This window comes from Leuciscus leuciscus (assembly GCF_965113295.1).
Source record: "Leuciscus leuciscus genome assembly, chromosome: 5".
In the NCBI taxonomy this organism is placed as follows: domain Eukaryota; kingdom Metazoa; phylum Chordata; class Actinopteri; order Cypriniformes; family Leuciscidae; genus Leuciscus; species Leuciscus leuciscus.
The window spans coordinates 47,724,526-48,012,883 of NC_138729.1; the positions used below are offsets into that span (position 1 = coordinate 47,724,526).

At 37.0% G+C, this 288,358-nt stretch overlaps 11 protein-coding genes and 3 long non-coding RNA genes across 30 annotated transcripts in view; 7 read left to right on the forward strand and 7 right to left on the reverse strand.

Annotated features, from left to right (window-relative positions):
- Positions 1 to 9,784: 9,784 nt before the first annotated feature.
- On the forward strand, positions 9,785 to 28,507 carry lifra (LIF receptor subunit alpha a). The gene is given in 18 exon segments (XM_082171069.1): positions 9,785 to 9,898; positions 9,901 to 9,921; positions 10,659 to 10,801; positions 12,709 to 12,862; positions 13,394 to 13,666; positions 14,348 to 14,477; positions 15,104 to 15,237; positions 15,365 to 15,507; positions 16,191 to 16,344; positions 16,579 to 16,643; positions 16,771 to 16,990; positions 17,975 to 18,157; positions 20,219 to 20,320; positions 21,527 to 21,676; positions 22,082 to 22,219; positions 22,402 to 22,498; positions 22,814 to 22,880; positions 24,422 to 28,507. Coding segments are annotated over 18 exon segments (2,805 nt in total). The 5' UTR covers positions 9,785 to 9,855; the 3' UTR covers positions 25,010 to 28,507.
- A 1,297-nt stretch (positions 28,508 to 29,804) lies between these two features.
- Positions 29,805 to 56,166, forward strand: spef2 (sperm flagellar 2). Of its 4 annotated transcripts, none has more exons than XM_082171043.1 (36): positions 29,805 to 30,125; positions 30,275 to 30,377; positions 32,949 to 33,201; positions 33,549 to 33,719; positions 33,862 to 34,002; positions 34,555 to 34,631; positions 34,815 to 34,983; positions 36,785 to 36,973; positions 37,070 to 37,257; positions 37,898 to 38,066; positions 38,232 to 38,448; positions 38,566 to 38,669; positions 38,849 to 38,939; positions 39,792 to 39,847; positions 39,942 to 40,045; positions 41,404 to 41,648; positions 41,764 to 41,902; positions 42,200 to 42,354; positions 43,305 to 43,441; positions 44,312 to 44,439; positions 44,530 to 44,668; positions 45,681 to 45,818; positions 45,913 to 46,070; positions 47,021 to 47,104; positions 47,190 to 47,298; positions 48,898 to 49,015; positions 49,093 to 49,218; positions 49,366 to 49,504; positions 50,248 to 50,477; positions 50,669 to 50,772; positions 52,164 to 52,346; positions 52,597 to 52,689; positions 53,047 to 53,217; positions 54,185 to 54,370; positions 54,772 to 54,894; positions 55,247 to 56,166. In XM_082171043.1, the coding sequence occupies exons 1-36, from the start codon at positions 30,068 to 30,070 to the stop codon at positions 55,328 to 55,330; spliced, it is 5,079 nt and encodes a 1,692-aa protein (XP_082027169.1). In that variant the 5' UTR covers positions 29,805 to 30,067; the 3' UTR covers positions 55,331 to 56,166. The 4 variants fall into 4 exon arrangements, with proteins under 4 accessions (XP_082027169.1, XP_082027170.1, XP_082027172.1 ...); XM_082171044.1 differs by having other exon boundaries at positions 41,767 to 41,902; XM_082171046.1 differs by having other exon boundaries at positions 39,792 to 39,829.
- On the forward strand, positions 49,536 to 105,250 carry LOC309499723 (sperm flagellar protein 2-like). Of its 2 annotated transcripts, XM_082171143.1 has the most exons (9): positions 83,613 to 83,869; positions 83,909 to 84,992; positions 85,320 to 85,549; positions 85,723 to 85,826; positions 86,565 to 86,747; positions 86,992 to 87,084; positions 87,442 to 87,612; positions 89,441 to 89,626; positions 103,882 to 105,250. In XM_082171143.1, exons 2-9 carry the CDS (start codon positions 84,949 to 84,951, stop codon positions 104,062 to 104,064), a joined length of 1,194 nt encoding a protein of 397 aa, XP_082027269.1. In that variant the 5' UTR covers positions 83,613 to 83,869; positions 83,909 to 84,948; the 3' UTR covers positions 104,065 to 105,250. The 2 variants fall into 2 exon arrangements, with proteins under 2 accessions (XP_082027270.1, XP_082027269.1); XM_082171144.1 differs by lacking the exons at positions 83,613 to 83,869; positions 83,909 to 84,992 and adding an exon at positions 49,536 to 49,619 and having other exon boundaries at positions 85,110 to 85,549.
- On the reverse strand, positions 57,027 to 116,596 carry LOC309499691 (serine protease FAM111A-like). Of its 4 annotated transcripts, XM_082171084.1 has the most exons (10): positions 116,333 to 116,541; positions 113,934 to 114,017; positions 113,793 to 113,846; positions 113,355 to 113,398; positions 112,476 to 112,515; positions 100,083 to 100,145; positions 98,198 to 98,281; positions 98,048 to 98,110; positions 58,041 to 58,103; positions 57,027 to 57,929 (listed from the first exon to the last, which is right to left on the reverse strand). In XM_082171084.1, exons 2-10 carry the CDS (start codon positions 113,994 to 113,996, stop codon positions 57,135 to 57,137), a joined length of 1,269 nt encoding a protein of 422 aa, XP_082027210.1. In that variant the 5' UTR covers positions 113,997 to 114,017; positions 116,333 to 116,541; the 3' UTR covers positions 57,027 to 57,134. The 4 variants fall into 4 exon arrangements, with proteins under 4 accessions (XP_082027210.1, XP_082027211.1, XP_082027208.1 ...); XM_082171085.1 differs by lacking the exons at positions 98,048 to 98,110; positions 98,198 to 98,281 and having other exon boundaries at positions 116,333 to 116,506; XM_082171082.1 differs by lacking the exons at positions 57,027 to 57,929; positions 58,041 to 58,103; positions 112,476 to 112,515; ... (2 more) ...; positions 113,934 to 114,017; positions 116,333 to 116,541 and adding exons at positions 91,843 to 94,612; positions 97,765 to 97,818; positions 100,231 to 100,318; positions 100,682 to 100,765; positions 100,930 to 101,210.
- A 1,802-nt stretch (positions 116,597 to 118,398) lies between these two features.
- Positions 118,399 to 186,699, reverse strand: LOC309499697 (serine protease FAM111A-like). Of its 3 annotated transcripts, none has more exons than XM_082171099.1 (6): positions 186,593 to 186,699; positions 124,971 to 125,082; positions 124,752 to 124,805; positions 121,772 to 121,828; positions 121,464 to 121,529; positions 118,399 to 121,130 (listed from the first exon to the last, which is right to left on the reverse strand). In XM_082171099.1, the coding sequence occupies exons 2-6, from the start codon at positions 125,040 to 125,042 to the stop codon at positions 119,346 to 119,348; spliced, it is 2,034 nt and encodes a 677-aa protein (XP_082027225.1). In that variant the 5' UTR covers positions 125,043 to 125,082; positions 186,593 to 186,699; the 3' UTR covers positions 118,399 to 119,345. The 3 variants fall into 3 exon arrangements, with proteins under 3 accessions (XP_082027225.1, XP_082027224.1, XP_082027226.1); XM_082171098.1 differs by lacking the exon at positions 186,593 to 186,699 and adding an exon at positions 125,850 to 125,982; XM_082171100.1 differs by lacking the exons at positions 121,772 to 121,828; positions 186,593 to 186,699 and adding an exon at positions 125,850 to 125,982.
- Positions 137,952 to 144,266, reverse strand: LOC309499698 (serine protease FAM111A-like). Its single transcript, XM_082171101.1, has 4 exons — positions 144,164 to 144,266; positions 144,005 to 144,064; positions 139,915 to 139,977; positions 137,952 to 139,795 (listed from the first exon to the last, which is right to left on the reverse strand). The coding sequence occupies exons 1-4, from the start codon at positions 144,230 to 144,232 to the stop codon at positions 138,026 to 138,028; spliced, it is 1,962 nt and encodes a 653-aa protein (XP_082027227.1). The 5' UTR covers positions 144,233 to 144,266; the 3' UTR covers positions 137,952 to 138,025.
- On the reverse strand, positions 149,918 to 155,768 carry LOC309499742 (transmembrane 4 L6 family member 1-like). Of its 3 annotated transcripts, XM_082171187.1 has the most exons (5): positions 155,431 to 155,759; positions 154,400 to 154,465; positions 153,175 to 153,305; positions 152,908 to 153,094; positions 149,918 to 151,061 (listed from the first exon to the last, which is right to left on the reverse strand). In XM_082171187.1, exons 1-5 carry the CDS (start codon positions 155,605 to 155,607, stop codon positions 151,053 to 151,055), a joined length of 570 nt encoding a protein of 189 aa, XP_082027313.1. In that variant the 5' UTR covers positions 155,608 to 155,759; the 3' UTR covers positions 149,918 to 151,052. The 3 variants fall into 3 exon arrangements, with proteins under 3 accessions (XP_082027313.1, XP_082027312.1, XP_082027311.1); XM_082171186.1 differs by lacking the exon at positions 149,918 to 151,061 and having other exon boundaries at positions 152,390 to 153,094; positions 154,400 to 154,452; positions 155,427 to 155,768; XM_082171185.1 differs by lacking the exon at positions 149,918 to 151,061 and having other exon boundaries at positions 152,390 to 153,094; positions 155,431 to 155,764.
- Positions 181,760 to 205,143, reverse strand: LOC309499695 (serine protease FAM111A-like). Of its 4 annotated transcripts, XM_082171093.1 has the most exons (7): positions 204,861 to 204,929; positions 193,397 to 193,475; positions 193,197 to 193,259; positions 185,577 to 185,639; positions 184,835 to 184,909; positions 184,527 to 184,592; positions 181,760 to 184,187 (listed from the first exon to the last, which is right to left on the reverse strand). In XM_082171093.1, exons 2-7 carry the CDS (start codon positions 193,466 to 193,468, stop codon positions 182,394 to 182,396), a joined length of 2,133 nt encoding a protein of 710 aa, XP_082027219.1. In that variant the 5' UTR covers positions 193,469 to 193,475; positions 204,861 to 204,929; the 3' UTR covers positions 181,760 to 182,393. The 4 variants fall into 4 exon arrangements, with proteins under 4 accessions (XP_082027219.1, XP_082027220.1, XP_082027221.1 ...); XM_082171095.1 differs by lacking the exons at positions 181,760 to 184,187; positions 184,527 to 184,592; positions 184,835 to 184,909; positions 185,577 to 185,639 and adding exons at positions 188,827 to 191,826; positions 192,153 to 192,212; positions 192,457 to 192,513 and having other exon boundaries at positions 204,861 to 205,143; XM_082171094.1 differs by lacking the exons at positions 193,197 to 193,259; positions 193,397 to 193,475; positions 204,861 to 204,929 and adding an exon at positions 185,777 to 185,868.
- LOC309499115 lies at positions 200,625 to 201,323 on the forward strand. The gene is made up of 3 exons (XR_014206153.1): positions 200,625 to 200,910; positions 201,032 to 201,076; positions 201,168 to 201,323. It is a non-coding gene; the product is annotated as an uncharacterized lncRNA (long non-coding RNA).
- Positions 205,144 to 205,791: 648 nt separating the features above from the next.
- Positions 205,792 to 219,441, reverse strand: lmbrd2a (LMBR1 domain containing 2a). Its single transcript, XM_082171097.1, has 18 exons — positions 219,307 to 219,441; positions 218,199 to 218,450; positions 217,481 to 217,578; positions 217,218 to 217,316; positions 215,967 to 216,134; positions 215,649 to 215,859; positions 215,488 to 215,562; positions 214,351 to 214,464; positions 213,864 to 214,047; positions 211,823 to 212,004; positions 211,250 to 211,383; positions 211,048 to 211,153; positions 208,904 to 209,001; positions 208,700 to 208,803; positions 207,686 to 207,732; positions 207,477 to 207,585; positions 207,260 to 207,359; positions 205,792 to 206,708 (listed from the first exon to the last, which is right to left on the reverse strand). The coding sequence occupies exons 2-18, from the start codon at positions 218,370 to 218,372 to the stop codon at positions 206,645 to 206,647; spliced, it is 2,067 nt and encodes a 688-aa protein (XP_082027223.1). The 5' UTR covers positions 218,373 to 218,450; positions 219,307 to 219,441; the 3' UTR covers positions 205,792 to 206,644.
- A 14,740-nt stretch (positions 219,442 to 234,181) lies between these two features.
- Positions 234,182 to 235,821, reverse strand: LOC309499757. The gene is made up of 3 exons (XR_014206329.1): positions 235,266 to 235,821; positions 235,140 to 235,189; positions 234,182 to 234,879 (listed from the first exon to the last, which is right to left on the reverse strand). It is a non-coding gene; the product is annotated as an uncharacterized lncRNA (long non-coding RNA).
- Positions 235,822 to 235,929: 108 nt separating this feature from the next.
- Positions 235,930 to 258,070, forward strand: slc1a3a (solute carrier family 1 member 3a). The gene is made up of 10 exons (XM_082171125.1): positions 235,930 to 236,089; positions 237,273 to 237,530; positions 240,290 to 240,427; positions 249,983 to 250,187; positions 250,274 to 250,316; positions 250,422 to 250,684; positions 252,637 to 252,870; positions 252,947 to 253,141; positions 253,887 to 254,021; positions 257,186 to 258,070. The coding sequence occupies exons 2-10, from the start codon at positions 237,350 to 237,352 to the stop codon at positions 257,394 to 257,396; spliced, it is 1,605 nt and encodes a 534-aa protein (XP_082027251.1). The 5' UTR covers positions 235,930 to 236,089; positions 237,273 to 237,349; the 3' UTR covers positions 257,397 to 258,070.
- Positions 258,071 to 260,492: 2,422 nt separating this feature from the next.
- nipbla (NIPBL cohesin loading factor a) overlaps positions 260,493 to 288,358 on the forward strand; it is a 46,455-nt gene continuing 18,589 nt past the window's right edge. The window contains exons 1-19 of one of the 3 annotated variants that reach the window (XM_082171033.1): positions 260,493 to 260,809; positions 262,678 to 262,827; positions 272,556 to 272,721; positions 274,589 to 274,725; positions 276,183 to 276,294; positions 277,136 to 277,290; positions 277,399 to 277,454; positions 277,714 to 278,092; positions 279,574 to 280,314; positions 282,662 to 282,826; positions 283,987 to 284,154; positions 284,823 to 284,894; positions 284,995 to 285,084; positions 285,185 to 285,285; positions 286,345 to 286,431; positions 286,549 to 286,780; positions 287,546 to 287,697; positions 287,801 to 287,881; positions 288,306 to 288,358. The exon at positions 288,306 to 288,358 is cut by the window's right edge and continues 48 nt beyond it. In XM_082171033.1, the coding sequence (XP_082027159.1) occupies positions 262,764 to 262,827; positions 272,556 to 272,721; positions 274,589 to 274,725; positions 276,183 to 276,294; positions 277,136 to 277,290; positions 277,399 to 277,454; positions 277,714 to 278,092; positions 279,574 to 280,314; positions 282,662 to 282,826; positions 283,987 to 284,154; positions 284,823 to 284,894; positions 284,995 to 285,084; positions 285,185 to 285,285; positions 286,345 to 286,431; positions 286,549 to 286,780; positions 287,546 to 287,697; positions 287,801 to 287,881; positions 288,306 to 288,358 (3,011 nt within the window). In that variant the 5' untranslated portion in view covers positions 260,493 to 260,809; positions 262,678 to 262,763. The other 2 variants (XM_082171034.1, XM_082171035.1) reach the window with 2 other exon arrangements.
- LOC309499756 lies at positions 262,834 to 269,429 on the forward strand. The gene is made up of 2 exons (XR_014206328.1): positions 262,834 to 265,717; positions 267,020 to 269,429. It is a non-coding gene; the product is annotated as an uncharacterized lncRNA (long non-coding RNA).

Here is a 288,358-nt window from a genome sequence, read left to right on the forward strand (position 1 = left end):
TAAATGGTGTACAAAAAACTAAAACATGCTGCGATTCTTGAGCCAACAATCGCCCCCTGGAGGAAGACTGTTGTTTATCGCATAATGAACGCTTGGTAGAACGATCCGATCCAGTTCATATTCTGGAGCCATTTGGGAATGGGAATCCGGTTCGGTCCCCCCAGTTCCGACAACCGACACCCGTCTGGAAGGCCATGCGCTCGCGCTGCCATTAACCCAAACACACCAGATCGGATAGCAGCCGTTATTTTTATGGATATAACCGGTTTCGAAGACATTGGATACTAAAAACATCAAGGTAAGGTAACAGTTTGGGAACATCATGTTTTTTTTAACGTTAGAAATCCCCCTGTTTATCTGTATTAGCTCGTGACGTTTGATTTATATAACGAGTTAAAATAGAAGTCTTATTGACATATCGAAATGATTTGTTGTGAAATTAATTACGTAACGTTACTTATAAGATTAGTTGGAGGAATTGTGGATATACTCGACATGACATTCCGTTTAAGGCATTTGGACTTTTGCTTATTAGTTTTAATAACCAAATGAGGTGAATTAACGGACATATATTCGTTTAAAGTGGCTGGTTTGATTGGTTAAATTGGTTATGTATTTTCGTGTTGTTTTCTTTCCTGGACCGTTTTGGTGTGGTTGATTGTAAACAGTCTTTTGGGGCGTTGCTTTATCAGTTTATATTTTAACCCTGAATACTTTGTATCGTCCATGTTATCAAGTGACGTGCTACTATACATCAATTTGTATTTTTAAGCATTTCCATCAAATTATCAGATGTAACACCATGGTACTTTATTATGTACCGTAGTTCTGAACTATTGCTGTATTTAAGTGGTACTACAAGGTAATTCAAAGGATACCAATATCGTGGATCATGGATGGTAGTACTTTGGTACTTTCTATTAGTGCATGTAAAGTGAGACTCAGTTTTTTTAAATACTAGCCTATATAGCGTACTGGTTACCAGTACCATGTAAATCATCAATTACAGGACAATTTCCACTAATGATACACCTTGTACCATTGCTTGTGTTGACTGTATGAATCAGTGAGTAAGTTATTACACAACAATTTTGTACATGTGTGGTCCTTTGAACTATAAGTACACAGAGCCATCAGTCTGTAGCTGAATATTCTGCCGTTGTTTAGATGAAGATGGAGATGTTAGGCAGAATCTTATCAACTGACAGCCTCAGTCAACATTCACTTCCATTGCTTTTTTTCCTATACAATGAATTGAATGGTGACTGAGAACAATGACATGATTTAATTTTCGTGTGAACCGTCCCTGTAATCTAATGTCTGATGAGATCTCATCTGTTGAGTTACTGTCTCACAACAAATTGAGAGGGTCTTTTTTTTTTTTTTTTTTTTTGCACACAGATGTTTACTAAACTTATCATGGATATTTAATAATTAGGCCTACTTTATGTTGGGTTAGGTGGCCCTCAGAATTTGGGTCACCCTCAGTTAGGTCTGCTCGATTATGGGCAAAAATCATAATCATGATTATTTTTGGTCAATATTGATATCACGATTTTGTAACATGATTATGTTCAAAGCCCCTTTTCACGATATGAGTAATCTTAAATATCAGTGAAATTTCACAATTATTGAAACTTCAGAAAAAAATAATACTGGGTTAATATGATACTGGGTAAAAAAAAAGGTCCTCAAAATAATTACATAAGACAAATTAGCAATACAATAAGAACAAAGGAACTAGCCTAATTACAAACAAAACAGACAAATAAATACAACAAAACAAAAATACAAGTTAAATAGTTTTTCAGGAAGATGTACTAACAGTGGTATTTTCAATGTTTTTTTTTCTTCTAGGCTTACAGAATATCTGTAATTAAATGTAAAATAACACTTGTATAAACATACTGTACACATTAAATATAGATTAATCCTTATTAAAGCTACTTGCGTTATTCAGTCAAGATCAGTGAGTGACTTTCCTTTGTCTTTTGTTGTTTGATTATCATTAGACAGACGTGAATATGTGAATATATGAGGCTGCTGTCGCTTTAAGAGCTAATGAACAGATCCAACACACTGTTACACACGCGTTTTCTTTCTTAACTGTGGAAGTTTACTTTAGATATCGCCCACAGTGTTTATGTGTACATACTTGCCAAAAAGGCATTTTGACATCTTTTGTGAAGCACATTAGCTTCTCCGCGTTCGGCTCTGACTCGAGCGCGCACACATAACTCCTCCTGCAACAGTGTCTCTTTTGCGGCTGAATGCAGTTTTAACAACAGTTTAATATCAAACACGTCCCGCAGTTTAGCAACAGTAGACTCCATTTTACAACACTCACTTATTTGGCTGATTTGGATGTTAAGTTTGGGCTTTTAGGGAGGAACGAAAGCGCGCCGCTGTGAAGGAAAGGAAGGTGCAAAAGTCTTAGGCATATTAATATCACCCCCAAAATGGTTTTAAGTAGGGATGCACCGATCCACATTTTTTCACTTCCGATCCGATCCCGATACCTGAATTTGGATATCGGCCGATACCGATACTATTCCGATACCAGAGCTGTGTTTGCTTTAATATTATTATTATCATTATTGTTTATTTTATATGATGCTGAAATAAACTCCTCTCAACAGGCAAGTATGATATGTAGGCCTACATATTTATGCATGTATGGTAAGTATAAGGTCAGAAAAGGAAGTCAGAAAAACAGTAAATCCTGTTAACAGGAAAAATCCCATTCTGAAAACAAATATGCAACTGTAGGTCATGTCAATATTTATTACATTCCCAAAATGTCAAATACTTGAGTCTTGAAATATAAGAAAAGTGCAAGTGTAAACATCTTACACACACACACACACACACACACACACACACACACACACACACACACACACACACTATCTAAAGGGTGATCCTCGCTCCGATGCTGTAACTCTCTCGATGAATGCTCGATCAACATCAGCCATGTGCAAACAGACAAGCGGATTTCGCCTCAGACGCGCGTCAATTTCGCTTCAAACTTTTGCTTTTTACGAGCGTCAATTTCGCTCTGGGCGCGCGAATGGATTCAAAATATTCAAGCGTCCAACTAGACGCGGCAGACGCGAATTTGACGCGCTATTCGCGTTTGGTGTGAACGCACAGTAACGTGGTGCTTTTTAAATGTTTGATTGCATTCGTTGTGTTGTACGACGCGAGGGAGCTTCAACGAGCTCTGAATTACGGCTTTGCAAACATTGCATTTTGCTGTCTTGCTCTGCGGTGTTTCCAGTGTGAAGAATTTCCACACAGCGGCCGCAAACTGCGGAATGGATTTCCTGAGCGGTGGCGTGTCTCATAACTCTGTGTCTCATTGAGCCGCGCCTCCGTTCAGGAAATCCATTCCGCAGTTTGCAGCCAGCTAGCAGACTAGCCGGCGGGAATCACTTTTGGAGTCATTTCAGCAGACAACGTTAAAGCGCAGACATGACTCAAGGATATCGGATATCTCCGCAGGTTGGATCGGGAAAATCCGATACGTGAATTACGCTGGTATCGGTCCCGATACCGATACTGGATCGGATCGGCCCCATCCCTAGTTTTAAGTCAGTTATACAGTACTGTGCAAAAGTCTTAGGCATGTTAATATCCGGAATCCGGTTAATATCCGGAATCTGACAACAGCCGGTATGATCTGATCTCACCATCATCGAGTCCGTCTGTGATTACATGAAGAAACAGAAAAAACTGAGACAAACTAAATCCAGAAGAACTGCGGGAACGTCTCCCAAGATGCTTGAAGAAACCTTCCTGCAAAGCTACAGTACTGGGAAAAGGACTGGCACTCGTGTTAAAATGCTGTAAAGTGAGAATGCTTTCAAAAATAAAATCACAAATTGAATTTATTTATGATTTAACTTCTATTAACTAATTAAAATCAATATATGGTGTAACGACCCTTTGCGTTTAAAACGGATTTTGTCCAGATACACTTGCGCATAGTTTTTCAGGTAGCTTTGCAGGAAGGTTTCTTCAAGCATCTTGGAGACGTTCCCGCAGTTCTTCTGGATTTAGTCTGTCTCAGTTTTTTTTATGTAATCACAGACGGACTCGATGATGGTGAGATCAGATCATACCGGCTGTTGTCAGACTCCTTGTGCATACACAAATCTCACTGGATTATTACAATTAATGGCAAAAAGAATGTTTGGAAATGAAAACTGATATTTCCTACTGACACACTACAGCAAAAGATATAAATAGTGTATATACTTTTATAGTATTTATTTATACATATTTTGTCTTAGGTTTTATTTTTATATTTTAAGTTTTCATTTTAAGTTTTTGTAAAAAAAAAAAAAAATTTGTCCTTTTGTATTTAATGTATTAGCTTTAATTTATTTTCTTTAGTTCTAGTTTTTGTAATTTATTTCTTTATTTCCAATTCGTTTCAAATTTCTAATTTTAAGTTGTTTATGTTTTCCATCTAATATTTTTTTTTTTTTTTTTTTTTACCTTTATTTCAGTTAATAAACTACTCTGGTCACCCTTATAATGTGTCTGTTCCAAGTCAAATGTGGTAAACTGTGAAACTGCAACTTTCTCCCTAGAGTTTTGGATGTCTTATGAATCAGTGTGAACCGTGTAGTTTTGTGTGATGTAAGTGGAAGGAAGCCATTAGAGCACACTGCTCTGGACAGATTATCATTGTTCTCAGCATGTGTAAATGCGCTGGGTGGGAAAGACAGGAATTTGTGTCTATTCATTGCGCAGAAATAATAAATGAAAATGATGATGTCATGTAAGAATTCTGTCCGATCTTTCATGGATTCCAGAGGAATGATCTGAGCTCAGACTCTGTAGTTCCTGCAAAATATTGGAAACCGATGCAAATTATTCTCCTCCTTGTTTTTCCACCAGCTTTAAAGCAGACACACATTTTTATGTTATACTTACATTTTATGACATTTCATTTGTTCTTTTTTTGTAGCACAACCAGCATTTATTTATTAATGTTTTTAGTTTTGTTTGTTGTTGCCTATTTAGTGCCAATATTGTTTTAGCATAGTATACTATTATAGCTTTTATTAATATATTGATTTAACTTTTTTATTTTCAGTTTACATTTAAATTTTTATTAAATTTTTTGTAATTTTGTTTTGTGGTTTAGTCATTTTTATTATTATTTTTTTAGTTTAATTATTTCCAGTTACTTTTAGTTCTTCCACTTAAACGTTTCTGTTAATTGCCAAGGTAAAAAAAATAAAAAAATATTTATAATATTTTATTTCAATTAACCATTTTTTTCTTCTTGTTTTTAGTTTTAGTTAATGGAAAATAACCCTTAGTAGACTAGTGCACATTTGTGTTCAAATTGGCTCTGACTTGTTACTAGTAAGGAAGTGTACAGAATTGTTAGATGTAGGCTACAGTATGGTTGTATAATATATTTACGACTATTTAATTTGCTGCCCGGAGCTATTGTCCCCCTAAAATATAATCAAAATACTTGTTTTAGTAACTTTTTTGCATCACTAACTACTTTTTTTTTAATGTAGCTTGACTGTTATTTGACTAAAAATTGTGAGTAGCTTGTGGTCGGTAAGTTTCACTCTCTGAACATTAGAGTTTCACACTTTGCTGCAGACCCGCCGCCCAGGCTGCCAACACAAACACTGGATTCCTGCGCCCTGCCGAGGTCTGGGCATGAGTGGGCTGTTATATTTGGATGATAAGAGCGAAATGAAAAATACGGTAACCTTTCAAAGACTGTAAACGTGTTATCTCAGATGACTTCTAGTAATCATAACTTGATGTTGGTGATGCAAGGAAACGGGTTGGCAGTGATCCATGGGATTGTTTTCCAGCCCCTGTTTCAGTAAAAAAACAAAAACTGTTTTCCTGTTCTTTGCCCTCTGGCCGTTCACGTCCGTTGGAACATTAAAGAGATCTGTCAGCAAGACCATTGTGAGCTCTCAAAACAAAACCGCTAACAAGGTCTGCAAACACAAACGTGATGTTTCATTTTAGCGTATTAAGCCTGCAGCACATGGATCGTCATGGAAGTCAATATTGAGAATCCTGTTTCCTAACGGATATTTGTTATTTGAAAGCAAGCTAGATGTGCTTTTTGCCATTTATAAATGACAACTTGTCTAGTAGGGAAATGGAAAACTACTTTTTTTCACAAAAAATGTTGATGGTTTGTCTGGATGAATGTTCTTGGGTTTTAAAGTTTTTCCCCCAAAACAAGATTTTTCTGTTTTCTGAATGTAAGTGGTGCTTGCACATGCAAACCTCGAGAGCATGCTTGTGTAGTAGATGCCACATTCAACGGCTTCAGACACATCGTCCGCCATCTTGGAATGGTTAACATGAGTCTATTCATCACTCAACTAACAAATAAATGCATTTTCATCGATAATGTCATAGCGTTGTGCAGCCTATGGCTGTAAAAACAACCAAGCCATAAAATCCAGACGAAATGAGATAACCTTTCGGAGGTGAGAATGTGCAATATTCATTTGCAGAATTATATCATTAATGATCAACTAAATGTTGTGATTGTGAAAACCATCTGCTAATGTCTATTGCAGATATAGATATTCATGCATGTGAATAACTAGGTTTCAGATGCACAGTCAACTTGCTATCGAGTGTTCACGGACTGGATTTGACTGTTCCAACATGGCGGATGGCTTGCATATAGCAGTCCATAAACACTAATGAGGCATCTATGTATAAGTGTAAGATTCTGGGTTGTTACCGGGGTGTTGCTATGCGGTTGCTAGGGGGGGTTGCTTGCTGACCGAAAGTCTCTCTGATATTCTGGTCTCTAGATGTGCATTGGGTCCTATTGTTTAGAATATTGTGCTGGATTGGTTACATGCTGAAGGTAAATCAATTCTTGGGTTTAGGGGTTTGCTTACATTATTGCTTAAAGTTTGAGGTTTTTGCTGAGGCAAGAATCACCACTGAATATGTCCATTGGTTATTCTGGCAGAAAATGTAGGGTTATTTGCATAGCCAAAATGAGCTTTTCTTCTAAAAATATTTTTCTTCTTCTTCTTGCTTGGATTCTAAACGGTTTCTTTTTCTGCTTAAAATGTTTTTTGTTTTTTTTAGGCTTCAGTTTACTGGAAAAATGAAATGGCTTCAGTTTCAGTATGAGGTGGTGTTTGGGGATTCACTTACGGGAGGGGCCGAGTTTGAAGGCTTGTTTAAACTTGTATTTGGCATCGGCGCCCATGGCCAGATCTGTAAAATAAGCTGCAACTTCACCCTGTGTTTCTTCACGATCCGTTTTGCTTATTTTTATCTAAATAATACCTTGACTGGAGTGGGTTGCTGAATCTGTTGGCTTGGTAGTCAGTTATCCATTACCTGAAGCATTAAGCTTTGGTGTGTAACTCATCCTGCAACATTTGTGCTGCAGACGTAAATGATTCCTCAAACTTGCTTTATTTAGACCTGCAAGTAACTACCTAGGCTAGAATCCACATTGAAATGTGCTAAAAGCTGCTCAGAAGACCTTTTGACCTTGATTGCACAACAGTGAGTGCACTACCAACCACGACGTCTGGCATTCTTGTGAAAATGTAAACATCTAGTTATTAAAGGGATACTTCACCGTTTTTTCATATTAAACTATGTTATTCCCTTAACTAAGACGAGTTGATACATACCTCTATCGTCTCAGTGCGTGCACTAAATCCCTCTGTCTTGCGGCGAAACTTTGTTAGCCCAGTTCATTTAATATGGGCCAAGCAGAGAAGCTACCAAACACCTCCACGTTTTCCCTATTTAAATACAGTTACTCGCGAAGTGTAACTCGACCTAGGACGGTGACACAAAACAAAACGTTGCGCTTTTCTAAGCGTGTAAAATGGATAACTATTTTGTATGGCGGAATACCATAGCAAGTGCTTGTAAGCACTTCGACTTGGCGCAGTAATATCTTCACTAGAGGGAGCGGGGGCCGGTGAGAGGATTTCTCACGAGTGAAGATATTACTGCGCCAAGTCGAAGTGCTTACAAGCACTTGCTATGGTATTCCGCCATACAAAATAGTTATCCATTTTACACGCTTAGAAAAGCGCAACGTTTTGTTTTGTGTCACCGTCCTAGGTCGAGTTACACTTCGCGAGTAACTGTATTTAAATAGGGAAAACGTGGAGGTGTTTGGTAGCTTCTCTGCTTGGCCCATATTAAATGAACTGGGCTAACAAAGTTTCGCCGCAAGACAGAGGGATTTAGTGCACGCACTGAGACGATAGAGGTATGTATCAACTCGTCTTAGTTAAGGGAATAACATAGTTTAATATGAAAAAACGGTGAAGTATCCCTTTAAGTTACTGTTTTCATGTGCATCTTTTTACGGCTTTGATCCAGAAGTTTCTTTGATTTAAGTGGAGATGCAGCATTGTGCTAATTTAATCTTTCGTAGGAAGGAATGTGATGCATTTTGCATTTGCTCCCTCGTGAATTCACTTTGGAATGTCCAGCGCTGATAAGATGCTCATGATGCGTACCAACATTGTGCCACATTTTCTCGGCTTCAATCCTCAAATATGATTGATCCGACATCTTGTCAAATGCTGTGTGAATGCCATTAAAAACAACTGAACATGTTGTATCTACACGAGAGGGCTTGTTTAATCAGGTTTTTGCATTCCTAAATCTCAGCTTGATGTTTTGTTTAGGCTATGATTTATGCATGATAAAAGCAGGTGAGGACTGGAAATTCTGGATTTTCGGGGAATAAATAGGGGGTAGTGATGAGGTAGGCTAGATTATTGCTTTAAGACAAAACATTGAATAGTGTGATTTAATTCTGATTTACATTGCATCAAGCTGCATAATTATATTATGGAAAATCTGTTCTATAGGATAAGGAAAAAATAATCTAAATTTAATACAGAAGAATATGTTATAATATTATAAATATGATTATTATGCAAATACTATTTTTGGTTTCATATTTTAAATGCTTTGTAGTACGTTTATTAATCCAAATAGCAATGATGCATAACAATTTATTGAAATAATGGAATATTGAAAAGAGAAACTGTATAAAAATTATACCAAATGCTATTATATATGTGTGTGTGTGTGTGTGTGTGTGTGTGTGTGTGTGTGTGTGTATACTAACCAGAAGAACTGCTGTAATCCGTAATGTGTGTGTGTGTGTGTGTGTGTGCACTTGCCCAATGTTCTTGGCTTTCCAGCCTTCTTTACTTATGTATGTGTGTGTAAAGAAAACAGTGAAATTGTGGTGTGTTTATACATTTTTTATTAAAGTGCCCCTGTTGTGCTTTTTTAAAGGCTACAAATATAGTTTTGTAGGTCTCCTACAATAGACAATTGGTGATCCAAATTGTCAAGAGTGCTTGTTATAAAAGAGACGCATCATTCTTATACTGTTGTGTAAGTCAATGCGAAAATGACATCATTGTTTAAGAAAATTATATATAACTTATAACAGTCTTCAGGTCTGAACACAGCATATATATATATATAATATATATATATATATATATATATATATATATATATATATATATATATATATGAGACTTCATTATCTTAATACAGTATGATTTCCTATTTTTTCTGTTGATTTTGCAAAATTGAGATTAATGCTAAAAGTCTGTGCAATTAAAAAAGGTTGATGTTAATTATGAAATGAAAATACAATTTTTGTTAATCAATATTGTGTCAGTATCACAATCCCAGATGCTGTTATACCCTCTGATTTATGTCCTGTAAAACAGATGTTTTGTGTGTTTTGTCGTAGGTTGTGTTCTCCAGGTGTCGGTTGTGTTCAGCTCTTTCTGTAAGCGGTAAAGCGGTGCTGGTTCGGTCAGTATGCAGGGCTGGGTGATTCTGGCTCTGTGTCTGAGCCTCGGGTCTTACGCTCTCGAGGGCAGAATGGTGAGTGTCATCAAATTCCAAGCCAGATTGATCAGGACATGTTAGAGAATTAAAACTGGTCACCCTAGGTTTAAACTCGGATTACATGACATCAACAAAACATGTCGTAACACTGGTTAAATTTAGTGTTAGTGTGATTTTGACACCACAATAAAATGTATCAATACATTTTATTCCATTCAAAATTATGAGGACTGTAATATAATGTCATATTTTATTCAAAATTCTCTGAAAAAGAGAAATATTTTGTGAAATATTTTTCCAGCTTCAAATAACTGTTTTCTATTTGAATATCTTCTAAGTGTAATTTATTCCTGTGAAGCAAAGCTTCTTTACTCCCATGTTCAGTGTCACATGATCCTTCCAGTATGCTGATTAGCTGCTCAAGAAACATTTATTATCAATGTGATTATAGATTATAGAAAAACTGCTCAGTGTATATATGGTTTAATTCATTACAGGTTTACTATGATTTACCAACTGAAATGAATGCCCATGTCATTTCTTCTCTCGCTCTCTCTCTCTCTCTCTCTCTCTCTCTCTCTCTCTGTGTCTGTCTCTGTCTCTCTCTCTCTCTCTCTCTCTCTCTCTCTCTCTCTCTCTCTCTCTCTCTCTCTCTCTCTCTCTCTCTCTCTCTCTCTCTCTCTCTCTCTCTCTCTCTCTCTCTCTCTCTCTCTCTCTCTCTCTCTCTCTCTCTCTCTCTCTCTCTCTCTCTCTGTGTGTGTGTTATTGTACAGGTCTGAGTGAACTTCCTGTGCCCCGTGGTTTATCACTACAGCCTGATTTACCTGCACAGACTCTTTCTTTGTCATGGCAAAGTGACTCATCGCTTTTTGACATCGAGATTTTCCACACCGAGCTCATGAATGTGGTGCTAAATGTAAGCGCTCTCACACATCTCTGCCGTTGGATGTCATGTCGACTGTTAATCTGTGTTTTAGTTTTTTAGGGTTGATGCATGCATGTGGGTGTGAGCCATTAAGCACTGGGAATCATTACTGGTACATCATGTCCTTTGTGCCACATCCAGGTCTTTATGATACAATGCGGTTCCACCTTAATTTCAGTAACAAGAGATTAAATGCAAATACATTCAAACCAGTTTCTCCGTTCAATGTTTTCCCATATCCTATGAGTCACACCGACTGTGACTTTAAGAGCAACATGTTATGATAGCGATTACATTCATGTCTAACTTGTTTTGGAATTTATTGGCTAATGTTAGTCTGTCTATATTGCAAAATATTTTTTGCTTATTTGGATTGATTGTTATTGCATTCTAGACCCATAAAGCAATAATCAAGGCAATGTTGATTACCACAGAAAACAATATCTGCTGGCCTTTCATTGTAATTGCATTACCGTTCCTTTTTAACTGAGGGACGAGTCTAAATGGCTTCCTGTGGTAATCGATGGCATGCCACAGACTCTGTCGATACATCTGATGTAATTGCTTTAGAATATTCATGTCAACATGAAATCTGAATTTATGTGTTTACTTTCATAGTTTGAGTTCTTGTTGTCTTATTGAGTACAATTCATCAGTGCACATTATTCCAAATCTGCCATCAAAAAAAAAACTTCCTTTGCTTCTAAACCATCTTTTTTATTTGGGCTGATTATTATTATTATTTATTTTATTTTTTGGGGCTGGAAGGAAGGAAAATAATGTGAACCCAATAGCCAAAAAGCTGTTGTTGTAGGTAATGCAGCCTTTCTAAATACATTGCTGATAATTAACACAGGAACTTATAGCCATAGAGTTTCCTGTGATAATAGCAAATAACAATAAAAAACTTTTTCAGCAGCTTAGTTCTTGAAGTGTTTTTCCATTCGTTTTTTTTATATAAGGATTTAAAAAAGACTTTGTTTAAGAGTTACAAGCAATGGCATGAACCAACCCAATCAGCTTCATGGTGAACCACAACATTACAAACAAACTTTGATTCGAAGCAGAAAAGTATTTGAATATCAGACAAAAAGGGACAAGACTGTGTACTCACCGGCTTTAATGAGGGAAAGAACTACAGGTCCATGAAGCATTGAGAATGACAATCAAATTTAAAATGGGGAATTATGAAACTATTAATTTAAAGAAGTTACTTATACTATACAACAAATTGTAAATCTTGCGCAAAATATATTTATTTTAAGTTTATTCGAAAATAAATATACAATTATTTAAGTAGTTTAATTCTATTACATTATTTGCTGTGCTTCAAGGGAGCTAAAGACTTCTTTTGGTGAAATTTGCTTAGTTGTCACGATTCTTAGATTGATGGAGATTTATTTCAATTTTTTTGCAGAATTATGGGTAATGTTTTCACCATTCCGCTGTTTAGCACGATTCTTTAAAAAAGTTTAAATGTGGGCTGACTGCTTTAACAAAATCTTATACCATGAATTTAACAATCTTGGAGCTCATAGTAGGTCTGTTAAAAATCAATTCCCTTATGGAAAAAAATAATCGGGTTTTTACTTCCCGAACCCGACTGTTACACTCTATTCTGACTTTTACCATCCAATCAAATGCAGATGCTATAAATCAACATCACTATATGTTGTTTCACTCAGAATCACATTATGGAAGTGAATCGGGTTGCGAATGCTGGCTTTAAGATCAAAGGGTCAAAACTGCTTATCACTTTCATAATGTAGAGCATGGTGCTTTCAACACCTAGATCATGCGTTTGATTCTCAGGAAATGCATGAACTAATCAAATTTGAGAGACAATTTACATGAATACATTTGGCAGATGTAGTGATTTATATTGTTTTAATTTGTAGGAGACGGTGGCAGTGAAAGCAGATCCTGTGACAGGACGTTGTGGTTGGACCTGGCGCTCACCGTCACCTTTGGAGTGCACTTCTCATTCAGTGCAAATCAGAGCACGAAACCAGCAGTCGGTCAGCCAGTGGAGCCCCCTTCAGACCATTCCAGGTACTGAAAAAACACTTCCGAAAAGCTGCTGGACCTGAAACCGGTCCTGCTCGGCCTGGGCATCTGCAAACCTTTCTCAAAATCAGCCCACAAACAAACATACTAGCACTTTGTGGTCCTTGTTTTGAGAACTTATTTCAGCATTCAAAGTCATTTAATTCAGTCATTTCAATTTATACCGTGAGTTTTATGTGTTAAGTATTTCACAAATATGATATTTAGGATCTAAAGATGTTTTATTTCAGACAGACATGGAAAATAAAGTTGCTGGAGTAGCTTTGCAGTGTGACACATTTAGGAACTGGCCTTTTTAAATGTAGACAGACACATCTGTTGATTATAATGGCAGTGATCTAATTTTGTACCAGATAGTTTTGTTTCTGCGCTTGGAGCTGTTTTGAAAGCTATAAAAGGACATTTTCTGTTTTGCTGTTGCTCTTTGGATGCACTAGAAAACATTTCTTCTTTAAAGAAAAGTTAAAGTTGTTATTTAAACCATTTACACCCTTACCCTCATCCTTTTGTCTCCAGGGTCGGATATTCCTGAGAAGTCTGATTCTTACATGTATCCCCAGGATAAGGTGGTTCCCGTGGGCAGTAATATGACATTCTGCTGTATTGTTAAGGAAAAGTTAAATTTCAAAGAAATATTGTACAAGGGTCAGACGATGAGCGCCACACGTCTGAGCAGAAGAACTTACGCCATCACCGTAACCAACCAGCCAGCGTCTGCCAAGACCGGCACAAATGTGGTCTGCTGTTCCCCAATGTTGACCCTCACTGGAGCTGTGGTGTTTGTAGGCTGTGAGTATAATTCATCAATATATAAGAAATAATTAAGAAATGTGTATTAAATATTTATAATTATACATGCATACCATTCAAAAGTTTATGTTAGGGCTAATGTTTTTGAAATAAGTCTCTTATTGCTCACCAAAGCTGCATTTATTTGATAAAACATACTGAAATATGATAATTAAAATAAGTTTTCTATTAAAAATATTTTACTCCAGTCTTCACTGTCACATGATTCTTCAGAAATCATTGTAATATGCTGATTTTCTGCTCAAGAAACATTTCTTATCATCAGTTGAAAAACAGTTGTGCTGCTTAATATTTTTATGGAAACTGTGATAAAAAAAAAAAATCAGGATTCTTTGATGAATTAAAAAAAATATATATAATTAAATGTTTTTTTAAATGTTTTATATGTAAAATATGTAAAATGCTATATGGTTGACTGTGGCTGTATTTATTTATTTTTCACCTAGATATTTATCTTAATTAGTGGTTTGCCAAAATATCATGATATATAAACTCAATAAACATATATATCCACGACTGTGAAATACACATACAATTTCAGAAAACAGGAAGATCTGAGTGTTCATTTTTAGCATAATGACTAGCACTGGATGATTGCTGTGCAGTGTGCAGTGTTAAAGAGCGACTTCATGTGGCTTTTGTTGTATGTAATTGCTGCAGATCCGCCGGGCGATGAGGGGTTGGTCTGCGAGACGCGGGACCTGGCATCCGCAGAATGTTCTTGGAAGAAAGGACGAGACACTCACTTGAAAAGAAAGATCAACCACACTAACTACACCCTTAATGGAAGGCAAGAAACACACTACACAAGAACCACTCTGACCACACTATAGCATTTGGCGCTCGGGACCGTAATGTCCTTGGAACATAAAAAGATCACCAAACAGCAAACCACATTAAATGAGATGGAAAAGGATACTTGTGTCATGTATATATTTACTGCTAATCAAGGAATTCCATTAGTTCTTGTCTGATGTGTATATATATTACATATGAATATTTCTAAATATATATTATTTAATAATGATGATAATTATTTGTATTAATAAATGTTACATGCACTGACATACAAAAGTTTAGGGTCGATTCAGTTTTTTTTTTTTTAAGAAGTCTCTTCTGCTCACCAAGGCTGCATTTATTTGATCAAAAATACAGTAAAAACTTCTATATATTTTCTATTGTAATATATTTTAAAAGGTAATTTATTCCTGTGGTGCAAAGCTGAATTTTCAGCATCATTACTCCAGTCTCCAGTGTCACATGATCCTTCAGAAATTATTCTAATATGATGATTTGCTGCTATTAACGTATGTCCTGCATATCATTACTGCAGATTCAAGAATTACATTAATGTTCTAATTTAATTATTGCACCATTTCCTGTCTGAATGAATGAACGTCTAGTTTTTATCCGCAGGGACTGTTTGGAGGCTAATGAAGGGAAGACCTGGTTGTGTAGCTCGAAGGTCTGGGAGGAGAACTGGACTCTGGTGGCTCGAAATCCTCTTGGAACAGTTCGGCTTACTGACTCTGCCCAACTCGCTGACCGCGGTACCACATTTTCAATACGTTCCCCTTTTAATCGAGAATATCTGCATTATAAATAGAGTCCAAGCGACTGTGTCTTAATATTCTCACGAGTGAGAACTCTTCTCTGACGCTGTTGTCTCTCTTCCAGTACATCTGTTGGCTCCAGCAAACGTGACAGCGGTTGTCGAGGCGTGGAAGGCCACACTGAAGTGGAGCTGGCCTGTGGCGGCGTATAAAAAGCTGGAGATGCTGTGCCAGCTGAAGCTCATCGGCCATGAACTTTCCAGCACAGTAAGTTCACTGCTCAGATTTCAGCTCCCAGAATCCTGCTTGCTTTTTGTGTGGTCTTGGGAGTTAAAAGGGTAGTTTACCCCAAAATGTAAATTCTGGCATCATTTACTCAAGGAAAAAAACACAGCTTTTATGTCAAGGTGTTGAGAAAATGATGACTAAACAAGACAAAACCAAAATGTGAGTGAGGTGCATAATGCTTGTCCTCAAAAAGCTAAAAGAAATTACTATAAAACACCATTAAAGCCTAAATCGCCTAAAGTCATACAATAGCTTTAAAGTTTTAATAATTCACCTCAGCCAAATTTAATATGCGCATGTGCATTTTTTTAAATGAACAATTGTCTGTGAATAATGACTTGTATTTCAATTTGTTCCTCACATAAACATTATGGTGTGCATGCATATAATATATTGTTATTGTTATTCATGCTTTTCAATATTTTCTGCAAAATATTGAAAACAAAATTGTGTTTAAAAGAAGACATGAGAGTGGAATAAATTATAACAGAATAGTTTTGGGTTACTTTTCCTTCTGTGTTTTCCCCGTTCTTATTACTCAAGCCACCTTGGCAATGATGTTTTTTAAATCAGTTTAACCATTCATGTAGGACTATATAATATTTAAAAATGGCTACTGATTTCTAACTGATGGGCTGATATTTCTCTCTGTGTGTCTTTAGCGTAACTACAGTGGCACAGGTTTGTCATCTGTGATGCTGGAGGACTTGTGGCCAGATGTGGACTACACTGTGACTGTGCGCTGCGGATCCAAGCAAGCTTTCTGGAAGTGGGGGGATGAGAGCGCCCCCTACAGCATACACACAAAAATGGACCGTGAGTGGTTAAAATAACTTGCAGAAAATTAAATAATAAATCAGAAATGATATAGTCTACTTTGTCTGTTTCTTAGTCACCACATATGACAGGGCAGTAATCACTCACATGCTCTAAAACACGGTGTCATTTTCCTAATTGTTTACCCTGCTTTTCTACATCATTTCCTGTTATTTTAATGTTTATTGTATATTAAGTTTCTAAAGATCTATAACAAAGTCTGTTCATTTTCAGGTCCTGATGCTCTTGATGTCTGGCTCTGGATGGACAGCATTAACACAGGACGTGTTTTTTGGAAAGTAGGAAAAAACATTGTTTTACATTCGTCATAATCAAGGATATGAAACGCAGATTATGTCAAAAAACGGAATAATGTGTTATTCTTCTAAGAAGTAAACATGGTGCCATCTGACTCTTTCCATTCAGCCGCTGTCTGTGAGGAAAAGTCACGGTGCATTAGTCGGCTACAAGGTCTCTCAGAGCTCAGCAGAGGGAGACGGGTGGACATCGGTTTCTCTTCCTCCCGAGAGATTAAACCATCCCGTCATCCTTAACAACGGCAGTGACATCACCGTTGCCGTGGCAGCACAGAACCCAGCTGGTCTCTCTCAGCCTTCCGCTGTGACCACACCAGCATACAGAGCAGGTAGAGGGAGCCTGGGACATTTCCTCAGATACCAGATGATTCAAATGTTTTGTGTATCATTTTACCACACCTAAAAAACTTTAGTCAAATAAAAGTATTAATATTTAAAAATGTAAATATATTAATATTATGTGTGTGTGTGTGTGTGTGTGTGTATGTATGTTATGTATGTATACATATATATGTATATATGAAGAGTTCAGATGCAAAAGCCTCTAAGTGCCATCTGAAATTTTCTTCTAGAATGATCATTTTTATCAAGCTCGTATATTTAAGTTCAGTAATTTCACTTAAATGGCAATGAAAATTACCTATTAATTGTAATTTAAGTGAAATTACTGAACTTAAATATACGAGCTTGATAAAAATGATAATTCTAGAAGAAAATTTCAGATGGCACTTAGAGGCTTTTGCATCTGAACTCTTCATAAATATATACACACACACACACACACACACACACATTTTTATTAATATTATTATTTTTATATTTTAAAAACATTTAACATGGCTAGTTTGACATTAAAACTGTTTCAGTCTATTCTGTGTGAAAAATATCCCCAAAAAGGCCTTTATAGCTATTTTATGTATAAATTAAATAAAAATATTTTTTAATTATGGAGCCCCAGCTCATGACATACGGACAAAAAAAAATATATATCGTGGCCACGAATTAAGAATTTGTTCCCAGGACTTATTAATCTGTTCTCTCGTTTTGATTTAACAAGGGAACAAATGATTACATTTGTGGTCATGATTTAGTAACTCAAGGGAATAAATTATTCTATTGTGTGAACGATTTAAATCTTAAAATGAGGGAATGAATTGTTAATTTGATTATACATATTGTTTTCCCTACATGTCATGTGCCTTATCAAATTAATTCTAATTAATTACGCTTTTCTGAGTGGCACTTCAGCACTGATTGCTGTATAATGCAATTAACTGTTTTAATCCATTGACATTTGATCATTTGTCCTGTAGATTCCCAGCTGTCTGTGTCTGAGCTGCTTGGCACAAATGAGTCGTTTGACCTCTCCTGGCAGCCTAACGCCAATGCCAGCGGAGGGTACGTGGTGGAGTGGGTGCCGACCGGCTGCCGTGACCTGTGCCCGGTTAACTGGGAGAAAGTTCCAGAATCAGACACCAGCTTCACTGTGAAGCCAGGTGAGTCCTTTAAATGAATCTACAAGTGACTCATCTATTGAAGTTTTCTTTTTAATTTCCTGTTCTTTTATTAAATACATTGATCCCTAAAAGTATTTGTACACTTAAAAATGTCTGCATGGCAGATAATAAAATACCAAACCATCTTCCCTCAAATGCTGTAGGATATTTTCTCTTCACTGACTCAATATATTTGAAACGGCTGTTTTGGGGGATTTTTTTAGTGGATATATGAGGTCAGTTCTTCTCAAGCTCACACGGGTGTCCTAGCAGAGAACCACAGGTTTAGTGTTCATCTCATTAAAGTGCCCCTAGTATGTTTTCTTTTCAGATATTAACTTTTATATAGCAGTTTGTGCAGGATAAATGGAGTTATTGTCTCCCAAAAGAACCGATTCTGAACTCCCTGAGACGAGTCGTCAGTAATTCCAGCCTTCTTGAACCTATACTGGTTTGTAGCAAATTTGCATAATGCCCAGCTATGGCCTTCATTGGCTGCCCACGAACATAGACAACATTGTTACTGTTCACATCACTGTGTTTACAAGTGCTGAGTAAGCCCAGGAGCTGAAACTCACATATGGTAACAGGTAGGGGTGTAACGATATTCGAACCGAACCGAAAAACCGCGATACACCACCCACGATACGAATCGCGATACTCTCATGGCGTACCGAACACGCCCGCCCCGCCCCCTGCTGTCCCGGCTCATTGGACCTCACCTCATGTCTTATGTGTACACAACGAATACAGCGTTGCCTAACCACCATTAACCACATTTAATCGCAATAAGCTCAGTGTTTTGTTACATTCGATAATAAGCCAGGTGTAATCTTTCAAATTCTGTCTATTTGATCACGAAATTCAAACATTAAATGTCGTTTTGGCGCTCTTTGATGTGGCGTGACTCCTCATTTAAAGCGGCAGCGCGGAGCGCGAGTAAACGCGATTCTCTTCCTCAGTTACAGAATAAACATGAATGGACACCTGAAGGTATGTTGAAAGATACAGTATACTTACTGAAAGGCATCATAACTCGTGTAATCGCTCAGTCAGTGTTTCAACAGCGGAAATACGTCAATAAAACGCTTAGTTTTTCACATAGCTTTATTTACCTCAGGCAAGTCATTCAGTGTCCACAGCTTGTTGGTTTGCTAAGGAAATGAACTCTTTCACTAAATAAATGCACTATATTAGCCTATATATTATATTTTACTTAACCTGTTAATGATATCTTGATTATTTAATGTATGTTTAAAATATCTGTCATGAAAATGACAGCAACTGTGTAAATTATTATATTTCAATAATAAATTAGAGTAAAAATGTTAATGTAAAAACTGCCTTATGTGCAGTTTACATGTTTTCATACAATTTGTTACTTGAGTGTTGATTATTATTATATCTAAAAATAAATAGCAACTGAATTTAGGCTAAAAGTCTAGGCTCTGTTGTTACGCTTTAATGTTATAGTAATGTGCAAGTAAGGGCTCCTATATAGTTTACAGCATTAGCAGATGATTTTTTTTATCCTTGCGAAACGTTTACTTGTAATTGAATTAATTTAAAGACAAGGACACAATTTGTTCATTAAAGCACTGTTTAACAAAAAAAACAAGCAATTTTAGTTTTCTAAACCCCCCACTCCACCTAAATGAACCGAACCGAACCGAACCGAGACGTCAAAACCGTGGGACGTACCGAACCGTCAGTTTTGTGTATCGTTACACCCCTAGTAACAGGCGTTTAGTGTCCGACGCATGCTGTAAGTGTTTGACCAATCACAACAGACTGGGCCATCTGACCAATCAGAGCAGGCTCTTAGAAAGGAGGTGTTTTGACTGGATCCTTTATTTAACTTTTCTCACATACATGCCAGATGGTTTGATATTTTGTTATTTCTGATGCAATGGTATTCATTTTTTAAAATGTGTGACTTGAGTGTCTAAATACACTGTGGAAAATTGACTGGAATTTGAATTTCTTCATGCTTTGTTTACACCACACCTGAATGTTTTTTTCCATGCGCCTGGTTGATTGATGAGTCTCTGCTGATTTCAGACTCTCTGGAGGAAGGAGTGAGGTACACCGTATCAGTGTATGTTCTCTCAGCTGGCCCTGCTTCGCTGCTGCAGAGATGGCACGGATACTCGCAGGAAATGAGTAAGAGAACCATTGCTTTTCACCGCTCATAAAGAGCTTTCACACATACAGCCTTTGCCCGTAAATTTCGACAACATTTTTCCACTAAGAAGTCCTGTGTGACTTGTTGATAAAATGCTGGCAAATCTTTCAACTTTTTGTGCAGGCATGTGAATGGCAGCATTATGTAATTTATGTAAAACACAGACAGCCGATGCTTGTGTGAATAGCATATTCACGCCTTTACTGGAAACGTTAATTCACCAATTTTATGGGAAGTTTGTGTGAATTGGCTTTTGACTTTTTTTTACTGATGCAAAATAGCATCTGGTTATTTTTTGGTTAACCGCTAGTTTAAATAACCCATGCAATGGTTTAACAAGCACAGGTTTACCTTCAGGAAGGTGGGGCAGGACATATAAAATAGCCCACCCGTTTCTTTTCATATAGTTTATGTTAGAGCCTGGAAAAATCACTTGTAAGGTTGTATCATGCATGAAAGGAGCAAATTCCAACCACATTTGAGGTTTGGGGAAGAATATACTATATGTCGCTTAACTGAAAGGAATCAAGATATATATATATATATATATATATATATATATATATATATATATATATATATATATATATATATATATATATATATATAGCTTAGTCGGACTCAAATTAGTAGACACCCTTGTGCGTGCTTGTATTTAAATATGTGTATCTGCAACTTTATTTAGTCAACATTAAGTCAAGTATGCTTGCATATCATTATCGAACTCCTCTAAGCTTACTGACATGAATGAAGATCCACAAAACTTTTGGTTTCATGTGGTCTTAAATGACTTAAACCGCTGCTACTAATGATACTCACTGATTTATGCATAATCTCACTGTCTAGAATTGCTTTGTTTTTGACTATTTGTGTGTTAATAATTTATTTTAAAACTCTTTATTTTTATACTTTCTTTATACAGGGAACACATGTACAATAGTAGTGCTAACTTTGCCAATTTACATTAATAACAAAAATGATGGCACAATATACATGTAGTAACCATTTCTATACCTTCAAATAAACATTAAAAGAAGCTTGTAATGTAGTTAACGGAGCCATTTGCTTGGGTGATATCTAAAAAATAAATAAACAGAAATGAACCTAACCCACTTATTGGGACGTTACATATTGTTGCTTACTTGTATGATATCTTTTTGCTTCTCTCGTTCGATCTTCTGTAGTTCCTGCAGAGCCAGTTGGTGAACTATCAGCCAATCAAACTGGCTCGGACGTGCTGTTGTCTTGGAAAGCTGCCGCGATGGAACAGCAGCGAGGCTTCATACGCGGATACACCATCTACCTGGCAAATGCTGCACGTCTGGATCTCGTTGGTAAGCACTTTCACACATTTGTGAGTAGAAAAAACATCTTCTGATGAGAACAGAAATGCTTTATTATTACATTATAGTGCAAGCAAAATGACTAACTGGACAATGGAAAGTTTGCCAAAACATGAATTTGGCCTCTTGTTTCAAATTAAAACTTCCATGCGAGACTTTGGATAATTATATTACATTATCCAAAGCTCAAAATGAATTTGAAAAAAAATCGCATTTCATGTGATTTTTGTTTTGTTTTTGCCATTCAAACTAAATCTGATCGGATTTCAGTTGGTTATGCACAAATTGGATTTGGCCTGACAGTCTGTCTATAATGTATTTTAACAAAAATAAAACTTTTTTTTTTAATCTTTTGTTATATATTTTAATACTTGTCTCATGTGGTTGTGCTCCTAGCTAACATCTCTGATCCTGAGGTGCGCTCATACAGGGTGAAGGGTTTGCCTCTGAGCTCGCACAAGTTCATAGTGAAGGCCTACACTTCAGTTGGGGAGGACACGGGGTCGACTGTGGCCATTAAAATGGAGATGGACAGTAAGACATTGTGATGCTCATTCAGAGATTCTGCCATTAATCTGCAGCCTTACTTAGTATCAATGCCAGCATTTGTTGGGATATCTGAACTGCTTAAATAGAACAACTAATAAATTCAGATATTGCAGATAACACAAGATTATGTCCTTCTCCTAAACCTCTCGTTTTCTCTGTTCATCCAGCGGCCGACATGCTGTTTGTTGGAATTCTTGTGCCGTTGGCAGCCATGTTCTGCTGTCTCATCCTCATCAGCATCTGCTGCTACAAGAAGAGAGAGTGGTACGACTTTATTCATGTGGTGTTAATGTTAAATCATTTCATAAATCCACTTTATCAAATCATTTTTGACCTACAGAAATGTTTGCTACAACAGACAGCTGTTCTTTCAGTCTTACTGATCAGTCAGTGTTATTTTGGTAATGTTAATATACTAATACAGTGTATTTTAGTATTTGGATTACATTAATTGGTACATTAATTAGAATTTTTGTCGGTTTTAGTCATTTTGTTGTGTTTTTTAACGAAAACAACACAGATGTAAATCAGTTATTAACGTGTTTTCTTAATGAGTGTGTGTTATTTATTTAATTCCAGGGTAAAGAAAGCTTTCTATCCTGAAATTCCTGGACCTAAAGTATCTGGAGACTGGTCGTCCCCACCGGTAAAAGAGTTTTTAGTGGTGTTTGGCATTGAATCATATCTTGATTTAAACACAAACGCAATCTCATTCTTAAATGTCAGTGATTCGCCAGTGTCTATATAACCTTTGACAAAATCACACCAGAACATTCAAATCTATGTTTCGCGGAGCTTCGCACTGCCGCTGAGCCGGAGAGAGCAGTTATCTTTCAACAGTCTTTGCAACCACACAGTTTCATGATTTCTGTGTTACAAATATTCATATTATCACAGAAGTACTGGGATAAAAGTTTATAGTTCAGATATAAACACTGATGTCTACGGTAGCGATCAAAGTAGAGCAAATCACCTTTTGAAAGTTACTTGGCGATTCAAACAACAATTACATCATTACACCAGTAGGTGGAAACTTAAAGGGTTAGTTCACCCAAAAATGAAAATTCTGTCAGTAATTACTCACCCTCATGTTGTTCCAACCCCGTAAGACCTTCGTTCATCTTCAGAACACAAATTAAGATATTTTTGATTAAATCTGAGAGCTGTCTCACTCCTCCATAGGCTTCTAAAGACGTTATATGCATTAAAGACATCGTTAATATAGTCCATGTGACTACAGTGGCTCAATCTTAAGTTTATAAAGCGACGAGAATACTTTTTGTGCGCAAAAACAAACAAAAATACCGACTTTATTCCACTATTCATTTCCTTCTCTCTGGGTCTCGAGTTAGTTCACGTAGTGTTTTAGCGCAGCGCGTCTGTGTTGTACGTCACACGTAGGCTCACTATTGGCCGACGCTGGTCATGTGTGTGATGCGTGTGACGTGCAACACAGAAGCGCTACGCAGTTACACTACGTGAAAAAACTCGAGGCCCAGAGAGAAGGAAATGAATAGTGGAATAAAGTTGTTATTTTTGTTTTGTTTTGCGCACAAAAAGTATTCTCGTCGCTTTGTAAACTTAAGATTGAGCCACTGTAGTCACTTGGACTATATTAACGATCTCTTTAATGCATTTTCTGGGCCAGCAAGTTATAGTGTCTTAGAAGCCTATGAAGGAGTGAGACAGCTCTCAGATTTAATTAAAAAATATCTTAATTTGTGTTCCGAAGATGAACGAAAGTCTTACGGGGTTGGAACAACATGAGGGTGAGTAATTGCTGACAGAATTTTCATTTTTGGGTGAACTAACCCTTTAATGTTTGACATTGAATCATTCATTCAAGAGATGCGTTCACTTGTTTCATTATTGGATTAGTCAGTGTTTTTGAAGTATTTATGAGTGAGTCATTGAATCATTCAATCAAACGTTTTTTAATTTATTTTTTTATAATTGATTCAGATTGATAAACATTTTAATCCGCAGTAATAAACATTTTGTCAGAACCTCTAGTAAGTTGCATGTTATTTTGTTTAGTTGTCTGTTTAGAATCGTGAGAGAATTGTGATCTCTGTTTGAAACAAAAAAATCATTATTCTCAATTTAACCATAATCACGATTACTATTGCTAATAACGTTGTGCTACGAACATGAATGATTCCTGAAATTGCTGTTGTTTGTGTTTAGGGTCCTCTGGATGTGAAGCCCTCTCCCCACAGTCTGGTCCAGATTGTGGAGAGTCCAGAGTGGGATTTCCGTAAGAAGGGTCTGGTCCCGGTACCAGAGGAAGAGGAGGAGTTTGAGAACGACAACATCGAGGTAGACACAGACTCCGACGAACCGGCCCTCCTGAGGTATTACAACCAGGTTGTCGGTGACGGCTCCCACAGTAACCACGTCTCAGACTCCTCTGGTTCCTCGACCGCCTCCGTGGGCTCCACACAGACTGAAGTCACCTACACAGGCATCCAGAGCCCGAGCTCTTCACAGGGTGTGTGTGACGGTGGAGGTTACAGGCCTCAAATGCAGTCCGCCGCGGATCCAGCCGAGCCCCAAGGCGAGTTTGAGGCCGACTTCCAAGACGACAGCTTGAATACAGGCTATAAACCCCAGTGTTCCTGGCAGCTGGATTCTCCGGAGGCGGAAAACTTAAGTGGTTCGCTTGGCAGCCCTACGTCGGTCACATCATCCCAGTTCCTTCTTCCAGAATCCTCTGAGGAGAAACCACAGCCTTCCAGCACCTGGTTCCACAGTTTTCTCTCGGGAAAATCCTGAGAACGCACTACTTCACATATGTTTTCACGTTAGTTTGTGCCGTTCACCTTTTACGGAGATGTTTTCGGTTCGTTTTAGACTTCGTGCCCTTACTGGAAATCGTTCACAATTATGTAATCAACATCACTACTGTTTCTCAAGGACTTGTGTTACTGGCCAGAGAGGTGAAGTACTACTGAAGAGCTGAAGGTGGCCGTATCTCCTTCCGCTCGCTCGGAGCAGTATGACGTTTACCCCTTGGAACGCCGCTTTCGTTCATTCAAACAGTGTTCGTGCCTCTTTCTGCAGTGTGTTTGGTGTGATCGCTGTAAATCTACACCCTTGTGCACAACATTTCACTGCTCTTTTTTTATTCTTGATTTAACAGTTTTGTAGCAGTCAAATGTAGGAGGACCGGTAAAACATGTTGATTTGCATTTCAAATGATCAAAACCAATGCATTCTTGGAGGCTGCACCATTTTCAGGTGATTTAAAAAAAAAAAATTATGTAGCCTCAAGCTACTTTTTCTCCAGTCTCGATGTAGATGTAAACCGATATGTGCGCCTTGAATAAGCTGACAGAAAAAAAGGAAAAGCAGAATGGGGAAACGTGCGTCTCGGGTTTTGCTTTAACCCTTTATGACGTTTCCCTGATTAAGGAACACAGTTGAAGTGTTCACATGATCTTACACTGCCGGCTTCATCGGTGTAAAATGAATGTAAACACACTCAGTGTTGCTTAATGATGTAGTGCAGCTAGTTAGTTCTGTGTATTTTTGTTTAGAGGTTAAAAAAAAAAAAGATCCAGATTTGCTATGCTTGTTTGTAGGCCTTCACAGTTTGGCCAAACATTTTGTAATTGTATAGCAATGTGACTAATAATAGTATTAATTTTATTGAAAATTTATAATAAATAATAACTATTATTATTACTACTACTAACTATAACATTAAACAAAATAAGAAATATTACACTAATGTAATATTTCACTCTAAAATAAAAACAAAATTTTATTTTTTATTTTTTACAGTACAACTTTAAAATTACAATACTTTAGTTATGGATGTCTTAATTTCTTTATTTTCAAACGTTAAACCAACATGCTTTTATTTTGGCAGAAAACCACATGGTTTACTTTTTGTTACCAAACAGCCTTTACATTTGCAAATTGATAATCACACTAGGCCATATTTGGTTTATTTAGATTTTGTTTTTAAAGAAAAATTGGTAACATTTTACAATGTTTCATTTGTTAGCATTAGTTAATATATTAACTAACATGAACTAACAATGAGCAATACATTTGTTACTGTATTTGTTCATCTTTGTTAATGTAAGTTAATACAAATCCAGCTGTTCATGTTAGTTCACAGTGCATTAACTAATTTTAACAAATACAACTTTTGATTTTAATAATGTATTAGTAAATGCTGAAATTAACATTAACAAAGATTAATAAATGCTGTAGAAGTATTGTTCATTCTTAGTTCATGATGTAGTAAACCTCATTGTAAAGTGTTACCGAAAAATCTCTGCTATTGGTTTAATAATCCAGATTGTAGGATATTGGACTCTTCTAGTCCAAGTTTTCATTTTTGCTTTCCAAAGGTCAGCAACATTTGAAATTGGCATTATCCGTACAAGATGTGAAGCCCTTTTTCAGTTTTATGAATATGCATACTTTGTATTTGTATTTCAAACCCAAATGTCCTTGAATACGACTCACTTCAACTCTCACACATGCATTGCATCTCCCAGTATAAACTCAACCAAGTGTTATCGTATGTCCGGTTGTAGATGCGTCTGTCCAGGATACACCCCCGCTTGTTTCCACATGACCACAGTGCCTCAGGAGCTTAGTCATATTATTTCCAAAGAACAGCACCTTCTCTCAGAGCAGTTTCCTCATCATTAGGATGGGTTACCACCACAGGGTAAATCACTTTAACTGGCCTTACCGACATCAGAGCAACCTGCTATTCTAACATACAGACATATGGGAGCTATGTGTTTAACGTTACTGTGAAGGCCTTTTCCTGAGCACTGTGCATATCGCTAGTCCTCCAAATTCTTGTGCAGCAGTCAGAACAACAGATACGTCACATCAGGACAACATGACGCTTGTCATGATGTCGCTACACTGAGCCTGAATGGGAAAAGTCGACAAGAAATCAAAAGCGACCCTGTTTACTTTCTTAATCCATGGCGCTGTTGTGATTTAGATTTTAATAAGGTGCTCCACCTCTGAAACAATAGTTCAATTCATGCCTGATTCTTTTCTTCCATCACTGTAAACAATTTCTAACCCTCCCAAATCAAAAATTTCAAGTGACCGATAACATCTAAATTTTTCAATTGGCCCAAGTGAAATTCTTGTTGCAATAGTCTGTTAACATTGGCTCAATGAGAAATAATACGTCAGACTAATTGAAAAATTTAGATGTTATCGGTCACTTGAAATTTTTGACTTGGGGATGTAATTTTTTTTTACAGTGATGAAATACCCACTTTTCACCATCCAATCAGTGTCTATTAGATAAAATCAAGCCCCGCCTTCATTTTTTTTTTTCTAGTTTCCCTCTGAAACATCATGAAACGGAAGTAAAATGGGTTGCGATGCACTTTCTTGTCGACTTTAAAGAACTTCAGATAGCAGTTATTAAACTCCTAATGAGGCATGTGATTGAAAGGGCATTATATGATCATAATTAGGAGCAAGATTATGAAATATTATGGGATAGGTCAGCATCTACTGTTGCTTAAGCTTTAAACACTACTGTGAAAGATTTTATTACGTTGGAATAATTAGTTACTAATATGTCATTTTTGCCGTTGTACGTAGAGATAAGCCTACTAATGTTTATTTTTTTATTTGCTTGAATGAATGTGAAATGCACAAATGTCATTGTCTATATAAATGTTTTTTTTAACTGTTCAAGAATATGCATAGAAAGCCTTAGCTGGGGGGATTTTATAGCCCAGATGAGCCTGTTAATAGCAGTAAAAATGGAAAATGAGTTAATGATATATATTCTGACAACATCATCTCAAAGGCTACACTACAGAGAGAATGTGAGACAAATCTGATATATATCTGATAAATATCTATATCAGATTTGAGCAACTTCCGTATGCGATCAAGATGAGAGATCAGGGGGATGTCACGTCAAGCATGAGGCATTAATGTAAATATGTTAACACTATTGTAAATAAGCTTTTTTCTTGAGCATGAAGATCATCAGATGGGAATATTGCACCAAGTTAATAATTACTAATTAATATTACAATAATGTTGCCTTTGCATGCATGACGGATTCCACATTCAGTGTTCAGAGAGGGGAAAGATAAACTTTGAATGTTGAATAATTTCATTAGAAACACTATATGAGTGTGTGTAAACACGTGTAAGGAAAAACAAAGATGTATCCAGGCGTTTGAGCTCTTTATACTCTGCTAATACACTAACAGAATATTGTGCACTCTGTATTATTATAGACAATAAATCCAGATAAACCACTCTGTTTTTCTTTGATCATTTTTGCCTTTGGGCGTTGCATTGCGTGTAATGGCATTGAGAAATCTGTATGCAAGAAAGTGCAGTAATATTTTCTTTGTCAGTAAATCCCCTGAAGCTCTAAACCCCATTTTCCCCATAGTCCAGTGTGAAATGGGCCTTATCATCATTATGTGCAGAATGCTTTTGTGTTCTCCAGACAGGATGGCAGCAGGACCGCTCAGAGGAACATGTTGTGTTGGTCAGTTGTCCTCATTTTCACCTTTATAAACCCACTGCAACTTTCAGCCTATTCTCTTGTTTTATTGGTGCTCCATCTTAATCCTTCAGTTCTGTCCTTATATGAATCTCAGTCTTTTTTCTGGGATATGATGGACTTTCTCCATTACCAATAAAACACACACAAGTTAATATTTCTAAGGTTAAAAAAAAAAAAAAAAATTGGTTACACTTTATTTTAAGGTGTCATTGTTACAGTGTAATTAATATATTTAAGTACTGAGTAATATTAAGCAAGCAACTACATGTACTTTAGGATTAGGGTTTGGTTGAGGGTGTTGCATATAATTATGCATAATTTACTGTTATTACTATGGTATGTACATATGTAACAAGGACACTGTAAAATAAAGTGGTACCATTTTTTTTTTAATTAAAGATAAATTTATGCATTTTCAAACAACCAGCAATTATAACTATATGGCAGAACATTTTGAAAATACAGATACATTTTTTTATTCATGTGCATTAATAAATAACTAAACAAAATAATACAACTTTTAGAAATGTGTATGATTATTTGAGATCATAATTTGGAGTAAAGAATCATTTTAAGAACTTTTTCTTATTTATATATTATAATATTTGTATTTATTTATTTATTTTACTGATTTTTCAAATGGATAAGCATCAGATGGAAACCTTATTTAAAATATGTCGGTTCATTTCAAACTGGGATGCATGTGGGAATCATACACACACACACACACACACACACACACACACACACACACACACACACACACACACACACACACACATACGTGTGTGTGTGTGTGTGTGTGTGTGTGTGTGTGTGTGTGTGTGTGTGTGTGTGAGATTCCCACATGTATGATTCCCACATTACTAATGTGACTAATGTCCCACATGAACTAATGCGCAAACGGCAAGGTTGTGTGTGTGTGTGTGTGTATATATATATATATATATATATATATATATATATATATATATATATATACACACACACACATATACATACATACATACATACATACACACGCTTATATATTGCAATTAAATAATATATATAATTTTATAATTGCATTTCAAATAACGACAGAACCGAATAAAGGTGTGTGTCGGCCACAAGGTACTTCCACTCTGCCATGAATCCCATTCAGGGAATTTTAGTTTGGTTACTGTGGCAACACCAAGCCAAAACGAGACACTCCCCAAAACAATGTCATCCATAAACTACACAGATGTCTAGATATTCCCAAGACCTATATAGATCTATACATAGACATTATTGAATTTCCTTAAGAAATTGAAGCGCTCAGAATGTCAGACATAATCTGCCAGTGGCTGAATTCAGAGCTCCAGCTGTCAAAAGTCGTTGGTAAGTTACGAAGTAACGTTAGCCGTTAGCAAACGAGTTAACGATCCGTCCTTAAACGTGTGTATTAATATCTGATTTATCATTTTATCAGCTAAACTATCAGTAATAATTGCGCCTTTTTTTCTTAATGTCATATGAATCTTTTGCAGAGCCGTATTCCTTCGCCAGGGATTTTGCGAACGGTTATTTGATAGGAGAGATCCTGAACCGATATGAGCTGCAGGAGGACTTCCACCTGTTCACCAAACAAAGGTAACGTTATAACGTTAGATGGATGGACTTAGGCCTACATATTTTTATGTTAGTATTTTATGTACATTTTATGTGTATTTTATTTTACATTTGTACATCTGTTTATTTCCGGTTCGATGAATTGGATAGAAATATAGATATTTATTTTATTTTATTTTATGAAATGTATATATTTTTTTATATGTATCCATCCTTTTATGGATGGATGCTCATACCATATAACATGACATAAAAGCAATGGGCTTTATTTTTATAGATAGATAGATAGATGGATGGATGGATAGATAGACAGATGGAGAGACAGATAGATAGATAGATAGATAGATAGATAGATAGATAGATAGATAGACAGACAGACAGACAGATAGATAGATAGATAGATAGATAGATAGATAGATAAAATTAACAAAACAACATAAACAAACAAATAAATAAATAGACAGATACGCAGGACTACACTTACCTTGGCATAAATATTAGCACAATCCTCTACGCACATGGCTTGTACATTTGTTTTGGTTACTTGCCAGACTGATATACTAATATATAATTATATAAATAATATTATATATATAATTCCACCAAATCAGCTTATCTTTGTAAAATGGCACAGCTTTTTAAATATCCAAATGTACACTCTTAAAATCAGTCAATCAAGCATTATATTATGATATTATGATAATCAAGCATTATTTAATGATATTTAGTTATTAGACCTAAAACTTGATAATCATGCATGAATGCATATTTGTCATTTTAACTGAACTTAGGACTGGTGGTGGTGCTTAAGATATTGTTGGTCATTCAGTGTTTCTGTAAAAAAAAAAGAAGATGATAAAAGTAATTCATAATTGTAATTATTATTAAAAGATAATAATATTACTACTATTTCTACTAATAATAATGACAATATACAACAGATGAGCTGCTGGGTTCATGAATATTAATCACATTGTCAGCATTCGCTCAAACTGATTTGCTGAAATCAAAACAAGGATTAGCGCCAGCCAATGAGATTGCCGTTTGCGCATTAGTTCCGCCCACTACCAGAGAAACCGGGACATCTTCTGCTTGTTCTTAAAAGCTGAAAAATTCCAAATGAACCCGGTTATTTTGACAGGAAAGTACAGCGCTCAGTCAGTGTACAACGAGTGAAAATATATCTATGCTAAACTTATACTTGGCATCTAACATACACACTGGCGAGTAAAATTGAAGAATTTATTAGCCAATGGCTAATGATAGACATTATTTAGTCGCCCAGAGTGAAATTTACTTGCATATGCGAGTGATTTACTCGCATTTTAGAGGGCTGTTAACAACACAGGAAATTTTAAAAAGCTGTTAAAAAAATTGAGACAAGGCATGGAGAGCTTTTTATGCTATTAAGACAAATATCAAAATTGACACCCCAATCAGAATCCGGCTAAAAATAATCAAAACAGTAATAGAGCCCATCGCGCTGTACGGGTGTGAAGTCTGGGGCCACTCACAGACCAAGAGTTCACTAAATGGGACAAACACCCAATAGAGACTCTGCAGACCGAGTTCAGCGCAAAACCCCCAAATAATGCCTACAGAGCAGAATTAGGATTATACCCACTTATAATAATAATTCAAAAAAGAGCCATTAAATCCCATGCCCACTTAAAAAATAGCGATGAACGGTCCATCACAAAGCCCTGACATACCAAGAGCTGAAGCCAGAGAAAAGTCCTGAGCATGTACAGACTCAGTGAACACAGTCTGACCATTTAGACAGGCAGACACAGACAGTCACACACACACACACACACACACACACACACACACACACAGACCTGGCTGCCGAAGGAAGAGCGACTGTGTCCTCACTGCACAGAGAATAAAGTGGAAACAGAGTTGCACTTTCCAACATCCTGCCCAAATTAAACACACATTAGGGACACTTTCTATCCCCATTTCACAACCCACCGGAAAGACTTCCATCGGAAAACAAATATGGAAAAGTCCCCACACCAGCTAGGAGAAAGCCCAGCTAGCTCAAACCTGGCTGCCAGACAAAAGAGCCTCCAGCGGGACAGAGCTACCAACACACTCTCTATACGCCTAGAGACACTGATATAAATATTAGAAGATTATACATTTTTATTGCTATGTTTGTTTTCATGTAAAAAATATAGTTTTTATTCATTATTTATTTATTTTGATTGTATAGTGTTATTAATGCTTTAGCAATGTAAAGATTTCTTTCCATCTTTCCATCAGGCCTTTTCATGTAAAAAATATAGTTTTTATTCATTATTTATTTATTTTGATTGTATAGTGTTATTAATGCTTTAGCAATGTAAAGATTTCTTTCACCATGCCAATAAACCTATTTGAATCTTGAATCTAGATAGATAGGCAGACAGAAAGATGGTCATATGGCATAGATAGATAGATAGATAGATAGATAGATAGATAGATAGATAGATAGATAGATAGATAGATAGATAGATAGATAGATAGATAGATAGATAGATAGATAGATGGATGGATGGATGGATGGATGGATGGACAAATATCTTAATTATTTGTGTTATTCCACAGCACGGCGAATGCAAAGCTGAATAACTTCACTCGTATAGAGCCCACGCTGCAGCTGCTAGGCGTGCCCTTTGACCTGGGCAGTGCCAAAGCAGTGATGCAGGGCAGACAGGGGGCGGCCACACACCTGCTCTACCAGCTCTACATCCTTCTGCAGAAGAAGAAGAAATCAGGCCTCACTGCCACAGCCATGGAGGTCATGCAGCCCGCGGCCACGGCCCGTCTGCACCGCATAGAGAACAGCATCTATACTGAGGTGATCTTCAGTTCTTTTCTTTCTTCCTCTTTCTTCCTTTTTGATGCAAAGCAGAGTTTTCATCATCATTACTCCAGTCTTCAGTGTCACATGATCCTTCAGAAATCATTCTAATATGCTGATTTGCTGTTCACAAAACTGTGTTTTTTCTAATAAAATGCTAGATAAAATTGCATCTAAATATTTAAAAAACAAAAAATAATAATTTATATAAAAAAGTAGTTAAAATGTGGCAGGCTCCATATGTCATCTTATAATTGGTAGCCTGGTTAGTTTCATGTTTAGAATAGCTTTACCAACACTGCAACCTTAGGACCAAAGAAAAGAGTCTCATGTTTGTCTCACAGCGTTTGAAGACTGTGGTGAAGCGTGAGGCGGATCTGAAGATGCAGAAGATCGCAAACCGCTTCCATAAACGAGGGCAGGACATGTACAAGCGCTCGGTCATGACTGAACTCCTGAAGGAAGAGGACCGGCTCAAACGCCAGGAGGAGAGGAGGCTGAAGGACATTGAAAAGGTCTGCCTTTCTAGAGCTAAACACTATTCAGTAGCATCACACAGGCATGAACCTGAAAATTCTAAATTTTTTACTGTTTAATGGTCTGTTAATCAGCCTGTAATAGTGTTGACTGAAACTGATAATATGATTGGTTTGTCAGCTCCGGCAGGCACGCAGAAAGCAGAATGAGATTCTGATTCAGATTCAGTCAGCCGTAGTCCAGATCCCGAAGCCTCCACACACTCGCACGTCAAGAGCTTCTGAGAAACACCATCAGTTTCGCAAAAAGCAAGAGGCTCAGGTGAACGACACACAACAGCACTTTTGACATTATGTTCATCATAATTATGCACGTTTACAGCCTTAAATTCTCGTTATTGTAATATAGTACATCAGAGTTGTTATTGTGAACTAAAACTATTAAAAATTGTTTTTGGTAATTAAAATGAAGTTGAAATAAAATAAAGTATGAATATTAGATTTCAGTAAGTAACTCCCCAAAGGCAACATTTCTAATGTTTGTTTAAGTTCAAGAATGAATAAAACTGAGAATATAAAAATAAAAGCTATTAATATATGTATACTGTTTGGATATAAATATGACTAAAATAACCCTGCTGTACAGCGCTGTGATGCTTAAATGCTGTATTTATTTTATTATCTTTTTTATTACAGTAACGAGAATTACCATAAGTTAATTTCTTGTTTCTTTTTGATTTTGGGATTACACAGATATTGTGACAGCCTGGAATAAAAACAGTTCAAATTGAAAAACATAACGAATTGTCAAAGATTGTTTTGACCAGATTTGATTGTGTGATTGTGACCCTTTAAGATGAATTATGATTTTCAGCATGTTCATCGTGAGATCGAACAGTTTGAGAAGCACCGGAAGAAGATTTCTCCAGCTGGCGGTAAAGCCTTACTCGGGTATGTTTGCATAATCTAGGAATACAATCAAACAAAACAAAAAACACAGAAGCTACCGACAGCAGGCTGATATACCATTCACAGTTCCTTCACTGATAAGCCTTATTGAACACCAAATAGGAAAATATTATCTTCGTTAGGTGAGCTCTGGGATGTAACGTGTAACTTTACCTGGATTTACAGTGGCCTGGTGACCCAGCCAATGAGCACAGGCGACAAAGAGCAGTGGAACAAGGAGTACATCGAGAACATCCGTCAGCATCTGGAGGAAGACTCTGCTGCTCGGGAACAGAGAGAGATGAGGAGACGACGTGCTCTGATGGAACAATTCCAAGTTCATGAGGCTCAGCAGGTGACCAATGACATCGCTTATTTCAAACACTGTAAAGCCTACTGATTTCTAAGGCCTCTAAATTATCAACATGATCAAAACTTTGCTGGATAGCCTGTTGAATGCAATCTAGTACATGCCTTCTGTCTTCTGATTGATAGTTTATATTTTTTTTAGCAAGCAAAAGCCTTTTAGTATAATTGTAAAAAACATCCCCCTTCAAGTTCTTCATGTGTCTGTCAGCTGTGAAATCTTTAACAATCTTTATAAAGCAAACTTTTATATTGTTAGTAACATTTTAAGATGAACACTTACTGGACTGAAGCAACATCGGTTTACTTATTATCCATACATCATTTTTTATAAAAATCATGTTAAAATTTGAGTGTCAAATGTGATCCACTAGGCTTTTGAGGAACGTTTATTTGTTCATCTCTCAGTAGTCATTGCATTATATGTTTACTCCCCATAATAAAAACTGCAGAGCTTTGGTCATAAAACTAAGCAGTGAAACATCATCTTACTAAGACATATTATTGGGAGAATATTTATATGCAGTTTATGTACTGTAAGTATCTGCTATACTGTTGTAAAGATCTCATTAATTTACATTACAAGCTATCAGAATTTCATCTTACCTTTTTGTTCATGTAAATATCAGCAACTGCACCAAATGACATATTTTTTGCTCAGTTTGGGCTTCTGAATAAATTTGAGTTGTTTTTTTATCTCAATATTCTCACTATATCATACTATATGAGCCATAAAAGCCTGATACATCAAAAATGATTCTCAAAAAACACATGGAAACTTTTTTTTTGATATATATATATATATATATATATATATATATATATATATATTATTTTTTTTTGTCTAAAGGTTCAATAAACTGTTCCATTAAAAGAAATATATTTTTCTATTGTTAATTCATGTCAGGATTTACAGAGTTAAACTTCAGCTGTGTTAGGAATGCAATACTAGCATAGTGCAGTGGTTAAAAAATGTGTTTAGAATTTTGAGTCCCGCTTAAAGGACAAGTTCGGTATTTTACACTTAAAGCCCTGTTTTCAGATCGTTTCTGATGAAATAGAGCGGTTAAGATTGAAATTTGGACACATGCTGCTGGCCCGAGAATTTTCGGTTTCTGTGGTCCCCCCACCTCCAGAATGGCTGCATAGGTGCACTGGAACAATCCTTCCTAAAACGCATTAAACATTCGTTTACAAAGACGTGAAACTCACCGAGTGGTCAGGGGTGTTCACTGACAGGTGTTTTACCATTCTTTGTAAAACTGTGGATCTATTTTTCCAAACGCCTCACACCCGTACATTCTTCCGTTGAGAGCTTGAATAATAGACACTCCAGCCCGGCGGCGGAGTAATACCGTACCTCACAGCACATCCAATACAAGTCAATGGAGTTGGACAAAAACTACGATAAAACCTGTTGGAAAGCATCTTTTGCAGCGATTTTTGTGTGAGCATATCAGTGAACACCCCTGACCACTCGGTGAGTTTCACGTCTTTGTAAACGAAAGTTTGATGTGTTTTAGGAAGGATTGTTCCAGTGCACCTATGCAACCATTGTGGAGGTTGGGGGGGTGCTACCACAGAAACCGAAAATTCTCGGGCCAGCAGCATGTGTCCAAATTTCAATCTTAACCGCTCTATTTCATCAGAAACAATCTGAAAACAGGGCTTTAAGTGTAAAATACCAAACTTGTCCTTTAAAAAATGTATGAATGTCAATAAAGTGTCAAACTTTTTGCTAGCAGTGCGTCTTGATCATGTCTGGTTCTTGTGATGATATTTGTCTGCAGGAGGCATTGCGAGAGGAACAGATGGTCAGTCGTTTGATGCGTCAGACGCAGCAGGAGAAGAGGATCGCCGTGCAGCTGCTGCAAATAAAACAGCAGAAAGAGGTACTTCGACAAAACCGGATCTTCCAAGAGAGACAATACCAGGAACGCCGCCTTCGAGACTTCCAAGAGGCCTTGGATAGAGAAGCTGTGAGAGAATATACATGCACACATGCACAAACAAAATAAAACATCAGGGTTTTGAGAGGTTTTGGTCATGATTGTCCCATCACTGCTGCCGTCCAGGTTCTCGCCCAACAGGAACGTCTGGAGCGCAGTGAGCAGATCAGGATTGAGCATGAGCTACACAAACAGCTAGTCGCCGAGCGCGTTCAGGCTCGCTATCGCAAGCACTTCGACTTCTGCAGAGGAATTCTGGGACAGATTGTCGATCTGGCGACAAAAGCTGGAGAATATCGGCTTCTGACATCCAAGTATTTATGTCCCTGATCACTCTACTAAACAGCACTCATGGAGTTTAAAAAGCTCATGTGATGAAAAATAAAAAATTCTTGCTATTTTAAATAAAAAAGAGTTCAGTGTGCTATGTAAAGTAACTTATTAGCACATTATAAAAACATTTATTTGTTTTATATAGACACTACTGTATAAAAGTGTGGAGTCAGAGTTTTTGAAAGAAGTCTCTTATGCTCACCAAGGCTGTTTTTCATAAATCATAAATATAGTAAAAACAGTAATATTGTGAAATATTTTTTCAAATTAAAATGATTGTTTTCTATATGAATACATTTCAAATTCAATTTATTCCTGTGATGCAGAGCTGAATTTTCAGCATCATTACTCCAGTCTTCAGTGTCACATGACCCTTCATAAATCATATCATGCTAATTTTCTGCTCAAGATCCTTTCCTTATTATTTTTAATGTTGAAAATACTTATGCTTACATGTTTTACTTTTGATCATCAAATGCATCCTTGCTAAATAATAATAATAATAATACAAATTCTTACTGACCCCTGACTTTTGAACGGTATTGTGTGCAAGGAAATAGTATGGTATGTTAGAAAAGTGGTATAAAAAAAGGTAAAATGGCTATCTTCACTCTTTCTCAGTCTGATACCAGTGAAGCTGATGCAGGAGTGGATGGAGCTGTTTTTCAATGGTAAGCCGCTGTATGAAGTGGCCAGTGTGCAGCCCACCCCTACTGACCCCACACCAGAACAGATCATTGAGCTGGAGAAGCTCCATATACTCAATAATCAAGACTACAACGAGTATGTGGTAAGGACAGTATGTTAAGAGTATTTTGAGTTCATATCATCTCTGACCATTCATTCTCTTGAAAACCATGTAATTGTTTCCTATGAAATAACAGTCGAGGGATGGACTCATTTACATGGCAGTGCAAGTATTATGTGTGTGTATCTTTCTGTCTGTTCACTTCAGGCCATGATGGGCGAGTGGGTTTTGCATGAAGAGGGCGAGAGTCAAGCCTCACCAGTGAATAATGATATTCTGGATCATGTGTTGAGTCGTCTACAGAGCATGATAGTCCGACCCAGTGCCAGCACTCCTCCTCTGTTTCCCCGTTTCACCATCAGAGCGTGCATGCTGGGAAAAACCCACTCGGGCAAAACCTCCTGCCTCACCAGGATCAGCAACGGTAGGAGTTGATGCTTCATCATAGTAAGAGCTGTACTGGAAGGAAATCTGGTATGATACATCAGGACTGTATTAACAAAATTTCCTGACTTGCTGTTTATTAATCTTTGGGAATCAGTTCTTGGCATCCATGTGCTCTCAGCCAACACTTTGATCCAGGATGCTCTATCAGACTATCAGAAGGAAAAACAGGCTGCGAGTGAAAGCCAAAAAGTGTCACAGGTCAGTAAATACTCTTAGTATTTAAACCCAACAGAACTTATAGTTTTCAGCAAAACCCTTTATTAGAACAGTTTGTGATGTATTTCACTGTACGGTTGTCTGTTCAAACATTTAATTTACTACATTACTTACACTGTTTTGTCCCGTGTTGGTGCTGATCATGTATTTACCATGCTCAGAAGAACCTGGAGAGAAATGGTTCTCCAACAGAAGGTATTGAGCAGCCTCAGAGAGATGAAGAGGAGGAGACATCCTCTCCTCTAGAATCAGGTTTGTGAGAATATTACTTAACTTTTAAAACTGTGATGTTATTTACACTACCATTCAAAAGTTTGGGGTCAGTTAGATTTTCTTTGGTGAAAGAAAATAATACTTTTATTCATCAAGGATGCATTTAGTTCATCAAAAGTGACAGTAAAGACATATAATGTTACAAAAGATACTTTCTCTTTCTTTTCTGCTGTGTCTGAAATCGCCCCCTATACGCGTAAATAGTGCACCATTTGAGTGGACAGCCATTTGTAGTGGTGTCTGAAACCATAGTGGATGTTATTGAGAGCACTCATTCAATCCCATAATGCACCGCAATAACAAGTGTACAACCAATGTACACCAGAAGATGTCGCCACAGCTGAATCATCCATCCATCCATTTTCCAGAGCGCTATATTACCATGATCTATATTAGTAGTAATGTAGGGAATAGTGAATGAGGGTATAGGGGGTGATTTCGAACACAGCCTTCATCAAAGAGTCCTGAATTGTTTTTATCACGGTTTCCACAAAAATATGAAGCAGCCCAACTGTTTTCAACACTGATAGCATGAACAGCAAATCAGCATATTAGAATGATTTCTGAAGGATCACGTGACACTGAAGACTGGAGTAATGATGCTGAAAATTGAATAAATTAATAATTAATCATTTTCTTGTATGTATCATGTAAATTTATTTCCTTTTTTTCCATTAATTTAACTGTGTATTAGTTATATGGTTCTCTATAAATGCTCTATACCAAACCCTAAAACCCAATTAAAATAAGGTTTAAAAAGAGTGACATATACTATGGAAATGCTCACTCAAGTTCCAGTAGTGATCGACTCTTCCGTATGTCTCGCATCAGGACCGCAGCCTCAGGAGATATCTGGACTTCACGAAAAAGAAGAAGATAAAGAAAAAGTAAAAGCATACACAAAGCCACATAAACTCTCTGTATTTTAGCAGCATTAAGCTCTTTGATATGGTTCATGATGCACAATGCTGTGTTGTGCAGTGGTCGTTGCGAGCGCAGTGTGGTGCAGTGGTAGAGGAGGCTCTCAGGACAGGCAAAGCTGTTCCTGATCAACTTCTGGTCGACATCATAGTGGATGCTATCAGGTAAAGAGCTCTAATGCTTATTTTCTGATTTCACATTTTGTTTTTTGCACAAGTTAAAATAAAATTCTAAATTTACTCTATATTACATTACTACACAACACTCTCTGGAATATTTGATTCTGACTCGTTAATCCCAGAATTCTGATTCAAATAGTTTTTTGGGGGCTATTTATTCTGCAAGCATTTCAAATGTCCCGTATTAGGGGGCTAACTGATATAAATTGAGTATTGTTCAGCTGGTCATGTGATCATCGTGGTCACTATAGTATTATCATCTATTTTTCATTTCCTTTGGTGAATTAATTAACAAATTAATAATGAATTATACAACTACTATAAGTGTTTATGCAGAACCTGATTTCACCAAGTGAAACATGTTCCTGGATCAACATCTTTGTTGATCCTGGAACAACTTTCCAATCAGATTTGAGGGACAAGTTTACAGTATATGTCAAGTTTAGGCTTACAACCAAATCCTGGTTGCTTCTATATCAGTGTTATTCACTATCATTCCCCTCTGAATTTAGGGATAAGTTATGGATCGGGTTAGGACTACATTTTCGGACAGGAATGTTGTTCTATGATCAACAAAATATGTTGACTCAGGAACGCGTCTAACCAGGATGTGCTATACCTACTGTACATAGTAAATCTCAACTGATAGATTGTTATATCATTGGAAAATGTAACTACATTATTGTACAGCTCTATATATAAAGTTGGATACAAAAGTATGTCCAACTTCATCCACATACATACACTATTCTGGTGTAGGGTGATTATGCTATATAGCAAATCTCAATGGCTTGATTGCTTGTATCATGGTAAAATGTACATCGCCCAGATTTAATATGCTAAATGCAACTATAAGGCATGAAGGTCTTAAGGCTCGTTCACTGTCACACCAAGGGCTATACCTTGAACAATAAAGATATAGTTCTAAAAATCATTCTAAATCTAAATATAGTCTACACAACTATAATGTTAAAGGCACAGAGAAACAATATCGTTGGAATCACTTCCAGAATGATTTTTATCCAGCTGATGAACGATAAATACTATAACAAATAATCAGAATCTTTCCAACTTTAAAGAGCTCGAGCATTTAAAGCGGCAGAGGGCAAAACTGCAGCGCATGCTTATAATAAACTGAACGGTATTGGACCCTAATATAGTTATTGTTTTAGTTATCTTTATAGTTATTGTTCTTGTTGTGAATGGCCTTAAAGATATTATAAACACTAACATCACCATTTATTTTATGAAAAGTGCTAGATAGATAAATTTGACTCGACTTGACTTGTAGATAGTCTAGTTCTTTTAAAACCAGTTTGATTCCCTCCTGCTGTGTTGTTCAGGAACATCCCTGCTGATAGTGGCTGGATTCTTGACGGGTTCCCAGTGGACATCAGTCAGGCTCACATGCTGGAGAAAGCTCTGAACGTTACAGAACCTGATGAGACCGAGACGAAAACACAAAGCAGCTTATCCACAGATAAAAACACTCCTAAAGATCCGAGTCGTCCATCCCCTGCACTGGACGTCGTGGTGCTGTTAGATGTTTCCGATGAGCAGGTTCTGGAGCGCGCCGCTCAACAGGATGGTGAGTTTATGCAGATTGAAATGCCAGATATTATTAACTAATCAGTTACTCTTAGCAACATGACAGGCATTGTTGTTTTTAGTATGGAATAAGCTGTGCTATCTTCACTTATTAGTAGATGGGGAGAGCAGAGGGCAGGAGAGAGAAAGCAGTGATGCTCCAGACGAAAAGACGAGTATGACAGATCTGGACACACAAGGTCCGGCATCCTTGTCTGATGACAAAAGCCTGGGGACGAAACAGATACAGCACAGGTGTGTGAAAACAGGGGTTGTTTTCAGTACATGGGACATCATATATAGGACACAATTACAGTTGGAAAGATACAAGCTTGATTTTGTAAAGCCCAAACTATACATATGGTTCACCAGTTTTCAGAACTGGTTCATGATCCTGGCAAATCCTGATGGATAAAATCAAGTGCCATCCTACATTTTTTTCCTTTTCATTGAATGCTATTTCACCCGAAAAAAAGTGTCATTTTATGGAGAAAAAATGTTTTTTAAAGCACAAAATTATAATAGTCTTCTATGTTATGGTTTCTTTAATAGAATTAGTGCGTTCCACGACACATGGCCCAAACTGGAGAAATGGTTTGGTGATCGGCAGAATATTCTTGTAAAAATCACAGCAGAAGTAGATGAGGAAACTCTCTTCAAAAACGTGGAGATGGTTCTGATGGACACGATGGACTCTGTTGAAAAAGGTACATTGATTTGCTTCAGACTGCAAAATAAAATTGTATATATATAAAGTGTTTCCTTATGTGTTTTTAATGAGTATAGTATTTGATACATCAGGCTTTTATGGCTAATATAGTATGATATAGTGAGAATATGGAGCTCAGTTTTATTCAGAGGCCCAAACTGAGCAAAAATATCAAATGTTGTGCAGTTTCTGATTTTTATATGGCCAAAAAGTAAGATGAATTTCTGATATCTTGTAAAAATCAATGAGATCTATATAGCAGTATAGCAGGCTACTTACATAAAATATAAATATCAGCTGTCACTCTACATCTCCCAATAACACGTCTAAGTAAGATTATTTAAATAGTATTTAAGTATTTAAATGCTTAGTTTTATGATCAAAGCTCTGTAGTTTTTATCGTGGGGGAAAAAAATGCAATGCAATATAATGATGTTTAAGAGAAAGGTCTAATGGATCATATCTGATACTCACATTTTTACATGACTTTTCTAAAACATGATGTATGGATAATCAAGTAAACCAAACATATAAAAATGATTCTTACATTTGCTTGAAAAAAATCAGTAAAGATAACCTTGAACCTTAAGGGGGGATGTTTTTACAATTATACTAAAAGGCATTTTACTTGCTAAAAAGTATAAAATATCAACCAGACGACAAAAGATACATTTCTCTGCAAAATTTTTATTATGTTGATGATTAAAAGTTTTACAATTTGCGATATCAAATATGAGGCTTTATAGGGCTAAGCTTCTGGTCTTCTCTACAATTTTCTGCAATTAATTCAGTTTTAATTGTTACAGACTTGTTCAAACATTTTGTAGACTTGAAAGTTGGAAAATCTTCCATTCTTCTACCTACAACTTTAACATTATTGATTTGCACCTATATGTCCTTGTGTTAAATGCATCTCTAGTGAAGTGTGCTCTCTGCCCTGACCCATAGAAGCAGCTCTGGGTCACTCCAGGAAAATGTCTTCCTCACTCGAACACAGCCGTCCAGAGAGTGCCTGCTCTGCGAAGTCTTCACCAGCGACCCCAAAATCTGCTGGAAGGGTCTACGTGGAGGAACCCTTACCCGAGGCACATACACACACATAACACACCTTCTCTCAGAAGACTGGCAGATGCTTCAATTAAACATGGAAAAATGACATTCAAAGAGTCCGTTTGATTTGAAAGATCAGATGCAGAGCCATTACACTTATCTAGTTTGTTTATTTTTTTATGAGTTGGTATGAGATTAATGTTAAAGTCTCTTAAAGGAGTCATAATATAAGGGAAATAATATCTTGAAAGAGTTGCATGCTACTGTAAAGGCAAGTTCACACCACCAAAATCAACTCTAAACTTCTTCCCCTTTCCAAAAAGAGAATTCCAATTAAGCTAGAAAAATTACACTGATTTTCTGATATTAAACAAATATACACTAATGAGTTGGTAAGATTTTTTTTTTTTTTTAAAGAAGTCTCTTATGCGCACCAAAGCTGCATTTATTTGGTAAAAAAAAAATACAGTAAAAAAATAATATTGTGAAATATTATGACAATTTAAAATAATATTTTAAATATTTTAAATGTAATTTATTCCTCTGATTCAAAGCTGAATTTTTAGCATCATTACTCCAGTCTTCAGTGTCACATGATCTTTCAGAAATCATTCTAATATGCTGATTTGCTGCTCAAGAAATATTTCTGATTATTATCAATGTTGAAAACAGTGGTGCTGCTTAATATATTTGAAGAAATCATGATGCATTTATTTCAGGATTTTTGATGAATAGAAGGTTCAGAAGGACAACATTTATTTTAAACAGAAATTGAATATAGGAAATTCATAAAATGGTTGTGAAAAAACTAAACTGAAATGTTTTTTGCCACACAAAAAGTATTATATGATCCATTTATATCATGTCAGTTTTTGTGTTTTTCTCTTATGTTCATCTTTTTGCAGGAGATCCCAAAGTATCTTGTTCCGTACTGGGAGGCCGTCTGTAATTCATATGTGACTAACGTTAAAACAGTGATGCAGAACCTCCGCGGTGAACGCCAGCTCATCATTCACCACCTCTACAACATCCGGTGAGAGAACAGCGCTCGCCTGTGTGTGATGTGAGGACCTGTGAGTGTGTGTGTGTGTGAGTGTATGACGGATGTGTGTTTGTGTTTCAGGGAGAACTTCAGGCAGTACCTACAGAAGCCGGATCTGAAGCAGGAGTTTGTAAGCGCGTGGCAGCGCGATTATAACAGCGTTCATGACAACATCAGAGAAGATGAGGAGACCAAAGGAGAGCTCCATCAAAGACTGGATGTGAGACACACTCATGAACTGCAAAAAATTATTTTCTTCCTCTTTGTCTTGGTTTCCATTACAAATATCTAAACATTCTTAAATCAAGATACATTTATTTGAAAAGAAAAAAAAAACAAGTGAAGAAAAACAAAGTTGTTTTCACTTTGATCTACATTTAATTTTTACCCTATTGACAGATTTGCTTTCTCGTATTGAGTATAAAATCACTTAATTTTGATACATATTTCAGAAGACCCAATATCTTGTTATTTTGCTTCTCAAGTCAATGTACAGTATCTTGATTTAAGAATGTGTGCTGAAAGACAAGACTAAAATACTGAGTTAGAAAATCATTTTTCTAGTTTAACACGTAAAAAAAGACGTTTCTGCAAGTTTGTATTTTCACAGGCAGACATGCTAGATTTCAGCACAGAAAACACAGATGTACAAAACCATAAATCATGTGTTTTGTGTGATATTTGCAGTACATTTATTTGCAGTATTAACCCCTTCCTCATCACCCCCAATTTTGGCAAGTGCTGCATACATGACATACCCAAAATAAAAAGGTTACTGCTCATAAGTAATTCTGAATAGAAACATAACACACATATATTTAGAAAGCCAACCCTTGAGAGTTTATAGTTCAAGACTCAAAATTAACCAGACTGTTATTAATATTGAGATATATAAGCTCAAACATATTTTGAACTACAATAATCCGGGATCACCAGTGATCCCTCAAGGATATGCATTTTAAAAAGTTTAATTTAAACCTATCTATGTTCAATGTTTTGAACATGGTATTTATTGTTAAAACCCAATAAAAAAGTTGATGAAAAAGTCAACAAGCAGTAGTGCAAAATGTTCACACACAGATGTCAAAGTTTTGGTTTAATTTAAACAAAAAAAATTAATTGATCATTTGTTTGCTTGCAGGTTTATCACAAATTAGCCACAAATAAATATTTGTCGCAAAAAATGTTTTTTCAAACTTTCATTCTAATCAGTGCGTTTTCCTTTTGTGCAGGACTTGCGTGAGCGTCTGTGGGACATCTGTGATAAACGCAAGGAAGAGGCGGAGCAGGAGAGAGCAGGAGTCATTGATGGTGGCTGGTTAGACGATCACACTGCTGTACTAATCAACCATTATTCTGCATTAATGCAGGTAACATACACACACACACACTCCACTAACACATCACAAAACTGCCTGGGATGAGTTTGAAGTCCAATGGTTCTGTGTGTCTGTGTGTGTACAGATAGAAGTGGGCCGCTTTCAAGACTCCCTGTGTCTGCTGAGAGATTACTATTCAGCGATGTGTAAAACTGCGTTTCCTGAATCCACACGTGGCTTCACTCGCGTCCCATTGCTTGACATCACTGCAGAGGAGCATGTCGAGCAAGAGGGGTCAAAAACGTAAAAAGCATTACACATCATGATTTATCATCATTTCACCGACATTACAGGACTATAGATCTTCATCTTCTGCCAAGCTCCTGCAGTCATCCATCTGTCTGTCTCACCACTTTAGCTGTGTTCAGAATAGCATATATAGCATATATACTAGTTTTTCAGTATGCATGCAAATTTTCTCCTATTTGCCAACATGTCCAGTATTTAAAAAAAGCATAGTGTGTGGAATATTGTATCCCAAAATGCAGTGCGCTTTTATTTTAACCTTCAATTTCCAGTGTGACAAATGAACTGATTTAACATTTTGATCATACTGCCAAGAGTTTTATTTCAGAGGTGGTACCTGGTCACCACTTGTAGAGCTAAATATTTTCATGATAAGGTCAAGTCACATTCATTTATATAGCGCTTTGTTATTTTCCTGTTTATTAATGTGAAGCTGCTTTGAAACAACCCATACAGTGTTAATGTAAAATTAATTAATTATGAAACACATTCAATTTCAGCTGTAAAGCAGCTCTACAGAAGTCAATCATGTCATTATTCAACTCAATTTAGCTTCAGTTCAGTTTAATAATAATTATCATTGTTGCAAAGTTCATCAGTTAATAATCGAGTTCAATTCAGCTGTAAAGCAGCTCTACAGAAGACTCAGTTCAAGTCAGTTCAATGTTAATTCAGATTAGTTCAATAACAGTGTCGTTAGTGTCATTATCCAGCGCAATTGAGTTTTCGTCCTATAGTACCAGTGTAGTTAAATCGATAAAATGACTGAATATTTCTTGTCTTTGCAATATACAGTAGTGTATACTGTGTAGTAAATGTTATATAGTATTTAATTCTGAACATAGAGATTAGTTTTTTTACAGTAAAGATATTTAGATAGACTCTAAGGGACCACAGTGAGAGACCTGATGTTTGGTATGTTAAAATATTATGCATTCTTATTTCAGCTCTGGCCCTGCGCTGTTAGAAAAACCTGTAAAGATTGCTGAAGAAAAAGACTGTGAAATGGAGGACAAGAAGAAAATTAAAGTGTATGTGTGCTTAAAATGTTTGTCTTTGTGTGTGTTTAAAAAATAAGCATGTTTGTTGAATAACTGGATATGTTTGTGCTGTCAGGTTTCCGTTGGTTTCCTGCAGATCTCCCACTTCTGAGGTTCTGCATCATCCCGATGAGAATCTCCTGCAGGAGTTCTTCCAGACCGCACTCACTGCCGTCAGGAACATGGTGTGTTGGGTATTAGAAATATATAATCATCTTTTTGCTGTTGAGCTTAAAAATATGGGCCATATTTGCCATTACTGATTTACATCTTCTGACGGACAAATGCAATTAGTTTATGTAAAAAAAAAACTTGCATCTTTCAGTTAAGGCAAGAAATATTCCTCTGAACTACATCATGTTCAAGTAGGCAGTGTCTTTGTAGACAGTTTTGATTCAAATCAATTAAAAAATCTATAAATATTTTAGCCTGGAAATCCAGACCTAAATCTGAAAGATTAATGGTCTGGCATCGACTAATGAAAATCTTCCAGCTCGAGGGGCGGCACCAAGCATGCATTTGAAAATCTCACTGCACGCAATTGGATAACACTACGACCAATCACAACAATAAACCCCATACGCTTAGCTAACTGGTAGATTAGACTCTTGCCGTATCCGGTCAGCAAAACAGCAAAAATGTCCTTCTTGCAAAGGAACGATTCGAGTGCCAAGTCTAACTCGTTCATTGTAGCGGCCAAAGCCGTTTCAAACAACTGGAGTTCATCCATAGCCATCTTGCAATGTTTACTAATGACTTCGACGTCACAGCGCTGTCGTCCTCTGTTTAGCTCGCCTCTGGCCCGCCTATATCAGATAACCCGATGTGATTGGTGCAGCTCAGATCGAGGGGCATATTTAATGAGCATCATTACTCGACGCCAGAGTAAACTCGCTGAGCAAATTCAACTTGTCCTCTCGCGAGAACTCTGGATTACCAGGGTATAAATATTTAGAAATTTAGTAAAAATGCAGATGGATAGATAATCTATAATATGATTGAAAAAAATGTGTTAATACTGTGTACATTTGTTTATACATACGATATGCTGTAACTGAGAAGAAGAAAAAAATGCATCAAAGAATTCATAATCACATTAAAAACAGAAAAACAGCTATTTTTAATTTAGTAATTTCTATAATGTTGGTTACTAATTTGAATAAATTGTTCATAAACACTACTGTTTAACAGTTTGGGGTCAGTAAGAATTTTTTAAAAGAAATTAATACTTTATTCCTCAAGAATTGATCAAAAATGACATTGACATTTACGTTGTTACAAAATAAAATTCTATTTCAAATAAATGCTGTTCTTTTGAACTTTCTGATCATCAGAATGTATCACGGTTTCCACAAAAATATTAAGCAGCACAACTTTTACAACAATGGTTATAATAAGAAATGTTTCTTGAGCAACAAATCAGCATATTAGAATGATTTCTGAAGGATCATGTGACAAGACTGGAGTAATGATGCTGAAAATTCAGCTTTGATCACAGGAATAAATTATAAATATTTTACAACATTACTGTTTTACTGTATTTTTGATCAAATAAATTCAGCCATGGTGAGCAGAAGAGACTTATTGTATATTTTTCATTAATGTTTCATTATAATGTTGATTCTTTTATCTTTTTGTCCATGTTTCATAATTTATTTAACGAAAACGATAGTTCCTACTCAAGATTCTGTTTGGATAAGCTATGAGTTGTGAAATGATGATATACTCACCTGTGTCGGCACATCTGTCTTCTTCACGTGTGTTTGCACACATCTGTGTGTCAGGTGTTGGCAGAGACGCAGCGAGAAGAGGAAGGTGATGAAGAACAGAAGCCGATAGAGAGACAGACATCGCAGACTTCAAACTCAGCTACGGACAAGAAGAAAGCAGGGAAAAAGAAAGGTGAAGACCCTCCACTCCATCATATGTATGAGTTTCAGCGCTGGTGTGTGTTGACATGAGGGTGTGTGTTGTTTTAGGTGCTCCCACCCCTCCTCAGGAGCCCAGTCCTCAGCCCACAGTGGTGAAGAACCCTGAGGAGATCAAGAGGAAGGCAGAGAGGACGAGAATCAAACTGGAGTTCACAGCCGCTCTGAAACGTGAAGGTACGCCGTGAGCTATTGGCTGACATTGTCTCATGGTGCCTGTTGTGCTTTTGTATATCACTGTGTATATCAACTGTACAGAGCTTCAGGATGTCTGTGTGTTCATGCGATGTGTAAACAGTAAGAATGTGCTGTGTTTGTGTGCAGAACATGCGGTGAAGCTGCGTTTGGATCTGGTGAAGGCTCATGCGCTGAGAAACGTGAGCAGTTTGCAGCAGAGAGCGGAGCAGATCTACAGGAACATGGAGGAGTGGCTGAGAGCTCGCTTTCTGTCTGAGATGAACAGGTGAGAGGAGGAGGATGGCAGATCAGGAGAGGAGGAGAATTAATCCATTTAGCTGCAGAGATGAATGATGAATGTACTTATAAATGGCTGAATATCCAAAATAAACGGGTCGTATGTCACTCCCAAAACCACAATATAATTAACTATTTTTTATTTTTTTAATCGAGATTAGCATAAACTTAATTCAGTACAACAAATACCATGATGTATAAAATCTTGTGCAATATAAATTCTTAGTCAAATTATTTTGAATATTTTAAATATACTATTGGTCAAAAGTTTGAAATAATATTTTATTTAGATTTTTTTCAAATGTTTTTGCAAGAAGTCTCTTATGCTCGCTGAGTCTACATTTATTTTTATCAAATATATTGTGATTTTTATCACAATATTAATGTTAGTAATATTCACATTTTATTTAAATTTAAATTTAAATGTAATTTAAGCAGCCATTACTTCAGTCTTCAGTGTCACATGATCCTTCATAATAAGAAACATTTCTTGAGCATCAAATCAGCATATTAGAATGATTTCTGAAGGATCATGTGAAATAGAAACTGTATTTTTGATCAAATGCAGCCAGACTTATTTTAAAAACATTTATATTTTATTTTATTATTATAATTCCAAACTTTTGACCAGTAGGGTGTTTTTAATAATTTAAATATATTTTCTTCTGTTCCATGAAAAAAATTATAATAATAATTTAGATAGATAGATAATATGTTTGCATGTGTTTCCAGTATCGACCAGCTGACAGAGTTTGTGCGGAAGCACATTGAGAATGCAGTTCAGATCCATCATGAGCTGGTGCTGCAGAGCGCTGATTTCTGCGTGGATGGAGACACACGTGTGGTGGCGAGTCCAGCATCCGCTCCGCGCAGATCCCTGCTGGAACAGCCCAAAAACAGCACTCTCACAGTCCAACAGCTGCACGTCCTCTGTGCTCAGCTGAGCAAGACCGCCCCGACGGGTCAGACTCAGCGTTACTACACAGAAGTCAAACATGCCAGGGATTGTTCACAAAAATTATGTTACTTGTTTTTTGATTGAACAATTCCTTTAAAATTGTGTGCTAAACTGAATGAACAGAATGAGAGTTAAACAGAACTAAGCGAACGTGTTTCAGTTGAAGTTAGTAACTTTAATGTGTTGTGTGTTTAGGTCTGCTGTGTGGAAATGAGTTGACTGAAGTACTGCATGAATTAACTTCTCATATGGGTAGTGATGTCCTACCTGAGCCCTGGATGCACATCACTCCCTCACAGGTACATCTTCACTCAAACACCTCCATCTCTGACTAGCAGAGCAAATGATGGTTTATCGTGTGTCTTTGGTTGCAAACACTCATACATAATTTTCTTTCCCAACAAACCTTTGCTTAAAGTCCACATGAAACAGAAGTTGTGTCTTTTGTTCCCTAATGTGACTTATATCCAAGTAAAACAGCTCCTCCAACCAGAAAAACATTTAGAGCGGGACTTCATTTTATTTATCAGGAATTGATTGGATTGTTGTGGTTTGCTATTGGTGGATCTCATGTGAGTGACAGGTTGTCCCGCCCCTCACACCAGTGAACAGATCATCAGAGAAGAGAAGAGATGATGATGCAAGATGGAGAGGAAGATATTTTGATTAAAGGTTACATGAATAAAGGGCACATGAATTTAAAAATAATGATGTGCATGATAAATCATTTATAATAAACAGTGCAATATTCCATAAAAATAAGAATTGTCCATTTTAATGTCATGGTGACTTTAAATCAACACCAAAGATTCTTTTGTACCTTAAAATAATGTTTCCAAAATCCTTTCATTGGTTCATCTATTCGTAACAGGGTGAACGGCACTTCTGTGTTCGCTTTGCGACCCTCTATCGGCTATAACCGCACTGTGCAAGTTTGCCTGATCGGGTCGCGGATCTGTAGTTCGAATGAGACATAAGAAACTACAAATGTTGACTTGCTTTACGGCAAGCGTTACAATAGCAAAAAAATAGCAAGCAATGTCATTATTTTGTTTTTCTTCATTTCTGATGTCGCAATACATCATACTTTCATAAAATCATGCAACATACTCTACCTTGTCTGAGGACATCTTCCAAAGCCGGTGCTGGATAAACAAATAGCGCGCGTGCCACGGTAGGCTGCGGTGGGCTAAATTATTTATGACAGCGGAAATGGACAATTCCGCTTCCAAGCTATAGGGGGACCGAAGAGGAAAAGTGCTTTGGCGTTGCTTTAAGAGGGAAGTGGCGGGAATTGAGAGTGTCTTCATTGTAGACAAGGCCTTATTTTTAACGTTTTTCTCCTCAACTTCCTGCTTCAATAGGAAATGTGTCTAAACAGAAAAAAAAATTGCTTGTCAAGCAATCTATAAATTTAGGCTATAAATTCTGATCTGAGTATAATTTTAAATGTCAAATTATAGTAACCAATATTAACAATATTTTAGCTGAAATTAATAATTAAAGATGCATAAAAAAATGAGTTTGGTAGAGCTTTACTTAAGACAAAACTTAAGACAATACATGAAGAAAACACAAATTTGAGATCATCAACGTTAAGACATAATTGACAAAAACGAATTGTCAAATGACACGATGCCTTACAGACAAGTCCTTTTGATGGTGTATGTGCTATTGTGTGTGTGTGTAGGTTGATGAGCTGGTGTGTGTATTAGCTCAGGACTCTGAGATGTTGGACTGGCGTCAGTTCCTGCTCAGTGCTGCTCTGCCGTGGCCGTTTCCCTCTCAGATTGAGCTGTTAAAAACCCTCCAGCGCTTCAGAGCCGTCGACACTGCAGGAACTGGACTCATCACACAAGAACAATACACACAGGTCTATTACGCTCATGCACATTTCACAGAACATCACTGCAACGGTCATATTAAACAACACAGATCTGTAAACACAAACGCATGTCCATACAGTAGTAAAATCACTTTAACAACAATTTTAATTTTAATTTTATTCCAATTGCATGCTACTTCTACAATTAAAATCAATTGAAGCAAACCTCAAATATATTCTTGCACTACATTTGTATGTGTTTATCAGTTCAGTTTATCATGTATTGTTCTATGATCAGGTTGAATTGTGGTTTCCCAGTGAAAGAGATGTTCCTGTCCCGGATGACCCAACCGAACCTCTGCCCTACGACAGACTAGCCAACCTTAAGAAGGTAATGCAACATGAAGGATTTTGTCAACTTTAAAGGGGGTCATAATATTATTGCTTTTATTGTTTTTTTTACTGCCTTTTTTTACATTTGGAAAAATTCACAAAACAATCGGCATTAATGTGCCTCTCAGATTGTTGAAAACTTGTTTAAATAGACTTCAGCTGTTCATTTCTAACACAACAGTTCTGAAAGCTGATTCCTCATGAGTTGACCCCTTTAATTCTTTGAGTAAAACATCACTGAATACAGTAAATGCATTAACATTGATTGGTTTATAATTTGAGACTCTTTGAGGTGTTCTGAACATATACAGTAATCTGTGTATGAACATGCATATGTTTTTCTTTGTGTGTGTAGTTTTTCTTCAGTCTGTTTGCGAGCTCACACTCATCTCCGCTGATGCTGGACTATCTGAGCTTGCTGCTGTATTTCTGCTGCCATCCTGAACCGGCTCAGGGCTTCACCAGAGCGCTGGGTCTCGTGATCGGACACACACTGCACTACAAACACACCGGCCCACTCACACAGGTACACACACACATCTAACCTTAATTATCACAACTAATTGCCTAACCTAATTCTAACCTTAAAGGTGCTATATGTAACTTGTTCACTCTACTAAAGTATAAAAATACCATAATATGTTTGTGGATATTTAGGAAACATGCTGAGTTCACATACTCGTTTCTCTGAAAAACACTTCTACAGCCAGTTATTTTACTTTGAAATGTGCGTTCCGTGTTGGAAAGTCTGTTTTTGTTTTGGTCTGTGTGATCTCGCCCACTTCCAGTTCACCCAATAGTATTTCGACACCCTGGGATGCCAGTTGGTAGGAAACACAGCGTATTGCAGCCAGCAAACAAACTGGATCAGAGATGGCAGATTCGACCCAACCTAAAAAGCCTCGATATCCATCTAAAAATCTCTATGAATGATAGCATATTAAAACGAGCATATTATAAATCAACTCATCAACTCAGTGTGTAAGAATCCTCGGCTTTCATTGTCAATTGCACTCGTTTCTGTTGCGTGTCCTCCTGCAGTACCTATTTAGACCACTAGCTGTCATTCTTACAGACTGCACCTTTAACCCTAAAACAAAGTCTTAACCCTCAAACCGCCCTTTAAAGGGGCACCAGAAAGTGAGATCTGGCCAAAACGTCTTCACTTTACTCACTCTGATGGTCTACAACTCAAACTGGTCCTCACAAAGATAACTGTACAAATGCAAACACACACAGTGTGACACAGTTAACACTCTTCTGAGCTGAGGAATTTGTGGGTGAATTTCACAAAACCTGTCAAGAGCTTGTTAGGGTCACATTTTACACCAAAATCAAAAGAAGGAAAATGTAAAGTAAATCGATTTGGATAAAATCGTCTGCTAAATGATTAAATGTAAATGCTTATTGTTTTCTACTTCTCATTACTGTAATGTGCAAAAATAATCCATTATTTACTCTTGTATTGGTTCAAACCACTGTTCCTGCTGTAGTCTGTGCCGTATATGGAGGGCGCTGGAGTCGAGGCTGATGAAGAGGAGGAGAGAGGGGAGGAGCTTCATGAAGTGGGCGTGTCAGTTGATGATGTGCTCAGAGTCCTGAGTCGTGGAGATGATCACGTCTCTTCACATCTGAACCGCTTCCAGCCGAACCGCAGGAGCCGAGATGAATTCAGAGAGGTAGAATAGAACAGCTCTGATCCAAACCTATAAAGATCCATCAGCCCATCCTCAACCCCATATCATTTGAACTATTTTAATTCAAAATATAAACAAATGAGAAACTTTTCCATTTAAAATGCCAAGCAAGATGGCAAAAATACTTAACAAATCCATAAACATAGCTAACAATTATAACCATAGCCAACAATGTGCATGTGTTAGTCACTCTCATAATAGTCTCATAAATGTAGAGCTATTTTGTGAAATCTTTGTGTTTCCAGTGTGTCCAGTAGATGTTCACTGGAATGTTTTTCACTCAGTTTTGAAGCAGAGCAATAATCTGTGTTTCTGTAGATCAGCAGATGATCCAAAGTCTCTACAGGACTATATCTGTATTTAATGTGTTGTCGTGTGTTCAGGAGCTGCTGAAGGTGTTTAAGGAGTTGGGTTTTAAGGGTGAGGAGAAGATTGATTTCTCCACACTTTCCCAGCATCCCTTTCTGCAGGATCTAATAGAAGGATCCTCACAGTACCTGCTTCCTGTGAGTATAACACACAAACATGTGATCTCACACACATACTACAGAGCTCAGTGGTGAGAGCTAAATACAGTTAATATATTATTTTAGTGATCGAATGATCTAAACAGAGAAGATTCCAGGCACTAAATGATTCATCTATTTGAAATATTTTAAGCAAGTTTTGTGGCTTTTATTCCATGTTCCACACAAACTTCCTGTTTCAATAGGAAAAACACAGGACAGAAAAATGCACTCGTCAAGCCTTTTGATGGGATATTTATTGTAATTGATTATGTGAAAGACAAATGAAAAACAAGTTTGTATTTACACTAAAACAAAAGTGTTTTTATTAATTGATTATATGTCTTTATAGGACATTCACAGAATTTTCCAGACCCATCAAACTGAAGATTCTCAACATGATCAACACTCAATAACAACACACACCAACACATGAATCACACAAGGTACATGCTAATGCTAAATTCATCATGAAAGCATGAAGAACAGTGATCTGCTAAAATTACCCTTTAATAAACTCTAAATGTTTCTAAATGTATTTACTGTAGTGAAGATACACATTTGATTGTAGCTGTGTATTCTTGTCTCATATTACAGTGAATAATTTGGTGTATTTGTGTGATTCAGAGATGATTGATGTGGATGCTTGAACATGATTGCTTACAACAAAAGCAAAATATTCACATAAATCAATGTAAAATCAGCATAAAACCTCAACACAAATGTAAAGTAGAAACATTATCTAAAAAATAGATATAAAGAATACATGAGTGAAAGATTTGTTAAATGAATGTTAATGATTGTATATGAATACACAAGTATGTATGAATAACAATGTAAAGAAAATACAATAAAGAATGAACTGTGAATGAACAATGAAAAATAAAAATAAAAAACTGTATCTTTAGTCTCTACCAAATGAATAATGTTCACTGTTCTGCTGTCTTTGCACGAGTCAGACTCACAAACACCTGCAGGTGAGAAACACGACTTTACACATGTCAAAAATAATGGAAACAGAGTGTAACTTCCGTTGAGCACACAAGCATCTCTAAAAAAATATATAAAAAGTGAAACCCTATAATGATAGTGAAAATCTTTTATCCAAATATTGTATGTCTCTCAGAATGGAAGACTTTGCAGTCCTTCCCCCCAAAAAAATCAGCATAGATGTGTGGACAGATTCATTCAAGACTCGTCAGGCCCTTCGGCATTGCCCATCTCATAGTCGGTCTGATTCTGTTGATCTGCAGCCCCAGACACATTGCTTTTAATCGATGTAGGGTTCTAAGATATTAACAATCTCATGCAAACCTTTTAGCTTAGCCCGTGCTCTGATCATTTCCAGGATGGGCTGCATAGTATAGCTGTATTCCATAACGCTCCAAGTTTTATGTTTGTTTCTTCCGTACACATATCCACCTGTGTGCACACCAATCAGATTGCAGTCTACATCAAAAACTGGAGAGCCAGAAGATCCGTGAAAGAAACAAGAATCATAAGTAATTTCATTATCAAAAAAGTCCCATTTCTCTTCCAAAGACTTTTGTTTCATAACATGAAATAAATTCTTATTCTCAGATACATGTTTATCTGCAGCCTCCGGTCGATTCTCTCTCTCAATGATGATGCAAGGGTCCATTTTCTTGACCCCTTCTCCTGGATGTCCCAAAATGCAGATCTGACCTCTTTTAATAGGAGGGTTTGGACTGTAACAACTGAGCAATTTAGGACACTTTTGTTTATACTTGTTGATAAAAATTTTATCAACACGTGATGAATCCAAATCCAATTCGAGAAGAGCATAGTCAAGATGCCTACCACAGTCATCCTTCCCATAAAAGCAAACTGTGAGTTGTTTAACTGGTATGCACTTGATCTGTGAATCCATGTCTTCATAATCAAATACAGCTGTGTTCTCTGCAAAGTCGACTGTCGTAACGTCAGTAAATATACCAATAACATGAGCATTAGTGAGGATGAATCTGTCAAAGAGTAAGAAGCCGGTTCCTACGGCTTCCCCCCCGACTCGAATCTGACACACAGAGTCAGAGAGTCTCATGAGATTCTTCACTTTCTTCACCTCTATGAAATTCTCAACACTTTTATGATATTCTTCTCTGATGAACTTCAGAACCTCAGACTTGTTCTTAAGTTTCTCTCGCTGCTTTAACGTCTCCAGTAAATCTTTAAACTGACCACGCAGAATGTTCAGAATCTCTTCAGATTTGTCTATGGGTTTAACAACATCCGCAGGTTGAAGGATTGGTCGACTTTGTTGTGTTTCCATCCTGTTGTTTTTCTTGCTCAGTGTTGATGGGATTCTGGCTTGGCCCGACATTTTCTGCCGCATCAGCATCTGAAGCTTCATTAGGCTCAGTTTGGACACGAGTCGCATCATCCTGACTCTCTGGCTGATTCTTTTTACTGATAACAACTACCTGGAAAGCCTTTCTGTCAAGATCGTCTACAGGTAATGAAAATTCATGTTTTGTCTCTGTACCAGACTCAGAAAGTCCACAGTGTTTACTGAAAATGACATCATTGAATCGTCCATCACGTTTAAGAGCAGTTTTGACTTCCTCTCCTTTGAATGCAAACACACAAACATAACGAACACTTTCCCTCAAAGCTTTGCTCTTCAGTAAACATGTCACTGTTGGCCCTCCTCCTTTTTTTACCCAAAAGGTGACTAATGTTTCAGGTTTACTTCTTTTACTGAGGAGTGAAGGATCTGCAGTGGTTTGTTGATTTGTAGAACTATTTCCATCCTTTTGGATGAAGTTTATGTCTAAGATCTCATCTTCTTCAATAAGACAGCAGGGGAAATCTGTCTTCACAGCAGCTCTGGAATCTTTTCCATTGGATCTTTGAATGAGTATTTCTTTCTGTATGTTCTTCTTTTTGTCTTTTTCACTCCTGAACATTTGGCTTGTATTAAGAGCCTCAAGCACAGTCATGGATGTTTTACACGCCACTAAATATGTCTCGGAGTTTAAACAAAACCGGAAAGTGTGTTTTTTCTCTTCAGCTTCCTGTTAAATGAGAAAAAAAATATTTATGTACACAAACATTCAAGTGAATTCCACTGAAGAAATGTTTGTAATAAATTATTAATTATGCATGTGATACAGAAAGTAATCTACCAGCTTCAGATCTTTTGAGGGTCCCTCTTCAACTTCTTTCTTGAATGAATGAGTCATCGTTTTCTGGGAAAATGTCAACAACAGTGAAGTTAATGCAGGCGTACCACTGTCTACATCTTTCTACAATAATTTAAATAATGTAAACGCACTGTTACGGACACATTACAGCAAATATGATACCGCAAAGCAAAACAAATGTCTTTTCACCCTGAGAGGGAAACACATATACTCGAGAAAATACAGTATACAGAACACTCAAAAACATCTGCTGTAACTGACAAGTCGAAATCAGTGATATTTTCTTAGTTCAAACTGAATATTATTGATTTATTACCATTCCATCTCTGACTTTTTTCTTTACATCTACAATGAGAGTTAAAATACTGTGAAAGAACAATGATTTCTATAAAAATTGTTTTCTATAAGAATATCATAATTTAGTCATAAAACCTAAGGAATTAACTGATTTAGCATAATTAATGGTTTTATCAGTGTGTTGCAATAAACACAGATATTGTCATGTGTGTTCTGTGTGTTTGTGGACTCTTATGTTGTTTCTTCTCTTATGCCATGTTTTGTAGTTCTTTGTAGTTTTTCATGTTGATTATACCCAGGTGGGTCTAGTTAGTTTCCTTGGTTACTGGTGTGTTCCCATGACAATTTATCCACGCCCCCTTGTTAGTTACAAGGGGTGGGAATCTATTAGGACCTCACAATTCAATTCAAATCGATTCTTGAGGTCACGATTCTATTCAAAATCTATTTTGAATCAAATTTCGATTCGATATGTGCATAGATTTGAATGCGGTTTACTGTTTTTGTTTTTTGTTACCTTTCTTATTTGACTGCGGTTGACAGTTTAATAGGTCTAGAAAAAAAAAAAAAAATCCTGCTGAATAAAATGTGAACCTTGAAATTTATTTAGTTTTTCTTCCCATTTTAGTCAACCCAATTATAAAACAAATGCCCTTTAAGATGACTATCAGATCATTACACACAGTCTTCTGTGATTAAAGCAAGACAGGCAATTTAATTTTTTATATTAATATTTTTAATATTAAAATAATTTTATATTAAAAAACACTGTATAGTCTTCACTGTATGAACTAAATATAAATTGTTTCTTAGTCAAAAGCAGTGTGTTTTTTTTTTGGTTTGTTTTTTTATTAACTTAATGAAACGTATGTGGTCCGTGTACCTGTTAATTTATCACTTATTCAATTCGACCCTTCTCATGAACATAAATAAAAAATCTTGCGTCGTTTTTTCATATTTAAATTTTTGTTTTCATCACACTTTGTTCTAATCCGCCCAATGGAAAACAATAAAACCTAAAATGAATAAACAGCTTGAATATTGAGTAGCGGGAGGCTGCAGACCTGGAGCCGGTAGATATACGCCCCAAGCAGTTTTACGCTCCTGTTGTTCCTTATGCGTCCAGTAGGGGGAGGCTGTACAGCGACACGAATTGAGGTATGTTAAATAATCTGCTAAAGTTACTGTTGTTTAGCAATGATACAACATTTATTATTTATAAACGATTATCTAGATAGAGCTAGGGTAGGTAGATATCAATTCATTTCTATATATCAATGGATGGGTCTATAATTTATTTCGAGAGACAAAGTTCTTGACGGTCAGGTTGATGTTCTGTCTGGCTCAAACTTAGCTAACCACGTGTAGGTTTAGCTGCTCCTAGTCTTCTCTACTCACTTTCAAAATTAATTTTCTTTTTAATTTTCTTTTGTTGCCTTCTGGTAAGACCCTGTTACTCCTTGCATTAAAACATACTCCACATGGTTTCTGGGGCAACATTACAGTAGATATTGGAAACATGTGAACTTGTTTGTTTTTTACAGTCTATGGTGTGAATACACAAAAGACACATTTATAATAGGAATATACAGTAAAGTTTGGAAACATTACTATTTTTAATGTTTTTGAAAGAAGTTTCTTCTGCTCATCAAGCCTGCATTTATTTGATCAAAAATACAGATTTTTTTTTTTAAATATTGTGATATATTATTACAATTTAAAATAATTGGTTTTCAATTTATTATACTTTAAATTATCATTTATTTCTGTGATGCAAAGCTGAATTTTCAGGATCATTACTCCAGTCTTCAGTGTCACATGTGACATCCAGTCTATCACATGATCCTTTAGAAATCATTCTAATATGATGATTCATTATCAAAGTTGGAAACAGTTCTGCTGCGTGCTTAATATTTTTTCATAACCTGTGATACTTTTTTAGGATACTTTGATGAATAAAAAGTAAAAAAATAAAAAAAGAAGCAATTTTTTTTTAAATAGAAATCTTTTGTAACAACAATATACACTACTGGTCAGTAATTTGGGGTCAGTAATTTTTTTCTTTCTTTTTTTTGAAATAAATTAATACTTTTATTCAGGAAGGATGTGTTAAATTGGTAAAAAGTGATAGTAAAAATAGATTTATATTATTAGAAAATATTTTTTTATTTTGAATAAATGCAGTTCTTTTTAACCTTTTATTCATCAAATATATTAGGCAGCAGAACTGTTGTAATCAAATTGATGTAATCCACACTCACCTGACATCAATTCTGGGCAGCACACCCAGTGGCGGTTCTACATTGAATTACACCCTGGGCGAGACCCCTTTCGAGCGCCCCCCCGGCACCCCCCAAATATAATTTTTGTTACCCCATTGGCAGATAATGTTTTGCTTGTTTTAAGCAAAAACTCAATTTTTATTTATTTCCCCAGAAAACAAGACTTAATATCTTATGTAATTTTACTACTTTAGTAAAATAACGTTATGCATCTTTATTTAAGAAATGTTTGATATTTGGACTGGAAACAAGACAAAAATACTAAGTAAGAAAAGCATTTTTGCAGTGTAAAAACTGAACTTGCAACAGTTTTGTTGCAAAGAACAATATTATGGTGAAATTAGATCTCGTGTTTGAGTTAAAAACGAATTAGAGTTTTAAAGTTTAAAGTTTAAAGAGTTATAGGCTACCAACCAATTAATATTGCCCCTTCATTCATGACATGGATACCGTAATCATATAGAGTAAACATAGTTGCATTGCATACCTTTATCTTTCGCTCGTTTCTAAATTGGGTACCTGATGGCTTTGACCTTTCTTGTCCATCTCTTATTTGGCCCTCGACATCGACAATCAACAGATCCCCTGATCCCCCCATAACTGTCACTCACGCTCACGAGTCACGACCAGAAGTCAAGACTAAACCAATTCACCTTGGTGGTGGTGACCAAGTAATCGTTTTGTATAACCTATTTTTATTAGCCATTCAGACCATTCAGAAAAACAAAAATGTGCAGGAAATATAGAGGCCCATATTTATAATATTATGAATGAAATGTGCGTTATCTGGAAGAAAGTCGAGGTGTGACTGATAACTTCGATAACTATATGGATCCCCCCCCCCCCTTGTCCGTTCCATTTGGGAGAGACCCAGAGGTGAACTGTCATCCGCGCCCGCGCCTCCGCGCCCCCTCCCCTTTCCCCTTCTCAAACAAACAGCTTCTGTGCACGGCATCTTCTCAGCAAGCAGGGGCGCCTGCAGCAGCAGGGGAATGATATGATAATAGAAAACCGCTTCGCGGCGCAGATTTTTTTTTTTTTTTTTCTGCTCGTGCCGGCGGTGCCGCCCCCCCCCCAAATGCCGCCCCGGGCGATTGCCCGGTTCGCCCGTGCCTAAAACCGCTACTGAGCACACCCATAGTGACAAGATCAAATTCACCATGGATGTCCTTTTTAATTTTTTTAATGTTTAATGTATTTATTTTTATCAGTGAGCAGAAGCACTTTGACAGGAGGATAGAAAAAACAATTAAAGAAGAGTGGCAAGCCATAGGGGAGTCATCTACGGGAGTCATCATAATTCATAAATGGTGTTAATAAAAAATAAAAATGTCTCCTAAATGGCCCTTGGAATTTTAGAAAAGGGATAAATTGTGTTTGTCTTCATAAAATGCTATGTAGGACAATGTTTTTTAGCTGTATGACGACCAATAGTGAATAGTACAGCAGATATTTCATCGAGGATCCATATGATTACACGGTACTGTATGTCTGATGGGCTAACTTTTGTCTCTATTGATTGTGCCCTAGTAATTGGCGATTCTATTACATGGAACGTGAAAATAGAGACACCAGCCACCGTAGTCACATGTTTGCCGGGAGCCAGAGCACCTGACATCAAAGCAAATTTAAAAGTGCTGGCTAATGCTAATCGTAAATTCTCTAAGATTATTATTCAGGTCGGCACTAATGATGTTTGACTCCGTCAGTCGGAGATCACCAAAATTAACATTAAAGAGGTGTGTGAACTCGCAAGTACGATGTCAGGCACTGTAATTTGCTCTGGGCCCCTTCCTGTTCGCACGAGTGATGAGATAGTTAGTAGATTATGTTCACTCAATGGCTGGCTGTCTCGCTGGTGTCCGCAAAATAATATAGAATTCATAGACAACTGGAAAAGTTTTTGGGGCAAACCTGACCTGTTGAAAAGAGATGGTATTCATCCCTCCTGGGATTGTGCTGCTCTTCTCTCTAGTAATATGGCACATAGTCTCAATGTGCTCATGGCACAAAGAGCTCAAACATGACAATCTGGGGCTCATCTGCTAGCTGTTTCACTTCACCAAGGTCAGATAAATCCCATCACATAGAGCCTCTTTCAACTAGATATCATCATATAGAGACTGTGTCTGTTCCCCGAATTTGGAAATCCAAAAAACGTCCAAACCCATCTAAGGTTAAAATTTTTATTGATGTTCAACAAATAAAAAACAGCTATAATACAGATGAGCAAATTATAAAGCTTGGGTTGCTGAATATTCGATCGCTTACTCCTAAAGCACTTATTGTTAATGATATGATTTCAGATAATAACCTAGATATGCTGTGTTTGACAGAAACCTGGCAAAAACCAAACGATTACATCATTTTAAATGAGACCACCCCGCAAGATTACTGTTATAAACATGAGCCTCGTCTGAAACGCAAAGGGGGAGGTGTTGCTGTAATTTATAGTAATATTTTCAAAACCACTAAGAAATCAAGTTTTAAATATACTTCTTTTGAAGTGTTGGTGCTTAATGTAAAAATATACACTCACCTAAAGGATTATTAGGAACACCATACTAATACTGTGTTTGACCCCCTTTCGCCTTCAGAACTGCCTTAATTCTACGTGGCATTGATTCAACAAGGTGCTGAAAGCATTCTTTAGAAATGTTGGCCCATATTGATAGGATAGCATCTTGCAGTTGATGGAGATTTGTGGGATGCACATCCAGGGCACGAAGCTCCCGTTCCACCACATCCCAAAGATGCTCTATTGGGTTGAGATCTGGTGACTGTGGGGGCCATTTTAGTACAGTGAACTCATTGTCATGTTCAAGAAACCAATTTGAAATGATTCAAGGTTTGTGACATGGTGCATTATCCTGCTGGAAGTAGCCATCAGATGATGGGTACATGGTGGTCATAAAGGGATGGACATGGTCAGAAACAATGCTCAGGTAGGCCATGGCATTTAAACGATGCCCAATTGGCACTAAGGGGCCTAAAGTGTGCCAAGAAAACATCCCCCACACCATTACACCACCACCAGCAGCCTGCACAGTGGTAACAAGGCATGATGGATCCATGTTCTCATTCTGTTTACGCCAAATTCTGACTCTACCATCTGAATGTCTCAACAGAAATCGAGACTCATCAGACCAGGCAACATTTTTCCAGTCTTCAACTGTCCAATTTTGGTGAGTTCGTGCAAATTGTAGCCTCTTTTTCCTATTTGTAGTGGAGATGAGTGGTACCCGGTGGGGTCTTCTGCTGTTGTAGCCCATCCGCCTCAAGGTTGTGCGTGTTGTGGCTTCACAAATGCTTTGCTACATACCTCGGTTGTAACGAGTGGTTATTTCAGTCAAAGTTGCTCTTCTATCAGCTTGAATCAGTCGGCCCATTCTCATCTGACCTCTAGCATCAACAAGGCATTTTCGCCCACATGACTGCCGCATACTGGATGTTTTTCCCTTTTCACACCATTATTTGTAAACCCTAGAAATGGTTGTGCATAAAAATCCCAGTAACTGAGCAGATTGTGAAATACTCAGACCGGCCCGTCTGGCACCAACAACCATGCCACGCTCAAAATTGCTTAAATCACCTTTCTTTCCCATTCTGACATTCAGTTTGGAGTTCAGGAGATTGTCTTGACCAGGACCACACCCCTAAATGCATTGAAGCAACTGCCATGTGATTGGTTGATTAAATAATTGCATTAATGAGAAATTGAACAGGTGTTCCTAATAATCCTTTAGGTGAGTGTATAGTGTAAACGATAAATCACGTTTGAGATTTGAGCTGGCTACTGTATACAGGCCACCAGGGCACCATAAAGATTTTAATCAAAGAATTTGCGGACTTTCTATCAGAATTAATATTGACTGCAGATAAAGTACTAATTGTTGGTGATTTTAATATACACATCGATAATGAAAAAGATGCATTGGGTTTGGCATTTAAAGACATTGTAAACTCAATTGGAGTTAGACAACACGTGTCAGGACCCACTCATTGTCGTAATCATACTCTAGATCTAATATTATCACACGGAATAGATGTTGATGCCGTTGAAATTCTGCAGCAGAGCGATGACATCTCAAATCATTATCAAGTCTCGTGTAAATTACACTTAGCCAAGGCTGCAAAGCCGAATCCGTGTTATAAATATGTTAGACCTATCACTTCTGCCACTAAAGATTGCTTAATCAATAATCTTCCTAATCAGTTTCATCATCTCAGCATCCCGGATAGCTTAGAAGAACTCGATATTGTGACAGAAACTTTTAACTCTTTCTTTTCCAGCACTTTAGATATACAGTTGCTTCGTTGCGCTTAAAGAAGATTAAAGAAAATAGTCCAACGCCGTGGTACAACGAGCACACTCGGGCCCTTAAGAGAGCAGCCAGAAAAATGGAGCGCAACTGGAAGAAAACAAAACTAGAGGTACAGTATTTCGCATTTCATGGAAAGAGAGTTCGATTACGTACAGAGAGGCTTTAAAAGCTGCTAGATCTGCTTATTTTTCAACCCTATTAGAAGAAAATAAACATAATCCTAGGTATTTATTTGAAACGGTGGCTATACTAATGAAAAAGAAAGCTTCAAGCCCAGAAGTTTCCAAGCAGCACAGCAGTAATGACTTTATGAACTTCTTCACTTATAAGATTGATAATATCAGGGACAAAATTATAACTATGCAACCGTCTACTACAGTATCGCATCAGGCAGTGCATTTTAGTCTTCCTGAGGAAAAATTCTATTCATTCATTGCTATAGGAGAGGAAGAATTTTGCAAACTCGTTAAATCATCTAAATCGACAACATGTATGTTAGACCCTATACCAACTAAGCTACTGAAAGAGATGCTCCCAGAGCTCACAGATCCTCTTCTTAATATCATTAATTCATCTTTGTCACTAGGATATGTACCAAAAACCTTTAAGCTGGCTATGATTAAACCGCTTGTTAAAAAACTGCAACTTGATCCTACAGAATTGGTCAATTACAGGCCGATCTCGAATCTACCTTTTCTGTCAAAGATATTAGAAAAAGCAGTATCCTCACAACTGTGTTCCTTTCTTGAAAGAAATGATATCTGTGAGGATTTTCAGTCCGGATTTAGACCATACCATAGTACTGAGACTGCTCTCATTAGAGTCACAAATGATTTGCTCTTATCATCCGATCATGGTTGTATCTCGCTATTAGTGTTACTCGATCTTAGTGCTGCATTTGATACTATCGACCACAACATTCTTTTAAATAGACTAGAAAACTATGTTGGCATTAGTGGATTAAATCATACTTATCTGACCGTTATCAGCTTGTAGCAGTAAATGAAGAGATGTTTCATCGATCACAAGTTCAGTATGGCGTACCACAAGGCTCAGTACTAGGACTGCTGCTGTTCACTCTGTACATGCTACCATTAGGAGATATCATTAGGAAACATGGAATTAGCTTCCACTGTTATGCCGACGATACTCAGCTGTATATTTCTTCAAAACCTAACAAAACTTACCAATTCACAAAACTAACGGAATGCATAGCTGATATAAAAAATTGGATGACTCGTAATTTCCTACTACTAAATTCGAAAAAACTGAGATTCTAATTATTGGACAAAAAACTTCCTCACGTAATAACCTAGAATACTGTCTAACACTTGATGGCTGCTCTGTTAAGTCTTCGTCGTCGGTTAGGAACCTGGGTGTGCTCCAACCTTTCATTTGAAAGTCATGTGTCTAGTATCTGTAAAACCGCATTTTTCCATCTTAAAAATACATCTAAATTACGCCATATGCTCTCATTGACAAATGCGGAACAATTAGTTAATGCGTTCATGACCTCAAGGCTAGATTATTGTAATGCTCTACTGGGTGGTTGCCCTGCACGCTTAATAAACAAATTACAGCTGGTCCAAAACGCAGAAGCTCGAGTTCTTACCAGAACCAGGAAGTATGACCATATTAGCCCGGTTCTGTCAACACTGCACTGGCTCCCTATTAAACATCGTATACATTTTAAAATATTGCTGATTACTTACAAAGCACTAAATGGTTTAGCTCCGCAGTACTTGAGCGAGCTCTTAACGCATTATAGTCCTTCAAGTCTATTGCGATCTCAAAATTCCGGCCAGTTGCTAATACCTAGAATATCAAAATCGACTGCTGTCGGTAGATCCTTTTCCTATTTAGCACCAAAACTTTGGAACAGTCTTCCTACCATTGTCTGGGAAGCAGACACACTCTGTCAGTTCAAAGCTAGACTAAAAACACATCTCTTTGACCTAGCATTCACATAATACATTATAGACTTCTATAATTCAATGTTAGGCTGCATAGATTAGGTCAGCCGGAATCCTGATGTACTCGTTACATCATAAGAAGAATGGCATCTACGCTAATTTTAGTGTCTTTGTTTATCCCGAGGTTTTCCCGCAGCCTCCCGGATCCAGGCCGTATCCAGATCTGACGAAGGACCTTCGCCTGGACCCGATGACAACGCAGTGCTGAAGTGCCAACTAGTCTCTCCCTATGGAGGATCCCTTTACCACTCCAGATAAAGTGTTGTCGGGAAATTCGTTTCGCGTACCTACCCCGAAGTGATAAAATAAAATAAAATTCTGTATAAAAATTTATAAGGAAAGACCAGTACTTTGTTTAGGCTTAGTTTGTAGGGAATTACAAACCTGTGCAAATATATTCAAACGCACATAACTATAGAACCAATTCTTAATGCGCATGTGAACGCCATCAGCGTTTATCACAGGTTCGCGTTTAAAGTCTGTGTAGAGAGAATGGTGTCGTCTTAGCGGCCCCTAATTTAATAACAAATGATCGTTGCGACGGAAGCGAATCAATCAAATCTAACTTTAGCTGGAAAATAACTTTATTAAAGAACCCCTATAAAGCCAAAACAATCTCTGTTACCTTAAATTATAAGTTTATCTCTGTAAAGCTGCTTTGAAACAACCTACATTGTTAAAAGCGCTATATAAATGAAGATGACTTGACTTGACTAACTTTATATAAATTCACAACAGCATATTTCACTCAGTCTCCTGTCTATAAAAACCTACGGTGAATATAACTAGGCCTATTCTACAGTAGGTCATATATCATTACTTGTCATTGATCCAGCTATGTGTCTATTTTTTAATTCACAAAAACAAATAGTCTTCTGAAGGCTGAGTGAAGAGAGTGAAGCCCAACTGAATATCTACAGATATTTTAATCCGTAGTGCAGATCTACACTGTAACGTTTGGGCCTATATTTAAATGAACAAAAAACACAAAATTGGTCAAAGTCTATGGACGGGACGGTTATTAATGTGTAAGTTTCGAGCGTCGATTTAATTATGTTATTTCGCAGTATATCCCCCTACTGGACACATCAGGAACAACAGGGGCGTAAAACTGCCTCCATAGATAAGATATAGATAATAAAGGCTATATGTCTCCTCCGCGCTGCTGGCCAATGGAGGTCGACGTCCGCACCTGGCGGCCATCTTGCCACAGTCAGCTCGCTCACTCGTAACATTGTGTTTTAATGGTGCATGTACTTTTTAAATAACCATAACTTGCTAAATTTTCTACCGATTTTCAAACGGTTTGGTTTGTTATAAACGTCAGAGATGTAGTTATGACACTGTATAGTTATGAATAATTATAACCATGGACTTCCATATGAAAATAACATTGAACAGAACAGATAGGTGCAATGAATATACACATGCACAAGGTATTTATGTTATTTATGTTAAATCAATAGGCTACTAAAACTCAGTGTAAAGAATGGCAACATCATATATATATACAGTATATATATATATGTGTATATATATATATATATATATATATATATATATATTTATATTCTTTTATAACATGAATATTACTATTTTATTTTAACTTCTTCAGGGTTGGGCCATTTCTAGGCTTTTCCCCCCGAAATTGCACTGTGACTACTTCAGAGATCACTGTTCGTTATTGGTGGCAGTAAAACCTATATAATCGAACAGCTCGATTGTGGTCTCAGCCTTGATAACTTGCTAAAAATAGACTAACGATTGCGTCATAACCACGCGACTCTCTGTCGCACAGTAGAGAAATTACCGTATGGACAGGAGGAGAAGCTCGCAGGGAATCGGGGGGACGTGGAGGCAAAATGACAAAATAATTCATCAGAATACTTAGCAAAAGTTTCTCCTGCTCCTAGCTCATGGACACCTCCTACACACACTCTCCGTCTCTGCAAGTTTCGGAAGGGAATGATTCAGATTTCTCTTGGCACAGCTACTAGAAGACAGACGGGTTGCTCACGTCACATCTACGTCGTCAATCTCAGTTTGAGTCTGCGCAGTACGCTCAGCCATCAGGAAGTGAGTGCTTCTAATTGACTTCACTTTTCTCCGTTGAATCCAATGGGGTCGCTGTGTCCATTTCTTTTACTGTCTATGATATCTACTGGCTCCAGGTCTGCAGCCTCCCATTAGTGAATATTCGATCTCTACATTTGCGGGGAATGAAACGCCCTTTCCGCTGATTGGTCGACCAGAGATCAAGCCGTGCCGTTGGTTGAAGCGGTCATAAACACAGCCATTGACCAATCAGAATCAAAGACTGGAACTAACCATTTTGTAAAATTGTTTAATGCACAGCTATCCATGGATTCATTGTTCCTTACTAAAAATATTAAAGCGTCTTTTGTATTTCCATGCTTTCTACAAAAGCAAAGATAATATAAGTTCTTTGACGAAAATAAAACCAGAAATAGAGAGTAACGCGGATATGACGCCATTGACATGCAGCGCAATGACACGCAACGTTACACTGGTTAAAATTATTTATTAAAATATGTTACTGCATCTTTTCACTTAGAGCAAGAGAAACTGGGTGAGTGTGTCACTTTGCACACAGCTGATTGGTCAAATGTCCGTTTCAGATCTCATACTCAGAACAAAACCTGTTCACAGTTAAAAACTACAGTTAAATTGTAGGCTACTACTATTCTTCTCGAAACAATTCATTGCAATCCCAAGGTTTTCTGACCAGCTCATTTCATTTAGCCAACTTAAGGCTGGTTCCACACAGACAGACAAATTTAGCCTAATCAGAGACATATCAAGCTAATATTCTAAATATAAAAAGATTCACCTGAAACCAGAAACACGTACCTATTCCAAGTTAAAGGATCAGATGGTGCAGAGTGTGTCTTGACTCATCAGCTTCTGTCTCTGTTCTCATTCGGTCCACACCTATAAATAAGCTTTATCCTATATATCCACACCTGCTCCACGCCCAGAAAAGCAAACTGAAAGTACTAAAATAGAAATCATGATGAAACAACACTTTTTTTATGAACTGAGCAGCAGACATTCATCAAAACAATGACATCCTGTATTTAGCATAATAGGCTATAACTGAGCCTAGACCAAGTTCTTCAATTTTAAGCCTAAAACAACACCAAAACACAAAATATGCATTTTCTGATCAGCGGAGGGTGAACAGCACCATGAGGATATGCACTTCCCCTTTAGGATCCGCAGTGACGGATTAATTGACAGCTGCTGTCAGACTCTAAAATGGAGAGTGACTCACAGGGTCGCAAGACGACGTAAAGTACATGCATCTGATGAGTTTTATCGAGTTGATGTCAATAGTGCGCCGCCTCTGTAGGCATATTCATATTTTGCCGCTATGTGAAAAAATCCAGCAAAATGCGCCGGCGCGTTTGTCGACCCCAGAGGATTAACTTTCGCCTAACCATAAATTGTGATTAAAATATAATGATCACTAACATCAAGACGCCGCTGCGGTGGTGGAGTCCATGCAGGAGGAGCAGCGTTTGGCACTGCGTCGCTTTTCAGCGCGAGCTGTGTGGAGATGCCCATTTCCACCTCTATTGCGTTGGAGAAGCAATCCCGCGTAAAATGCAGGTTGCACACCTGAGCTCTAGGCGGGAACTCACAGTCTTCCAGGCCAAGTGCATGCAACCACTGGCGCTTAATTTCCAAGTCTGCTGGAAAGCTATGCAGTCCAGCAGTGCTGTTGCAACCAGCACCACTACACCTACGTACCCTCCTGACCACTGTACTAAATACAGATAAATCTACGCTAACTTGAAGCTATCCTAACTGATGCAATACTATGCGTGGTAGCTCGTACCAAGGGCGTGGTGAGCTGGAACCTGCTTACGTCACGCAGTACCGCAAACATCCAATAGGAAAATTCAACTGCAGTAGCCACCATTCAATCTGAAGAGGGCAGCACACGTTTTTACACCATATATTGTAGAATTAAAACACTTTATACCCAAATGTCAAAAAAGTTACTCGAATCAATGAACAGCACTAATAAAGCCCCATTCTTACAGATCATTAACTAAAAAAAGTTGGTTTAGGGTTTAGTTACCCTTTAAGTCGAGAACTGCCCAACCTTTTGACGCTCTCAACTCCGGTCCGCTGCCAATCCCAAAATGCACTGAGCGAGCGTGAAGCTTGAAGTGGACAACGCACCGTTAACCTAGCTTTAGGGCTGTTCACAGTCACACAGAATGCGTTTTTCCATTTCAATGCGCTACTTTTCCATTGTTTCTCTATGTAAATAAATATGCGCTAGATCAGGGATGGGCAACTTCGGTCCTGGAGGGCCACTGTCCTACAGAGTTTAGCTTCAACCCTAATCAAACACACCTGAACAAGCTAATCAAGGTCCTCAGGATTACTAGAAAATTACAGGCAGGTGATTTTTTCAGGGTTGGAGCTAAACTCTGTAGGACAGTGGCCCTCCAGGACCGAAGTTGCCCATCCCTGCGCTAGATGGACGTGTAAAACAGTTGCTCTTGTGTCTTTTGCAGCATCTCGTGCATGACACGGCGTTCTAAAAAGTGCCAGTCAAGTTAAAATCAGTTCAACTTTTAAAACGGGTCTCGAGAGACCTTGCATTTCAGAATATTTATTAAGGTAATGATTTGTTCTGTATTTTATTAAAGTGACAATTGACAACCATTTACAGGTTGAAAGCTGATGCAAACGGAAACCCAAACAATTTTGAAATAATGAAAGAAAATGGCTTTTATTTATTTCTGCATGTTATTGGTTGTCGTTTGCCAAGCATCTAGCGGTAAGATTCTAATACTGCATCATTTCACACTGCACACGTTTGGCACCGCAAAAGCAGTGCTAAGCCTGCTCCAGAACAGGTTTTCACCCCGCTTCTAAATTACTAGTGTGAAATGTTCCTTTACCTGGGGTTAAAATCTGTATTTAGATTGTCGATAATCAGGGGTGTAAAAAACCCTTAAGAGATTTGAAGTTTACATGCAAAAGAAGAACTTAATGATAAAACCGAAAAATAATTTTTTTATGTTTTCATATGTAACTTTAAAGTCTCTTAAATAATGAATGATGAAACAAAATATTTGCCATAAAATACTCGAAGCATTTCCTGTAAGTGATTTACTGGTCAAACAAGTTCTCATCCTGAGGGTTGTAATGGGAGATTTTTGATTTTCATTACTTACTTTGATTTTCATTAACATACACAGGATTGACTTCTATGTGTGCTGCTGACCATGTGATATAATGATTGATGTGGAACTTCTGTGAGGCAGGAGAAGAGGGGGAGACGCCGAAGCCCTGACCCCTAAGGTCAAAGGTTGTCCAATTTAGGACCTGCAGGCTGCAAGTTAAGCTAAACTAAAGTTCAGTGTATAATAGGATCACTGGTGGAGTGTCTTATCCATCTATGGAGTGTTTAAAGAACCTTGAAGATAACAGTATAAAGACTGGCCTGCCTCTCTCTCCTGGTCGCACTTGTTCCACAGACTGTACTTGTGACTTGTGTGTGGCAACTGGGCCTTCTTGCAAGAATAAATTACTTTTTAATGATCATTTGATTCCAGACTGTCTCTTACGCCAAAGATGATTGTTTAGTGAAAAATTGCCACAACAATTGGTGTCAGAAGTTGGGATTCCATGGCAGTTTCTTCTGGCCCTGAGTAAAGCGGATTGACGACTGATCATCCTGAAGCACCAGGCTTTAGTCTTACCTCGCAGAATTGAGAGAGAAGAGCCAACTGCTATCAGGGCCAGGAAGAACTCCAATGGAATCAGAAAGAACCCAGGTGGCAACAGAAAATCTTGGGTAAGAGACAGCAAATTTATTTTTCATTTGGGGATTTTGAAAAGAAAATTTTGTGGGTGAACCATAGTGGCTGTATTTGAGAACTGAAACTAGAGCTGTGGTACGAGGAAAAGGAGGCTTTTAAAAAGGGCACGGAAATTGAGACCTATAGTAGGTCAAGCGATTGTCCAGACCGAAGCCGAGTACTCGTTATTGTGAGATTAATAGGAGCTGAAATAATTGATCACTGGAACACTTCCAGGGAGTCAATTGAGAGTAAGCAGAAAAATTAATTCCAACCTTTCCTGATTTCCGGTGAAAAGTCAGATTGAGCGCGCTGAAGTAAAATCCACAGGCAATAGTGAAAGAAGGAAAATAACAGCCATTATGGGGACATCTAATAGTAAATACTGCACACCGGTATACTGTGCAATGAAGAAACATTATGGGCAAAATGCATGCAAGTCAAATTAAGTGATATAAAGATGAGGAATGAAAAAAAGGTTTTATTAAGCAGAATGGGGAACAATTATATATTTTATTGGTAAAATAATGATGTCTAGAGAATTTTCGTAACAAGAGTTGAAGGAGGAGGCAGCTATAATGGCTGTCTGTGCATTTAGGGATTGAGATATGAGTAATATGATTTTTTTTTTTTTTTTTTGGTGAAACAGCAGAGATAAGTGGGACTGAGAAAATAATGACAACATTAAGTTGAATATGCAGACTAACCATTTGATAGAGGACAGAAGAGAGCAAACGCTGTAAGCAGCTGTGCTCTGAAGCTCACTTCAAAGAAATGTGGAGAAATTATTAAGTAAATGGTAGTCAGGGTTTTGATTGTGTTTGGAAATTTAAACAACAACTTGACTGGCTAAACAAAGAAAGAAACTGAAAATTTTTCATTTTTAGCCTTGTACTGCTTCCGATGATTAAAAAAAAGCAAGTAAATGTTGAGTGATTTTCTTTGCAACATATGAAATTAAAGTGCGGCCAATAATAATGATGAAGATTATGATTTGGCTATTGTGATTGAATCCGCCACTGGTGGACTGTAAAAGAATACAGAGAACTGCTTATCAGTGGCTCTGTTTACATTCCTGATCGGGACACACTGCTTCAAGGGTGTGCAGTAAGTTGGAGCCGTTTGAAAGCTCAGATAAAACTATAGGCAAAGAGAGTGTTTTAATTGTGGTCAGCAGGGCCATTTAGCCCGTAATTGTAAATGGACACTCAGAAAAGAAAGTGATAATGTGAAAGTGACGTGTATTAATGTGGGTTTGAAAGTAGAACAGTAATTAAATTACGATATTCAAGTTTTCGTCTGAGAAAGAACTAAGAATGTGAACGCAGTGTTAAAGAAAGTCGAACGTACGAGTAAGTGAGGTAGAAAAGAAGTCTTAAACGATAGTTAAAGGAAAGTGGATAGATGGAAGTCGAAAGAAGGTTGAAAGATTTAAGTCAGGAATCCTTTTGAAGGAAAGAGCTAGTGAATTGAAGAATACAGGTTGATGTAAAATTACAGATAATGACAAAATATGAGTTGCTAAATGTAAAATGTGTAGAAATGCATCTGATTAAACAAACAGCTTGTTAGTGTTTTGAACGTGGATGGAATAGTGTTGACCATGAAAGAACTAGGAGCTGATGTTTTGCTTTAAGAAGATAAGCTTGTGATTGGCTGAAACAGTTTGCTTATCTGAATCTGGTGTGTGCTGTGGCTGAAACGGCCAGTGCGACAGAGACACGATCTGAGTGAAAATTTGTAATGTCTAAATTCCCTGATGTGGGCAAAAGACAAATATAAAATATGGTTGTTGGAAAATACATGTAAATTCTGGCAAAGATGCCTAACGCTTGGCTAGAGTTAAAAGATGGTAGATAAAGTTTGATTTTAGAAGTTTATGAGAGTGCAGTGTACCAGTCCTAAATGCTTCAGGGTCTCTCTCTCATTCAATGTCAGCTAAAAGCTGTTATCTGAGCCTGTGTCATAAATGATAATAGGCTATTTATAGTAAGGCACAGTGTTTTAGTTGAAAACCATAGATATGGAGATGTTAAAAGAAATCATGCTACAGGCATTTCATACATTTAAAGGGAAGTTTGTAAATGTTTTAAAAGTTTAATTCAGGACCAGTAACTTTTGTCTGATTTTAGCCTCCACCATGAAACAGGGCTGATGGCTCCGGCTACAGATGTAACAGTACACTGAATAGACGGATGTGATTAAAATTCACTGAGATTTTGATGATTTGGACAGATTTAACAGATTTTTGTGATTAAATACTGTTGTTATTAACCTGTCTCCCTGTGTTAACACTATTAGGCAGTCCAGAGTACTCTGGTGACTCTTGAATGTGCCTTTCCTAAGCTCCAGAACACACTGAGTCTGTTGAAGAAAACTGATTTTGTGATGGGAAAGCGCGGTTACCAGTGTGCACGAAGTGACTACCCCAGGGACGGGTAAGAACCTTTGGCCAGAGGTCAACCTAAGGCAGGGGGTCACGCCGACACTGGGCATCTCCTGATGGAGGTGTTTTATGTGAGATGGGTATGAGAGTGCAGTGGATGACTGAGGCCACCAGCATCAGCAGATCATTGAGAGGGGAGATGAGCTGTGAGGTTACGGCAGTCTGACCCAGAAAATGTGAGTCCCTCTAATACCACTCACCAGAAAACCGCATTCATTGTATGGCTTGTTTTTCATTATGACAAGTGTCTGCAACTATGCCAGGGGACAACACCCTGAAGACAAGAAAATTATAGATTAAGAGCTAATGGGAATGGGCTTTCAAGAGCCAGCGAGACCATGAGGTGATTATTTGTTGTGGAGACAGTAACAAACTTAATTTATGTCAGGAACATGATGCTGGTTGCCTTATGGGCAAGGGAAAATATTATAGAAGTTGATATTGAAATAATATGTCTGTAAGATAGTTTTAACTCCTGAAGGTCATTAGACATGTTGGTGGCTAAAGATGAAGACAGTAATGGTACTAATTTGAGTTAAACATTTGTATTTTAAAATTTGTGAACTATTAAGGGTTCTAGACTATGATTTATTTAGTTACAGTCTTAGGGGGCTGTTGAAAAGATTATTTGTTTATAGTGAGAGAGACTGCTGAGTGGAGGAAGGGATGGTACACTGTCTGTCTTTCTGTTATCGGCCTGCTAAAGCAAGCTGAAGCAAAATAATGATAATGAACAAAAACAACCCAGCTGACTTTTCTAAGAGAAAATGAATAATGAACAGACGTGCTTTGAAACTGGTTAAGAGACCATGTAAAATTAGATCAAAGCTACAGGAAAATGAGAAGTTTAAAATCTTATTTAAAAATTTAAATATGTTTAGAGTAAACACCAAAAGATATGAATATGAGAATATGAGCGGTTCATAGTCAGGTATGCGTGTGTGTTTGTTTGGCGGTGACAGCATTGTATGTTTTATGAGTGTTAATTCATGTTTGGTATGTGTTTGTTTAGGGGATCTATTCCGTCTGAATAGTGTGTATATTGTGTCATTAACATCTGGAATGAGTTTTATCATTACAGATGGGTTAAGGCAAATGACAAATTTTAAAGAAGCCAAAAATCTGATGAAAAGACAATACAGAACACGGGGCAAGCTTTAAGGTGATTAGTCATCAAGCTCTGTCTGGCAGTAATTATTTTTGACATTTATGGTGTTGATTTGAATTACTTTCTGGATCAGTTTAAGTATTTATGTAAATCTGAATTGTGAAGTTGCAGATCGTCATCCATTATGAGTTGAGAAAATGGTACAGATTTGATGGCAACAACAAAAGTGACACATTGGCGAAGGCAATATCAACTTATCCAGAGAGCCCCTCACATTTATGAATATTGTGAACTGAACAAAGAAGGAGAATGTTGTTTGACTGATACTGACCAAGTCTGTACACCACGACCTGACCTGATAGAAACAATTGATGACTTTGACATTGGAAAATGTTGTTGATGACTGACTTAAGAGACCAAACAACAGGCCTGAAAGGCAGGATATGCGGGGAAACTGAGGGCCGCTGTCCTTCAAATACTTTGATAAGAAGATGAGATTGTGGCTTGGAGTGAAGAATGTAATGTTTTGTTTCAGAGGCAGAGAAAGATGTCTGGGGGGAAATTTGGCTGAAGGACAACGTTTGGGTTAGAAAGTAACAGTGCCACACCTGCGCAAGCGCATAAACTTAAAATTTTCCTTTGCAGAATGTCAGGATGGATTGTGTCGAACAGAACTGATTCTGTTCCAAATGTAGAAATATTGTTTTGTTGACATGAGAAAAGTGGGTTGAGTGTTTTTCAGGTAAAACAAGGACCCTGAGTGCTATTCAGTGAGCAAAATTATCTGGTGACAATATGTTTCAGGCGGTTGATTCCACAGGTCACACCAAAAGGGACGACCGGCTAGACAAGCGGTCAATAACAAAATAGCTAGGGTCTGCATTCACAGGTGACAGCAGGCAGGAAATGGTTCATTCCAGTGGAGGTGCGGTCGGGATCTGAGGGAAAATCTTGTAATGATCAGAAAGTGGTTGGAGAGGGTGACACCTGGGTCCACGCCTCTCACCTTAGACTACACCAACCAACCTCAGCAACCCCACGCGCCGACGCAGAGGGCAGTGAGGGATCAAGGACGTGATAGTAACGTACCTCCCTTGCCAGCGAGGGAAAGCCCATTGCAACGGCACGCAAAGTGTCATATTGGTGAAGAAGGAATGTCCATGGGGCGAACGAGATGATCAACACACCTGGAGGAGGATGTGGACCAACTAATGGTTTAAGTTTAGCAGAATAATTTGTTTTGTGACAATTTTGATGATTTATTGATATCTCACGATTTGATTGGTGCAAATGTTTTGAGGAAAAGTAGAAAATCTATTCAATGATGTGAAGTACGGTCATAAGCAAAAAGACGATCGGTCTGTAATGGAAAAGTCCGAGTTAATTTTTAACAACCACATTGGATAGAATGGATAAAATCATAAGACTCTTCTGGTTAGATTTTATTAAATAGGGTATTAAATAGAGCTTACTGGGCGTGGATTAATGGAAAAGGCTGAATGTATAGAGTTATGATTGTATGTGTTATTCTGATAATTTTGTTATTCATGGGTGAATATGAGTGCAGGAATGAATGTTCAATTGGCGAAAATGACAGTCCATTCTGATGATGAAACTGGTGAACAAAATGTGACTATGATACTGATAGCGGAAGCTATAGTAACATGTGGTAAATGAATGTTTTCTTTATGTTTTCTGTTTATGTTTTTTTTCTTATTTCATTTTTGTTTAATTTTTCTGATGTTTTTATTTTATGGAACGATGATGATATGTAAAGAGGGTTAAAAGCAGTAGCCATCCGTGTTACGAGATGGCATACAAGGACAGGGTTTAAAGGAGAAGTTCACTTTTGAAAAAACTTTTGCTGATAATTTACTCACCCCCATGTCATCCAAGATGTCCATGTCTTTCTTTCTTCAGTCGAAAAGAAATTAAGGTTTTTGATGAAAACATTCCAGGATTTTTCCACATATTATGGATTCCATTGGGACCCAAACGGTTCAAGGTCCAAATGACAGTTTCATTGCCGCTTCAAAGGGCTTTAAACGATACCAGACGATGAATAAGGGTCTTATCTAGCGAAACGATCGGTCATTTCAAAAATAAAATAAAAAGTTGACGTTTTATAAGCACAAATGTTCGCCTTGCTCTGTTCTGTGATGCGCGTTCGTGACGTCACGTAATACGCAATTACGTTGAAAAGGTCAAGTTTGATGTGTTTACAAATGTGCGGAAGGAGGACCATATAAACATTTTCAAATGTATTTGTGTCAGTTTATCGTTTAAAATGCCCATTTCGTGTGCGCATCCTGAGTGTTTTAATATTAAAAAGCCAAAAAGAACATTTTCTTCAATTTTTCAAGCGTGACCTTTTCAACGTAATTGCGTATTACGTGACGTCACGAACGCGCATCACAGAACAGAGCAAGCCGAACATTTGTGCTTATAAAACGTCAACTTTTTATTTTATTTTTGAAATGACCGATCGTTTCGCTAGATAAGACCCTTATTCATCGTCTGGTATCGTTTAAAGCCCTTTGAAGCGGCAATGAAACTGTCATTTGGACCTTGAACCGTTTGGGTCCCAATGGAATCCATAATATGTGAAAAAATCCTGGAATGTTTTCATCAAAAACCTTAATTTCTTTTCGACTGAAGAGAGAAAGACATGGACATCTTGGATGACATGGGGGTGAGTAAATTATCAGCAAAAGTTTTTTTAAAAGTGAACTTCTCCTTTAAACATGAGGGATTTTCCTATCTACTTTATCTGTGTTTTTATAGCATGTTTTGTTGTTTTCATACTAAATATAATCCAACTTTTTCTTGTTTATGAAAGTGAAAGTGAAATGTGACGGCCAAGTATGGTAACCCATACTTGGAATTTGACCTCTGCATTTAACCCATCCAAGTTAATACACACACATTAGGAGCAGAGTTGTGAGTAGTTAACACACACACACACTGCAAACGTGGATACACACACCCAGAGCAGCGGGCAGCCTTTGTGTGGCGCCCGGGGAGCAATAAGGGGTTAGGTGCCTTGCTCAAGGGCACCTCAGTCATTTCCCACCGGTTCTGGAATCAAACCAGCAACCTTTGGGTTACCAGTCCAACTCCCTAACCACTAGGCCATGACTGCCCTCATTATACTGAAATGACTGAGGGTCCGACCTATAGTGTTGGGGATGCAATGACAGAGCTCGTTCGTCTAGCCCGGTTTCAGAATAAAACTTAATCTGCTTGCTGTAAAATTAAGGGCCTATCCTTGGGAAAATAACCTGAGCTTATTTCATTTTAATCTTTTTTCCTACTAGGTTTTTCATTTTAATCTTTTTTCCTACTAGTTTTTCATTTTAATCTTTTTTCCTACTAGTTTTTCATTTTAATCTTTTTCCTACTAGTTTAAGAGTATGATCAGTTATATGAAATTCAGAAATGAGAAGTATAAGTGTGATGTAAGACTTCAACTTGGTACGTTTCATTATTATTAGTACTGTGTGAGTGTTTTGATGAAACAATTATCAATGAATGATAAAAAGGGAGGAGTGTAATGGGAGATTTTTGATTTTCATTACTTACTTTGATTTTCATTAACATACACAGGATTGACTTCTATGTGTGCTGCTGACCATGTGATATAATGATTGATGTGGAACTTCTGTGAGGCAGGAGAAGAGGGGGAGACGCCGAAGCCCTGACCCCTAAGGTCAAAGGGTGTCCAATTTAGGACCTGCAGGCTGCAAGTTAAGCTAAACTAAAGTTCAGTGTATAATAGGATCACTGGTGGAGTGTCTTATCCATCTATGGAGTGTTTAAAGAACCTTGAAGATAACAGTATAAAGCCTGGCCTGCCTCTCTCTCCTGGTCGCACTTGTTCCACAGACTGTACTTGTGACTTCTGTGTGGCAACTGGGCCTTCTTGCAAGAATAAATTACTTTTTAATGATCATTTGATTCCAGACTGTCTCTTATGCCAAAGATGATTGTTTAGTGAGAAATTGCCACAACAGGGTAAAAGGTCAGAGGTCAAAGCAGGGCACAGAGTATGAAGTGTGGTGCAAATGGGTGACCTTAAAAATCCCTGTATCATGTTCAGATCCTTAGAGCTATTGAATCCTCTAAATAGAATCTTTGAACATCAAATTAGGATTCTAAAGAGAACTAATGTGACTCTTTTTCTTCCCTTTTCAGCCACATAATAATAATGTTCCTCTGCATGAAAACCAACCATCACTGCTGTGAAGATGCTGTACCTTCAGTGCACTATAATTGTGTATGTGGGGTTTGCTAGTTTGGCTTCATCTGGAAGTAAAGGGACAATGGGAGGTAGCAACACACACAAACACAAAACACATTACAGAAAGACACATAGAAGCATTAAAGCTCCCTCACTGAACACTTCAGGAAGAGCCTGAATTGTTCACCCAAGCAGAAAAACAATGTAGGCCTTCTGTTGCCAGAAGTTGATTACAGAAAAGCAATTAAATGCAGTTGATACCAAACTAACTTGACTAAATCAAATTTCTCTCTTTCATCTCTGTACATTTATATATTTTAATACAAGATATCATCGTATTTTGCACTCCTCTCTTTCACTAAGCTGTCAAGAACAATGTAGCAGACAGGCAGCGACTATAGGACATGAAATAGAAAGTAAAGGAGCAGCTGAGAAAATTTTACACAAAAAGTTTGTTGTGCAGATCTATTATGGATAAGCACTGAACCATAATATTCTTGTAAATACTACATGTATTAAATTATAAATTAATTACTAAATGTGTACTTTCTCTGTTCAACTCTTGTCTTTTTGACATGCCAAGCATATTGACTAAAATCTGTAAAACCTGTGAAGTTAAACAGAGACTTGCTTTCAAAAAGAGCGTTTGATTTCCGAGAAAATCACTGGGACTTGCTGAGTGCATTTTTGTCTTGGGTGTGTATGAAAATGAGCAAGTTGAATAACTGGATATGTTCGTGCTGTCAGGTTTCCATTGGTTTCCTGCAGATCCTCCTCCTCCTCTGAGCTTCTCTCAAACAGGTTCTGCTCCATCCTGATGAGAAAACATCACAACAGGTAAAACAGTGTTTCAGAGAACATCAACCAACATGCCTATCATTTTTATACACACCCAAAGTTAACAATGGCCACGTCAAAGGAATTAAAAACACAAAATGAAACCTGCTAAACTGAAGTCTAGAAGTGAGATGCTTTTGCGGTAACTGCCCCAAGGCTATGGAACAGTAAACCGGTTTATATTAGACGATCATCAACCTTGAGTGAATTCAAAAGTCATTTAAAACTTTTTTTTTCACGTTAGCTTTTGATCATATAATAGTGACTTTGAAGTTGCTGTAGACATTGTTTTATTTACATAACTGTGGTAAATATTGTTGTGCTTTATAAAAAAATTGGAACTGGAATATAAAAGCTGTAATGATTGTACTTTCTCTCACATGAGGCACCAGTTATGTAGTTTCACAGGTGGAAACAAATTAATATTGTGAGTTTTGGTCACGTCACTTAAGGTGTGTGTGAGAGTGTCAGGTGACCAGTGCAAATTCCACTCAAAGTCCAAAAATATAAACGTCCAATCATTAAATCCAATGAAAGATATTTATAGGTTGTAGTAAATGCCTAGTGGGCAGACTGAATTACTGTTTTAGTGTCTGCCAATATTTCACTTGTACAGTACATACAGTACATGATCCTTTAAAAAATTTTTTTTTTACTGTAACTCACCAAAAATGTATTTTTTATTTTGTATGTATTTTTTCCATGTTACAAAAGTTGTAGTCAGGGCTGTAGGCATTGTTTTCTAATCACAGAGAAAATGCCAAAAAAAATGGATAAGAACTAGTTATATATACAATATATAGATATATACAATAGAAGTCGCCTTGGCTACGGTTTTGTTCCAATGAACTGCAGTAGCCAAGGCGACTTCTATTGTATATATCTATACCCGCCCGCGCTCTCAGATCACTTGGACGTGGCTGTGTTCAAGAGGTAAAAACGATATAAATACTGTTCGTTTTCTCACACAAACCGCTCGTTTCGTGTCTTAGGCCATCAATGTGTACTTACGATGGGGAATTGTTTCATTTGGACGATGGGGAATTGGTTTAATTTGGACTCTGTGCATGCTCTTTGAGACAGTGACCACAGACCTGCATTATATGACTGACAGACAAGAACGGTTTGACCTAAAAATATCAAAATTGAAACTACTGCGGAAAAAAGACACCTACATCTTGGATGCCCTTGAGGTAAGCTAAAACATACCAAAATTTTATTTCAAAGTGAACTATCCCTTTAACAAATTATCTTGATGCTGTGGAATATCCTTGCAGCACTAAAGTCGAGTTAATACTATATTAGGCAATTATTTCACAACCTTGCACCTCTGAAAAATACCAGAGCAGACATCGGTGACCTCACAGCTGGCTACAGCCATGGTTAGTATGTCCCTAACCAGGCTTGACTTACCACTACTTTCTCACCTGTAGTAAGTCACCACAAACCCTTTATAAAAATAAAAATATAAAAATAATTGTTTACTGTAAATGCATGAAGGGAGGTAGTGGCACAATTTCACCTGTAGTCTTACCAAGAGGAACCTTCTACAAGCTTTGGGATTTGAAAATGTCTGTTTTTAAATGTTAAAAGTAATTGTAAATAATAAATTAAAGTTTAACGCAGTTGGTGGAATTGGCAGACGTTCTATGGCAAGTCGTTTTAACATTTAATCCTTAAAACCTATCTATTTTCATGCTACCTACTTATTTTTAGATAGTAGTATCTATTCATTAGCTACTAGTGCTTATTTTTTAGGTACTAGTGCCTATTCTTTAGATACTAGTACCTTTTTAAAGATCCTAGTACTTATTCATTAGATACTAGTTCTTATTTATTAGATACTAGTACTTATTCCAATAGTGACTAGTATTTAATTAAACCTAACTTGTTAAGAAAAAATAGAACTAGTGCTTATTTTTTAGTTACTAGTAACATTTTAGATCAAAGATATCCTTGCCTTAATAGATACTAGTACTATTTAAATAATCAGTATGCAAATAATATGTTGAATATTAATGAACCAACAACATATCAAAGAGAGATGACACAGGAAACGGACTGAATTGCAGAAGGCCATTTTATAATAACAATATAATAATAGCCTACCTTTTTAATTGTGTTACAGTAAAAAAATAATAATAATGAATAGGCATGTAATATAGTGCATATACTCTTATTTTGACATGACTCAAATTCGGAATATTAATTTGGAATTAATATTCCGAATTTTTGATTGTAAGGAATTATGAATGCTCACCAAACATCCCAATCTCTGGGTATTGTGGTTGTTTGGCTGGTGGGTATGAACCGGTTTGGGATCTAGGGGAGCGCGGGGCACAACCTAACGCGGGCGCTAGTTGTAACACGCTTGTTTTAAATACTTCCGCACATGCTTGGATGACGAAACTTTGTGTATTTACTAGTTGCCATATCAACACTATATAGAAAAAAATAGTGTTTATATAGTGTTAAAAAAAATTTTTTTTTTGGAAGATATCCATAGACATTTATTAAACCATAGCAAAAGTAAATTTCTTACTTAAGTTAATTTTTCATCTCTATTTTTTGTGTTTATTTAAAATAAGACAAATCTGATATTATTTTAATCTCCAAGATGTTATTTAACAGTTGAGATAGTTATTTAATGCTTCGCTAACTAGCAGAAGACACTAGCAGGGTTTAAATCCCAGTTGTGCAGGCGGGGGCATGTTGTAACACTGCGTTACAATGTGCCCCTATTAGAAATATGCTATTATATTCTATACTTTTATTATTTTTATTGAGAAAACGTGAGAAAAAGGTGAATAAAGACTGAGAGTCAATGTTCAGAAATTACTAATTATTTATTTGTTTTTGAACTATGTTGTATAGCTGTGTTTTCATGTGTTCGAAGTCAAAACTCAAAAATGAGTTTATATTTAATTATTAAAAATTGCCATTATTTTATATGAAAACGTTTTTTAATTGTATTTTATTTAGAAAATATTTTAGTTTGTTTTGTATATTTTTTTATTAGATCAGATAACATTTTAAGCTGTCATATGTTATGTTACAATGTGCCCCACACATGTTACAATGTACCCCACCTATGGGGCATGTTGTCACATTTCACTTCCATTCTTTCGGGGTATATCAAGAAAAAAGTATATACTCTATTAATAAAACAAAAACACATAATTGTATTAGACATGTGGGAAATTAATGTGGGGAAAAATAAATACTCTGAACCATAAGTAGATTTACACAAACTGAGAAAGTCAAAAAGCGTTACTTTGTGCCCCGCTCTCCCCTACTTAACTATTGTTTGAATTTTATTATTGGCAGTTAAGTCTTTATTATAGCCTGTATACATTCAAAACAATAAATGTTTATATCTTTCCGTGTGTTCATGCCAACCAATTAGCTAGATAAACCAACAAAGCCAGTTACTTACGAAAAATCAATCAAACAAACAAAATTTGGGTCTGGTGAAGGCTCATGCGCTGAGAAACGTGAGCAGTTTGCAGCAGAGAGCGGAGCAGATCTACAGGAACATGGAGGAGTGGCTGGGAGCTCGCTTTCTGTCTGAGATGAACAGGTGAGAGGAGGAGGACGGCAGATCAGGAGAGGAGGAGAATTAATCCATTTAGCTGCAGCCTGCAGAGATGAATGATGACTTATAAATGGCTGAATATCTCAAATAAACAGGTCGTAGGCCACTCCCAAAACCACAATATAAAGCAAAAAAATTAATTTAGCTAAATAAATTAACTGAGGAAATGATTTTTATTTTATTTTATAAAGATTAACTTAATTCAGTACAACAAATACCATGATGTATAAAATCTTGTTTTGCAGTAGGCTATAACTTCTTAGTCAGTGTATATGTCATGTATGTGGATAATATGTTTGCTTGTGTTTCCAGTATTGACCAGCTGACAGAGTTTGTGCGGAAGCACATTGAGAATGCAGTTCAGATCCATCATGAGCTGGTGCTGCAGAGCGCTGATTTCTGCGTGGATGGAGACACACGTGTGGTGGCGAGTCCAGCATCCGCTCCGCGCAGATCCCTGCTGGAACAGCCCAAAAACAGCACTCTCACAGTCCAACAGCTGCATGTCCTCTGTGCTCAGCTGAGCAAGACCGCCCCGACGGGTCAGACTCAGCGTTACTACACAGAAGTCAAACATGCCAGGGATTGTTCACAAAAATTCTGTTGTTTTTTGATTGAACAATTCCTTTAAAATTGTGTGCTAAACTGAATGAACAGATTGAGAGTTGAACATGTTTCAGTTGAAGTTAGTAACTTTATTGTGTTGTGTGTTTAGGTCTGCTGTGTGGAAATGAGTTGACTGAAGTTCTGCATGAATTAACTTCTCATATGGGTAGTGATGTCCTACCTGAGCCCTGGATGCACATCACTCCCTCACAGGTACATCTTCACTCAAACACCTCCGTCTCTGACTAGCAGAGCAAATTAGGGTTTATCGTGTGTCTTCTTTCCCAACAAACCTTTGCTTAAAGTCCACATGAAACAGAAGTTGTGTCTTTTGTTCCCTAATGTGACTTTTATCCAAGTAAAACAGCTCTTCCAACCAGATTTTTTTTTAGGGCGGGACTTAATTTTATTCATCAGGAATTGATTGTATGGTTGTGGTTTTCTATTGGTGGATCTCATGTGAGTGACAGGTTGTCCCGCCCCTCACACCAGTGAACAGATCATCAGAGAAGAGAAGAGATGATGATGCAAGATGGAGAGGAAGATATTTTGATTAAAGATTACATGAATAAAGGGCACATGAATTTAAAAAGAATGATGTGCACGATAAATCATTTATAATGAACAGTGCAATATTCCATAAAAAATAAGAATTTTCTATTTTAATGTCATGGTGACTTTAAGAGGGAAGTGGCGGGAATTTATTCATTTTGAGAGTGTCTTCATTGTAGTCAAGGCCTTATTTTTAACATTTTTCTCCTCAACTTCCTGCTTCAATAGGAAATGTGTCCAAACAGAAAAAAACTGTGCTTGTCAAGAAATCTATACATTTAGACTATAAATTCTGATCAACGTTAAGACATAATTGACAAAAACGAATTGTGTCAAATTACACGATGCCTTACAGACAAGTCCTTTTGATGGTGTATGTGCTATTGTGTGTGTGTGTAGGTTGATGAGCTGGTGTGTGTATTAGCTCAGGACTCTGAGATGCTGGACTGGCGTCAGTTCCTGCTCAGTGCTGCTCTGCCGTGGCCGTTTCCCTCTCAGATTGAGCTGTTAAAAACCCTCCAGCGCTTCAGAGCCGTCGACACTGCAGGAACTGGACTCATCACGCAAGAACAATACACACAGGTCTATTACGCTCATGCACATTTCACAGAACATCACTGCAACGGTCATATTAAACAACACAGATCTGTAAACACAAACACATGTCCATACAGTTCTACAATCACTTTAACAACATTTTTTATTTAAATTTTATTCCAATTGCATGCTACTTCTACAATTAAAATCAATTGAAGCAAACCTCAAATATATTATTGTGCTACATGTGTATGTGTTTATCAGTTCATCTGTATTGTTCTATGATCAGGTTGAATTGTGGTTTCCCAGTGAAAGAAATCTTCCTGTCCCGAATGACCCAACCGAACCTCTGCCCTACGACAGACTAGCCAACCTTAAGAAGGTAATGCAACATGGAGGATTTTGACAACTTTAAAGGGGGTCATAATATTATTGCTTTTATTGTTTTTTTTACTGCCTTTTTTTACATTTGGAAAAATTCACAAAACAATCGGCATTAATGTGCTTCTCAGATTGTTGAAAACTTGTTTAAATAGACTTCAGCTGTTCATTTCTAACACAACAGTTCTGAAAGCTGATTCCTCATGAGTTGACCCCTTTAATTCTTTGAGTAAAACATCACTGAATACAGTAAATGCATTAACATTGATTGGTTTATAATTTGAGACTCTTTGAGGTGTTCTGAACATATACAGTAATCTGTGTATGAACATGCATATGTTTTTCTTTGTGTGTGTAGTTTTTCTTCAGTCTGTTTGCGAGCTCACACTCATCTCCGCTGATGCTGGACTATCTGAGCTTGCTGCTGTATTTCTGCTGCCATCCTGAACCGGCTCAGGGCTTCACCAGAGCGCTGGGTCTCGTGATCGGACACACACTGCACTACAAACACACCGGCCCACTCACACAGGTACACACACACATATTTGTATGGCTATCCATATGAGGATATTCATTTATATAATGCAATCACTATCCCCTTACCCTAACCTTAATTATCACAACTACCGTATTTTCCGCACTATAAGGCGCACCGGATTATAAGGCGCACCTTCAATGAATGGCCTATTTTAGAACTGTTTTCATATATAGGGCGCACCGGATTATAAGGCGCATAGAATAGAAGATACTGCAGTCAAACGTTTGACTGGGTTTGCGTTATGCAGTGGTCACCAACCTTTTCAAGCCTAAGATCACATCCAAAGTCCAAATGTAAACCAAGATCTACCACTTGCAAAAAAATATGAAAAAAACAAGTGGCTGAGCTGTAAAACCTTGTTTATACTCGACGCGTCCGCATGAGCGCGAAGGTAATAAAAAACGAATATCCGTCTGCTCGGGCAGATTCGGCTCAAAGTCGTGCATCTTCGGATGCGGAGGCGCGCGCGCGGCAAAATGACGTCATTAGTAATCCGAGTAGACGGATATTAGTACATCTCATCACACCGGCACCCAGTTTGCGCGTCTAAATCAGTTGTATGGTCTGGTGTTCAGTCTAAAACAAAACAGTTGCGTCAAGTATAAATGCCTCGTCTGTTTGGGGAGGGGCGCGCGCAGTCAGCGGAGGCTCGCGCTCCGGTGCCAGGCGAAAGTATAAACAAAAGGTTTAAGTCAGCGGTTGTTTTACAGACATTAATATAAGGCGCCAGATCCATATATAAAGCGCTCCGGATTATAAGGCGCACTGTCGTTTTTTGAAAAAATTTAAGGCTTTTAAGTGCGCCTTATAGTGCGGAAAATACGGTAATTGCCTAACCTAATTCTAACCTTAAAGGTGCTATATGTAACTTGTTCACTCTACTAAAGCATAAAAATACCATAATATGTTTGTGGATATTTAGGAAACTATTGCTGAGTTCAAATACTTGTTTCTCTGAAAAACACTTCTACAGCAAGTTATTTTACTTTGAAATGTGGGTTCTGTGTTGGATTGTCTGTTTTTGTTCTGGTCTGTGTGATCTCGCCCACTGTCAGTTCACCCAATAGTATTTCGACACCCCGGGATGCCAGTTGGCAGGAAACACAGTACATTGCAGCCAGCAAACAAACTGGGTCAGAGATTGCAGATTCTACCCAATCTAAAAAGCCTCGGTATCCATCTAAAAATCTCTATGAACAAGAGCATATTAAAACGTGGATAAATCAACTTACAGTGTGAATCCATAGCTTTCATTGTCAAGTGCGCTCGTTTCAGTTGCGTGTCCTCAAACTGGCAACACCCGTGAGTCTGAGGAGGAGGGGCGGGGAAACAATGATCTCCGATATTTTGAATCTGGACTGCAGTACCTATTTCGACCACTCGTTGTTATTCTTACAGACTGCACCTTTAACCCTAAAACAAAGTCTTAACCCTCAAACAGCCCTTTAAAGGGGCGTCAGAAAGTGAGAACTGGCCAATACATTCTCACTTTACTCACTTTGTTCTCACTCTGATGGTCTACAACTCAAACTGATCCTCACAAAGATAACTGTACAAACGCAAACAGTGACACAGTTAACACTCTTCTGAGCTGAGGAATTTGTGGGTGAATTTCACAAAACCTGTCAAGAGCTTGTTGGGGTCACATTTTACACCAAAATCAAAAGAAGGAAAATGTAAAGTAAATCGCTTTGGATAAAACCGTCTGCTAAATGATTAAATGTAAATGCTTATTGTTTTCTACTTTTCATTAATGTAATGTGCAAAAATAATCCATTATTTACTCTTGTATTGGTTCAAACCACTGTTCCTGCTGTAGTCTGTGCCGTATATGGAGGGCGCTGGAGTCGAGGCTGATGAAGAGGAGGAGAGAGGGGAGGAGCTTCATGAAGTGGGCGTGTCAGTTGATGATGTGCTCAGAGTCCTGAGTCGTGGAGATGATCACGTCTCTTCACATCTGAACCGATTCCAGCCGAACCGCAGGAGCCGAGATGAATTCAGAGAGGTAGAATAGAACAGCTCTGATCCAAACCTATAAAGATCCATCAGCCCAACTCAAACCCTATTTCATTTGAACTATTTTAATTCAAAATGCAAACAAATGAGAAACTTTTCCATTTAAAATAGCAAGCAAGATGGCAAAAATACTTAACAAATCCATAAACATAGCTAACAATTATAACCATAATGTGCATGTGTTAGTTACTCTCATTATTGTCTCATAAATGTAGGGTTATTTTGTGAAATCTTTGTGTTTCCAGTGTGTCCAAAAACGTTCACTGGAATGTTTTTCACTCAGTTTTGAAGCAGAGCAATAATCTGTGTTTCTGTAGATCAGCAGATGATCCTGAGTCTCTACAGGACTATATCTGTATTTAATGTGTTGTCGTGTGTTCAGGAGCTGCTGAAGGTGTTTAAGGAGTTGGATTTTAAGGGTGATGAGAAGATTGCTTTCTCCACACTTTCCTAGCATCCCTTTCTACAGGATCTAATAGAAGGATCCTCACAGTACCTGCTTCCTGTGAGTATAACACACAAACATGTGATCTCACACACATACTACAACACAGCTCAGTGGTGAGAGCTCCATGCCAAACAATGTTCAAATTAATATATAAAACAAATGGGTAACACTTTAGAATACTGTTCCGTCATTAAGGAATAACTACACAGGAACAAATGAGTAATGCATTATTAACAATCTAACTACTGTTAACTAACCAGAAACTCTGATGAACAAATTAGTAAGTAATAATGCTTTGTTGAATGTGGTAGTTCACTATTGGCTAATCAATAACTATTGTTTTCATATCTCCCACAGGACTACTAAGGATTACTATACAGGTTCATAATTAATGTGAATAATGCATAATCTATAATTCATTCTAAAGTGAAGGTCATGGTAAGCCACTAGTAATGACTCAAGTATTACCAATACTAATTATTTGAATCAGTATTCTAAAGTAAAAAACATGACAACTCTCTAATAATGACTGAAGAGTTTTTCGTAAGGTTTTGGATAGTAATGACTCAAATGTTACTACATCCTTCTAAAGGAATTACTAATTATTTGGATTCTAAAGTTGAGCTACCCCTAAACTTTAATTTAACCCATGTATGGTAGTATCTCACACTATTCTGTACGTTTGTGGTAAGAACACTGTAAGTACATAGAAAATGCACGTACTGTAAAATAAAGTGCAACCTTGTAAGGTTTTGGATAGTAATTCCTTCTGATGGATTTGGTAACACTTCAGTCATTACTAGAGTGTAATCATGTTTTCACTTTAGAATACTGTTCCAAATAATTAGTAATTCCTTCTGTAGGATTTGGTAATTTGGTAATACTTGAGTTATTACTAGTGGCTTACCATGATCTTCACTTTAGAATGAATTATATTATGCATTATTCACATTAATTATGAACCTGTATAGTCCACTGAGGTATGAAATAAATAGTAGTTATTGATTATCTAATAGTGAACTTACTACCACATTCAACAAAGCATTATTACTTGCTAATTTGTTAACCAGAGTTTCCTGTTAGTTAACAGTAGTTAATAGTGTTAATAATTGCATTACTCATTTGTTCCTGTGTCGTTATTCATTAATGATGGAACAGTATTCTAAAGTGTTACCAAAATTTAGTCATTGAATGATCTCAACATAGAAGATTCAAGTCACTAAATAGATAAATTCTGTGATCTAAAGTGTCTTTAAAGTCACCATGAAATCAAAATTGACATCATACTTTTTTTTACGGAATATTGCAGTTTATTATAAACGATTTATCAAAATATCTTCCCCTCCCGACATCTCTTTCCTTCTCTGATGATGCGCTTACTGGCATTAGGGCGGAGCAACCTGTCACTCACATGAGATCCACCAATAGCAAACCACAACCATACTACTCGTTCGAGAAGCCGTTTCACTCAGATATACTTCACAATAAGTGTTTATTAATAATTCTGATTACATTTCTTACAGGACATTCACAAAATTTTCCAGACCTGACAAACTGAAGATCCCCGAAGCTTCTCAACATGATAAACACTAAAAACAACACTTTGAATCACACAAGGCACACACTAATGAAATAATACAAATAATAATTACATTTATATAGCGCTTTTTCTCGGCACTCAAATCGCTTTACATAGAAGGGGGAAATCTCCTCAACCACCACCAATATAAGGTAAAATGTAAGTGTTAAAATTAAAAAAAAGTATTCAAATTAAAAATGTAAGTGTAATCGAAAGCTTTGGTTTTATTTGCTGCAATTTACATCTAAAGTCAGCATGAATACACAAAGATATGAGGGAAATGCCCTTCAGTAAACTCAAAGATCTCATTCTAAATGTATTTATTGTGGTGAAGATACATATTTGATTGTAGCTTTGTATTGTTGTCTCTCGTTAGAACCGTTCTGTCATATCGATAGTTTTGATGTACCGTATTTGTGTGATTCAAAGATGATTACAGTGAAGCTTAAACATGATCTCTTACAACAAGCAAAACATTAAGATGAAGTCAATGTAAAATCAGTATAAAACATAAATGTAAAAATAAAAAGAATAATGATATCAAATGGATATATAGAATTTATGGGTGAATGATTTGTTAAATGAGTATGGAAATATGAACACACACGCATATATGAGCAATTAAAGAAAATAATAGTCAGTAAAGAAAATAATGGCCTATAACTGTATTTTTGGCCTCAGATGAAATAATCATTTTCACTGTTCCTCTCTCTTGACACGTCAATCCCACAATCACCTGCTGGTGGGTTACTTGACTTTAAAATAAGAGACACTTCTGCTGTTGAACATGAAATCATCTCAACAAATGATATGAAAAGTAAAACCTATAATAACACTGAAAAAACTCTGATAAAGCAACTTCCTCGCAAAGAAATGTCCATGTAGACATGAGGACGGGGAACACTTTTATCATATTCAGCTCTGAAGAACTTTTCTGCAGAGGTTCTCTTCTGCTTTATTTCCAGTAAATCTTTATGCTGATCACGCAGAATTTGCAGAATCACATCAAATGACCTTATTTAAAAAGTTATAAAAAACAAAACAAAATCTTCAATCTTGAATAGATGGAAATATGGGATTGACAAATCTCTGTCAGTTATTTTTCCTGATGGATTGGTGGGTCTTCAATCAGGAGACAAGGCTCAGGTGTCCCTTTAGTTGGTGTCCCTTTAGTTTACTTCCATTTCCTCGACTTCAGTCTGCTGTTCTTCCTCAACGGGCATGTTTGCTCCGTATGTATCCACAATTTCCCCAAGGTTAAAATTTTCTTGTATATGTTTAAATTTTTCATCTTTTAGTAATTGTATGATGTCACTTCTTGTCTTGACCTGTGTGATGATGCTTTCCATGATGGGCTGCATGGAATATGAAAACTCTATAACACTTCTATCTCTTTCACCTTCTTTGTAATGAAAGCCACCAGTGTGCATGCCAATCAGATTGCCGTGTGCATCAAACACCGGGGAGCCAGATGATCCATGAAAGAAACAAGAGTTATAAGTTATCTGGTTCTTGTATAGATTTGGCAAACATTTCCATGATACATATGGACAGGAAACATTCTTAGATTTGTGTTCGATCATACTCTGTTGTCGATACGCTTCTCCAATGATGAAGCAGAGATCCATCTTTTTAACCCCATGATCCGAATCCGGGTGTCCCACAATGTAGATCCCACCACTGTTAGGAGAGGGGCCATGCTTATAACAAGTGACCAATTCAGTACAGTTATCAGGAGCAGCTTCCAATTCAAGAAGAGCATAATCATGGTACCTGAGCTTCTCATCTTTTTCATATCTGTAAGCAATAATGTCACTCTTTGCTTGGAGATCTATTGTCTCAGATCCGAAAATTTCATAATTGAACACAGCTGTCAGAGTCCCTAAAAGCTTATGTGTGTGAGGATCCTCCTGTTTGGGATCCAAAAACTTCTCAATAACATGAGCATTAGTGAGGATGAATCTGTCAAAGAGTAAGAAGCCGGTTCCTCTGGGAGAACCATCAATTACTATCACACACACAGAGTTGGACAGCTCCATGACTCGCCTCACTTTGTTCACCACAGTGAAACACTCATCAACACCTTTATCATATTCTTTTTGCAAGAACTCTTGAACCTTGGGGTTCTCTGGCTGTTTTAGCTGATTCAATACATCTTTCAATATAGTCTGCAGAATGTTCTGAATGTCAGTAAAGAATGAATTTCCAGAATCACCAGAAGAATTTCCAGAAGTATTCTCAGTTGCATTCCCTTCAGTTGAAGGATCTGTGCCGTTTGTCTTTTTCTCTTGAATTGTTTTTTGTTTGGTGTTTTTAGGCTGTTGGCTGTGTTCAGCAGACTCTCCATCATGCGCTTGTTGCTTTTTACATTTAAAATGTAACTCTAACTCAAATTTCTTGCCATCAGAATAATCTACTTTCGATATTATTAGCCATATTTTTTTTTTTTCATCAACGAGATTACATTTATCTTTAGAGATGTCTTTAATAAATCTGCCATCATTCTCAAGAGCTTTTTTAATAGTTTCTCCTTTGTGTGCAAATACACAAACATAGTCAATGTTGTTCTTCAAAAAAACATTATTGCTCTTCATTATTGTTTTCCTTTTCTTCCCTCTAGTTCTGATGTAAAAGGTGACTAGCCTTTTAGGGTCGGTATCTGTAGTTGTTTCCTGGTGTGTAGATGCTCTTCTTTTCTTTTTGTAGAAGTTTATTTGTAAGGTCTCATTCTTTTTAATAAGACAGCATGGGAAATTTGTCTTCACAGCTGCTTCATGGTTTTTTTTTTTGGATCTTCGGATTATTATTTCTTTCCCCTCCTTATCACTTTGAAATTCCTCATCCTCATTAAGTGCTCCAAATACAGTGTTGGATGCATCACATACAACATTTTTTGTCTTTCCATTTTGGATACAGTACTGGAAAGTGTGGGTTTTCCCTTCTGCATTCTGTTAAATAAAAACAAATAATGTGCAAATAATTTTAGTATTTAACCCTAGTCAAATAATGATTTTTTTATATACACAAACCATCAGAAGTAAACTCAGAACTCCTTTCTGAGAAGAACTATGTCCAAGATTGATGTAGTAGTCATTAAGGTTTATTTTGGTCAAATGTTATAAGTAGAGAAGTCCCACTCACATTTGATAAATTATTTTAAAGGGGTCATGAAATGCATTTTCAGATCTTTATATTATATTTCTGGAGGTTAGCTCCTTGCGTTCAGAAACACAAGTAAATGTCCACTGCTGTGATTGGCAAAGTTTATCACACCACACACCCTCCTTTACAACATGTATCGTGTGTGTTTTGTTGCACTAGATGGCTTAAGTCAGATTCAAATTAAAGTTTTTTAGCTTTTAGTATAAATTTAGCCTTGAAGTTATGAATAAGCTGGTGTGTTCCAAAACAATGACAAAATTCGCATTTAGGAGATATAAGCATTCAAAACGTACAGTCTCTCACTTCCGCTAAAATGGATCACAGACTTTTATGACATCACCGCAGACTTCAGGTTCTCATCACATCTTCTGTCCAATCAAATGCTCTCTAGAATCTAAAGTGTCCCGTTATAAATGCTATAAATACCACCTGGCCAAAGCGACCGTTGACACAATATGGGTTGGAGCATAGACTGTAAAAAAAGATGGACGACGGCACGACGCACCTTTACTCTCTTCAATTGTATTCAGTGAAGCTGCCAGTGTCCCAATATAGCGCTTACAAGTTTTGAGTCTGCGCAGTAGTGAGCGCGAAGTGTTTGGAGCTTATAATATGACAAAATTGTTTGAATTTGAATGTTGTAAATTTGAATTATTGACAAGTGTAATCTAACAAAATTTAATTTTATGTGGCATTTTAAATAGTTCTGAGATTGATTTCTTTAAACAAATATTGAACATTTGAAATTTAACAAATTTAAATTCGGAACTTCAAATTCAGTTTTCTAAAATTCAAACAGCGAAAATTCAGATCATACAGAAAGTAGGTCACAGGTCATCCTCAGGGAAGAGTAGAGGATCTCAGAAAAGTCGAACGGAGCATTTTGGCTGCACTGCAGTAGTTTTCTGGCGCAAACGTGGTTCAAGAGAATCCGTGTATCATTCGTTCAGTCGTTTTTTTTATTTAATATTAAAAGTAGAAAAATGAGAAAACCGCTTGAATATTAGGTTTCTAATATTCTAACAATAGTCCTCCGCTGCTGCAGTTGCACGGATTCTTAACGTGTTTATTGCAACTAGTAAACATGTATAAACATTTAATCTTTTTCTCATCAAACATCCAGACTAACCAATGGCTCGTCTCAACCCATACCGGGGAAGACCCTAGACAGGGCTTTCTTATGTATACTGTAGATATAAATTCACATACAGTTGCATCAGATGGGTATGGCAGGGTAAATGACGGCTGTCATAGCCTATCATGGTCGCCCAGTAAGTAAAAAAAATAAATTAAGATATAAATCAATATAATTAGTAGTAAATTAAATATTTTAAACACTAATACAAAAAAGAAAGAATAATGCATTGACTTGGGTATATAATAGACCTAACGTTAACGTAGACTGACTATGAGAGATATTAAATTATGCTTTATATCAGTCTACTCCCAGAATGTTTTTATGAGGTTCTGTTTTCAAGCACCCTTCATCTGGTCATTCTGCTAATCCATCTCATGTGCAATATGAGGCTTTTATGTCAGTGTATTTGTTGTTGTTGTGTAGTATGTGTGGTACATGTTGTAATGTCAGTGTATTATGTCAATTAAGCTGTATGTGAGCATACCAAGACAAATTCCTATCAACTTAGTTGAAATGGCTTAATACATTTGAATTGAATTGAATTGAATTGAATTGATAATGAACAGGCTGTGATGTCAAGTTAGCAATGCCAGAACTGATAATATGTTGTGTGAGCGAGCGATGCGCCAGCGCCATCACTTGGATTTGTTCCTCAGCAGGGGGAAATAACTTAATACTCTGTTATTTATAGTCAGAGGGCCCTATTTTAACGATCTGAAACGGAAGTATCAAACACGAAACGCAAGTAACTTTGTGGGCGGATCTCGGGCGCTGTTGCTATTATACCGGCGGGATAAATGACTTTTGCGCCCGATGCACATCTAAAATGGGTTGGTCTGAAGTAGCTTCATTACTCATAGGTGTGGTTTGGGCGTAACGTGAAATAAACCAATCACAGCGTCATCTCACATTCCCTTTAAGAGCAGGCGCGCTTGTTCCAAGGCGGATTGCTATTATAACGGCCGATAGGCCAGGCGCACGCCAGCAGCGGTTCACAGCCGAGGAGACCGACGTTCTCGTCAGGGCCGTAAGACACAGAGAAGTGACATTGTATGGGGATGGAGAAACACACCCAAATTAGCTTTGGTTAAACAGGCGTATCATAATTTGGTAAATGTGTAAGCTAGATTTATGCCTATTTTTCACATCTTCATGGACACCACAATGATTTCCCTCATGTGGAATATTTTTCCTTGTAATAATGTATGGTTTGCAAAAATGGGAACTGCTACGTCTGTGTAGATGAGAGAAGCAAAGTGTATGCGCGTTGTGCACACGCTACATTATGACAAAGCATGCGCCCTCAAAATAGCATCTGAACGCGCCACTGACTTTAGACTAGGTTTTTCCTGGTTTGTGGCGGAATTGTTTTCTGAAACTGCAAAATAGCACCAGGGAACGTTTGGAATATCTTCCATCCCAACTCAGTGTCATTGCCACTGCTAATAAAAATCTGAAATTCAGCATTATCTTCTTGCTATAAGATAATACTGCCATTGTTACATTGTTTTGCTGTTGTAAAAATACATTAAAGTGCTCTAGTTAATGTGGCTATTCTATTTATTTTTTGGCTTTGAGAATTTCTGAAAACTGTCATATTTCATATACATTTTCACACGTTTTGATTAAGATACTGGTTATATTTTAAGTAATTGGTGATTTTTATATTATATTGTTTTATATTTATTTTGATAACCCTCAGCCACTGTAGTGCAGTAGATAGTGAGAAAGTTACCTAAAGCTTTTTGATTCATAGGCTTAAAACACTATAAAACAAAAGCCACAAATCAATGACCTTACCTGAGCATTATGTGACGTCTCCCCAGATTTATCACCTCTGGCAGTCTGCTTTTTCTGAAAGAGAAAAAAACATTTCTATCATGTTTTCTTTATTTGTGGCTTTGAGAATTTCAGAAAACTTTCATTTGGTGACATTTGGATTTAGCTACTGATTAAATTTTTTTTAAAGTATAATTGGTGATTTTATATTTGAATGTTGATAATGATAACCCTCAGTTACCAATAGCTTTTTGTCTTGTAGGCCTAAGCACCATAAAACAAACAACAAATATAATGTCCTTACCTGAACATTGGCACTAGCTTGTGACGTCTCCCCAGATTCACTGTCTCTGGCAGTCTGCTTTTTCTGAAAGAGACAAAAACATTTATATTACAACTAAGCCTAAACCCAACGCAGTGTGTAAGCAGAGATAATGAGAAGGATCGCAGTCACCTGTCCTACAGGACTCTGATGGCCTCTCTTCTTCTGCTTTTTACTGGGTGATACTTTAGGCTTGTTTTGGGCCGTTCCATGTGTCTTTGAATAGGAAAAACGATGATGAGATGAGAACTTGCTTTAATAATCTCACTTGGTTATTTTAACAATGTTACCTTAAAACTAGTAATAGTCATATTATTCATAATATTAGTATTACCTTAAAACAGTCTTCTGTTATTATTTTGCTAGCAATAATTGTAATTTATTATTGGCAATGTAGTTACAGACCAAACTTTGATAGCTAAGGAAGCTGTCTCTTTCTGTAAAAAATTATATTCCTCGGATGACGCCGAATCCTTTTTCAGCCATATTAAAGATATGATTCCCTGTATAGATGATGAGTATGTACTGTTATGTGATGCCGATATTACCTCTGATGAGTTGTATAAAGCTGTAGACAGCTTGTCTGTAAATAAATCTCCGGGTAGCGATGGTTTTACAGCCTATTTCTTTAAACACTTTTGGGGTTTATTAAAAGATCCTCTCTCTCATGTTAAAAATAAACGACAGATAATATGACATTCCCCCTTACAATGACACAAGGTGTAATAACTTTAATCCCTAAATCTGATAAGGACTCCAAAATTGTAGATAATTTTAGGCCCATTACTCTATTAAACACCGATAACAAAAATTGTAACCATTGTCTATGCTAGCAGATTGAGAAAAAATCCTACATAAAATTGTAAGCGACTCTCAATCAGGTTTTATGATAGGAGGATATATCCAAAATAATATTTGTTAAGTTCTGGATATTTTAGATTATAGACATCTTATTGATGATGATGATGGTTTTATTTTATTTCTTGATTTCTTTTAAGGCATTTGATTCAATTTAACACCCATTTAATTTGGAGAGAAATTTATAAATATAATTGAATCTCTTTATGAAAATTCAAATAGTAAAATTTCTTTATCAGGAGGTGCATCACCCCGATTCTCTATCAAACGTGGAGTTAAACAGGGTTGCCCCTTATCCACATTTCTCTTTCTAATAACCACAGAGCTGCTTTCTATCTTTCTTAAAAACTCAAATATAGCTCCATTAAAGGTGTTTGGGCATCCAGTTTTCATCAGGCAATTAGCTGACGACACTACCATCTTTATGAAGCAGCCTCGGGAGTCTACAAAAGATCCACATGTTTTCTAAAGCTTCTGGCTTAAAATTAAATTTGAAAAGTGTGAGTTAATGCCAGTGATCCCATTATCAAACCAATATTTCAAAAACAATGATTTACGTTTAAATATATATCCTTATTATTCCATGTATAATACTTATGTGGTGAAGAGTTGTGCTTGAAAATCAAGGACCATAAGGCCTGGCGATGAAATTCTGATAATTTGACTGGTATTTTGTCAATGTTATAATTACAATTAAGAAGAAAATTCATATTACCAACGTTAGAAAGCATATGGGAAGGGATAAAGTTCCAAATGGAGTAAGGATTTCTAATAACCTGACTAAGCCAATTCTGCTCAAACATTGATGCAGCTTCCATCCCAACTCGGTGTCATTGCCACTGCTGGAAAAAGATTTTCCCCATTATTTTCTTGTTCTAAGATAAAATTGTTCTAAAAGTGCCATTGTTACATTTTGCTGTTGTACAAAAAATATTAAATGCTCTCTATCTATCATGTGTTCTTTATTTGTGGCTTTGAGAATTTCAGAAAACTTTCATATGGTGACATTTGGATTTAGCTACTGATTACATTTTTTTTTAAAGTATAATTGGTGATTTTATATTTGAATGTTGATAATGATAACCCTCAGTTATCAATAGCTTTTTGTTTTGGCCTAAAGCACCATAAAACAAACAAGCAACAAATATAATGTCCTTACCTGAACATTGGCACTAGCTTGTGACGTCTCCCCAGATTCACTGTCTCTGGCAGTCTGCTTTTCCTGAAAGAGACAAAAACATTTATATTACAACTAAGCCTAAACCCAACACAGTGTCTAAGCAGAGAGAATGAGAAGATTCACTTACAGGACTCTGTTGAAAGAAACTCTTTAGGTCTGTCTGCTTCAGTTTTTTGTTGGGTGGTTCTTTAGGCATGTTTTTGGCCGTTCTGTGTCTTTGAACAGGACAAATGATGAAGAGCTGAGAAATATGTTAAACTTGCACAACTTGATTATTTTAACAATGTAACCTTAAAATAAATTAGTGATAGTCACTATTATTCTTAAAATTAGTATTACATTAAAACAGTCTTGTGATAACCTTCTGCTGACATTAATTGTTTCTGTCAACTCATTTGTCTTTTATTTTTGCTTTGGTGAGACTTAAAAGTAATTTTGTGACAAAAACGTACAACGATCGATCGATCGATAGAAATTTTACGGTAATAATTTAATATTCTGTTTGGAAAAGGTTTACCTTGTTTATTGTTGCACAATTAAATTAGTCTGAAGCATGAATGTGTTAGTAGCCAACGTACTTTATTTCTTTCTCTTGTCGATCCGTCAATCCGTCCCTATGATCCGTCCACGCCCGGTAAACGGAATCGAAACTCACTGAAGACCTGCGAATGTGCACAATATGAAATTACTATCAAAGCCAAGCATTTTTACGTAGAAAACAAGAAATTAGCTACATTTAGTAGCCAAAGACATAGTTATATTCCTTCCAAATAATGATATCCTTCACTTTTCCGTTTAAAATGTAAATCAGGAAAACGTAGCCTACCTTGTCCAAGTTAAAAGAGTATCTGCATCACGCCCAGTAGTCTACAGGTAATCGAAAGTAGGGGAGCGGAAACGCGGGGCTAGTTGTAACCGGTTGTAACACGCTTGTTTTAAATACTTCCGCACATGCTTGGATGACGAAACTTTGTGTATTTACTAGTTGCCATATCAACACTATATAGAAAAAAATATTTATTTTTTTGGAAGATATCCATAGACATTTATTAAACCATAGCAAAAGTAAATTTCTTACTTAAGTTCATTTTTCATCTCTATTTTTTGTTTATTTAAAATAAGACAAATCTGATATTTTAATCTCCAATATGTTATATTCGCTAACTAGCAGAAGACACTAGCAGGGTTTAAATCCCAGTTGTGCAGGCGGGGGCATGTTGTAACACTGCGTTACAATGTGCCCCTATTAGAAATATGCTATTATATTCTATTCTTTTATTAATTTTATTGAGAAAACGTGAGAAAAATGTTAATAAAGACTGAGAGTCAATGTTCAGAAATTACTAATTATTTATTTGTTTTGAACTATGTTGTATAGCTGTGTTTTCATGTGTTTGTAGTCAAAACTCAAAAATGAGTTTATATTTAATTATTAAAAATTGCCATTATTTTATATGAAAAAGTTTTTTAATTGAATTTTATTTAGAAAATATTTTAGTTTGTTTTGTATATTTTTTTTATTAGATCAGATAACATTTTAAGCTGTCATATGTTATGTTACAATGTGCCCCTCACATGTTACAATGTACCCCACCTATGGGGCATGTTGTCACATTTCACTTCCATTCTTTCGGGGTATATCAAGAAAAAAAGTATATACTGTATTAATAAAACAAAAACACATAATTGTACTAGACATGTGGGAAATTAATGTGGGAAAAAATAAATACTCTGAACCATAAGTAGATTTACACAAACTGAGAAAGTCAAAGTTACTTTGTGCCCCGCTCTCCCCTATTATTATCATTATGATGAAACACTCTTTACCTGCACAGTGTGGCAGGGATGAGCGCCGAAGAGATCATGATCATCAGTAGGCTAATATTAGTGATTCAGATAATAGATAAAACGAATGTATAAATATAGATAATAAATATAATTAGAATAGAAATAGATATAATTTAATAAATAGATAATAAATATAATTTATTTGGACATAATTATTACAGTTACTAAGTTAAATAATACAATCTTTATTTAAAATCTTAAATAAGGCTTAAATAAATAAAGCCATCATAATGAAATAAGGAAATAATGCAGGCCTATTATTATACATTTTATGTCACGTGTTATTTATTTTTTGACTTCTTAAAGGTTCTTTATTCTGTAGGAGTGAAAATACGGCCAATGTATGTTATGTCATTGTTTTGTCCTTTTGAGAGGCTGGCACACGGTTAGAAAAAATAAGACAGGTTTATAAAGAGATATACAATGTATATGTGCAGCTGTAGGCCTATTTTTTTTACAAACATCCGCAGAATTAAACAATGCTGGAGCAGTCAAAGATATTTAAGAAGAATGTCGACCCTTTAAAGGGATACTTTAACTAAAACTAAAAATTATGTCAGCATTTATTCATGTTGTCTATTTTTTCCCTCAAAATATATTTCTTCTGCTCAAGAAAGTCATGCATGTTTGAAATGATGAGGGTAAATAATTCATGACAGCATTATAATTTTGTGTCTATCACTTTAAAATATAGCATTAAGGATTTCTGGAAATTATGCAGAATATAATTTATCCTTTGGAATCATAGATACAATCTAACAGAGATCAGGATGTAGTTTTCTGGTCGCTCCATTGCATATTAAACATAGAATGTACATGTTACACAAGAATCAAGTCAATAGACAATGACAATAATAGTGACAATGAATAGACACATTTGTATAGAGTCATCCAGGGATCGCACAGAACTTATAACTCTACACATAATTGAATTAAATTGTTAATTAAACATCCATGCATAATACCCCAAGATATATGAATGTGATTGATATAGACACAGTGGCGCCAATCACTTTGAGGAGATTCCCCCTTCCATATGTAAAGCGCTTTGAGTGCAGAGAAAAGCGCTATATAAGGGCCCGTCCACACGGAGACGCGTTTCGCTGTATACGTATACATTTTTTATCGTATTGGTGTTTCGTCCACACGGATCCGGCGTTTTCGGAGACTGAAACCGCTATTTTTTTAAACCGGGTCCCAAGGTGGATAAATCTGAAAACGCCGCCCTTGCGTTTTCGTGTGTACGGCCAATCCGTATATTTTGTGAAACGATGATGTCATCACACCAAGTGTCAACTAGTCAGACACCGTTAAGTTACAGCAACTACATTTATGGTTTTTCATATTGTTCAACAAAGTTCTTGATTTAAAAAGAAAAAAGAAAAAAAGAAGCTACTGTGCCTAATATTATTGTTGTATACAGCGCGCAAGGTTTATGCGCGAGCTCCAATTGAGTCTTCTTCTCCGTTTTTAGTGTATGTCTGTGGCAGAATTACAGCGCCACATACTGGTCTGGCATGTATACTACATCGTTTTGAGTCGGTTTCAGTGGTTTCGTGTGTACGCAGATATTTCTTGAGACGACGCCGTGTTTACGGAATTTTTTTTTTGAACGGGGAAAAAAAATATCGGATAGGGAAAGCTCTGGCTTCGTGTGGATGTGGCCTAAATGTAATGAATTATTATTATTATTATTATTATTACTATTACTCAAGACTCTGATGTCCCATTATTCATCTACAGTCTTCCTGGTTTGATCTATTTCCATGTTCACATCATTGTCTTCAAAGTTAAGATTTAAAGATTTATATTCAGAGAGAATGTTTTTCACTCAGTTTTGAAGCAGAGCAACATAATCTGTGTTTCTGTAGATCAGCAGATGATCCAGAGTCTCTACAGGACTGTATTTAATGTGTTGTCGTGTGTTCAGGAGCTGCTGAAGGTGTTTAAGGAGTTGGGTTTTAAGGGTGAGGAGAAGATTGATTTCTCCACACTTTCCCAGCATCCCTTTCTGCAGGATCTAATAGAAGGATCCTCACAGTACCTGCTTCCTGTGAGTATAACACACAAACATGTGATCTCACACACATACTACAACACAGCTCAGTGGTGAGAGCTCCATGCCAAACAATGTTCAAATTAATATATAAAACAAATGGGTAACACTTTAGAATACTGTTCCGTCATTAAGGAATAACTACACAGGAACAAATGAGTAATGCATTATTAACACTCTAGTAACTACTGTTAACTAACAAGAAACTCTGATTAACAAATTAGTAAGTAATAATGCTTAGTTGAATGTGGTAGTTCACTATTGGCTAATCAATAACTATTGTTTTCATATCTCCCAGAGGACTACTAAGAACTACTATACAGGTTCATAATTAATGTGAATAATGAATAATGTATAATTCATTCTAAAGTGAAGGTCAAGCCACTAGTAATGACTCAAGTATTACCAATACTAATTATTTGAATCAGTATTCTAAAGTAAAAAACATGATAACTCTCTAATAATGACTGAAGAGTTTTTCGTAAGGTTTTGGATAGTAATGACTCAAATGTTACTACATCCTTCTAAATGAATTACTAATTATTTGGATCAGTATTCTAAAGTTGAGCTACCCCTAAACCTTAATTTAACCCATGTACTGCAGTATCTTCTATTCTGTACGTTTGTGGTAAGAACATTGTAAGTACATAGAAAGTGCACGTACTGTAAAATAAAGTGCAACCTTGTAAGGTTTTGGATAGTAATTCCTTCTGATGGATTTGGTAACACTTCAGTCATTACTAGAGTGTAATCATGTTTTCACTTCAGAATACTGTTCCAAATAATAAGTAATTCCTTCTGAAGGATTTGGTAATACTTGAGTCATTACTAGTGGCTTACCATGATCTTCACTTTAGAATGAATTATAGATTATGCATTATTGACATTAATTATGAACCTGTATAGTTCTTAGTAGTCCTCTGAGGTATGAAAAAAAATAGTAGTTATTGATTATCTAATAGTGAACTAACTACCACATTCAACTAAGCACTATTACTTGTTAATTTGTTAACCAGAGTTTCTTGTTAGTGTTAATAATTGCATTACTCATTTGTTCGTGTTGTTATTCATTAATGATGGAACAGTATTCTAAAGTGTTACCAAAATTTAGTGATTGAATGATCTCAACATAGAAGATTCAAGTCACTAAATAGATCAATTCTGTGATCTAAAGTGTCTTTACAGTCACCATGAAATCAAAATTGACATCATACTTTTGTACAGAATATTACAGTTTATTATAAACGATCTTTAATCAAAATATCTTTAATCAAATTATCTTTAATCTTTTAAAATTATCTTTTATCTTTTATCTTTAATCAAAATATCTTCCCCTCCCGACATCTCTTTCCTTCTCTGATGATGCGTTTACTGGCATTAGGGCGGAGCAACCTGTCACTCACATGAGATCCACCAATAGCAAACCACAACCATACTACTCGTTCGAGAAGCCGTTTCACTCAGATATTCATCACAATAGTAAAGATAAAACTCACAACTTCTGTAGATTTTAAAGACAAAAATCAAATCAAAAAGGAATTTTGTGGCTTTTAATCCATTTCAACCCTAAACATCTGGTTTCCATAAGAAATATGTCAACACTCATCAAACCTTTTCATTGAGTCTTTATTGTAATTAGCATGAGCAATGAAGGTTTTTGTTTCACAATTATACACTAAAAGTGTTTTTTATTAATAATTCTGATTACATTTCTTACAGGACATTAACAAAAATTTTCCAGACCTAACAAACTGAAGATCCCCAAAGCTTCTCAACATGATACACACTAAAAACAACACTTTGAATCACACAAGGCACACACTAATGAAATAATATAAATAATAATTACATTTATATAGCGCTTTTTCTCGGCACTCAAATCGCTTTACATAGAAGGAGTAAATCTCCTCAACCACCACCAATGTAAGGTCAAATGTAAGTGTTAAAATGAAAAAAAGTGTTAAAATAATAAATGTAAGTGTAATCGAAAGCTTTGGTTTTATTTGCTGCAATTTACATCTAAAGTCAGCATGAATACACACAGATATGAGGGAAATGCTCTTCAATAAACTCAAAGATCTCATTTTAAATGCATTTATTGTGGTGAAGATACATATTTGATTGTAGCTTTGTATTGTTGTCTCTCGTTAGAACCGTTCTGTCATATCGATAGTTTTGACGTACCGTATTTGTGTGATTCAAAGCTGATTACAGTGAAGCTTTAACATGATCTCTTACAACAAGTAAAACATTAAGATGAAGTCAATGTAAAATCAGTATAAAACATAAATGTGAAGTTAAAAGAATATATCAAATGCATATAAAGAATTTATGAGTGAATGATTTGTTAAATGAGTGTGGAAATATGAATACACAAGCATATATGAGCAATTAAAGAAAATAATAGTCAGTGAAGAAAATAATGGCCTATAACTGTATTTTTGGCCTCAGATGAATGAATCATTTTCACTGTTCCTCTCTCTTGACACGTCAATCCCACAATCACCTGCTGGTGGGTTACTTGACTTTAAAATAAGAGACACTTCTGCTGTTGAACATGCAATCATCTCAACAAATGATATGAAAGTAAAACCTATAATGACACTGATAAATCTCTGATAAAGCAACTTCCTCGCAAAGAAATGTCCATGTAGACATGAGGACGGGGAACACTTTTATCATATTCAGCTCTGAAGAACTTTTCTGCGGAGGTTCTCTTCTGCTTTATTTCCAGTAAATCTTTACGCTGATCACGCAGAATTTGCAGAATCACATCAAATTACCTTATTTAAAAAGTTATAAAAAAAAACAAAAATCTTCAATCTTGAATACATGGAAATATGTGATTGACAAATCTCTGTCAGATATTTTTCCTGATGGATTGGCGGGTCTTCAATCAGGAGACAAGGCTCAGGTGTCCCTTTAGTTGGTGTCCATTTCCTCGACTTCAATCGGCTGTTCTTCTTTAATGGGCATGTTTGCTCCGTATGTATCCACAATTTTCCCAAGGTAAAAATTTTCTTGTATATGTTTAAATTTGTCATCTTTTAGTAATTGTATGATATCACTTCTTGTCTTGACCTGTGTGATGATGCTTTCCATGATGGACTGCATTGAATATGAAAACTCTATAACACTTCTATCTCTTTCACCTTCTTTGTAATCAAAGCCACCAGTGTGCATGCCAATCAGATTGCAGTGTGCATCAAACACCGGGGAGCCAGATGATCCATGAAAGAAACAAGAGTTATAAGTTATCTGGTTCTTGTATAGATTTGGCCAACATTGCCATGATACATATGGACAGGAAACATTCTCAGATCTGTGTTTGTTTATACTCTGTAGTTGATTCTCAATCCCAATGATGAAGCAGAGATCCATCTTTTTAACCCCACAATTCGGGTGTCCCACAATGTAGATCCCACCACTGTTAGGAGAGGGGCCATGCTTATAACAAGTGAGCAATTCAGTACAGTTATCAGGAGCAGCTTCCAATTCAAGAAGAGCATAATCATGGCACCTGAGCTTCTCATCTTTTCCATATCTGTAAGCAATAAGGTCACTCTTTGAATGGATATTTATTGTCTCAGATCTGAAAACTTCATAATTGAACACAGCTGTCAGAGTCCGTGAAAGCTTATGTGTGTGAGGAGCCTCCGGTGGAGAATAAACAAAGTCCTTAACAACATGAGCATTGGTGAGGATGAATCTGTCAAAGAGTAAGAAGCCGGTTCCTTTGAGAGGATCCACATCCTCATCCTCATCTTCTATCACACACACAGAGTTGGACAGCTCCATGACTTGCCTCACTTTGTTCACCACAGTGAAACACTCATCAACACCTTTATCATATTCTTTTTGCAAGAACTCTTGAACCTGGGGGTTCTTTCGCTGTTTTAACTGATTCAATACATATTTCAATACAGTCCGCAGAATGTTCTGAATGTCAGTAAAGAATGAATTTCCAGAATCACCAGAAGAATTTCCAGAAGTATTCTGAGTTGCATTCCCTTCAGTTGAAGGATCTGTGCCGTTTGTCTTTTCCCCTTGAATTGTTTTTTGTTTGGTGTTTTTAGGCTGTTGGCTGTGTTCAGCAGACTCTCCATCATTCTTGTCACTACGTACAGGCGCTTGTGGCTTTTTAACATTTAACTTTAACTCAAATTTCTTGCCATCACACGGATCTACAGGCAATGTTATTGGATGGTTGATTTTTTCATCATCAACGAGTTTACAGACCTTGACCTTGTCAAAAAGGTCATCACTAAATCTGCCATCATGCTGAAGAGCCTCTTCAATAGTGTCTCCTTTGTGTGCAAATACACAAACATAGTCAATGTTGTTCTCCAAAAAAATACTGCTCTTCATAATTTTTTTCTTTGTCATCCCTCTCGTTCTGATGTAAAAGGTGACAAGGCTTTTAGGGTCAGTATCTGTAGTTGTTTCGTGGTTTGTAGATGCGATATTTTTATCTTTGTAGAAGTTTATTTGTAAGGTCTCATCCTCTTCAATAAGACAGCATGGGAAATCTGTCTTCACAGCTGCTTCATGGTTTTGTTCTTTGGATCTTCGGATTATTATTTCTTTCCCCTCCTTATCATCACTTTGAAATTCCACATTCTCATTAAGTGCTCCAAATACAGTTTTGGATGCATCACATACAACTTTATTTATCTCTCCATTTCTGATACGGAACTGGAAAGTGTGGGTTTTCCCTTCTGCATTCTGTTAAATTCAGAAAAATTATGTACAATAAATTTTAGTCATTACTAAACCTTGTCAAACAATTTATATACACAAACCATCAGAAGTAAACTCACAACTCCTTTCTGAGAAGAACTATGTGCAAAGCTGGGGATTTATGTAGTAGTCAAAAAAGTGTATTATTCTTGTAGAGAAGTCCCACTCACATTTGATAAATAATTTTAAAGGGGTCATGAAATGCATTTTCAGATTTTTATAGCATGTTTCTGGAGGTTAGTGCCTTGCGTTGTTCAGAAACACACGTAAATGTCCACTGCTGTGATTGGCAAAGTTCAGTGCACTGTATCCACACCCTCCTTTACTGCATGTGTGTGTTCTGTTGCTCAAGATGGCCTGAGTCAGATTAAAATGAACCAATGCAACCACGACGATTCCCTCCGAGGACAAAATGGCATTACCGTAGCTTTCGATGCAAGATAAACCAGCAGCATAAGAATAATTAAGAAAATAATCCATTGTGAAATGAGACGAATACATTCTTATTCAATCGCTTTTGACTGATGGATAAGACACGAGTTGTTAAAGGGATAGTTCACTTTGAAATTCAATTTTGGTATGTTTAGCTTACCTCAAGGGCATCCAAGATGTAGGTGTCTTTGTTTCCGCAGTAGTTTCAATTTTGATATTTTTAGGTCAAACCGTTCTTGTCTGTCAGTCATATAATGCAGGTCTGTGGTCACTGTCTCAAAGAGCATGCACAGAGAAGTCCAAATTAAACAATTCCCATCGTAAGTACACATTGATGGCCTAAGACACGAAACGAGCGGTTTGTGTGAGAAAACGAACAGTATTTATATCGTTTTTACCTCTGTAAAACCACGTACACAACCACTTCCAAGTGATCTGAGGGCGTGCACGCTTCCTGGTGTGTGACGTGTGCACACGTTCTGGCTTAGTCTGCGCAAGCGCCGGAAAGCGCCGGAAGTGATCTTGGATGTGTACAAGAGGTAAAAACGATATAAATACTGTTCGTTTTCTCACACAAACCGCTCGTTTCGTGTCTTAGGCCATCAATGTGTACTTACGATGGGGAATTGTTTAATTTGGACTCTGTGCTTGTGTTTTGAGATAATGACCATCGACCTGCATTATATGACTGACAGACAAAAACGGTTTGACCTAAAAATATCAAAATTGAAACTACTGCGGAAACAAAGACACCTACACCTTGGATGCCCTTGAGGTAAGCTAAAACATACCAAAATTGAATTTCAAAGTGAACTATCCCTTTAAGGGCACACCTGCTTTATTTACATTGTAGCATCTGGACCAATCAGACACACACAAATTATTCATTATATTTAATGAATAATCCAGCAAACTAACTTTCCCAACAAAGGTCTATGAAACTTCCCCCAAAACTAACATCCCAAATGAAGCTAACACACTGGCAGAACCCAGTGTGCTGTTACAGGATCATTAAGATTGATAAGACCTTTTACGACCCCAAAAAGGAATTTGCAGAGGGCTGTGACGCTCATTTAATTCTTACTGGGGAAGAGAAATAAACCCTGTTAATCCTATATATTCTATATATAACCACTTGAAATAATGTGTAAACATGTATCTAATTTTCCCATCTCATGTTTTTCCTTTTATGTGGTTTGGATTTTGTATTCTTGTAAACTTTATTGGGTTAATGTTTCAGACTTTGCATACTATGGTCAACCAGAATCATATGTGTGGCATGTTTAGTCTCTATAAACTCTAATCTTCGTTTCCCATTTGTTCATTTACATTACATTTTGCTAACTTTGTGAAGCATTAGTATTATAAGAATCTTGAAGATTCTTTTCTTAAACACCCAATGAAATTACATATTCAAATGCCCTGCTAGAACACAATGGGTCGTAAAATTTCCCTCCAAAGGGAAATCTTCTCATTGGCTCACACACCTCCAGAGGGTGTGACATCTTCACGCTTTAAAAATCACTGATCACAAGATCAACTCTCTTAGTCCCTTTCTGAAATGCTGACGTGAAGATGATGCTGAACTAGAAGTTTCTAAGGACCACCAAGCTTGTGCCAGGCTGCGGCCTTGTCTTTCCATACACCAAAGATCCTCTGACTACCACTGGTTCTCTCTCATCAAGACCACATCAGCAAAGATCAACTGGAGCCTCAACAAATATATGTTAATATATACCCAAGTAAAATAAATAAATAGCCAAAGCTATAACACTTCTGTTTTCTTTGTAACAAAACAGACTGTTGAAAAACAAACAAAACTAAACTAAATTAACAAGCAAACATTGTTTTTTATCTTTGGTTGGGATGAGTCACTGAGTATATTTGATTAATATCGAATAGGTTGTGCGATTATTGTCTAAAAAAATCTCCATGTTTTCGGTGCTGATTCGGTGGTGTCGCGTTCATGTAACGTGGGTGGCACTGCCAATATAGCACCTAAAAGCTGTCATAAAGAACCAGCAAAAGTAATGATTATGAATATGTAAAATATAGCAAGGAGACATTTTAATTGTTTATTAATAAACAAGTGTTTTCTGTGTCGGCTGCAAAGATGAAGAAGTTGACGATGCTGACTCGATCTTCACAGTAGTGAACGCGCCAGAGAGAAATGCACATTTCATACGGACTACATAGTTTTGTTTCGTTTTGAATTGTTTCAAGCTTTCTGTAGACAATAGATATATTTCTCAGGTCTGTGAGGCAAGTATGCTGAGTTTCGGATCATTTATGAGACGAGCTCCAGTTCACGCGCCGGCGCCTCCGTGTCATGATTATCCATTGTTTGCTATATTTACTTATTTATTAAATCCAGGTAATTGTTTGATGAAACATTGATTAAAATTAACATACAATTAATACAAAACGGAATTCACTTTAAAGAAAGGCTTTGTGCTTTCTGTTTGAGGTCTCTGTGAAAGTTTTAAAGCAGTCTTTTGCCGCTTTCAGAGTGGTCACGTTCATAACCGGGAACTGACACGTCCGTAACATTGTTTTTTCCTCATAAATGTGAACACGAAAAATAAATAAAATAAATATATTATGTTCTGTGGAGAGCCAACCCTTCTTCGGTGGGTAGTATTACTTTTGGTTTGCGCAGTGTAATTCACAGAATTACTCAAAAATATTTTGCCACCTAAAAGTTAAAGATTTTTTGTGTCACGTCCGTAACACGTGTATTTCCCTCATATTAAATATAAAATGCATATGTAGACTTATATTTTTCTAATATCTGGACTCCTTTATTAAGGGATTATGATATATAAACAGAAGTTTCAATATTTTGGTATTAAATGCATTTTCTGAGAATTTCTATTTCTATTTCAAGTTTTGACTGCAAATGTCACGTCCAAACTGCTGGAATTGCCCAATTTGAAATAATTTATCCTCAACTAGTTTTGTGGTCTACGTATTTTATAATGTTTACTTCAAATAATACTAATAGTAATTTGAAGATGTGGTAGCATTAGATCTGGACGGGAAGGATAACTCTGGGAGTTGGAAGGGGTGTGTCGCGATTCTGCCTTCTCACACCGTGACACAGGTTCGTGGCTCTGAGTATCGCGATTTCGGTTTTATATCGCGTATCGTTACAGCCCTAGTTTGCCATTTTGCACTGATGCAAACTGTTAGTAAATCTAGCCCTATGAGTGTAAATAAATATAACATTTTGATCTACAATTTCATGACCCCTTTAATTCAGAATGGATTAATAAAGTGGGACAAATGAAACGTACCAGCTGCAGCGCATGATCACTTTTTGAGGGCTTCTCTTCCTTAAAGGGATAGTTCACTTTGAAATTAATTTTTGGTATGTTTTAGCTTACCTCAAGGGCATCCAAGATGTAGGTGTCTTTTTTCCGCAGTAGTTTCAATTTTGATATTTTTAGGTCAAACCGTTCTTGTCTGTCAGTCATATAATGCAGGTCGATGGTCACTGTCTCAAAGAGCATGCACAGAGTCCAAATTAAAACAATTCCCCATCGTCCAAATTAAAACAATTCCCCATCGTCCAAATTAAACAATTCCCCATCGTAAGTACACATTGATGGCCTAAGACACGAAACGAGCGGTTTGTGTGAGAAAACGAACAGTATTTATATCGTTTTTACCTCTTATACGCAGCCATGTCCAAGTGATCTGATCTGACGTGTAAGCAGACTGGTGCATAGAAATATACACTAGATGTCACCTTAAAGACATTCGTTCCAATGAACTGCCGTAGACAAGGCGACATAGTGTGTATATATCTATGCACCAGTCTGCGCACACGTCAGATCAGATCACTCGGACATGGCTGCGTATAAGAGGTAAAAACGATATAAATACTGTTCGTTTTCTCACACAAACCGCTCGTTTCGTGTCTTAGGCCATCAATGTGTACTTACGATGGGGAATTGTTTAATTTGGACGACGGGGAATTGTTTTAATTTGGACTCTGTGCATGCTCTTTGAGACAGTGACCATCGACCTGCATTATATGACTGACAGACAAGAACGGTTTGACCTAAAAATATCAAAATTGAAACTACTGCGGAAAAAAGACACCTACATCTTGGATGCCCTTGAGGTAAGCTAAAACATACCAAAAATTAATTTCAAAGTGAACTATCCCTTTAATAACTCTTCCTGTTTCTGACGTGATTGCACCCGTTCTTTCCTGCAAAATGGACAAAGAAAGTTTAAGACTTTTTAAGAAGTTTAAGTGTCATTGCCACTTCTAATAAAAATGTGAATTTCAGCATTATCTTCTTGTTATAAGATAATACTGTCATTGTTACATTGTTTTGCTGTTGTACAAAAGACATTAAAGTGCTCTAATTTGGCTATTCTATTTGGTTTTGGCTTTGAGAATTTCAGAAAACTGTCATATTTCATATAAACTTTAATGCGTTTTGATTAATATACTAGTTATATTTTAGTAAGTAATTTGGTGATTTTAAATGATATTGTTTTATATTAGTAGTGCAGTAAATAGTGAAAAAGTTACCTAAAGCTTTTTGATTCATAGGCTTAAAACACTATAAAACAAAAGACACAAATCATGACCTTACCTGAGCATTATGTGACGTCTCCCCAGATTTATCACCTCTGGCAGTCTGCTTTTTCTGAAAGAGACAAAAACATTTATATTACGATCAAGCCTAAACCCAACGCAGTGTGTAAGCAGAGAGAATGAGAAGGACAACAGTCACCTGTCCTACAGGACTCTGATGGTCTGTCGGCTTCAGCTTTTTGTTGGGTGGTTCGTTAGGCATGTTTTTGGCCGTTCCGTGTATCTTTAAATAGGACAAACGATGATGAGAAAGATTTTTAACTTGCTTTGATAATCTCACTGTTATTTTAACAATGTTACCTTAAGACTAGTTATAGTCCAATATTATTCTTAATATTAGTATTACCTTAAAACATAGTCTTCTGTTATTCTGTTGCTAGCATTAATTGTTATTTAATCATTTATATAAACACATTTGCTCTTTATTTTTGTGCTTTGGTGAGTCAGTTTGTGATAAAAACATTAGATAGATACTGGATCTTAGCACTAGTTTATGATAAACATTTTGTAGCTTACTAATCGCAGAACACAGATGCACAACTGGCAGAATTCCAATGTCCTTGCGTTATTCAGCCAGAGGGTGGCGCTCTAATGATTATCTACAGACTGACAGGATAATCGAATGCCATCTTAGAAATGTTTATTGCATTCAAATTTTGTTTTAGAAGGAAACAAGGTGAGGAAAACAAAGTCATGTCTAGTCTCAGAACAAACATAAAACAAACACAACAGAAATATAAAAGCTATGAGTGCGTTTAAACTAAATGATTTATACTTTCATTAATTTGATACGCAACTCCACATAGCAAGAACAGACATGCCAACTAGTTACAAACCTGATGCAGACACATAGCTGAAGGGGATTGATATCTTCATAAAATAACTACTTTGGTTCAACTACAAGAACCAAACAAAATAAAGTGCAACAAGTTCTGAACAAAAACTAAGCGTGTCCATACTAGAATACAATATAACAGAAATTCAGTGGAGGCTAGCATCAACTCTGATCAAATACACCTGAACCACCAAATCAAGATGGTTTAATTGTAAATTACAGTCAGGTGTGCTGGAGCAGGTTTGGCACTGAACTCTGTAGGGTGATCATGCAGATGCAGGCCTGTCTGGATAAAGCACTGAATTTTGGAATATTCAAGGTAACCATTTTTAGAGGACATTCTGTATTTGATCTTTTTATTTGTATTTGATGATTTATGATTATTATCAATGTTTATTCATCAAAGAATCCTGAAAAATAAAATGTATGACAGTTTCATCACAAATATGAACTGTTTCTAACGTTCAACAATCAAACAAATCATCATATTAGAATGATTTCTGAAGGATCATGTGACACTGAAGACTGGAGTAATGATGCTGAAAATTCAGATTTGATCACAGGAATAAATTACACTATATTCACATAAAAAACAGTCTCAATATTTCACAATATTACTGTTTTTTTATCAAATCAATGCAGCTTTGAGCAGAAGAGACTTCTTTTAAAAAAATCTTATCGATCTCAACTTCTGAACAGTATATTTCATTTTATTATGTATATTTATTTATTTTTAAAATTGAAACCAAAACATGGCATTGTCTAGTGTGCCGGTAAAGAGATTTTTCCACATGCTTTTACAGGCCTTCAAGTGGCTTATATGTAGGGCCCTGGTATATTTGCCATAGTTGCCCTTTTGGGTCTGCTGCTTTGTCACCCTCTAAATCCAGTATTACTTTAAGTAATTTAAAAGAAGAATAGTGGTTTATCTCTCTTTGTTATATAACATTGGACTGAATATGTATATGTATATTATTCTTTATCAACGTTTTTTAATAAATAATATATATTTATGCATATTATGATAAAATATATTGTATATTTTGTATAAATTTTACATTGCGGTAACATTCACCTTTTTTTTTTTTATGGTGGGAACCCCCCCATAAGACCAGATTCAATTCGAGAATGTCTAAAACTAACTTTGCCGCGTTTTACGTCGGTTTGGTGTATCCCGGGAAAAAGCCATTCAGTCGTTTTTTTTATTAATATTGAATATAGAAAAATGAGAAAACGGTTCCTTTTTCGTTTTTTCATTTTTTTCCAAAAAACGAAAAACAAGAATTCAGCTGGATTTTTGGTTTTTCGTTCTCAGTTAGAAAAATGAATAAACAGCTTGAATATTCGATTTCTACACGTGGGCGGGAATTAAACGCCCATTTCCTCTGATTTGTCAGCCGAAGATCAAACTGTTCCATCATCTTATTCTGATGACAAATGTTTCAAATGTTTATCCGTTCACAAATGAAACGAATAATTCACAACATCGGCTTTAATCAATTATCGAACAGGTAGTATCGAACATTCAGGCGAGAGTAAACAAGGCTTTAGATTATGCTCAAGATCGCTGAATTTACTATCACAGCCAAACAGTTTTGACGTAGAATACAAGAAACTAGGATCCCAATTTAAGAAGTCATGATTTATTCCAAGTTTACATAGCAAATATTAATATCCTTTAAAAGGATACCTGGAAATCTTACCTTGTCCGAGTAAAAAGAGAATTTAGATGGTTTAGGTCAGAGCCTAAACGTGACGACTAACCTCAGAGTTTCTGTTCTCATCTCATTCGGTCCACGATCGCTTTGATCTGACTTCCTGCTCTTCAGTTCATGCCCTCTAAAGGGGATCGAAAGTACTAGAATTTACGATGAAACAAAAGCTATTCATTTGCATAAAGTGGCAAGGAGAGATGCAGATGAGCTACACCTAAAAAGTCATAATAAGGGGTCTCTCTTCATATTTGACATTAGTGATTTAATGTAATTATTAGATAATAGATTGTAGCCTACAATAAACAATAGGCAACTCGCAGAGTTTTTAAAGTTAAATAATAAAATCTTAAAAAATAAAAACTTAATAAAGGTTTTCCTTTTGAAGCTTTTATTTATTTTCATTATAAACGTTATATTACTATTATTATTATTATTATTTACTTTTAGACAGAGTAATTTTTAAGAGTCAAGAATGAGGCCAATATATTTTGGCCTGATTAAAATGAGTAATTTTTAATATTTAACTTTTTCAAATATATAGCCTGATTTATATTTCTGTCCACGTTTCTGTCCTACTCAGTGAAGATGCAATTGTACGAAGTCACATTCTCAGGTCAGTCTCTCATAATATCCTTTTATTGTGTTTTATAATTCGTTACATTTATATAGCTCTTTTCTCGACACTCAAAGTGCTTTACATGAAAGGGAGTAATCTCCTCAACAACCACCAATGTGCAGCATCCCCCAGATGTGACGGCAGCACACACCAGTGTTATGGGGACCAAGGACCAGATATGATTAATTAAGACTCACAGTCAGAAGTGCAGTTAATTTAGTGATGTGATTGGTTGTTTTACATGTCGGTCAGATGTTCTCTTAGGTGGTCCTTGGCAAATGAAAGCTGCGATGGAGTCCAGACCTTCTGCCGTCAATCTGAAGGTCTGGCTAACCTATCTAAACGCTAGTGTAAACCTCAAACTTTCAATATGTCCTAAACTTACTGTTTTACTGGGAAATAGACCAACACAGGGCAGAAAACTGCTAATCAAGTCTTTTCATGTTTTTTAAAAGTATTTTATATAAAATATTTTGTGTAAAATATATTATTATTATTATATGTTGCTAAAATTATAAGCAAGATTATTTATAAAGATTCAATATTTTCTAATTTCTTCTTTACAGGACTTTCATAAACATTTTCAGACCCAACAAGCTGAAGATCCTAAAAACTTCCCAACATGATGAGTAATCAAAACAACACATGCATCACACAAGGTACACGCTAATGACTGTAAGTGGAAAAAAACATTAAAGCTGTATATGTTGCATTAAATGGTTTTATTCATTGTAATTGACATATACATTCAAGGCATGAAGAATAGCGATCTGAAGTTTTGCTGTATGAGTCCTGATTTTAACCCTCAAAGATGTTATTCTAAATGTATTAAGTCAGGTAGGCATATAATATTCTCTTCTTTGATTATATTATCTCAAGGTCTACTCTGAACACTACCCCTAGGGCCTAGGCCTACGGTTCAGATAACAACCAAGCCTACCTGTGTGTGGGGGTGGGGGGTTTAGCCTTCTGTTTAGTGCACCACAGCTGGCTCTCCGGCCTCAGAGAACAGCTATACCTGCTCATGCACTCCCACGGCCCACTCTGTTGCGACTGGTTGGCAACCTTGACTAGTAAAGTCTGTCATGACATCGCTATACAAATCTATCTTTTTAAGACAGTCATCTCATGAAACCCCAAAAAGATTCTTACTCTACAGCAATAAACAGACTGGGACAATACTATTCAGAGTTTTGAGGGCAGTCCTCATTCTCAATTTATTATTTCTTGCAGAGGCAAAAGTTACATACACCACTCTTATGCCAGCTGGAAGTTGGAAGTTCCATGGGCCAGATACAGAATTACATTTCAAGGCTTACCCTGGCTTCATTCAATATAAGCGCTCTCTCTAAGAAAGTCAGGTGTCTTCTTCTGAGTGTTGTGGTCTGTGGCTGGCTTCCGCTTGCTCTCTTCAGAAGACACACACACACACACACACACACACACACACACACACACACACACCTACTCTGAGAGAGATCAAAAAGCCGCATTTTATAATCACTAATAACGCACAATATCTCTACATTTATGCACACGTTGCTTCAACATATTTCCTGCGTGCTTTAATTGTTACATTACTTGCGTCAATGCTTTTACTGTTTGCGTCAATGGCATTAGCAATACACACTTTTTTTATTGTACATTTTATCAGTTTTCTACCTTTCTGTACATTGAACTCCTCCTAACTGTCTTCATTTTTAGCAGTTACAGACAACAATGCTCTTATCCTGCAAAACCCATATTCACCCACACACATAATGCAACATGAGTCATCTTTAGAGGATGTGGTGACGTAGACACAGGGCACAGTATGTGCTTCTGTCACCTTATGAATGTCTGATAAAACTTCATTGCCCCTAGAGATTTTCCAAGATCTGCAATTAAGATCTGTTTTTTATTATATATTTTCTCATAATTTAGATCTTTATCTAAATGTTTATAAGAGAACACTCCATTTCTCTTGACAAGATAAATCAATGTAAAATCACTATAATACATCAACAACAGACATAAAAAAGTAAAAAGAATATAAGGAAAATGCATATAAAGATATATGAGTGAAATGAGTATGTATATGAATACACAAGTCTGTATTAATAACAATGTAAAGAAAAAGATTATAACTGTATTTTTAGTCTCTGCCAAATGAACAATGTTCACTGTTCTGCTCTCTTTGCACAAGTCAGACCCACAAACACCTCAGATGTGATACACGACTTTACACTTGTCAAAAATAAGAGAAACCAAGTGTAACTTTTGCTTTTGAACACACAATCACTGCTAAGAATTATATGAAATGAGAAACCCCATCATGAAGACATTGAAAAATCTCTCAGAATTGAAGGCTTGCTGTCATGTTTTTCCAAGGAAAAGAAATTCTCTTCAATCAGAATCTTCCATCTCATAGTCGGCCTGATTCTCTTGATCTGCAGTTCCATACTCATAGTTTTTATCACTGTAGGCTTCTAAAATATTGACGATCTCATGCAAACCTTTTATCTTAGCCTGTGCTCTGATCATATCCAGGATGGGCTGCATGGAATAGCCATATTCAATAATGCTTCTAGTTTTACCCTTTTCTCCTGGGTACACATATCCCCCAGTGTGCACACCAATCAGATTGCATTGTTCATCAAAAACTGGAGAGCCAGAAGATCCGTGAAAGAAACAAGAGTTATAATTAATCTGGTTTTCATAAATGTCCCATCTACCTTCCAAACTCCTCTGTGTAATCACATGAATGAAATCACGATTCTCAGATTTGTGTTTATCTGCAGCCTCTTGTGTTTTATCTTTCCCAATGATGAAGCAGGGGTCCATTTTCTTAATCCCACCTTCTGGATGTCCCACAATGCAGATCCCACCTCGGCTAGGAGGGGGGCCAGGACTAAAACGACTGAGCAACTCAGGACGACCCGTGATTTCATCACCAGCATCCAGTTCAAGAAGAGCAAAGTCAAGACGCCTATTATTGGCGTCTGTAATGCAACAGTAAGCAGCGATCTGTTTCTTGACCCGCACCAGCTTCACCTCTGAGTCCAGACGTTCAAAATCAAATGCAGCTTCTAAAGACTTTGTAGAAGAAAGCTTGTCTGGAGACTCGAGAAATTCCCTTATAACATGTGCGTTGGTGAGAATAAATTGCCCAAAGAGTAGGAAACCGGTTCCTCTGGCGGATCCCTCCACTCGAATCTGACACACCGAGTCAGAGAGTCTCATGAGCTGCTTTATTTTATACACCTCAGAGAAACTCTGAACACTTTTATCATATTCTGCTCTGCAGACCTGAGATTTTTTCCTTGGCTTCTCTTGCCGCTTTAATAATATATCCAGTAAAAATGGAAACTGAGAACGCAGAATTCCCAGAATCTCTTCAGAGTCTGGAATTATTTTAAACGAATTAGCTGAAGTATTTGAGGATTTTTTGTTTCTCTTTTGAGTTTTTTCTTGTTCAGTGTTGACGGAATGTTGGTTAGGATCAATGTTTTCTTTCAAATCAGCGGCTGAAGCTTCATTCATTTCAGGGCTGACATCACTCAAGAAGTCTTCTTGGCTGTCTGACTCGTTTTTATCACTGATAACAATGATCTCAAAATGCTTTCCATCAAGATGCTCTACAGTGTTTGACATTCCATTGATTGTCTCGCTCCCAAACTCACGGAGTGCACACTGTTTCTTGAATATGACATTGATGAAGCGTCCGTCACGCCGGAGAGCATCCTTCAGTCTGTCTTCTTTGAGTGCGTACACACACACATCCTCAACTTTCTTCCTCAGCTCATGGTTTTTCATTAAGCGTTTCACTTTATCCCCTCCTTTTGTTTTAATGTAAAAGATTACAAAGTTTTCTGATTCATTGGAGAATGAAAGCCTTCCAGTTGTTTTTTTCTTTGTATCAACATTTCCAGTATTTTTTATGAAGGTTATGTCTAAGAGCTCATCTTTTTCAATAAGACAGCAGGGGAAATCGGTCTTCACAGCAGCTCCAAAAACTTTTCCATTGGATCTCTTGATGACTATTTCTTTCTCCATGTTCTTCTTTTTAATCTTCTTGAAAATCTTGTTTGTATTAAGAGCATCAAGCACAGTCTTGGATGTATCACACGCCACTGCATGCTTCTTGAATTTGTAGCGGAAATTGAAAGTGTGGCTTTGCCCCTCGTCGCACTGTTAAATTCAGAAGAACAAAAATACAGAAAGCATTTAAACATTTATAAATAAAAGATTTCCATTAAATGATTAGCAATATTGCAAAATATTATAATATATACGTATGTTATACAGCAGGGATGAGTTTCCGCACAATTTTCCAGATTTAATTTGGATCCACAAGCCACTGATCACAACAGTTCATAATGTTCACTTTTTTAATTCTTTAATTTAGGTGTATTATTCATGAAGTAGAAGATCAGCCACTGATTACATGGCGATCTGCAGAAATGCAATACAGGTAAAGGCATTTGAATTGATAAGCACCAAGTACCATTAAAATTCACAAACCTGCTGCATTTGGCTTTTTGATGGACCCTCTTTAACTTTATCCTTGAAAACATCATTCTTCCTTTCCTGAGTGAATGTCAACACAACAGTATTGTTAATATGAGTTCACTAGTGAAGGTTTACCATCATGTTGTAAATCATAAGCAATGCAATCATTTATCACTCTAAAAAGATATGGCCTTTTAAAGCAGCTATCAAGAAGCTTTGTCTTTCCAAAATGCTTTAGCTAGAGTAATTCCACACACTTTTTCATGAGACCCTTAAATAATCCTCATCCAATGATACAGATTTGTCAGTATGCAACAAACCTTTAGAGGATCACGGCCATTGTTTCCTTTTTTCTTTCTTGAAATATTTATTCGTTTCTAGAACAATGGCATAAGAAACATTAAAAATAGCATGTATTATTATTAATTGAACACATTTGAATCTAATACAATTTAGGACCTTACCAAAATTACACTGAATTTTATGATATTGCCACACAGAATTAATGAAAAGTGCACTCAAAGTATGTAAGATTGTTAGTTTCTTTAACATACACCATTTAAAAATATGAAATCTCAGAGTGGGAAGGAAAAGTAGTTCATATATTGCAAGTCTATTAAAGTCATAGAGCAGCTTTTTTGTGAACAACTGACCAACATTTGTTATTTGTATTCTTTGAATATATGCAGAAACAAATGTGGAGGTAAAATAGTCAAGAAAATTATTTGAATAAATGCAAGTTTTTGGTCTGTTCCTCACATGTGACAGGATCCAGAAGTCTGGGAATATAGTGCACAAGCTATATAGACTACTTTTATTCATAGATGCCACCTACGTCACTACAAATAGAACGCCGCCATATTTACGACCGACTCGCCCGGTATGGCCGCCCAAACTGCCCACTTGAATGAGAGATAGAGATACAGAGAGAAAGTTTCAATTTTAGGCTCCGATCCTTATTTGTTACCCCCAGTTTTCTTTTGTCCATTATTATCTGCCCCAGACTTGCCCCAATTGGTAAAGAGTACCGATGCATATCAGTATGCTGTGAGAAATACTTAGGTCATAGAGCTTTATGGCGCGCGTTCATGAGAGTCGGGGCGATGCCATGAATGAATCTATGAATTTGCATGCTGTTCGGCTGTTTGGCATGAATGAAATAATCTGTCTAATCCGAACAGCAGCACTGGCAGAGTCCAGAGAGACACCAGCATCAGCCCAGCCAGAGACATCAGCCGAAGATCATAAAAGACTGCCATATCTGTCCGAAAGAACAGATATTCAAATATAGAGAAGGTTTAATACACACAAATATCGAAATTAATGAATCTTTCGAGTCGAATCTTTTTGAATGATTCACTCACGATTTGGCTGCGATTAAAAGCTATCAAGAGGTAAAGCTCATCAGTGATTAACGTTATAATATAACGACTTAAAGGGGTGGTTCGGGATTTTTGACATCGGACCTCATTTTTAAGTCAGCCTGGTTGTTATTCATCAGTGGAGACATTTTTTTTTTTTAATTATCCAGTCCTTATATTTGGATAGTTAGCCGATGCTAGGCTAGCGCGAGTCAATGGTATATGTTAGCCAGCCATTAAAAAACGTTTTACCCACTCCACAGTGCACCAAACGCAAATCAATTATAACACTAGACTATCGATGTATATGTCCGTTGAGAGAATAATGTTAGAAATCAAACTTACCTTTCATCTCAATGATCCCAAAGGAACTAGTTTCTCAGCAGCTGCGGAATTTTACTTTGCTCCGGTTAGTAATGCGGCAAAAAGTAAACACAGAACAGAAGCGCACTGTAATCAGTGTACCAGCGGCAGGTACACTTGCGTCATGTGTGTACCGGCTCACTCGGTTGCCTAGGTAATCAATATCACTCCGCTGCTGCTGTAGACAAGGCTTATGATTACAGGGAACAAATTATAACTAATGCAATGTGATGAAAGGTAAGTTTGATTTCTAACATTATTCTCTCAACGGACATATACATCGATAGTCTAGTGTTATAATTGATTTGCGTTTGGTGCACTGTGGAGTGGGTAAAACGGTTTTTAATGGCTGGCTAACATATACCATTGACTCGCGCTAGCCTAGCATCGGCTAACTATCCAAATATAAGGACTGGATAATAAAAATAAAAAAATGTCTCCACTGATGAATAACAACCAGGCTGACTTAAAAATGAGGTCCGATGTCAAAAATCCCGAACCACCCCTTTAAACTGCAGTTTGTTCGTCACATAAAGCTATCATATGAATAAATAACGATGTTAATATAACGGACGAGTCGTATTAGATCACTTTTATGATACTTTTGTGATGTTTTTGTCTTTTATTATTATAATTTTTTGCGTGACAGCCCTTAGTAGGCTAACTAACGTTATTCATTCACTTTCATCGACAAGAAGAGTCTCCATTACATATTCAAAAATGTCCCTTTGTCTTCCACGGAAAGTAACCTTAAGGATTTGCACATGAAGGTGAGTAAATGACGGCAGAATTATCATTTTTGGAAGAACTATTCCTTTAATATGCATTTCAAGGCTGAGATTATGCATCGTCTGCAGAGCTAACGTTAACTTACTTACACAAAATAACATCTAAAGCGCATGTGACGAAGACAATATCTTTATGAACTTCAGAAAACGATTTATTAGATTTAGGTAGATATTAACTAACAGAAAGTTATATTCAAAACAACCCCAAATCTTACTAACTTACTTACCATGATAAAGTGCTTTAACATTTAAACAGATCCAACAAATAAAATGAAGAAAAAACATTATCTGTCGATATCTGTCTGTATAATGTTGGGCATTGAGAGTATAATAGAAATATAATTAACCACAAACCAACATGAGACTTCAAGTCTTTTAAATAAATGATTCTCTCTTCTATCCTTTTCTTTTGGTATAGAATAAAATACCAGTTCGGGGTTCCTCTTTCGGCTGTTGTTGCAGCCAACTGCACAACATATTGTAGGCATACTTATACTGTCTGTGGGCATTACTGAGACCGTCGGTCGTAAAGATGGCGGCGCAAAGCTACAGTCATGTGACCCGAACGAATAGTGCTATTTTATGAGCAACTTCGTGTCTCTGAACTAATGATTAAAGACATTGGTCTTTAAAAGGTATTTTTTATTTTGAAATAAATGAAAAATCTTTTTCTTTTGCACTTGCTTATTTACTTGACCTTGATATCTTCATTAGCTGAGACATGAGCAATTACCTAAAACTTTGTTTCTTAGATCTGAATCATTATTATTGAAATATCATGGGCTTACCTGTACATTTTCACCAGTTTCTGACACCCTTCCGGCTATGTTGCTGTCAGTCGGCTGCATTCAGACATTCCACAATCATTACCATAATCATTTAGACTATAAGGCTAAACATTTCAATACAGTGTTCAATATAAAAAAGGGCAATAGCCAAGCTTAGAAATGCAAAAATCTATATTTATAAATCAGATATATGACGCATAATATCTAGCATTTTGTCACCTCAAAATAATTCAAAATGCTGTTCTGCATTTTTCCCCGCTGGTGTTGATCAAGAGTGATGCTGTTCTTCATTTTTGTGATGATCAGGAGTGATGTTGGCAATTCAGTGTTTCTGTGAAGAGGACAAATTATGAGCTCAAGATTAATATCTGAGAAATCTGATTAAAAAAAGAATCTGTTATACTACATTACTGAAGTAGCCTATGTATAGTGCACAGTTCACATAATTTGGTAAATAAAAATTTGCTTACAATCCAGTTGTGTGAAACTTTTTAATTTTATAGGCTGCATTTTTCACACAACTGGATTGTAAGCGATTTTTATTTCTGGAATTATAACGGGATTAAGGCCTATTTACTGAATTAACAACGCGAGGAGATGTGACAAATCTACCTTTGGATTAGTGCCTGTTTGCACACACTATTTCTGAATGAAAGCCTATTGCGTTCGTCGTCCAGCAAATCTTCATTCACGAAAACCATTCCGCTCCCCATTTTTCGACCCCCACCAAAGCGCAGCACGTGACAGTGATTTGTCGATTCGTTCACGAACGAAAAAACACTTATCCAAACACTTTTGATATCATCGCGGTTCAGAATCTTTGATGTTCATAGACTACACACTACAACAATGTACATTTTTTTTGTGTGTAAATTCGTTCACAAATAAGTCGCAACAAAGCGCATTTTATCCTCGACAGCATTTGTTTGTTTTATTTCCAGTGAAAACATAAAAGTATAGGTGTTTGCATTGATTCAGGTTTGTATTATTGAGATAACCGAAATCATTCATGCTAGAAATGTATTTTGTAAAGTTGTAGTAAACGTCTAGGGTAATATTATAGTTAGTTGAATATTATATTTTGTTTTAAAAAGTTACCTTATATATGAGGTAAAATATGAAGCTTAAATGAAGCAGGAGAAAGTGCGTGTCGTCTGTTTTCCTTTGTGTGTGAAAGTGTAATCTGATCTCAAGCAGCGAATGCAAAAGATTTAAAATTCTTCTTCTAGTGTTTTGGCGGGTTACTGACCATTGTAAAAGCTGCATACCGCCACCTACTGTGAGTAAATGATCAAATCAAACAGTCTTTCGTCTAGAGATCAGTCAAGCCATGATTTGACCTTGGCTAGATTTGACCAGTTTCACATAGAAATAATCTTCTATTTCTAACTATAAAGGTTTTCATTTTAATAGATTTTTAAATATATTGTGAAGCCCGATCTCATGAAAGTGCGTTTCTATTCCACGAATATTATTTATCGTGCCATTTATACGCCAAAACGTACTCGGTTACTAACGTAACCTCGGTTCTCTCTAGAAGAGGGAACGAGTACTGCGTAAGATATCTTACGCTAGGGGAAAATCCTTTTTCCGCGAGATATTGAAGCCAAAAATTATCCTTAATTTTGTAATAATGCAAAACGCGTTGCGGCAGCATACAGACATAGGCGAGGCAGCTCGCGCGCCTATTGGCTGTTCTGCGGCAACTGCAGCAGCCTATCGAGCGAGGCCTGGCGTGACGCCAGACCCAATGAGGGTGCTTCGCGCCCGCTGCATCACGTCCCGCCGAAACGGGCGTGGTCTAGGCCTATAAATACCGCTCGCAGGCAGCTATTATCTGGTTTTTCATCATCGAAGCAACCAGAGCGTGCGCATGCACGGCAAGATACGCAGTACTCGTTCCCTCTTCTAGAGAGAACCGAGGTTACGTTAGTAACCGAGTACGTTCTCTTACGAGAGGTCTCTCGTACTGCGTAAGATATCTTACGCTAGGGGACCCAATGCAAAACGCCGTGCATGCTGAGATCTGACACCAAAGACCCAAGGGCGAAAGCCCGGGGTTCATATAGTGCACAATCACCCAGGGAACTCACAGGGAGTCCGGGAAGAGGGAGGGGCGAAGCCGCACTCTTCCACATAAGGCAGCGTCGCTTAGACGCGAATTTCATCATACAGACAGGGCGGGGTACGGCCTGAACTGATGGGGAAATGTGGGTCTTACACAGTTTGCCCAGGCACATCTTGTGCTACTGCTTTTCACTGTCGATCATCGAGCTGTGCTCAGTAGACGCAGCATTCTGAGCTGATAGCATCAGGTCAGATAATACTGGTTAACTAAACCGACAGCAGCCTGGCCTGCAGGGCGGGAACCTCTAGGTTGTAAAACCTTATAAATGTAGACGGGGAGGCCCAGCCCGCCGCCGTACAAATATCTTGCAAGGCAATCCCACTCGACCAGGCCCACGAAGAGGCCATGCCTCTCGTGGAGTGCGCTCTGACACCCAACGGGCACTGCATGCCCTTGGAGGCGTATGCTAGCGCTATAGCATCAACTATCCATCTGGATAGGCTCTGTTTCGACGCGGCTAGTCCCTTAGAACGCCCGTTGAACGAAACAAAGAGCTGCTCTGTCTGTCTGAAAACAGACGAGCGAGACACATAAGCTCGTAATGCCCTGACTGGGCAAAGGAGGCCCGCGTCTCTTTCCTCATCAGGGACCGGTAGGGCTGACAGGGAGATGACCCGCGCCCTAAACGGTGTGTTGAGGGATTTCGGAACATAACCGTGCTTAGGTTTGAGTATAACTTTTGAGTCATTAGGCCCAAATTCCATGCACGTCGCTCTCACAGAGAGCGCGTGTAAGTCCCCTATGCGCTTCACTGAAGCGAGAGCCAGCAGAAACACAGTCTTAAAAGACAGATGTTTCAGATCAATCGTCTGTAAAGGCTCGAATGGTCCACCTTTCATGGCTTCCAGTACCGTAGAAAGGTCCCATACGGGGACTGAGGGAGGTCTGGGAGGATTCAGTCTCTTAGCCCCTCTAAGGAAGCGGATGACTAAATCGTTCCTTCCTATTGACTGACCAAGCGTTGTTCTCGAGAACGCTGCTATAGCCACCACATAAACTTTGAGCGTTGAAGGGGTCCTGCCCTTATCCAACAGCTCTTGTAGGAAGGAAAGCACCTCCGTCACTCCACAGTCTGTGGGTGACACGCCACGGGCTGTGCACCAGCCCGAAAACACTGACCATTTCGAGGAGTAGAGCCGTCTCGTAGACGGAGCTCTAGCCTGCGTGATCGTGTTTAATACTCCCTTAGGGAGTTCAACATGTACCCGTTGATGGCCCAGACATGAAGGGACCACAATTCCGGGTGAGGATGCCAGATCGAGCCGTGGGCCTGAGAGAGGAGGTCTCTCCTCACTGGCACTGGCCACGGGGCAGTGCTCGCTAGCTGCATCACAACTGGGAACCAAGGTTGGTTTTCCCAGAACGGTGCTACAAGCAGTACTGAGCATCCTTCTTCCCTGATCCGCTCTATCACCTGAGGCAGGAGAGAGACGGGGGGAAAAGCATAGAGCGGGCGGCGGGGCCATACATGAGCCAGCGCGTCCCTGCTCTTGGAGAAAAATTCCGGACAGTGAGCGTTTTCTTGAGACGCAAACAGGTCTACTTCCGCTCTGCCGAATTTCTTCCACAGCAGTTGGACTGTCTGTGGGTGTAGAGACCATTCGCCTGCCGGAACATTGTTCCTGGACAGTCTGTCTGGTCCTATGTTTAGGAGCCCTGGCACGTGCGCTGCTCTCAGCGAGCGCAGGTTGCGCTGAGCCCATACCAGGAGGCGTTCTGCTAGCCTATACAGGCTCCTGGACCTGAGGCCGCCCTGGCGATTTATGTAGGACACCACAGACATGCTGTCCGAGCGGACCAGGATGTGGCGTCCTTTTATTTGGGGAAAAAAACGTGTCAGCGTGTTGTCTACTGCCAACATTTTGAGGCAGTTTATGTGCAGAAGCTTCTCCCGTTCTGACCACTGGCCGAAGAACGGTCTGCCCTCGAGCAGCGCTCCCCATCCCGAGGTGGATGCGTCCGTAGACACCACCCTCACCCTCGAGGAAGTCCCCAGGCTTACACCTGATTGGTACCAGTCGTTCGCTTTCCAAGGTTTCAGAGCTGTGACGCACTTCTGATTGACCTTGAGACGAAGCAGGCCGGATGTCCACGCTCGGCGTGGGACTCGCGCTTTCAGCCAGAACTGCAGTGGGCGCATGCGGAGCAGGCCCAGCTGGAGCACTGATGATGCTGAGGCCATGAGACCCAGCATCTTCTGGAATTTCTTGAGCGGGACAGATGCGCCACAGCGGAAAGAGTTCGCTGCACGCTGAATGTCTACCGCGCGCTGTGGTGATAGTCGCGCTATCATGGACAGCGAGTCCAGCTCTGTGCCCAGGAAAGATATCGTCTGACTGGGGGACAGAGAGCTCTTCGCCCAATTGACTCTGAGACCCAAATTCTCGAGGTGATCGAGTAAAATGGTTGTGTGCTCTATGAGCACTGAGCGAGATTGCGCTAGAATCAGCCAATCGTCCAAATAGTTCAGTACTCGCACGCCCCTCATTCTGAGGGGTGCGAGCGCCGCATCCATGCACATCGTAAATGTACGGGGTGCCAGGGATAAACCGAACGGCAGGACTATGTACTGATATGCCTGGCCCTCGAAGGCGAATCTCAAAAATCGCCTGTGACGTGACGCTATCTGTATTTGAAAGTACGCGTCTTTCAGATCTATTGACACGAACCAGTCTCCTCGGCGAATCTGCGCGAGGATTTTTCTGGTCGTGAGCATCCTGAACTGTCGCTTCACAAGCACTCTGTTCAGTTGCCTTAGATCTAGTATGGGTCTGAGACCCCCGTCTTTTTTCGGTACCAGGAAGTATCTGCTGTATAGCCCTCCTTCGCTCTGAACTTGAGAGAGAGGCTCTATGGCCCCTTTGCTCAATAGTTTCGCCACTTCGGCTCGAAGTAAATGTGCTACTTCTGTTTTACCGTGGTCTCGACGCGCGCCGTATAGGGGCGAGGGCGTCGGCGAAACTGCAGCGAATAGCCTCTTTTTATAATGTTTAGCACCCACTTCAAAACCCCAGGCAGCTTTGCCCATGCATCTGCATGAATAGCTAGGGGTTGAATACGAAGCGTGCTCCGTTCGCTCAGCGATGGAGAGGCTTCGGTGTGCTGTAACACAAGCGTCACGCTCGTGACATTTGAGGCAGGGGCGCGCTGATAACAGCGGGCAGATTACCCGCGCTCGACTCCTCTGCGGTGGTCAACCGAGAGGGGGAGGGCTGGGCGAGTCCCGTAGGGACTGTCATGTCTGTGCGTGGATGTGGGCGCGGGATAGCGGGCACATTTACCACACCGAAAGCATTGTTCGCTTGAGTGAAGCGAATGCACGTTGGTTTTGTTTTTACAGAAACCGTGAGACATGCATAACGTAGTGTTTGTGGGCACTGGGTAGTGGGCACATTTACCATGTTTGATGCGCAATCGATCTGAGTCGATTTATGTGCGCGAGCCCTGTGTGACGGGCTGTGCTTGTGTGTGGAGATGGGCACTGGGCAGTGGGCATTCTTTCTACACATAAAACACCATCGGCCGTGGCCGGGACACCAGAAAATTCACTCTTATGGGATTTATCTGGGTAGCCGTAAAAGCGGCGTTTGTGTGCAGGCAAGCGTGCTGCGTCGCTGACTTGTTTACTGCAGAATACACTGGAACAGTCACATTTTCTGGAACTGAACGAGCGAGAAGTTGCCATAGAAACAGAGAGCGTCAACATGCTGGCGTTTATTGCAGGCCTGCGTGCATTACAACAGGCTCGTTCACTGCAATATTGACATTTCCAGTCGCCTAAATTTCAGAGGGGAATGAGAAATGTATAAGAAATGGAGGTCGGTCCGTCCGCAGCGGGACCAGAAAACTCTCTTTTCTCCTTAGGCCAGTGACGCACGGAAAACCATAGAAACGGTGTTTGGGTGCAGGCGAGCGGGTTGTACAACGCGCTCGTTGGCTGCAAAATACACATCTGCAGTCGCCTTTCAGGGAACTGACAGAGCGAAGCATTGGCGGCATAATTGATCTGCCGCTAGACCGGGATTCGAACACCGGTCTCTCGTGCGGAAAACCTAAGATTCCGCCACTGAGCCACAGGGGGGAACACAAAGGCTTTCAGATGCACGAGCATATAAAAGGGCGTCAACATGTTATCTTCGGCGTTTGCTTGCAGGCGCGCTTGTATTAAAACAAGCTCGTTTGCTGCAATATTGATATTTCCAGTCGCCTGATCAGGGAACTGAGAAATTGAAGGTCAGTCCAACCTCGGCGGGACTAAAAACACTCCTTTCTCCTTTCGCCGGTGAGTGACGCATGAATGGGGCGCAGAGGCAGGGTAGCTTTCTTATAACGTGAAGAAAAACTAACCCCGACCGTCCGCTTCCAGCCTCCCTTGTGAGCGGCGCATTTTGCGCGGCTTGAACAGAGGGAGAGAGAAAGCTAGCCCCGTGACCGTCCGCTCCTGACATCCCCTGTGAGCGGCGCGGTTTGCGCGGCTCGAACAGAGGGAGAACAGGTATCGGGTTGGGGGGGCGGAGGAGCAGTCTCGGAGAAGGATGCCAGGTGAGTCCTAAGAGTCACCATAGGCAGTAACTAGCTCGCAGTGAGGGCAGTCGCCGTCAGCGAGCGCGAGAGCTGCGTGATCCACGGAAAAGGGGCGTCTTCAAAAAGACGGCCAGCTCTTTTAGTGCAATCAGATTGTGTGTCGCGGCGGCGAGCACACACACATACATAAACACAGTAGCAGAGAAAGGATATAACGCCGGATAGCGCAGCAGGAAGGCAAGGAAGGCGGCCAGCGACTTCAGTGACTTGTCCCGCTGAAGGTGCTCTCTCTCAGACGGCGCGGCTTCTTCTCCAGCTCCAGCTCCAGCGATGCGTGTGCTTCGCTTGAAGGATGAAAAATCAGATAATAGCTGCCTGCGAGCGGTATTTATAGGCCTAGACCACGCCCGTTTCGGCGGGACGTGACGCAGCGGGCGCGAAGCACCCTCATTGGGTCTGGCGTCACGACAGGCCTCGCTCGATAGGCTGCTGCAGTTGCCGCAGAATAGCCAATAGGCGCGCGAGCTGCCTCGCCTATGTCTGTATGCTGCCGCAACGCGTTTTGCATTATTACAAAATTAAGGATAATTTTTGGCTTCAATATCTCACGGAAAAAGGGATTTTCCCCTAGCGTAAGATATCTTACGCAGTACGAGAGACCTCTCGTAAGAGAACTAGTTTTTGCGTGCATTTGATACGCAGTTTTCGCATGTATATGATACACACGCACTCGCACCCCTAACCAAGTGGTTTACGAAGTATATGCACGCAAAAAACATGTTTGGCGTATAAATAACACGAGAAATAAGATTCGTTCTTTCATGAGATCGTGTTGAATATTCTCTACCTTCTCCCCGATTATTTTGCCAGTGTTTGTCGAAGTTGCTTTTAATTAGTGATTTGCCTTCTTTTTTTTCCAGAGGAATCTCTATTTTATAATTATTTTTCAATGCTATATTTAGCTAATTTGTCTATTTCATTTCCTTGTATCCCTACATGTGCTGGTGTCCTGCAGAATTGGAGCTAATTTATTTTTTATTTAATGCAGTACACAACTCAAAAAACAAATAGACTCATGCTAAATATTTTGAATGAAAATAATAAGATCTGTTTTCGTAAAGACCCTATAGAAATTAGGAAATATTGCAGAAATATAGGACTTACAATGGATGCTAGATGCTCCGCTTTGATTAACAAAGAAATGTCTGTTGATCACTGGCAGTGGCAATAAATAAATACAGTCCACTTTGATTTTATGAAAAACATAAAAAGAGTATATTATTTCTATTGTCAGGCTTTGTTCAGCTTATAATAGAACATCTAAATAATACATGAGATAAATACCCATATAGGGTAAGTGTGCCCATATACCATTTAAGCCCACTTTCAACTCAAATTAAAAAAGAGAAAATCATATTTTATCCAGCTCATTATTGTAAGTAATCCAGTGATTTGTTACTTTCCTGACTTTTTGTTGTTGTTTGTTTTCAATGGCGATGACGTGCATGCTGTCTCAAGGGACCTCACACAAAGACACACAGAAACGTTGGTGTTTCGGGACCCTTCAGAAATCAACACATTTCTGCCTTTTTCATCCATTTCTTTGGTAAGTACATTAATATTATGTCACATAACAGATAAATGTATTGTTTTTTGTGTATGAACAAATAATAATTTATCATTCTATATAATTTTCCTTTAAATGGAAAGATGAGTTTTATTAGCTTGTGCACAAAGCTAATATCAAGGTCAAACTATTAACCTTACTGAAAGATAGACTCCCAAAGAATTAAACATGGGAACAACAATTTTTACATTAATTTACAAATAAATACATCATAACAATTTATGGGCTTAAATGGTACAGTGCCACAAAATGCATGAGAAATATAGCCAACACAATCTAACCATGAATTAAAAAATACACAATAAAAATTACTAGGATGCTTAGTCCACAGTATATTTAAGCTCTATGCATGTCTTTGTAAACATATCTTACATTTTTAAAGGAAAAACATTTATTCCTTTTTTTTCCCACCATTACTCACTGTGGAACCATTTAAGCCCACCTTATGTGTTTCAACTACCTTAATTTACAACTATATTTACATAGGCTTACAAATTATACACATTAATTCAAATGAGATTGAGCCTGTTTTGTCTTAAAGTCCCTTATGTATTACCAGGCATAACTCGGGAGCCAAGCCAAGTTAAGGTTCCAGAGGGATCCTATTTTCTCAAGAGTCCCAAGCCCCTGGGACCGTACGGTTCCGAGATACCACCACTTCCTATCCAGGTTTGACCAGGCATTACTCTGGACCCAAGCAGTGTTGGGGCTCCAGACTCGGGGCAGACTCGGGGCATGGAGGGGCCACTAGGAGACCCCCCTAAGCCCAGAGTATAGAGTCCTAACTTGGCTTGGCTCCCGAGATACACCCGGTTGATTCCAGCTCCAACTCCAGAGTCAGGCCGACTTAAAGGAGAACTTGGTAACTTTTTTTAACTTAATAAAACTGTCTAGAAATCATTTGGATGGTTAAACAACCTGTTCTGGTGATATTGGTGACTTTCCCCGCTCCCCCCAGCGTTCCCAGGCGGAAAACCAACCTTGCAACTTGCGCACTGCCGTCCCGGTAAAGTGAAATTGGAAGCGAGAACTAGAACGAGAACGAGCGCGAAACACAAATTGCTTTACGGCAATTCGACATAAACACACACGCATGTATGATGTATTATGTGTATTACCAGATTACTCACCTCGGTAGACATAGTTCCACACGATACAGTTGGCTTGCTCCGATCAAAACAAACGCACATGAGCAGCGGTAGAGAGGGGGAGGAGGCCGCCGCAAGTGAGTTTTTTACGACTGTGTTGTGAAATATACGCCCCCCACAGCTGTAGGGGGAGCTCGTGGGGAAAACATGCAACAACAAAAGGGAAAATCAGCGAAGAAGTGACTAGAGTTCGCTAGAGTTACAGAGTTCTCCTTTAAGGCTCCAGACCACCGTCCTGGACCCCCAGGCACTAACACCTACCCATCCCACCCAAGGCTCTAATCAAACATTAGTAAAAGGATTTTTTTTAATACTTCACTGTCACTGAATAAATATATTTATGTTTTACTTCTTTAAAATAAAATATTTTTTATATTTTGTGAATCAATAATGATTTGGGCTTATTTGGAACACATGCGGGCTTAAATTGTGCCAAAGTACCAATTAAGCCCATGCCAGACTTCTGACTTTATTCATAAAATATCTTAATTTTATATTCTAAAATCTACATCAACTAATTAATACATTGTCAAATGAGAGATAAATCTTGCATTTTAACAAATGATTTTTCTTATAAACCATGCCAATATCTATGAAAAAAAACCTAGACTTAGATTTTGGTGGGCTTGGTACACTTAACCTATATTGTTTCATATCTAATTATTTTACAAAAGAGCCATGTGGTGCTAAAGGGACTTTGCTACAGTCTTGTGTGAATGCCATTCAAAATCTCAAGTACTTTATAGGCTGAATTGGCAAAAAAAGAAGACAAACTCTATCCTTTTCAGCTCAAATTCTGAATTATGGTATTGTATGGTGTATGATTTCTATAGCACTTTATACAATAGATTATTACAAAGCAGCTTTACAGTGATAAACAGGAAAATAATGATCAATGATGCAAACAGAATTCAACTGCAATAAAACAAGGAACCCAAACTCCATCACGTGACAGAAATGGAGAAAAAAAAAAACCTTGGGAGAAACCAGGCTCAGTCAGGGGACCAGTATGGTGTGGTTATGATTCTAGGCTAGACTAGGTAAACCCAGCCCGATCTGCCGGTGATTAGATTTCGCCCTGCAGCTCAGGCTGGAAACCTGTACATTCTTCTATCCTGCTTTCGTTACAAATTTGCGGGGACCAATCACAAACTGGCGCCCTATTGGCGGGTTTAATCCATAGACAGTATATAAACTGGACACAGCGACCCCATAGGTTTCAACGGAGAAAAGTGAAGCAAATTAGAAGCACTCACTTCCTGATGGTCGAGCGTACTGCGCAGACTCAAACTGAGCTTGACGACGTGGATGTGACGTGAGCAACCTGTCTGACAGTTGTAAGTCTTCTAGTAGCTGTCCCAAGAGAAATCTGAATTATTCCCTTCCGAATCTTGCAGAGACGGAGAGTGTGAGTAGGAGCTGTCCATGAGCTAGGAGCAGGAGCAACTTTATGACTCTCTATGGGCTTCTCCCTTGACTTTATCTGACTGTATGCCTCCACGTCCCCCCGATTGACTGCGAGCTTCTCCTTCTGTCTATACGGTAATTTCCAGAGAGTCGCGTGGTTATGACACAATCGTTAGCCTATTTTTTACATAAACTGCTTCTAAGGGGCCATAACGTAAGATACAAGGTAATGGAGCCTTTTATACATTGTCGTGTTTCTTTAGAAATAAACAATGGACAAATGGAGTCTTTAAACGCCTCAGATGTAGTTATTCGCTGTCAAAGTGACGCCAAAATGAATGGGAGTCAATGGAATGCTAACAGCAGGTGATGGCTTGTTAGCCAATGGCGGCCCCTGGGGATGGTACGCTATTCGAGAGCTCGATTACCCCCCTGGTTTAATCCAATCCAATTCCTTTTAACCTCTCGACGATGCTCAATGGCTTCTTTAGTTTAGCAAACAAATCGCTCGAGTGGGTGTAAATACCACTCACTTTCATGTTTTTTTTTTGCACAACCTGCAAAAATCGCTCAATGCCATTGCTGCTTCTGCAAACCGCTGATCAATGCCTGGAGTTTTCGCTGCAAAGTACATCACCTGGATCGTTGGTCTGATTGGTTTAAGGACTATCCAATTACGTACAGAGTCATTTGAACTATGCCTGTTGATCACGCCTCTTGTTCAGTAGAAAATACAGACCAGAATCCCTAGACTAAAGGCGCTTTTCCATTACCAGTACCTCCACAATAGTACCTGGTCGTCATAGCGATGCCGCAGGAAACTATTCTCTCTGACCAATCAGCAGTCTGCCATGTTTTCACGTCACATTTTAGTATCGCCGGAGGTGATACGAAAAAAAGTACCTGTAAGCAGGTACAGGTACAACTTTTACACAGTGGAAAACCAAACAGAGGCGAGGCGAGACGAGCTGGTACTGTGTAGTGGAAATCTTAAAAGACTGAGCTTGTTCTGGTGATAGCCAGACTAATTGTTAGGCTGCATCACAAGTTAAAATTGTGGATTGATATTATTCAGAAAATTTCATCAAATTCCTTCTGTATCAGAATTAGAGTACATCACGCCAACATATGAAGGCGGAGGAGTTAAAGCTGGCCGTCTGTGCAGAGGACTTGTCTGGTTCTCATGTGCAGAGGATATGTGCCGATGAGTCTTTTGTCTCATTGTTTACAGTCTGAAAGTGCTTATAGTCAAAAATGAGGCCAATATATTTTGTTCAGCATGATTATTTAATAAAGCAAAAATAAGGCACAAGGTTAGAAAAAATAAGACAAAACAGGTTTATAAAGAGATATACAGTGTATAAGTGCAGCTGTAGGCCTATTTTTTTACAAACATCTGCAGAATTAAACAATGCTGGAGCAGTCAAAGATATTTAAGAAGAATGTTGACCCTTTAAAGGGATACTTTAACTAAAAATAAAAATGATGTCAGCATTTATTCATGTTGTTTATTTTTTCCCCCAAAATATATTTCTTCTGCTCAAGAAAGTCATGCATGTTTGAAATGATGAGGGTAAATAATTCATGACAGCATTATAATTTTGTGTCTATCACTTTAAAATATAGCATTAAGGATTTCTGGAAATTAAGCAGAATATCATTTATCCTTTGGAATCATACAGATACAGTCTAACAGAGATCAGGATGTAGTTTTCTGGTCGCTCCATTGCATATTAAACATAGAATGTACATGTTACACAAGAATCAAGTCAATAGACAATGACAATAACAATGAATAGACACATTTGCATAGAGTATTCCAGGAATCATACAGAACTTATAACTCTACACATAATTAAATGAAATTGTTTATTAAACATCCCTGCATAATACCCCAAGTTATACCATGGTCTGGGTGAATACTCGATTCTGATTGGCTGCAGGGTGTCCATTAAAAAGTGATAGAGAACACCTAGTAAAGGAGTTCTGGTGAAACTGTTTACCGTTCGAAATTAATTAATAAATGCGCTGGCTACTTCAGCTGTGAGTAACCATAGCAACAGGCAGTCAAAGTATCCGCTGAGCGGACAATAAATATCTCCGGTTGCTAAATAAACCGTCAGGCGTAACCAGGGAAACCAAGTTATTGTTTGCAAAAACTTTAGATTTCGATTGTAAAACTAATTAAAATATAAACTAATGTTTTAAAAATGTGTTATTTGGCAAGTGATCATGGTATAAGCGGGTTAATGCCCTTCGAGGTGTCCATTGTCAGCTATATATGGACTTCGGCGGAGGCAACCGCCTCGCCGTCGTCCATTAATACCTGACAATGGACACCTTGTCGGGCATTAACCCTTACATATATGAATATGATATAGACAAAGTGGCACCACTTAAGACTCTGCTGTCCCATTATTCATCTACAGTCTTCCTGGTTTTATGGATCTATTTCCATGTTCACATCATTGTCTTCCAAGTTAAGATTTAAAGATTTATATTCAGAGAGTAATTTTAGGATGTCAGATCTCTCACTTTTCTTGGCCTGTGTGATGATACTTTCCAGGATGGGCTGCATGGAATAGGCATATTCCACAATGCTTTTAATTTGCTGTTTTGCTCCTGGGTACGCATATCCACCAGTGTGCACACCAATCAGATAGCAGTGCTCATCAAAAACTGGAGAGCCAGAAGATCCGTGAAAGAAACAAGAGTCGTAATGGATCTTGTTGTCATGATTTTCCCATTTCTCTGCCAAACACTGTTGTGTTATCACATGAATGAAATCACGATTCTCAGTTGCATGTTTATCTGCAGCCTCTTTTAGATTCTCTCTCTCAATGATGAAGCAGGGGTCCATTTTCTTGACCCCTTCTCCTGGATGTCCCACAATGCAGATCCCACCATGGTTAGGATGAGGGCCATGAATGTATCGACTGAGTAATCCAGGACCGTTAGCAATTCCATCAGTGGCTTTCAGTTCAAGAAGAGCAAAGTCAAGATACCTGCCCATGTTGTCTTTGCCATAATAGTACGCTGCAATCTGTTCCTTGATTGGCACATACTTGGTCTCATTTGCTTCCAGATCTTCATATCCAAATACAGCAGTGAATGTCTTTGAAAGCTTCTTGGAGAAAGGGTCAAATTCTCCAATAACATGAGCATTAGTGAGGATGAATCTGTCAAAGAGTAAGAAACCGGTTCCTATGGCGGATCCCTCCACTCGAATCTGACACACAGCATCAGAGAGTCTCATGAGCTGCTTCACTTTCTTCACCACCAAGAAATTTTCAACACTTTTTTGATATTCTTCTTTGATGAACTTAAGAACCTCAGACTTGTTCTTTAGGTTCTCTCGCTGCTGTAACGTCTCCAGTAAATCTTTAAACTGATCACGCAGAATTTTCGCAATCTCTTCAGATTTGTCTATGGGTTTAACTACATACCGCTTGGTTGAAGGATCGGTCGACTTTGTTGTGTTTCCATTTTGGGTTTTTTCTCGCTCAGTGTTGATGGGATTCTGGCTTGGCCTGGCATTTTCTGCCGCATCAGCATCTGAAGCAACATTAGGCTCAGTTTGGACACGAGTCGCATCATCCTGACTCTCTGGCTGATTGTTGTCACTGATAACAACTACCTGGAAAGTCTTTTTGTTAAGCGTTTTTGTTACAGGTAATGAAAATTCATGTTTTATCACTGTACCAGACTCAGAAAGTCCACAGTGTTTACTGAAAATGACATCATTGAATCGTCCATCACGTTTAAGAGCAGTTTTGACTTCCTCTCCTTTGAATGCAAACACACAAACATAACGAACCTTTTTCCTCAAAGCTTTGCTCTTCAGTAAACATGTCACTGTTGGCCCTCCTTCTTTTTCAACCAAAAAGGTGACTAATGTTTCAGGTTTACCTCTTTTACTGACTTGATTTGTAGAACTATTTCCATCCTTTTGGATGAAAGTTATGTCTAAGATATCATCTTCTTCAATAAGACAGCAGGGGAAATCTGACTTCACAGCAGCTCTAGGATCTTTTCTATTGGTTCTTTGGATGAGTATTTCTTTCTGATTATTCTTCTGTTTGTCTTTTTCACTCATGAAAATTCCCGTTGTATTAAGAGCCTCAAGCACAGTCATGGAAGTTTTAAATGGCACTGAATATGTCTCAGAGTTTAAACAAAAAGTAAAAGTGTGTTTTTTCTCTTCGACTTCCTGTTAAAATGAGAAAAAAAAATATTTATGTACACAAGTAGGCCTATTCAAGTGAATTCCACTGAAGAAATGTTTGTAACAAATGATTAATTATGCATGTGTTACAGAAAGTGATCTACCAGCTGCAGATCTTTTGTGGGTCCCTCTTCAACTTCTTTCTTAAATGAATGAGCCGTCGTTTTCTGGGAAAATGTCAACAACAGTGAAGTTAATGCAGGCGTACCACTGTCTACATCTTTCTACAATCATTTAAATAATGAAAAGGACATTTATGGAACATTCATGTTATGGAAATTTCACAGCAAAGCAAAACAAATGTCTTTTCACCCTGAGAGGGAAACACATATACCTCAAGAAAATACAGTGTATAGAACATTCAATAACATCTGCTGTAATTGACAAGTTGAAATCAGTGATATTTTATTACAGTTCAAACAGAATATTTTTGATTTGTTACCATTCCATCTGTGTCTTTATTTCTACAATGAGAGTTAAAACACTGCGAAATAACAATGATTTCTTTAAAAATGGTCTTTTATAAGAATATCATTCAAGCTGGGTGCACACTGTGTGATTTTGGCCACGATTTGGCCGCCTGAGACAAATTTAGCAAATCCTAAAAGATTCCTCTGATCCTAGGATAAAATCTGAAGTCTTTGATCATAAGTTTGACATGTTCACCGACAGCCGATTAATGACAGTTGCGATCAAATTTTACCTCAGACGAAGTTCTGGCAGAATCAGAATTGCAGTGTGACTTCTCCTACGACGACCGTCAAATTGTCTTCGTTAATCAAGACAAGCCATGACCAAAATAAACATTAGAGATTTCTTTGTAGTCACCATTGGATCATTATTGCAGTGATTATTAGGTTTGTAGCATGATGCTGCATCAAATTTGGGAAAAGTTTTGATATGTTCACTTAAGCCTTGTTTATACTTTCGCGTGGCACCGCAGCGCGAGTCTCCGCAGACTGCGCGCGCACCTCAGCAAATGGACGAGGCATTTATACTTGACGCGCTCGCCGTTGTACTATTCTTTGAAACAAGAGGGGGCGACTCGAGTAATTGTCCTCTAAACCATCAGGAATCAGCGGTTAGAAGAAGCTATACACGCGTGACAATGTTTATTTTAGTACACCACCACCAATACCACACTACAAAAAGAATCATGTAAAACCCAGTAAACCCTGAGATTATTACTAGTGACAATAAAACAAAATATATGGATATGAGAATGTGTATACAATATAACTAAATTAACAATCTCTTACATATTTTCTAATTTCACTAAACATTTCATTAACATTTTTATTAAACATGGACCTTTATGTTCATTAAAAATACTTTTTATGCTATTGTATGCTCATTTTTCAAATACTGTAAGCAACTAATTTAGACGTGCAAACTGGGTGCCGGTGTGGTGAGAAGTTCGAGCTCGGCCAGATTCGGCTTGAAGTCGTTCATCTTCGGATGCTGAGCCGCGCACGCTGTTACAAAAAAAGCCGTGCACACCGTCAAGCGAAATGGGGTCTTGCGCACCCAACGCGCACGACCGCCCACAACGCAATGACGTAGTTTTTGCCGCGCGCACCTTCACGCTCGTGCGGACGTGTCGAGTATAAACCTAGCTTTAGGGTGTACTCACTTTTGTTGCCAGCTATTTTGACAATAATGGCTGTATGTTGAGTTATTTTCAGAGGACAGTAAATATATACTGCTATACAAGCAGCACACTGACTACTCTAAAATATATCCAAGTTTCATTTCTATAGTATTGTCCCTTGAGAAGATATACTAATGTTTGCTGAAATGTGAGGGGTGTACTCACTTTTGTGAGATACTGTAGCCTATATGTTTGGCAACACGTCTTCTAACACTCATTGATGGAGTGTGTAGCTTTTCATTTCTTAAATAATCATGTAGGAAGACACATCATGGCCATATTCCAGGATGACAATGTCAAGATTCATCAGGCTCACATTCAGGGTTGCCAGGTGCCAGCAAGGTTTTCCAGCCAAAAACCTCGTCAAAAACCGCGAGAATGCACAAAAAAACGCAAAAAAAATGAACACAAAAGTAGGCTACACTGACTTCAGTCAGACTATTCTACTATTAAACTACAAGCTTATGTTACGGAAAATAATGCAATAAACTTAGGCTATCAATGAGTCTGTTTATTGTCAATAAAAGTCGCTTGGAACAAAAGCATTCAGTAACATAAAAACATTGAGTGGATATATGGACATAAAAAATAACCCACTTTAACATTTCAATTATTTCAAATAGCAACATGAAATGCATATTCTTAGGGCTGGGAGAAAAAAAAAAATCGATTCACCTAGGTATCGTGATTTTTTTTTAAACGATTTTAAAATCGATTTTTTTATTACAGAATATTACCGATATTAATTCAAATGAAATTGCTTTATTTTTGCCCTTCCTTATAGATAAGGTTGACAGAAGTTAGCCACTTTCATTCCAGCAGAGGATGAAATGTGTCGTTATAGCTGCACGATTCATCTTTAAAAGACTGTGATCTTGATTCAAACACCCACGCAATCTTCTTCCATTTCGTCTCTCTATTAAACCTTTGACAAAATCATATCGCAACATTCAAATCTGTGTTGGCGCTGCCGCTGACCCGGAGAGAGTTGTCATGAAACCGCAGTGTCAGTCAGCTAGCTAAGTTTGAAAACCCCGCGAGTGTGTTGTTTGTTTGGGGGGGCGGGCGGTGCCGGCGTGACGTGACGTGAACTTGAAGGTAGTGGGGAGGGAGTGTCTGTTGTGAGTTTAGGGGGCACGTCAGCCAGAGTTGTAGTGTGTGTGTGTGTGTGTGTATGAGTGAGTGAGACTGCTGCCTGCTGAACATTGGGTCGCAGGAAGAAGGATCTGAAGTGCCGGTGTTTCGGGAACAAAAACCTGCCGAACTGATCCGAAACCAGCCCAATTTTTATCCACCCAAACCCATTTTTGCCCGCAAAATAGATTGCAAAACCGCCCAATCTGGCAAATCTGCTCACATTGTGAAAGAATGTTTATGAGGGAGCTTGAAGAATAATTTTCACACATGAATCAGCACCTCTGAGTCTAGATCTTAAATTCATTGAAAGTCATTGGGATGTGCTGGAGGAGACTTTACAGAGAGCTGGACTCTTGCATTGTCAATACAAGATCTTGACCAAAAACTGATGCACCTCTTGATGGAAATAAAGGTTGTGATGTTATTTCCATCAAGAGATGCATACATTTTTGGACGAGACATTCATACTATATATAACATCCGTTTTTAACAGTCGCGAAGTAAGACTCAAGCCAATTGTAGTTACTGCTTTATGTAGTTTGCAATTTCAGACGCATCCAGAATGACATATTTGGGTCCTGGACACCTGGTCTAGAGCGTCCTGTTCGATCAGCTCTCAAATTCACTTCAAATCAAATGACAGCTTTCTCACAACACTGCTCAAATCATTGATGTAGCTTCATCTCAACTCGGTCATTGCCACTACTGAAAACTGGAATTCACCATTATTTTATTTGTTCCAAGCTAAAACTGTGCCATTGTTACATTGTTTTGCTGTTGTACAAAATACATTAAAGTGCTAGATAATGTTTTCTTCATTTGTGGCTTTGAGAATTTCAGAAAACTTTCATATGGTGACATTTGGACGGTGTTGATGAAAGTTACTTTTAAAAGTAATGCATTACAATATTGCGTTACTACCAAAAAAAGTAATGTGTTACGTACTTTTTATCACCTGGGCTGGGCTTGCTATAACAAAAAAAGTTATATTTTTGGCAAATGTAAAGGAAATGTAAATTAATTTGGTCACACCAAATGAATAAGCCTCAGGCATATAAAATGCATATTTACGCCTGTACAGTAGAGGGCACCACTCAAACTAACCTTTCAGCTGTGCTGCCATTCTGGATTAAAGAACAATAGGATAGAGGAGAAGGAAGTTCAATGCTCTTTATTTCTTAATCTAATCTAAAGTCCTTTTTGCTTATTAGTATGGATGAATTAGACCATTGAAGGTCAGCAGCAAAGACATTGGTAAATAAAGTGAGATTAAATAGTATATTTGTGTAATTTAATATAGTTAACCCTCAGGCACTATAATTCACAGTAAATTGTGACAAGTGCTTTTTGTTTTGTTTTGCAGGCCTTAAGCACTATAAAACAAGTAACAAATATCATGTCCTTACCTGAACATTGTCACTCGCTTGTGATGTCTCCCCAGATTTATCATCTCTAGCAGTCTGTTTCTGAAAGAGTCAAAGAGACAAAAACATTTCCATTACAACTAAGCCTAAACCCAATGCAGCGTCTAAGCAGAGAGGATGAGAAGGATAACAGTCACCCACACGGCTCTGTTGAAAGGAGCTTCGAAGGTCGGTCTGCTTCAGTTTTTTGTTGGGTGGTACTTTAGGCATGTTTTTGACCGTTCTGTGTATCTTTGAACAGAACAAATGATGAAGTGCTGAGAAAGATTTTTAACTTGCTTTTTTTAACTTGTTTTTTTCTTAACAATTTAACCTTAAAATTAGTGACAGTCACCTATTATTCTTAAAGGCACACTATGCTAGATTTGTACTTTAATATAACAGCTTCGAAATCATTTCTATGGTAAACAAACTCGTAGTAGGGCGAATCATCCCGATAGCAAAGGGGGGGACCAGTCACCAGCAATGCAAGTTTGAGAGGTGGCGCCCCGACAAATCTCACGAGAATCACAACTTGCTTTACGGCACGACGTCACATACATCAACAACATATGAAGCAGCCTCTATGGAAGACACTAGCACGCATTTCAGACGTGAATCAAGAAAACCAAGAACGTGTGGTCGGAAGAGTGCAGAGACGGCTCTGCGTGAGTGGTATTTACGACAGCAACGTTGTTTGAGAAAAACGGAAACTGCATAGTGTGCCTTTAAATTAGTATTACCTTAAAACAGTCTTGTGTTATTCTTTTGCTAACATTAATATTTAATTAATATTTTCACAGTCAGATAAGTATAGTTGGCATCCAGTGAGTTATTTGTGAGTGCTTAAGTATTTATCTTCTTTTTTTTAGCCCATCTGTATGCAGTTTAATTGGCTGGTTGGTTAGATTGTTTTGTCCTTGTTTTGCCCATTGACTTCCATAGTAGGAAAAAATATACCATGGAAGTAAACGGCTAACTTACCGTCAGCTGTTTGATTACCAACGTTCTTCAAAATATCTTCTTTTGTCTCACAACGGAATCGATCGTGACAGTGATTGGAAACATTACTAATCCAAACACCTTTGATAGCATTGCGTTTTAGAGCCTCTGATGTTCATAGATACAATGTAAGCTTTTTGGATTGTAAATTCTTTCACAAATAAGTCACAACAAGCTGATTTGATCCTTTACAGCATTTGTTTGTAACCAGTGAAAACATACAATTATAGGTGTTTGTAGTGATTTGTGTTGATATTATTGACGTAACAGATCATTCGATAAAACATTCATGCTAGAAATATATTAAAAGTTGTTGTAGACATCTAGGGTAATATTATGTTTTGTTGAATGTGAGATCTTGTTTTTAAAAAGTTACCTTATGTGAGTTAACAGTTTAAATAAAGCAGGAGAAAGTGAAGTGCGTGTAGTCGGTTTTCCTTCGTGTGTGAAGTGTGATCATCAGCTGATCATGCAGCGCGCGGAAAAGCAAATTCTTCTTCTAGTGTTTTGGCGGGTTACAGACCATTGTAAAAGCTGCATACCGCCACCTACTGTATTGGAGTGAGTAAATGATAAAATCAAAGTACAGTTTTTGGTAAAATCATGGCTTCATTGATCTCTAGACCAGATTCACGTAGAAATAATCTTATGTTTCTACTTATAAATGTTTGAATAGATTTTTAAATATATTGTTTATTCTCTACCTATACCCCGATTATTTTGCCGGTGTTTGTCGAAGTTGCTTTTAATTAGTGATTTACCTTAATTTTTTCCAAACGTTTTCCATAATCTCTATTTTATAATTATTTCCCAATGCTATATTTTGCTAATTTGTCAATTTAATTTTCTTCTACCCCTATATATCTGGTATCCAGCAGAATTGGAGCTATTTTATTTTTATTTAACTCAAAATGCTTCACATATACGCTCATTACGCTGTGATTTACAAAGAAATATGTTTCTGTTAATCATTGGCATGGCAATAAACAAATACAGTCCACTTTCATTTTATGAATTATGTTTTGTTCAGCTCATAATAGAACATCATGTAGAGAAACTCATAGTTGACTAATAATAAATTAGATAAATACCCATATATTGCTTCATATCTAATTATTTTAGAGCCACGTGGTGGTAAAGGGACTTTGCAGTGTTGTGTGAATGAATTGAAGCACTTGAGATTTTTTTGAATGTCAGAGACAGCACAAAAACAGAAATGGCATAAAAAACTCTATCCTTTTTAGCTCTAACTCTGAATTATGGGTGCGAGCTGCATGATGAGACCATAGATTTAAAAAGTAATCAAATCTGCCATTGAGCAGTATTAAAATATCAAGACTTTTTTCTCTCATTCTGTAGGCTAATATACAATTGTACAGAAATGTAATTAAAATCTCAGGAATATTTATTTGAAAATTCAAACAAAACACTACAGTAAAATGTTTCGATATGAGGCGTGTATACTGTATGGGACGTCCCCTATAAGAACTGACCATTAGTTTTTTCTACTTATTAGAAATGAGGTGTTTATAGGCCTCTGAAGTAGTAAAATGTGACAAAACTCCAAAATGCTGCAGTAAAATGTTTTGACATGAGGCATGTATACTGTATGGGACGTCCCCTATAAGAACTGACCATTAGTTTTTTCTACTTATTAGAAATGAGGTGTTTATAGGCCTCTGAAGTAGTAAAATGTGACATATCTCCAAAACGCTACAGTAAAATGTTTTGATATGAGGCGTGTATACTGTATGGGACGTCCCCTGTAAAAACTGACCATTACTTTTTTCTACTTATTAGAAATGAGGTGTTTATAGGCCTCTAAAGTAGTAAAATGTGACAAAACTCCAAAATGCTACAGTAAAATGTTTTGATATGAGGCGTGTATACTGTATGGGACGTCCCCTATAAGAACTGACCATTACTTTTTTCTACTTATTAGAAATGAGGTCTTTATAGGCCTCTGAAGTAGTAAAATGTGACATATCTCCAAAACGCTACAGTAAAATGTTTTGATATGAGGTGTGTATACTGTATGGGACGTCCCCTGTAAAAACTGACCATTACTTTTTTCTACTTATTAGAAATGAGGTGTTTATAGGCCTCTAAAGTAGTAAAATGTGACAAAACTCCAAAATGCTACAGTAAAATGTTTTGATATGAGGCGTGTATACTGTATGGGACGTCCCCTGTAAAAACTGACCATTACTTTTTTCTACTTATTAGAAATGAGGTGTTTATAGGCCTCTAAAGTAGTAAAATGTGACAAAACTCCAAAATGCTACAGTAAAATGTTTTGATATGAGGCGTGTATACTGTATGGGACGTCCCCTGTAAAAACTGACCATTACTTTTTTCTACTTATTAGAAATGATGTGTTTATAGGCCTCTGATGTAGTAAAATGTGACAAAACTCCAAAATGCTGCAGTAAAATGTTTTGATATGAGGCATGTATACTGTATGGGACATCCCCTATAAGAACTGACCATTACTTTTTTCTACTTATTAGAAATGAGGTCTTTATAGGCCTCTGAAGTAGTAAAATGTGACATATCTCCAAAACGCTACAGTAAAATGTTTTGATATGAGGTGTGTATACTGTATGGGACGTCCCCTGTAAAAACTGACCATTACTTTTTTCTACTTATTAGAAATGAGGTGTTTATAGGCCTCTAAAGTAGTAAAATGTGACAAAACTCCAAAATGCTGCAGTAAAATGTTTTGATATGAGGCGTGTATACTGTATGGGACGTCCCCTGTAAAAACTGACCATTACTTTTTTCTACTTATTAGAAATGAGGTGTTTATAGGCCTCTAAAGTAGTAAAATGTGACATATCTCCAAAACGCTACAGTAAAATGTTTTGATATGAGGCATGTATACTGTATGGGATGTCCCCTGTAAAAACTGACCATTACTTTTTTCTACTTATTAGAAATGAGGTCTTTATAGGCCTCTGATGTAGTAAAATGTGACATATCTCCAAAATGCTGCAGTAAAATGGTTTGATATGAGGCGTGTATGTATGGGACGTCCCCTATAAGAACTGACCATTAGTTTTTTCTTCTTATTAGAAATGAGGTCTTTATAGGCCTCTGATGTAGTAAAATTTAAACATATCTTTAAAACGCTGCAGTAAAATGGTCTGATATGAGGTGAACATACTGTATGGGACGTCCCCTATAAAAACTGACTATTCATTTTTTCTACTTATTGAAAATTAGTTCTTTACAGGCCTCTGAATTTGAATAATGTCACATATCTCCAGAATGATGCAGTAAAATGGTTTGATATGAGGTTTGCATACTGTATGGGAAGTCCCCTATAAGAAATGGCCACTAGTATTTTCTACTTATTAGAAATGAGGTCTGTATAGGTGTATAAATAGGAATAATGTGACATAACTCCAAAATGCTCCAGTAAAATGTTTTGATATGAGGCGTGTATACTGTATGGGACGTCCCCTGTAAAAACTGATCATTACTTTTTTCTACTTATTAGAAATGATGTGTTTATAGGCCTCTAAAGTAGTCAAATGTGACATATCTCCAAAAAGTGATTATAACAAAATATATATAGTATATAGAAATGAGAAAAAAAGAAATGAGAAAAAATGTGTGTTGTCAAATATAGACATGCATTATAAAAACAAACGTCACAGGGCTAAATGTGTTAACATTTTAAGAGGAACGCTAAGCAAACATATTAGTTTTACATTATTTGAAACTGCTACCCCAGGAAGTTGCATGCACATTAATTTGCATTATTTTAATGTTTTGTTTAGATTTCACCTAAAACCTACCCCTTTCAGACAGTAATACACACAAATATGGACATTTCCACATTCAAGCATTTAATGCTGAAAACAGCTTGCCCTTTTACAGCAGATTTAGTTCACAAACCACTGATAGTCATGACCTAAATATGATTTTCATTTACAGTAATAAATCCTAAAATAACATACTTTTCGCGCCATAAGTCACGCGCACACTCAAGCTCTGAGGATCTTGGCTCATTTTGAGTCAGACTTGTGAATTCAGTGAATTGTTAAAGGAACACGCCGACTTTTTGGGACTTACGCTCATTCACCGTATCCCCCAGAGTTAGATAAGTCCATACATACCCTTCTCATCTCTGTGCGTGCCGTAACTCTGTCTGACGCACCCATCGCTAGCCTAGCTTAGCACAAAGACTGGAGGTAAATGGCTCCAGCTAGCATTCTGCTCCCAATAAGTGTCAAAATAACGCCAACATTTTCCTATTTACATGTTGTGATTTGTATAGTCACAGCGTGTACAAATAACAAGGTCACATGAGACACAGCCATTTTCAAACCGTATACATACTGGGAACTATATTCTCAGAAGGTTTGACAGCTAACCCCTTACTAACAGTACACATTCTTTTCTCTTGTTGGGTTGTAGCGTTTTTTAATTAGAATGAACTATCAATGAATAATATTTCTTACAGCATTTATTATTTTGGTAAATGTATAAATATAGTATTGTTTATTATTCATTGTTAATTAATTTGTTCATAATACATTCATGTAAATGTGTACAACATGAAATGTTAATGTTTTGGTTATGTAAAAATGTACAGCACAGTGTTAAAAAATTGATCTTTACTGTAAAGTTTTACCATTATTATCATTTTAATCATTATTAGTTTACTTCTTGGGCCACAGAAAAAGTGGTCTCCATTGTGCTAGTCCCATCATGCCTATTATTTGCATTTGGAACCCTGTAGTCCACATACATTCAATTCGCAGTCTACCTCGCTGTAATTCTGCCATTTTCTTAAATCTAAAAGTCCTGTAGAATATACTGTAACTATGCAATTAACTTTTAAACACTAATAGACAAAGGGAACATTTGAGATTAAACCTGAATGACAAGACTGCTAACTGTCTATCTAATTTTGGTTTTAGGATTACACTTTGTAGTCTGTATTTATTTTGTTCAGTCAAGATCTGCATTCTTTGTATGTTTGTATTTAGTTTTTTCGTGTTTGAGATGAGGTGAGAAGGTTCATAATTTAAAGTATTTCATTATTTAGATGGGTTCAAAAGTCTGAGACAACCTTGTGAAAAGGGTTCTAAGGAAATATTTTCATTTTTAGCTTCATTTACAGTAGTAACCAATGTTACAAATTTGGTTAATGATCTAGAACTGGCTGATCGTGTTTATATTTCTTTATCATTTTACTTTTCTTTTTTCTTTTCAATTTTCTTTGTTTTAAATGCTTAAAAAGAGAAATCTTGTAAAATGTGAATTCCAGATGATCAGTGTGGTCTCAGACTTTGGACCCCACTGTATGTTGGTCTTTATTTTTGTCAGCCTATGCTTGTTACATTGTCATTCTGCCAAAAAACATTTACACGGTAGACAGACCTGGCCTACACCCATCTTTCAAATCATTTAAAACTACTGATGTAACCAGTACAGTATTGCAGTATTACATTTTCATATTCTATATTTGAAGAACCCTAACCCCCTTTACAAAATTGAATTGTAAAACCAGTATTATTTTTATTATTTTTTACATGCATGTGTATTTGACTAATTTTAAATGTTTTAAGTGATTTTTGAATTAACTCGATGCAAAATAATAGATTTCTGGAGATAATTAAATTGTATAATATTAAATGTGAATTAAAGTAATATTCCCCACATTGTGTAACCTTTTGGATGTTTATTTTTTATTTTCAGTATGTTTATTTAACTTCTAAACTATAAAAATACAGATAGATACAAAACAAATGCTATGTCATTAATTAAAGTACTTTTCCTTTAAAATATTATTCAATCTGGAAGTCGTTAAACATAACCTGTTACTTGAAAAAAGTATTAAACCAAAACATCAGCATTAAACTTCAAACGGTGAACGTGACAACAAGATTAGTGTACACAACACACAGAAAGCACAAATTAAGCTCTATTTCAATGTTCAGTCGCATCTTCCACAAGAGGGCGCTTGTTAACTGATCAGGGAGGCTGGGGTGTGGATGGTTGATATGATCTCCCTGGCACCCGGAGCAGTGAGGGCTTACAGCGGCTAAAAAACATGGAAGAAAGTGTAAGACAATGCGCAAAGTACAATCTCAATAGCGCTTTTATGCTCATAAGCTTCATTAATTACTATTAGCCTACATAAGTTGAAAGGATTGAACATACGGCCAGTCAAGCCTAGAAGACATGGAATCGGTCTGCATTTAAAGGAATAGTTCGTTCGAAAGTAAGATTTTGTCATCATTTACTTTTGCTGAACACAAAAGAAGATCTTTTGAAGAATCTTGGTAACCAGACAGTTGACGGTAGCCACTGACTTCCACAGTAGGAGAAAAAAAACTGGAAGTCAATGGCTTAAGTCAACTGTCTGGTTACCAAGATTCTTCAAAATATCTTCTTTTGTGGTCAAAAGAAGAAATAGTCTCATAAAGGTTTGGAACAACTTGAGGGTGAGTAAATGATTTAAATTTTTGGGAGAACTATCCCTTTAATAGGGGTTATAGCTCTGTTGTTTAGTGTTACCTGTTGTGTGAAGTTGTGAACAATTAAATCGTATAATTGAATTTAATTAAAGAGCAGAGTTCTGGTATTAACAGAAAGGGAAATGAAAAAAGCACAACAAATGGCTAATCCAGCATAAAATGTGGCTAATGCTGCTTAACTGAATTTTAATTTATTTTAAATACGGTGATGTTTAGAAGCAAGAGACAACCTTGTGAAAATTCTTGTATATGTAATTGTATATTTTTTAAAATTTAATATAAACTCAAAGTTAGTCCCCTGTTTGCCTTTTTAATTTTTTTTACAGTAGTCTTTAAAGGGATAGTTCACTTCGAAAATAATTTTTGGTATGTTTTAGCTTACCTCAATGGCATCCAAGATGTAGCCTAGGTGTCTTTTTTTCCGCAGTAGTTTCAATTTTGATATTTTTAGGTCAAACCGTTCTTGTCTGTCAGTCATATAATGCAGGTCGATGGTCACTGTCTCAAACAGCATGCACAGAGTCCAAATTAAAACAATTCCCCGTCGTCCAAATTAAACAATTCCCCATCGTAAGTACACATTGATGGCCTAAGACACGAAACGAGCGGTTTGTGTGAGAAAACGAACAGTATTTATATAGTTTTTACCTCTTATACACAGCCATGTCGAAGTGATCTGATCTGACGTGTACGCAGACTGGTGCATAGATATATACACTAGATGTCGCCTTAAATGTGTACTTACGATGGGGAATTTTTTTATTTGGACGATGGGGAATTGTTTTAATTTGGACTCTGTGCATGCTCTTTGAGGTGGTGACCATCGACCTGCATTATATGACTGAAAGACAAGAACGGTTTGACCTAAAAATATCAAAATTGAAAAGCTGTTTTAACTGAAAGCAACTTGCACAGTATCTTATAATATGTCAGTGTCATTGTTTTGTCTCAACATACACATCAGTAATGTTTTTTTCTAAGGCACATTTATAAAAGGTACTTAAATGTCCTAATTGAACTAAGGCCTAATCCTGGCTTAGTCTAAGCACTGTCTGTGAAACCAGGCTTAAACCTTGTAAACCTTGCTGCATCACGTTGGTAGGCTACTTTCCCCCAACTTTTTTATTGAACAAAGGTCAGAGGGGATACATATATCACAAAAAAACACTTAAGAAGACAGGATAAGAAACCTGAGGTAGAGCAAGGCAATAAAGTACATTTTCTAACAAGATATGTTGGTAGGCTACTATTTTACTTGGTCAGTCACGATATTCAGTGTTCTGATATTTTTTACTGTTCATCGTCGTCAAAAGTGTATTTTAAAATGGCATTTTTTTCACTCTGAGGTATTACAATTAGATTGTGCCACAACTTTTCGTGTATTCCTCATTCACCAATGGCGCCTCTCACCCCTTTGTTTAAGCAGGTTCCACAGAGGCAGCCGAATAGGCCGTTGATCATCTGTAGGACACAGAGGACGAGTTGCATTGCGCTGGTCACCAGCAGTGTTAAGAACAGACGCCCATTAAACTCCACCACATTGTTTAGCTCAGTGCAATTTCCCCACCTGCTAGGGTCCATAAGGTAACTCCCGCTTCTAAGAGATATAGACAACAACATTTTTAAACAGAAAAATGTGCTATCACATGCTTTACAGTGCTGAGGTGTATCTCTTACCTGTCTTTAAAGGGAGTTTCCCAAAGCTTATCTTTACAGTATAGTCCATGGAATAGACCTTTCAGAGCCACTATGAAACTATAAAGGGCGCCAGCTACACCCACTGCTGAAAATAAAATGGACAGGAACATCTGAAATAGAAAACGATTCATGAGACTGATTTAATTATTGGTCAAAAGTTTGGAATAAATAATGACATTTTTTCATGTTTTTGAAAGAAGTCCCTTATGCTCACCCAAGGCTGCATTTATTTGATTAAAAAAAATAAAGCGTACAAGATTTATTTGAAAAATATTATTCTTAATATTATATATAATTATTTCAAACTTTTGTCTGGGTAGTGTAAGTACACTTATTTTATTACATTTTGTAATTAAAAACAGTTAGTATCTACAATGCCTACTTCAGCTTTTAATAATTTAAAAGTAGAGGGCAGTGTACACTGCATGCAGTTATTATAAATGATTATCCCCAAATTTCATTTTAAGGATTTCCCAATCACACAACAACATGCCTGAAAACTCCTACACATTTGTCACCATTCAACGAGGTTGTTAGCCAGTGACTCTTGTAAAACTGTTCAGGTTCTTACAAGTCACAAAATGCAAATATTTGCAAAAAGACACAATGAGGGCACGTTTTTAAGGCTCATGAGTCATATTTTTATAGATTTTTTTTTCACAACAGAGGACCACCTGTGTATTTTCAAACAGGTCTGTACTTCATTCTGTCCAGCACATGACAAATGATGTACATCACATGAACTTAGTTACATTTTAAATACATTTATTTGCCATAAATAGATTTTAAAGTAATTTGGCTTGTAGATTTAGGTCTTTGCCCAAGCAACGTACAAGGGTTGCGTGTTTTCGGATGTGTTTTTTTTTGTTCTTTGTAATGTTACTTTAATTCTAAAGGTGTCTTGGGTATTTCCTGTTCTTTTTTTGTGCTAATTCTTAACCTGAAGATCTTGAAGATCTTAATTAGCTGGTTCAGTTGTGTTTGATCAGGGTTGGAACTTTGCTGGAAGGTAGATCTCCTGGAACAGGATTTGGCACCCTTGCTATTTTAAAAGTGACAAATGCATCCCTTCTCCTGAGCTTGTAAAGGTCTAGTGGACAATCCTCTTCACAACTTAATTTCTAAAGGATTGTAGATATTTATAAACTGAAGTCTAGATTTTTATAAACTGAAGATTTTGTTAGTGGCAGGATTGCTCTCTCACCCCACAGCGATTAGCACAGCAACCCCGGTTTCCAGTCAGGTGAATGTGAAAGGCTGGAATCAACACCTGGAGGACAGAAAGGGCAGTGTCAAGTCAAGTCAAGTATATTTGTATAGCGCTTTTCACAATACAGATTGTATCAAAGCAGCTTCACAGTATTAAAATAATACAACACGGTTTGTTTCTAGTAGAATTTATTGATTGATAAAATTAAATTAAATATCCCCAAAATATCCCCAACTGAGCAAGCCAAAGGCAACAGTGGCAAGGAACCGAAAAACTCCATCAAGTGACCTAATGGTGTCCTAAAACTCCATCAGGTGACCTAATGGAGAAAAAACACCTTGGGAGAACCCAGGCTCAGTCGGGGGCCAGTTCTCCTCTGGCATTTATGAGCTAGAGGCCGGATTGTAGTTTGAACTGTAGGATTATATGAATGCCTGGCTGAAGAGATGCGACTTTAATCTAGTTTTAAACTGGGAGAGCGAGTCTGAGCAACGAACAGTATCAGGAAGACTATTCCAGAGTTTTGGAGCCAAATGTGAAAATGCTCTCCCTCCTTTGGTGGTTCTGGATATCCTAGGTATGACCAAAAGCCTTGAATTTAGTGATCTTAAAGAGCGCGATGGATTATAGGGCGATAGAAGATCCGTTAAATAGACTGGAGCTAAGTTGACTTAGAATTTTGACTTCCATAGTATTATTTTTTTCCTACTATGGAAGTCAATGGGGTCCATCAACTGTTTGGTTACCGACATTTTTCAAAATATCTTCTTTTGTGTTCAGCAGAAAAAAGAAATTCATACAGGGTTGAAACAACTTGAGGGTGAGTAAATGACAGAATTTTCATTTTTGGGCGAACTTTAAGACTCTGTATATTCTCACAAAGGCAGCTTATTTGTTGTAAACATCTGACTGACAAGCTCCAAACTAAACTGAGAAGCATTTACACGATATATTATCACATATGCACGCTATGATGTTTAAATAGAAATAGAACTGATATATAGTTTACAATTAAACAGACTCACCATTATCCCCCCTCCAACCAGTCCTCCCATGTATTTGACCTCTTCTGTAATTTGTTGGTTCTGCACGTACTTTACATCCCAGCCAGGAAAAAACAGTATAATATTACAGATTATGGAGATGAACACCAACGGGTACAGACTTATCCCGATGCAAAGCGCACATTTTCCTGTACACATGCTGCGAGGTGGGTCAGAGAATAACGGTTGTAATCTGTTCAGTATTTGATATAAAAAAACTCCTAGATAAAAGCACTTGACGAAAAGTTTGGTCGTTACCCCTGACGTACACCCCCTGAAGTTGTGTGTCTACCAGAGTGCAGTGCTTTTATAAATACTGCTGGTCATTTATTTTTGAGTTAAGATAAGACCAGCCCATGGAATCGAGTTCCTCTAACCACACCCTTTCTGGAGAATAAATATTACAATATAAAAATATATTGTTTTATGTTCTCTTGTTTTTGAGAGACTTGTGATAGTTAACATTTTAACTGAAACAAATCCTATTACCAAGATATCTCTGGAATCACACAGACTTTTTTTTTTTTTTTTTAACAAACAAAGCAGGACTTTATAGCTTTTAAAACAACCACCATCAAACATTAAAAACTACAGTCTATACCCCATTTATACAAATCTATGTTTATATGCATTTGATTACATATTTGTGGAGATTTAGAAATGTTACTCTGGTTGTCATTACAAACAATACATAATCATTTGGTTGCATCCTGAGATCTGACATGGAAGAAATGATAAACTGTGGGGAAATGTGTGTGTGCGATGTGTGTGTTGTATTGACAAAATTATGTTTGAACAGGGTGTAACAAACCAAATCAGTGGCGGAGCCAGGATTTTTTCATAGGGCTGGCCAGGCAAGGGCCAGCAACCAGTCTGGTGTGGCACAGAAATCTTAATTATTTTATCATAAAAAATAATTTGATAATGTATTGGACTGTTTTAGTGCCTACACAACTGAATAAAGTTAATTTGTTCTTAATTGTAATTGAGATAGTAGTGAATTAGGAATCATGGAATACTGAGTGAATTTTTTATTATTACCCACCACCTCATATTAAAATTAATTAAATAGTAATAAAATGGCACCCACTATAGCTAAAGTTCAACTTGCTCAGTTAGCTTGGTTCTGGTTCTCAAAATATCCAATAGCTTGTTCTACATTGTTGCATCTTCATGGATGAGATAACATGCCGATAAATACTGTAGTCCAAAGATTATTCAACCTTCAATGCCTTCAACCTTCAAAATCTATCTATTTATTTATTTATATCTAATTTTAATTTCTTTCCTTCATCTAATATTATTTCTTTCATTCATTCTATCTATCTATTTATTTATTTATTTATTTATATCTAATTTTAATTTCTTTCCTTCATCTAATATTATTTCTTTCATTCATTCTATCTATCTATCTATCTATCTATCTATCTATCTATCTATCTATCTATCTATCTATCTATCTATCTGTGAGAGACGATATAATAAGATGCCATATTTCGAGAGTTTTTGTACTTTACTCTGTTATCCTTTTAATTTACACTCACGTTGTCTTTGCAAGTTGTGTATTTCTTTGACTAATGTTTTTTTTTTCTTTACAGGTCATGTCTAGATAATTTTTATGTAGGCTAGAGATTTACAACATAATTATTTGCAAAAAAAAAGCAGTAAAATAAAGTATACATTCTTTCTAAATACATATTTTGTTTTTGTTTTCATATATATTTTTTACTACATTAAAAGTTTCTGGAATTCAATCTCCCACCTAGTATGCACACCTCATTTGAAACCATTTTACTGCAGCATTTTGGAGATATGTCAATTTATTCGACTTCAGAGGCCTATAAAGACCTCATTTCTAATAAGTAGAAAAAACTAATGGTCAGTTCTTATAGGGGACGTCCTATAGAGTATACACGCCTTATATCAAAGCATTTTACTGCAGCATTTTGGAGATATGTCAATTTATTCGACTTCAGAGGCCTAAAAAGACCTAATTTCTAATAAGTAGAAAAATGAATGGTCAGTTTTTATAGGGGACGTCCCATACAGTATACACACCTCATATCAAAACATTTTACTGCAGCATTTTGGAGTTTTGTCACATTTTACTACTTCAGAGGCCTATAAAGACCTCATTTCTAATAAGTAGAAAATACTAATGGTCAGTTCTTATATATAGGGGACGTCCCATAGAGTATACACGCCTTTCTATGTCACATTATTCGACTTCAGAGGCCTAAAAATACCTAATTTCTAATAAGTAGAAAAAACGAATGGTCAGTTTTTATAGGGGACGTCCCATACAGTATGCACACCTCATATGAAAACATTTTACTGCGGCGTTTTGAAGATACATCACATGAATAGACTTCAGAGGCCTATAAAGACCTCATTTCTAATAAGTAGAAAAAACTAATGGTCAGTTCTTATAGGGGACGTCCCATACAGTATGCACACCTCATATCAAAACATTTTACTGCAGCATTTTGGAGATATGTCACATTATTTGACTACAGAGGCCTAGAAAGACCTCATTTCTAATAAGTAGAAAAAACTAATTTTCAGGTTATATAAGGGACGTCCCACCTAGTATGCACACCTCATATGAAAACATTTTACTGCGGCGTTTTGAAGATACATCACATGAATAGACTTCAGAGGCCTATAAAGACCTCATTTCTAATAAGTAGAAAAAACTAATGGTCAGTTCTTATAGGGGATGCCCCATACAGTATGCACACCTCATATCAAAACATTTTACTAAAGCATTTTGGAGATATGTCACATTATTTGACTACAGAGGCCTAGAAAGACCTCCTTTCTAATAAGTGGAAAAAACTAATGGTCAGTTCTAATAGGGGACGTCCCATTCAGTATACACGCCTCATATCAAACCATTTTACTGTAGCGTTTTGGAGATATGTCACATTATTCGACTTCAGAGGCCTAGAAAGACCTCATTTCTAATAAGTGGAAAAAACGAATGGTTAGTTCTTATAGGGGACGTCCCATACAGTATACACGACTCATATCAAAGCATTTTACTGCAGCATTTTGGAGATATGTCACATTTTACTACTTCAGAGGCCTATAAAGACCTAATTTCTAATAAGTAGAAAAATGAATGGTCAGTTTTTATAGGGGACGTCCCATACAGTATACACACCTCATATCAAAACATTTTACTGCAGCATTTTGGAGTTTTGTCACATTTTACTACTTCAGAGGCCTATAAAGACCTCATTTCTAATAAGTAGAAAATACTAATGGTCAGTTCTTATATATAGGGGACGTCCCATAGAGTATCCGATTGTTAAGTCTGACGTCACGCGTGACGTTTTGGGTCCAAGCGCTCCTCTCGTCCAGAAATAACAGCGGTGGAACCTGTACATTTATTTACGATCACGTCCTTCTTAGTGAGGCACCCTTGGCGGTCAAAAAGGGTTTCAATTCCTTTAACACCAACAGAGTGTTTAGTGTAGCTCATCACTCAGGTGGCATAATTAAGGGTAGAGTCCAGGCATCAATGAAAAAGAAGATTTACGAGGTTGAAGTGAGTTAGCTCGGGACACGGGACACAGCACTGCGGCATTGTAAAAACACTCTATAATAACCAAAACACTAGCGAAAGCGGTAGGTAGGTAGAGAGGACCTGGACTTTGGACCCGGAAAGAGTATTGGTTACGTCACGACTTAACAACCGAATACACGCCTTTCTATGTCACATTATTCGACTTCAGAGGCCTAAAAATACCTAATTTCTAATAAGTAGAAAAAACGAATGGTCAGTTTTTATAGGGGACGTCCCATACAGTATACACGCCTAATATCAAACCATTTTACTGCAGCATTTTGAAGATATGTCACATTATTTGACTTCAGAGGCCTATAAAGACCTCATTTCTAATAAGTAGAAAAAACTAATTTTCAGGTTATATAAGGGACGTCCCACCTAGTATGCACACCTCATATGAAAACATTTTACTGCGGCGTTTTGAATATACATCACATGAATAGACTTCAGAGGCCTATAAAGACCTCATTTCTAATAAGTAGAAAAAACTAATGGTCAGTTCTTATAGGGGACGTCCCATACAGTATGCACACCTCATATCAAAACATTTTACTAAAGCATTTTGGAGATATGTCACATTATTTGACTACAGAGGCCTAGAAAGACCCCCTTTCTAATAAGTGGAAAAAACTAATGGTCAGTTCTTATAGGGGACGTCCCATTCAGTATACACGCCTCATATCAAACCATTTTACTGTAGCGTTTTGGAGATATGTCACATTATTCGACTTCAGAGGCCTAGAAAGACCTCATTTCTAATAAGTGGAAAAAACGAATGGTTAGTTCTTATAGGGGACGTCCCATACAGTATACACGACTCATATCAAAGCATTTTACTGCAGCATTTTGGAGATATGTCACATTTTACTACTTCAGAGGCCTATAAAGACCTAATTTCTAATAAGTAGAAAAAACGAATGGTCAGTTCTTATAGGGGACGTCCCATACAGTATGCATACCTCATATCAAACCATTTTACTGCAGCGTTTTGGAGATACATCACATTAATAGACTTCAGAGGCCTATAAAGACCTCATTTCAAATAAGTAGAAATTCAGAATTCGTAGAGTGGTTGCTGGCGTCTTGTGAATCGCCACTCACCGTCGGAACTATGGCCAACAACGCCAGTCCCACTCACAACCCAGTTCCCAGCCAAGACCACCCAGACTGTGAGGATCAGCAGCATGAGCCCACCGCAAGCAGCGAGAGTGAATCCGCTGGTCCCGCCCAACCTTCTCCCACCACCTCTCCAAACAACTTGTAATAAACGTGTATGTTTCCTCAGTATCTGTCTGTTTCTGCAGTCCCAAGACACTCCTGCCACCCAGTCATCTCTTCCTCCCATTAGTCCCTCAGTGCATCTCAGCCTCCTCTCAGTGGCACGGCTACATCTTGGGTGTGGAGACTGTGGCTAACCATTTGATGGTTTGTGTGTAGAATTACTGTACAAAAACAAATTTTCTTAGAAGAGTTACTGTAAAATAGTTCTGGATGAAGTGTTTGCTTTTGCAAAAGATTTGTGATGTTTTGCATGCTGTGTGCATGTTTTGTGGCTTGTGTGTCGTTTAATAAATTGTGTGCATGCACTGGCGGAGCTAGGGGGTGGCCAGGGGTGGCTGTGGCCACCCTAGGTCGAAGCTTGGCCACCCCTTTGGCCACCCCTCTCACAACTGCTGTTTCTGTTTCTTTTTTTATTGACAAAAATTGCGTTTTTTAAAACGCTGAACCGTCTCTTTAAGACCACAAAAAACATGAGACTTTTCAGACGCACACTCCAACTTCACCTCAGCGCCAGGCGCAAGCCAAACGACTGCGGAAATGAGCAAGTGCCGAATGAGCATCAGCAGAACATCAGACAGTGATATGCACATAGTAAATATAGAGTCAATCTTTCTCAACTGGTGGGTTGCAAGACCGTTTTGAGGAAGTCGAATAGTGGACAGTCAACAACAAACGTAATTGTCTTTTTTTCTGATGCTACTTTTATTTTAGAAGATGTGTGTGAAAGCTTGTGACACTTCTGTCAGAAGCCAGCCGCGGTTTGAAAATACACGGTCAAGCCAGCCGCAAAAAAAAAAACGTGTGCGCCTATTACTGAAATTGAATACGGTAATTTCAGTAACAGCAGAGAGAGAGCGCGCTTTCAGAGCGCTTGAGTTGCCCAGATCTATCTATCTATCTATCTATCTATCTATCTATCTATCTATCTATCTGTTAGATAAAAAAATGTGACAAGACTCCAAAATGCTGCAGTAAAATCTTTTGATATGAGGTATGCATACTAGGCTATATGGGACGTCCCCTATAAGAACTGACCATTCGTTTTTTCTACTTATTAGAAATTAGGTCTTTATAGGCCTCTGAAGTCGAATAATGTGACGCATCTCCAAAATGCTGCAGTAAAATGTTTTGATATAAGGCGTGTATACTCTATACAGGACGTCCCCTATAAGAACTGACCATTAGTATTTTCTGCTTATTAGAAATGAGGTCTTTATATGCCTCTGTAGTATTAAATGTGACAAAACTCCAAAAAGCTGCAGTAAAAAGTTTTGATATGAGGTGTGCATATTGTATGGGACGTCCCCTATAAGAACGGACCATTAGTTTTTTCTACTTATTAGAAATTAGGTCTTTATAGGCCTCTGAAGTATTAAATGTGACAAAACTCCAAAAAGCTGCAGTAAAAAGTTTTGATATGAGGTGTGCATATTGTATGGGACGTCCCCTATAAGAACTGAACATTAGTTTTTTCTACTTATTAGAAATGAGGTCTTTATAGGCCTCTAAATTAGTAAAATGTGACAAAACTCCAAAATGCTGTAGTAAAATGTTTTGATATGAGGCGTGTATACTGTATGGGATGTCCCCTATTAGAACTGACCATTAGTATTTTCTACTTATTAGAAATTAGGTCTTTATAGGCCTCTGTAGTCAAATAAGGTGACATATCTCCAAAAAGCTGCAGTAAAAAGTTTTGATATGAGTTGTGCATATTGTATGGGACGTCCCCTATAAGAACTGACCATTAGTTTTTTCTACTTATTAGAAATTAGGTCTTTATAGGCCTCTGTAGTCAAATAATGTGACATATCTCCAAAAAGCTGCAGTAAAAAGTTTTGATATGAGGTGTGCATATTGTATGGGACGTCCCCTATAAGAACTGACCATTATTTTTTTCTACTTATTAGAAATTAGGTCTTTATAGGCCTCTGTAGTCAAATAATGTGACATAACTCCAAAATGCTGTAGTAAAATGGTTTGATATGAGGTGTGCATACTGTATGGGATGTCCCCTATAAGGACTGACCATTAGTTTTTTCTACTTATTAGAAATGAGGTCTTTATAGACCTCTGAAGTAGTAAAATGTGACATATCTCCAAAATGCTGCAGTAAAATGGTTTCAAATGAGGTGTGCATACTTGGGACATTGAATTCCAGAAACTTTTAATACATGAAAATATATATATGAAAAAAAGGGATGTATTTAGAAAGAATGTATAATTTATTTTACTGCTTTTTTTGTGCAAAATTTGTGCAACTTGCAAAGACAATGTGAGTGTAAATTAAAAGGATAACAGAGTAAAGTACAAAAACTCTCGAAATATGGCATCTTATTATATCGTCTCTCACAGACAGATAGATAGATAGATAGATAGATAGATAGACAGATAGATAGATAGATTATAGATAGATAGATAGATAGATAGATAGATAGATAGATAGATAGATAGATAGATAGATAGATAGATAGATAGATTGATAGAATTGTTGGATGAAAGAAAGAAATTAAAATTAGAAAGAAAGAGATAGATAGATAGATAGATAGATAGATATGAAAAAAGAAGAAAAAGATAGAAAAAAAGAAAAAAGATAGATAGAAAGAAAGAAAGAAAGAGAGAGAGAGAGAAAGAAAAAAGATAGATAGATAGATAGATAGATAGATAGATAGATAGATAGATAGATAGATAGATAGATAGATAGATCTGGGCAACTCAAGCGCTCTGAAAGCGCGTTCTCTCTCTGCTGTTACTGAAATTACCGTATTCACAGTAATAGGCGCACACGTTGTTTTTTTTTTGTTTTTTTTTGGTGGCTGGCTTGACCGTGTATTTTCAAACCGCGGCTGGCTTCTGACAGAAGTGTCACAAGCTTTCACACACATCTTCTAAAATAAAAGTAGCATCAGAAAAAAAGACAATTATGTTTGTTGTTGACTGTCCACTATTCGACTTCCTCAAAACGGTCTTGCAACCCACCAGTTGAGAAAGATTGACTCTATATTTACTATGTGCATATCACTGTCTGATGTTCTGCTGATGCTCATTCGGCACTTGCTCATTTCCGCAGTCGTTTGGCTTGCGCCTGGCGCTGAGGTGAAGTTGGAGTGTGCGTCTGAAAAGTCTCATGTTTTTTGTGGTCTTAAAGAGACGGTTCAGCGTTTTAAAAAACGCAATTTTTGTCAATAAAAAAAGAGACAGAAACAGCAGTTGTGAGAGGGGTGGCCAAAGGGGTGGCCAAGCTTCGACCAAGGGTGGCCACGGCCACCCCTGGCCACCCCCTAGCTCCGCCAGTGCATGCACACAATTTATTAAACGACACACAAGCCACAAAACATGCACACAGCATGCAAAACATCACAAATCTTTTGCAAAAGCAAACACTTCATCCAGAACTATTTTACAGTAACTCTTCTAAGAAAATTTGTTTTTGTACAGTAATTCTACACACAAACCATCAAATGGTTAGCCATAAACATTCACACGGATGTGCAAAATGTAAAACACTACTATCTTGTCATTCTTGTGTCTTTTGCTTATTCAGAGTCACACCCTGGGCCTTCCCGGTCAGAAGTGACCGGACACCTAAAAATGAAACTTCCTCCATCCCAGTAAAACCAATGCAAATTATTTTTGTTCTATAATATTTATTCTTTTTAATTTTGTATTTTGAGAGAATTTTGTTGAATTTATTAATATTTATGCAATATTTATGGTCTACTTTTTCCCCATAAAATTTTTTTTTTTACATTTATTTTATTTATTTATTTGTTTATTTAACAGGGACAGTGCATGGCACTCAGCCATACTAGAATTAGCTACAAGCTAAATTTCATCTGTAGTCCCTGGGCAGGAAGAGGTAACATACAATTAACAATCCAACAAACACATAAATATACCATAAAACGTCATCACGCAAGTAGCCTTTCAGACAACAAAGTTTCACATTCTTAAAAACACAATAAAACAAAACAACAGAACAAAATAAAGTGCAATATTAATAGACACTACAATACAATGTTAGGATACGACAAAAAATTAGTTTTTTGAGTTTATGATTAATGGGTACATGATTGTATCGATTTTAGCCATAATTTTACTTTATATTTAAAACAAGTAAATGTACTGATGTCTCTAATCTCATTTGGGACTGAGTTCCAGTACTTAGAGGCTCTTTGAGAAGGCTGATCTGCCAAACTCAGTACGTCTGCGCTGTACGGCACAGTGACCTCTACTGGTCGCCCTGGTTGTTCTCCGACTATCTGAGAGCAATAATATGAACTCCTCTAATGGGGGCGCAGCCAGATTATTAATTACTCTGTACACTAAACAAACATTGGCAAAGCACATACAATTTTCAAAAGTCAAGAGTTTGTGCTTTTGAATGATATTGCAGTAGTGATAACCTGATGGCTTTTTATCTAATACTTTGAGAGTTTGTTTATAGCGTTTGTAGTGGAGCAAGTATTGTTTTTCCGGTTTGTGACCAACTTGTGATGCAGTATGTAAAATGTGCGAAAATCATTGAGTGCATATACAATTTGGCAACATCTAGAGGTAACTGATTACGAATGTGTCTAAAATTTCTTAAATTAAATTTAACAGTATTACAAACCTGCTTTATATGTTTCTTAAAAGACAACTGTGAATCAAGAGTAACTCCCAGATATTTAAAGTGTGACACAATCTGGATTTTTTCCCCATTTACAACGACATCTGGCTGATTTTCATTTTTCCTTATATAAAAATACATACACGCAGTTTTACTGACGTTTAGTGTCATGCAAGACTCAGAGAGCCATGTGACAATTTTTGCCATTGCTGCTGTTAATTTGGTTGCCACTTCATATCTGTCTCTTCCATGTGCCAGAATGACCGTGTCATCTGCATACATTTGGGTGTCAACTTGAGGACATGCTTGTTAGGTCGTTAACATATAGACTGAATAACAAAGGGCCTAAGACTGAGCCTTGCGGGACGCCAACAGAACAGCTACTGAATGATGACATTTTATTCCCAACTCTGGTGCTTTGTCTTCTCATGGTAAGATAGGACTCCATCCATTTCATAGCATCATCAGAAAAATTAAAGTTTGACAACTTAGAGAGAAGAACATTATGATTTACTGTATCGAAAGCTTTTTTTAAATCCAGAAAAACTGCTCCTACAGCACTCCCACTGTCTAGTTTTGATTAGATTTTTTCAACAAAATAGCAGGTAGCCATTTCGGTCGAGTAATTTTTCCTAAAACCAAATTGCATTGGATGAAGTGTTTGTCCAGAATTTAGAAAGTCGGTTAACTGCTCAGTTACCACTTTTTCTGCAATCTTTGATGCCACCGGCAAAATGCTGATGGGTCTATAGTTAGCTACATCAGTAGGTTCCCCTGCCTTGAAAATCGGAACTAACACTGCATTTTTCCAGGCAGTTGGAAAAATGTATTGCTTTATCGATAAATTAACTAGGTGTGTAATGGGGGTGCTGAGGGAGTGAATATTGTTCTTTAGAAATGTTGATTCCCACTTGAATGTGTCTTTTGCCTTTGAGAACTTTAAAGTGCTTAGTGTCTTACAAATTTTATTTTCAGGAACTTCAGTTATCTTAAAAATGGTCTCATTATAATCTGGTGTTGCTATATTTTTAATTCTTGCACCAAAAGTGTCAGATAAATTCTGCACTGATGCGGTAAAATAAGTATTAAATACAGAAGCTATTTGGGATCATTATTTAAAATTCCATTCATTTTCAGCTCATGTCCATTTCCCTGATTTTGCCTGTTGTCTTTCTTTGTTAGTTTATTTATGTTGCTCCATATCAATTTACTATTTCCTTTTCCGTCTTTAATAATATCCATAAAGAACTTTGCTTTCCTTAGTTCATTGACTACTTTATTACGAAGGTTTGTAAAAATTTGTCTGTCAGTGATTAAAGGTGCTCTAAGTGATGCCGGGAGTGTTGACATTCGAATTGTTGTCAAACAAAACGGAGGCTAGCTAGACCCTCCCTCCTCCTCATCCCATCTCCTCCCTCCTCCCCTCCCTTCCGGCATAAAGGAAAGTCAAAGTAGTCACTAAAAACAAAGTTAAGTTTTACTGATACTTCATTCAATGTGTAATGTCACCAAGTTAGATAAATGCTTTTATATATTGCAGAACAGAATGCAGAAAAAGAGAAACATTGTCTTAAAATCGTTTCGCCGCCTGAGGTTATAACTATAACTATAGCTCCCATACAAGGACGCAATAATAGCAAGATAACGTTAGCTTCGCGTTTCCCAGTGAGCATAAACAACGGCGGTGGCGTAAACAAATTTAGTCAAAGTTGTCAATAGCCTATAAATGAACATTCAAATCCATAACAAACAGTGGGTGAAAACAATCATTCACACAAATTGTCGCCCTACTGTGAATTTGCTTGACCATTTACAATAGAGATTGATTGCTGCTAGAAACATATATGTTGTATTCACCAAAGCTAACGCTGACTGCATAGTTCTAGCTGTTAATTACATCCTTGTGTTGGTTTGGCGAACATGAACGTCAATTTAGAAAGAAAAATGGATTTACCTGTTCTGCAAAAACAGAGCAACTGAATGTCTGATTGGAAGCCCTTCTGCCGGCAGACTTCTCGCCACCTTTCGAGGGTTTTTCCGATGTAAATTCGGGACTTCGCATTGGAGGGTGCGAGGGTCCTTATCCTTGTCCCTCTTCTTTACAATTTGTTCATCGGAACGTCGTCTCTTTAGTCGTGTGTCGGCCATAATTCAAACTTCCCTCTTCATGCTTCTCTCTCCTCCACACACCCCCTTCATGTCCACGCGCACTAACCCCCCAAACCCCACCCTCCAATGCTTCTTGTCGGTGATTGGCTGGAGCACTGTTTGTTGTGTTTCATGGTGCGGGTGAGCCCAGTTTGTTTTTGTTGCCGTTTGTGGAGCCTGTGGTGTCTAGAGAGACCGCGTTTTTTTACAGTGTGTTCAGGGGACAGGCAGCTAGCGGATAGTGAGGAGATGTTTGCTGTATGTGACAAAAAATGTTTTGGCCTAAAAAACGCGTGACATCACTTAGAGCACCTTTAATTTAGACTTCAGTGCTACTTTCAAGGCAAAGTCACGTTTTTTCATCAGGTCCCACAAATGGTCATTAAACCATGGTAGGTTGCCCTTACTCCGTCCATTTTTAAAAGGTTTTGTATATTTTTCTTTAAGTCTATTTATTGTACCAATGAAGGACTCACAGGAGGCATCTATATCATCTGTGAGTAAAACATCTCTCCAATCAGTTTGACTTAGTTCTTCCTTAAATGCATTCATGTCATGTTTCCCTATTCCATAGGAGTTTTTGATTATCTCTCGTAAATAATCAGTTTTTTTGTTAATTTCCTTGCAATAAGAGTCATGTTATGATCTGACAAACCATTGAGGAGATTATAAGATTTTATAATTCTCTCTGGTTTGTTACTGAAAATGAGATCAATTTGTGTTTTTGAGACGTTTGTTATTCGTGTGGGTCCATCTTTAATTGAGTCAGTTCGAACTTGTCTATAAGTGCTTTTAACTTTTTTCTAGTTGCTTTTTCAGCCCAATTTAAATTAAAATCGCCCAGAACTATACATTCTTTCTTTGTGTCCAATAATTTAAGCAGGTTCTTCAAATTTTCATAAAACGTGACATCATATGACGATGGTCTATACACGCCAATCACATTAAATGACATCTGCTGAGAGAGAGAGTAATAGTAATGGCAATACATTCAAGTTCATTTACACATGTTAGATAATTTGTTCGCATCTAATGTTATCACATACATAAGTAGCCCGCCGCCTCTTCCTTTGTTTCTGTCCTTTCTGAAAACCTTGTAGCCAGGCATTGTAAACGAGGCTACGGGTGACGATTTGGATAACCATGTTTCAGACAGACAGAGAAAGTCCAAATTTGAGTCTGTAAAAAATGTATTCTAGTTGTTCCGTTTTTGCTCTTACGCTACGAATGTTAAGGTGACCTCCGATGAGGCCCCTCGGCTTTGCGCGTGGGTCCCAAATAATTTTGGAGTGTTGAACAGTTTGGAAGAGGCCGATGTTGAAGTGTTTTGTAACCGCCGGGTTTCCATGTGAGTGTCTCTGTTGGTCGGCATTACCTGGAGTTACGACCATGCTCGCCGGGGGTAGATCTTGCACCGCGACGGGTCCTGGGTTCAGCTGGACATCGCCAGCAAGGAGAAGTGTACCTCTTGTAGCTGTCACTGATTATGGCCCCCCCTGGAAACATTTCCGTTGTGTCTTTGCAGTTTGCAGTTCGTTTCCCTATTTGCTCGTGCTGTGAATATTTGCAGCGTACGTGATGTGAAATCGACGAAGTTCCATCCATCCATCCATCTTCTTCCGCTTATCCGGGGCCGGGTCGCGGGGGCAGCAGTCTAAGCAGGGATGCCCAGACTTCCCTCTCCCTAGACACTTCCTCCAGCTCTTCCGGGGGGACACCGAGGCGTTCCCCGGCCAGCCGGGAGACATAGTCCCTCCAGCGTGTCCTAGGTCTTCCCCGGGGTCTCCTCCCGGTGGGACATGCCCGGAACACCTTCCCGGGAAGGCGTCCAGGAGGCATCCGGAAAAGATGCCCGAGCCACCTCAGCTGGCCCCTCTCGATGTGGAGGAGCAGCGGCTCTACTCTGAGCTCCTCCCGAGTGACTGAGCTTCTCACCCTATCTCTAAGGGATCGCCCAGCCACCCTGCGGAGAAAGCTCATTTCGGCCGCCTGTATCCGGGATCTCAGATAGATCGACGAAGTTGTTTTCTGAATATGTAGTTGTTGTGGCGTTTGTATGTGTTTTCTGAATATGTAGTTGTTGTGGCGTTTGTATGTGTTTTCTGAATTTGGAGGTGTTTTCTGAATATGTAGTTGTTGTGGCGTTTGTATGTGTTTTCTGAATTTGGAGGTGTTTTCTGAATATGTAGTTGTTGTGGCGTTTGTTTGTGTTGTGACCCTTCTCGGCCACCGTACTATAGCGTCACGTGGACGGATGATCTCTAGCTAATGAACAATGTTAAATACAGTATTTGTTATAATAAATTAAAAAATGCATTATATGTCTGGGCTGATTAGGTGAGGTTTTTTTTGTTGTTGTTTTTGAGAAAAATGAATGCCTATCTTGTGTAGCCTACCTAATATTTATCCAAATGAGTCAATATTGAATCAAATCACAAGCACTGAACTGAATTGAAATCATAAAATTTGTGTCAAGCAATAAAAAAAGTAGCTTATCAGAAATTGTACCATGTAAACAATATAAATTGTTGTTACTAAACCTAATACAATTCTGCTTAGTTACTAAAATGTTCAGATTTTTTTTACACCAATTTGATATTTAAAAATAAAATATTTAAAAAGTATATAATTATCTAACATCTGACTAATTCAAAATTAACCTCAAAACATTAAATGCTAAATGGTGGTTATATATAGGCCTATCTAGCATTACAAAACAAATTGTCAGAAGGTCGTCTCGCAGTGGCTGAACAGCCTGTGACGCGTCTTACAATTCTACGTTGTTACAATGTTATCTGACATTACGCGTGTCTGCTTCATTAGAGCCTATTGTGAGGAAAAAGCTTAACGTGGTTTAATGTACCTAAACAACGATCAGTGATCACCAAATTTCTCTCTCATATTGCTCCTGAGAGAAATTTGGTGATTATTGATCGTTGTTTAGATAGGCTACATTAACGCTAAGCTTTTTCACGTTATGCGTTTTAGAATGTCCCACTTAAAAAAAAAGATTAAACAAAATCTGATTGTGTTCATTCAGATGCTGAATAAACATTGATCTTCAAATGTGTTGTCACCTGACACCTGGCCCTCTCCAGTGCCACTGCTGTATTAGTCCAGGCAAATTAGCGTTTTACGATAGACTAATTGTAAAATATTTTTTTGCAGCTTAGATCATTTCTATGAGGTGTCCAGAACAACATACTAAAAGTCCTAAGAAATCCTAGTTGAGGAAATATGTTACATTCTCATCAATCCGAGATGTGTGCCAATTTGAATTTAATAAAAGAAAATTACGGGTCATCCAATCTTTTATATCTTTAACACACTCTGTCAATTTGGAAAATTTAGCGTTTTCATCCGGCCGTGATGAAATATATATTTGAGTGTCATCAGCATAACAATGGAAACTAATTCCATGTTTCCTTATAATATTTCCAAGTGGCATCATATATATTGAAAATAACAGAGGGCCTAATACAGATCCCTGCGGCACTCCATAGTTTACTGGAGTTATGATCGATTTTTCTCCATTTAAATAGACAAAATGGTAGCGGTCAGATAGGTATGATTTGAACCAGCTTAGTGCTTGTCCTTGAACACCAGTATAATTTTGTAGTCGATCTAAGAGTATTGTGTGATCTATAGTATCGAACGCAGCACTAAGATCAAGTAAAACTAGAATTGAGATACAGCCTTGGTCAGAAGCTAAAAGTAAATCATTTGTGATTTTAACGAGCGCAGTTTCAGTGCTATGATGCGGTCTGAATCCAGACTGGAACTTTTCATAGATCTCATTTTGTTGCAAGAAAGAGCCCAGTTGAGCGGACACCACTTTTTCTAATATTTTAGACATAAATGGAAGATTTGAAATGGGTCTATAATTTGCTAGATTATTACGATCTAATTGTGGTTTCTTAATGAGAGGTTTTATAACTGCCAGTTTAAATGTTCTTGGAACATGACCTAAAGATAAAGACGAGTTAATAATATTGAGGAGAGGATCTTCCACTACAGGTAACACTTCTTTCAGTAGTTTAGTTGGTATAGGATCTAATAAACATGTTGTTGTTTTAGATGAAGTGATAAGTTTATTTAACTCTTTTTGTTCTATAGTTGTAAAGCACTGTAATTGTTCTTTCGGGGTGATAATTGAAGCTGAATTATAAGGCGCGATTGAAGATTGAACGTTTACATTTGTGGTTCTGATGCTTTCTATTTTCTCAGTGAAGAAGTTCATGAAATCATTACTACTGAACTGTAACGGGATATTTTGTTCGGGTGACGTCTGTTTATTTGTTAGTCTAGCCACGGTGTTAAATAAAAACCTTGGATTGTTTTGGTTGTTTTCTATTAGTTTGCGGAGGTGCTCAGCCCTGGCCGCTTTTAGGGCCTTTTTATAACGTGACATACTGTCTTTCCACGCGATTCTAAAGACCTCTAAATTAGTTTGTTTCCATTTACGCTCTGAAATACGGGTTTCTCTCTTTAAAACATGCGTAGTATTGTTATACCATGGTGCTTTATTTTTCTCTCTGACCTTTTTTAATTTAATAGGTGCAACCACATCCAATGTTCTAGAGAGAATGGTGCTCATAGTGCTAGTTAGTTCTTCTAGTTCATCTGTTTGTTTGGGTTCAGGCAGCAGCTGAGACAGATTAGATAAGCAATTTGAGAAATTATCTATGGTGGATGGGAGGATTGTTCTGCCTGGTTGATAACGCGACGCCGCATGACATATTACAGCAGTACGTAATATGCAAGTTACCATGTAGTGATCAGTGACTTCATCACTTTGTGGAATGATATCTATATCGGTTGGATCAGTTCCATGTGATATAATTAAATCGAGTGTATGATTAAGACGATGTGTTGGTCCGGTGACGTTTTGCTTGACCCCAAATGAATTTAATAAATCTGTAAACGCAGCTCCTAACGCATCATTTGGATTATCTACGTGTATGTTAAAATCTCCAACAATTAGTGCTTTATCGACATTGACTAATAGGTCTGAGAGAAAATCTGCAAACTCTTTTAGGAAATCAGCGTAAGGCCCTGGCGGTCTATATACGGTAGCCAAGGCTAGAGATAATAGGGATGTTTTTCTAACATCTAAGAGCGTAACATTTAGTACAAGTACTTCAAATGAAATAAACTTATAACCCGTTTTCTGGGTAACATTTAGAATATCTTTATAAATGGTTGCAACACCTCCGCCACGACCAATCAGACGGGGCTCATGCTTATAACAGTATCCAGGAGGAGTAGACTCATTAATACCGAAATAATCATTTGGTTTAAGCCAGGTTTCAGTAAGGCAAAGTACATCGAAGCTATTATCTGTGACTATTTCATTTACAATAACTGCCTTAGGTGTGAGTGATCTAATGTTTAGAAGACCTAGTGTGGAGAAGACGCGTTCAGCCGTGATCCATGGACGTAACCTTTAAGAGTATGCAGCGTTGGATCACTAATAGGCTTGAGACGCGTCTGCTCAACAGTCCGCGTTGTAACAATGAGGTTTGAGCAGTAACATTAGTGCTTCTCAGTGAGGAAAAGTAGAAAATGTTCGTTGTAAGCGAGTTTAAAGAGAAAAATCAAGAATTATAAATCAAATCGATAGAGCTCCAAAAACAACAACGCATTCAGACGCAACGCATGATAATAACAGGACAAGACATTACTCACCGTGTTTGTTGAGTGTTTCTTACTCACCTGAGCTTTTATGAACTCAAAGGCGCGAGCCTTTGAAGGACTTTGGAAGGACTTTTTAACAAAAAGAGACAGGGTTGTGTAATTTTATTATACATGTAGCCTACATAGAGTGAAGAGAATGTACATAAATATTTTAAATATATAAAATAAAATGACTGAACCTTTTTTGTTAAATGTCAGTTTTGATGATCAATAATAGCCATTATAAAAGTATAAGTTGCCTAAAAGGTAAAAGAAGCTATAGGCTACAATAAGAAATAAAGCAAACCATTCAGTAAAACATAAGTCACCTCTCTAGTAGGCTACAACGTTAAAGTTAAATAGCCTAAATATATAAAGTTATGAAACTTCACTTTGCCCTCAGCCAAAAGATTTGCAAGGGAACAAATTATAGATTAAAGAGACCAAAGATCACCTGTTATACACAAGAACGAATTATATCTCGAGACTAGACTATAGGCTAAAAGTTATAGAGAGCCAGCGGCAAATATCAGAAGGATTAGCCGAGGAAGGGCTGTTCCAGGCGGGGTACATGAGCACTGAGCGCCCGGTGATCTCACAACTCCGAAAACTTCAGATCAAATTTTAAAATAGGCGCTATCTTTATAAATAAAACACATATTTGAGCTTTAATCAACTATATTCTCGCCTGAAAAACTCTTAAAACTACATTTCGTGACACAATAACAGCAGTATTTTTTAAATTACGCGGGGTTGTGCGAGATGCATTCTGGGATACCTGGCTGGCTCAAGTGGCTCAAGTCACCCATTCTCTGAGTCACCTTCTTCTTCTTCTTCTTTTTCAATGGCGGTTGGCAATCAGCTTTTTGGTGCATTACCACCACCATCTGAACTGGAGTGTGGATCAATAGGTCAACCTACACTTCCTTAAATTCTTTTTAATAACCCAGTTATCTTAAAAAACAAAAACAAAAAGTGAAAACAAATTTAACCAGATCCTCTTTTCAGTATATCACGTAAATGTAATGTCATCTGGTTCTCACCAAGTTGTAAAATCAATCTTTGTCTAGCTTGATGGTATTTAGGACAATACATAATGCTCTATTGTCTCTTGACTATTGCAATATTCACATATTCCATCAACATGCTTTTTCATTATAAATAAAGTTCTATTTAATCCTGTATGTCCTAGCCTCATTCTGGACACCACATCTTCTTCTCGCTTACTTCTGTATGTATTCCTGTTCTGTCCCACTTAATACTATACAAGTGAGTGATTTTGTTTTATGTTATTCATTATCTTTAAAGAGCTGTGATTTGAATGTGAGATTGATTGTATCTGCGTTAGTTAGTTATAATCGCGTCGCAACACGCATTGTCGATTGCATCATCCATATACAGCGCTGTTGCAGCTATATATATATTGATATTTGCGTGTAATATTGTAATTATGAGTCCCTTTGAGTTATTTTGGGTATGTGTATGTTCTTATTTACGGTGAAAGGGAGATTGTTCATATTAATGAAACCATACGTATCGATTCCAGTCAGCTCACGTGTCAGAGAACGTTATGCCATTTTTCTTACGTGCTAATATAGTCTCTACATGTCTGAATCGATTGCTATGTGTATAATTACATAATGTACGTATAATTGACAGATTGAGTTCATTCTTGTTATTACTGTTCATTACTAATTCAGTATTATTATTTTCTGTTTGTTTAGAACCACTCATACTACATTACTCCAAACTACTATGTCATACCCTCTACTACTTGTACTGCAATTGTTCACTCAACTCAATTCTACGACTGTAAATGTCTCTACAAGCCTCAATCCATTAAAGTGTACTTCGTCTCTGACCGGACGACTTATGTCTGCTCAATATCCACCAGCACCACACTAGTCTACCCAACAGCAGGTCTACTTGCTCCCCATTCTACTCCACGCAAACATCTCATCACATTCAACACTTTCTTGCATTTATCAATAATATTTTGAATATGCATTGTCCAAGTTAATCTTTTGTCAAACCAAATTCCCAAATATTTGAAGAATTCCACTCGTTCTAATTCTGTCCCAGATAATTAGATTTTTACATTCAAACTTATTTTCTTCCTAGAGAAGAATAAAGTCTTTGTTTTGTCTATTGAGATTCTAAACCCCCATTGAAGGGCCCACTCTTGGACTGCAGAAAGCAAAAGCCGAATCCCGGACATTTTGGACGATCTCGACGGCCGGACATGTCCGGGAAAATGAGGATGGTAACCCCTACTACTCGGCTTTCTCCTACTACTCAGCTTTCTCCACAGAACAAGAGCCTGCTAGCTTAGCTTCTTAAAAAAGATGGCTGTACATTCTGTGAGTGAGATCCCACCCTCTATGGGCGGGTTGAAAACATGTGGGACAGCCCTTACTAGCTGTAGTCTTTAGCCTCTGGCCAAAAAATCCTCCAATGATGCAAAATGACGATTTTTGCGTCATCGGAGGATTTTTTCATACAAAAAATACGTAAATCTCTCGTCTCAGGGGGATATGAGGGTGGAAAGCACGGTAATTCAAAAATACTACAGGTTTTCTACTAATACAAAGCTTAATGCTAAATCCTGAAGTATCCCTTTAAAACCATTATGCAGCCCAAACCCATGTCTGTGATTGTTGTTCTTCATCCTTAAGAATGTCTCTAACTCTTTCCCAATGCATTCCCTTTGTATCCAAGAATTTTTCTGCTGACTTAACAATTATTTTAATTCTTTCAGTCCTACTACTAGTCTGTACCGAACAATTGATTATCTCAGCCATGAAAAGCACAAAATCACTTTTACTCACAATCAGTGTCTCTTCTTTTAATTTATCACACTTTGTACATTCCCCTACAACTTTAGTCCTATCCTTTGTTTCTAACGGCACACCCTTTGGGACTTTCTTAAGCCCCTTTCACACAGAGATTCCGGAAAATACACGGATAAAGTGACCCGGGATTTGACCAGGGTTCGTTTGATTTTGGTTCATTCACACTGCCAGTGATTTTCCGGAATCAGAGAGTGCGTTCACACACAACCCGTAAAAATGCCGTAAAGACACGTGACATCGATGTGACTTGTAATCTCAGCAGCGTCTTAAGTTTGCTTATGAGCTGCGATCTCTCTGACCTCGAGAAACCACGCTTGTGCATTTTTTTCTCTGATTCGATCATAAAATTGCGCTTTACGTACCGTTTCACAGCTGGCGAACGATCCCGGCTTCAGCGTCATCACGACGACACGGCATTATTACGGCTTTTGTTCACACAGCGCGCGTTCCGGGACTGAACACGGCAATGTTACTAGGTCCCTACCCGGCATCGATCCCGGCATAAATCCCGGGTCGAGTTTGCGTTCACACAGAAGGCGCTCTGGCAATTTGCCGGCAATTTCCCGGGTTCAAAGCGCTGTGTGAAAGGGGCTTTAGGTGCTTCTGCAAATGAAACACCTTAGGCTATGTTCACACTTAGCGTCTTTTTTCAAACTGCCAGCGTCTATTCTACATTATAACCCTATGGAGTAAACCGTTTTTTCAAAAAAGTCCTGAGCGCTTTTTTAGACGCCACCGCCGGCGTCTTTTTCTGCAGCTCAGAGCGTCTTTTTAAGTTGAAAAAAGTTCAACTTTTCTGAAAAGAACGCCCTACGTCAAGCGCCTTTTTGACAGCTGACCAATGACAAGCGAGTAGCGAGACCTGTCGTTTCCATAACAACAAAAACAACTGTCTGTCGTGCACCCACAAACGTCTTTGTGAACCGACATTCTCCTCCCCGGTAACTTCAAAAGCCAACGCAAGAGCCAACTTTCTCTTTCTCGACATTTTTTGCATCACACAGCACTAGGCTACTGTTGCAGCTCTTGTTATAGCAACAAAAGACGCGCTCGGCTGCTATTTGTAACCGAACGCTGCCAGCGTTTTTTTTTTTTTTTTGCTAAAAAAACGCCGTTGTCAACTTTTTCTTGTCAAAAAAGACGCTAAGTGTGAACATAGCCTTAGACTACTTTAATTTGCTGTACCTCCTGCATTCTTTTGTTAGCCTCACATCCACCATATGCTGCACTGTGTTCTCCTCCACAATTACAACATTTTAGCTTTGCCCCCTCTTCACACTTTCCATATTCGTGTTCACCACTACATTTGCTTCATCTTTGTTTTCCCTTACATATCGCAGCTACATGTCCATTTCTTTGGCATTTAAAACACAGAAGTGATGGTGGAAGGTAAACCCTGACATCGTTACTCATGTAACCAATAAAGTCCTTTCCTGTGAGTTTTTCTTCCTCAAAAGTTAACAAGATTGAAAGACTGTCACATACATTTCCATTCCTTCTTATTTTTAGCCATTTTGCTTCCCTGATCTTAACATTGTTTATTCCTTCTTTCACTGAATCCACTGACTCACTCAGAGGGATTCCTGTGATTACACCTTTAACAAGCTTCTTGTCATACACCATTGAACACTTCACTCGCTGTCCATTTAGTTTATTTATCTTTATTGCTTTCTTTTGTTGTTCCACATTTTTACATATTACCAGTAAAGAACCATTTCTTAATTTTTTAGCACTCCTTACCTCCCCAATATCTTTATGTAGAGTTTTGGTTAGTTGGATTGGACTCCACTCATCAAAAGTAGTCCCCTCTTGCAGTAGTAGTCCCCTTTTTTTTTTTTTTTTCTTGTTAATGTTATTACCATCCGATTCATCTCTATCTTTATTTTTGCGTTTTTTCTTTACTACTTTCCATTCTTCCAAACTCCCGCTTCCACCATCCATCTCCCCATCGTCACTTCCTGATCCGTCACTTCCTGACCCCTGACCATTCACAGTCCAGTTGTTGCCAACCGCCTGAAGCTCTCGGTCAACAGACAAAAGTCTACGCACCTTTCCTCCAGATGCCGCCATTTTCCCTCCGTCAAAGGTCATTTGATGACGACCGTCCGCCGGTGTTGTGAGGCTTCCTCTTTCTTCTTCTTCTTCTGTCGCACAAGTCACCTCTCGATGCATCCTCGTTAAAAGGGGCGGATCAAGAACACATCCGGGGATTTGAACTGGACTTGGCTAGATGTGATTTTTCAATTGGAACAGTACTTGGGCAGCGACTGATGAGGTTTCACAAGTCCACAAGAACCTCTATGACAAGAATACAAGTACAGACAAGAATGCATATTGAGAAACGGCCCGAGTTCTCGGAAACACGGCGTCTTAAAGCTATAGTGTATTGAAAATGTTGAAACATGCTCGTGCTTTTAAGGCTATCTAACCTATGTATTGAAACACGCTGTTCTTAAAGCTATCTGGTTGGCATCAGAAACATGCTCGTTTTAAAGGCCATCTAAATCTGATTGCTGTAGAAAACTGCTTGCTCTAAAAAGCTAGTTGCTATTGGTCCTACATAAGAGGAATAACCGTCAACACCAGCAGCTGGTAGTAGCTTTTATCACTCAAAAGATCTGGGCCCGTATTCATAAAGATTCTAAGAATCCTCTAAGAAAACTCTTAATTTAGCTTAAAAACTTTTACGTAGGAGTCTTAGCTTAAAAGCGATTCGGGACCGATCTGAGAGCAACTCTGAGTAAGGAAAAGACAAAAACTTTCATCTTAGTAAGGAGGCGGGGTTGACCCCGTTGCTATGTATGACACAATCTTTTGAAGACTGTGATTGGTTGGTTGTCCAAAAAAAAAAAAAAAAAAGTGATTTTAAGTATAGGGTCTATTCTAAGCCTTCACTTTGAAATTACATGCGTCATTTTTCCTATTTGACCGTTCTCACACACACATTATATATGTGTATACTGTATAAATCCTTTTTTTTTTTATTTACCATGCTGTTCATTTCCTATAAGGTATTTGATTGGCTTAGAATGATAAAAATTGTTCCACTCTTTCCAATTACACTGATTGCTGGCATGTCTATTTAAGTGGTGGTTTGAATGTTGGTTTTAATGTATCAAACATGGAATTTTCCCAGTTGCCAAATATCGTAATGTAGTGATTATTTTCATTTCTGGCGCTATGGCATTTCTGTGCTGTGTCGGAGATGTTAGCGCGTCTCTAATAAGATCAGTCACAAACATGATCCCTGCACGATCTAATCTATAGCGTCTTATTAACTCACTGTTATTCATTGTCTGCAACACATTTCCTCTCCCTCTTCGTCTTTCTGCCATTTTCTCCTCTGCTAAAGAAACTCTTAAGCCTCTTAAAAGTCCTCGTCCGTGCTCCTAACAATTTTGACCTTTAGATCTCTTTTAAGGGTTAAGATGCTTTCTGAAGTACTTTTTTCTTTACTAGGATTTTTTCTTTAATTTTAAGAGTAAACGCCCACATTTCTAAGAATTTTCTTAGAATTTTGTCACTAGGAGCTACTCTTTGCATTAAGATTCTTTATGAATGCGGGCCCTGGAACCAGACAGCAAATATATAAACCATAAACTAGCAGCTGTAAGTAAGTAATCTGGGTAAGGGCAACATGCTTGTTGCCTAAGCTCACTCAGGTAACTGCAAAAAAAAAAAAAGGGGCCTGCTGTTTTTATCCTGCTAGAGAGAACACCTCTTTATTGCTATAGTTGCAGGGGCCTGCGTTTAATCCCTCAGCGAGGGATGAACACCCCTCGCTACTTAAATTAAAAGAGGGGCCTGCTATTCTCTTCCTCCTAAAGGCCTATTTATACTTCTGCGTCGAACTGCCGCCGTAGCTACGTCGTAGGCTGTGTGTAGCGCAGCTTCGGCGTACCCTGACGTGCACCCTTCCAAAAATGTAACAACGCGTCAATTCTACGCGGACTCAAGCGCTGTGATTGGTCTGCCAGAACCCCTCCCTCAGGGTTTCACATCCCTAGGTGCGCGTCAACGCGGACAACGACGCAGAAGTATAAATTAAAACCAACACGTTGCCTACGGCGTATAGGCTCCGGCGTAGGTCCGACGCAGAAGTATAATGAGGCCTTTAGAGGGGAGAATACCCCTCTGCTAGCCATAAGTTCAAATTAAGCTATCTTCAATAACTTTGTCTTTTCTCTTTTGCAGGAGCAGAACATGGATATGGTTTGGGGGGTTCTTCTTCAGGGCAAGTTATTACCTCTCATCATGTTTTGGGGGGTTAATGCTTAAGCTCTGTATGCCATTAATCATGGAGCAAGAACCCCCATAGGGAACCATACCGCCAAAGATAAATTGTGTTTAATAAACTCAAGTAACTTGCCAATGTGGTCCTGTCTGAACTTAGTTAAAGCCAAAACAATAACCAGAGGTTATGGCTAGTACATTAAGATAATGCCGCTTCAATGCTTGCTATTACTTTAATAGTGTTTTTATCTACCCCCCTATTTGCGACTGCATAACAACTTAGTTCAAATCAAGCAGTTAGTCAGGAATCTAGAATCCCACCAGATATGCCTCACGCTCCATCTAAACTGGGATCTAGTATGTACTTATCCCTGGACGCAGATTTGCAGAAACATAAAACTTCACTTAATCTACTTGAGAAAGTAATTTCAGAGTAATTTAGAATAATTTTAAACGCAATAATTTATTATGTCAGGTAAATGTATCATGCCAATTATATAATCAGTTCAAAGACAATCAATACAATAAAATCAAATGCTCAGAGATAAAGAGTAAAATATGTAAACCCGACATTTAGAAAAATACATAATGCTGAAGTGTTTGAGGACCTTCAACATTATGGGCTGATCTGAGTTATAGAATCGCGCTGAGCCTCTCATTGCATTTCTTTAAGTACTCAGACTGAGACAGAAACTTCTTTCACATTGAATGCAAATTCCCATTTTTAGCAAATGTTTCAGAGTTTACACCTTTTGGGAGCAGGATGCCATTTGCCTGGAAGACCCACCCTCCTCTGTAAGCAAGATATCTCTAAACTCTTAAAAACTTTAATACCTTTTGTTTTACTTCTTTGGGGATGAGACCTTTGTACCAGTCACACTGAGACATTTCAAATGATACCAAACATATATAATACTGTATGATAATTATTCACATTAAACCATATAGATTTTTGGGTGAATATCTCAGAATGAGAGAGAGATGACATGGGGAAGGTGATTGACTCGGGGATGCTAGTTTCTCAAGAGAGAGTCAAATGTTAATTTCCAGAAAGATCTTGGGGAGTGGTCGTTTCTCTACCAGACTGCGCGGCATTTTCTAATTTCTCAATCCTTACTAAACCTATGGATTTAACAGATATGCCTATAGCATATTGAATGGTTTTGTAAGCTGGGCCAGTTCTAGGCATGTACAGGGGTGGGCTGAGCCCACCCAAACATCTGCCTTGCCCACCCAATCAGAATTTGGGCACATATAGTGTTAATCTGTTTTTACGCTTTGTACATTTATTAAAAACAATCTGAGGTGGGAACTGTGCTGAGAAGTTTGATGAAGGGCTGTAGAATGCCCCAGGCAATTATAAAAAACAAACATACATTTTTAGGACCTTTGCGATGCAAACATTTTTGTTTATTTATGAGTTGGGAAAATGTCCCAGCTTATTAAAAGTGTTAGCAAGTTATGTTCGTCTTCATTAGCAAATATCAGATCAATGGACGAATGAGACATCTCAACATTTATACTGTATACAGACTTATCTGTGTACTTATTTGTAAAAAAAAAATATATAATAATTGTAAAAAAAACTTTCATCACAAGAAGTATATTGTGGTTGTTTGGTAACATTTGGTAAATGAACACTAGGTTTAAAAAAAATAACTTTGCTATTGCTTACATATTTATATGTTATAGCCTATAACATAACCAGTGTTGGGGAAAGTTACAGTATGTGTTTGTATTGTCCGTATCTCAGGAGATCAAAGTATCTGAGGTTCTTAATACTGTGTTGTTCCCTGGATGATCAAAAACGGTTTTTATTTCTTATTTACAGGAAATTCAAAACAATTTTCAGACCCAACAAACTGAAGATCCCAAAAGCTTGCCAACATGAGCAGCAATAAAACCTTAACCAACACACGAATCACGCATTAAAGCTGTGTTTGTTATATCAAATGGTTTTATTTGTTGTAATTGACATCTACATTCATCAAGCAGGTATGAAGAACAGTGATCTGGGCTTTTGATTGATTGTGTATTGTTGTCTCTTATTACAGTGATTGTCAAATCAATTAATTTGGTGTATTTGTGCAATTCAAAGAGGATTACTGTTAAAGCTTGAACTTGATCTCTTACAACAAAGACAAAACATTCAGATAAATCAATGTAAAATATCAACAGACATAAAAAGTAAAAATATAAGAAAAATGCATATAAAGATATATAAGTGAATGAATTTTTGCATAAGTGAAATGAGTATGTATGGATATATGAATACATAAGTATGTATGAATAACAATGCAAAGAAACAAAAAGCTCTAATTTTAGTCTCTGCCAAATGAATGTTTACTGTTCTGCTCGCTTGGCACGAGTCAGACCCACAATCACCCGCAGATGAGATACATGACTTTACACTTGTCAAAAATAAGAGAAACCAAGTGTAACTTCTGCTTTTGAACACACAATCATCGCTAAGAATTATATGAAATGTAAAACAATATAATGACAGTGAAGTTGAAAGCTTGATGTCATGTTTTCCCAAAGAAATGGCGGCACAAATGTGTGGACGGCTTCAATCAGAAACTTCCATCTCACAGTCGGCCTGATTCTCTGTATCTGCAGTTCCATACTCGTAGCTTTTATTGCTGTAGGCGTCTAAGATATTAACAATATCATGCAAACCTTTTATTCTAGCCTGTGCTCTGATCATTTCCAGGATGGACTGCATGGAATAGGCATATTCCACAATGCTCCTATTTTTACCTTTTTCTCCTTTGTACACATATCCACCAGTGTGCACACCAATCAGATAACAGTCTTCATCAAAAACTGGAGAGCCAGAAGATCCATGAAAGAAACAAGAGTTATAATTAATCTGGTTTTCATAAATGTCCCATTTATCTTCAAAACTCTTCTGTGTAATCACATTAATGAAATCACGATTCTCAGATACGTGTTTATCTGCAGCCTCTTGTAGATTATTTTTCTCAATGATGAAGCAGGGGTCCATTTTCTTAATCCCACCTTCTGGATGTCCCACAATGCAGATCCCACCACTAGGAGGGGGGCCAGGACTGTAACGACTGAGCAACTCAGGACGACCTGTGATTTCATCACCAGCATCCAGTTCAAGAAGAGCAAAGTCAAGACGCCTATTATTGGCGTCTGTAATGCAACAGTAAGCAGCGATCTGTTTCTTGACCCGCACCAGCTTCACCTCTGAGTCCAGACGTTCAAAATCAAATGCAGCTTCTAAAGACTTTGTAGAAGAAAGCTTGTCTGGAGACTCGAGAAATTCCCTAACAACATGTCCGTTAGTGAGAATAAATTGCCCAAAAAGTAGGAAGCCGGTTCCTCTGGCGGATCCCTCCACTCGAATCTGACACACCGAGTCAGAGAGTCTCATGAGCTGCTTTATTTTATACACCTCAGAGAAACTCTCAACACTTTTATCATATTCTGCTCTGAAGAACTTCTGGACCTGAGTCTTGTTCTTAAGGTTCTCTCGCTGCTTTAACGTCTCCATTAAATCTTTAAACTGAGAACGCAGAATTCCCAGAATCTCTTCTGAGTCAATTATTTTAGAGAATTTAGCTGAAGTTCTTGTGGATTTCATTGTGTTTCTCTTTTGAGTTTCTTCTTGTTCAGTGTTGACGGGATGCTGGTTAGGATCAATGTTTTCTTTCAAATCAGCGGCTGAAGTTTCATTCATTTCAGTATTGACATCATCACTCAAGAAGTCTTCTTGGCTCTCTGGCTCGTTTTCATCACTGATAACAATGATCTCAAAATGCTTTCCATCAAGATGCTCTACAGTGCTTGACATTACATGGTTTATCTCGCTCCCAAACTCACGGAGTGCACACTGTTTCTTGAATATGACATTGATGAAGCGTCCGTCACGCCGGAGAGCATCCTTCAGTCTGTCCTCTTTGAGTGCGTACACACACACATCCTCAACTTTCTTCTTCAGCTCATTGTTTTTCATTAAGCGTTTCACTTTATCCCCTCCTTTTGTTTTAATGTAAAAGATCACGAAGTTTTCTGATTCATTGGAAAATGAAAGCCTTTCACGTTTTGTTTTTTTCTTTGTATCAACATTTCTAGTATTTTTGATGAAGGTTATGTCTAAGAGCTCATCTTTTTCAATAAGACAGCAGGGGAAATCGGTCTTCACAGCAGCTCCAAAAACCTTTCCATTGGATCTTTTGATGACTATTTCTTTCTCCATGTTTTCTTCTTGAATCTTCTTGAAAATCTTGTTTGTATTAAGAGCATCAAGCACAGTCTTGGATGTATCACACGCCACTGCATGCTTCTTGAATTTGTAGCGGAAATTGAAAGTGTGGCTTTGCCCCTCGTCGCACTGTTAAATTCAGAAGAACAAGAATACAGAAAGCATTTAAACATTTATAAATAAATGATTTCCATAAAATGATTACCATATTGTGCAACATTATGATATATACAAATAATAGACAGCAAGGACGAGTATCCATACAATTTTTTATTTGATTTCATTTGGATCCACAAGTCACTGATCACAATGTTCATAATGCACACTTTTATTTTTTAATTCTTTAATTTAGGTGTATTATTCATGAAGTAGAAGATCAGCCACTGATTATACGGCGATCTGCAGAGACGCAATACAGGTAAAGGCATTTGAATTGATAAGCACCAAGTACCATTAAAATTCACAAACCTGCTGCATTTGGCTTTTTGATGGACCCTCTTTAACTTTATCCTTGAAAACATCATTCTTCCTTTCCTGAGTGAATGTCAACACAACAGTATAGTTAATATGAGTTCACTAGTGAAGGTTTACCATCATATTGTAAATCATAAGCAATGCAATCATTTGTCACTCTAAAAAGATATGGCCTTTTAAAGCAGCTATCAAGAAGCTTTGTCTTTCCAAAATGCTTTAGCTAGAGTAATTCCAAACACTTTTTCATGAGACCCTTAAATAATCCTCATCCAATGATACAGATATGTCAGTGTGCAACAAACCTTTAGAGGATCACGGCCATTGTTGACTTTTCCTTTTCCTATTCCATTTTTCTTGCTCGTAATATTTATTCTTTTCTAGAACAATGGCATAAGCAACATTAAAATAGCATAATTATTATTATTAATTGAACACATTTGAATCTAATACAATTCAAGACATTACCAAAATTACATTGAATTTTATATTGCCACACAAAATGTATAAAAAGTGCACTCAAAGTATGTAAGATTATTAATTTCTTGAACAATTTAAAAATATGATGTCTCAGAGTGGGAAAAATGTTCATTAAACTTTCTATATATTGCAAGTCTTCTAAAGTCATAGAGTAGCTTTGTGCGAGGAACTGACCAAAATTTGGTATTTGTATTCTTTGAATATATGCAGAAACAAATGTGGAGGGAAAAACTTTATCATTTAAAAATGATTTGAACTTTTTGGTCTGTTCGTCTTCCTCACATGTGACAGGATCCAGAGGTCTGGGAATATAATGCACAAGCTATATAGACTACTTTCATAGTGCTATTTTATGAGCTTGACAACTCAGTGACTCTGATTAAAAATTATATCATAAATCATAAAATCATAAAAACTAATGATTCATTTTGAAATAAAAGAAAAATCTATGGTTCTTTTGCAATTGCTTATTTACTTGACCTTGATATCTTCATTAGCTGAGACATGAGCGATTACCTAAAAGTTGGTTTCTTAAACCTGAATCATATTGAAATATCATAGGCTTACCTGCACCTTTTCACCAGTTTGTGACACCCCTTTGGCTTTACTGTTGCTGTCAGCTGGCTTTTTCTGAAATAGACATTCCACAATATTCACCATAATTATTTAGATTAAGGCTAAACATTTCAATATGATCCCCATAAAGAATGGCAATAGCCAAGCTTAGAAATTTGAAAGGCAATATTTATTAATCAGATATATGTCACCGGAAAATAATTCAAAATGGTGTTCTCCATTTTCTTCGCTGGTGTTGATCGAGAGTGATGTTGGCAATTCAGTTTCTGTAGAGGACAAATTATGAGTTTAAGATTAATATCTCAAAGAAATCTGATATATATATATATATATATATATATATATATATATATACTACATTACTAAAGTATGTATAGTGCAGTCTACATAATTGGTAAATAAAAATTAGCTTACAATCCAGTTGTGTGAAAAATGTATTTTATATATTTTTCACACAACGGGATTATTTGCTGAATTAAAAAACAACGCGAGGAGATGGTGACAAAAAACACATTTGTATTGGTTCCTACTATTAGCACTAGTTTTGAAAACATTAGGCAAATCAAAGCAAAGCCTATATTGTACACAGTATTTAATAGGCATTGAGAACACGTTCGTCGTCCAGCAAATCATTCACTAAAGCCATTCGCAGCCCGCAATCTGTGAAAGCGGGAAAAGCCGCCAAAGCGCCTCACGTGACACAACAGTGATGATTCGACACGGTTTCATTTTGTTCACGAACGAAAAGCCACTAATCCAAACACCTTTGGTATCATCGCGTTTTAGAGTCTTATAATGCTCATAGATACACCCTAAAATGCAAGTTTACCCCCAAAGAATCATAAGCAAGTCACAACAAACGCATTTGATCCTTTACAGCATTTGTTTGTTTTATTACAAGAGAAACCATTAAAAGTATAACCGAAATCATTCATGCTAGAGTGTATTTTTTTAAAGTTTTAGTAATTATATGTAGTTGAATATGATATTTTGTTTGAAAAAGTTACCTTATGTGAGTTAAAATAGCTTAAAAGAAGCAGGAGACAGTGCGTGTCGTCTGTTTTCCTTTATGTGGAAGTGTAATATGATCTCATGAGTTATGATGCAGCGCGCGCAAAATATAAAAAATTCTTCTTTGTTTTCTGGCGGGTTACAGACCATTGCAAAAGTTGCATACTGCCACCTATTATATTGGAGTGAGTAAATGATAAAATAATGTACAGTCTTTGGTAAAATCATGGCTTCATTGATCTCTAGACCAGATTCATGTAGAAATAATCTTCTGTTTCTACTTATAAAGGTTTTAGTTTGAGTAGATTTTTAAATATATTGTTTATTCTGTACCTTTATCTATACCCGGATTATTTTGTGTTTGTCGTAGTTGCTTTTAATTAGTGATTTACCTTCATTTTTCTAAAAGGAATCTCTATTTTATAATTATTTCTCAATGCTATTTTGCTAATTTGTCAATTTAATTTTCTTGTACCCCTATAAATCTGGTATGCAGCAGAATTGGAGCTATTTTATTTTTATTTGACTCAAAATGCTTCATATATACGCTCACGCTGTGATTTACCAAAAAAATTAAAAATGTTTCTGTTAATCACTGGCTTGGCAATAAATAAATAAGTCCACTTTAATTTTATGATGAATTATGTTTTGTTCAGCTCATAATAGAACATCATGTAGAGAAACATCCAGTTGACTAAAAAATTAATTAGATAAATCCCTTGCCTTGCCTTGCCTTAATTTTATATTCTAAAATCTACATCAACTAATTGATACATTTTCAAATGAGAGATAAATCTTGCATTTTAACAAATGATTTTTGTGTGTTTATAACCATGCTAATATCTATGAAAAAAACCTAGACTTAGATTTTGGTGGGCTTGGTACACTTAACCTATATTGTTTCATATCTAATTATTTTACATTAGAGCCATATGGTGCTAATGGTCCTTTGCTACAGTCTTGTGTGAATGACATTCAAAATCTCAAGTACTTTATAGGCAGAGGCAGCACAAAAACAGAAATGGCAACTGAATTGGCAAAAAAAGAGACAAACTCTATCCTTTTCAGCTCAAACTCTGAATTATGGTATTGTATGGTGTATGATTTCTATAGCACTTTATACTATAGATTGTTCCAAAGCAGCTTTACAGTGATAAACAGGAAAATAATGATCAATGATGCAAACAGAATTAAACTGCAATAAAACAAGGAACCCAAACCCAGAAATGGAGAAAAAAAAACTTGGGAGAAACCAGGCTCAGTCAGGGGACCAGTATGGTGTGGTTATGATTCTAGGCTAGACTGGGTAAACCCAGCCCGATCTGCCGGCGATTAGATTTCGCCCTGCAGCTCAGGCTGGAAACCTGTACATTCTTCTATCCTGCTCCCTTTACAAATTTGCGGGGACCAATCACAAACTGGCTTATCCACCTGGCGCGCTATTGGCGGGTTTAATCCAATTCAATTCCTTTTAACCTCTCGACGATACTCAATGGCTTCTTTAGTTTAGCAAACAAATCGCTCCAGTGGGAGTAAATACCACTCAATTTCATGTTTTTTTGTTTTTTTTTGCACAACCTGCAAAAATCAGGTTCTCTTGTGCCGATGACTCTTGTCTCATTGTTTACAGTCTGAAAGTGCTTATAGTCAAGAATGAGGCCAATATATTTTGTTCAGCATGATTATTTAATATAGCAAAAATAAGGCACAAGGTTAGAAAAAAAAAGACAAAACAGGTTTATAAAGAGATTTACAGTGTATAAGTGCAGGATCTAGCTGTACAGCTGTAGGCCTATTTTTTTTTTTACAAACATCCGCAGAATTGAACAATGCTGGAGCAGTCAAATATATTTAAGAAGAATGTTGACCCCTTAAAGGGATACTTTAACTATAAATGAAAATTCTGTCATTATTTATTCATGTTGTCTATTTTTCCCCCCGAATATATATTTCTTCTGTCATGCAGGTTTGAAATGATGAGGGTAAATAATTCATGACAGCATTATAATTTTGTGTCTATCACTTTAAAATATAGCATTAAGGATTTCTGGAAATTAAGCAGAATATCATTTATCCTTTGGAATCATACAGATACAATCTAACAGAGATCAGGATATTAAAGTTACTCAAGAAACAAGTCAATAGACAATGACAATAATAGGGACAATGAATAGACACATTTGCATAGAGTCATCCAGGAATCATCCAGAACTTATAACTCCACACATAATTGAATTAAATTGTTTATTAAACATGCCTGAATAACAGTGGCGGATACAGATTGTCATTAATAGGTGGGCCTGGTGAATATACGGAGGGGCCTCGGTTTTTTAAGCTTATATACACGCCCAGTGGCGTAACTTTGCTAAATCAGATATATGTACAATAACATTACGATGTCCAGCAATCGATTTAAATAGTAGGCTACATGGGGTTTAATTTGTCGTATCCGCCTATTAGATAAACGTATACCTTAATGGTCCAGTGGTAGAACGTTTGCCACCCGTGTCAGAGGATTTGGGTTCTAATCCGCACTCGTATAGTTTTTTTTTTTTTTTTCTCGTATAGTTTTTTTCTCTCATCAAAACTGGTTATGTTCATCAGTGGTTGTATATCAAGCAGGGACATGTTTGTGTGCATTATGTTTTGTGATTTCACCAGAACGAATAAAGAGTATCCGCAACGGATTGAAGCGCGCGTCCGAGTGAAGACTGGCCACAAGAGAACAGTATCCGCGCCACTGATCGTAGCGGCAACGTACACTTTGATCACTTGATTTAAAAAACACATTTCAGCGCTAGATCGTCTCTTATTTAAAAAACGAACGAAATGAATGCTCTGCCAGTTAACTGGGGATGTTTTATTTATTTGTAGAATTGGTACATTCGTGCCGCGAGATGTTTTAAAAAGTGGTGGGGACAATATCGACACTGGCAAAAAGTGGTGGGGACATGTCCCACCCGTCCCACCCATAAATTACGCCTATGTACACACCTGATAAATATGTCAACTATAGCAGATCGGTACTTCGGTAGTGAATTTAAATAGGCCTATGCCTTGTACTCATGTCAGTCAGCCCTCCCGGCTGCTTTAAACCTGAAGGTCATCTGTCTGTCACGCGACTCGCATGTAGACTATCACAACGTTAAGTCAGTGCGTGCACTGGACGTGATATGCCGACATAATATTGTTCTTTTGTAGCTATTTTTCGTACTTACTGTACATAAATGTCCTCAGGAAACTATTAAAATGAAATTATTTATTAATTCATTATTATTATTATTATTATTATTAAAATAAATAATAATTTATTAAAAGTTTTTATTAATCTGATTGGGTGGGCCACCGGTCAACCTATAAATCCGCGCCTAATACCCCAAGATATATGATATAGACACAGTGGCGCCAATCAAAACTCAAGACTCTGCTGTCCCATTATTCATCTACAGTCTTCCTGGTTTTATGGATCTATTTCCATGTTCACATCATTGTCTTCCAAGTTAAGATTTAAAGATTTATATTCAGAGAGTAATTTTAGGATGTCAGATCTCTCACTTTTCTTGGCCTGTGTGATGATCCTCTCCAGGATGGGCTGCATGGAATAGGCAAATTCAATAATGCTTCTAGTTTTACCCTTTTCTCCTGGGTACACATATCCACCAGTGTGCACACCAATCAGATAGCAGTGTTCATCAAAAACTGGAGAGCCAGAAGATCCGTGAAAGAAACAAGAGTCGTAATGGATCTGGTTGTCATGATTTTCCCATTTCTCTTCCAAATACTGTTGTGTAATCACATGAATGAAATCACGATTCTCAGATGCATGTTTATATGCAGCCTCTTGTAGATTCTCTCTCTCAATGATGAAGCAGGGGTCCATTTTCTTGACCCCTTCTCCTGGATGTCCCACAATGCAGATCTGACCTCTGTTAGGAGGGGGGGCATGAATGTATTGACTGAGCAATCCAGGACCGTTAGCAATTTCATCAGTGGCTTTCAGTTCAAGAAGAGCAAAGTCAAGATACCTGCCCATGTTGTCTTTGCCATAATAGTACGCTGCAACCTGTTCCTTGATCGGCACACACTTGGTCTCATTTGCTTCCAAATCTTCATATCCAAATACAGCAGTGAATGTCTTTGAAAGCTTCTTGGAGAAAGGGTCAAATTCTCCAATAACATGAGCATTAGTGAGAATGAATCTGTCAAAGAGTTGGAAACCGGTTCCTATGGCGGATCCCTCCACTCGAATCTGACACACTTGTTCAGAGAGTCTCATGAGCTGCTTCACTTTCTTCACCTCCAAGAAACTTTTAATGCTTTTATCATATTCTGCTCTGAAGAACTTCTGGAACTGAGTCTTGTTCTTAAGGTTCTCTCGCTGCTTTAACGTCTCCATTAAACCTTTAATCTGAGAACGCAAAATTCCCAGAGTCTCTTCGGAGTCAATCATTTTAGAGCATTTAGTTGAAGTATTTGTGGATTTCATTGTGTTTCTCTTTTGAGTTTCTTCTTGTTCAGTGTTGACGGGATGCTGGTTAGGATCAACGTTTTCTTTCAAATCAGCGGCTGAAGCTTCATTCATTTCAGTGCTGACATCACTCAAGAAGTCTTCTTGGCTGTCTGGATGTTTTTTGTCACTGATAACAATGATTTTAAAATGCTTTCCATGAAGATGCTCTACAGTGTTTGACATTACATGGTTTATCTCGCTCCCAAACTCACGGAGTGCACACTGTTTCTTGAATATGTCATTGATGAAGCGTCCGTCACGCCGGAGAGCATCCTTCAGTCTGTCCTCTTTGAACGCGTACACACACACATCCTCAACTTTCTTCCTCAGCTCATTGTTTTTCATTAAGCGTTTCACTTTATCCCCTCCTTTTGTTTTAATGTAAAAGATTACAAAGTTTTCTGATTCATTGGATAATGAAAGCCTTTCAGTTGTTTTTTTCTTTGTATCAACATTTCCAGCTTTTTTGATGAAGGTTATGTCTAAGAGCTCGTCTTTTTCAAGAAGACAGCAGGGGAAATCAGTCTTCACAGCAGCTCCAAAAACTTTTTCATTGGATCTCTTGATGACTATTTCTTTCTCCATGTTGTCTTTATTAATCTTCTTGAAAAACATGTTTGTATTAAGAGCATCAAGCACAGTCTTGGATGTATCACACGCCACTGCATGTTTCTTAGACTGGTAGCGAAAATTGAACGTGTGGCTTTGCCCCTCGTCGCACTGTTAAATTCAGAAGAACAAGAATACAAATTGCATTTAAACATTTATAAATAAATGATTTCCATAAAATGATTAGAAATACAGCGCAACATTATAATATATACAAATAATAGACAGCAGAGATGAGTCTCCATACAGTTTTCCAGATTTAATTTGGATCCACAAGCCACTGATCACCACAGTTCATAATGTGCACTTTTATTTTTTTAATTCTTTTAGGTGTATTATTCTTCAGGTGATTCTACAGTGATCTGAAGGACAAGAAATGCAATACAGGTAAAGGCATTTGAATTGATAAGCACCAAGTACCATTAACATTCACAAACCTGCTGCATATGGCTTTTTGATGGACCCTCTTTATCCTTGAAAACATCATTCTTCCTTTCCTGAGTGAGTGTATAGTTACAACAGTATAGTTAATATGAGTCAACTAGTGTACATGGGTTTACCATCATATTGTAAATCATAAGCAATGCAATAAATTGTCACTAAAGATATGGCCTTTTAAAGCAGCTATCAAAAAGCTTTGTCTTTCCAAAATGCTTTAGCTTGAGTAATTCCACACACTTTTTCATGAGACCCTTAAATAATCTTCACCCAATGATACAGATTTGTATGTATGCAACAAACCTTTAGAGGATCACGGCCATTGTTTCCTTTTTTCTTGCTCGTAATATTTATTATTTTCTAGAACAATGGCATAAGAAACATTAAAACAGCATATATTAGTATTATTAATTGAAAACATTTGAATCTAATACAATTCAGGACATTACCAAAATTACACTGAATTTTATGATATTGCCACACAAAATTAATCAAAAGTGCACTCAAAGTATATAAGATTGTTAGTTTCTTTAACATGCAACACTTTAAAATATGAAATCTCAGAGTGGGAAAAAAAAGTATACATTAAACTTTCTATAAATCGCAAGCCATCTAAAGCCATAGAGTAGCTTTGTGCGAGGAACTGACCAAAATTTGGTATTTGTATTCTTTGAAAATATGCAGAAACAAATGTGGAGGGAAAAACTTTATCATTAGAAAAACTTAGTTGAATAATGGAATTTTTTTACCTGTTTGTTTTCCTTACACATGACATCCAGAAGTCTAGGAATATAGTGCACAATAAAGACTACTTTTATAGTGCTATTTTATGAGCTTGACAACTCAGTGACTCTGAACTGATGATTAAAGACATGGGTTTTTAAAAAGTTGTTTTTAATTTTGAAATAAAAGAAAAATCTATGGTTCTTTTGCACTTGCTTATTTACTTGACCTTGACGTCTTCATTAGCTGAGACATGAGCAATTACCTAAAACTTTGTTTCTTAAACCTGAATCATTATTATTAAAATATCATGGGCTTACCTGTACATTTTCACCAGTTTGTGACGCCACTTTGGCTCCACTGTTGCTGTCAGACGGCTTTTTCTGAAATAGACATTCCACAATATTCACCATAATCATTTAGATTAAGGCTAAACATTTCAATATGATCTCCATAAAGAATGGCAATAGCTAAGCTTAGAAATTTGAAAGTCAATATTTATTAATCAGATATATGTCACCAGAAAATAATTCGGAATGCTGTTCTTCATTTTCTTCGCTGGTGTTGGTCGAGAGTGATGTTGGCAATTCATTGTGTTTCTGTAAAGAGTACAAATTATGAGTTCTCAAAGAAATCTTACAAAAAATATATATTATTCTGCATTACTAAAGTATGTATAGTGCAGTCTACATAATTGGTAAATAAAAATTAGCTTACAATCCAGTTGTGTGAAAAATGTCTTAAATATTTTGACACGGGATTATTTGCTGAATTATAAAACGCGAGGAGATTGTGACAAAAAATAGGGCCTACATTTGGATTGGTGCCTACTGTTTGCTAGCCTGACTACGTCAGACTTCCTACTTTCGCTAATTTCATTTCGCTTCTGTAGTCAGTCTGAGATAGCAGCCTATCTTTCAGTTTTCCACCGGCCTGAAAACAGCGGGGCCAATCAACGAACAGAGGGCGGGCTGAGAGCCGTGACGTAGACGCTGATTGTACCGTGGATGCGTAGATTTACTTCACATAATCTGCAAAAGTCATTCACAGCCATGTTCACTCCGGTATTTCGCTCGATGGTTTAGTTTTTGCATCATACATGTGTTTACAGTGGAAGTTAGATGCGGCTGAGCATGCGCATAACACACGCCATAACCAAACGTTATGTGATTGGCTTACGGGTAACCAATGATTTTAAACTTCAGACAAGCGCCCCCCCGCGAGAGAGAAAACACTTCTCTATAGGCCTTTTTCACGTAAGTTTGAACGCACATCCGGTTCAGCGTTTGTTGTGTAAAGCGACTTCCGGTGAAAAAGAGTCAGACGCGCTAACGTTACTCTTCACACAACTTCCCTGAAGAATCTACCGGCAATTACATCAGCGGATGTTTTTTGACTTGTCGAGCTTCTCCGCACTCAAAACAAAACAAATCTTTATTGTAATAGTCATTTTAGATAATTTTAAGACTTTGTTTATCTTAATTTTATTACTGCAGTTGTGGCAGCTTATTTGGAGAAATAAAGTATGGTGATATCTTCCTTGAACAGTAGCCTAATTTAATTTGTGTCAACATTAACTAAAATGATATTATGACTTGAAAGAGAAAGGACATAAATGTAAAGGCTTCAATAATAGATTTAATAAAATATGACGGGAAAGTAGCTTCGTAATTTGTTTTCAGAAATGCATAAACATACCTGGAAGAGGAGACTGCATATAGTCATGATCTGCTCCAGCGCTGTTACCTCACTAACTATTTTGTCGTCTTGGGTGTCGTCAGAGTAGGCTACGGTGCCACATTGCTGCCACATATTATTTCCGCTATTGATATAGGCTATATCAATTTTATGTAGCCTACAAAATATGCCTTTATCCACATAAAATTGATATAGCCTATAAGCCTAAGCCTTTCATGTCTATCATACATCTACATTCAAAAAGCTGATATAGCAGCCCCCAATGGACATGTTAAAAGATCAAATTCTGTACACACCTTATTACTAAACCATACTATCCAACAGAAAAGCAGATGAGTCCAGAATATGAACGCAACGCACACGTTAAGCGTTTTCCTCCCATAGAAACCCTTTATTATAAAGAAAAATCTTAACGTGGCTTTATGGGAGGATGGAATTGCAGTGCACAACAAATCCTTTAAATGGTATTCAATGCAAAACAAAAAATGAAAATATATAAGTAGCCTATAAAATAAACAAATAATTGTGGCATTAATTAGCCCACAAACAATATTTATTTTAAAGCCTAAACGAATTTATTTAAAGAAAAACACCAGCTTTCTCTAGTGTTGTGTTTCAGCCGCCCACTGGCACAGCGCTTACTCGCCGTAGAAAATGTATGATTTAATTTGTTAGACACGAAGAGGACTTATCCGTCTGGCATGGCCGCTCGCCCTAACGTTAACCTATAAATGTTCGCTATTATTAAGCACATATCCAGGTGTTTGTGCGGAGTGTGGAGCGCGCACTGCATGACATGGACGCGCCGGTGCCATCACTCGCATTTTCCTATCAACAGTGGAAACAACTTAAAATACTCCATCATTTCTGGTCATACAGAAAATAATAATACATCAGTCGCAACTACTTTTATTTGTGTAAACTCACAACAACAAGAAAACATTGTGCATTTGTAAAATAAAAGAAACAGGACGCGCTTTCATGATCTCTGTGAATTGGAGCGTATCTCAAAAATGAACTGAAAAAACAGCGTATCACTAGCCTCACAGACATGAGAAATATATCTATAAAACTTGAAATGTTCACCAACGAAAAAAATCCAATGGAAAGCCAATACGTACGGTACTATCTGATGATGTAATCCTGTCCGATGAAAGGTGCATCTACTTTACAGCGGAGATGTATGGAGATGTTTGCAGTCGACACTGATTTAGAAAACACTCGTTTATTAATAAACAATTAAAATGCTTTGTTATTTTTTCAGACAAATCTATTATCATTAGCCTACTTTTGCCGGTGCTTTGCGGCAAGTTTTATGTATGCGCTTGAGCGCGGAATATATAGGCTATAGGCTATACCAAGGATTGAATATAAATGTGCGATTAGTAATTGCTTAAATGAATGACTACTAGTCTAGAAAAAATCTTTAGACTATGGCAACTCTTATCAGTAGCCTACATTTAATAGTTGACATTAATTAGTAATTAGTATCCAGCTCTTTACATACATTAGTTGAGTTGGCATAGTTAATGAACTAATAAAATAAAGTATTTCAATATAGAATTGCTTATTCCACCACAATTCCAAAGGATTGTTTATAAGGTGACAATCCCTTATACATTTGAAGATTGTAGGCTGTATAGGCTATCTTGAAGATTTTTGTGTCGTCTCTTATAAAGACGAAAATTGACATTTCGTTAATAAAAAATAAGAACACAATGTAAAAAATAAACATTGTTCTGTTAGATGTGTTTTGACTAGGCTACTTGTTTAATTTAACTTGTTTAATACTTATGAATTAATTAGTAAATATTAATTTAATTATATCTCTAGGTATTGAAGATAGACTATTAACAAAAAATAAATCTTATAGTATATTATATAAAAAAAAATGTGTACTGCCAGTAGCGGCAGAGTAATTAGCGTCGGCTACAAACAAATGTGATACTTATAGGGATCTTAAACGTCGGGACTTCTACGTGTCACATAGCATGCATCCACTTCTTTGTCAGACAGTCATTGCTTGGAAAAGCATTAACTCAAATATGGTTGTCACTGCTTATTATTTGTGCAATGAGGGATGCTACAGTGACACCTCGATGTTGCTTCAGCCATTGTTGTTTCGACCGGAAGTCGCTTTACACAACAAACGCTGAACCGGATGTGCGTTCTAACTTCCGTGAAAAAGGCCTATTATGCCCTTCCAGACTCTGTCTACGAAGCAAAGCGAAGTAGCAGAGTCTGGTATTACCAGGCTAACTGTTTGCACTGGTTTTGAAAACATTAGGCAAATTGAATATTATATTGTACACAGTGGCGGTCTTAACCATAGATATTATATAGAGACTATATGCCCTATTGGCCGCTGGGCACTGAGAACCGGTCGTACTCCTAGTTTCGTTGCATGGCAGCAGTTAAGATGCCAGAGCACTGTGGAGCATTTTCCTGTTCTAATCGGCGGACCATCGCAAATAGGGTTCGGGGGATTACTTTTAACATACCGTAGCCTACTATTGGTTGTATTTTATGAATACAATATTACCAGATAATTGAGAAGGAGCAAGGATCTTTGATATTACTGTACTGAAATAGTAGCCAGCTAACATATCAGACATGCTGACCATTCGGAATTGCGGAAGGACTTTGAGGTCGTCCAATCAACTCATGTTGGAAGTGCCCAGGTCAAAACTTAAACACTGGGGAGACCGTGCTTTTTCAGTTTCTGGACCTAAGCTCTGGAATAAGCTCCCCAGTGAGATGCGTATCGTTACTGACCTGGGCCTTTTTAAATCAAGACTTAAAACGTATCTTTTCAAAATGGCTTTTAGTACCCAGTAGTGTGGTGGCACTTTTATATTTTATATTTTATATTTATCTTTATTCTATTTTTTCTTTACTTTTTATTTCTTCATTTATTACTGTACTGGTTTTTCGGTGTGTTGTTTTAAATTGTTGTTTAATCTGTTGTAAAGCACCTTGGTTCACCTATCGGCTGATGTAAGGTGCTATATAAATAAAGTACATTTACATTTACATTTACATTTAACGTTAGCTAGGCAATGTTTACTGCACCAGCCGGTGTTCACCCTCACCCGGCATGGAGAGGTGTAAAGTAATAATTACAAGAGCTTCTCGGTTATTTTAGTCCCGTCCTAATGTGCCATCTCAGTAATAATTATGGACAATGACAGTAAAGATTACGGCGACTTTTACCTTCTGTAAAAAGGTCCGGGAAAATTACCTCAGGTAACGTTTATATTAATAGACGTGCGAATAGACGCTCTGTAAATCAAGTAATTTCGAATTTAAAAGTAGTTTTCTGTGGGTTTTCAAGTATTGAGATGCTTGAAAAGGCATTCAGTTGCGTTCTAGACACTGGGAGAAATCTCCCCCAAGTGTTTTCCACATACCATTCAGATCAGAAAGAAGTTCGAAAGCACTTGTTAGAGGCACAAAACATCTTTTAGCGTTAGGTAAGTGCCTATTACCAACACAATCCAATCTTAAGTTAATTCATATATTGTTCGACCGGACATAACTGTTTTATATATATATATATATATATATATGCTATATATATATATATATATATATATATATATATATATATATATGCTATATATATATATACGGTAGGTTATTTGTGTTTGCGCACGTGATATCAGGAAGCAATGTAATACACACACGTTTCTTCAACTTATTAAAATATCTTACTTTACTGCAACTATCTGTATCTGCTTCTTTATCATATTCATAGTGTGTGATTTATAAAAAACCTTATATCCTACATCACATATTTTGATTTTGGACGTCTGGTCACTTTATATCTTCTATCAGAATATTATATTACTGTTAAGCCTACTATGAATATTAAAATACGCCGAACCATGTGTCCTGTATCATAGCTACATGAATGACCTTTGCAGCAAAAAAACCCGCGTGAAAGTCAGTTCGGTATTCAGTGAGGTAAGATTAATTAAATGCGCCGACAGCTCATTGCACCTGCCACACAGATTACACTGAGTGGAGCGGGTGAGCGGTCGATAGGGCGTCTAGGTAGGCGGCTGCTTGGGGCCCCCTACCAGCGGTCGTAGTAGGGGGGCCCCCAACCAACCTCAAAAAAAGAAAAAGAAAAAAAAATAGCCCCTTATCCTCATGAACGCTTCAAAAGCATGGTAAATTTGATTAATATTCTTAAGAAATAGGTTGAAACGTTGAAGTAGTAGTTAAAATGTCCAGTTCATGGTTATCTGTCCCTACACATACACCCCCTACTTTCACAATGAAATGGACTAGTCCGTAATGGTGCGCGGCGCGAAAGATAAACACGCAGTGACTGACAGGAGGACTGGGAAGTACACAAACAGACGATGCAAGAGGAGTCTAAACGCGAAAATGAAACGAAGTTACCCAAGCGGCTCAAATAAAAGAAAAAAGACGCCGATAAGTATTTGGCAACGCTGCCAGAGATTACAAACTTTTTTTACGGCTACTGTTGGGGATACAGACAGGAACAACAGCGTCCAAAGCGTTGAACATACCGCTACAGCAGCAGCAGCAGCAGCTAGCTGTGAAGTGGCGCTAGGTGAGGATAACGTTAACACACTCACATGGATATAGGTGGATTTGCTTTGAGCCAAATACAACATCACCTCTCCCCAGTTCGCCCCTCTTACCCCCTCTCACTCACTTACTATAAATATTGTTTTGGCGCTTGTAAATGTGATGTGACAGATCCCTAGCGGCACGTGAACCGATCATCTCTACTAGCTAATACAGTAAATCAACACGAATGAACAACGTTGAAAGATACAGTCCAACTACCGAAATGTATATTCCTCATACATAATGTAGATCAATCAGTGTTTTTCAACCACGGAAAGAGGTAACGTTAAAACAGCTGGAGAATTGTCACACAACATTTACCTCAGGAAAGCCATTTAATGACCATAATATAGGCTATAGCATGTTTGTTAGCTAGAAAAAAAAAGAGCTACAGAGAGTATTTTGCTAAATGTGTACTATATTACATATTTAGTATATTTTTACTTATATCATTAAGTAAAGTTGTTATTATAATAAAAACGCATTATGTTTAATCTGAGTTATTTTTAACCTTCAATAATACTACCAGCTGATAGGGCTCTCTGTATGTTTACAGCATTATGTGAGTTGTTTTTTTTTCTTGAGAAAAATTAACGCCTATCTTGTGTACCTAATTATCCAAATGAGTCAATATTGAATCAAATCACAAGAATTGAAATCGTGAAATTTGTGTCAAGCAATAATACAAAATTTAGCTTACCAGAAATTGTATCATGTACACATTGTAACATGTTTCTGTTTAGTTACTAAAATGTTTTGACAATCACAATACTTATTGTGATGTAAGATTTTTCAGGTGTTATCTGAAACCTTATTCTCTGTTGGGTTCCATCGTAACTATTAGTTTGTGTAACTTAGTGCTACACTTTGTGTGTTCTCTGCTTTCCATCTTCACTATTGGAATAAGTACTAGTATCTAATGAATAAGTACTAGTATCTAAAGAATAAGTACTAGTATCTAATGAATAAGTACTAGTACACTCAAAAAAATGATTTTTCAGTTTTGTTCACTTTACCTGAACAATTCATGTTGAAATAATGCCATTTTGGCTATTTTTCATTTCAACATGATTGTGTCATGTTAAACTGACTTAAAACTGTCACTCGTTGGTTTAACATAAAGTTTTCATTTTAAAAGTACATGTTTCAATCACTTAGCTCAGTCAAACTGTTGACTGATTAAAAAAATATATATAATAACTTACATAATATTTATAATTTATTTTAAATATTTTTGTTTATTAATTTATAGCTTGATTATAATTATAGAAGTGCAATTAAATGTTATTGGTGTTTTTAGGTTTGTCATTTGTCTTAAATTGCTGTTAAATCAGACTGATACAAATAATGTTTAGTAAAAGTCAATCACACATATAAAATGTGTGTTTTTATAAAGTCAGCCGGGACTGAATGTCAAAACAGCCTGAAAACAAACCACATTCTCAACCTAAAGGAAGCGGAAATTTATTGTGACGCAATTTGCTGGCGGCAACATTCGTAAAACGTTAATGCTGCGCATGTCTCTAATAGATCGCCACGCCATTAACTGGAATATAAGCTTAAAACAATCAGGTACGTGTTCATCCATTTCCATCACTGTTATTAGAAACAATATTATCAAACTGTTTTATGATGTCGGTTGATACTAATGTGTTATTTTGACAGAATGCACGATTGTAAGCCTAAATGAGATGGCCGCGCCATAAACTGTATTAAACAGCACACGAACAGGTAACTGTTAACTTAACTCATCTATCCATTTGCATCAGTGTTGTTAGAAAAAATATTAGCCAACAGTTTTGTTATATTGATTGAACGTGATGTATTTATGGCCTGGTTGCACTATTTTAAGCCTAGATGACCGCGCCATCAACTGAATTAAACGGCAAACAAACAGGTAACTTTTTCGTCCATTTGCATCAGTCTGATTAGAAACAATTTTAACAACTGCTTTATTATGTCGACTGATACGGATGAATTTATGACAGAATCCACGATGTTATGCCTGAAAGAGATCACCGCGCCATAACAGAATTAAACATCAAACGAAAAGGTATGTGTCTAAGTTTGCACATGTTTGTTAGTTTAATCATCTATCTTTGCACTCTGTTCATTTTCATGGCATCGATCAAAGATATTATAACAATGTTGTCTTGTGTGGTTGATGGTTCTTGGTTCAGTGCGTTTTTAAAGCATTAATGACAATTATTATTGGTTACTGAATATTGTTAATAATAATAATATCAATAATGGGTATTTAAGCCTTTGGTTGCTAGAATGGTATGTATGGCTAATAATTTTTAGTTATTCATATTTGTTATTTGTGTCTTATATATATATTTCATACTTTTTGTCATATTTTATCCATTGGAAGGCTTGTATAAAACTGCTTTATTCATATGGATTAGCTATATCTTTATGTACTTATTGAAGCTAAATATTGATTGTCTATAGGGATCTCCCAGTCACGTGACCCCTAGCCGCGTGTCAGCCATTTTGACGGAATACTATTGCACAAGCGCACATACATGAGAATGCGGATTATCACGTTTTATGGCTGCGAATTGATTAAAATAATGAATAATGGTCACGGTATACTATTAATTATCTTGAGCCTGCTGAAATGTTACTATAAATATATTTTCTTTCCAACTGTGCAATCTTAATAATAAATCGGCTAAATATATTTATCCACTAAGCTGCAGCAGTCCTATGCTCGTCTTCCCATTACGTTTTTTTTCTCTTTCTGACATTTCATACCTGTTGTTACATTTTTTAAATTAAATTGACTATAAAAAAGATTGCTTGTGTGTGCTGGTGTTCATTCCAGTCTTTTAAAATAGTTGAATGAATGAATGCTCGCGAGGTGCCTGCATGTAACGATTTTAAATAGACTAACGTTAGGCTATTTAATCAATAACACAGGGTAGAGGAGAACGACAGTCAACTACTTTGAATATTATAGCATTTTGGGCATAAACATGTAAATAGTGAAAAGACTGACATTGAAAAATGACACAGAATGATTAAAATGTAATATTTAAATATTTAATCCAAATAAATAAATGTTCGTGGTTCGCACTGATGTTATTCATTTGTTCTCACACACTTCAGCGTCGCGGTCACTGGCCACTATCTATTATTAGCGCAGCGGCCGTCAGCTAACTCTTCACGTCAGGTCATCATAAAAAGAAATATACAAGAGGAAGATCAAATAATTAGGAATCATAGATCCATATGAAGCACCACGAGTTCTTTTTACAGGCATTAAATGTGTAGAAAAACTTCCTGACATTGAGTTCGGTGACATTTACAGCTACCTTATTCACTTCCCATCACGCTATACCGGAGCTTCATTAAAAGCAAATAACAGTTAAAAGCTTAGCAGGCTATCGGTATCACGAGTCCGGATGGGTCAGCAACTCTTTGATTTGGACGCCAGCGGGGAAGGATTTTTCAATCATCACCGCAAAGGTTGGTCAATAGATGAATATTTCGCGACGAGCTGTATTATCACCAGCGGTTTAGCATTTTTCTATTCCGTCAAGATGGCTGCTCCAAATGGCGTGACGTCACGCGGGACGTCCCTATAGACTTTTGATGGATGGTCCATGACATAAAAAAATAAAAATTATTTGTTCCAAAGCTGAACAAGATTCTTGTGTTTGGTATGATGTGATAGTGAGTACATGATGACAGAATTTTCATTTTGGGGTGAACTATCCCTTTTAAGTACCACTTTACTTTCTACTTTGTAATAAAGAACCGACTGATGCCAAATTACATGTTATTAATGATTTTTTTTTTATGCTCTAGAACATTCAACCGATAAACCCCTGACATTTTTTCCCAATAAAATCCTTCTGACAAACTGGAAGACGTGTTGTTTAAAGTACTACAGGGTTTTAAATGGGCACAAACCCTACTGAATAAACACTACTCTGATCCTTCATGCCTTTATTTTAATTTATGAAAATTTAAATGTCTGCCCTCACAAGGGTCGTTTTTATGATATGTGATGACATACACTAACACTTTCTTTTTTTTCTTTCAATGCATTTAGAAAAAGGAGTTTGACCAGGTGCAGCAGTCACCATCATTGCTGGTGAGGAGTAACGTTGTCTTTAAACTCACTGGATGTTTTGATTGAAGATGAGGTGGTGATGTCTACCAAGTCTTGGTCAGTACACTGCTGCTGTTTTTTGCACTTATTTATGCCCTTATTTAGAGAACACTAACTTCTCAAAGTTTATTCATAAAGTGCTGTTGAATCTAGAGGAAACATTTTACTTAAAAATGGTCCAGTCTGTTTCAGTTATTTTATTAGTATAATATTATTTTATATTTACACATTTTAAACAAGCATATTTCCTTGTTTGTGCAGTTTTCACTTATTTGGTGAAAAAGTCTGATAATATTGTTTTAATGTTATATATATATATTTTTTACTATAAAGCCCACTGATTTTGTTTTATGCCTGAGAATGTTTTGTGAAGTAAATGTTGTATCTCAATAAATACTAAATAAGAATATCCTCCTGGTCTGTCGTAATTGCTTTGTACCAGTGTTCTTTGATAAGAAAAATGTAAGCAAGATGAGAAAATAGGGAGACTTGTTAATGTTTAATATTCTATTATGTTGGTATTTTAAACAACTTTCTTATATGTAGGTGTTTATGGGTGAGTTACCATCTCCAATGGGATTGCTAGTGATGCAATCAGTACCATCTTTAGACTGCCAACATCGTATGTATTAAAAGAAAAGCTATATTTAGGTTGATTGTATGTTATTTTAACTCTGTGTGTCTATTAAATAGACACAAATAAATAACTCTTTGGCTGAACATGATTGAAGCATGGACAGTGGTTCCACATGATGGAACCATGTTATCTCAACCCAAATACTTCATGTTGGATAAACTTAAGCGAAGTGAGTAAACTCAATTAAAATTAGACTCGTCCAAATAACTTGATTTAATCATGTCCAAATAACTTGATTCAGTCTTGTCCAAATAACCTGATTCAGTCGTGTCCAAATAACTTGATTCAGTCTTGTCCAAATAACCTGATTCAGTCGTGCTCGAATAACTTGAATCAATCACGTGGAACCACTGTCCATGATTAAATCATGTTCAACCAAAGAGTCATTTTTTTGAGTGTATCTAATAATAAGTACTAGTAACTAATGAATAAGTACTAGTATCTAATGAATAAGTACTAGTATCTAATGAATAAGTACTAGTATCTATTTAATAGGTACTAGTATCTAATGAATAAGTACTAGTATCTAAAAAATAAGTACTAGTAGCATGAAAATAGACTAGTCGGTTTAAATCATTAAATGTTAAAACGGCTTGCCATATCTGTAATTTTTTTTCCCGTTCTCTTTTAAAGATCGAATGGGGGGTGGGGTCCGCAATCTGTGAAAGCGGGAAAAGCCACTAATCCAAACACATTTGGTATCATCGTGCTTTAGAGTCTTTTAATGTTCATAGATACACACTAAAATGCAAGTTCATAAGTAAGTCACAACAAACGCATTTGATCCTTTACAGCATTTGTTTGTTTTATTACAAGTGAAACCATTAAAAGTATAACCGAAATCATTCATGCTAGAGTGTATTTATAAAAGTTGTAGTAATTCTATGTAGTTGAATATGATATTTTGTTTGAAAAAGTTACCTTATGTGTGTTAAAATAGCTTAAATGAAGCAGGAGAAAGTTCGTGTCGTCTGTTTTCCTTTATGTGTGAAGTGTGGTCTCATGCAGCGCGCGCAAAATATTTGAAATTCTTCTTTGTCTTCTGGCGGGTTACAGACCATTGTAAAAGCTGCATACTGCCACCTGTTATATTGGAGTGAGTAAATGATAAAATAAAAGTACAGTGAGTCTTTGGTAAAATCATGGCTTCATTGATCTCTAGACCAGATTCACGTAGAAATAATCTTCTGTTTCTACTTATAAATGTTTTAGTTTGAATAGATTTTTAAATATATTGTTTATTCTCTACCTATACCCAGATTATTTTGCCAGTGTTTGTCGAAGTTGCTTTTAATTATTAATTTACCTTCATTTTTTTTTCCAAGAGGTGTCTCTATTTTATAATTATTTCCCAATGCTATATTTAGCTAATTTGTCTATTTAATTTCCTTGTACCCCTATAAATCTGGTATCCAGCGGAATTGGAGAGCTTATTTTTAACTCAAAATACTTCAGTCCACAGTCCACTTTAATTTTATGAATTATGTTTTGTTCAGCTCATAATAGAACATAATGTAGAGAAACATCCAGTTGACTAAATAATAAATTAGATAAATACCCATATATTGCTTCAAATCTGATTATTTTAGAGCCCTGTGGTGGTAAAGGGACTTTGCTACAGTGTTGTGTGAAGCACATGAGGTTTTGAATGTCAGAGACAGCACAAAAACAGAAATGGCATAAAAAAAACTAATCCTTTTTAGCTCTAACTCTGAATTATGGGTGCGAGCTGCATGATGAGACCATAGATGGCCATTTTAAATGTTCTTTAAAAGCACTTAAATCTGCCATTGAGCAGCATTAAAATATCAAGACGACTTTTCTCATTCAGTAATACAAAATTGAAAGGTAATTAAAATCTCAGGAATATTTATTTGAGGTATTGAGGAAATTAAAAAAAACAAGAACAAAAAAAAAAAAAAAAAAAAAAACTGCTGCTATACAGATTTATTTGTGTCATCCAAAAAAAAAAAAAGCACATTAAATTGTCCTTCAAAATTTCAGTAGCTCTGAGCAGTAATTTAATATTAATTCAGAGACATTTATAATAAATAGAACATAATTGAAAAAGTAAAACAGCATTCATGTTATATGCATTCACTTTTTGATCAAAGAGATTTGAAGTTTACAGTACAAAACACGAGATGAATAACCAAAATGAGACATATTCTTCATATTTTCTTCTGTAACTTTAAAGTGTGATCTGTTAAATAATAAACGGTTAATCAAAATACTCAAACAAAAGACAGAAGTGTTTCCTGTTGGTGATTTACTGGTCAAAGAAGTTCTCATCCTGAGGGTGAAAGTTCAGAGTATGAAGTGTAATGAACCTTAAATAAACTCTTTGACTAGAACCTTTAAACTTCAAATTAGGATTCTATAGAGAACTAACGTGACACTTTTTCTTCCCTTTTTCAGCCAGATAATAATAATGTTCCTCTGCGTGAACACCAACCGTCACTGCTGTGAAGATGCTGTACCTTCAGTGCACTACACATGTGTACAGTATGTGGGGTTTGCTATTTTGGCTTCATCTGGAAGTAAAAGGGACAATGGGAGGTAAGAGCAACACACACACACACAGAAAACACATTCAGTACAAAGAGACACAGAAGCGTTAAAGCTGCAGTCCCTCACTGGACACTTCAGGAAGAGTGTGAAGATTAAAAAGTGCAAACAGTTTCCCTTTATTGTTCTCCTTGTCCTCATACATCATCAAAGATGCGGCTACGGGACGCAGAGGTCGCGAGGTAATGTCCTCCAGCGTACCTACAGAGAGATGATGACATCCATTTACAACAAGAACTACATGTTCTTCAATGAAAACCTTCAAAATGCCTAATGTCCCAATAGTTTCTTTTTATATCTTACACTTGAAATGTGTCATTGTGTGCGGCAAATACCATTGGCTCTTATGATAAATAGCTTGTTCATCATTTTCAAATTACTTTCTGTAAAAGTGTCAGTGAGTGATGTAAATCAAATCAAAATCCCTGAACGTTTACACAATGTCATCACACAATTAATGTATGTAATATTAAATAATTATTGTATTTAATATTTAACATAAGTACATATATGTATTTAGAGAGATTTACTTTCTCTTTTACATGGGTAAGAAGTGTTGTATGAATAAAGAACAAAATAAATATTCAATAATCCTTAAATATATAACTAAATATAACATTTAGTCTTTAATAAAAGTGTTCTGAAACACAGCATAAAAATGCATAAGAAAAACAATATTCTCAAGCTTATGCTATTAGTTTCCATGACTGAAAGTATGTTTATGTTATGAGATATAATGTATTAATACAGACCTCCTGTTATCCGTTTCCAGCTGTTCTTCTCCAGTGAAGTCCAACGGTTCAACGTCTTGTAGTAATTCAGCCTTGTCGTTTCGATCTCTACGAGACTGAGCTGCACACACACATACACACACACACACACACAAACCAAATGCTCTTCATCACATCTGACCAAAAACTCAAAGCTAGAGTATTATCAGTAAGACTAACAGCGTGAATCTGTCCTCACCTCTGCCAGTGTCAGTGCTGGAGCCGTCCGTCTCCTTCAGCTCAGAGTACGCACTTCTGCTCCTCCCGCCATATCTCTCCCTCTGATCACTGTAGCGTTCCCTCCATTCCTGACAGACAGAGACGTGATGAACGGGATTCAGACAGGTACAGTACTGTAATCTATCCTCATCATTAAATGTGAGGCAGTTTAGGCAGAAACAAACTCACTCTCCGTCTGGTCTCGCCGTCCTCTGTTCTCTGACGTTTTCTTTTTTCTGAAAACAAGAGCAACGTTTAGAGCGTTTTAAGAACAATGAAATTATAACATGACATAACTTGTAATATTTGGCAATTTTTATTTTATTTTATATAATTTACAAATATAAATACATTATCGTTATTTTGTATTTATATACACTATTTTTCAAAAGTTTGTGGTCGGCGAGATTTGTAAGGTTTTGGAAAGAAGTTTCATGTTCACAGAGGGTGCATATTTGATCAATAATACAGTAAAAACAGATTTTTTTCAAAATATTATTACTTTTCAAAATAACTTTTCTATTTTAATATTTATTCCTCACAATTTTTTCCTGTTATCAAAGCTGAATTTTCAGCATCATTAATCCAGTCTTCAGTGTCACATGATCCTTCAGAAATCGTGCTGGTTAATATTTTTGTGGAAACCGTGATTATTTTTTTTTTTTAAGGATTCTGTGATGAATAGAAAGTACAAAAGAACAGCATTTATTTGAAATATAATTTTTGGACGTATAACATTATTAATGTCTTTACTGTCACTTTTGATCAATTTAACGCATCCTTGCTGAATAAAAGTATTAATTTATTTTTTGAAAGAAAAAAAAAATCTTACTGACCTTTTGAATGGTAGTGTGTGTGTGTATATATATATTAGAATTCGCTCTAATTGCAATAGGTCTAAGACTGTACATTTTAAAAGCATAACATTTTAATTCTATTCAGATTGAAAAAGTCCGATTTGATTTTTGATTGATTGAAAAAAATCTAATTAATTATATTCTGATTGAAAATATACTTTGAATAAAATATTGATATATAGAATCTAGCAATATCATCCAGTCCTTCTTTGACTGTTGCGATTACATCAAATAATAATACAAAAATAAAAATAAATGTAATTTGTGTATATCTGCTAAAACTATTCTATCAATTAGGTTTGGACTAACATAGATTTGGACCAGTTTTGAATTTGGTCTATAGTACCTCTCCGGATGAGTTCTCTCCCCTCGTCCACCAGGTCAGAGGTCAGATCATTCTCACCCATAAACTGCTGGAAGCCCAGCAAATTCAGACAGCGTGTGCCCAGACTAGAATGAACAAGAGGAAAAACAAAGAGTTAACAGCCTTCCAACAACAACAGTCTCTAGAATATTTTAAAGCTAAATATTTGATGGAGTTACATCTTACCTGAAGTAAGTTGCAATGCAGAGCAAAACGATGAGCATAGGATAATAAATATAAAATCCATTAGCGATGAATGACAGGACCTGCATGGATCCCATTATCTATCATAGTCATAGAGAGAGAGAGAAAGATTTTGAAGTGATGTGGCCGTAAGTATCAATACGGCTGGGTGATTTACTGAGTGTACATGATATAAAATATGACATAAAATTAAGCAACATCATTAATGCTGTGATTTTAATACGCTTTTTATATGGCCAATTAATTTTCCTATGGACAAATTAGACAAAGATATTTTAATGGTGTCTCTGATTTAAAGCACAGTAGCAAAAATAGTCATTTGACAATTCCAATTAAAAACACAAATTCTGTATTTTGTTTGCAACATCAATAAATGTGCTAACCAGATCACCATATTGCATTTTTAGCAAATAATCATATGGTTATCATACATGGTGTATAGGGACGTCCCGCGTGACGTCACGCCATTTGGAGCAGCCATCTTGACGGAATAGAAAAATGCTAAACCGCTGGTGATAATACAGCTCGTCGCGAAATATTCATCTATTGACCAACCTTTGCGGTGATGATTGAAAAATCCTTCCCCGCTGGCGTCCAAATCAAAGAGTTGCTGACCCATCCGGACTCGTGATACCGATAGCCTGCTAAGCTTTTAACTGTTATTTGCTTTTAATGAAGCTCCGGTATAGCGTGATGGGAAGTGAATAAGGTAGCTGTAAATGTCACCGAACTCAATGTCAGGAAGTTTTTCTACACATTTAATGCCTGTAAAAAGAACTCGTGGTGCTTCATATGGATCTATGATTCCTAATTATTTGATCTTCCTCTTGTATATTTCTTTTTATGATGACCTGACGTGAAGAGTTAGCTGACGGCCGCTGCGCTAATAATAGATAGTGGCCAGTGACCGCGACGCTGAAGTGTGTGAGAACAAATGAATAACATCAGTGCGAACCACGAACATTTATTTATTTGGATTAAATATTTAAATATTACATTTTAATCATTCTGTGTCATTTTTCAATGTCAGTCTTTTCACTATTTACATGTTTATGCCCAAAATGCTATAATATTCAAAGTAGTTGACTGTCGTTCTCCTCTACCCTGTGTTATTGATTAAATAGCCTAACGTTAGTCTATTTAAAATCGTTACATGCAGGCACCTCGCGAGCATTCATTCATTCAACTATTTTAAAAGACTGGAATGAACACCAGCACACACAAGCAATCTTTTTTATAGTCAATTTAATTAAAAAAATGTAACAACAGGTATGAAATGTCAGAAAGAGAAAAAAAACGTAATGGGAAGACGAGCATAGGACTGCTGCAGCTTAGTGGATAAATATATTTAGCCGATTTATTATTAAGATTGCACAGTTGGAAAGAAAATATATTTATAGTAACATTTCAGCAGGCTCAAGATAATTAATAGTATACCGTGACCATTATTCATTATTTTAATCAATTCGCAGCCATAAAACGTGATAATCCGCATTCTCATGTATGTGCGCTTGTGCAATAGTATTCCGTCAAAATGGCTGACACGCGGCTAGGGGTCACGTGACTGGGAGATCCCTATAACCATAAATATGATTATTTGCAAAAAATGCAATATGGCGCCTTCATCTTTTGTCTTTTCAATAAATTGTTTGCAGGGATTGCATATAAATGCATGATGAAAATAATATTCATTATTGATCTCAAGTTAATCGCAAATGAATGCTCTGATTTTAATATGCTTTATGTAATGTATGCCAATTAGTTTTCATTATAGACATTAGACTCTCAAGACAAAGATATTTGAAAAAAATCATTCAAAGAAAAGAATTCAAGAAAATTCCAGTTCAAAACTCAAATTCAATTCATCAATAAAAAAGTGTTCATATAAGTGGTCATTGCATTTTTAGTAAATTAAAGTTTAATTTAAATGTAGTAAAATAAAGTAAATGTTGTTTATTACCAAGTATTGTTATATGCATACATTTAAATAAATCTATCATGTCATGAAGATATACTTTGAATAAAAGAATATTATTATAGTAATATAATCCAGCCAATTAAAGTCTTACATGCTAGTTATATAGATGTGTGATCGTATTTTAGTGTGAGAGTGGTGTGTGACTCACTGAATTGTATGCTGTCTGCTGTCTCTTCTGATGGGAGATGGTGGAGTCCATGTGAATCACACCCAGAAAGTTCAGACACAGCGGAGGCGTCAAACGACAAAACAACCTGCACATCAATCAGAATGAAATGCTGAATACAGATACGGCAACAGATCAAAACAACCCGAGATGGTTTTTGTAACAGTCACGTGGTGTTTCGTACATGCCGCTGAACTGCAGGCTGTAGGCGTCCGTCTGGTGGTGAGGGGCCAGGTAATAATAGTTAAAGACTCGGATCCGGAACACAGTGGAGTACACGCAGTAACACAAGAAGAATATGGTGACAAAACACGCCATCTAGAGGACAAACACAAAATAACAATGTATAGGTTGTAGTTTTTTTTAACCTCATCAACCACTTTTCACCAATAATTCCCAAGTCATGTTGGTTTACATATTAATGTGACTTTATGCAAGTAAATTTTGACTTTAAGTACAAAACGTATTACCACCACGTAGACCTGTCACGATTATGAATTTTGTGCTGATGATTAATTGTCATACAAATAATTGTGATTAATGATTTGATTCTGTTGATTTAATTTGATTCAAGTCACTTGCAGTGTAAACCAAATGTGTGTTTTTTTTTACACTTGGAATCATACATAAAAGAAAATATACGTTTTGATGCATGTGGCAAAAAGTTCATTTCACGCATTTCTCAGCCGTGTTGGCGGAAGTACGCAGCTTTCTGATTGGCTGTGTGCAGATGTGTAATTGTGCTTGTGTTCCTCACCTCTATGTAAACGTAGTTGTAGTCTCTCTCTGCGAGCTGGATGAAGACAGCGAAGAGAGACAGAACGGGCTGTGTGCTGAAGAAGGTGCATTCAGACCAGACCACGGCTGCAGAGAACAGGCATAAAAGCACAGCCAGCACGCGATAACACCAGCGCCTGAAAACACACTCCCAGTACCACTCTACAGGACAGAGAGAGAGAGATGCATGAGGTTATTACCAATACAAACTGCTCCTTTGACTCAATATCATAGCTTATGATAGCATTCATTACTTAAGGTTAGCGATTTGAACAAATCCTTAACCCTAAAAATAAAACTTTACTGTGCAATGTGTGCGCTCTGACATATGAATGACATCTCAAACTGTGCGGCTTGTTGATGAAAGGTGTTCTGTTCTGTAAGCGATCATACTTGGATTACAAAACAGGCAAAAGTCCCATAGACCTCCATTGACGGAGGGGTCCGAGCCTTTGAGAACAACTTAGCAACCGCATTTCAACACCCAGAATTTCTCTTTGTGCTGGTCACGGGTAGGTGGACCGTGGACAATAGTCATATGTGTGCTGAAATGAAACCAACCATTCCAAACATACATACTATAGAGAGTCTTTTCAAAGTGGATTGACATTTGATAAGAAAACTATTAATATTTCCATTGGCATTTGGCCAAAAAAAAAAACTGTTCCACAAATATTGCAATCTTGCTAAACTTGTTTTTGAGGAAGTCTGGTTTTATAAAAAATCCACTTATCTGTTTCATCAACGCAAGCTTTATCAGGGTGGTTTCTGACACTATATATTTTACGATTTTTTAAAAATCATCGAGCTGCAGAAACCACATAGGTAAAGCTTGCCTTGATGAAACAGATGAGCAAACACAGTTGTAGGCATCAATTAAACGGTGATAAAGGTAATAAGATGTATATTTTAAGCTCTATTCGGACGGGACTAGTTTAATATGGAGAGGTGGGGTAAAGTCATTATCACCAGAGCTTCTCTGTGATTTTAGTCCTGTCCGAATGTGCATCTCAGTGATCATTACGGAAAATGCCAGTAAAGATTACGGCGACTTCTACCTTCAGTAAAAAGGTCCGGAAAAATGACCTCAGGTTATACTAATCCCGTGCGAATAGACCCGCTGTAAATATGTCGTCATTTCCTGATTAAAAGTAGTTTTCCACAGTTTTTCAAGTATTGAAAAAGCATTCAGTTGCGTTCTAGACGCTGGGACGAGTCTGTGGCAAAACTCAAGTGTTTCCACACACCATTCAGATCAGAAAGAAGATCGAAAGCACTTGTTAGAGGCACGAAACATCTTTTAGCGTTAGGTAAGTGCCTGTTACCAACACAATCCAATCTGAAGTTAATCAATACATTGTTCGACCGGACCTAATTGTTTTATATATATATATATAAATATAGGTTATATGCGTTTGCACACGTGATATTAGGAAGCAACGTAATACGCACATGACGACAGGAGGGGGACGGCGATGCACAAATCGAGTTACTCTCCCTCTTCTGCTAGTTTTACTGAGATATCTTATCCTGTGCGAATTGGCCATTAATATTACAGACGTCCTGTGGTAAAATTACATTACTCCATCTACCCTTGTAAAGTAAATCCCGTCCGAATAGGGCTATAGACCATCTTCACAAAAAATCTTCAGGCTAAAAGTTATTCCTAATGTGGAAATTCAGGGGCATGTCGCACCTAATTTTAGGACTGGTACATTTTTCATCTAAGAGTAATTCACAAAGCATTGTAACATTAAACGTATCTCCTAAACCTAGTACAGCTCAGAAGTCCTTCTGAGGACTTCTAAAATCATAAGAGAGACTCAAAAGCATGTCCTGCTACATTGTTTGTCAGGAATGCATTGTTTTAAAGTTTTGTTTGTTGGCGTGCTCACTGTGAATGAGCCTTTACTCTGTTGAATTGCAGATCTCTGTTTCTCTCATAAAGGTGTTATTGTAGTAAGAGCAGAAAGGTATTTTCGACTACAAAAGAGAGGGAATGTGTTCACAGGTTTCCTCACCCACACTGGGCGTGTACAGGTACTTGCTGATCCATCCAGGCGGTTCTGCAGAGGGGAAGCTGTGAATGAACTGGTGGGTCAAGCTCGTCTCATTTTTGGCCACGTCCTCTAAGTGAAAAGCCTCGTCCAATAGAATCTGCCACTGGACATGTGTGCGGTTATGCCTCTGAACAGCATAGATCACCTGACGGGAGATATCAATACAATGCAGAAGTCTCAATCATGATATTTGAATATAAATACATTTAAAAAATACAAAATATTTCATTTTATATTTACATTTATAATTATATTTATGAAATAATACAATTTGACATTTTACAACTTAAATGTACAATTTTAAATGCATTTAATATTAAAATTAAATTAGATTTTAAATATTAAAAGTGACAAAAATTGTAAGTAATATTTATATTATTTATAAATAATAAACATAAGTGAATTTGCTTTATATTAATATTCTATATAGCTGCAGTGTTTTTATTACCTTTTTATGTAGTTTGACTAAACTATTTTTACTAGGATAAGGGTTTCCTTTGTCATCAAAGTCCTCATAATCGTCCATGTTTCTGCCCATCTTTTCCTGGTATTCTACAGGACACTGAGAAAGATGTGAGGGTATTACTACTCCATAGGTGCATCACAATTTGCGTACTTGTGCACAATTCTATGATGTTTTGTAGTATAAATAGTGTGAGTAGAGTTTAATAGTGCAAAGTGCACTTTAAATACCCAAAAACTAAGTGTGTTATGTTATACACTTCATGCACTCAATTGTCACAGCTTTAATAGAGAGCCTAAGTCCCTCCCCTTCCGGTGGACGATCATGGGACCTTATTTCGGAAAAATATTGTATGGTAGTCAATGGCGAGAGACAACAAATATTTTGATCTCGTTTGAATTGTGCCCTGAATTACACATATGATGTTTGTCAATTTAAAAGATCCATTTTAAAGTCAAGAAAGTCGCAGTTTGATGTAAAACTGTTGAGGTATAAGACTGTGAAAATACGTAATTACAAAGACTACAAACCCAAAAGGCGCACATGTGATGTCATACTTTTTCTCTCAATGAATGAAGCTAACTTTACTGAAGCTAACGTCTATCATTTTTTCTATAGTCTTACGTTATAAGACTTAAGTTATAATCGTAACGTTACGCCGTCATGCCTGAGTGTTTTGTACCAGACTGCACACATACGTACATAGTGCGAGACGAGAGATGTAGTTCATTGAGCGATTTTCACATAAAACTAAATGTTACTCTTCTGTTTTATGACAAACTGCGACTTTCTTGACTTTCATAGTTATCTTTTTAATTGACAAACATCATATGTGTAATTCAGGGCACAGTTCAGACGGAATAAAAATATATGTTGTCTCTTGCCATTGACTACCATACATATTTTTTCCGAAATAAGGTCCGGAAGCGGAGGGGAGGGACTTAGGCTCTCTATTACGTAGCGAAGCGGGAGGGGCATCAGACTCAGATGTTGAATGATAAAATAACCTATATTAAATTCATTCACCACTTGTTTGAGTGCATAGTGTATAGCCTGTCATTTGGGAACCACCACATATTTACATATGCACAATCAGTAGGATGAAGATTACATGAAACTTACCTTTCTCAGAATAGTGTCAATGCATTTGCGTAGAGGATGGTTGTATTTGATAGTTTCATTAACCGTTCTGACATCCTGCAAAAGAGTGGACATTTAAGTGTGCATTTATTTTTTGATAAGACAATGCATGAACTTTGATCAAAGAAATGACAATCCCTCACCTCCATAACATCTTCCAGGTTTTCTTCGGCGTCTGCTTTTTCCGTCATCAGTTTCGCTGCTTTAAAGTACGTCTTTGCCAACAGCTGTCCGTGGCACGATGCCCTCCAATAGGAGCGCGGGATTTCCACCAGGCCGTATCCCAGCAACAACACCAGCAGGAACAGCCCCCAGGTGTTGGCGGCGGTAATGCCAATCGTCCGCAAGTCAGACCTATATAGGTTAAATGTGTCAGCTAGGGAAGTGAGATGTGCATTGGTCTACAAATGAAAGGAGTATTGTGATTGGCTGAAGGGGAAAGAAGAGGGCGTAACACTAACCAGGAGAGGTGCCACTTCGGAGTGACGGCGACGTAGATGAGCAGGGAGCAGAAGATAAGCAGGTATGTGCCATAATAAATGGCGTTTTCTATCAGGGCTGTTTTTATTTTCCCAGAGATGGAGAAACCTCCTGAGCGTGCATACGACTGCATGAAGGGAATCAAAAGCCTGCGCACACGGGAACAAGATGTTAGAACATTTATCAAATCCTTTATGCTTATGTCATTGAATTTGTAATTACAAAAAAGTGTCTTAAAATAGAAATGATTTAACATCACTCATGCTACTGGTCTGTAAGTGGTGTAGTTATATGGACCGCAACCCAATTTTTTCAGCTGCCTTGGTTTCAGAAGTATTTCTTTAAATGGGGACATTTGTGTTGTTGTGGGTATGAAGTACTCATTCCATTAAGCATTGCCAAAAAAAAAAAATTAAATTAAATTAAATAATAAAAAAAAATAAAAAATAAAAAAAAAAATATATATATATATATATATATATAGTATTAGTATAATACCAAATTAATGACTGTAGTCATTAAAAAAAATTAATAAAATGAAATTTTTTTGCAATATGTTTATTGCAGAATATTTAAATATATACAAGTATTACATATATTATGTTGTATACTCGACTGCATGATTTGCAATGCTTCAAGAGAGTGGGATTTTACTGCTGAGCTTATTTGATGTAATGTCCATTTCTGGTACTGTTCTCGTATCCGTCAAAAATTGCAGAATTTTTTTCTTTTATTTCAATGAAATGATGAACAATTAAAGTACCAAACAATGAAATGGTACTAAATTACATTTATGTAGTGGTTATAATCCATTTATTCACTTTTTGAGCATGGATCTAAAAAAATAAAATTTCCAATTTAACTGTCATAAATCTTTAATGCTTTGGAGCACAAACTTTAATTTAAGACTTTTTTTCAGGACCATTAACCTTTTTGAATCATGTCCATGATTTTGTGTTCACATAGCAAGCGCCAAAACCTTTACCAAGTTTAAAACCATTCCGATGAAGTAAAAAAAAAAAAAAATATATATTTTGGTCAAAGATGACCGAACAGTACCAGAGGGTTTAAACTTATTTTTTTAACTGAGCGAAAATATTGCATTGCAGCTAAAAACATTTAACAATATCAGATCTCATAGTAGATCTGTCTTGAAAAGATGTTTATTTCCAGAACCCCACTGTTGACCTTCACTGTAAAGAAACACAGGAATGACATAATATCTCTCGCACCATGTCAGGAACTGTGACGTCCAGTACACCACCCTCCAAAACACGGGAAGAATCCCATCTGGGATGTAACTCCACGGCTTATGGCAAGACTTTGCGACCCTATAATCAGGAGAAGGTGAGGTGATGTGGATAAAGTTAATGTATAACCATATTCAAGCGTGTTAACTAAACATAAAAGTCTTGGCACAATTTAACAGTGTTTAAACAAATTTCAAGGCTTTATTTCTTCCTAGAGCTGTTCATTAGACCAAAGCACTCTTTACCTTTGTGTCGGAAATACCGAAGTGTTGGAGGAATTATCACGTTGCATGTTGCTCGGCATCAGGTGGACACTATCAATCTCACACTGGTTATATATGGTCTGCAGATGCACAAGGAAACAAGCGTTGAGAATACAACAGATTTTTGTTTTGTTAGTGCTTCTTTTCCCCGCAGGAAATGTCCTGTATTGCATGCTTGCCATCTGTTGATCATGTCAGTCATGCATACAATAAAGCATGTTTTGTAAATGGCTCTAGATAACAGCATATGTTAAATGCCTTAATAATAAATGTAAACATCGGTCTAACTCTACTCATTATGAATTTGTCATTTACAGAGTTGTAAAGAGAGTTTACATAATTTTCTTTGCTTTCCATTAAATTTTCAGTTATATTGCATAATCATTTTAACTATAATGTCATAAAGATTGCACAAAAAAGCATTTTTGTAAAAACATTTATGAATTTCCCATGACTGCATTTAGCACACACTTTATCCATACTGAGAACACTTCTTATGTTTATGGACCTGGCTGCAACCTTTCAGTTTCCAACTACTAAACCACAACACTCCTAACTACAGTAGTCAACATTTTGAAGTCGCCCTTAGACAAGAACGGGTATTGTTGTAATTCATGTATAACTTTGATGAAAGGTTTTGATCCACTTCAGATGTTGACTAGTGTAGTATGGTACTGTAACTGCTTCCAGGAGGTCTCACCGTGCTGACGTCCAGCGGAAGGATGAAGACGATGAGGAAGCACAGGAACCAGGCGAGGAGGGTGGCGAACAGGACCATCCGATGCTGCTTGTGAAAGTCTCCATAGCGGTGCAGCAAGAAGAGCGCGAGGAAGAACACCACCACCACCTCCAGCGCGAGCGCCACGCCACTCATCCCGACTGATCTCTCTCTCTCTCTCTCTCTCACATGTAACCCGTCAGACTGGCACAAGACTCGCCATCAACACAAGCACTGTTTGGATAGAGAAACTTTATCAAGATTCATAACGAACATCTAATATTGACATTATGAACATTGTAATCAAAGCCAATGAAACAAACAGGGTGAATCTTGCAAAGAAATTCCCAGCAAATATTTTTACCCCCAAATTTTTAAATGTATAATAATGCATATTATATATATATATATTTATATATATATATATATATATATATATATATATAGTTACACAAATAAATTCTTTTTAGCAAATAAAATATGAGTGAAATATGCTAAAATAAAATATGAAATTAATTAAAATTATCAAATAAAAATCAATTATTTCAAATAATTTGTCATTTTATTATGTACATTTAATGTTTCCATTACTTAAATGATATATATATATATACAGTGATTAATATACACACACACACATTTAAGCAATGGAACAAAAACGTATTACTGTTAAATCGATTAACAGTAAACGTGGAATATTAAAATGATGTAAACAATAAAAATAATAATTCAAAGACGTTCAATTCTATTCATTAAATAATCAATGTTTACACTAAATTATTAACTAAACACTAATACAAAGAAAATAAAGGTGAAAAAAAAATAGAAAGTATCAGAAACCCAATTAAAACTGGTGCTAAACTATTGAATGGTAGTACCGTTGTAATATCGTGTTTGAAATGACTTCGTTAAGTTTGAATACCTAACATTACCGGTCGCTAAATGTATTTCAAGACACGTCAATCATTGCGTAATTAACAGTACAGAGTCAAAAAGCTTGTGTTCTGTCACAGCTATCGGAGGACTTTTCCGTTACAACTCATTCTCTGACCGTCAATAAAACATTAGAAAGACATGGACAGAAACTTACGAGTTAACCAGACTGTCCGGACGATATCTGAAGAAAGAGCGAAGGTCCGTTGAGTGAATGATCACATCTCGTGACAGAAATAAAGCTGTCCGTGATATTTTTGTGTACAGTAGAACCTCTTGACGTGTCACGTAACTGAGCAGTGATGCGCTTCCGGTTCTCGTGATGCATTGTGGGAAATGTAGTTTTTCAAAGGTTTATATACAATTTTGTAAAATACATTTCATACCGTTTCATATTACTGTGTTTACATTAAATGACATTTTATGAATAATTTCGTGATTTAAATTTTAGTTTTAAAAACATGGAAACGATTAAATGTCCCTATGTTTATTTAATATATCATGCTGTGTTTACATTGATTTAGCTCCATTGGTAAAAAAAAAAAAAGTGAAGTGATGTGAAGTATAGCTTTAGTTTTAGTAACATAAAACACATGGTGATTAAAGGCCCTTCAGTTTATTTGTATTTCATATAATCTACTGAATTCTTTTTGTTTACAGTTTTGTGAAGTAAATTTTTGTTTTACTAACAACATAAACACAAGATTAAAGGTCCCTCAGTTCATTTATATTTCATAATACTGTGTTTATGTGGAATATACAACCATTACAGTGTTAGAAGAAATTAAATGTCACCATTAATCAAAGAAATTATATATAGAGTTGATTGTCAGATGCCAATAAAGAGTCTACAACTCGAACAGTTACATGAACCAAGTGCAAACTTTTCTTGCACTCTCAGAAAAAAAGGTACAAAAGCTGTCACTGTGGCGGGACCGTTTCAAAAGGCACACCTTTGTACCTAAAGAGTGCATATTAGTCCCTCAAAGGTACATATTGGCCCTAAAAGTGTACATAGTACCTATATGATATTAGACCCCCTTTGAAGGGCACTGTCCCAGTGACAGCTTTTGTACCTTTTTTTCCCGACTTTAGGCCCTATTTGTGAATGAAGTTGAGCAGAATATGATGAAATCAGAGAAGAGTCCGTCAGAACGCTTTGCTGCATTGAAATCCTCTGGAACATTGTTCTCCGTTGCTTTGTAGAAGTAACATGAAGGTCTAGATGTTGAGGAAAGCCCAGGCCGAGAGATCGTCTGCCCACAGCGAGCCCAGGAACTGAGCACACACCACTCGGTCCTCCAGCAAACACTGCACCTGACCGAGCAGATCCAAACTCAGATTCTCCAGTAATCTCAGACACAGATCCCAGTCCTCCATGTAGTCCGTGTTCCCCATAGAGTCGAGCAGCAGAGAGACCAGCACATCAGCAGACTGGAGCCAGGCCTGAACGCTCATGCTGGAGGTTCAGTACGTCCATGCACTCACTGCCACACAAGCGGGAAGGAGAGAGTCGGATCGCCACAGTTAACAGGTGTGTGTGGATGTTAAAGCCATCTGAGCCTCTGATCTTAAACCCTTTAAGCTCACTGGATTACGGTGTAGGCTATATGGCAAAGTCATCATATTATTATCAGCAATTTATTGTTTTCCATTTTTATCTATTCTGCAGTTTATTTTCCCTTATGAAAAAATACTGAGGCTGCATATACATGCTTTAGAATTATAGCCTAAAAATTTATAGTAAAAATGATTACCATAAATGACGCAAACAAAAACTCTCTTATCTTTGGGCTTCTCTTTTCTTCTTTTTTTGTCTATTCCAGCTGTGCACTAGATATGAACATAATTGTGTAATATATTGTTACATTTATTTCTTAACTGTATACATATATATATATATATATAAAGAGAGAGAGAGAGAGAGAGAGAGAGAGAGAGAGAGAGACTATATATACACAACAACCATACTCAAACATGTAATAAAAAAAATAAAAAAAAAATAACATATAGGCCTATATATATATATGGCTTTAATTTCTTCTTAATTTTTCTTCTTAATTTTTATTTATTTATATATAATAATTAATATATATATATATAATAAATATAAAATATTGGCACTCATAAACAACCTCAATGCTTTAATAAAATACATTTGTATTTATACATTTCTTAATTTATATATTATTTTTATTTTTATAAATATATATATATAAATATTTAAATATGATATATATATATATATATATATATATATATATATATATATATCATATTTAAAATAATAATTTTGTTTATTTATATTGCCTCTCATTAACAACCACAATGTTTAATATTTTTATTTTTATAAATTGTCTTTCAATGTATTCATATTAATGTAAAATGTGTGTGTGTGTGTGAATAGAATATATTATTTTATAAGAGAATATAATGCTTTTTTTTATCACTATAGGATGAAAACGTATGATGAAAATTTGTTGGCTGATTTTCAATTGATTTAACGCATTTAAGCAAAAGCATTTAGACCAAAACCGTGATAATTAAGTCGAGATATTTTTTTCTGCTGGTTAACTGTTTGTCCACCAGGCGGCGATATTTGTGCTAAATACCGAGTGCACATTTCATCACTAAAGTTTGGACGCGATTGCCTGTTTTGTCCACCAGGGGGCGCCTTTTAGCATTTTGCTTTTGTCCCAATTGAACGTGCACAATTACATTTAGTTGTCGTGCATGTCTTTTTTTTATTTTAAAAGTGATTTGTTTCATGTTCAAACTCTACAGTGACTTAGAAACCATTCACCATGTAATTAGTTTTGTCCTTCCCACGGCTGGATTTCAGGCCGTCTCATGCTGTACTCTGATGAATAACAAAGAAATCAGATGCCTGAGAAGATCCATAAAGTGCTATTGTTACACCAGCAGCCTTTTATATTCTCTCCATTATAAACTGCTATTGTTAATCTTGGCTCATTAAATACGTCAAACCACATCATTTAAAAAGTGAAGGCATCCGCTATTGCACTCTTGTTAGAGAGAGAAACCTAAAACATGCAGCGCACAAAAGCTGTGGCAAACTGATCCTGATTCTTCCCTTGGCTCCAGCCAGACCGATCACAAAGTGTAGAACAAACCACACAATAACCACCAACAAACCCAGCCAGACGAGTGCTTTACCTCAGTTACTTTCAACTGCTTTAGACATTATTAAGCTAAACATGTCCAGCTGTTCTAAATGAATTTGCATGCAAATTGTGCAGTGCAGTATTAATTATTTTATTTAGGCTATATTATTGTAGATTTTAATAATACTTTGAGTTTGAATTAACTTTAGTTTTAGTCCGTTTTTAGCTTTGATTTATTTCCATTTAGTGCTTCAACAGTTAGTTGCCATGGCAACATTCCTAATTTTTTATTCATATTAATATTGTGAATTATATTTTAATGTCATATTTCCAATTTAAACGTAATTTCGCTTTTGTCATTTTTATTATTATTTGATTAAATATTACTATTTAGGTTTCATTTATTTTCATTTCAGTTTTAGTTTTTATTCATTTCTACTTAGTACTTTTTGTAACTCATACAGGTTTAAAACAACTTGAGGGTGAGTCAATGATGTCAGGATTTTCATTTTTGGGTGAACTATCCCTTTTTCCACAAACACCACAGAATGGAGTTTAAGGATAAATGAAACTTACAAAACTGAAAGTAAAGGCTAAAATAGAAAAGGGAAGAAATCAGTGACTTTAAGAACAAAAAGTCAAGCCACTTTTGTGAAACACACCCAGAAAACTCTGACTGTGTGTCAGCTGTAAGATTATGACTGACAGATTATTTAAAAGGTACACTATGTAACTTTTTTATTTATTTAAAATTGATAATATTATCAATGCTTCTTCCAAAATGTGTTTTTGTCTTACAAATTATTATGTGCATCTGTTTTAAACAAACGCCGAACAGAGGAGAGTCTGCTGGCAAAAGGAGAGCGAGACAGAGCTCGTAATAAAACAAGAATCAACATTGGCTTGGCTTTACGGAGACGAGAGAACTGACGAATTTGAAACGTTGTAAAAGTGACGCAGAGATGATGGCGTTTTTATTACTCAACAGTAGAGTAAGGTGTTTAATTGAACACATAAATTACCATATGTAGCTCTCTAACAGAGTTCACTGTAAAGCATTATCTATTGTGAAGGCTCATTTCATTATGGTTGTTGTAACGCTGTGCTGGAATTTAATTTCAAGGAAGTAACGTGTCTATTAACGGGTAAAGATGTCTTCAGCTAGTCAGCTTGAGATCCTTTCTATCTAAACTGGTTTTGTCTCTTAAGCTTAGTAGTGAATGTTTTATGAGCAGTCGGATAACCATATTCATCCACACAAGCACAACCAAAACAATGTTCTTCTGCAAAATACATGAAGTTTTTATTTTATTTTATTTTTTTATAAGCTAATTTCCTTATGGTTGTTGTAACGCTGTGCTGGAATTTATTTTCAAGGAATTAGCGTGTCTATTAATGAATAAAGATACAGTAACGTCTTCAGCTAGTCAGCTTGAGATCTTTTCCATTTAAACTGTTTAACTATATCTCTCTTTTTTAATTATGAGAAAGAACCATATTCAGTTCCGCAGAGCACAACCAAAAGTCCACACTGATTAAAATGATTTTGTGGTGAAGTAAATACTACAGATCTACAGTTTACTTGAAAAAGTTAGTTGGGCAAGAATAAAAAAAAAAAGTACATTCTATATTAGTACTCAATTCAAGCGTGTAGAAATGAAAGCGTAAATTTCAACGTTATAAAATTAAGTAAAATTACTCAACTTTTCTGATACTGGTGTTCCCATCATGCATTGGGCCTTGAATAATTATTAATGAGGTTGATTTTGCACTGTTTACTAGCCAAGTTAAAATGACTTATTTTCTTTGTTACTTTCACTTAACTTAGATAAGTAGAGTTTACTTAAATCCATATGTGAAATTTACTTTAAAAATATGCATGTGAAATTTTACTTAAAAAATATTCGTGCGAAAACTTGCAGAAGAAAAATTAAGTAAATTTCACTTATTGTTTTTTTCAGTGCACAAGTTACATAATATAACTTTAAATGTACATATCATCACTGTAATCTGTTTGCCCAAAGTTTGGACGCGCTTGACTGAATTTATGTTTCTCGTGATCTTACAAATGTTTGGGATTAGCTTTGTAGACAAACATAAAATGTGTTTATATGAAATTCGTTAGAAAACTATAACTTTAAATAATAACAATAAATATTAGAAATTGATGATTTGTTCCAGAAAGCAACCAACAAGTGTCAATCATGTTGCTCCTTGAATAGTTTAAAAAAGCATCCCAGGATGCACCTCATCACATTTATTCAAGAAAATGTCCAGTTGCATTGCTGGAATCTTGACAAAGCTCAAATATAAGACCGTTTCCATTTGCTTAACATTTTATCTTCACCACATACGTTTCATAATTCCATTGTTATTGTGCTGTAATATGTCATGCGGCGTCGCGTTATCAACCAGGCAGAACAATCCTCCCATCCACCATAGATAATTTCTCAAATTGCTTATCTAATCTGTCTCAGCTGCTGCCTGAACCCAAACAAACAGATGAACTAGAAGAACTAACTAGCACTATGAGCACCATTCTCTCTAGAACATTAGATGTGGTTGCACCTATTAAATTAAAAAAGGTCAGAGAGAAAAATAAAGCACCATGGTATAACAATACTACGCATGTTTTAAAGAGAGAAACCCGTATTTTAGAGCGTAAATGGAAACAAACTAATTTAGAGGTCTTTAGAATCGCGTGGAAAGACAGTATGTCACGTTATAAAAAGGCCCTAAAAGCGGCCAGGGCTGAGCACCTCCGCAAACTAATAGAAAACAACCAAAACAATCCAAGGTTTTTATTTAACACCGTGGCTAGACTAACAAATAAACAGACGTCACCCGAACAAAATATCCCGTTACAGTTCAGTAGTAATGATTTCATGAACTTCTTCACTGAGAAAATAGAAAGCATCAGAACCACAATTGTAAACGTTCAATCTTCAATCGTGCCTTATAATTCAGCTTCAATTATCACCCCGAAAGAACAATTACAGTGCTTTACAACTATAGAACAAAAAGAGTTAAATAAACTTATCACTTCATCTAAAACAACAACATGTTTATTAGATCCTATACCAACTAAACTACTGAAAGAAGTGTTACCTGTAGTGGAAGAGCCTCTCCTCAATATTATTAACTCGTCTTTATCTTTAGGTCATGTTCCAAGAACATTTAAACTGGCAGTTATAAAACCTCTCATTAAGAAACCACAATTAGATCATAATAATCTAGCAAATTATAGACCCATTTCAAATCTTCCATTTATGTCTAAAATATTAGAAAAAGTGGTGTCCGCTCAACTGGGCTCTTTCTTGCAACAAAATGAGATCTATGAAAAGTTTCAGTCTGGATTCAGACCGCATCATAGCACTGAAACTGCGCTCGTTAAAATCACAAATGATTTACTTTTAGCTTCTGACCAAGGCTGTATCTCAATACTAGTTTTACTTGATCTTAGTGCTGCGTTCGATACTATAGATCACACATTACTCTTAGATCGACTACAAAATTATACTGGTGTTCAAGGACAAGCATTAAGCTGGTTCAAATCATACCTATCTGACCGCTACCATTTTGTCTATTTAAATGGAGAAAAATCTATCATAACTCCAGTAAACTATGGAGTGCCGCAGGGATCTGTGTTAGGCCCTCTGTTATTTTCCATATATATGATGCCACTTGGAAATATTATAAGGAAACATGGAATTAGTTTCCATTGTTATGCTGATGACACTCAAATATATATTTCATCACGGCCGGATGAAAACGCAAAATTTTCCAAATTGACAGAGTGTGTTAAAGATATAAAAGATTGGATGACGCGTAATTTTCTTTTATTAAATCCAGACAAGACAGAGGTAATACTTATCGGTTCAAAAAACCGCCCACAAAACCTCGCACAATACAACTTTAACATCATAGGATGTCCTGTTACTTTATCCTCTACAGTAAAAGACCTGGGTGTTATACTCGATTGCAACCTGTCTTTTGAAAATCATATTTCATATGTTACAAAAACAGCCTTTTTCCACCTTAGAAACATTGCTAAGCTACGTAATATGCTATCAGTTTCTGATGCAGAAAAGTTAGTTCATGCATTCATGACCTCGAGACTGGATTACTGTAATGCTTTATTAGCTGGTTGTCCTGCATCCTCAATAAACAAGCTACAGTTAGTCCAAAATGCCGCCGCTAGAGTTCTTACGAGATCAAGAAAATATGATCATATAACACCGATTTTATCATCACTACATTGGTTACCTATAAAGCTCCGTATTAATTATAAGATATTGCTACTGACTTATAAAGCCCTAAACGGCTTAGCTCCAGTCTATTTAACGGATCTTCTATCGCCCTATAATCCATCGCGCTCTTTAAGATCACTAAATTCAAGGCTTTTGGTCATACCTAGGATATCCAGAACCACCAAAGGAGGGAGAGCATTTTCACATTTGGCTCCAAAACTCTGGAATAGTCTTCCTGATACTGTTCGTTGCTCAGACTCGCTCTCCCAGTTTAAAACTAGATTAAAGTCGCATCTCTTCAGCCAGGCATTCATATAATCCTACAGTTCAAACTACAATCCGGCCTCTAGCTCATAAATGCCAGAGGAGAACTGGCCCCCAACTGAGCCTGGGTTCTCCCAAGGTTTTTTTCTCCATTAGGTCACCTGATGGAGTTTTAGGACACCATTAGGTCACTTGATGGAGTTTTTTCGGTTCCTTGCCACTGTTGCCTTTGGCTTGCTCAGTTGGGGATATTTTGGGGATATTTAATTTAATTTTATCAATCAATAAATTCCTCTTGAAACAAACTTTGTTGTATTATTTTAATTTAATACTGTGAAGCTGCTTTGATACAATCTGTATTGTGAAAAGCGCTATACAAATAAACTTGACTTGACTTGTTATTTCATTATTTTGATCATTTTTCATAATAGTTTCATAATAATGAGTTGTGTGTCCATTTTTTTCATATAGCACATATTTGAGCACAAGCAGATGCGGATGCATAAGCACTAGTTATCTGACAGACAATGCAAACAAGTCACAGACTTATTAAGAGATCATATCGACAGCATACCCTAGTATTCAGACCTGGGATCAGCCGTGTTTATTTAATTCAGTTAGTGCATTAGCGTGTTTCGGTGAGTCCGGCCCTTGGTTTCCCTCCTTCTATTCAGAGAGAATGTACTTAGGCCTCCTTGTCCTGCGAGTGCTGCATAACAACAGTGCAGCAGCATGGGGAGGTTACGATTGAAGTTTGATCCTGGGAACCCCATTGCACAATGCCATAGCCTCACAAAGCCGGCCCACAACTCCCCGCGTTCCCACTGTCTCTGTTCTCTGGAGGGTAGAGAAGAGAACGGATCGCATCACCTGCCCCAAATACAGCCCTCTCCCCTGGGAACCCCCACCCTGTCTCACCGGCCTGAGAGAGATGCTGTAATGCAACAGAGAGGTAGACGGGTTTTAAAGGTCTACTTGGAAGGGATGGACAGAGAACGAATAAAGGGATGTAATGTTGCCTGGGAGTTCGAGCAAACCTCTAAGCATGTAATTCGTCCAACACTGTTTGTGTTGTACAGACCTTATTGATAAGACATCCGATTTATGATTTTCACCTGGTGAACGATACAAAAATGTAAAACTATATTTATTATATATAATTCTTAAAAATATAATGATGTATAATATTGAATATGATACATATTATATGATAAAATATATATTATATACAATTATATATATGTATATATATATGTGTGTATATACACTCACCTAAAGGATTATTAGGAACACCTGTTCAATTTCTCATTAATGCAATTATCTAATCAACCAATCACAACATGGCAGTTGCTTCAATGCATTTAGGGGTGTGATCCTGGTCAAGACAATCTCCTGAACTCCAAACTGAATGTCAGAATGGGAAAGAAAGGTGATTTAAGCAATTTTGAGCGTGGCATGGTTGTTGGTGCCAGACGGGCCGGTCTGAGTATTTCACAATCTGCTCAGTTAGTGGGATTTTCACGCACAACCATTTCTAGGGTTTACAAAGAATGGTGTGAAAAGGGAAAAACATCCAGTATGCGGCAGTCCTGTGGGCGAAAATGCCTTGTTGATGCTAGAGGTCAGAGGAGAATGGGCCGACTGATTCAAGCTGATAGAAGAGCAACTTTGACTGAAATAACCACTCGTTACAACCGAGGTATGCAGCAAAGCATTTGTGAAGCCACAACACGCACAACCTTGAGGCGGATGGGCTACAACAGCAGAAGACCCCACCGGGTACCACTCATCTCCACTACAAATAGGAAAAAGAGGCTACAATTTGCACGAGCTCACCAAAATTGGACAGTTGAAGACTGGAAAAATGTTGCCTGGTCTGATGAGTCTCGATTTCTGTTGAGACATTCAGATGGTAGAGTCAGAATTTGGCGTAAACAGAATGAGAACATGGATCCATCATGCCTTGTTACCACTGTGCAGGCTGGTGGTGGTGGTGTAATGGTGTGGGGGATGTTTTCTTGGCACACTTTAGGCCCCTTAGTGCCAATTGGGCATCGTTTAAATGCCACGGCCTACCTGAGCATTGTTTCTGACCATGTCCATCCCTTTATGACCACCATGTACCCATCCTCTGATGGCTACTTCCAGCAGGATAATGCACCATGTCACAAAGCTCGAATCATTTCAAATTGGTTTCTTGAACATGACAATGAGTTCACTGTACTAAAATGGCCCACAGTCACCAGATCTCAACCCAATAATAGAGCATCTTTGGGATGTGGTGGAACGGGAGCTTCGTGCCCTGGATGTGCATCCCACAAATCTCCATCAACTGCAAGATGCTATCCTATCAATATGGGCCAACATTTCTAAAGAATGCTTTCAGCACCTTGTTGAATCAATGCCACGTAGAATTAAGGCAGTTCTGAAGGCGAAAGGGGGTCAAACACAGTATTAGTATGGAGTTCCTAATAATCCTTTAGGTGAGTGTATATATATATATATATGTGAAAAAAAAGTTTTTCATAGTTTGTCTTTGTGGTGGTTCATGAATGCCAACATAAAATATTTAAATATATATATACAAAATTTAATATAATATTTGTTTGCTTTATATATTTTTAAATGTATATGATGTATATTTAAATGAAAGATTTTTTTTCATATAAAATCTATTTGTTTTAATATTTTATTAAAATATATTTTGTTTTTTTTATTGTTTTATTGTAGTTGTTTATATAAAAATATGATAGTAATATATATATATATATATATACACACAATTAAAATATTTTTCTTTTCAATATTAGTTTTTTTAATAATGCATGACTCCTGGGCCAAAATTGGTTGGCGTTCATCTGAAGTCATGTGTTGCGCTTTAAAGATAAACACACACTCTTCAATGATGTCACACTTCCCATATAAAACCTGTCCTACAACAGTCAAAGTCTGTCTCTTACCTTACTTTAACCTCCCTTTATTGATTCACCTGCAGGGAAAAATCTATAAAAACAAATATATCTTCTGCTGACACTTGCGGTTACACAGAGATTCAGAAAATTCTGATATGAAACTACTATTAATTTGTTCTTCTTGTCCACATTCAACAAAACCTGAAAAAAGAGCAGACACAAGCAGATGTTTCCCAGTCGTTCCCAAACAGTGTTGCCATGGAAACTCCAAACCTAAGGGCCAGTTACTCGCTCCTAATTCAGACATCCCTCTTTTGTCATTTCCCAAAATGCCCCTGACCCGCTGTGTGATTGAATGGGTCCCTCAAACACTTTACAATGGCATACTCTATCAAAATGACTTCCTAACCCCGCATTCACCCCTCCACCTATAGCTGCCTTTACCTCAGCATTAGAAATTTGCTGTTGTTGTTTTGTTTTTTTACTGAATATCTGACCTTTTTTTTTTTTTTTTTTTAACAAGTTAAAATGGTTAAAATGATTTTTTTTAACGACCATTTGTGTCAGATACTTGAACAAATAAGTTGAAATAACAATCTGAACATTTATGACTGTTATCTGTAAACTTTACATACAAAAGTATCTATAAATACTGCACAAGATATTATAACACAATAAACACTGCTAGAATACAGTGTCAGGTAAATATCCGGTCAGATACAGCTTTATAGATTTTGATGTAATTTTTTAAAACTTCATATTCAGTGTTTTAGAGTGCTTTTTTTATTTTATTGTATTAAATAAAATAACTGAAGAGTTCAGATGCAAAAGCCTCTAAGTGCCATCTGAAATTGTCTTCTAGAATGATCATTTTTATCAAGCTCGTATACTTAAGTTCAGTAATTTCACTTAAATGGCAATGAAAATTACCTATTAATTGTCATTTAAGTGAAATTACTGAACTTAAATTTTATGAGCTTGATAAAAATGATCATTCTAGAAGACAATTTCAGATGGCACTTAGAGGCTTTTGCATCTGAACTCTTCATATTATATATTTGCTTTGGATAAAAGCGTCTGCTTCATAAAATAATAATAATAATAATAAAAAACTAAAGATCCACGGAAATTACACTTATCAGGGAAATCATCCAACAACCAACTTATTTTTTCCTCTAAGCAAGCCAGGATAAGAGAAAGTATTTTAACATGAGTCTTATTACAGCAGTCTTGCATTTGACTAAAATGGTCTAAATCTTTATTTCTATTATATGCAAAGTAGAATCACCTGATACCACCATCAAAAGCATCAGGTTGTTGTTGAACGTAATTGCGAAATAACTAATATTGTTGCTCAGGGTTGCCCAATATTCTCTTTGTAATGATCCCCAGGGCTTTTAGCAGACAGTGTTCAGGTTTATTCAGCTTGTTTCTTGTTTCAGGCGAGGCAGAAGCTGTTGAAAAAGTGTTGAAAGTACAGTAAGTACTTGGAGACACACAGGAGAATACACACACACACACACACACACACACACACACACACACACACACACACACACACACACACACACAGATGGGTTTTCATGTTTTATGGGGACTTTCCATAGACAATGATTTTTTTATATAATTTTTTCTCATGGGGACCAAAAAATGTGGCAACAATGACAAGGAATTCAGATCTTGTTATATTTGTGGGGACATTTTGTCTCCATAACGTAGGGCTTACCTGAACCACAAACACACACACACAGTTATTTTGACATTAGCTACTTAAGTCTTTTGTGCGCTCAGAGTGTCTATTCTAACTATAGACAGTTTTTCTGTTATAGGTTCCCTTTTCATCAAACATATGATGAAACACTGTTGACTTCCTGGAAAAGAGAGAGACAGTGCAAACAGAGGCGGGAGAGAGTGGTGATTCTGATCAGCGGCCCAGATTTCACTCTAGTGACTCTAGGTGCCAAAACTAAACCACAGAAAGTCACATATCATCTCATTCAGTCCGACTAAAGAAAGCTTTCAGAAACACAATAAATCCTTACAGGAAACTTAAAGATGGATCGTATTAAAACCTTAAATTAAATAAGCAAAACTTATTTTATAAACTTTAAAAATATGTATTTTTAAAACTATGTTTAATGTTTACTCATACAGGCCACATGAACACATAAGCATGTTAAATAAATACATTTTTGATACAAAAATTTCTTTCTTTTTTTTTACTTTTTACAATTTTTTTATATTTAATGTTTGCTCATACAGGCCACTGTTACTCATTACTAGCCTGGGTTTCCCCATGCTGCCTTGAGCGCAGCGCGATTTTATTCACGCTGCTAGGCAGCCTGGCAGACACCATGGACCAGATTTTCCCCTCAGCGAGGGGACCAATCACAGAACAGGGAGGGAACAGCAAGACGATGACGACGTCTATGCGACGTCTATGCGAAAGTTACCTTTCGATGCAGCCTTAGATAGTGTTTTAAGTAGTTTAGTCTTCTTCAGCCATCGTCTTCTTCCTCGTCGAATTTCTGTCGCTCTACATACGTCATCTGGTATAACTGAAACGATTGGCTATGAGCTACGTACAGGCGCATTTGATAGACATTCGTAGCGCCCAATAAACGGCTCTGGGCATTCGTAAACCACGCCTCAAATACGAGAAAATGAACATGTGGTTCCCAGACCAAGTCTCAATGAGAAAGAGGTCTGACGTTAGCCAGGCTAAGTCATTACAGCAATAAACATGTATTAAATAAATAAATAAACTTTCATTAAAAACTTTTTCTTTTTGTAAACGTTTTCAAATTAAAAATATATTTAATGTTTGTTCATCTACTTTCACTGTTTCATTACTGCAATAAAGATGATTTACTTGAATAAATGAATGAATAAAATGTTTTAAGTAATACCTCAAGTTTAAATAAGTGTTAAAAAACGCACCTAAACCTTTTTTTCATTAACTGACCTGTGTCTTTGTGTTTTTAACAGCAAAAATGCACTCTGTGTTAACTGGCCCTTAGCCAGCATGCTATGACAAATTCAGAATGTGTATGATGTTTAAAAATGTATTAAAGGGGTCCTATAATGCCCTTCTCACAAGATGTAAAATAAGTCTCTGATGTCCTTAGCGTGAAGTTATGTGAATAACGTATGTGAAGTTTTAGCTCAAAACACCCCACAGATTTTTAATAGCATTTTAAAATGGTCACTTTTTGATGGTGAGGAAAAACATGGCATTTTTGTGTGTGCCCCTTTAAATGCAAATGAGCTGCTGCTTCCGTCACAGAGGGCGGAGTTACAACAGCTTGTGTCCTTTTATCTCACACAGACATGCACTGAAACTTTCAAAAACTTTTAGCCTTTTATGTTCAAACCGGATTCAGACAATGATGGAGAGACTCAAGAAGAAGTGACAACATGTAGACAACATTTCTGAATGGTTAGTTGATGAATTTATGTAGCTTATGTGTAGTTATGTTCTAGTCATTGATTAGCATATTCTGTCTTGATAATCTATAAATCGCGTTCCCAGGGGCGGGGTTTATGTAAAACCCGGGAGGAATGTCGTGTAGTCCCTACCAGCCGTTTGTTCTATAGTCCTTACAAAAGCAATTCCTTTAAAATAAAATATCTCCCTTTGCTTTGAACTTTGAGCATTGTAACTTTGCAGATTTTGTTTATACTCAAACAGCAACATTACACACTAACTAAAGTTAGAAAAGTGAAATCATATTTAGCCACCCCTTTAAAGGGACTGCTGTCTGTCTCATTAATGTTAATCAAACAAAAGACAGAGAAAATCGCTCACTGCTCTTGACTGAATCACTTTTGTATCTTAAATAAGAATCAGTTCATATTTGATTCATACAGTGAAGACTATGCAGTTAGTCATACACATAATTATAAAATTTCTGTACAATTGTGTTGAATGTTAGCATGTAAATAAACTTAGTTGAAAAACAAAGTTTATTTAATTTGTATCTTTGCTCTATTGTATTTGTAGTTTGTAATTTGCTTCATTGTTCTTATTTTTAATAAGAAAAGTAAAAAAAAAAAAAATAGCTATATTGAGAAATACATGGTTATCGTGAAATTAAATGTATCATACCGTGAAATAAGATTTTGGTCATATCGCCTACACATTAGAAAAATGGTTCTAAACAGTACCAAATTAGGGTTCTTCTAGCAGAACCCTTTTTGGTGCTAAATAGAACCCAGGTTCCATAAAGAACCATGCTTTGAAAGTGCTATATAGGACCTTAATGGTGTTATAAATAACCTTTTTCAATTATATTTATTTTCATTAATATTAGTATCTTCATATTACTATTATTTTTTATAAATTATTTGTTAAATTTTTTTTTTTTTGCCCTCTATCTGCCTGGTCTTATATCTTGTTGCCTCTATTAGGGTTTTACATATAAAAAAAAAAACAGCATGTTGTGTCAATTAGGTACTTATATTTTTATTGACATGGCAGATTGTACAGAGGTTATCTGAATACATTAATAAATAACAATTGACATTGAACACGATGTTCCAGTGACATATCTTCACAATCCCCTATTGTTACGTACTGCTCCGAGACTCGAAGGTGAAGATCCAAATGCAGTTTATTTACAGAGTAGTCGTACAGGCAGGGTCATCAACAGCGAACAGATCAAAGGAGGAAACACAGAGAATATCCAAATAACAGGCAGAGGTCAGGGCAGGCAGCAATAATCAGAGTCCAATAAACAATCCGACTCAGGCCAGGCAGCGAAACGATCAGGAAACGGTGAAACAGTCCAAGGTCAGCAAAACAAGAATCAAACACGGGTAAATAACGCTCAGAAATGTAGTAACAGTAAAACAAGACTTCGCGGTGAGTGAATGAATGAACATGGTATAAATAGACTGAGACTAACAGGGTGATGGGACACAGGTGAAAGCAATCAGTGATAATGAGGTACAGGTGACTGTAATGAGTGATCTAGATGATGAGTCCGGGCAGTGAGTATGGGAAATGTAGTCTGAGAGTGAACGTGAGTGTCTGATGTGGAGTGCCCTCTGGTGGCTCTCAAGGGCACTCCAGCTGGTGACCGTTAACACCTATGATGTCTTTACGTCCTTCATTATGTGTGTATTCTGAGTGGCAGTGTCTCTCTGCAGATGATGAGGTTATGATACGTGACAGCATCTGAAATACACAATTGAGTTTAGAGTTACATTGTGTCTCTTCCACTTGATTATGTAAAAACAATTATGTTCATGAAGGCCAAAATTAGCAAAAATGGACAGTATGAGCCCTTTACCATGTTAAAAGGAAAAAGTGATATAAAGTCATGGTGTAGCTTTAATGTTTTTTTGTTTTTTTGTGACTGGATATGTTTAGGCATAAAGTCATAATTAAAAAAATCAAACAATATGGATAATAAATTCCATATCTCTGTTACTTACTTTGTGTAGAAGAGAATATGAGTATCCTTTAACTGAACAGAGCTGTTAAACTAAAGAGAAAAAGACATGATTGTTACAATTTTTAAAGTTATAATTTATGGACATTTTAAGAAAGAAATATTTTACCTGTTGAGAGTATGTTGACAGTGGCTTTGACAGTTATGAGATTAGACGGCTTAGTTAAAGAACCCTAAACTCTAACTAACACAAAGAACCATTTCATCATATAAAGGGTTCTTCAGGACGATACGGTACTAAATAGAACCGTTACAACATGTAAAGAACCATCTTTTTTTAGAGAGATAAGTCACTCCTACCTTTTTTTTTTTTTTTTTGAAGTATGGAGTAAAATGGGATGTGACCAGCATTTTAACATCGACTTCAACGACAGTTTTGACTAGACCCAACATGAACTCCACAAGTTCATACAAAACCTGATGATCATGTTTTTAGATCAGCATATTAAACCTGATCAGCATGATATGAGAATAATCCAAAAAGCATCTTGAGCTAGAACATCTCTTTTTGCTTTTGCTTTTTTTTTTTCGAATAATCTCCTTTAGTGGAGAAACTATCACATTTTTTAATTAGTACAACAAGTATTTTCCACTTAATTTGACTTCTGAGTCAGAGTGGTCTTTGATGCCAGCTACATGTGGAAACAAACACACACATGCTTTTCCCTCCATCTCTTCATCTATAGGCCTTTCCAAAGACCCTCCCACAACTGAGCTGGCAGTTCCTCCTCTTCAACAGGCTCCGCCCCTTCTCATCTTCCCTCCACTCTGTTATTGGTTCTTCCCTGTCCTTCTCACTCACACCCTCCATGCTTGCAGTTCTTTTCTTCCAAACTCTTGCACTTTTCTTTCTAAGTACACACTTCTCTCCAGTCTCTCAGCGTAGAGGATCTTCGTCACAGGAAGGGTTGGACTGAATCCCTTTATTTTGATGTGAGTATGCGGTCTGTTATTCTTCTGAATGAGGGTGTGGGTTTTCTCAGACCATGTGAGAGCCCAAGTGTGTGAAAGGGGGAGCAGCAGCAGCAGTGTTTGGTCTGGCTGTATTCCTAGCACACGTGGAAAGATTGCTGCAGTTCTCGGTATCAAGGATCAGTTGCTCATTTTGAGTGCAGATGCATGGCTGCGTTTCAGAGACATCATTCAGGATAATTTATTGACAGACAAACTAAACCGACATTGTTGTAGTGTGACTGTGTGCATGCAAATGGTAAAACAAGCTAAAGTCCTAATCCAAAAGTTAAAAACTAACAACAAATTCAGATTAGATTTAGGGTTTTAGTTTTAGGCAAGCATCACTATTCTTGTTGCTCATACTTGAACAAATCATTAACCCTAATTATTATAATTTGGCTTGTACCTGTAGCTCTTTTTTTCACTGTTGATACCTTAAATCTTGTGGTCCCAGCAAGAAACTTTGCGTTTAAAAGACGTCTAATAGCCGTCCAAACACAGCCCTGCGTGACGTCTAGTCTAAACCAAGGCAACATTTGGGCTGTCAGTGAAAATTTTATAGACGGTTAAACCATAGCCCAAGAATAGACTAGTTATCAAATAGATAACATGTCAAAGAAATGAAATCACTTGTAATCACTGTTGACTTTGCTTCCATGATGGAATATCTTACAACTCGCCAGTTATTTTGGCAAAAACAGCATGTAACCAAATTCAAGGTTATTTTGTCTAGAAGTGGGTTACACATAGCCGGACTATATTGGGTCTACAGTTAACCTAGACTGTGAAATGACAGCTATTGCTTGCTGGGGTCTGTTTAGGAGAAGAGTGCTTTTACGTTTCTTGGAGATATTTCACAATCTTTTAATTTTGTTTGATCTATTCTGTAACAATGTAACGAACCCCTCACAACATCCTAGCATTGCGTCGGTGATTATTGTACGAGCAAGTGCCACTCACGTTTTCTTCGTAAAACAATAGTTACTTTACCTCTATTATCATTATTACAGTAGTCAACATGTAAAGTGGATCAAAAGCTTTCATCAAAGTTATACATGAGTTTTAAACAATACCCGTTCTTTGATCCACTTCAAATGTTGACTACTGCATTACGATGATGGATATTGCATTAATGATGTTACCTATATGTTGTCCTCCGCAGTTACTGCCCACAGCGGAGTGTTTCTTGTCAAACGTTCAGCGGTATCTGGTGTGTCCGGTGTGGCGCCCCCTCCAGGCATGACTCAGAGTAACGGGGAGACGCGTCTGCAGCGCAGCAGAGTCCAGCAGCTGCGGGACGGCATCAATGAGCGATCGCTGCGGGCCCGCAACTCCGTGCAGAACATCACCACCAATGACGTCAAAGGCTTCTTCATGCGGAATGCCTTCGTCATCCTCACGGTCGTGGCCGTCATCGTTGGTGAGATGATGTTTGGTCTTGTGATCAGCTGTGCCTCCTACTCTGAAAGGGATCTTAAAATACAATATCATAATTGAATAAATAAATAAATTAAAGTCCCCCTGTAGTCAATTATTTTATCCCTTAAAACAAATTTTTGATCACCAGAAGTACATATTAAAACGTTTTTCCTTGAAAAAAATTTATTTGTGCCTTAAAATAGCTTGAATGTAACTCTACACCCTTGCCTCATTTAGTATACGCGGTTCTATGAATATGCAAATGAGCCCCGCCTCCACTCACTCACACCAGCTCAGAGATCCACTCGTTCACGATCACACGTTGATCTGATTGGTTACAAGGTAGTTTGTGACGTCAGAAACACCAGTGTGAACCTTGTTTTTGTTTCACTGTAGTTTTAAGGAGAAAATCAGCAATGATGTTGACTTATGAATTTGCACATGGTTTGTCTTAAAGCATATTAAAAACACCACATAGACATAAACAACATTAAAAACTTGATTTTCAAATCTTTAAACTTTAAATCTAAAAGTAAATATTTAATATAATGTGGGGTAACATACAATATTATAGTTTAATAAAATAAATAAAACAATATAAAAGTACAAATTAAATAAAAATACTAAATATGGATTACTAAATATTAAATATGAAAGTAAAAATGTGTGTGTGTGTGTATATATATATATATATATATATATATATATATATTTGAATGAGTGTATATAATTTTTTTTATATTTTAGGTTTTGAAAATTACACTAGGTGGAATAACTATTAATAAAGGAACTGCTATTAATAATCTCAAAATGGCGTGACATTTGCTGATTAATTGGCTTAAAAAACATAGCTTAATATTTTAGGGAACATATAATGTAATTCAGGAATATTTAGCAAAAGTATTATGTTATTTCGTCATATATTCGACATCTTATACTGTATATCTTATATCTTCATCTTATATATTCGATTTCCGTAAACCCATATTTTAAAAAAATATTTTAAAAAAACTAAATATGGATTACTAAATATGAAAGGAAAAATGTGTATATATAAATGAGTGTATATAATTTTTTTTTACAGAAAATATGCCTCTGTAGGTTTTGAAAATTATCTGTTAATCAGCCAATCAGGAACTGCTATTAATAATCTCTAAATGGCGTGATATTTGCTGATTAATTGGCTTAAAAACATAGCTTAATATTTCAGGGAACATATAATGTAATTCAGGAATATTTAGCAAAAGTATTATGTTATTTCATCATATATTCGACATCTTATATCTTATTTCTTCATCTTATATATTCTACTTTCGTAAACCAATTTTTTTTGTATTCTTACACATTTGATGTCATAACAGAACAATGAACCTCACCCATGTCATGATAGTAAAATAATATTATAAAAGAATACTATTAAAGGTGACATAAACTGTTTTTTTTCCCGCTATTGTGACGGCTACGTCTACATTAATCCGAATACATTTGAAAACGGCATTTTCGTTTATAAACGCTCTCCGTCCACACTAGCGTTTTCAGGCGTTTCCGGACGTTTCAGTGTGGATGAGAAACTTTTGAAAAACACCTGAAAACGCTAAATTCACCTTTACTGCGCATGCGTAAAACCCCACAAAAGATCACTGATATGATTCAGATGGAAAAATAAATAATGAAGTTATCGCGCATTTCTTCAGACAGGATCATTTTATTTAGTAAAATATCTCACCATTCACTGATGCGTCCAGGTCGCACGCAGACACCATATGTTTGGTCTAAAACGCGACTGCTCTCATGTATTGCCGCAGGACAGCAAATGTGAGTAAATTCTGTCATCTTTACAGGACTGTGATATGAAGAGTGTGCAATGTAGAATATTTTTAGCAACAGTGTGAAAGTGAATAGCACATAACAGGCACAATACTGGTATAAATATGAATATCTATTGGTACAATATGCGTCACATGACTAAATTTACGTCATCGTTTTTAAATACCACCGGTTTCACAGTCCACACTACAACGTGAAAATGGCGTTTTCAAATGTATCCACTTTGGAGTGCGCTTTCATTAATAAAAACGCCGTCTCAGTGTGGACGGAAGGCCAAAACGGAAAGAAAAATATAGGTTTTCAAACGAAAACGTATTAGTGTGGACATGGCCTGAGTGAAACGGCTTCTCAAACAAGAACAAATGTAGGGCAAGACTTGGTATTGTCCATGTGGAATTTGATTGGATGGTGTGGTTTGCTATTGGTGGATCTCATGTGAGTGACAGGTTGCCCCGCCCTCGTGCCAGTAAACGCATCATCAGAGCAGAGATGAGATGACGCTGCAAGAGGGAGAGGAAGATATTTTGATTGAAGATTATGAGGCACGTGAATAAACAAAAAAACAAAAACAAAAAAAAAGTGCATTGATACTATTCCATAAAAAATAAGAATTGTCCATTTTGGTTTCATGGTGACTTTAAAGAATTCCAAAAAGGAACACTTAAATGAAATTTCGATCATAATTTGGAACCAATATGATCCAACTGGATAAACTGAAAATCTATTTTTGTTGGATCCCATTTGGATTGGTTCCAAATTGTAATATAAAGCAGTGGAATAGTGCAATACACTCTATTTCACTATTTCACAATCTTGACATTTATTTTATTTTATTCTCTCTCAGAATATTAAACACTCCAGCTTAAACGTTTATGTAATTTCTTTTTTTTTTTTTATAGACCTATTAAAGCTGCATGTTTGTTTCTCTCACAGGTACAATCCTGGGATTTGGATTGCGGCCGTATAAAATGTCATATCGAGAGGTGAAGTACTTCTCCTTTCCCGGAGAGCTGCTGATGAGAATGCTGCAGATGCTGGTGCTCCCCCTGCTGGTGTCCAGTTTAATTACAGGTACGGTTCCACTGCGGCGCCACCAGGCACTGACCAGACACGGGCAACTCTGCCAGCTAAACCCAGAACAACATGAGCCTGAGATAAGCACATGATGCAGGGGAAGGGGATGTGATCTGGTCAAGCTCAGAGGGGCGACAGATTGATTTGTTATGTCTCACCCTTTGTTATGTCACTCGGTGAGCTCAGCTGAAGCTATTCAATCTGTTTCTGCAGTTATAAATGTATTTGTAAATCGATTTTATAGTCAGCAAAACTGTATATGCTTATGAAAATAATAGTTTAAGAAGGATTCAGTTTAGTTTTGAAGATCTTCAAAAAGGCTGATCCAACTTTTACACTGCTAAAAATAATTATCTTATTTAGTATTTTTGTCTTGTTTTGTTTTGTGTCCATTTCAAATATCTAAAAATTCTTAAAGGTTAAAGGTTAACCTCGTGAAGGTTAAATCAGCATACATTTATAAAGATAAACTCACTTAATTATAAAAAGAAAAAAAATTGAAACGAAGACTTAGGCCTGGTTTCACAGACAGGGTTTAGATTAAGCCAGGATTAGGCCTTAGTTCAACTAAGACATCCAAGTAGCTTTTATAAACGTGTCTTAGAAAACAACATTACTGCTGTGCATCTTGAGACAAAACAATGGCACTGATATATTTTAAGATAATTCTGTGCAAGTTTATTTCAGTTGAAACAGCTCAAACATGCATTTTAGTCTGGGACTAAACCGCCATGTTTTTTAAACCGGGGTTTAATATCTTAGTCGTTTTGCTTCTTTTGATTCAAGAATGTTTCGAAATTTGCACTGGAAAACAAGGCAAAAGTATCAAATTGTTTGTTTTGTTTAAAAATAAAGTAGATTCTTAAGGAAGGTTTACATTTGTTCTCTGAGGGGTTCGACCAGTTAAGAAACATGGGGGCAGGTGAGAGCGTTTGTAAGGTCAGTGCTTTGATGGTCTATTTCCAAACAGACTTGAAGTCAAGGGTCAAAGTGACCATGCAGAGTAACGGACAAAAGCTTCTTTCAGTCACTTCTCTCACACACACACTATTTCTCTGTGTATAAATAGCATTTGCTGCCTTCTAAATAAAGCCGCAAACTGTTTCTAGACAGATTGATGGCTGCTATGCAGCATTAAAGATTGACTATGGGACTAACACAACTTTACACAACTAATAAAGAAGACAATACTTTGTTTTATTCATTTTTTAAAGTTAAATAGCTGCTTTAATTCTGCGAGCCATTCACGAGCCATTTCACATACTCAATCTGACCTATTTCAGTGTGAAATGTGGTATTTGAAATAGAAAATGTTTGGCAGGACTTGATTTTATCCATAGAAAATTGATTGGATTGAGAAAAGTGGATGATACATACCAGAATGGAGTCAGATGGCAAGGGGTTAAATAGGAAAAGATATTCATGATGTCATCTCAAAAGGAAAGCAAATTATTCCATTTTGATGTTCACTTCTTTTGGAAAGACCTGAAACGTGTATTAATAGCTTATTTTAATTTCATATTAACTTACTGCAATGGATATGATAGCATCTGACTTTAAAGAGCTTTTCAGATGTATGCTGTTTGTTTCTCTCTTGCTTTGACTTGCACAGTCACAAGGCTGAACATCAATGACACAGTAGAGGCCCATTTAGATCAAATGCTAAGTACATAACACATACACACACCCATGTGGTGCGTCGAAGCTTGTCGGGTCAGCCAAATCTGTAAAAGCCAAAACAATGACTGTTCAATATCTGCCCGGCCATACATTTATTAAGCAGAACGCCCAAATGCTTTATAATGTCACTAAAATCAGACTAGAGAGAAAGAGAGCAGTTTTGTTGCTGTATAAAAACCTGAGGGAATGAACTAGAAAAACAAGATCTTTGCATTTTCTGAAGAAGCTTTATTTTATAGTAATGAAAACCTAATTATATATGCTGTAAAATAAAGCTTCTTTAATAATGTAGTACTGTCAAATCTATTAATCGCATCTAACATAAAAGTTTGTTTATATCATATGTGTGTACATATATGTATATATCTATGTATATGTATGTAGGCTATGTATATATATATATATATATATTCACACACACACACACACACACACACACACACACACACACACACACACATATATACATTTATATGTATGTGTGTATATGTATACACACACGCATATACAGTTGAAATCGAAATTATTCATCCCCATTGCAAAACAGGTTTTTACATTTTTTTACGGACTTTCAGCTGTTTGCAATGAACGAATCAAACAAAAGTAATTGAAATAGCTCAACACAACAAATGTTTCAACTGGTTTCCCCCATGAGGGTTCAGCTGCAAGTACGTACACCACTACTGACTCAAAAAGTATAAGAAAAGGGCTCAAGATCATATAAATAAGCGACAGAAGTTTTGGGATTCTGTTCTGTGTAGCGATGAAACAAAACTGGAACTTTTCGGCCCTATGGATCAACAGTATGTCTCGAGGGAATAGAAGAAGTCATGGAAGATTCTACAGTGGCCATTACAGTCAACTGACTTGAACCCCATCGAAAATCTCTGGTGGGATTTGAAGAAGGCGGTTGCTTCACGCAAACCCAAGAATAATACTGAACTGGAGGCCATTGCTCATGAGGAATGGGCTAAGATTCCTCAGAAACGCTGCCAGAAGCTGGTGTCTGGTTATACATCTTGTTTGCAGCAGCCCAGCTAGCAAAAAGCCGTCTATTAGACGTTGAATAGACGTAAATCTTCAACGTCTAATTTACGACTTTTCAACGTTAAAAACAGTAGTCAATCTTCAACGTCTTCATGGAATATGTAAACCTCTTTAAATTTATTTGGGATAATAATGAACATGGTTTGGTAGTTTCTTTTTCTCCGTTATTTTAGCATGTATAACAGACTTATCCTGTCTTAGATTATCAGTTGAAAACATGTAGTCAAACAGTCCGGCCGAAACTGCTTAGTTGAAATCACGTCATAAACCAGTCCAAGGCGGACCGACTTATTTTCATCCATATTTCAACATTGAAAGACTGGATGAGGTTATAACAGCAAATGGGTGTTCTACTAAGTACTAAAGATGCTTGCCATGAAGGGGTTGAAAAATTTCCAGCCTGCAGAAGTCATTAAAAGTTGCATTTTCAGTTGAATTTGGGGAAACCACTTGAAACACTTTTGTTTCATTTGTTCATTGCAAACAGTTGAAAGTCTGTACATTTTGCCAATAAACCTGATTTGCAATGGGGGTTGAATATTTCAATTACAACTGTACATACATATAATATGTGTATAAATATTATAATATATATATACATGTGCATATACAGTATAATAAAAACTAACTAACTAAATGCAAATTTTTCTTTATGCAAATTTTTATTTTTTTGCAGTTAAATGTGACCTGTACATATTTTCACAATTCATCCTCTGTGAATGTTTAGTGTGCTGCTACATGTACAGAATGTGGTTGCTTACAAGTCCACCCTCAAGTCTGTGATAATTCTGGTCTTAAGAGGTGCGTTCACACCATGTCATAATTACCATAATTATGAGTGTAACGAGGTATGTTGTTATGGGAAGAAGGAGGCGGGAACATTTAAAGACTTTAATGACATATAAAATAAATCAACAACAAAACGAAAGTAAAAGACAGCAGCCCCTCACGGACGACTGCTGTCACAATAAAATAAAATAAAACAAAACACAACATAAGTTCAGGCCTGTCCTCTCTCGCTCTTCACTGTCGTCGCTCCTCCTTTATGCTTCCGCTCCTCCGGGAGAGATACGAGACCGGTGCGTCGCACAGGTGTGGCTCATTATTAATCACGCCACCGGCCTCGTGCCGCTCTCCCACGGCCCTCGGCCTCGTCCTGCTCGCCACAATGAGATCTCAACTTGTAAAAAGGGTAACTTGTAAGCTGGGAATTTTCTGAGACTGATGAAATGCATATAAAGAGCGAGATGTGCTTGATGTTAAAAAGAGTTATAAGCGCAATAGATCCTGAAAAGGTGCTCGTTCTGACTGGCACACCGCCAAAGTGCGCACACAGAAAGCTGCCTCTTTTAGAAGGCGATCACGAATTTGGGACATGCTTGATGTTAAAAATTGTTATTAAGCACAATAAGCAGTAAAAAAGAGCTCAATGCTCTCGCTGACTGACACACACTATAAGCGCGTGCACAGAAAGACTAGTCTCACCATGCGAATTCATGTCTTATTGCGCTTGAATGGTCGAATACACACACAATTATGTATTCATATAAACACAGCCGGTTATGTCTCTAGTGAAAGTAAACAGTTGGGTGTAAACTGGATGTGTATCAGTATAATGGATCTGTGCGTCAGGGCCGTGCAGAGACCTCTGGAGGGGCAGGTGCTCAAAGTATAAAAGGGGGCACATGGAACAAGGCTTTAAATAGGGCTGTGCTCAAAATATCAATACAGCAATATATCAATATGGATGATTCTGTATCGATACGGCAGCAAATGCATTGATGCAGTTTTGAAAAAGAAACAGAACAGGAAAGACAAATTTTAAGTTTAAAAGTAAAAAAATGTAAATAATTATGTGTACATATTAATAACTCTGGGATTAGAAACTGAAGTATCTTAAGTTGCCCCAACCTGATGGCTTTTCCTTCTCTGTTATAGCCTACAGAATAATAAAGAACAGCTGTTATAGTAAACTGTGTAGGACAAAATCAACGTGGCCCACGTTTCGTCCAGTACAGTATAGTTTTATTTAATGCCGTGTCAGCATCTGTGGCTATTTTCATGGCATAAACTGATTTACAAAAATACAAGAGTTACATTTATACAATGAAAATAAAAACAAAGCAAACAGAAAAAAAATACAACAATTAATACTTTACAATATTTTTAACATTAATGTGATACCTGTTTCTGGTAAATTCTTACTAAAGTCCTTAAGTGAGTTTGCTGCCTTTGCTGTTGTTACTGCTGCTGCTGCTGATGATGATGATGATGATGATGATGATGATACTGCTGGAGTTGATCTGAGACTGTAGACATTAAAACAAACATATAGGAGATATATTAGCTGATTAAACAATTTTTATGTGACCATGACAAGATGTAAAGATAGCTGACAGTGTTTGGAACTGGCTCACTAGCTCACTGACCTGCTGTAAAGCTGCAGATTCTGCCCAGGCTGTTAGGGGAGATGTTCACAGAGGCTGCTGCACACAAAACATAAGATACTGGTAAGTCTTACCAGTGTTGTGATCATTTTTAAGGCACTCTACGTTTTTTAAATAAATATTGTAATAATAATAATAGTTTAAAGTATAAATAACATAAAAAGACCAGACCCCTCGACACCCGTGAAACTTTTCTCCCTAAACAGCAAGCTAACGTAACTTCTACAGCCTACACACAGACAGCAATGTAAACAACATTTCTGCATGCTCTCTTCACGTCGTTCTTGTAAAATAATAATAATAAGTAAACAAACATCATAAGCACTTCGCTGAGAATGAAACACCACTTACCAGCAGCCGCAGAGTTGAAGATATCGTCTGGTAGTGCGCGTAGCTGCGCGAATTAAAAAAATGCGCGTGCAGCGTGAAGCCGCTTGTCCACCAGCGTCCGATCAATTTTTGTTCCGACGCGACGCCTGTGACGTTTTCGCTGCTTTTCGCGCCGGGAAAAATGTAAAAAAAAATATGAAACCATAGTAACGGCCATACACAAATTCTCGCCGCCGAGTTTCCATTGGCTGCTGCCCCGCGTTTTGACGCTCTCATTTGCATAAAGTATCCACCGAGATACTTTTTTGCAGCGCCGCTGTTGACCAAATCGACGCGACGCGACCCATCATGCTTTGCGGGGGCGTTTTTGCTGCCTGACGTAGTTCCATAGGAAATGAATGGGCTTTGGCGTCGCGTCAGAAATCGAGACGCTGGTGGACAAGCGGCTTGAGGAATCGTCCCGGTTGAGTTCGTCAGGTGAAAGGTCATCATGTGGGTCATTTTATTTACGGCTAAATTATTATTCATTAATTTTACTAATAGTTAGATTGGGCAGGCATCCACAAAAGGGCCTTTAATTACAAAAAAGGAGAGGAAATTTTGCCTTGAAAAAAAAGGGCACTTTGGGCACCAAGGGGCAAAAGGGCAGGTGCTCGAGGTACTCTATTGTACCTGAAAAACTTAAAGGGTTAGTTCACCCAAAAATTCTGTCAGTAATCACTCACCCTCATGTTGTTCCAACCCCGTAAGACTTTCGTTCATCTTCAGAACACAAATTAAGATATTTTTGATGAAATCTGAGAGCTGGCTCACTCCTTCATAGGCTGTGAGGTAATTTCATTCTGCCGACCCAGAAAAGTTAGTAAAGACATCGTTAAAATAGTCCAAGTGACTACAATGGCTCAACTTTAAGTTTATCAAGTGACGAGAATACTTTTTGTGCGAAAAAATTAATAAAAAATAACGACTTCAACTATTCATTTTCTTCTGTGTGGGGCTCTGACGTGAGTTCACGAGAGCACCACGACACATGCGCGAGAACTGAGATGATGATGCAGATGGGTCTCGATTTAGTGTTTAAAATGGTTCTAAACTGTGCATTTCCTGGATGTCCGAATCGTGAGAAACCAACGAGAAAACGTAAAAGTGCCTTACCAATGCCGCAAAATGAATGGCTTACCTTTCACACTTTCCCATCAAATGATCGTGAGCGTCATCTTCTCAGTTCTCGCGCATGCGTCGTGGCGCTCTCTGAATGAAATTGCCTTGAAGCCTATGAAGGAGTGAGCCAGCTCTCAGATTTCATCAAAAATATCTTAATTTGTGATCTGAAGATGAACGAAAGTCTTACGGGGTTGGAACAACATGAGGGTGAGTAATAACTAATTATTTTTGGGTGAACTAACCCGTTAATTTGTCTAATTCAGATTTTTGGTATATTGTATTTGCCCTGTTTTGTCTTTTTTTTCTTCCTTATATTTAATAACAGAAATGGGATAAAATGATATATATATATCGTTGCCGTGAAATAAAATTTCTCATATCATGAAATTAGAATTTGGTCATATTGCCCAACCCTTAACAATTGCTTAGAAATTTAAATATTTGATTAAACAGCTACTTGATGGAACAGACAGATTTAGTTTATCAGCAAAAATCTGCCCGTTCGCAGATGGCCATGAAGAGTGTGCTCTCATTAGATGAGAATTTCATTGTGAGGGGTCACACACAATTCGTCTTTGAAGACTGTGTGTGTGTGTATGTGAGGTAATTACTTTGCAGTATAGGAGAATAAGACTTTATAAGACTCTTGCAGGGGAAGTCATCATTACCATGGAGACGAGAACTAATGAGAGCAGCAGGAAGAGAACATGACCTGTGCAGAAGGTTCCCAGGCCACTGTGTCTGCGGGTGCTGGGGTGGAAGCTGAGGGGCTTCAGGGGCTTTATGGGGCTCAGGGGCAGTGAGATCACTAGGAACACACACACACACACCATACAACAATAATGGAAGACATACATAGTTCAATACAATGGCTGTTTCAGTCCTATAGAGAGAAATGTTAAATGGCAGTTGTGGTCAGTGACCTTCAGGAAATATACTGTTTTACTGCTATAGAATGTATTGTTGTTGAGTATCAATGTAAAGAATTCTTTCTTTCTTTCTTTCTTTCTTTCTTTCTTTCTTTCTTTCTTTCTTTCTTTCTTTCTTTCTTTCTTTCTTTCTTTCTTTCTTTCTTTCTTTCTTTGGTTCATGGTGATTGAATAAATATGAGATGGAACAATATATTTCACAGCTGTTGTGTTCTCTCGCTAAAGTTTTGTGTTCCCCCAGAAACTTTGCAAACAGCAGCCACCTTTTACAAGTAACTCCTGAACCAAAACAACGAGCTTATGCTGAGTTCACTCCCTGTCTTAACCGTAATTACGAGATGGCAACCCGTGACGTTCTAACCCGAGTTGTTCCTCAGACTCGGTTTTATGCTTTTCTATGTCAACACTATCAGCTCTGAAATGAATCTGCAGCAGTCAGGTGGTAATCAAGAGCTCTTTGAGCGGTTTACGTTCATTATTATTGTAATGTTATGAGCTTTGAGTAGTGAGGTAGTTTAACGCCGTCTCTCATGACGCTTTGCAGACTCTGCTGTGTGCGTTCATATGTTTTGAAGGAGGCGTGGCTTTGGAGACGCTCTGAAGGGAGGGTGGGATCTTATGCTTTCAAAGCTAGCTTGCTATTGCTAGCCACTCCGAAACTGCTTACCCTACAGTTTTTCTCAGTCGCTTTGGTGCATTTCTCACATCACTATTTACATTTGCACAACAGTTAGTTCAACCTCCACAACATTTAGTAATTTGTGCACATCATAGTAGCAGTTTCTCATTCCTTCTAACAAATTGCAAATGCTTTTGGACATGCATCAATTGCTTTCATACAACTCTCTGCTGTTTTATAACATTATCATTTGCTTATGTCATGTCAGTCAAAATTAACTATACTTGTGAATGCTGAATAGTCATTCCATATAAAACTAATAGTCCTCATTTCATTGCTTGAGTCATTACATACAAAAATGTTGAACTAGTTGTCAAAATCTGTCAAGCAAATTGTACACATTTTTTTTAATCTTTTTTTTCCTGAAAATGTCTCCTAAATTGAACAATACCAGACAGAGAGGAACGTCTGGATGTGCATGAATGATTACAGTACTATGTATGTTGTGTATGTTCAGTTCCAATATGTACTGCAATATTGTTTCCAGTTGTGCACAGCTCTACCCAAAGGGAGTTTATGTTTGTTGTAAATAAGGGTGTATTTTTTCTTTTGCACAATGCTGTGAACAAATTAGAATTGCAAAGAGAATATGCAGTAAAAATGTGAAACATACATATTCAGTGTCTTGTACTCAGTTACCTCACTAAATACAGTAATGTGTAACTTTACTGTATTTTTCAAATGGCTGTGCAAATAGTATATAGTGCTGTCTTGAGCATTTTCAGGTAGTGTCACCAAGATCTGACTTTTTTGCATTGGAAAACATTTACAGAGTAAACTGTCATAATGAAAACATGACAAAGCCATTTGACTATCTTGTTCATAAACAATGGTGTCAGGACTTTTCATCTTGATGACACTGACACTTTCATTGACATGAATACTTGCTTTTGAGGAATGAGCTATCCATTTTGAGCAAGTGACACGCTTTTGCAGGTTATCAACTAGGTTTTGCAGTTTGTACTAATTGTTTTGAGAACTGCATTAACTGTTGTGCAAATGTAAATAGTGATGTGAGAAATGCACCAAAGCGACTGAGAAAAACTGTAAATTAGCTTTTTAGACAAACTTGAATTGTCCTTCTTTAAAAATCTTTTTATTTAGCATATATGGACTGGACTGGGGTGTGAAGGAAAATCAGCCAACAAATATCCAATATACATGTTTCTTCTTAATATTAAGGTCACTACATAATTCCTATTGTTACATCTGTCAGCTGCGGGACCCTTATCATGTAAACTAACTCATATTGCGGTCTGACGTCACCTGTGTGCAGGTATGGCCGCTCTGGACAGCCGAGCGTCAGGGAAGATGGGTGTGAGAGCTGTAGTTTACTACACCACCACCACTATCATCGCTGTATTCATTGGGATCGTCATGGTGCTCATCATCCACCCAGGAAAAGGCTCTAGAGACGAATTCACCAAACACGAGAAAATAGAACAAGTCAGTCCAGCGGACGCCTTCCTCGATCTAATCAGGTATAGTGAAGATCGTTTTTAATTTAATTATATTATGTCTGTTTTTTTTTTCTTTTTAACTTTATATTTTTCTTTTTTTTTAACAGAAACATGTTTCCTCCTAATTTAGTCCAAGCTTGTACACAACAGGTATGTTTTTAATGCACAAAAAAAAGCACTAAAAATCTAGTTCCCCATAAGATGTTGAACAAAACCAAGTAGGCTAACTGTTTGTATTCTCTCTACCTTCCACAGTTTAAAACGAAAAATGCCAAGCGAGTGGTCACAGTTAAAATTCTGGTGAACGACAGTTTAAATAACGGGTCGCAGGAAGTCAAACAGGAAGAGGTGATACCAGTGCTGGGAACGGTTAATGGAGTCAATGCACTCGGACTCGTGGTCTTCTCCATGTCCTTTGGCCTCATCATTGGGGGCATGAAGGAGCAGGGTAAACCTCTGCGGGATTTCTTTGACTGTCTGAATGAGGCCATCATGAGGCTGGTTGCAATTATCATGTGGTGAGTGATTTAGAGTGGGAAAGTTTTCAGCTTTGAGCAAATTAATTGACATATTTATTTATGTATTAAATAAACTGTGGTTTTTCCTAATTAAAGAAAACCACTGCCTATGAAACTGTTAAACCATGTCATGACCTGCCAGGAATGTTTTTTTTGTTTTTTTTTTTTTAAGCAGACTTATTGGAACATTAGCAAATGAAACAGAATTTGTTGGAAAAAGTTAAATATTGATACTCATATAATAATGAACTACTTTTCTAAGACACCAAAATAATTCCATCTTTTCAGTCATTTATCAGTTGCAAAGTGTGTTACAAATTTTTATAAATTGTGTGTGTGTGTGTGTGTGTGTGTGTGTGTGTGTGTGTGTTTGTGTGTGTGTGTGTATGTGTGTGTGTGTGTGTGTGTGTGTATATGTACAGTGAGGAAAATAAGTATTTGAACACCCTGATATTTTGCAAGTTCTCCCACTTAGAAATCATGGAGGGGTCTGAAATTGTCATCATAGGTGCATGTCCACTGTGAGAAACATAATCTAAAAAAAAAAAATCCAGAAATCACAATGTATGATTTTTTAACTATTTATTTGTATGATACAGCTGCAAATAAGTATTTGAACACCTGAGAAAATCAATGTTAATATTTGGTACAGTAGCCTTTGTATGCAATTACAGAGGTCAAACGTTTCCTGTAGTTTTTCACCAGGTTTGCACACACTGCAGGAGGGATTTTGGCCCACTCCTCCACACAGATCTTCTCTAGATCAGTCAGGTTTCTGGGCTGTCGCTGAGAAACACGGCGTTTGAGCTCCCTCCAAAGATTCTCTATTGGGTTTAGGTCTGGAGACTGGCTAGGCCATGCCAGAACCTTGATATGCTTCTGACAGAGCCACTCCTTGGTTATCCTGGCTGTGTGCTTCGGGTCATTGTCATGTTGGAAGACCCAGCCTCGACCCATCTTCAATACTCTAACTGAGGGAAGGAGGTTGTTCCCCAAAATCTCGCAATACATGGCCCCGGTCATCCTCTCCTTAATACAGTGCAGTCGCCCTGTCCCATGTGCAGAAAAACACCCCCAAAGCATGATGCTACCACCCCCATGCTTCACAGTAGGGATGGTGTTCTTGGGATGGTACTCATCATTCTTCTTCCTCCAAACACGTTTAGTGGAATTATGACCAAAAAGTTCTATTTTGGTCTCATCTGACCACATGACTTTCTCCCATGACTCCTCTGGATCATCCAAATGGTCATTGGCAAACTTAAGACGGGCCTTGACATGTGCTGGTTTAAGCAGGGGAACCTTCCGTGCCATGCATGATTTCAAACCATGACGTCTTAGTGTATTACCAACAGTAACCTTGGAAACGGTGGTCCCAGCTATTTTCAGGTCATTGACCAGCTCCTTCCGTGTAGTTCTGGGCTGATTTCTCACCATTCTTAGGATCATTGAGACCCCATGAGGTGAGATCTTGCATGGAGCCCCAGTCCGATGGAGATTGACAATCATGTTTAGCTTTTTCCATTTTATAATGATTGCTCCAACAGTGGACCTTTTTTCACTAAGCTGCTTGGCAATTTCCCCGTAGCCCTTTCCAGCCTTGTGGAGGTGTACAATTTTGTCTCTAGTGTCTTTGGACAGCTCTTTGGTCTTGGCCATGTTAGTAGTTGGATTCTTACTGATTGTATGGGGTGGACAGGTGTCTTTATGCAGCTAACAGCTAAAAGCTCAATAATTTAGCATAGACCAAGTTATATAAACCAGGGTACTTTTGCAATTAATTTTAGTATGAATTTGTTCCGAATTTGTGCCACATAAATATCACTCCGTTTTGGAAGAATATTTCCTGGTTCCAGGTTCATTTCATATCGACATTGTGCTTGAAAAATTATATGCGATTCAGTAAGGAAGTCAATAATCTGAACGATTCACTCTCTGTTTTCACACCTCAGGTACGCTCCACTGGGCATATTGTTCCTGATTGCTGGAAAGATAGTTGAGATGGATGATATATCAGAAATGGGAGGCCAGTTGGGAATGTACACGGTGACAGTCGTCATCGGCCTATCGATACATGCATTCATTGTACTGCCCTTGCTCTACTTCCTTGTGACGCGTAAAAATCCATTTGTGTTCATCGCTGGACTTCTGCAAGCCCTTGTCACTGCCCTCGGTACCTCTTCCAGGTGAGCTTTTACACCCATAATAATCAGAATAAACTTTTTTTTGAGAAAATTTCAAATCTGCCGTGTCTCTCCGTAGCTCTGCCACTCTGCCCATCACCTTTAAGTGTCTAGAGGAAAATAACCATGTGGATAAACGTGTAACCCGTTTTGTGCTGCCCGTGGGAGCCACCATAAACATGGACGGCACAGCTCTGTACGAGGCTCTGGCTGCCATCTTCATCGCACAGGTCAATAACATGGAGATGAACTTTGGAGAGATCCTAACCATCAGGTACAGATGAGAAACATAAAAATAAAAAAACGTATTTTATGACAGCGTACAAACATTTATTCAGTTAAGGCAAGACACCACAGGTGAATTGAGTAAAGATTTTAATCACCACACTTCCCCAGTTAATTAATCAAATTAAATTGGCAAATTGATTTAATACATGTTTGAAATGTTATGTTTGAATATGCAAATATGCTATTTTTAATATCTACTTTAAACAATTTCCAGAACAGAAATATGAACATTGGAATTTGATGTAGGTTCAAAATTCTTGTTTCATTTTGTTGACATATTAGAGTAAAAGGATTTACAGAAGAATTTGGGTATCTCTTTTTATCGCTCAGAAATACTATCAACAGTCCGGAAAAAAATCACTGTTTTTAGAAATAAAATGTTATATGAAAAACCCTTCTGTAAAAAACAAAAAAACAAAAACACCTTCAGAATATAGATGAAACTGGAGTGTGGCGTATGTAAGTGCTCTGAAATAGAGATTTCTTACTAAAAAAGAGCATGAGAGAAAACAGCCTTTAAATATATTTATTTTAATTGAAATCTACAAATGCAAATAGATGAAGTGCAATAAAAAACACTTATCATTTCTTATAATTTCAAAATTGGCCTGTACATGAAAATGTTTTTTCCTGCATTATCTTGCCTTAAATGTTGCTAATTTCTCACACCATTCAGTATTTTATCGAAGTGAAAATGACATTAGAATGCATGCTTTGTGTCATTTTTAAAGCATCACAGCAACAGCAGCCAGTATTGGTGCAGCTGGAATCCCTCAGGCTGGCCTGGTTACCATGGTGATAGTGCTGACCTCTGTGGGACTGCCCACTGATGACATCTCTTTAATTATCGCTGTTGACTGGTTCCTGTGAGTACTGCGTTTTATGACAAATGTTTAAAGTATTTTTGTGTGTGAGATCATCCCTCATTAACTGGGATAGGACGAGGTGTTTGAACAACTACAGCTTTAACAAACACAGGGTTACTGGCCGCTGGAAGAATTTTCAGATTCATATTCATTCGTATAGCGCTTTTCACAATACACAGGAAATCATGTTGGTGTTTATAATCTCCTTGCCTTATAGTTGCATTTAGCACATTAAAGCTGGGCGATAATATAGTTTACATTTTAAGACGATACAAGCAATCAAGCAGTTGAGATATGCATTATTAAGTATATATATCACCCTATGTGAGTATACTGTATGTATGCGGATAAAGTTGAACATACTTATACTGTATATACAACTTTGGATAAAGAGCTGGATGATAATATAGTTTTTTGCAATGAAAATAAAAAAAAATTATGCAGTTGAGATTAGCTACAGTTTATAGTGTATATATCACTTTATGTGAGTGTACTGTATGTATGCAAGGCAAGGCAAGTTTATTTATATAGCACATTTCATACACTATGGCAATTCAAAGTGCTTTATAGAAAGGAATTAAAATAAGCCCAAAATAAAAGCAAGGAAAATTTAAAACAGTTATAAAAGAAGTTAAAAGAGATATATGGTATAGTTATAAAATGAATTAAAAGAGTAAAAAGATGATACATACAGTAGATCAACTTCTCATCTGTCAAATGAGAACCAGTGTATCAGTTTTACTCTGAGATTTTCCCATGGTGATTACACTGTGTCTGTGGTGTTCTTTCGGCACGCCTAAGAAATCTATTGGACGTCTCCGATGGACCCGATTTTCCCATAAAATCGGACAGGAGGAGCTCTAGGACTGACTCGCGGGGGGGTTTTTTATGTGGAAAAAGTTAGATATCCAACTTTATATAAATACAGAGTTGTGCAATGATATAAACAGTCAAGCAACTGAGATTTGCTATATATTATATATATTGCTTTACATTTTTACATTTTTTTAATTTATTTTTTACATTTTACTCGAAGTAAAAAAAAAAAAAAAGTTAGCATTCATAATCCAAAATTCACTCATCAAAAGCTGTGGGAATTCTAAACAGGATGATTTCAACTTGTGATGTTTTGAAGACATCTGTAAGCTATATTATCATCCAGCTCTGATCTGCTAAATGTGACTCAGGCCCTGTTTACACTCCTGATATTAAGAAGCATTTTGGACGATTGGATCACAAGTGGCCGATGCTAAACACAGCTTGTAGTGGATTTTTCCCTAAACTTGACTATCTAGCGTCTGCAAATCGACACTTAATAAATAAAATCTGTCGCATCTACTGATCGACACCGAGCATCTACAAATCGACACTTAATAACTTTTATACTCTTGCTCTTTGCGTCTTCCGTCGACAACTGGCCGAGTTTCTTACCCTAACTTACTTGCTTCCCTAAACTGACCTGCTGTGCAGCAGAAATTAACAGACAGACTTTCAGCAAATGTCCTTTAAATGCTTTAATCACGGCCGGGAGAGTCTTCGAGCAGTTCTCAGGGAATCTCTCCCAAGAAGAATCAAGGCCGGAGGATCTCAAACAAATTCCATTGAGAAATCCCACCGTTAAACACAGATACAATAGTTTTTATAGAATCGAGGAAAACAAATAAGACTAACATGTCACTTTCAATATGATTGGTTCAATTGGTTCAAAAGCCCCAACCTTTTTCCTCTGTCACAAGCAAACTCTGTTTTAATGATGACTTCATTTGTTAATCACAAGATTCTAACAGACTGTCTAGTTTCATTTCCCAAACTATGTTATTTATACACACACACACGCACACACTCAAAGTCAAGTTTTCCATTGGTTTCGCACAGTACATCCTGTTCCAATGTTAGATGTTAAATAAGGTTAGATGTTAGAAACATGGTAAGTTTAATATACAGTTTAAAATTTCTACGACAAGCTTGTAAATGGGGTCTAAAACGTTTTGAGCTGGTCCACACATTCGACCGAATTGCTTTCGTAGTGTAAACGCGTTCATGTGGTCGAGTGTGTTCAAACAGACACAAAAGACCGTCTACTGATCTAATGAGTAACATTATGAGAAGAACTCTAGCCAGACGGGATTTAAACTTTCTCGGCTGAAGTCCCAAGTTTGGTTTAAAGATGAAAAACAAACCAAGCACAATGTTCTCTCACCATTCCTGATTTCTAACTCACACTCACAGTGTTCGGCTGGTCTTGTGGCTGTCAGAGCAGAAATTAAAACTGTTGTCTCCGGTCGTGTTCATATGTAAATTGCTTGAGCTTATTTCGTCCATTAGATCGAAAGATCTGAAAAAGTCCATACATTTACCCACCCATAGACCCTCCCCTCGAAGAAATCAGGACAGAAGTGTTTGAAAGTGGACAAAAGAGACGGATTAAAACACCAGGTGTGAACGGGAATGTCTTTCTCATCTACTTTGATCTACCAAAACGCATCTTAATACCAGGTGTAAACAGGGCCTAAGGCATGAAGATATTAAGATGTAATAAACATTAACATTTAGATTTTCTGTAAAGCTGCTTTGGAACAATGTGCATTGTGAAAAGCGTTATACAAATTGACTTGACATGAAGACATGCTTTGATGTACTATTCCTACACAGACCCAGAGCTAGGCAGGAAGCAAGATATTCCATCTTCCCAATTCCATAACCCATAATCAAATTGTACATGTCCATGCAACATCTGCTTCAAATGAGTCTTAGGACCCATTGAACAATACACCCGTACATCCGATAGCATGTTCTTGAGACCTTTATTCCCACCGCATTCACAGCAGTCACTGAATTCAAGTCCAGTCAGGGACCTGGTCTTCAGATTATGTGCTGGTTAAAGCAGCACACAGAACAGAAGAGGCATTGTGAGGAACGTTCATGCTAGGAAAGATGGGTCAGCAAAAACACCACACAAGATGGAGGAACTGTTTTTCTTAAGCGGAGGCCTCATGAGGCCCTCAGAACACAACAAAGGCTCAAGTGACATTAAGCGATCCAGATGTGTAAACCAGAGAATGAATCACCATTGAGAAGAGGAGATGACTTTGATAAGATGTTCTGGTGTATGTGTGTCAAACACAGCATGATTCCACCATGTTTGTTTTCCTCTGCCATTTCAGAGATCGGCTGCGCACCACCACTAATGTTTTGGGCGACTCCATCGGTGCTGGCATAGTGGAGCACCTGTCCCGTCACGAGCTGCGCTCTGCCGATGCCGAGATCGGGAACTCCGTCGTGGAGGAGAACGAGACCAAGAAATCATATCAGCTCATCTCTCAGGAGAGCGAGTCTGAGAATGCCAAGATCCCTGACAGCGAGACCAAAATGTAACCGCTTGTTTCCTGAGGAGTTTTATCCACGGAAAACCGGAGCTTTTGTACAAACACTAGTAACTTAGTCAGACTCTAGTCTGATATTCATCTCAAGTCTTTTTATATGCTTGTCAGAGACATCCAAATGTGTTGAGGACCATTGCAGAAGCAGAGATGGACATGTGTGGTCCACAACGGTCCTCTTTGAACTGTTTTATTGTAGAGTAAACTGATTAGATTGGTAAAAATCTGATTTCATCAGACATATTTTTTACTAGTTTTCTAGATGCAGGTTTGTAAATTCAAGAGAAACTGAATGTAATTATGGAAGCAAGTTTTTGCTTCTACTTGGACTGGAAAAAATAAAAGCAATGAATTGCATCCATTCAGTTTGCAACTGTGCGAGTAATGCTAAAAAAGAAAGTGAAACATTTTTAAACTGGTTATGAAACACACTGAATGTTTTGGCTGCTTAAGTTGGAAAGTGAGGCAGTGAGTCCAGAAGCAACAGTAAAGTACAATGTTTTTATGTTACACGATTGCAGCGATCTTCATCTGTGGAGTCACTCAGACCGTGCAAAAACTTTACATTCAACTGATGTAATCATCTTATTTCAAGGATTTTATAGATTACTCTCAGTCTGTACAAAATAAAGAAATCTATGAATAAAGAAAAGAGCATTTTGGCCTTAACTGCTCTCATTGCATGTGTTCTTCTCAGGTCAATGATTCTTATGTTACCTATTTTGTCTCTTGTATTTTTTGTTACACACATTTTGCAATGACAGGAAAGTTGTTCAGAATTACATTTATTACCAGCTGACAATGGCTCATCCTTGACATCTCTCAATCCCTCACTATTCTACTATACTTGTACTTATCAAGTACATGGTGTCACTGTCTTAGAAAGAATGTGTGATATGATCTATCTGCATATCAAGACCTTGTTGACACAATTTGATCATGTCCTTCTTGACCTGCCCCAGAAGTTTATTATTATGATTTTTATTTTTTACATGTGGTGAGTATATTTTTACATGCTTTACTGAGAACATATTATCAGTCTTAAAAATGAAGGTTCCTTATTGGAATCGATGGTTCCATGAAGAACCTTTAACATTCATGGAACCTTTCCATTCCACAAAATATTCTTTATAGAGGAAAAAAGTTTCTTTAGGTTGTTAAAATAAACTTTTCACAGAGAGATTCTTTGGGGAGCCAAAAATAGTCTAGTGACACAAAATCTTAGTGTTTTATCAAAAGATTGAGCAAACAGTGGCCCCCAGAATGTATTTGGACACTTTTGCCTCACTAAACAATGTATGAATGTCACTGCATATATGACAAAATATCAAGACAAAGAAGGTTTATTCATATACACATTTTGTAAAAAAGGTAAGGTAAACATAGTAAGGAAAGAGAGAGAAAAACCCCCACAATTGTTTATTATAAAGTGAAATATCATATGTATGCATTTTGCACATGCTTTTATCCTAAGCAAATTTTTTTTATGTTTTTTATTTTTATTTTATGTATTATGCATTCCCTGGGAATTGAACCCCTGCCATTGGCATTGCTAGAGCTGCAGGAATACCTAACAAGAAAATGACAGAAAAAGAAACAAATTCCAAATGGTTAAAAGGGAAAGACAATGTAAGCATAAAATAATATAAACAGAATTAAATTAATGCAATCAGAAGAACAGTGCTTTCTTGAAAAAATGCACAGGTGAGCAGGTTTTCATTCTGGACTTACCGTTGGGATACACATGACATTTAATGGTTAATGGAAGCCATTATATTATAGCTAAACATATTTCATATGCCTACACAGAATTATTTCACTTCAAAAGAACAATAAATCCAAAGAATGTAGTTAATAAACTACAGGTGTGATCGCTGGCTTTAATCGTTATACTAAGTCGCCATCCAGTGGTGAAAAGTGAAACTACAGAAAGGCTCAAAGGTCAATAATAAACCCCAAAAGTGTACAACACTGAAGACTGCTAACGGTTCACCCAGTAAATCCATCAGCTGCTGAAATATATATTGTAGTTTCTTTTTTATTTGTCAAACATCATTCACAAATTTAGACAGTAGTTGGGTTTTCATAGATAAAGAAACAGTACCTAAATAATAATAATAAAAAATCTCAATAATATACAAGTACAATAATAGCTTATTTGCTTAAGCACTCTCACTTTCTATTAGTTTCTTAAAATAAGTGCCATCAAGATGATAAAAAGAATCATAAAACACTTTCCAGATGGACCAAAATGATGTGAAGTTTGATTTTCATAAACTAGGTAATCTTTTCTAAGGCAATGCATGAGGTCATCCCATTTATTCATTGAGACATTCCAGGACTTTCTCCTGGATATATATATGAAGAGTTCAGATGCAAAAGCCTCTAACTGCCATCTGAAATTTTCTTCTAGAATGATCATTTTTATCAAGCTTGTATATTTAAGTTCAGTAATTTCACTTAAATGACAATTAATAGGTAATTTTCAATGCCATTTAAGTGAAATTACTGAACTTAAATATACAAGCTTGATAAAAAATTTTCAGATGGCACTTAGAGGCTTTTGCATCTGAACTCTTCATTTATATACATAAAATAGAAGAATAGAAGAAGAGGGATAGATAGATAAGAGAGACTGAGAAGAGGAGAATATTAATATACTTCATATTTATATGTATATTTAATGTGTGTGTGTGTGTGTGCGTATATATATATATATATATATATATATATATATATACACACACACACATAAAATATACTTATAAATGTAATGTTTATTAATATTATTAATATATATATATATATATATATATATATATATATATATATATTAGTATGATGTATATATAGTATGCTGTGAATTAATTATAAAGTGTATTGTAAATAACACTATTAATATGCCCTGATGTGGATGTAAAATAATAATAAATTAAAAAAACTTTAATTATTTGTGCTCTGACTGAGTTGTCTGCGTTTTAGCGCCTAATTGAAACCGTCAACTGTGTCTGCGGGGAAACAATCACGTTATGAGTATTTGTATTTCCGGTCATTCCCTCTGACTGACGACAAAGCATCAGTTGTGGGGCTTTTTGTTGTCAAACAAAGACGTAAGAAAATGTGTTTTACGAACATTTACGCGATTAGTTAATAAGGAGCTGAATTAAACTGTGCTCCGTGATGAAATGTTTTTAAAGTGTGATCAGAGACAGCCTGACCTCCCCCACCCCAGATAAAGATAGAGTTGACTTGTTGTTAGCAGGCTCGGCTAAACAAACCCGCTAGCCCGCGCTGATCTTTTTATAGCAGAGAGGGGGAGCCAGAGACTTACAACAGACCGACAACCAAGCTCTCATCCCAACAACAGTCCCCTTATTTTTTTCTTCTTTGAAGTTACCCCAAGCTAAGGTAAATATGAAACCCTCTCAGAATTTCTGCTAAGTCCGTATTCGCGTTCCCTAACCACATTTAGACACATTTCCATTTTGGTTTTTTTCGACGGAACGGCTCTGTCGTTCTCCTCCGGCGCGCCCCCGTGGCGGGAAGCGCGTGACCCGGCGTCGCGCTCGTGCGTAGAGTCCGAGGCTTCTGGGGAGCTCGCGGAGGCCTCGCGACACACAAACACGGGCGAGTGTTTTTGTGTGGAAACTCAAACGGATCATATACAAATAACCCACGCGCATTGTGATGAACGAAAGCGTTTCGTCGCGCGACGTACAGCGTTAGGAAAGAATGGAGGAAAGCAAAAAGTATTTTTATTGTTCGCGAAGGGAGACAGAAAGATGTGCGTAGCCGAACTAGCTTTCGCGAGTGTTTAGCTTAGCAAAGGCTATCGTTTGTTAAGACTAAATGACTACACTTTTGATAGAAAATTGTATATAACATAACTGAATTTGTTATTTACATAAGTAAGTACACAATCGGCTCGGGTTTATATAAAAAAATCCACCTATCAGAACAGAGCAATGCTAACTAACGTTAGCGAGCATCTGCAAGGAATCTATTAAGTCGCGAGCTAACGCTTTGCTAATAGTCAAAATCATCTCTAATCATCTCTCATTTACCCACGAACGGCTTGAATGCTTGTTATGGTAAATATTTACAATCTCTGGTGTTCATAACTTCGCTATGTTCGTCATGTTTTGAGTCATTACGGCTGAATAAACGTCAGTGAAATGCTTTGAGGATGAATGGTTCCTCTCTCCAACAATCGACTTGTCAACACTGTTTTTGGTCATTTTGTGTCACCCTGTTTGTACAGATGTGATGCTTCACTCCATTGCAATTGCAGCCACATCCTATAATAGCATCTCGCATTAACGATTGAGAGAATAATATATAAATTAGGCACATAATTGCATTCAGAACTTAAGCAAGCTGAAAGTCGTTTTCCACTTGTTTTCGGTGAGAAATATAAATATGCGATTGCTTTAGACGTTGAAATCGTTTCTGATTGTGCAGTTTTATTTTCTAGCGTCAAGAGGTTTGATTATGAAATTATGCATTATGTGCATATCGCTGGCGAGTTGTTGTCATGAAACCTGCATGCAAGCGATCGGAATGGATTCATGAATATAAATAAGTGAAGTATTGGCATTTAAAGGGCCAGTGCAACAGAAATGCCCTTTTGCATTTGTAGTCTGCCCGTCAGAGATCAGCTCGGGATTGTTTACCTTCCCAATACAGTTTCACATGCAAATGATTCATGAATATTAATGCACTCTAAATAGCCCGGATGCGGAAATGCATTCTTGGGATACTGTCTGTAGCATCTCCTTCTGATAACATGGAAGAGGATTTTATGATTGTTAAATGTATTTAAACACACACACATCTTGTTGTCTTCTGAGCAGTGATGTGGTGTATTGTTTTGCTTAAGTGCAAAATGTGTTTTTGTTAAATTATGTGAGGTCTGCTTCTTAGCAGCTCCTCTTTTGTGCTTACTATGTGCTGTCAATCTCCCAGCTGTCATTGGTCCCCTAGGGAGACAGGGTTGGGCTTGCATATCTAATTGAGGGGTGTGTCCTCGGTCATCCTCTGTCAGTCCAGAGTGGGTGTGTCCGTCAGGCTGTCTGCACTGTTTGTCGATGTTATCTCTGTTGTAGATGCTCCTCTACATGGCCGTTAGTGTACAAAGAAATCAATGCACCTGTTACAGACAGTAAGTCTGAGTGGACTGATTCTGCCAGGAAGCATAGTGTCTGTTTTGAAATGAGTGTATCATTTGTGCTGCTTTATTCAAGTCAGTGAGACTCAAACCCTCTTTCTTTTTGTAGGACTGAGTGAGATGTGAGGGATGGTCAGCGTATAAATATCTCTGTGGAACTCTGTGTGCATAAGACTTCTGTGCCCAGCCGTCAGTATGAATGGGGACATGCCACATGTGCCCATCACAACCCTTGCTGGGATCGCTGGTCTCACTGACTGTAAGTACATGCATCACACTACTCATACTTCACTGGCCAATGAAGCGCAACGGTAACCACCCATATTTACATCGGCTTTGGCTCTAGAATTATTTTTTTTGCATGGATTTTACAAAAATTCTACAATGTGTAGAAGCCATGAGCCAAGCTGCAAGATGAACATCACAACATTGCAATATTTTGCTTTAAAACACAAATATCTGTGTACTTAAATAATTGTATGTGTGAGTGAACAATTCATCCCATGAGGCATTGCAAATGAGGTAATTGGGAAATAAAAATGGTCAAATATAAAACGATTGTTTTGTTTTTTTACACTTACCAGTGACTATACATTTAAAGTTTTTTTTTTTTTTGCTATTAGGGCTGCTCATAATTAACTGGTTAGCCGTTAGCCGACAAATCATTTTTACTGATTAATACTGTTAAATGGTTTAAAAACATTTGCTGTATGGTTAAAAAATACGCTACACATATAAAATTAAGCTTTTGAGAAAACCCCCCCGATAACTTGTGTATGTCACATTTTATTATTACATTAATGTAATAAAGGTCTAAAATAGAACGTTTACAAACATTATAAACTCTATAAACATTAGCTATAGGCTATTTTTTTTTATTTCCCCTCACTCCATAAATCATTTAAGGGTTCGCATTTTGCGACCTTTTTTCCTGCCGGTGCGACGATATTTTATTAGAGGTCGCACTGGTGCCGCCATCATGTTGCCCAACTGATAAGAGCTGCCTTTGTGTTGCGTATGAGAAACATCAAACGGCAAATAAAACGAAAGTGAAATGAAACGAATAATTTCAGTATTATAAAAGTGAAACGAATAATTTCCCTCACTTTTATTATTCGTTTATTAGCTCGGAGCAATACTAGTCATGGTAGCTCCAGCTCAGTACAGTTACTCGCTGGCCGATTGCTGGGAGATGCGGTGTAGCAACGCTAACTGTAACCATGGTATTGTGGCAGAAAAAGTTGAATGTTTTTACATAATGGGGTTCGTACCCCCCAAGGGTTCGTACAACCTTTTAAGAGTGAAATTCAAGGGCTTTCAAGTGCTTCACACTTTTTCCAGCACTTAAAAGCTCTAAATATTATCCAATTTTAATGTTATTTTTAATTTGATAATTGGTAAAAGTAAAAGTTTAAAGATGTAGAAAAACTAAAACTTCATGGCAAACAAACACTTTTATATGAAAAAAGACATGAAATCACCACTATAACAAGTAAATGGCGACAGAGGAGAACTTATTGACTTCCGCTAATTAATGGAAAAAAGTCTTTCTCTTGAAAAACTTGTCTTTTGTGTAATTCAGTCACAATTTGAAGAAAAGTAAAGAACGCTCCTTTTATAATCACTGAAGCTGTCTGTCAGTTCAGTATGATACTATATAAGAGCAATGGTACATTTAATCAGAGTAGAATATTTAAATGTTCCCTATAAAAATGAGTTTTTTGCAAGGTGATTTGATCTGCATCTCAATTCAAGTTCGGTGCTTTACCGTCAAATTTCCAATAAACAAACATTATATTATTAGTAACTGTGCATATTAGTGCAAAAGAATAGTAATTTTATGATTAAATTAAATTTATGATTAAAGCTAAGTGCTACCAAATCAGGTTCTGGTGTCTCCATCTATAGAGCCTAGTGGCACCGGTGCTACTGCTCTCAAATGTTAGTATGGAGCCCTGCCTTTAAATTGAACTTTATTCAGAACAGAACAAGAATGAAAAATGAAAGTAGCTATGTAAACGTCAAGCCAAAAAAATTACAATTTAAAGTGAAACTGAAAGAGGGTGATGGGCTCACGTAGCCTAACTCTCTCATTCGGCACAAATCCATATGTTTCTATATTTGCAATGTATTTGGATGTTGAACTATTATTAATGTAAACTAGGCTTTGTACTTCACTCGCGTTCCAATATCCACGTAAAACATCATCCTTCACGTGTGCAGAAAGGTGCTTGGTATAACACCACAGTGAGGCGGTGGTCACGCTCAACAGCACAGATTGTACTATGGACTATTTAAGTTGAGCAGTGTAACTTTTTATATGTTTGGTTTGACTGTTTTTTTAATTCTGATAATGAACAGGCTGCAATGTCAAGTTTGCAGGAGCTGATATGTTGTGTGTGCGTGAGGCGTCTGCGCGATCACGTGAATTCTTTTGACATAAAAGCAGAAAAACCTGTTTGCACTTTCATTTGTGTACTCACAATAAAAACAATAACATTGTGCTTTTGTAAAATAAAGAAAACAAACAGGATGCGATTTCTGCCGTCTCGGTTTCCTTGTTTGTGGAGCGCGTCACAAAAGTAAACCGAAACTCACCATATAGGCTAATACTTGTCGCACAAGTTTTTCTTTCGTTTTGTTAATCTGTTATTTACTTAAGTGAAATATATTATGCGTATTTAGGACTTCATCAGTATAGATGATTTTATTAGTTTTTCTCCGTTCACAGAAGCGCTGCAGGTGCGTGATGTGACGATGTGTGAGTTCTCATGTTTTGTTCATGCTGCTATTTGCGCATGTAAAACTAAACCCTTGGAAAACTAATTTCCATTGTTATTTTTATTGGGTCACAGACACTTATCCATTCTAATTTAACACAAACTTCTTTGTTAATGAGCGCTTAACGCATTTCGGTTGTCGGTTAGGGGGAAAAAAACGAAGTGATCATCCCTCATATATACAACTCCAAATCCCAAAAAGTTAGGACATTTTGAAAAATGCGAGAATCTGTGATTCTTAATTCTCTTTCAAATGAATTTCACTGACAAAAGTACAAAGTTTTTTTTTTTCACTGAACAACTTATTTGTGTTTTCCAAATTTTGATTATGACAGCTGCAACACTACTAAAAAGTTGGGACAGAGGCATGTTGGGTGACACATAGGCCTGTCGCGATAGTCAATAAATCAATTAATCGCACGATAAAAAAACATGAGCTCGATAATTTTTCCGGCCGCGATAATTCCATTTGCATGCTTGTTTGTTTTCCTCGTCTCTCTCTCTCTCTCTCTACCAAAGAGACTGGATGACCACTCTCGGATCCTTAGCGTATAGGAGGAGTGTGAACCCTCTTGTCAGTTTGGTCTTTGTGCGGGGTGGCGGCGCCGCGGCGTTTGTCAGTCACATGGTCTTTGTATGGGAAAGCGGGACTGCTTGCGGCGACTGCCGGGAGAGAGAGAAGACGCTAGTTGTGAGTTGGAGGGGAAAAAAAATAAAAAGATGGAAATGGTTTAAAATCCAAACGCGACAGGAGCCCGATCTCATGAAAATGCGTATCTATACCACGAATGTTATTTCTCGTGCCATTTATACGCCCAAAATAGTTTTTGCGTGCATATGATACGCACTTTATGGCGTGTAATACGCACGCACTCCTCACCCCTAATCCTAACCAAGTATTTTCAGTGCGTAGCATATACACGCAATAAAGTGCGTCTCCGTCTTCCCGACAGTAAGTTACACAATCACTCGGGCGTTTACATTTACATTTACATTTACATTTATTCATTTAGCTGACGCTTTTATACAAAGCGACTTACAATTGCTATATATGTCAGAGGTCGCACGCCTCTGGAGCAACTAGGGGTTAAGTGTCTTGCTCAGGGACACATTGGTGTCTCACAGTGGATTCGAACCCGGGTCTCTCACACCAAAGGCATGTGTCTTATCCATTGCGCTACCACCACCCCTTTTAGTCGACAAAGTAACAGGAGGACAGTGCAAAATGGTGTGATATGGCCTGTTGAGGCTTTTTTTTATTTGTTTACAAAGGTCTTAACTGGCAGTTTTGCCTGTTATGGAATCTATCACTATTTATGTCTGAGCCTAATGTTTAATATTTTTTGAAGTGCAATTTTGTTTACATCCATTTTATTTATTGTTTTTGGTATTTATTCAAGTGAATTTTTTTGTTAACAGACACTGAGAGTCCATTGCTTTTATTGTTTTTGGTTGTTTTGTTCATTTTTTGTGGATATTTAAAATGTTTTCCGTTTTCAATGTTTAATATTCTTTAGAAATAAAAGTTTATAGAACTTTGAAAAGGTGTACCTGCATTATTATGCCATTATCATTATATTAGATGAAAATGGTCTCGAACGACAATATTATCGTTTATCGCAATAATTTCTTGGACAATTTATCGTCCAGCAAAATTTGTTATCGTGACAGGCCTAGTGACACATGACCTTTCCTTTCAATAGGCCTTTATCTCATTTCCTGGTTTCGGAACGTTCGAAATCGCCAAGCAGTGTACTCGCACTTCCGGTGGTTATTTAGTTACCTTTAGATGAAAAGTAGGTCAGTAAACTTAAATAAAATCGCGATATAGACCAGTGTCTGTCAATATTAAACCGCGTAAAGACTATTTAAATAGGAATCATGCTTGTTTTGCGTGTCTCTGTGATTGAATGGCACAGATGCGCTGATTCATTTATCACACACTCACTGAGGCAGGCATGATGATCGCGATGTTTTCTGCCTATATATGAGGACATTAACACACTTCATCAACACAGTCGCTCTGAGAGTCACTTCAGCAGCATTTTAGCTTCATTTGAGAAAAACTATCGTCATATCATAAAACACAGAGAGACTCAAAGGTCTACACGGCAACCTGTCAAAATAAAAGTTTGGTTTAACCTTTGAATAAAGTTTTGCTTAAATCATTATATTTTAAATAATTGGTTATAACAATTTAATTAAACCATTAAAATGGAATCAAGAAAAAAAAAACTTTTAGGAGATGCGAGAGCGAAGTAGTCCAGTGATAATTAACAGGCAGTCATGGTGAACGCAATAACCGGAAGACGCAGTACACTGCTTCAGCAATTTTTCGCAGTGACTTCCGGCGTTCTATTGTGATGCGATAAAGGCCTATTAGACTTTTTTTTTTATAGTTTGGGAATTGAGGATACTAACTGTTGCAGTTTTCAGGATTTTTTGCCGAATCTCGCCTGATGCAACACAGCTGCTCAACAGTCCGTGGTGGTTGTTGTTTGATTCTTCTTTTCATTATGGGCCATACATTTTCAGTAGAAGACAGATCTGGACTGCATGCAGACCAGTCAAGCACATCCACTCTATGGTACAGTGTCTACAAAACCACTCTGTTGTAGTAGCACATGCCGAATGAGGCCTGGCATTGTCTTGCTTCCCAGTAAAGATGTCATCTTGATGCCATTAAATGTCTCTATACAATCCCAATATAAGCCTCCACGTCAGAGGTACCTTCACGCACATGCAAGTCACCCATGCCATTTTCACTAATGCATCCCCATACCATTACAGATGTTTGCTTTTGTACTATACCTGTCACTGATGAAAGTCTGGATGGTCCCTTTCGTCTTTGGGACTGAGAACTCAATGCACATTTTTCCCCAAAACAAGCTGAAACGTGGACTCATCTGACTGCAGGACACATTTCCACTGTCTTTTAGACCATCTGAGATGAGCTCGAGCCCAGAGAACTCAGTGGCATCTCTGCATTGAACAGACGTATAGCTTTCTCGTGGCGTAACAGAGATTCTGCACAGTTAGCAGTGTCACAGACTGTGTTGTATGACTGTGAAGTGGCAACGGTTTTCCAAAGCACTCCCATGTGGCTGTATTTAAAAGGATGGTATAATGCCCTTTTCACAAGATGTAAAATAAATCTATGATGTCCCCAGAGTGTGTGTGTGTGAAGTTTTAGCTCAAAATACCCCACAAATATTTTTATATAGTATAAAGTTGTCACTTTTTGAGGGTTAGCAAAAACGCACCGTTTTGTGTCTGGCCCTTTAAATGCAAATGAGCTGCTGCTCGCCACAGAGGGCGGAGCTTCAAGAGCTTGTGTGTTAGCAGCTCCGATTACCTCACGCAGACACACACTAAACGCACACTAAAATGACAGAAACTGTTCTGCCTTTTATGTTTAAACGGAGTCAGACAAAGATGGAGAGACTAGAGAAGTGAAAACATGTAGAATACAACAGGACGTCTCTGAATGGTTAGTTGATGAATTTGTTGCTGATGTGGAGTTAACTATCTTCAATTAGCATATTCTGTCATGATAATCTATAAATCGCTCGTATAGGAACTGTTGTGAGATGCACACAGTGACTTTCTATTGCATGTGAAGAGACGGATGTGACGGCTTAAGCAAATGTGCTCAACTGCAACACCTCTTCCTCATATTAACATGGGTTCCCGGGGGCGGGGTTTATGTAAATTTTAGGGTTTGTGATGTCACTAACCCGTGAGGAATGTTGTGTAGTCCCTACCAGCCGTTTGTTGTAGTCCTTAAACTATTTCTTTAAAAGCAAATATCTCCCTTTGCTTTGAACTTTGAGCATTGTAACTTTGCAGATGTTGTTTATGCTCAAACAGCAACATTACACACTAACTAAAATTAGAAAAGTGAAATCATACTCAACCACCCCTTTAACACAGTAGCATGATGGTTTCTCATGCAGTGCCATCTGAGGGCTCAAAGGTCATGCACATTCAACAGAATTTTCCAGCCTTGCCGTACACGTACTGAGATTTCTCTGGATTTCCTGAATCTTTTCAAAATATTATGTAGGTGAAAGGTGAAAGACCTAAAAAAAATTTTTTTGCAATCTAGCATTGAGAAATGGGATTTAATTTTTTTTTTTACAATTCTCATGATATTTGGCACAAAGTGATGAGCTGTGACCCATCTTTGCTTGCAAAAACTGAGCTGCTCCTTAAACACTCAATCACAATACCCTCACCTATTACCAATTCAATTGTGGACTGTTTCAAAATTGCTTAACTTGGATATTCTATAAGCTTTTCACTTTTATTTAGCCTCTGTCCCAAATATTTTGGAGTGTGTAGCAGCTATCAAAATTTTGGTCAGTGAAAAAATTGGATATCTTTTCTTTGTACTTTAGTCAGTTAAATAAAGTTGAAAGAGAATTAACAAATCACAGATTCTTTATTATAGATTTTTATTGCATTTTTCAAAATGTCCAGACTCAACTTTTCTGGATTTGGGGTGATATATATCTCACCCCAAATCCATGTGTATATGTGTGTGTGTGTGTGTGTGTGTGTATATACATGTAGTCAAGTAAATTAAATTAGACATTTCACTTGTGGATTCTGTGGAAGCATTTACTATTGCATGCTTGTTTATGATGGGTCTGTCTTGTACAGTTTGTACATTATCGTTAAATCAATTTCTGTGGAGAGAATGAAAGGAATTTTTACTTCCAATATTGTACTCTGTGTTCTGTTGCTAGATTATGAAGAGAATGTGCATGCGAGTTCATTGGAGGTCATAAGGATGGTTTCCTTTAAAAATTGAATAAAAAATACAGTTAAAATATTATGCTTTTTTTTATTGGGTATGATAAAGCAATCTAGTTGTTTACAGTTGCCAAACATTACTGTTGTATTGGACTGGTGTGTGGTCAGGTGTTTGTGTCTCTTCGGTTTAAAACAGAAGTATTTACAGTCTGGATGATCTATTTTATAATTAAGCAATGAGAGACTCTAATGCTTTGTTTTTATAAAGCTGTTACATCAACAAAAATAATAATAATAATTGCACTACCAATTTGAAAGGGGTTGGTAAGATGAAAAAAAAAAAATAATAATTTTTTCAGAAGAAATCTATCACCGAAACTGCATTTAATTACAGTAAAACAGTAATATTGTGAAAGTTATTACAATTTAAAATAACCATTTGTGACCCTGGATCACAAAACCAGTCATAAGTCGCACGGGTATATTTGTGACAATAGCCAGCAATACATTATATGGGTCAAAATTATTGATTTTTCTTTTATGCCAAAAATCATTAGGATATTAAGTAAAGATCATGTTCCATGAAGATATTTTGTAAATCTCCTCCTACATATATAAAACATTTATTTTTTGTGAGTGAATGCTGCACAATCGTGAACATAAATTGACAACTTTAAAGGAGATTTTCTCAATGTTTCGATTTTTTTTGCACCCTCAGATTCCAGATTTTCAATAGTTGTATCTCAGCCAAATATTGACCTATCCTAACAAACCACACATCAATGGAAAGCTTATTTATTCAGCTTTCAGATGATGTATAAATCTCAATTTAAAATAAATGACCCATGTGACTGTTTTTGTGGTCCAGGGTCACATTTTATTTAAAATATCATTTACTCCTGTGATGACTTTTCAGCATCATTTCTCCAGTCTTCAGTGTCACATGATCCTTCAGAAAGTATGTTGATTTGCTGCTAAATAAACATTTCTTATTATCAATGTTGAAAACAGATGTACTGCTTTAATATTTTTGTTTAAACCATGATACATTTTTTTCATGATTCTTTGATGAATAGAAAGTTCAAAAGAACAGCATTTGAAATAAAGAAATTGTTTGTTACATTATTAAACTGCATTTAAATGTTCATTTAATTATTATTTTGACCAAATACATTATCATTCTTCCACTATAAGATACAATTACTGAGATATAAACAATAACATTATTCTCTGGGTGCCATGTAATGATATCCAAAGTAACAGGTGTTTTGCACATGGTTACTGCATTGTGTTATTTATACTTGTATACTTTATTGTTATAACATTTTGCTCATACTTTCCACACCTTTTTAAAGGCTCATTTATATTCTTATATTTGTTGTATTTTAAATTGATATGTAATATTAATTTTGTGTAATTAAATGTTACTTTGGTCCTGTTTAATATAGATTCATTTATTTCTTCTGGTTTCAGAGTTAAACACAATGGGGAGAAATATTTTTTTTTAATTATTGTTATTATTATTTAACTCTAATGCTAAAACTATGTAATACAATTACTTCATTTTTATTAATTTTTTACATAAATCATTACTATTTGTCACCCTTTACGTCTGTCTGGGTTTTGCAAATATTTAACCAATGAGAGAAGTATTAAAAAGAGCTTGTGACCAAATCTTTTAACTCCATTGCCTCCTCAAACTCTGTTAAACCTCATAACTCTGCCCCATTTCTATTGTGAATGAAGTTTGGAGCGTCGCTGCGTTAAATAAAGAACTGTTTCTCTGAATAAGTCCAGCGTTTTCTTAAAATTCTTTAAGTATTAAGAAATACTTTATATAAAGGGTAATCTTTTTATGTATTTGAGGAGCGGAGAAGAGAATCTTGCATTTGTCATTGAGTCACAGCCAAATGTGTGTAGCGCTTCATTATAATGTGAGATTTTGGCCAAATGACAGAGAAAAACAGAAAATAAACGAGCGCCCACATATAGCTACAATAATCTTCATAACCTTTAAGCTGATGAAAACGTGATGTGATGAACTGACTGCCTCAGATGCAGCCGTTCTAATGACGAAAAACACAACATTCACTGGACAAAAACTTCCTAACTTCATTTGAGCTTGATTTTGGTAAAGCGGTAATAATAACACGCGCAAGTATATGATCACATATAAAGCCACAATATCAAATTTGACATCAGTGTATAATTGTTTTCCCCCATTTCCTTTAAAAGTAGTGGTTTTGGTCATACTGTGTGAGGGGTGTGGGAGGCCCAAAATTAGCTTTTGCATATTTCACAATATGAGGTAAATCTGTAAAAAGGGGTGTTTTACATTGAGTCCATCAGAACATCTCTGACTGCACTTTAGGTGCCTGTTAGATTTCTACCCTGCGAGCTCTTGTAATAAAGAAAACATGGCCTTATTGCACTCTGTTTGTTTCTACAGTGTTGAACCAGCTGCCCCTGCCCTCCCCTTTACCGGGCACCACCACTAAGAGTCTGCTGTACAGCGGGCGTGTAGCTGAGGAAGTGGGGCGTCTGATGGGCTGCAGAGATGAAACTCTGGTTTCTCAGCTTGCCAGTGGCCTCAGCCAGGTCTCCTCGGAGCAGATGTGAGTTTCTGCTTACATTTACCCTGTACATAAACCACACACCTGCATGCCTCCTCTGTCTCTTTCTGTCTAAAGGCCTTGGTATACTTAATTTTCTGCGTTCCGCTCCGTATCACGCACGGTCATGTCCGCACAGCTTTCAAAGTATACCCAGCTGCGAATGTTCGACACAGATGTTAGAGGGCAGCACTGAGTCGTGTCATGTAAGGGACATTCGCTTGAAAGGATAGAAGAAGAAAAGTAGTGGATCCGCCATTGCATGCAAAGTTTAGAACAAGAACCAAAACAGAAACAATGGAGAAGGGGATAGGCTTCTTTGTTTACTGTTTTGCATCTCTCTTTACGCACTCCGACTTGTACAGCACATCATAACTCTGTGTATTGCCACCTAGTGGACTCAACATTCACCTTCCGCACCGTCCGCGTGGTCTGCAGACCCTCCCGATTAAAAAAATTATGTCACATGGACAGTGCGCGGCTCGTCACAGAACGCGGACAGCCGAATTATACTTTGGGATTAACTCTCTGCACTTGCAGGTCTATCAGTACATGGGCCCAATGAAATCCTTTTTATTTTCTCCCAAATTTTTCAGTGTTCTCAGTTAAAAAATTTCTGGATTCTATTTGATGGTTTAATTTAATTTAATTAGCAATCAAAAAGGATGTCTAATCAGTTGAATTTATAAAACTTGAATAATTAATATAATAACAATTAAATAAATGAATATTTCTGGATTCTGTTCTTAAATTAATCAGAAAAGGTGTTAATCAAATGAATGCATTAAACTAATAGTTTAATTAATCTTTTAAAATGTAATCAAATTAAATTCTAGAAAGTGCTGCACAACAGGTTTACGGTTTACTTTAAAAAGTAATGCTTTACAATATTGCATTACTCCCTTTAAAAAGTAACTAATTGCATTACTTGGTTACTTTATATAGAAAGTAATGCATTATGTTACATTTGCGTTACTTTTTCTCACCTGGGTTGGGCTTGTTTGTTTTTTAATAACAAAATAAAGTTCTATTTTTGGCAAATGTAAAGGCCCTTTCTCACCAAAAGTGAAATGAATAAGCCTCAAGTGGAAGTGCAAATTCACGTCTGTATGTTTAATAAAGTGAGATTAAATACATGAAGTAAATTATCATATTTTATTATTGCAGGTTTGTGTAATATTCTGAGTTTTATTTCAGGTTTCTTTTTCTTTTTGAGGAATACTGAATCTTTTTTTGTGCCTGTGAGATGAGTAAATGCATACTCACATTTAGTCTAGACCTACAATAACCATCATATTTATACAGCACAATTTCTCTGAATGAAATGAATGAAATCTTTATTTCGAACAATTAAAAAATGAATTAAACAAAAGACAGCAACACATAAAATATCCATCAATAAAATAAAATAATTTTCATAATAATCAAACTGTTCGAAAAGGGATAGGTAGAAGCCCTAGGCTTATCAGGACCTACCCCCAGTAACTACCCAAACCAAATCACAATCGAACAAGATAATCCAACATAACGTTTAAGATAATACAGAAAAAAATACTAAATTAAATAATGCTTTTTCTTAATATAAAGATGATGAAGCATAAACAAAAACCATTATCAAGCAACCTTTACAAGTTAAGAGTTATCATTCACCCTCACCACTTCTGTACTTATCAAAAATAAAACTTTTGTACCTTTTTTTTTTTTAAATTGCAATTTTTTTAAATCTCTGCTCTTACTCATGATTTAGAAAAGCTGTCAGTCCAATGCGTTACCTAACTAGTTAGTTGAAAAAAGTCAAATTACCCCCGACACTGGCCCTATGTACTCTGTCAGCAGTTTGTGAGTGTCAAATCTGATATGATTTCCACAGAGAGCTGAAGGACAACCTGGGCAGTGATGATTTGGAGGGAGATGTTCCAGTTCTGCTGCAGCTTTTGCTGTCCAGAAACCCCACCATCTTCAGGAATAAGACTGCACCCAGCACTCCCCAGTATCCAGCCCAGGCGGGTAAGAGTCATTTTAAGCACACAGGGAGACTGATAGTACTACAAGGTTTACAGATTGCACTTGCAATCAGTTCAACCTGAAGAAATAACAGTTTTATGTTCAATACTATACTTTTTGCTTTTGTAACAATGCTAGCTGATTGGTTGCCAGTTTGCTGTCAGGTGCATGTGGTGTAAATGCACCTGTAAGATGAAGTCAGGTCTCTCTTACAGAGTATTTAATTAGCACAAACATACATATTCATTACTCATTGAACAAAGACTGTTGCAATTGGTTGGATAAGTTAATGAATCTACTTGAGTCTTCCTCTCTACATCTTATAAATATCATTACTCCCACCAAAGCATGTAATGATATCTGTGTCTGCCCTACAGAATGTGTCCTTCTGAATAGACAGATTATGCCTCCCTTTCCTCTCCCAAAAAGATGGTTACAATTATGGCTACTGAAAGAGGCGTTGTGCTTTATTTGACCTTGTGATGTTCCTTTATACTAAGAAAATAACATTTTTGAAAACCGAATGAATTATTTCTCTGTAACATAACCATTAGTTCATACACACACGCGTGTTAAAACAATCAGTATATAAAATCAAGCTTTATGTTAATATAAAAAGCATATTAATAAATGTTTCCACATCCAATGTACTTGCCACTGCTCCATTCTTCACTAACAGCCTTTTTTACAAAACCTGCATTACATTGATCGCATCACAAAACAATCCATGCTGATGTGTCAGAATATGTTGTGTGAGAAAGCTATAATGTTCGCAAACTCATCTATTTTAAAAACGTACTGTTTTATGTTCTGTGGCTTATGGGTGCTTCTCAATATCCCTCCTCGTTTCCTCGCTCCTCCGTCCTCCATCCTATGACCCGGAAACCGATCGAGCTCAGCCATCCCGAAGGACATCTCAATTCTCTAGGAGTGAGGAAGCTTCCAGAGGAGTTATGAGCGAGGATACACGGGTGTTTCCTTTGCGGAAGTGTTTTATCGGCTAAACGTGACGCACGTATAAATTCTCCTCCCCCTTTACATCGGTCACAATCATTTTAATTTATACTTTACCTTTGCAGTTTAAATAAATCACACATCTCACATATTTCAACAGGCTATCTTGCTTTATTATTGTTTATTATGAATTTCTTAAATAACCAAACTAAAACAACAGAAGGGCAGATCCTTTGAGCGCTGCTGATGACGCTGTGAAGTGACGCTCGAGGGATCATCCTACAGGGAGTGAAGCTGAGACGCAAGGAAAGGAAACGAGGACGCAAAAATAAGAATTGAGAAGCACCCATTGACTGATTGATGTCATTCTTTCCTATTTTAGCAGCAAACAAAAAAAGCTAGCCATATTTAAACTTTTAGCAAACATCTCGAGTTGTGTCGTTAGAGTTGCTTTTCTGCTTGTTGTTTCTCATCCAGACCATTTTTCACATTTTTGTTTTTCACAGGTATAAGTCAGCAGTCAATGGCACCGCCGTATAAAATCACGCATGGCTCCATGCAGGAAAGCCCATCCTCTGCCAATTACCAGCAGGCCTCTATGTCCCACAGCCCCTCTGGGTGAGCCTTGCTTTCTGGTTCAATTTTCATCTGGAGGACTAACTTGTGCTTCTATTTGTGTCACGTCCAGTTGCTTTTCGTTGTACAAAACTAACCAACAACTGCTGTTGTTTACGATTATAGCCAGCATGTTATAAAATAACAATGTTACAGTGTTTAATGTGCAATTGATTTTATATTGAGCTGTTATGTTGTATTTAATTAATGTTCAACAGGTTACGTTTTTGTAGAATATGCTTTAACTTGATAATTGTCATTTTCTTCAACCGTCTAATTAATATAACACCTAAAATGTGTTGCTTGTAAAAAGCAGCTGTTTAACAGCTAAAAGGGGCCTCTTTTGTAGTGTACATAAACATAACATAAGGTCATTAAACATTGCGTTAAAGCCACTGTTTTCATCTACACAGTGCACAACCAGAGGCAGAACATTTCAGCCTCCTATTTTTCATTTTTCAAAGTGTTTGCTTTAGCCAGTTGATGGCACAGCACAAGTATCGCCTCCGCTTTGTTTTGAGGCAGGAAAAACCCTGATTTAGGTATTTAATTTACCTATAATAATTATAATTAATATTATTATTATTACATTTTAATTCGCAATCACAATTTTTTATCTGAAAAAAATCACAATCAGATTATTTTTATTTTTTATTTTTTTACATAAAATATTATCAGCTTGGTAATCATACATTTCATTTGGCTACCCTTTCATTTTCTTTCTTGTTATTAGGAAAATTTGTTTAAAATAAATAGTTGATGCTAATAATTTAACAATTCAGTGTTGGCGATAAGGTTTAGTACTCTCTTTGTTGACACTGTGCTCTCCTGTTCCTTATGATAGGCGTTTTGTGGCAGGGCAGTCTGGTTCTGGTGGACGGTTTCTGCCTCAGCAGGGCAGCCCAGTGCCCAGCCCATATGCCCCCCAGAGCCCTGCTACTGGCTACAGACAGTACCCACACCCTCCAGCCTACAGTCAACACCAGCACCTACAGCAAGGTCTGCACAAACACACACACATAGGCATCCCTATACAGCAGCTCTTCCATGCATCGAGATCTTCCTTAGTTTTCTGGCTCATTTAGACATCATTCTGTTTTTCCCCAGGTTCAGTAGCAAGTCCGATGATTCCAGGAGGCATGAGAAATGTTCAAGAAAATAAGGTAGAAGTTCTAGGGCTGTCATGGTTATGAAATTTGGCAAGAAATAATTGTAATTGTGATAATTAATGATCAGTTTAACATTTTTGATGATTATTTATCTGTTTTAGGGCTTTGACTTTAAGATGAATAATTGTCTTACTTTTTTGTGGGAATTTATTACATGTCAGAAATGACTGGGATTAACTAAATCCTTTGGTGGTCACGTGCAGCATAAGATAAGTAACTCCTCCTGATTGTGTTTTTTTCGGTAAACTGTTAGGATCAGATAAGGACGGGTTTCACGTCTCACATACTGCAGTCATCTCCACCTTACACCCCTCCATGTGATGGAGCTCAAGACATGCATCTGGGCTCCCCGGATAAGCAGCGCGGTCTGAAGCCTAATGAGGGAGAGCGGGACACCGCTGATAAGGCTGCGGTGTATGATATTGTGGGCTCACCGGGAAAAGACACACTAACTCACACTAAGCTGATCCTGAGGCAGTCACGGGCGAGGCCAGTGGAGGTGGAGCTTGGGGGAATGTACCCGGGCTCAGACCCAGAAGGAGAGCTTGTGGAGGCTCTTGCCGCAATAGAAAGGATGGAAAGTGAAGCGGCTATGGAAACGGACCGTAGCGCTAAAGAGGTGCAGGACAAAGGTATGATGCAGGATCATTAATCATTATTAAACATGTTGTCTTCAAAACTAACATTTGTGGTGACTATAGAAATGGCATATGGTCACTGAACAATGCTCGACCACACAATGCTCGTTTCGTGTGTGTCCCTTTAAATGCAAATGAGCCGCTGCTTGCTGCACAGAGGGCGGAGCTTCAAGAGCTTGTGTGTTAGCAGCTCCGATTACCTCATGCAGACAAGCACTAAAATGTCAGAAACTGTTCTGCCTTTTATATTTAAACTGGAGTCGGACAATGATGGAGAGACTCATGAGGAAGTGACAACATGTAGAATGCAACAGGACATTTCTGCATGGTTAGTTGATGAATTTATGTTGCTGATGTGGAGTTAACTCTCAAGTCTTTGATTAGCATATTCTGTCATGATAATCTATAAAATCGCTTGTGTGGGAACAGTTGTAAGATGCCTACAGAGTGACATGCTATTGCATTTGTGTTACGTACTGTATTACATGTGAAAAGACCGATGTGACCGCTTGAGCAGACTCACAGATGTGCTCTACTACAACAACTCTTCCTCATATTAACATACTGCGTGTTCCTGGGGGCGGGGGTTATGTAAATTTTAGGGTTAGTGGTGTCACTAACCCAGGAGGAATGTTTGTTGTAGTCCTTAAAAAACAATAAAAAAAGAAAAGAAAATATATTCCTTTGCTTTGAGCGTTGTAACTTTGCAGATGTTATTTATGCTCAAACAGCAACATTACACACCAACTAAAGTTAAAAAAGTGAAATCATAATCAACCACCCCTTTAAATTTCATTTTGGCTTGATGTTTATATAGCTACTTATTTTTCATTCTTGTTCTGTTCTGAATACAGTTAAATTTAAAGCATTTGTTGTGGAGTGAGGTGGACCAAAATAGCCTTGCTATGTTTTATATTATAATATTTGTAAACCTTTCACTTTATTTACTGGTATTTTACATTATTTTTTTAATGTAATAATTAAATGTGACATACTTTTTTTCTCTCTCAAAAACGCTATTTTATGTGGGTAGCTTATTTTTTTAATGTTTTAAAATATCTTAAATTACTTTAAAAATGTCTTATTAAACCATTTAACAGATAGTATTAATCGGTCAAAATTCTTAATGTCGGTTAACCAGTTACTTATGAGCATCCTTAAACTGTCACTCCTGATCAATTTAATGTGACCTTGCTGAATAAAAGTATTCATTTATTTAAACAAACAACAACTTTGCAATGGTAGAACAAGTGCAAAGGTGCACAAATACAAAATTGAAAGAAAGAAAGAAAGAAAGAAAGAAAGAAATTGCATTTTGCAGAAATAAAAGGGCTTTGCTGTATTTTGACCCCCAGATTTTCATAATAAAAATAACCATCACAGTAAATCATCGTTATTAATGGAGAATTTGGGGGTAAACTATGACCTGGACACGTGAGTTTCAATGTCCCATTCATGTCTCTTTCTCTCTGTAGATAAGCCTTTGAAGAAGCGAGACTTTAAACAGGACTCCCACCCACAGGAACCTGGCGCAGCTGGCACAGCTGGTTCAGGCTCTGGGGCTCCAGGTGGGGGAGGAGGGGCTAACGCAGGGCACAGGCTGGCCCCTCAAGAGGCCAGTGCTGCGGGCACCAGCGCCAGCCGCCCGGGCCTGCAAGTGAGTTTGGAGCAAGCGGGAAGAGTGGAGGATGCGTGCATGGGCATGCCTATCCCTGCCAGCGAGGCTCAGCGCTGGCCTCAGGAGCCGCAGGAGGGCGTCACCCCGAAGCCCGTCAAACACAAGCACGACCACGCTCCAGAACACCGGCATCGCCATGATGACAAGCAGCCTGATACCCCGCGGCAGAAACACAGACCTGAAGGTCGGCACGCTGACGTCAGCACGCAGCGAGCCGCTCAGTCGGGGAGTAAACCGGTCGAACTTCCTCCATACATGCTGGGTGAAAACACCAGTTCGGGTGCGCTTAAGAACTTCACCATTCCCAAAATCAGAAAAGGGGGAGATCACGGAGGAGGAGATCTTCCAGAAGGCTGGAAGCAGCCGTGTGTGCGGCTGGAGAGACTAGAACCAGAGATGGACGTGAAGAAGAGTGTAAAGCCTGTGGTTGTTCTGCAGAAACTCTCCATAGATGAAGTGCAGAGGCTCATGAGAGAGAGAGACTCGCGTGGCTCCAAGTCCGGCAAGAACAGACTCTCCTCTGGGAGATCTGGGAAAGGTAGGGGAACTCCTTTTATATTTGTCTCATTCCAGTTTGAATGACGGTTTCCCACTCTGAGAGCATCATGATGGTTTTTCCTTTTGAATTGGACGAACAGCCAGGCAGCGAGAAATATTAATTGGCTATTTGTGTGATGGCAGTTATGCACTATGTTTTTTGGGTTTTCCAGCTGGTAAGAGCCTGAACCATTACCGCTCTGTTTTTTAACACTTTGAAATGGCTCTTGTTAAGTGGATGTCACCGAATAGTGTCTCAGTTATATAGCCAGGCTTTGTTGTGTGATGGGTTAGAAATACAGAATACATAAAGGGTAAAACTATAATTGATGTACTATTAAATAAATGGTTGTATTTAGTTACTTATGTAGATTTCTAAAAGTAATACTTAATAATTTGTAAAAGCTGATGTTTTTGATTGTTATTGAATTGCTCATGATCAGTGTTATTTTAGTGTTTTTTAGTATTTGTAATTAGCTTTTATTTTAGATTTTCAGTTTTCGTTTTAGAAATGTTGTACTTTTGTCAAATTAGTTTTTATTTATATTAGGGCTGTCAATGTTAAGGCATGCAATTAATTAAAAATCCTTCACGCTTTAAAATAATTTAACAGAAATAAATGAATGAAGCATGCAAAATTGCATCATTAACTTAATTTACTTCACGCACTTATATGATCTTAGTAGTTGGGAGTTTATCAAACTGAGCATCTAAACAGTTTGATAAACTGTGACATATCCTGTGATTGTCTCTGAAGAGCGCCAGGCCTCACACATCGCACTGTGTAAAATACAGACTGAACAGATCGTAAAAACATCCCACCGCTGTATGGCCAGATGTGACACAAACTACGTTTCTCGGCTGGATAAATCAAACAGCTTCTTGCTAGTAAAGTTTTGATGGATGAGATTTCTATTCAAGGTAAAGACAATTGCAGTGATGTACAGGAGTCATACAGTAAGCACGTGCGAGTCTGTTATTATTGATTTGCAAAACAAGCCATGTATTTGCGCTCTCGATGCACTGATATCGCATTTGTATTCATACAGACACATTTCAGTTCTTTCAGTACATTACCACAAACATTTGATCTGTCATGACTCGTGTATGTTGTTGTGTTTAGCAATTCTGAATGGATCCGTTGTGTGTACTGTAGTATATTATACAGTCAGGTCAAGGCAGTTGACTTAGTTTTTTTTTTAATCTCCATGTGGTTCTGCTCAGGATCACAACTTGCCATGTCTAAAATGTAAACAAGCTCTTTGTACATACTGTACACTGAATTCTGTAAAGTTTTGTGTGCTTTAGTGTTCATACATTTATGAATTAGATGAACTCATGTCATTTTAGGGCTGCTCGATTATGGAAAAAAATCATAATCACGATTATTTTGGTCAGTATTGAAATCACGATTATGTAACATGATTATTTCACATGACTTTGGGAACGTGTTGCATTTATTAAAAAGACACCTTTCAACAATTCTTAAAAAAATCTAAATTTGAACATTTTATTGTACTTTTTGAACTATTAAAATAAATAATATAACAGATAATACTTCAATAAGTATTTTAATTTTTCCGCAGCTCTACCACTTATAATGCGTGAAATTCCCCCACAAACATTGATTCATTTTAGCAAGTAGATTGTATGAATAGCCTAAATTAATCTACAAAGATTATCAAATCAAATCTATCATTTTAAAACTTTCGCAAAGACGCAATTTCACAAACCGCGTGAGTGTTCAGCGGCTCCACGTCTTCTCTCTCTCTGTCTCTCAAAATGGGTTGGACAAAGCAAGCGTTGAAACTACACTCTCGCGTTTAGGAGTCGGGACATGATGGAATTGTCACTTGCACAATCGGGCCAGCATTGCATCGTAATTAAAGTTGATCATTTTCACTTCTTTAAGTCTTATCAGTTTAAACATTCAAGCTGAGAGAGTTTACGGCTTCGGGAGGGGCGGAAGTGCGCGTGTCATTCAGAACACAAGACAAAATAAGAGTGTTCTTGCAAAACAGAACTTGGCAAAATTATCGTTTTTACTCGATTGTACTATTTTGGTGATCGTTGGGAGCCGAAATCGAAATCGGAATTCAATTAATTGCACAGCCCTATGTCATTTGGTGATTAGGTATCCTTTTGGAGTCTCCAAGTGTCCTATTTTATAAACACACCAAAATGTACCATGAAAAAAGCTTGTAGAAAATTGTTTTGTGAGAGTTGTCCTTCAATCTGAGAGTTTACTTTGCTGGATAGAGCAAATTATGACAAAATAAACGCGTTAAACAAGATAAATGATGTATGCTTAATGTCAGTGTAAGTTGAAAGCAAGTCTTTGTGCACAGGTGGAATAGACCCCTCCGTGCTGAAGGATCTTCCTCCCGAGCTGCTGGCAGAGATCGAGTCCACCATGCCCCTGTGTGAGAGGGTGAAGATGAACAAGCGCAAACGCAGCACTGTTAACGAGAAGCCTAAATATGCGGAGGACAGCTCAGAGGACGAAGATTTCGGTGAGTAGCGCTGCTTTCCACCACTGCAATGATCACTGTCAACTCCCGCACAAAGAGGAATACCAAATCAAAATAGGTGACAAATACTGAATATTCTCTTAACTAAGTTAATGAGGTGCATCCTGAGATGCTTTTTGAACCATATTGATAGATCACATGCATGCTGGACACTTGTTGACTGAATTTCCTTCACTATCTATCTCCAGTTCAAAATAAATGAATAACACATTCTACAGAGCCACTAAAAGGACATGGATAGTCTTGCTGCAGTAGTCTGTTACACACGGGTTTCGGCCGATTACATTACTTGTCCATCACGGCACTGTCGTTACGCTTTTTTATAGAATTAAAAAGCATTTCGTTCAGTTATGCAACGGACGCTGAAAGTGTCTGTTTTATACAGCACGAGCTGCAGAGTCAGATTTCACTTATCATGTGAAGAGAGCAAGGAGAGATGCGCAACAGATCGTGAGCATCATTGACATATCTTATCTTGTAAAATATGTGGTCAGTACCGCCACTCCTTATACACAGAGAGCGTGTGATCGCAAATTAGAGAACACATTCAAAAGCAATTTCAATGCTGCTCATTTTAAAAGCGGCTCCCTGATGCCAGCAAATAATAGAAAATATCATTAACTAACTATGTAATGGTGAGAGAATGCAAAAGTTTTGTGCTTCTCATATATTTTTCAATCAGGAAAAAGGGAGCGACCTTTAACGCAATTTACATTTAAATGAACCATGTCCCTTTAGGTGCTCCGTAGAATGCGTTATTCATGATCCATTCCTATCCGAATAAAGTATTCGACTTTGGGCACATCACTATGTAATAATAATTTCACCCATTTAAGCAAACTGATGCCTCATTATTGCACTGGATTTTATTAAATTTTAGTATAATTTAATTATTTGTGAAATTTACAAGCAATTTCCTAGTGAAATGTTTTTTTAATAACAGCAAATAAACACACATTTAAAAATTTTAAGTGATGGACTTAAATATGATTTTCTTGTCAAAGGTACTCCAATATTTTTTGTTTTATTTACAACTTCCCAAAATAATTTTTTTTACAGTGTGGATGGAAATTCATAATTCAAAAGAATCAGTCAATTGTTCAGTCAAGTCAAAAAAAATCTGCCATTGTTTTCTGCCCCAGCATCTCGTAAACGTCAGAAGAAGGAGCGCGATAGAGCGTGGGAGTTTGAGGATCGAGACCGGAGGAGTTCAGGAGAACATCGGAGAGGAAATTTCGACGCACGCAGAGGCTCAGGCAGCCGATACGATGAATCTGATGAAGATTCTCCTCCTCCCAGCCTTAGTGATGGTTAGCAGAAAACAATCCAGTCTCCATTAGATTTTATAAATGCCTTTATCTGCACGTTATTTGCATTATAAACACTACCGTTCAAAAGTTTGAGGTTGGTAAGATAAAAAAAAGAAAGTTTTTGACAATTCTCTCATGCTCACCAAGACTGCATGTATTTGATCAAAAATACAGTAAAAATAGCAATATTGTGAAAATAAAACAATGTCAAATTCGTTCAAAAATACTGTTTTCTATTTGAATATATTTAAATTTTACATTTATTCCTGTGATTAATGCTGAATTTTCAGCATCATTACTCCAGTCTTTAGTGTCACATGATCCTTGAGAAATCATTCTTAAATGCTGATTTGCTGCTCAACATTTGTTATTACCAATGTTGAAAACAGTTGTGCTACTTAATATTTTTGTGGAGTTCTTTGATGGAAAGTTCAAAAGAACCACATTTATTTGAAATTAAACACTTTTATAACATTGTACATATCTTTACTGTCACATTTTATCAATTTACTGAAAAACAATTCAGTCTCCATTAGAATTTAATAATGAATTAAAAGCTATGCTCCAAAAATGAGGGAAGCTACAGCGTCGTCATATTATTTGAGATAGTTCTGAAATGTGCTGAAATGGTCCATTAGTGGTTGATTTGCCTATTTTTATTCTTTCAGTTGCAAGACGTTTAAAGACAAAAGAGAAGCAGAAGAAGAGGAAAGCATATGAGCCGAAGCTAACACCTGAAGGTAACCCGTTCACCCTTTCATCATTACACTGAATTTTCCCTGTCAGAATGAAGCTCATTAAATACCACTTTTTTTTATTTATTTTTTTATTCTCCCCCAGAAATGATGGACTCGTCCACTTTTAAGAGGTTCTCGTTGAGTATTGACAACATCTTTGAGAATCTTGAGGATGTGGACTTTACTGCTCAGGGTACGGTCAATATATCTGTGTTTTGTTGTTGTAGATTCTGAACTAAAACTCTTTCAGTTTTAGAGTAAGGTAATCTCTTGATGTGTTTGTGTGTTCTCAGATGATGATGAGATCCCTCAGGAGCTGTTGTTGGGGAAACAGCAGCTAAATGAATTGGGCAGTGAATCTGCTAAGATAAAAGCCATGGGCATCACCTGCAGGGTAAGAGATGCATCACCTCTTTTAATGCGGTAATAAAAACCCCATGAAATTTTACTCATTGTGGGGTTTAGGCTAGTCCATGTCTATGGGCAATCTATATAGTAGTGCATCTATAAAGGCCATCTATATGATAGTGCACTAAAATTTAAAAAACATTTAGTTTACAGTCTTGTCTCTTGCGAAAATGGACCAAAAATATTGATGTCTTGTTTTAAGTGGAATAGTTTTGTAGAACGAGGATGTCCCTTTCCCAAAACGGACAAGCCTTTTATAGGGTCTTTTAAAGGTGTTTTATTCTGCACTTTAGTTGCATTATATTCAGTGGTGGTAACACTTTATAAATGATGATCTAACTATTTACTCATGTTTAACTAATGATGCATAGCATGCAGTTATTATAAAGCATTAATAGTAATTAATAAACAGTTTAAAATTACAGCTATAAATGCTTTATTCTTTATTTAAAAGCATATTTATTTTTCATACTTTATTAACGATCAATTTATCATTTCTAAATTATGTATTACATTATTTACAAACCAGTCATTAAGGAGTTGTCAGTGGTTCATAAGATCATTTAGAAAGGGCAAGTAAATGATTAATACACTATTTAAATGTATATTTATACATCTTATTATTTAGACATATAGTAGTTCACTCAGTATGTTGTTAAATGCTTTATTAACATGTATTCCTACTGTAATTCATGATTAATTCAGGTAGTTATAAAACATTTAGTAGTTGTCAGTTAGCTATTTTTTTTTAGCTCATCTAAAGTGAGGACTATTAATGCCTCAAAGCTTTTACAAAGGAGATTTAAAGGCTCAGTTATTTTCTAAACAGAGAAATGAAACAAACACAACACAGAGTGATACAGAACTGTATTTTATGACCATTTTCCATCTTCTCTCTCAACCAAATCTTGTGAGGACTAAATATTGTGTAGGATATATTCATTTAGTACATAAATGCTAAAAAAGCATTTCCTGTGGTTTGTAACATGTCAACTTTAGGTGTATACCTCATATTCTATTGTTTTTTCCCCCCTCTAATGCCCAGATTCCTTCTGATAAACTGGTGAAACTGTTGAACATCCTGGAGAAGAACATTCTGGATGGAGCCAGTCTTTCTACACTCATGAACCTTGTAAACAGCACTTTGTTCCTTCATTCATATTTGTCTCTTGGGTGACACTTTCATACTTTAAATGATGCCTTTACGTTTAATCCACTGCTCACTCTTGTCTCCTCTGTTCTTCATCAGGATAATGAGGGGGAGGACGAGGAGCGTCTCTGGCGGGATCTCATTATGGAGCGTGTGACCAAATCAGCGGATGCGTGTCTGACAGCATTGAATATCATGACATCATCTCACATGCCCAAAGCCGTGTACATTGAGGATGTGATCGAGAGAGTTCTGCAGTACACTAAGTTCCACCTGCAGAACACTCTTTACCCGCAGTATGATCCAGTCTACAGAGTCAACCCTAAAGGAGGTGAGACACTTAACTTCTGATGGAGGCCTGTTCACACCAAGTCTGATGTCTAAATGGTACAGAGTTACAATAATTCAAGTTTTTTTTTGCTCTAAACCTATTCGCTATTCGCCTGAATTAATTGTTTGAAAAATGTATTTAAAAAGTTACCAAAGTCCTTTTTTAGGGAAAGTCTGTTCATTTCGCAGCCATATTTGCAACACCTTCGGGCATCCAAGACTTATGTACTTGATTGGGGGAATCCTGAAATCTCAAAAACCGCTTGCCGAACTCAAAACTAAATAAAATCTGACATGAACTGTCCCATAAATGTTTTTATTAATGCTCAAATAGCCCAGCGCACATCATAAGCGCATGTCTCAGAACAATGACTTTTTCTATAGCAACCGGAGCTTGGGCAGCTGCAGTGACACAATGACCTTATCAATCAGTGATTGGCTTTTTTTATTTAGAAGGCGGGACTTATTCCACCATATTGCGCTTTGCACTTTCTCCTATTCATAAATATTATGAGTGCACCGTCTTTTTATATGTAAAAATCTTTGGTGGTACCCTCCAAGTAAAATAAAAGACAGTATGTTGCATTAATTGTTTGACATCTTAATTATAAAAAATAATCACAAATACAATTTAAAAAGATCATCCAAGATATTTTCCATTGGTATTTATTGCTATTGTTGTAATAAATCAAATTAAATGTGTTTGTATTTGTAAATGAACTACTAAATGTCATCTTCATGTGGTATGAACGATGTGTGGTTTCAGGTTCCTTGCTCAGCTCCAGAGCAAAGCGAGCCAAGTGTTCCACCGCCAAGCAGAGAGTCATTGTCATGCTCTATAACAAAGTGTGTGATGTGGTTAGCAACATCTCAGAGCTGCTGGAAATTCAGCTAATGACTGATACAACAATATTGCAGGTAGGACAACTGATCGGTGACGTGTTCTTGTGTATACTCTCAAAATTCTTGCCATTTATTACATGTTGCATCACTCTATGATGGTGTTTTTGTTGTTCTGCAGGTCTCTTCAATGGGCATCACTCCTTTCTTTGTGGAGAATGTCAGTGAGCTGCAGCTCTGTGCCATAAAGCTGGTGACGGCGGTATGTTTTCTTAGATTAGCAGCAAAACCCTGTGCATTCGCTCTATCATGCATTAAATACATTTCTCAACATTTAAGAAAATTGGGAATAAATATTGCTTACAAGCCATTAAACTATTTTGCATGATTTAATTTCATTACTATGATACCGAATTTGTTTAGCCTACTTTTACCTGTTGAGACATGCAACCATTAAAGCTATGTTTGTGATGTTTGCAAGGTGGTTTAACTTGTTCGTCTAGGTGACACTAGTGTCACAGAAACTACATACTTCACTTTCAACAACTGTATTATTTACTCGTTCAAGACCAGTATGTTTGCATTGTAAATTGATTCCTACTTTGTTCACACTTCTCAGGTTTTTTTGTATCTTTATCTCAAATCCTGAAACTAATCGAGGCATTTTGTTTCTCTCCGTGGCTCAGGTCTTCTCTCGTTACGAGAAGCACAGACAGTTAATTTTAGAGGAGATCTTCAC

What these genes read in the sequence shown, in the direction of transcription:
- LOC309499723 (XM_082171143.1), top strand. Translation starts at nt 84,949, where the DNA reads ATGGAGGAGTGGCTGGGAGCTCGCTTTCTGTCTGAGATGAACAG. An exon ending in TGCACATCACTCCCTCACAG is followed by an intron (nt 85,827 to 86,564) that starts GTACATCTTCAC and finishes GTGTGTGTGTAG; the next exon opens with GTTGATGAGCTGGTGTGTGT. An exon ending in CGCAAGAACAATACACACAG is followed by an intron (nt 86,748 to 86,991) that starts GTCTATTACGCT and finishes TTCTATGATCAG; the next exon opens with GTTGAATTGTGGTTTCCCAG.
- slc1a3a (XM_082171125.1), top strand. Translation starts at nt 237,350, where the DNA reads ATGACTCAGAGTAACGGGGAGACGCGTCTGCAGCGCAGCAGAGTCCAG. An exon ending in GCCTTCCTCGATCTAATCAG is followed by an intron (nt 250,188 to 250,273) that starts GTATAGTGAAGA and finishes TTTTTTTAACAG; the next exon opens with AAACATGTTTCCTCCTAATT. An exon ending in TCCAAGCTTGTACACAACAG is followed by an intron (nt 250,317 to 250,421) that starts GTATGTTTTTAA and finishes TACCTTCCACAG; the next exon opens with TTTAAAACGAAAAATGCCAA.
- LOC309499691 (XM_082171082.1), bottom strand. Translation starts at nt 100,299, where the DNA reads ATGCCTAAAGAACCACCCAACAAAAAACTGAAGCAGACAGACCTAAAG. An exon ending in AAGCTAGTGCCAATGTTCAG is followed by an intron (nt 97,819 to 98,047) that starts GTAAGGACATTA and finishes TTTCTCTTTCAG; the next exon opens with AAAAAGCAGACTGCCAGAGG. An exon ending in AGACGTCACATAATGCTCAG is followed by an intron (nt 94,613 to 97,764) that starts GTAAGGTCATTG and finishes TTTATTTAACAG; the next exon opens with AATGCAGAAGGGAAAACCCA.
- lmbrd2a (XM_082171097.1), bottom strand. Translation starts at nt 218,372, where the DNA reads ATGAGTGGCGTGGCGCTCGCGCTGGAGGTGGTGGTGGTGTTCTTCCTC. An exon ending in ACGTCACAGTTCCTGACATG is followed by an intron (nt 216,135 to 217,217) that starts GTGCGAGAGATA and finishes CCGTGTGCGCAG; the next exon opens with GCTTTTGATTCCCTTCATGC. An exon ending in ACAACTACGTTTACATAGAG is followed by an intron (nt 211,384 to 211,822) that starts GTGAGGAACACA and finishes TTTGTCCTCTAG; the next exon opens with ATGGCGTGTTTTGTCACCAT.
- LOC309499698 (XM_082171101.1), bottom strand. Translation starts at nt 144,232, where the DNA reads ATGCCTAAAGTACCACCCAACAAAAAACTGAAGCAGACCGACCTTCGA. An exon ending in GCTCCTTTCAACAGAGCCGT is followed by an intron (nt 144,065 to 144,163) that starts GTGGGTGACTGT and finishes TGACTCTTTCAG; the next exon opens with AAACAGACTGCTAGAGATGA. An exon ending in CCACAAAAGATCTGCAGCTG is followed by an intron (nt 139,796 to 139,914) that starts GTAGATCACTTT and finishes TCATTTTAACAG; the next exon opens with GAAGTCGAAGAGAAAAAACA.
- spef2 (XM_082171043.1), top strand. Translation starts at nt 30,068, where the DNA reads ATGTCAGACATAATCTGCCAGTGGCTGAATTCAGAGCTCCAGCTGTCA. An exon ending in TGGAGGAACCCTTACCCGAG is followed by an intron (nt 43,442 to 44,311) that starts GCACATACACAC and finishes ATCTTTTTGCAG; the next exon opens with GAGATCCCAAAGTATCTTGT. An exon ending in ATTATTCTGCATTAATGCAG is followed by an intron (nt 45,819 to 45,912) that starts GTAACATACACA and finishes GTGTGTGTACAG; the next exon opens with ATAGAAGTGGGCCGCTTTCA.
- LOC309499697 (XM_082171099.1), bottom strand. Translation starts at nt 125,042, where the DNA reads ATGAAGAACAGCATCACTCTTGATCAACACCAGCGGGGAAAAATGCAG. An exon ending in GCATTTTGAATTATTTTGAG is followed by an intron (nt 124,806 to 124,970) that starts GTGACAAAATGC and finishes GTCTGAATGCAG; the next exon opens with CCGACTGACAGCAACATAGC. An exon ending in AAACTGGTGAAAATGTACAG is followed by an intron (nt 121,829 to 124,751) that starts GTAAGCCCATGA and finishes CCATTGTTCTAG; the next exon opens with AAACGAATAAATATTTCAAG.
- LOC309499695 (XM_082171093.1), bottom strand. Translation starts at nt 193,468, where the DNA reads ATGAATTGCCAACATCACTCTCGACCAACACCAGCGAAGAAAATGAAG. An exon ending in GCATTCCGAATTATTTTCTG is followed by an intron (nt 193,260 to 193,396) that starts GTGACATATATC and finishes TGTCTATTTCAG; the next exon opens with AAAAAGCCGTCTGACAGCAA. An exon ending in AAACTGGTGAAAAGGTGCAG is followed by an intron (nt 184,910 to 185,576) that starts GTAAGCCTATGA and finishes CCATTGTTCTAG; the next exon opens with AAAAGAATAAATATTACGAG.
- LOC309499742 (XM_082171185.1), bottom strand. Translation starts at nt 155,607, where the DNA reads ATGTGTACAGGAAAATGTGCGCTTTGCATCGGGATAAGTCTGTACCCG. An exon ending in TGGTTGGAGGGGGGATAATG is followed by an intron (nt 154,466 to 155,430) that starts GTGAGTCTGTTT and finishes TCTGTCCTCCAG; the next exon opens with GTGTTGATTCCAGCCTTTCA. An exon ending in GAAACTCCCTTTAAAGACAG is followed by an intron (nt 153,095 to 153,174) that starts GTAAGAGATACA and finishes TATATCTCTTAG; the next exon opens with AAGCGGGAGTTACCTTATGG.